The following is a 253,625-nucleotide window of genomic DNA, read 5'->3' as shown; positions in this document are numbered from 1 at the left end:
TTTTTATTATTATCATTTTTGTATAGATCCACACAGCTTAATAAAATCCAAGTTAAGGTCTATCCTTTGCAGCCTGCAGCAAAATCTTAGATGGGTTGCAGTGCATTTTACACCAGGTGCATTTGATCAGTCACCTGGGAATACATGAACACAGTGCAACTCAAAAAGCAATAAGAGAAAGGCCCAGAATGTCTGCCATGGGTAAAATCTAATAATGGGAGGTCATAATACTCTGGGAAAAGTAAAATGGGTTGTCCCTGAGGACAGACGGCGACGAAAGCATCATACAGCACAGAATTAGCCTGAAGTGTGCCGGTTCCAAATGAACACCGTTGTGTCTCAGATTCAATAAGCAAAGTGTAAGAACACTCACTGAGGTTGTAGGCTGAACCATCACACTCGTTGCAGGCTTGCTGCTCTGGAGCTACCAACAAAAACCTGGACCAAACTGACAGCGCAGCAGTTTTAACCCTCTTTCAGGTACTGTGAGTTATGTGATGAGGATCAAACAGTTACAGTGCTTCAGACGGGTATGTCTAAATCAAGCTAGAAAATGTCTGTTACTCATTAAACCGTATTATGCCCTCCCATGAGGGTCCATATGCAATCTTCACAGCAGGAGCTTAGAGACCAGAGACCACTAAAAAAGTGGGTTTCGGGTAAGTCTTTCTTGTACTGTTTTGCATCTGAAAATGATTGTGATCTTTTGCCTCTCCATTCTGTTCCACATCTGTGAAGCATTAGGATCGCTTATTAGAGTATCTAGTCTTTTTACCTGAAAGCTGCTGAAAAGGATTTGTCCTTTTCTTCTCACCATCACCTTTTATAGGCATAGGTAGGGGATTTTTCCTTTTTTTTCTCTTTAGATTGCCCCTTCTTTTAGGACATCCCTTGCTTTAGGTTACACTTTGTTACCGGTTCTGGGTGTCCGGATGGATTTTCCGCAGGTGTGCTGGGAAATTTGTTACAGTGCCAGCCCTGCTGCCACCAGCATCTGCCTTTCCTACAGCCCACCTCCTGCCAGCCCCCCTGGTTCTTCCACACCCAGACAGTCCCGTTCATTTTCCATTTAGAGCAGTTTTAATACTGTTTTTACAAACCTCTACAATACTAATGGATAAGACAGAACTAACGTCAAGTTCTGTTTTGCCAGCCTCTTTAATTAAAAAAGAAAAAAAAAATCACCCTCTCAATGTTACAGCTGAGAAATCAGCCCCCAGCAATCAGGAAGATGCAATCACCCCATTTCTACTTCTTTCCTCAGGGCAGCACACATGGAAAACAGACACATTTTGTGAAAAGAAGTATTGCATTGCTTATATTTTATCATCCCACTGATGAGCTTTATGAATTTGATTTGGCCTTTTACTCAATTTCTTGTAATTGATTTTTTTTCTGCCTCAACAACTGGATGCGGTTTCCTGTAGTTATTATCCTGCTGAAATTTAAACCTGTGCATATAATCCCAAGGTTAGTTGAGGGCTCAGAAAAGGAGGGAGAAATGTAACTGAGTGACAAAATTCACAGCCTCAGCAGCCTTATTAATATATGAGATTTAGGAGGAAATATTTGTGCAAAGCAACAGTACAGTACAGACTGGACTTAGTCACCCAATTTGCAAATGTTGATCTTTTGGAGTATTCCTATTTGTACCTAAATGCCTACAAGTTGGGGTGAGTGTGTCCCACAACAGGAGCAGGGGTTTAAGTGGGCTCAAGAGATTTCCCAGAACTGTGACGCAGAAGTGGGGCTGGGAGCAAGAAGTGGCACAGTCAGACCAAGAGCAGAGGAGCGAGCCAAAAGTCAGGAGACTGTCACTTTGGGTATCCCGGGTCCCAGGTGAAGTAATGGCCTCTCAGGGGACACAGCATGTCTGCTTTCAGGAAGATTTGTCTTCTGAGATACTTAGCTTCCTTCAGTCATCAGTGCTAATGACAGGAAAAATCTTAGGGAATCCCATGTGCAGTACACACCAAAAATCCTATTTATTCTGGCTAAATGCTAAATGGAACAACAGAGGAGGTGATCATTTTATAGCATGTTACTGTCATAAGTGATAAGACTAATAGAAAAGGTAATTAAATGAAGTCTTAAAAAATCCACATGCTGTATATATTATATTTCCTTCGTTAAACATAATCAGAAGGATTCTGTACAGTTAATATTCTTGGAATTTTTTCCTATCTTACACGCAGATCATCAGGCTTGGAATTGCTGGACATTTAAGAATGCATAATGTTTTCCAAACTTCTGAAATCCTCCTAGGGCAAAGACAGCACTTCTAATATCTTTGGTGCTCATGACGGTACTTAAAATTTATAACCTGTCATATCGCTAAAGTAATATCAGCCTTTCTACACAGCTCTTAAAAATATTCTCTACTTAATGAGGTAAGTCAAAGGTCCTGTGGATCACTTCAAGTATAAACATGCATATGTATCTTAAAGTGCAAATAGCAAAATGTGCCTGGAGAAGAGCTGAACTATCAGCCTAGTGAGATGTTACCATGAGAAAGACAGAAATTTAGCTTGTGCTTCTCATGCTGAATAGCATCTGCTGGATCAAGTCAGCTGATCGAAATGAAGCAATTAGGAGTAATTGGCAGAAGTACATGTCAGTGTATTTCCTCTTACAGATGTAGAAAAATTCTGCATTTGCACACACCTGTTTCTCTGTAGCCTGTACAGAAAGGCTTGAACTTCTCCTCCTGCCCCACCTGTCATGCAGAGGGAACTGATAAAAAGTGATGCTCTGTCAACATACTGCCCCTGACCACCTCTGAATGTTACAGGTTAATAACTTCCCAGCTGCCATTAAATGCTTCTTGTTTTTCTGGAAACTTAAACACACACACCCGCACACACGCTCACGCACTGCTTCAACCCACAGCACATCCAGAAGCCATAGCAACCAGCAGAGAAACCTCAGCTTGCTTGAGCTGCACTCCCTGACACCTTTTCCTCGTCACACAGACACCCTGGCTCTCAGTCAAGCAGGGTGCAAGCCTTTGCACTTAAAACTCGCTGTTCAGAAAGGGTAGCCAAATATGTTTTATTATTTCATACTGTAGTCAAAGCGTCCACCTTTTCTTTGGTTATCACGTGCTGCCCGTATCATTCAGGGTATGGAAAGGAGCTGTCGGGTTTCTCAAACACACTTGGGCTCTCCCTCGAAGTTTCAAACCCAGGGTTCAAATTGAGACCAACGTATTTTTAAAGGAAGCTAGATACATCTACACGTATAACACACTGCGGTGCGGGAAACCAGTTAGCCATGAATCGGCCTGGGTACAGGCGTTAGCACCCACAGGCTTTCTGACCTAGCTAGTCCACTTCATTCCACGCTTCAAGCGCCATTTCGCAGCCAGTGGAAGCGGTGCAAATGAGGGCATGAATAGGGCTGCGCTGTGAGACGTGCAGTGGGGACAGTCACCTCCGCACAGTGGTTCAGGCCACCTGTGACCTGATCCCCCCCCAACCATCCGTGCCCCATGCCTGCAGCACCCGCAGCTCCCACAAAGGCATGGGCAGACCTGGGCACAGACCCCCTCCACCACCTCTCATCACCTGCTGCTGCACCGCATCCCTGAGAGGCTCCAGGTGTTATGCCGTGCTCTTCATCACATCTCTACATTTGCTACGTGACTTCAGGACAAAGTGAGACAGTCCCAGCTCTACCAGGCAGCTCTATCCCTGCTGATCATCTAAAGCAGAGTTAAGTAAGTCCTGTCCATTGAGATGAAAGTGAAATCAGTTATAGATTTGATGTGGTAAAGGGAACTTTTAAAACATACCAGAAATTGCTTTTCTGCAGAATTATTGGGGAGGGGGAAAAACTGCCATGATATTTATAAGGGGAAGGGAAAAATGAGAAAGTGAAAACTGAAAATCTTGGTAGAAGATTTCCTTTTGTCTACCAAAACCACTGGAAAATGCTTCTTTAGTCCATCGTCTTTTTTTCCCTCTAAAATATTTTTAAAAAAATAAAAAATCAGCATTTGTCCCTTTATAATTACAAAAATGGAGAAAAAGTGCTTTTCAAAATTCTCCATTTCACATCCCTGTAAGTGTTCCATTAACAACATCTACAACCTTGTTTTAATCACACCTTGAAAGTCATGTAGCTGAAAAAAAACACATCATATTTTGGGAGGTCATAGAAAGTCTGATGTTAGCAGAACCTTTTAAAGCAGTCCAATGGTCTTAGCTCCCCTTTACAAACTAGTTCTTAGCCTCCAGCAATGGAGAGGAAAACACTGGATGAAGCGTAGGTCATCTAAAAAAACACAAACCTACCAGCTATCTAAGTATAATGTTCTTCTGGGTTTGCTATTTTAAGCTCCATTGGTGCACACCATAATTTTTGCTGTCTTCCCAAGTCCCCTGGACCAATACAATTCTAAAATTACTCAGTCCCAATTTCAGCAGTTTGGAAATCTAGGAAAAAGTCTCTGCTGTTGCTTTTTATGTAGTTTGTGCTGCAAAGTTATTCAGACAGCTGTGGAAATTAGAAGTCAGCTTGTTGTTTCGAGTTCTCAGATCGCAAAGCAAGAATAATTCATGATGATCCGGCCACGTCTCCTTCAGAAACCAATTGCAGGATTCCCTGAGCAATTCCTGTGCCAGGGGAAGTGCTCAGACTGGAAAATTGCCCAGCTCCAATGACGGAGATTCCACCACGGCCCTTGATAGATTTTAAGGATTTGTTATGCTCACTGTTAAAACAGCTATAGCTTATTTGACCTGTGTATGTATCAATTTTCAAAACACTGAACTTGTAATATCTGTTTGCTGGGCTGATGATCAGCTCTGTTTCCCCTGTAAGTATTTATCAGCCATGACATTAACTATTAACCTTCCCTGATAAGTTAAATAGATCGGGCCCTATTTGTTCCCTGCAAGGCATATTTGCCAAACCTGTAATTATTCTCCTGAGCGACAGATTACTTCCCATTTTAAGCTACTTCAGATAACACATGTATAGGTAAAGCCATATTAACGAACTATAGCCTCTTAAGAACAGGGAATTGCAGAGTCACCTCTCTCCGTTTTGTCTGTTTTGTGGGCAGTAGTTTATCTTAGCCCCATTCCTCAACTTTGGAGGAGCTGGAAGGAAACCAGGAGGTGAAGCTGTGTCACAGCCTGAGCCATGACAAAGTGGAACAGTACTTCCTCGCTCCTAAGGTTTACCAGCTCTTGCAGTTGCATCCCTTTTGGCCATTGGTAATCATAGAAACATTGAGGTTGGAAAAGACCTTTAAGATCCTCAAGTCCAACCATTGACCCAGGGCTGCCAAGCCCACCACTAAACCGTGTCCCTAAGCACCACACCTACAAGTTTTTTAAACACTTCCAGGGATGGTGATTCCACCACCTCCCTGGGCAGCCTGTTCCAGTGCTGGACCACCTTTTCAGTGAAGAAATTTTTCCTAATATCCACTCTAAACCTCCCCTGGCATAATTTGAGGCTGTTTCCTCTTGTCCTATGGCTTGCTATCTGCAGAGAAGAGACCGACCCCCACCTGCCTACAGCCCCTTCCAGGCAGCTGTAGAGAGCGATAGGGTCCCTCCTGGGTCTCCTCCTCTCCAGATTAAACCACCCCAGTTCCCTCAGCCACTCCTCATCAGACTTGTGCTCCAGAGCCTTCACCAGCATAAAACGCTCTGGATGGTCTTCAGCCTGTGGCTTCTGAATATACTGCCTGTACCTGGCCCACAGTCCCAAATAAACTTTCATAAACAAACTTGCTTTCTCAAGTACCTCATATTGGCCACATACTAGCTGTCAGGCGGGCTGACATTTCTCTGTGCAGCTCTGAAATACAGGAAACAGGGGCATTCACGTACGGCAGGCGGCCAGAGGCAGACAGACACGTCTGATGACAGCCGATGGGGGCAGTGATGGTGACAAACTGCTCTGAGAACTCTCCCCTCCTCACGTTAGCAGCAGCCACACACAAGCAGTGACAGATAGACAGGCACGGGAATTTCTAGGATAATAACACACCATCTTATTCAAAACACATGCAGCTAACACAATACAAGGCATGGTGAATAGCTAGTATTTTTATAGTCAGAGAGCCACAAGTGTCAGCAGCGGTTTGATGACAGAGTTGATTTCCTAATGGCTGAAAGTAAAAATATTAATACCGAGCTTTTATATTGTTATTCTCAAGCTAATCTCAAGTGCTGCAATTGTTAAAGAAATCCAAGAACGTAACACACCCATACAAAGCCATAACTTCAGGAAAATACCTGCTTGTTAAGAACCGACAGTTCCAAATACATGGGATACTCAAAACGCATTGTATCTGCGTAGTGAAAACAGGTACTCGCAGGTGGCAGGACAAGCCTGCAGACCACCTACTACACAAAGACCACCTTCTGCACCTCATGTCTATACTGGTGCCAACATGGCTGCTTACGTAAGAGAAGCTGTCACCCCAGTCAGGTCAAGCTGCATAGCTGCAATATCAGCACAGCAGCAAGCTTGCTGCTGGCATTGCACTGCAGCCAGCCTAACTCTTGTCTTCCAAAATGAAAGCACGGGTAACAATTTCTTCCATACTTCATAGTTCCACACATTTTTCAGCTTTAGTTTTATTACTATAAATCAAATCAATGCCTGGAAAAAGGGTAGTGAGTGACCTACCGAACATTGTTGATCAGCGCATGATCTGTCACGCCTTTATTATGCCCGCTAACACAGCAGACAAACCACACACACTGTCAGGGGAAAGCAGTATTGCCTCTCCCACACCTACATTTTCCACTCGGGAAAACACTGTTAGGAGAGAAGGGGGAAGACTGGGAGAAGCACAAGAGAGAAGTTGTGCACTTGCTTGCATATCTTAGGTGAAGAGGTGTGTGGAACAATTGAATATCTTCATGATGTACTGCAGCTGCTGCCAAGGGGTTAAGTCCTCATGGGACTCTCAGTTTTAGCAGTAACATCAAATAATCCAAGTGGGAAGGAACAAGTGCCCTACTTTCCCCGCCCCCTCCCCAATTTCCTCAGCTAAAACAAGCCAATGCAGAATACAAGTACTTCCAGAGGTCCTTGATGAAATTCTGGCAAAACACAAGTTCTAAATTTCCAAATACGGCTTGGTATTTTTTGGCAGAGGGTTCAAAAACAGAAATGACACTACCTTTCTCCTATCCCTCAGTTTGAACAAATCAGAATCAGGCAATTCTTGTGAAACTCCGCTACTGAAGTAAAAGGGAGTTCTCCTTTCTAATTTAAATGGAATATTTTGCTTACAACCATTCCATTTTTCTGTATTTTATAAGTTTCCCTACACCCTAAAAAACCCACCCCAAAACCTAAGATTGTGTTTTGTATGTAAAAATAATTAACTACTGTGGTCATGTATTATTTTAACAGAAGATTACCAAAGAAGTCCTCTTCTACCCATGAAATTGGGACTCGCCTCTAAGCCACTCCTATTTACCCACAATGAAGAGCAGAGACCAGTGCTGCATTCACCAAGTACTGCATTACAGTTTCATCTGGAAAGAAATGGTTAATTCCAAGTGCTGCTATCCCCCCCTTCCCCAACTCTGGTTTTCTACCTTGTATATTTGAAAGGAATAGGGCAACAGATTAACAGAGAGGACTTCACAGGATTACAGGGGAATTAGCCAATTTACTCAATGAAATGTCCCATATCCTGGGCTCCTGGACAACCTTGCTTGATGCTGCTGTGAGAATCTTGATGTCAGCTGGATGATTCCTAGCTCCTCTCCCTTCTCATACTCCTTCCCCATCTGTCTGGATCTTGACAGGAACTTCAAAACTTAAGACAGGCCACTGAAGGAACCAACTACTTCCACAAGTACAAACTCCTATAAAAGCTTGTAATTTTTATTGAACTCCGCTATGATCAATTGCAAAGCACAGCAATAAAATCCAGAACTGGAACATTTAGTTACAGCTTGAAAAGTAGAATTGATTTTTATTGTCATAAGGGTTTGACATGCAGTTTTTGCAGGACACTTCAAGCTTTAAAATTTCCTTTTAATCAGTGTAATTGCCCATTCCCTCCCCAATTTATGTTCTAAATTGCAGTGACTTCCTGCTTTCTGAGAAGTAAGGCACTACAGTGTCCTTTCAGAGTAGTTACAGATTATCATTAACAGATGCTTCCCTCTGAGATCTGAAGTTCAAGATTGTCAACGGAAGAAAACGTAACTGGTGACTGAAGATGTATATCCAGTGGTGAATAACTATCACCACTATTACCAAAACCACCACAACATTCTAGGTGGTTTACTGCCAAATTAGAGAGGAAGCCTTCAGTGCACAAAGCAGAGCTAACTACATTCATCCTCTCACCTAGGGAAACTGTTAGCTCTATTCTTGAAAATTTCATTAAAACTCCCCTGTTCAAGCTGGGGGACAGATTTTAACTGCAGTTTCTAACAATATGTTCTGATGGCTGGGGACAAGGCACTGGATGAAGACCTCCACATTTATAATTTTGGAATAGGAGTTGCAGCCACTGCAATGCTTTCAATCGCACATTCGTCAGTGCCACGGCGGATTCTGAAGTAACCATCTTCTCCCCACGAGGTGCCCCAGCTGTTCTTCACAATCCAGAACTTCTCACCACTTTCTGGTTCTGTACCATAGCCCACCAGCAATACAGCATGATTGGTCAATTCAAAAGGATTTAAGTCATCCTGGAGCCCAGTGTGATGGTAGATCCCCTCTTTATAAAGCATGAAATCACTATAAACCTCAAAGGCAACAGCCATTGGCCCATGCAGAACAAGCTCAAGCTTCATCAGGGCTTCATTGCAGCCTCCATAGAAACCACCAACATAGTGGTACTCAGAAGTGTAGTAGTGGTAACAGCTGCGCTTGAAGGTGCATGGAGAATCTTGGGCTGTGTAAGGGAAGCAGTCCTCTTCCACCACACCAAAGTCCTGGACATACTTTCCAGCAATGAGGTATGGGAAGCCACCATCGCAGCCTAAACAAAAACAAAAAAAACTCAACAAAAAAGAAAAGAGATCTCTGCTTATTCCCTTGAAGAATTATTTAAGGCGAGAGACTCTTCTACTCAATTTTTTTTTAAGAATACTTTTAGGTACAGTATCAAACACTAACTACATCGAGCAGCTAACCCTAGTATTCCAGTTAGCTATAGCTAGTTTTGAAACACAAGACAAAATTCACATCAGTGGGAGCTGTACTAGTAACACTAAAATGCATGGACCACCTTCTCATCCAATTGCTCCTGACACTCCCTGTTACATCCAGTAACCAGACCTGCCCTAACACGGGTACTGTTCTTTAGAAAGCTTTAGTCTTTGCTTTTGCTCATCCACCCCTCTCAGTATGCTCCTTCTCCCTCTGAATATGGTTTTGGGAAGATATTTTAGTTCCACTTTTCTAGGTATGCGTTGCTATTTAGCTGTATTTTTAGCCCTGCTCCTTGGATACTCCCCATCTCCTAGGCAGACCTACCTAAAATCCAATAGCATCCTGAGCATGAGGCTACCTGCTCCTGGTTCAATCCCACCCCTATAGGAAGCTGGGCTGACAACTCTGGAATATTTTCTGCCATCTTTCAAAAAATAGAAGTACAATAAACTGTAGCTTGCCAGATACTTTATGAAAAAACCTGAACTGTGGGTGATGGGGAAGGCATGGAATTTTTTAATATACGGTCTTCTTCTGCAGCATTACTGTTACCAAGTTATCTTCGTATATACCAGTGTACTTACCCTGAGAATACTGGCTGCAAGACACAATCTGTTGGGGACTAAAGATTGGTTTCTGAGTGTTGTTTGTGAGGATACGTATTCTTGCTTCCAGCATGCCCATGGAGGAAAACGCGTAACAGCTGCCACACGAGCCTCAAGAGTAGAAAAAAGAACCATGAAAAGGAGTCAGTAGCATAAACAAGGCAAGTCACCTGCATTCAGGTACAACTACTGTTAGAGCCCACTGAAAACACTGAAAGCCTACCTGACAGTGATCAGAAATTGAACACCGATAGAGCAAAAGAATTTAAATATACATTTAGCTTTTAAACACACAATTCAAATAACAGTTCTAATAACTTCTGAAGGAACAATGAGCTTATTCAAGAATAAGAAATATATTACTCTTCAGTGTTTTCAATAGGATCATTTAAGAGCTATGCTGTCCCTACAGAATGCCCCTACAGGAATCACATTAGCAGGGCTGAGAAGGCTCATGACCTACTGCCTCAGACCATAACCCTTTACGGAGCATGTATGCTAAGGGCGCACAGACGTATTTTAAGTGAACATTGACAATATTGTTCCAGGTTATTTCAAACTACCAATGAACTTAACTCTGTAATTTCCAGTTGAAAAAAAATATTCCACTTCTAGAGCTACCCCTAAAATAACAGACTTCTGAGACACTAGTGGTATAAATAGCAGGTTTCATACAGTGGATTCATCCCAGCTCGCTTTACTTCCCAAGGGCATGTAATTGTACACTGGCTTTTCAGAGGCACCTTAATTTCCCTTCTATTTCCTGGCAGAGTTACGTCTCCTTACTTCTGCATCAAAATTTAGTGTTGCTTCTAGCTTTAGGCCCCTTCACTCCCTAGGAGCTTCCTGTAACACTTAAAAACTTTTGGAAGTAAATTGACAAGCATCACAGGAAAGGACAATTACTTGGATGAGGTCCTATTTTATCTACTGATTGTCACCAAGGTGCCCAATTTCCTTTTGTTTCCTGACAGTAGGAAACTCAAATTTTGCAGAGCTATGAAAATGAGGCAGGCTTGAGGAACAAAACAAAATATTTCCTCCTGAACTGTGTAGGTGTATAAAAGCAGAGCTATTACAAAGGCAAGTGAAATTGCACCTTCACTCAGTTAGATGTAACCCTGAAGAGAAGGAGCAAAATCAGCCTGAACATGAACACTCTTTGCCCAGCAGGGCAAACTGAAGCAGTGAAAGGTGCCTCCCACTCACTGTAGTCACAGCACCCAAGATGGGCCATGCTGAAGAACACTATTGCATTTTGTGTGACAAAGTGTAAAAAAAACCCCCACATTTAATGCAACCGTTTCAGTCTGAAGTCTGTTGGGGGTTTTGATAAGATTTCTCTCCTGCTACCACAGTAGTATTTGTGAGGCCCATAGCATGACAACAACATTGTAGCAGCAGAGAGCCAACACAGCTGCAATAGTTCTGAGACTTCCCACAAATTCTCTTCCAGAGTCAGTTAGAGCTTCAGCCACACCAGATTCCACTCACTACCACAAAGGGCTGTTGTATTACGAGTAAGGAGGAGATGCAGCACATGTAGTGAAAAACTAGCAGACCAAGCTTTTCACCTATTTTGACCTGCAGAAAAAGCTTGCAGAATGTAGTCAGCAAGAAATTGGAACTACACACTTGAATCTAACAAAATCCATAGGTTCCCCTCTTCTACCCTCTGTAAAGTCGACAACAAGCAATGACAGGGCTGTCTTCAAAGACTACACATCTCTTGGTTCAAAGATGCAGTTACTGCCCTATAAACAACCCAAGAGCTCAACCTTTACTTTCTTGACTACAGGAAATGCTAGCAGGGATGCCAATATGCTGGCAGTAAATATTACAATCCAAGTTGCGTGAAGCCTGCCATGTCTCAAGGTATTCTACAGAGTATACACATTTCCCTTTTAATTCTTGTCCCCTTCAGATGCTGTATTTTTTTCTCCTTGGGTAAAGGACAGTGACTCCACAAGCATGCAAGATCTCAGAAGCCACAACCTTGTAATTCATACAATTCTCTCTGTATGTGCCAGACAATTTGCATCTTACTGCTTGCAGCCTTTTCCCCCATGGCATTTTCTAATTAGTCATCTAATAATCTTAATGATATACAACTAAGACTTTCTAATCATTTTAATGAAGCATTGATATCCAGTGCCTTAGAAAATCATACAAATTAAGTCTTGCTTATGATAGCTTGTATGTCAGCATTATTTTGCATGAGGCCATCTTTTGAAGAGGGTTTTTTTGGTGGGATTTTTTTGTCTTTTTTACTAAAGCCTGAAAGCTACAATTCTAATTTAATGGAGCAGAATGCATATTTCAGACATTTAACATACTCAGCATGGATTCTCAGATGACAGGAAAAGTGTAGGCAGTTTTATTATTGGAAGCAATAGATTAGTTATCCTTTAGAGAAACTCTGAAGCAACACAATGGAGAAAGGAAATTTGGGACCAAGTGTTCAACAGTTTGGAAGATAAAAGAGCCCTCTGGATGTTCACACCAGGAGAAAGTACAGGACTCGTACCTACATAGGTCCATATCATTTCCTGTCACCATCTTTCAGTGATGCCACACGTCAGCTTGTGAGCTAGAACTTCCACAAGCTTTCCTATGCTTCCTCTGCTACCAGGAGTCCAGCTGGTAGCATCTGACAGAACTAAGCCATAAATGAGGGACCAGTGATTTAAATCATCCACTCCCCACCATGCTAGTGTTATGTTCCCTTCCCCTCAAAGTTGCAGCCAGACAGCTACCAGTAGATGCAAGTTTGTTTGAAAACAGTGGAGCAGGGAAGGGACATATTAACCAACTCCACTCCTGGCCTCCAGTATGTAACTATCTAATTGAGGTGTCCCACACCAGTGTCATAAAAGCATTTCTTGTAGAATAAAAAGAGGGTACTATTCTGGTATACGTAAACAAAGGAAAAAAACAGGTTTACAAGTATTCTATATTTATCAGTGTCCATACTTTTCATAGTGACTGACACGTCCTCTTGCAACTAGCCATTTAAATAACTCCTGAAGTTATTGGGGTGATAATATTTGGAAGCAATATAAATTTTTCATGGGTTTATTCATTAAAGCCACATGGTCATTTTCCATCAGCAGGAATTAGGGAAAGAATTAAATGCACGTCAGTGCTGTCAGCATGCAGAAAACCATGACTAAGACTGGACAAAACCTGACAGCTGTCTTTACGCAGGGCATGGTGGTAATTTGCTTTCAATCCAGCAAGAGACATTGCTGTTTGGATATGCCAGTACCACCACCTATTTTTGCATTTTTGGCACTGTGTTGTCAGCCAGGACTCCACCCGATTTCCACAGGTTATTCATAGTGAAGGTGCAATCTGTCAACTGCAAGACACTTTGTTAACAGCAAATAACAACATACATCAAAGCAGCTCTACAGGATCTCATTCAGAGTTGTGATTTATTTTTTTTTACCTTGATTCCGAACAGGGCTGACATAATTGACACCATTCACATTTCTCCAGTCCCAGGAATCTGGCAAGCTTGAAACTTTTTTGAGTAACTCGGGTGTTAGAGGTGCAGGCTTTGGTCTAAAGAGGAGAAAATGCTTCTGAGTAGTTGCACTTATTTCACACTAAGTAATTTGAAATAGTCTCCACATAAACTAGATGGGTGTCAATCTCAAGAGATTAGTTTCAGCAGGATGCAAGACCTACTCGAATCCCTCCCTGAGGGAACTATATTATGAACTATCCACAAGCTGGTAAGGTCAAATACTTTCAGACCAACCTGAAGTGCCAAGGTAACTCTCAATGACTGTGGCAACACAGCTCTGCAACAGCTATTTGACACCTCTGCCATCACAGGGTATGTAGAATATCCGATTGCAGAGGCACCCCATCTTGGCAGCACACACTGACAGCAACTACAGACTACTTAACTGCAGACACAGCTTACATCAACACTCCAATAACTGCAGTCCCACTTGCCCCAGAGACTTCCCTGGAGCAAGTTTTTACTGTGGAAGTAATATGGAAGTAAACATTGAATGTTACTTGTCCTCGTCTACCACTTGCAGCCACGTAGCGCTCGTATATCAGCAAACCAAGAGCTTCCTGCATTCAGCTTTCACTTAACCTCATGCTTGTCCCCTAAGTCATGCCATCAAGTGCCATTCACAAACACCAGACCCTGGAGTCTGTTCTGAAAGCATGACAGGGCCAACAAAATACTGTCATGACACTGCATGGTGCAACAGAGCTTCCAAATTGGTTACTGTATTTAAGACCATCTACAAGTTGACTTCTGTCTGTAGGATGGCACCATGATAATCTGCATGATACTCCCATGCAAATCAGAAGTTTTGCTGTACAGTAGGACCTTCTACAAACATACAACTGCCACAGTTTGGAAAAGTGAGTAGCATTCCTACCCACAGCAGTATCAAGAGTGGAAAAAGCAAAAATACAAAGAAGGTAAAACAGCTGTGAAGAAGGGAATCTTCAGATCAAAGAACTCCAGTTATCAAATTACTGTAGGTGACCAGGCATCCATCCCCATTACCACTCTGCCATGTGATCTGCGAGACCCTGAAGGCACTCTCAGGCTACTTTATGCCTTTTCACTGAGACACTCTACCCTTGGTAGAGGACATTGTTTGCAGGCATGGCAAGTTATCAAAGTAAGCAGGAAATTCCCAAAGAAAATCTTTATTATTCATGTTTAATAGCAGAATGCTGTTCACTACTTGTTTATTGCAATTATAAACTAGCAGAACCAGTAAGATGGTCAAGCAGAAACTCCTGACTACAGCAAGCAGCTGATGTGTAGACAGGAAAAGTAACATGACAGCTGAGACTGTCCTGACTTCCTCCCTGCATGTATGAATTCAGCAGTGAGTTACTGAGCAAGATTAAAGGGTAGCTGACCCTATTTGCCTCAACTGCTTGAGACAACAGATGCTCAGAATCATCATTCAAATGAAGAAATATGTTGGCACTCCATGAAAGTGAGCTGGAAGGCCTTGATACTTAATTCAACATCTGAACTACAAGCCAAGACACAGCTAGGAAGAGCCAGGAAAACAAAAGCAGATTCTTTGCGGCAGTGGGGTTTATGGCAAAACAAAAGGCCTTAGTACCTTGGAGCTCTGGAATAGAGACCCCCAGCTCTTCTAATTAGTTGTTCCAGGGCAAAGTGCTCATACTCCTTGTATCTTGTTGCTCTCCAGGACTTCTGGTGAGTATTGATAGCATTCACAAAGTCAAAGTTGTGCACATAAAGTCTGCAAACAAAAGCAACCAAATAAAACAGTAAGAAAAGACTAGGACTGAACACTAAAGGTGTTCTCTAAACTGAATATGGAAAAGACTAACTCTGGAAAGGTCTTCTGGCAAGTACTGATAAAGAAACGTGCAATTATTGGATCAAGGCAAGGTTTCTGAAATTTCAGATAGACTAACTGTAAGAATATACTCATCTTCTTTAGACATGCCATTTTTGTAACTGGACTTCACCAGAGACTGAAGAAGAAACCGTGATGTGACAGGCAGCGTCCCGTTTTCGTGCATTCAGGTTTATTTCCAACATTATGAATGGCATTAGCTTTGCCCTCGGTAACAAAATTTGTCCATATGGTTTTAGGTGAAGCCTGAAGAACAGTTACCAAATGTTTTAGTCCAGTAAAATGTCACTTATCTGTTGCTTACCTTCCCCCGGGCTTCTGGAGAGGTAGCTCCTTTATGTGCACATCTGAGGGAGATGAAGAAACCTTGTGTCCACTGAAACAAGCCCAATTGTGGCCAAGTACATCATGCACCCATCCTGGTAGAGTCTCATTACAGTAGCTGGTTACATTCTGGCCTTCCTTTTTGTACTGTAATGTACAGAGATTACACTTGCATTGAGTACATGTATTTGTTAGCATAGCTGTAGTCCCCACCCATCCAGCTGCTGCTTGCTTATGTTTCAGGGAAGTGGCCAACATACACTCTAGAGGTTAAGCAAATGGAAGAAACTGATCAAGACAAACAGGTTGTGACTTGCACTTTTACAAAGTATGCATTAGTATCAGTATCAACTAACAGGTGCTAATTGTTTGTGTTCAACAGTTACTTTCTAGATAAAATGTAGAAGACCTGTTACTTAGCCTTGTCTTCCAGACCCTATGGTTTCTTGCACCAAATTTGTGATTAGCCAAACCAGCCCTGGAGTGCTACAAAAGTTTGAGAAACTAAGACTCATACCAGCACGAAAAGTAAACACAGGGGTGATAGCACCTCCTTGTGTTCCTCTTCCAGTAACTTCTCATGGAGAATTGCGCTATGGCATTTCTGTTTTATAAATCAGAACAAAAGATGAAACTTCCTGCAGCTGCTTTAAGTTTGAGCTGTGGTGGAAGAACATCACAAAACAATTTCATGTGAACTATCAAAATAAAACAATAAGAAAGGATGATCCACTGAGTCACTCATTTGAAGCTGGCAGTGAGGCGAGTGTTACTAAAGCCTGAAGTCCCAAGTCCTAATACTTCCTCATTCAGCCACACAGCTCTTCATTTATCACTGAAGAGAAGTAATAAATTAATCTATTCAGTAAAATGTGTCTTTATACAACAGTTAGCACTAACGCTTTGCCCAGCTGCAGAAATTTCCTGGATCTGCAATTCTTTGACATCAGAATGTCCTGGGGCAGAGGAAAGGATCTTTACTCATCTCAAGGTTAAAGTCTCTTTTGTCATGAGCTACAGAGGAGCCTGAAACCCCCACACAACAAAAGCTTTAACTTCTCTAATCACACAAATCACTTAGAATCAAAGTTTTCTAGTCCAATGGTATTAACTCCCACCCTGTTTGAGTTGTACATGTACAATGTAGAGAGATTTTGTAGCTATGTTTCAACAAAACGCTTGCTCAGCCTCTTCACTAAAGGTGGTGGCTTATAGTGATGGAAATGCCTCTAGACTGAAAATAAAGTAAATAGACTGAGAGGTTTGTGACTGTCAAGGCTCTGTGAAGAACCAGAAGAACACATAGTGAAATTAAGTCTGTCATCCCAGGGATAAAATTAAAGGTTAATGCTCTGTTTCAGAACAATGGGTATTTGCTTTGTCCCCAGTTCAGAGGTTGCAGAGGCATTACATCTAGATCCTTGCTTGTCTAGTAAGGCAAGCATATTTGCTGACTGAAGCAGGATGGGGGCACCAGAAGGCTGAGCTGTCACCTTGTTCTATTCACCCTATCTTACTGTTCAAGATTGTGCAATGTGGGAAATAACTACACTTGGCCAAACACCAAGGGCAACATCCAGAAATTACTTTTAAGAAATACTCTCTTCACAGCAGGTTACTGACTTTATATTGGTAAGTTACTATGACAGCAGTTTAATTTACAGTGTCATGTAGAACCAAGTAATACCTACTTGTCTTTTCTACCTAAAAGCTGCCACAGATTAAAACAAGACCAAGCACAACCATTCTTAAGCATAGACCTTCAGTCTGAATACTTGACTGTTACTCAAGGAACAGGCCTGCTTCCTGCAACAATCAGATACAGATCCTGCCTAGCACAGAGAGTTATATTGAATCAAAACAAGTGGAACAGACTTGGGACATCTTCACAGAAAAAAGGCACCGAGTTACCTGCTAACTAGCAAATTAAAACAACTTGCCTTTTATTTTTCCTCCTAGAAATCACTCTCCTTTTCCTGGAGATTAAATCTATTGCTTTTTTTAATATTTAGCTGGATAATTAGCAGAATAGTATTTGTACTGTTTGTGCAACTTCAAGGGAAGTGAATTTAGCAAGTTTCTTATGCTGTTTTTTTAGTTCAAACATTAGCAAAACCAGGAAGGTGAGGGGACAGTTACTGGTGATGCTCAAGATAAACAAGAGACAAAAGCCTGTTTCAGACAGTCTGTGTAGAAGCTAAAAATTAAGCTATTCAAGTCCTCTGTAGCTATGTTTTTGTAGACTAGCAGACTGTAAGCTACTACTAAACTGGCTTTAAAAAGTAGACATGAAGATTTCAAAACCATGGCCCGTCAACGACACCTGGATAAAGGGAATTTGAAGTCCAAAAGCCATAATCAGCTAGTAAATTAAAATATACCCATAACGTCCCAATTTTATTTCTCCACCCCCCTGACTTTTGAGAGCCACTGATATAGAGAAGTGGCACAGAAACCTTTACAAACCCCAATACTTACGATTAATTTCTACAAGCTAGGTAACTTCCCACTGGGCCACATGTTAGAGGAACCAAAACGTCATCAGCGCCATGACAATGACACCCACTGTTTACTACCAGAAGGTACACAGTTGAAGATATGCTTCATTGTGAAACCCAAGTGCTGCATTTCTTATCGCTACCAGAGAAGGGCTCTGACAGACTAGACCTAGCAAGTCTAACTGCACTGGTTTTAGAGGACCTATCATGAGTATGTCTGCCTGACTAACAGTCATACAGGAGCATGGTACCGTTGCACTGAACAACCACTGACTGGTGGATGTGAATTACAACGCAGGATTCAACTGAAGCCACCAGCACAGTACCCAGCACATCTGCAGAACTCATCATAAAACAGCATCTTGTCTTCTTCATGGAAGACAACAGCCACACAGCTGTGACCACCCGTAAGCACTGGACAAGCGGTACACACATTTCTTCTGCAGGCTTAAAAATGAAAACCATCTTGTTAAGTTAATAAAAGACCACTGCAGCCATGTCACGTGATAGTTTTAGTCAATGCTCACATCTGCAACATTAACTAAACTCCATCCAGTGGTCTGACCAATCTGGAACAACTCCTGTAGAAAGGCACCCAAACTATATTCACAATTCAAATTCTGAGTTTTGAAAACTTTAAGCTTCAATTTAATTTCAAATGCATATTTTTCTCAAGTCTGACAACTCATGTGACTCTGCCTCAGGCCAGAATTTAGCCAAGCAGCTCCAACATTAACCTTAAAAGGCTTCATGTACCTAAACTGCAAAGCTTGCTCTTGCGTACCTGACCCTAGGTAAGCTTTTCGGTACAGTATACTTTTAGTAACATCTTTACTGTGTTGGTCAGCACAACATAATCTAATTGCATGTTCAATTCTAGTCCAAATAAAGTATAATTGTTTAAAGCTTTCTTTAAATTTTTAATCTCCATAAGCAGAAAACAGGAAAGGATGGAGGCCTTATTGGACACAGCATTTAACAGGGATTCAGTAGTGCTACACACACAGGCTGCCATCCCATTTTCTTTTTACATCTTTTGTTCTCAATTTAAGCAATGCTCAGGCAGTAAGCCAACTCAAGTTTCAGGAGGCAGGACTACCCTATACATTAAGACTTACCACTCATTTTTCATCAAATCTACAAGTGTGCTGAAGCATTTGTAATATGCAAATCACTTTCTTAATTGAAAGAGGATTGCAGACACCCTACTGTACAAAAATACAGAAGGTATCAGAATAAATGGCTTCATCTTGCTACCCAACATAAAACGCAAGCAAATATAAACTACAGATGCATTTTCTTCCCTCTAGGGAACATTCTGCAATTCGGAGATTTATGCTTTCAGTTCTACACTTTAGGGAAGCAGCAGTCGCGCATTACCAGTTAGAGTAAGCCCAACTAAAATAAAAGTTATCCTTCAATTGATTTGCAGGATGATTAAATAGCATCAGCAACTCTAACACCTCTGCTTATTTTAGCAACATGTAATAAAATGCATTCAGATGCAGTTTTTTTAATATTCTGAAATTTAAACATTAACAGCCAGTCTAGACAAGTGATTGTAATTTCAGAACAGCAGTCCTTGGTTTTAACCAAATTTGGGGGGGGGGTGGGGGGAGTAAAAGGAAAAAAACCAAACAAAAAAAAGTAAGACATATGACAAAGATGTCACCAAGTCAGTCTGGAAGAGATTAGTAACTTTAGTGGAATATTCTATAATCAATTTCTTTCTTTTTGCTGAAGTAGTGCTAATGTTTAAATGTGAGAAAATGCCAGACTTTTGATTTTTGCTAGAGGGCATCTCAAAAGTCAGAAGTAGTACCATTTAGCTTAAGGGACAAACTGAGAATATTACAAGTCTGTCTCCCTTCAAAGTGGTAGCCTTCATGTTAAATAAATACTACAAAGATATCAAGTAATTGAAACAAATCAGCCTCAACTTTCCTTTCAGCCTCACTCTAGCTTTTTATGTTATGCTGTTCCCATTTCTTTTGCCCTTGGGGGGAAAAAAAATAATCTTTAAAGCCTTATAACAATTCTGTAGGACTATGCAAGATATATCATCCAGCAGAAGCACATGCTCAAGCTTCTGCCAAGAGTCAGTATACCAACTTCACATCCAAGTTCAGTATAGGGATGTTTCAGCAGCACACATTGAATAAGAAACAAGAGCGTTCCCATAAAACAAGTTATTTTGTGCTGCAAACAAACATCTGGCAAAGTAACTACAACTTGCGAGAAGCAAAATGCAAGAATGCAGTAGGATGCTGCATTTAACTTGACAAGCCTTGAGGGACAAGTACAACAATAGTTAGAAATAAAACAGTTAAAGCTTCTTTACTTAAGCTATTAAAGCAAACTGAGAAAAAAATACATCAATATGCTCACCCAATCCACTCCTTTTGTGTGGGAAGTCATTTCCCTGCAGCCCCCAGCTGAAAGAACAAATAACTTATAAAGGCAGCGAGGCCCTATGAAATTTTTAGTAGGTGTCTATTTAGTAAGCCACAGGAACAAAAGGCTATTAAAAACTCACTGAAACATGTATCATCATCAAACAGGCTGTGTCTCTATCCACACAGCACAGTAGCTCTGACAAAACCACCATTTAGACAAGCCCATAGCATTCTTGTTAGTAATTAATAGTTGCATTCTTCAACATTGAACTTCTAGTGTATTTTTGCTTAATTAGCACCAGTTGCACTTCTGTGCTTGAAACACGTTAAGTCCTGCATTGGCTTAAATACTGCTTCCTGTTAGTTTTGCCTAGCAACTCCATCCTCCGTTGGATGGCAGAATATAAGGAAGGCATTAAAGCATCACTGTAGGTAAATCAGGATGCTTTATCTGCCCTGTCACCATGATGGTGTTTTAGCCACATAATTTAACTTTAGTGCAACATAAACAGAACTTGAAATTTATGAGGGGCCTTTAAGTAATGAATACTTCCCTGACAAGCCCAAACCCATAGCCACGGAAGATGTGTAAAGCTTTCTGCATTATGGCTGTTCCGCCACCACAAACTGCTCTATGAACCCAAGAGTCATTTCATAATCAAGCAGGATGTCCAGAATACTGTTGACACTGGAAGACTATTTCAGAGTGAAACTAAGTAATTTTACTAAGTAGTAAAAACAATAGCAAATTACTTCATATTAAACATACTAGTTCTATACCTTCTTGCTGTAAACAAGAGACTGCCAGCAAAGATAATTCTTCTTTTTTACGAATTCCAAAGGGACTTTGTCTAAGACTTTCCACAGTCTCAACAGCAATCAAGGCCAAGCAATCTAAGTGATTGATTTCATGCTTTCCTCTTGCAGCATTTCCAGGGAAGAAGCCCTCACCAGTTAGCATTCTAGTTTACCCTATTTTACACAAAGGGCTTCTAGATTATGATGAACACGAAGCCAATTTAGCCTGCTAGGTTTACATTACTTTCAGGTAAAAATCTGCTCAGTGCATGCTTTAGAGAACACATTACTTGTCCCCTAGAAGCTTTATAGCAGAAGATGATGGAATAGATCCTAGCTGCATTTGATAGAAGAAACCACATTTTTTTAGTTTATACCAGGGCTTGGTATTTTGTATGTCTATTTGTATGTCTACTTACTGGATTAAAAGTAAACAGATATGCATACCTAAATACGTCACAAGGTCAAGCAGTTCATAAGAAACCACTTCTCCCCCAAGTCCCCACTGGGACTAGTAAAGTAAGTTTTGCAGAAAGACAGTATTGCAAGTCACGGCCTAACAAAGTCAGCTAGTTGTCTGCAGCAAAAGCCACATTTCCCAAGTAAGGTGGTGTTTCCTCATACTTATTGGCCATTATACTTGCATCTTGGTGATCTGTTCTTTCCTTTACAGCAGTAAAATTATAGAGAGTAACTGAATTGAGCTCTAATCCTCTCTAATATTTAAGGAAAGAAGCCTTTAATTTAAGCATGTCTCACTGATGGATTGCCTACTACTGAACAATGACCCAAACAAGCCTGCTATTTCTTAATACGAAAAACAACTTGAAAACTAACAATTAATCCATTTGCCTACAAAGGGCTAAGCCATATTCATGACCATGAAGTGCAAGCTACTGTGCACTGCTACTGCTCAGGTGTATATTCAACTTGTTTTGAGCAGTAAGATTGATCAGATTACCTCCAGAAGCTCCTTCCAGCCTAAATTATTCTGTAACACAGTACTGGTATACTGTTTAAGAGTACTATTGCAAATCCATGCATTTACATTTTCACACATACAGAGGAACACACAAGACCAGCACTTAGTCACTTGACTTAGTGCTCATCTTCCCAGGATATATTTCACAAGGCATAGATAGCAGCAATAGAGCCTTCAGTGACCCTCAATTGTCTTCAAGTTGGTGCCCAACAGATCCATTTACATTCCAGAACAGGCCACTCACTGTTACTATCCCTCACATTCTAAAATTAGTTTAAGTTAGTTTTTTTTTAGTCCCCTCCACTGTCCTCAGAGAGGCAGCAATTCCTGCCACTTTTGAGGCAGGCCCTCCCACTGTAGGGAAGCCTGCAGAGGTGTCCCTGCCTGAGAAGTTTCAGAGTAATTCTGCCCAGTTAAGAGTACCCTTCAGCATCTGTAGCTTTTGCTGTATCACCTGCCAAACCTATAAGGACTGTACATCACAGCAATTTAGTGTCACTACCCTATACAGATGAGAGGATGTCAATCAGATATTTCTCTCACACTTTGCTTTTGCTCAAGTATAAGACCCTGTCTTACACAACAGCATTCTTATTTTTAAAATGTACTATAGTAAGAGTGCTAGTTTTGGGAGATAATTTCATTTAGAGTAGCTCTTAAAGTGCCAGGTTTTGGATTGGTGATGAAAACAGTTTTGATAACACAAGAACGTTTTCATTATTGCTGAGCAGTGCTTACACAGCATCAAGGCCTCCTCTGCTCCTCAGAGTGCCCTGCCAGTGAGTACATTGGGGCTGCACAAAAAACCTGTGAGAGGAGACAGCTGACCCCAACCAACCAAAGGGATATTCCATACCATAAAACATCTTACTCAGCAATAAAAGCTGGGGAAAGGAGGAGAAAAGAACATTCAGAATTACAGCATCTGCCTTCCTAAGCAACAATTGTGTGTTACAAAGCCCTGCTTTCCTGGAAATTGCTTCACACCTGCCTGTTGGTGGCAAGTAGCAAACAAATTTATTTTGCTTTGCCTATTAACACACCTTTACTCAAGCCTTGAGTTTTCACACTTCTCTACCCTTCCTATTCTCTCCCCCGCCCCACTTTGGGGGGAAGTGAGAGTGGCCACATGGTGCTTAGTTGCCTGCTGGGGTTAACCCAGTTAACAACAAAAGAGCATGTAAACAACTTCACCATTAGTCTTGTAAAACAACCTACACAACCCCTTCTCTTAAGTGAGCTCAAATCAGCATGGAGGAAGCTGCATTTAAATTGGAGCCTCATATACCATTTCTATTCAGTAATGATTACAGGTGTCCTGGAAGAGTGGATCACTCATTTTGTAAACAGCTGAAAACACCGACTTGAAAATAGCTGCTGTGAAATAAACCATCTACCTCGGCTCCCAGAAAGACAATTTAAAGCAGAAGTCACTTCTTCACCCTCCTTCCTACTAGCCAAGGTTCAGAGATTTTTATGCTTGGCTAAGGCCTGGTATTTCCTATCAGCTCATCTGAAGCTAGACACAAGATCATGCTTCCTGAAACAACCAAGAAATGTATCCACTGCTCCTGCCTAGGGCTGCACTGACCAACTGGGCAGTCTTACTGCACAAAAACATCTGTCTCCCAGGTAGCAAAGTCATCCTGCAGATATTGCCCCAAACCACCCTTCAGATTCATAATGCCAGTCATCAGGACAGCAGCAGAGCACTCCTTAGCAAGTGGGTTTTCTCCTGTCTACCCCCTGCCTACCAGCACTGTTTTTCAGCTTCATCTAAAGTCATTAGCAGGGGACTGGAAACAACAGTATTATTCCAAAAGAAAAACTCTAGGCAGCAGAAATATTCTCTGGATTATTAAAGTTGTATTCTGGAATGAAATTTAAAGATCCTAGAAATCCTCCAGCAAGGAGAACAGATGGCCTTTCTAAAATTTTTATGCATTTGAGAACATCTTTAAGGAAAGATAAAAGCAATGATGTTTGCCATTTCACTTGGGTCCATGATGTCAGGAAGAAAACTGGAAAAAAACCCAACTTCCAGACTACTGGGAGAGTTAGCTTCACAAAGGCCTTCAATTGCATTAAGCATGCCCAGAAGGGAAAGCAGCACCATCTGTAACAGATTTTTCAGATAAAGCCCAGTGTGGAATATGAATACCTCTTCCCTCCCTTTGCTCCCTACTCAGCCACTGATCCAGGCAAACCTTAGAGCCAAAAATAACCAAGTGTCCCAACTGCCCCGCCACACCAGCCAGGGACTAAAGAAAAGCCAAACTATAGGCCATTTTAGAAACAGTCAGTGATACAGAACACACCAAGTTAACTCACCTTAAAAAATGCAAACCACTTGTAGTCATTTATCACAATTTCAAAGCCTTGATTGTAAATCAAGGTGAAGAAACCATAGTTGCCCAGACTATCCTGAGCCACATCTAACTTCTGAAGGTCCACAAGCACCCTTCTTTCCACAGGCCCTACAAGAAATACAAACATTATTGCACAGAAGAGATAAAAATAAATCAATCAGTACAAAGACGGTTGTAACATTTATTTTATTCCAAAAGATGCTAAAATATACTTGTTGAAGAGCCTTCTGCAAAAAGGCATCAAGCAAGCACACTTCAGGGACATCACTTAGCTGTCAGTGGGTCTACATGCTTATTTTTCCACTGCTAGACAGTTATTTGCACATTCAGTTAGCAGCAGCACCAAACAGCTGTTACTGGGAGACACCAGCTGATTTAAACGTAACTTGCTATACAGCCACACAGGACTCAGACGCTGTGTCACTCAGGCACTGTGTCTGCAATGACAAATCTTCCCCTACAACACCTGGGATGAGGCATCTGCCACCCCACGCTCCAGCTCCCTCCACCTCTCCCGCTGGCCTCACCCCATCAAAAAGATGATTTAGAAAAATGGAAGCATCTACCATTTATTTTTTTTTTAATACTGGCACGCAACAATTAACAGCTCCCCACTACAATCACTCCTTCAAGGGCAGTAATACCAGCACTTCTCCTGAGGCGGTCAGGCCCCCTCAGCAGCCGGCAGCTCCAGGAGCAGGCCCGGGGCCCCCGGCCCGGCCGAGGGCGGGAAGGAGCTGGCGTGCTGAGGGGGAAGCGAACCGGCACAGGCCCGTGGTGCCCGTGAAGAGGCCTTGCTGAGACCAAACCGAAACAAAGGACAAAAAAAAAAAAACCCAAAAATGAAGCGGGAGGGCAAGAGCGCTGCCCGCAGAAGCCACTTAGCGCCTGACGAACGCGAACCGCTCGATTCCAATTAACCTTTTTCTGCCTTAAGCCCCGCAGGGACGCCCGCCACAGGGCCGGCCGCCGGGTGCGACCCGCGGGTGACGGGGGCCGCTACGGCCGAGGCAGAAGCCCGCCGCCCGCTTACGGTTGTAGGGCCTCGGAGCACGGAGCAACAGCCCCACTCCCCCCCGCAACGCCCCACTGCTCCCTCAGGCTCCCAGGGGACCACCCCCCAGCGAGGCCGGGACGACCCCGGGGAACGGGAACGGGGCAGAGCCGCCGGGTCTCACCCCCCTGGGAACAGTTGCCGTGGCGGCCGCCGCTCCGCCAGACGCGGAGCTCCCAGGCGCCCAGCAGGTCGGCGAAGGAGCAGTTGGCCGGCGTGTCGGCCCGCAGCGCCGCGGGCAGCGCCACCAGCAGCACCAGCGCCGCGGCCCGCAGCGCCCGCGCCGCCATGGAACCGCTCCCGCCGCCCGCCGCCGCCGCTGAAATGGGCCCGCGCGCCGCGGCCTCCCCGCCCCGCCGCCTGCCCGCCCCCGGGCCCGGGCCCGCCCCGGGCCAGCCGCGCCGGGAGGGGCCGGGCCTCCGCGCCTGCCACAGCTGGGGCTCCTGGGCCGGGCTGCGGGTCGGGGGGGCCGGGGGGAGGGCGGTGGTTCGGCCGTGTGTGTGCCCCAGCTGCGGCGGGGGAGGGAGGGCGGTGTCCCCCCTGAGGGCCGTGACAAGGAGGTGGGCTCTCACCCTGCGTGTAAAGATGGCCTCCTCCCCAGAGGGGGTCCTTCCCAAAGGGCGTCCTCTCCTGCAAAGGGCACACACCTCCCCGAAGGGCACCTCACTGCCGTCCCCGATAGGGCATCCTTCTCACCGAGAGGCATCCCCCAGCCCAACAGATGTCCTCCTCCCCAAAGGGCTCCTCTTCCCCAAAGCCCACCTACCCCCCAAAGGGTGTCCTTCCCTGCACAGGGCAGCCTGCTGCCCCCATCTCCTTCCCGGCCACCCATCGTCCCTGCACTGGGAGAAGTCCCCTGCGGAGAGGGACAGGCCAGTGCGGCTGGTCCCTGGTGTTACTCCAGGCGGGTGCCTTGCAGCCGCAGAGGATGCGGCCTCTTGTCCGCCATGGTTTTAGTGGCACAAAGTGACTCAGAGTTTCTGCAGCAGCCGTGTGTCACAGCTGGGAAACCATGCGGTTACCTGTCCTGCACAGGGTGTAGTCGCTGAAAACCTATGCCCTCTTTGAGACCCTTTGTACACAGCAGCAGTCGGCAAAAAGTGCAGAAAATTCCATCGGAAGGTGGAAGCTTTAGTGACATGCAAAATCTTGCACATCCAACAAGGAGAGTGTTTGCAGGGGAGGGGTACTTGTTGCACTGGTTCTCCAAATTCAAAATGAGTATGCTTTCACATCCCCAAAGTTACATATGCAAGCAAGAAGGCTAAAAGACTTACTAATGAGTAAATTTCATTCATTTAAAAAAATTAAATTTAAAAAATTTCATTTAAAAAATGAAAATTAATTTCATTCATTTAAAAAAACCCTTTTATATAAAAAATAACCCCTTTCCAGGGAAAAATAAATGCATATATATGTATATTATATTGGCTATGAAAATGACACACTGCATTAACTATGGATATACATTTAAAATAATTTTGTTAAACTGGTATAAATCTACATGTAGATACTCTTATTGCAGATTTCAACAGTTCAGCTTTAAGTCACGAGCTAAACTAGGTTTAAACTGTAAGCGTCTTAATTCATTTTTGTACTGATTTAAATCAGGTTAGCAATTACATCAGTAAATTTTATCTAAGTAATACATTATTTTATCACTATCACCTTCCTTTTATGCCATCTTCTCAACCTTTTGGAGAAGGATTAATTTGGCATTGTGTGGCTGATTCTTAGATCAACCAGCTAATAGATGCTCTTAGTCAGGCCATCAAAGAGATAAAAACATATGGCACTTGTTTTGGGACAGTCTTTTAAGGATCCTGAAGCACTGACTTTGTAGTAAAACCAGAACTTCCTCTGTGTTATCAGAAAAGAAAATAAGTGTTCTTTCAGTTCACTGAGATTGTGTTGGCCAACAGTGTTGTAGGCATTAAAAAACAGAGAGCCCTAGGGTTGTTGGTTTTTTTTTTTTCCCAAAGGCAGCTACAGTTTGCTGGATTTGCTGTACAAGCGCATGTGCCTTGCTATTCCTGATCAAGCCTCTCTATGAAATGTGGCTACACAGCATCATCCTGTCTCTTTTCTTTACCAACAAGATTTGGTTTTGGCCTCACACTTTCAAAAAGCAACCCAAAAGTTCCCAGTGACCTTAGCAAAAAGTCTGTGTTACAGTTCATGTTTTACATGCAGGAACAGAAAAGGTCCATGATTATCTTAATCTCATCACAGTGACATTGGTTGAGTGATCCTGCCTCTTTGCATTTTGCTATGCTTTGAACCTCAATTTTCAGTGTCAATTTGTAGCCACTGCAGGCTCACATTGTGCAAAACCATATGGGTTTCTCTTTAATTGCCTTGAAGTCACAATAGATTATCACAAATTTTACATAATGAGGTTGTGAAATCATCACTGAGACCAGGCAGAAGCAGTTTCAATTCAGTCTGGCCTGTTGAGTTCACTCTGCTTCTGCTCTTCAGCTGTAGTTGATTTTACCTGTTTGAGCAAGGTAAAAATTCCTTGTGCCTTGTCTCCAATAGCACTTCTGAGTTAATTACTTCCAGGGAAGAAACCTTCCTGGCTCACAAGCGCTGGCACACCTGGGTTTGTCAGGGAAATATAGCCTTAAATCAGTGTGCATAGAGACACATGGGGCCTCACCTGTGTTTGGTGACAGGCTTGTCCTTTCATCACTACACTCAGGTAAGCTGTTAACAGCTCTTTTGAAGGCAAAATTGTATGAAATCTCTTATAAGGCTTCCTTAAACTGTGTTTTATTAGTGTTTATCAAAGCTTCTGAGACTGAGGGCAAAGTTGCTCGAGGAGGGGCCAAGTCCATGTGGTGGTTTATTGTCCCCAAGGGGAGTGACCGGGCTAGTAACCTCCTGAGAGCTATAGTACACACTGGTCTCTTTCATAAGGCAATTGAAGTTGATATCATGGGGAGGAAAACTCCTCAAAAATAAACAGTGAGAATCCTCCAGAAAGTGAATAGCTTTCTGCTGGGGTAGCCTGTTGAATCAGCTCAGCAAAGTGTCCAGGGCTCACCGGAGCTTACTCAGGGATCGGCACAGCCAGCAGCAATTGTGTAGGGAAGAAGAGAGATTTTCCTTCAGTGACAACAGATGTGAAGATTAACTCATCACATGTTGAATGCTTATAAACAGAATTTTGGCAAATAATGGCAAATGAAGCTTTTCTTTCTAGCCTGACCCAGTCCTGGCCATTTTGACCTGTCACTGCCTAGGCAAGTAGAAGTGGTGTGTGACCGTATGGTGAAGCGATGCGAGGAAATGATCTGGCTGAAAATAATATTGGAAGCAAAAACCCCAGGGGTGGTGTTATTCGGTCAGGTCAGTTCCCCAGTCTGGGAGCTAACCATGACCTGGGTGGTAATAAGCTATCCACTTTAAAGGAGAGAACACGAAGCTTACGTGCCTAGAGTGCTTCAAAAAACCCTAATTTTAGGGAAAACTGAAGTGAACAAAGGATCCTTGTGCACAAAAGCTATCCACTTATTTTAGCTGTGTCTGTCTGATAAAAAAATGGTATCTCCTTACAAACCCTGCTGCACTTTTATTGCTGTATCATCACCCCCACTGCTGATGAAGCTGTTAGCGCAGTATAATGGGACTAATTTTAAAAAATACAGAACCTAAACATAACTGAGGACTGCCTTTTCCTTTGCCTGTTTTGGGAAGGTGCAAGAATATGAGCATTTTTACGGTCCTGTGTAGGCTCTGCAATTAAGTCCTTACTGAGACAGTTGTTGCTGTTCCTCAGATGGCTCTCTTCAAGAGCAATGCCCTAATTACGTGCCTTTAAAAAGTGAAGAGCTGTACTCAAAGACTTGTTTTTCAGAGCATTAATTCATACATGATCATTATCTCACTATAAAATATGACCATTTTTTTTTACTGCAGGGTACTTAAGCCAGCTTAGCAGCATATTCTTTTATGCATGATTGAACTCACCCTGTTTACTTCTCAGTGAAACTGCAGAGCCCGCCTCAAGGTCTTTAGGATAGGGGGTGGCTAATACATATTCATTTGTTGCACCTATAATTTTGGGTTTTTTTTAAGGAAGACACTTGCTGTATGGAACAACTCAAAGTCACTAGCAATTACGGGAATTAATTTTGAGACCAGAATGAGCGGGATGGTTTCTCAACCGTGTATGTACAGCTTGATGTAGAGCACTTTGCCTAGGAGATCTAAATTAATGGCTGAAGCTTGTAGCTGTCTGGGAAAGAACTGTTGTTTTTCAGAAAGTTGGTTTGGGTTTTTTTGGGGGGGGATTTCATTCTTTATTCCAATGCAGGGATTAATAATAAAACAAACAAAAGCAGTGTGGATGAATTCTATTTAAATTATTCTTTTTAGAAACTGTCAGTGTGTTTCCTGAAATTCTTTCAGTGTTACCTTATGTTTTTCTTCATTGGCTCTAGTGGGTGAAAAGAAAAGGTAGCTTTCTGAACTGCTACCCCTGTCCAAAGCCTAAATAATAATAATAATAACATTAATAAATAGTATTAGGGTGGGTTTTAAGCACAGTCTGAGCCTGCAGATTAATGATCTGGTCGATTCTCGGACTGAAAGCATCATTCCTCCCAGGTGGACTAACATGCCTGTCCGCAGTACAACTTAGTGAGATGTGCTGGGAAAATGCTACAGCCAAATAAAAAACCTGCAAAACAAGCAGGGAAGAAAGGGAACAGCAGGTTATCTTTAATTCAAATCAGTTCACTGAGTTGGGCTTTAGCATGTCTCCAAACCTGTTGTGCTGGTCCACCTGGAAGACCATCTTGCTGAAGCGTGGGTCTGGGAATAGCTGGAGGTAATGGGAAAGAAACTCTGTTCACTGCAATTGTTGCTGAAGCCCCCACACTGTAGAAGAAGATTGGTGGAGGCTGCTTTTTCTTACAGCACACTGCAAGGTCAGAAATCACAGTGGAATCTGATCCCATAAGTCAAATATAAATATCACCTTTCAGTTAGTTTGCTTGGCTTTTGTCCACTGATGACTTATTTTTTTCTGCCAATTTTTTGTGAAAGATGATACACAGAATACTTGACTGCATCTCATGTGTGTGTGCACATGCACGAATATAAATCCCTTGTTCCTGGAAAAACATGTCTTAATTTAAATGATGTTTTCACTCCTGTTTAGAAAGCTAGGAAATTTGGGTGGAGGCTTCCTGGAAAATGTTATTTTGATTATTGTAATGACTATTAAAATAACAATGTTAATTCCGTGTTGATTAAGACACTATTAAAATATCCCGCTAATGTTCCAATTAGGGCAGAATAACAGGAAATATTGCAGTAATTAAAAGTGACATGAAAATCTCATTATCTTCAAAACTGCCAGGAGTTCAGGAAGTTTTAATATAGGGAAACCTGGATTTAAAATCTTCTTTCTCTCAGGTACTTAAATCTGTGGAATATTACAGCATCAAGGAATGAAAAAGGTGTGAGTTGGATGGTTGGTCCAGTTTGGTATAGCCACCCCCAGAAAGATACGTCCGAGCTGCTGAAAGTCCAGAAACATCTCCCCAGAGCACATTTAGCCTGTACTGGGAGAGAGAAGCTGGTACTGAGTGAATGGTAACTTCTTGGAGAGCCCTTCAGTCCTGTGATTCAGGGAAAGAAGGTGAGGAAGATAAAAATATTTAAGTGACCTACTCAGAGTTTCCTTCACTGAAGAGAAATACCATTTTTCAGAAACCTCACATCTCATACAAACAGCTTTTCTGTCTAGGTGCTTGGTACATATGAACATTTTAATCTTCAAAAGGTAAAGGATTTTACAAGCCTGAACTAATTAATTATCTACACATCCCATAAGTAAACACTATTATTTTCACTGTCAGGAACTGGGGGGGGAAAAAAAGAGAAATTAAATTAATCTAGTGTCCTTCATGTTGATGTTACAATGCGTGGGGCAGGTGGGAAATTGGATGGCCATAGGAAGTAGAAACCCTGATACCAATAGAGCTGTATCGTGTTGAAATAAAACAAGAAAATCCATTAGATTTAGGCTTTCCAGTCAACTTGCAAACAAGTAAACAGTTAAAATGATAACTCATTCCCCTTTTCTTGTGTTTGTTTGCAGTTTGATGTTCTGCTTTTAGTTGGTGTAATTGCAGGCTGCCAATGCAAAAAACAGTATTGCTCTGCCTCTTCCTCCCTCCCAGCCCAGCAGGTACTCCTGCAGCGTCCAAGCCAAAGACTGAGCAGTCACAGGTGAGCAATGTGATCAGACCAAAAAAACATAACGTGCCACCTTCCCCCAAAAAAGGAATATTTTTCCATCACATCAGCTCACTGAACCTGTGTCTAGACAGTCTGATGGAAGGCAGGAGAGAAGCAGGCAGGAGCTGGAGGAGAACAGCAGCATCTCTTTCGCTACAGTCACAGCAATGGGTTTGTTGCAGTGCTGAACTGCACCCCATAACAGGACTAACCATTATCTAACCCACTTCTCCCAGGTTTCCGGCACATTCTCTTATTCTGAGGTGCAAGTCAGCAGTTTGCTGAAAGCACTGGTTTGCACAAGGTTCTGCCTATTCCAGATGAAAAGATCATCCAGTCAATGCTGTTCTGAGGCAGGGTTTATGTCCCAGTTCTTGAGGTGTGCTCCACTGCCCGTTGTGAAACCAAGTCAGGTTTGTGGACTGTGCGGTTGAGTGCTGCCTCAGCCACAGTCATGCAAAGTTTGGCCATAGCACACAGGTCCTCTGTGCATGCACCTGTGTGACTTTTGGGAGCCTGAATCATCCAGAAGGCTGTTACTGGTGCTTGCCCTGCCTGGATGAGCTTCCTCAGAAACTGGTGACAAAGACACGTTCAGTGCAGCAAGAGGTGCTGTGGTCTGTGGAGCATGTTTACCTGGCAGGTGGAAAGGTATTTCCAATGCACTGCAGACCATTACTGCCCGCTAGGAGCTGGTGAACTGAAGACACCCAGAAGTCATCCCTGTGCTTTATCATTTGCTAAACTGAGACCGAGCAAGGTAAGTTACCACTCAAATACCAACTCTTCTCTGTTTATTGCTTTGTATTACTGCCTGCAGACCATGAGAAACCTTTCAGCACTATATCAGGTATCATCCTATTTGAGAAAGAATGAAAAACCAAAGGATATTTGCAATTATAAGCGCTTAGCAGACATCTTTTCTATTATTATGACCTATAACAGCTGAAGTCCTGCCTAGTTTTAAAATGGGGCTGCATAGGGTGGATACACATACGCAGCTGTGTGATGTGACCTCAAAGCCAAATGCCAGCTAAACTATGTGTGTACCAAAGAACCGTATGCATATGCCAGAAATTTATTACTGCTTTTCCACCCTGAGTTTTGAAAACAAACACTGGCTGCTTTTTCTCATTTTTCTTTTTTTCTTTTTCTTTCTTTTTTATTTCTTCTCTTGTTACTCCAAGCTGCCTTGTGGATTGTACAACGGATGCATTTTAAAGTGTGTCAAGAGCTTGTCAGTTTGTAGCACTTTTTCTGAAATGCTGCCAACCCAAAATGTTCCATTTTTCGATCAAACCTGAAGGCTGGCAGGGAAAAAAAAAAGTAATATCTTCTCCCAGAAAACTTTCTGTAATTGCCTTCTTGTTTATGACCAACTTCAGTCTCTAATTGGTTTTTACTCCTTCAACACTGGGGCCACGAAAAAAATGGAGTCTGTCTTGGACTCTCTCTCAGCTGGTTTTACATATGAAATTAAAAAGCTTTTTATCTGAGGCTGTTCCTCAGCTCTTTTGAGACATAGATGCAATCACACTTCAATTCAAATTGCAGGTTTTGCAAGTGCACTTTGGTTGTCTACATTTAAAAGAGATAAAGAAGTTTATTATCAGCTCTGCCATTCACCCCTTGCATCCAGACAATTACAAAACGCAGGACACACCATTGCTGGCTATTAATGCATTGGGGGAGGTGACACCAGAGCTGAGGACTTGTGTAACCTAAAGCCAAATGGCTGCTGCCAGAGCAGCAGATGGGCACACACTGGCCAGGTCAAAATTCAGTTTGGAAATCAGAAGGCGACCCCTAACCTGGAGCAGCTGGGTTATCCCAGAGAAGGGGGGGAAACTGGCAGTGCCCCTAGGCTGGAACAGGGTGAAAGACTACAAGGTGCCTGTTTGCCAAAGGCCAGTCTGAGCTCAGGGACCCAGAGGCACATCTCCGGTCCTACAATTCTGCAAGAATAAGTAGGCAACTATATAAAACATATTGAGTACTTTAAGGAGCCTAATTTAGAGTCCTGTTTTGAATTGTCCTTTGAAGGAGCCTCTGTCTTTCTGTTGTTTCACACAATGGGAGCCTAAAGAATTGCACTAACATATGCCACCAGGTTTAAAAATTTCTGAATTATGTTAAACTAAGAAAATAACAGGTTTTCCCTATCTGTTATTCAATAGCTGATCATTTTCTTTCTTTAAAGAGAGCAAAGTTTCCCTTCAAAGAAAATCTTAACTGAGTTAGTGTTGGCTTTAATAGAGTAAATTGAGTATCAGAAGCTGCTGCTTCTGATTTTAATCTATAAATCCACTAAGTCAGTTGTCTTGCATCTATCTCATCTTTAAACGTGTGACTTTTAGCTATGAATACATTTGAGAATCTTGCATCAAGCCATCCAGTGCATATTCATTCATTTTTCTTAGAAGAAAAGGTGTTCCCATAATTTCCAAATGTTATTTTCTAAAATATTGTTAACAAAAGTGTTATACCCAAGATACTAAAAAGGAATTTACACCTATTTTGAGATGCCTGAAAACATGCCAGTGCTCTGAAATTGCGCCACAATACTCTTTGGAACGTCAGCATGCAAATACACAACATTTTGAACATCATCCACATGAATTGGGATGCTTTGATGACTTTTAAATACAAAATTCCGAGAATGAGTTGACTTGGAATACTCTGAATTGTCATACCTATATTGTATGATGTGAGATAATTAACAGGAGGCAAAGGTGATTTGCTCTGACTGAAGTTGTCATAAACACAAAATTTAGCTTACAAGCACAAAAAGCTGGTCTGTTCAAATCAACCATGTTAGTTAGTCAAGGGAGGAGGGGCAAGTGATGGACAAAAGGATGCTCCAGGGCTCCAGATTTGAGCCTCCTTTCCAACTCATGGCAAGTGCAAGCTGGTTTGTGCCAGTGGAAGTGGTACCATGTTGAAAGCAGAGGGATATGCTGCAAACCCTCACTTACCTGTAGTGCAGCAGAAATGTCTTAATCACCTCAAAACAGATGTCACTCATGTTGACCTAGACCCCTGCCTTTTTTGCATTCACATTTTTTAGAAACAAAGGCAACAATCATGGTTTTTACATGTAATTTTCTGCCAATAATAGAGACACATCACAGCATCATCTAGGCCTTAAAAATTACAAAATTACCGTCTCTATTTTTTCTCCCTCTTCTGCCCAGTGTGTTTTGTTTTATGCTTTCTTTTTATCTTGCTGTTCTCAGTTTTCCCCTTCTCATTTCTGCTTTGATACCTTTTGGCTTGTTCCCTCTTGCAAGCAATTTTTACTTTATTGGAAGCAATATCAGACCTATTACAGAGCTGCAGGGCTCACTGGCATTAACGTTAAGATTGTTTCACACCACTTTGGGTAAGAATCCGAGGGCTGGTTTCTCACTATATCTTTGTTTGTACTCCCCATCTATCGTCTCTAGTTATTGTCTTGTCTAGCACATGGATGATCACAGAGCACAAGGGTTTGGAGTTTCTTTATTTTGATTTTGTACCAGACCTACCCCAATAGAGTCCTACAACTCCTAGGTACTGTTGCACTATAAACAATGCATCATTTAACGCATTTAGTTGATTGGATAACCTAATGTAAGTTTGCAAATGCCAAAGCAGGAAAAGGAGGCTTCTGTAAGACTGAAAATTCACATTTTCTCCAGCTTTTTTACCCTGCAGGCCTGACAGTTTTCATAGTAATAATGTTCCCGTGTTGATCCACATTTGATGGAGACTTTGCATGGCATCACATAGCAGGAACCACAGGGTGTCCTCTGGAGATGTGCAGTGATGCTTTTGGAGGAAGGTTGCATTTTTTTACACTAGCCCTAGTTTCTAAAACAGCAGAGGTGGGAGGAGAGGAATGAGGCCTGAACCACTGAGCCACACTGTGGTATATTTTCTTTGCATCTAACCTCCATTTTCCATGAGTATAAAAAGATGCATGAAACTGCGATCGGGAGCAGGGTCTGGCCCACCTGTTTAAGAGACAGTGTAAATACATCTTCTCACACTGCCTCACAGTACACAAAGGATGCTTTGAGAAGTTAAAAATGCAGAATACATTCATGCAATCCTGAAGTACTTACCATCAGAGAAACCTGGGAACGACATTGAAGAGAACATCTTTCAGGCTTGCATCAAGTATCACTTGATTCATAGTTACCCAAAATGATGATGACTTCAGTACAGTAATTCCAAGGTCACAACCAATTTTGGCACACACAAGTGCAGTGGTGGAAAAAGTCCTTTCCTGAACACTGACACTGGTTTATGCAGCATGACAATTTTTGTTTTGAGTACTGATGAAACCAAGCCTTGTTTAAACGATGTGGACATAATTTCTGGTTTTGCACTGCGTACGTCAAAGTCCCTCTCTGGTTTCCTGGTCACTGAAGCAGTAAGGAATCAGTCATTCTGCCCAGGTAGCCCAGGATACTGCTGAAATTGCTTCCTCAGAGACGTGAAAGCAACTTTCTTTTGTGGTGCTGAATGCTGGTTGAAAGGGAACTTTCAGATTTTGATGTTATTTGGAATAATTTGGAATAAAGCTAACAATCTTCAGTTTGAAAGGTAAAACTTCTAGTCTCCTCTGACCTGCTAAATACCTCTTAGCACCTGCTCGAGGCACCATCAACACCTCTTCAAGGAAGTACCAGCAAAACTTTGCTTCACATACAGCAAAGATACTCTGTGTGCTGGAGCTCTGGCACATGCAGCCTGAAGTGTGGGCACCGCCTTGGACTCCTTCTGCTCCACAGCAGCCCCAGTACATGGGACATGCGGACTGGCCCAGGGCTGGCAATCACACTGCTCAGGGCTTTGCAGCAGGTGAAGGTTGCCTTTTCACCCCCACTCCCATGATCTTACTGCAGTTTTCTGTTCTTGCTTTTAAATCAGGTGTCTGCCATTACTCAGCACAGCACATACACAGCAATGGGACCAATCTTTTCTATGTGGAGTAGACAAGTTGAATGTCCTCAGAAGATGGACTGCCTACCTGATTGTCCAATTCAAGACAACAGCTAGAAATTTACATCCAACATGTAATTTCTCACTTATACGGATGTAAGGCCTCATAGGGTATATTTCAGAAATGGCCATTTGAAGCTTTATTTGGGTTTTCCTTACTGGATTTAGCATTGTTGTGATGCCACAGTTTATGAATGAGATAATTTTAAAGAGCAGTCAAGCTCTGCTCACAAATTATGTGCATACAAGGAAGCACCTGCTTGCTAAACATGTGTATGTTCACCATCTCAGAACAATACTTGCATTCCTATATGCGCAAGGATGTGTCTGTGCTTTTTGCAGTTGTGGCTCAAAGACCCTGCTATCTCTGGGAGCAGTGAGTCTCTTTCTAGAGAAACACAAAAAGCAAGGAGAGGTTGTGTTGTCTTCTACTGACTTCTGCTGAAGTTGCTGGCTCTAGGAGTTGTGAAGGTTTGAACTAGGTTGGCTTTTCCTTGTCCTTCCTTCCCAAAATAAATTTAGCAGAGACTTACTCGGCTTTCTGCTTCAACACCATGGTCTCCCCAGCATTCTTCAGGTAGAGAGGAAAGTCTCTAACGATAGGTTCCTGCAGAAGCTGAAGACCAAGTCCCTGCACAGGGAAGCTCATCATTCTGAGCAGCAGCACGGAGCAAGGAGATTGCAGGCTTTGATGAACAGCACTTGGGAGCTTTACTTCTATTCCCCTGGAGAAGAAAAGGTCTAAAGCATGTAGGATCATGGGATGATTCGGGTTAGGATGTGTAAGGGCTCTTTCTGAAATCCGTGCAGGCTTTTCCTGCTTGCTCCCGATCCCTGGATGTGGAGGTAAAGAAAAGGCTTTGTTCGCTGCCCGGGTGCCAGGCTGCAGTGATTATGCCTTAAAATGTAGTGAGGAAGCAACTGGCACTGAATCTGGCTCTGGGAGCTCACCTGCAAATCAGTTCTGTGCACACCTGCCTGCAGTGAGGGGCTGCCCAAAGCCTCCCACAGCTTAAATCCTGGTCTGGGGAGAAGAGACCTCCTCAGGTGAGCATGGAGGGAGCAAACAGCTCAGTGGAGTGTGAAGTGGCTGCAAAGGTGCTTTGCTGCACGTAGGCACATTCCAGGGCAGAACTCGGGTGGATAAGTGATTGTATATAACCCATGTTTATGTATGCAATAAAGGATCTCTCATGGGGTCTGTGGTATCATAAGCTACAAGGAAGGACATTAGGCAACCCCACTCCAACAACCTGGCCAAAGCAGGATCATATCTGAAGGAGGTTAGGTTGCTCAGGGCTTTATCCAGCTGGGTTTTGAAAATCCTGCAAGGACAGAGAGTGCAGCAACACTCTGTGCCCCTCCCCATCCCACTGCCTGACTGTCCTTGTGGTGAAAAAGCATTTCTTAATATCCAGTCTCATGCTGTCTGTCACCCTTGTAACACAACACCTCTGTGAGGGCTTTGGCTCTGTTTTCATGATGACACCACAGGGGAAGCCTTGCCCAGCATCTTTCTACATTGCTGTAAGGGGGCAATGAAACCATATTATTTACCCCCCCAACAAATGCAAGGGTCATATGATGCTTGCCTGATTAGAACTTCAGTCATTTCTTTACCCGTTATCCATGGTACAGGGGCAGGCTGGATATAGAAAGCGACTGTGAGAAGTCTTGTGAGTTTTAAACAGTCCTGAAATGGCCTGAGGATGTGTGAAAGCAGTCAGCCCTCCTTCACTGGTGGCACCCCATGGGCAGGAGAGAGCTTTCTCTGGCGCTGGGAGTGGAGCCAGCAGACACCCTGACATACGCTTGGACTGCTGGCACTGCTCTGTCCCCTTTCTGGACAATGAGGAGTCCAGCTGGTACTCCTAAAGCACAGCTTTCTGGAGTGAAGTAGCAGGGCTTGGTCTGGGTAAGTCGAGGTTCAGCCGAAATAAAGTGGCCTGTAGCTGTCAGAAGAGTGCAGAGACGTGTGGTCAGCACAAATGCGTCTGTTTTCTGTTGTGTCCTGTCAGCCTGGTGGGGTTATCTTGTGTGTGCTGCTTTGCTTTTTGGCCAGCCTGAGGCCTTGGGGTGGAGGGGATGTTGTAAGGTCCCTGCTGCTGGGATTTTCTGCCTGACCGTGAGTGTGAGCAGCTTTGTGTGTTTGAGAAAGGAAAGGTTAAACCTTCATGTGATACAGTTGTAAAAGGAAGAAAGAAACCCCAGCTGGAAGGTTTGTACTGAGATTAGCAGTGTCGGCAGCTGTGAACCTGCAGCAGTTTTGCAAACAATGCCCAGGTCTCCTGCGGCTCAGGGGCAATATTGCTGCTGCAAGGTTGTCCTCCCCCATTCACAGCAATGGCAAAGTACAGTCCTTGCTCTGGACTCTCCAAAGGCTCGTTTATAGCAGAAGGGAGTGAATACAGCCGTGTACTTAATTAAAAAAAAATAAATTACACTTCTGTCCAGAGAAATGTTGGGCAAATATCAAGTGATCCTATCACTTCTTTGCTAACCTGCAAACGGAGCTCAGAAGAGCTTACCCTTCTCTTTCCCAGTGTGAAGTGCCTGTTCATTGCTCTTCACTCTCATTCTTGCTCTGCTACTTGTTTCTCTACCTCCTGAGTTCACAACCTCTCTCACTTACATCCTCTCCTCTTCTGGGCAATTACCTCCCTGCCTGTGGAAGAACTGCCGAATGCAGACTGAACACTGTGGCAAAGAGCTTCCATTGCTGAGTGTGCAATGATATCAAATCCTATTGCAGGCTGGAGGTTAACATAGATACCCAAAAATATGATGCACATGTGTGTGGTGTGTGATATTAGAATATTTAAGCAGTCAAGATTGCTTTTACAGACCTGTGATTGCTCCTTATCTATTAGGAATAATTTGTTCATTGTTAGCATTAAAAACTAAAATCCATGAAATCCAGCATTTGCCTTCAATTTAAAAAGATCATAAAGAAATTTGTTAGCCAGTTGGATACATACTGATAGAGCAAAAGCCTGTCTAGAAACAGCAGCATATTGCAAAATAAGGGCTTTCTCATAACTAGTTTTGCAATATATTTAATTTGTTTTCTCCAGAATGACATTCAATTCCCTGTTTTCACTTCACTTTTTTTGCAGCAGCTGGTTTTGTTCTGAGCTTTGTTTTTAAGTAAGTATGAAAAAACAAAATCAGGAGACATGGAAATGTGTTATCATGGAAATGTGTTCTGTGATTCTATTCTGCCAACAACAGAACAACTCCTTCTTTACTGGTCATTTATGATTTTGCTGGCTGTTAGCTTACAGTTGAGGTTTTGGGGTGGTGGTTGGGTTGCATCTCTGCCTAAGTTGTCCATGGAGAAAGCTCGCTACATATGTCCAGGGGAGAGCTACAGAGTCAAGGTCTGAGTGGTTTCGTGAGGCACAAATGAAGGAAACCAGGAAATTCTGTAAGGGCAGGATGAGAAAAACAGCGGGTTTTTTTAGATATAATCCTCAAAGAAGTATGAATACTGATTATTAATATCTTGACAGAATCCGGCGGCTGCAGGCAAACTGAGGTGCTCAAATACCTCATTACCTAAAAAGACATTTGGGACAAAGAACAGGTGAGAGAAGAAAGGAAAAAGTTATAATTTAGGGCTCTGACAGATCTCATCTCACGGGTGTAAATGTTGCTATCTCAGCTGAGCTGGCAAGACAGATCACATATGATACACGTGTCCAACACACATGCAGTACAGCTTGAGAGATGAGCTGACAGCCCTGAGTCTGGAGGGGCAGTGGTGGGTTACCCAAGGCAGAAGGTTTGCCACAAGCATCTGGGAGAGTGGCTGTAGGTCCACGTTCATGAACACAAACCATGGGTTTCAGACAATCCAAGTGCATGTTAAAATTTGCAACTTATCAGCCTTTGGCATTTGCTTAAAGCTTGTAGACAGATGTGAACCCAAGCATGTTTCCATGGATTTAATGTTTCATATAAGTCTCCTTCTCAGGAAGGAGGTGCCTATGAGAGATTTGTTTTCCTAAAGCAGTCAATAAGAACGCTATGCATTTTTTTCTCCCTAAAAAACTCTGTAGCACTGAAATGCAAAAGTGATACTGAAAGATACTTGATACCTGAATTCCTGAGTTTTTCAGGCAAGTTGCTGAGCAGCCCTTGAGAAGCACACTGATATTTATGTGAGCAGAGGGTTCCCCATGGCTTGTGGGCTTTGGCTGTAGAGATGTTCTCCCTGACTGACCTGGGCTGTCCTGTTGCTCCCTCCTTTGCAAGAAAAGCCCAGTGCATGCAACGCTAAAACAGAGAGCAGTGTCAAGCACTGTTCAAAAGTCTCAGGCAAAGCAGAGTGCATGGGGTTTAAAATACCATCCCCTGACTGTGGAGAGGGCTGGTGATGAAAGGGACTAAGCAACAATTCATCCTCTAACACCCCCTGCTTTTGTGTTCTTGGCTTGCAAGAAGCAGCCTCCTTACCCAGCAGTTAGGCTGGACAAAGCATATTAGGTTAACATAAAGTTAACATTTGCGGGGTGTGTGGGTGGAAGCACAGGGACTTGGAATCACTCATTACCACAGAGTAAAAGATCTCAGTATGAGGACTAATACTGAAAGCCTTTTCTTTTTTCTCTTTGTACACAGGAAAAAAAATAATAGTTCTGAAACAACATTAATTCTAAGAATCTCTGATTTTATTTCATGCAATCTTGCCAAAAGGTTTTCTACTCAGACTGAATTTTGGCAGGATATTTGATAGAACATAGACTTCGAAAGGAAACACACAAAGAAGAATCTGGGCTATATTAGAGCATCTGAATTCTTTCCAGTAGTACATGAAAGCATGTAATTAACCTCTTCCCTGAATTATTTCTCTTTCTAGTGATTACCCTTCCTCTGGCATGAAGGTTAACTGTGAACGTTTGTTTTGGTAGAGTGTTGTTGGGGTTTTTTGTAGAGAAAAACAGCACTTGTTAGGTAAAAGCACTATTGGTCTGGATGCTTCTGTACTTTTTCCTTTCACCAGTACAGAAAGAATATGAAGCACCAGTCCACTGAGATTTTACATTCCTGTTGCTCAAAAACAGAAGCAAAAGATTACAAGAGTATTATATACCTGGTGCAAACAATTGTGCATGAGGTTTCCTGTTGCTGCCCTGCTCATTTACTGCCATCTCATTTTGGGAAGAGGTGGAGGACTGTGTGATTTTACAGTTCATGGACCTTGCTGAGAAGGTCTGGGTGCCCTGTTTGCTGCAGGATCTTGTCTCATAACCACCAGTTATGTATGGGTCTTGCTGACTCCTGGGATACTAAGAACATGCACTAACCGTTGGTCCCAGAGTACAACTGGGAAAGACTGTTTTCAGTTTAAATGTATTTCACTACTTTTATTGCAAAAAATGAACATGAACATATGTTTTTCTAAAGAATAAGCTGCCAGACAAGACTCTAATGACAAAATTATCTCGTTTTCAGATAAAATGTGCTAAAAGGATAAAAAGAGAGTGTCATTTGAGTTTTGGAAAACAAGTAAGAGATAAAACCTCAGAGGATTTCTTCCTCCTTTGAAGTGCTCATGCAATTCTCATTCACTATAGTGAGAGCTACACACACCTGGCAGAGGGATGTGTTTAGCAGAGCACAGCTTCCATGGCAACTTCATATGTAGTGAAGTCACCAAGTCTGGATGGGTGGAAGCAGTGGGTAGTGGAAGAAGGAAGTCTGGCTAAGCCACAGACTCTGCATGTGACTTTGTACAACTCATATATAAGCATGCAAGTTCACCCTCTGTGGAGCTGGGCAGTGCTTTAACGTTTTGATTCATCAGGGGAGAAACAAAAGTAATTATCAAGTAGAGGTGATCTTGTAGGTGGTCCCAAACAGGGAAAAATAACAGGGGATTGTGAACTCTTCCTGTTACTTGAGAACCAAAATGTTCTCCAAAGATGTATATTTATATAGCATATTTATATAGCATAGTCATCCAGCTGCAGTCCTATAGGTGCATTACCTATACCTCCCAGAGACAATATTTAGCATTTATGGTGAGAGCCAAAGGGCCGAGCTGCATACATTCATAACATCTCCACTAGCCAAGTCTGTTCAATACTGTTAATAGATTTTCTTGGGCAGTTGCCTATTTGTTTTTCAAGCAACATTCAGCTGTTTTCTGACTGTGCTAACATAAAAGATAATGAAATTTATTCATTCCCCAATGCTTCATGCATATACACGAGCCTAGCTGCAAATAAAATATTTCTTGGAACCTGACAACTGCCTTCATGCACGCTGATGATCACTGCAGTGTAATAATAGAGACTGGAGACTGTAACAAGGGGTAAGCTTTAAGTAGGAAATACAGAGCAGAGATTTATTGAAGTAGCTTTGTAAAATGAGGGTTTAGTAATGAACTGGGAAAAGAGGCAAGGTAATTGCAACCAGAAAGCAAATATAATAAATACGTTAGTGTTTCTTTTTCAAATAGTTTTGCAGGTTTTGTTCAAAAAATGAAAAAAAAAAAAGTGATGCATGCACCTTATAACCCCTGCACTTACAATCAATAGGTCTAATGACATGGAATGTTCCTCCTCAAGTCAAATGACTTTGAATAGGTAAAGGCAGTTATCTAACTAGCGGCCAGATTCAGAAAAGATCTGTGAGCTGAGGCATTCAAACCACACTTTAATGACTAGTGACTTCAGGAGGATGATTAACTCTTGATTCACAGTTCTGAGAACAGCAGCGGGCAGCCACTTCCTCTTAAATAGTGCTGGTATGCAGCGCACTGCCTTCAGGCAGAAAGTCTCTCTCTTACATGCTACCCCAGAAATTTTGCAAGTGCTTTCTACTGTCCCTTGCACCGGTTCTGTTCATACACTTGGACTGACTTTCTTACGCTTATCATGCGGCACAAAACTTGTAACACTGCTGGCAGCTGGTTGCATGTTCAGTCTAGGGCATTTTCTGCCTATAATTTTGATGAACATCCATTAGCGAAATGGGGAGATGTTATCTATGCATTTTTTTGCCAGTATATTGCTAACAATGTGCATGCCAGGCTGTAGGAAGCTACGAGTTTGTGTGCTTAAATGAGCTACATAGGTTAGTAAGGTACATTCCTACCCTGTCAGTGGAGAAGAAACCATCAGACAGAGGGCAGCTCAGATCCCAGAATTCAGAGGTTGTTATTGACCGTAGTCAGCATGCTGACCATGTGCCTAACTTCAGTGGGTAAATTAAACTGTCTGTACTGCTAAATCAATTATCAATTATTCGCTCATTTTCACATTGTTTGGAGTTGGCCTTCTCTGTAGCAGATGTTTCATATGCAGAGCTAGTTGGAACGGCAAAAAAAACCCCGAACAAAACCCCAAACCAAAAAGCCCAACCAAACAGGAGGACAGGGAACTAACCAGCAGCACAAACCATGTATGTCCAGTGCTTCAACTTGCTTTTTAGCCCTTTGTTTAGCAGTACAGACATATTCTTACATGCTTGAAGACGGATGAGATGGATGCCGGGTTCATCACCCTGTGGGGCCGTGTCCTTCTTTATCTAGGTGTAGTGTTTGCAGATCACTCCATCCAGGGCCTTTTTGCTTCTCATTGAACTCTACAAATTGTGCTAATAAATACAGGATGTTTCTGCCCATTAGAGCTATTCCAGGGGGATTTCTGGGACATTCCATTCTAAGGAATAAAAATAGGTCACCCCGAAGGTCTGATCTCATAATTATTGAACCTGCTACTACTGGACCAAGCGGCAAACACTTCATGCAGTCATACTTTTGCTGAATCAACCTGAAAGCTTGTTTTGAGGACTCTGGGTTTTTTGGTTTTTTTTGGTTGTTTTTTTTTTTTTTTTTTTTAACTTAGTCTGTGGAAGACACACAGTACCTCTTAACACCGTGGTATTAGTGATGTGGTAGATAGAAACCACTCAAGGCCTGCTGATACAAAATTAGCCTACCAGTATTTTGTGAAGAAATGTGAATTGATAGAAAGATTTTCCTTACACTTACGCCTGAGGCTGTGCCGGTTATCTGATAACAGGAGTCTTATAGCTGTCTGTTCAACCCCTGTTCAAAGAGAGGAGAAACAGAGAAGTGACATACAGTGAAAGAGCAAGAAAAGCCCTAATCAGTGGTTTTAAGTGCTCTTGTTGTTCACTCATGCTTCTTTTCTTACCATTTTCCATCACGTGTTCTTGTCAGTTCTAAATCTTCCCCCTAGAAAGGGCAAAGTACAGCTAAAATCTTATCTTCTGATGTCAGGCAGCTTCATGACTGTCTCATTTCTAAAGATTAATTTACCTTTGACCCTCCCTAAAGGCCAAATCAGCCCCCTTCTTTCTGTTGACTTAAAACCAGCCCTCCCCACTTGCTTCATCTATTTTGAGTCCAGTGCCTAGAAACTGGCAATTATTATTCGATGCATTTCAAGTCTTGCACATCCAGGACTGAAGAAAAAAAAAAAAAAAAAGAATCCAACACAAACCAAACAAAAATCCAGGAAACGTTAAAACATATCACTCTCAAGAAAGTCCCAACAAAAAAAGATTTTAAAAATGAACTTATGTGTTGTATGTTAACAGTGCAAAATATATATCAGTAAAAATCAGTTGCAAAGTGTATTGACCTGTTTTTCTCAACACTATAGGTACAGGTGATTCACAGTTCAGTTTAGCAGGAAGAGTTTGCAGTTCTTGCTAGATTTCTTGTTCACTCAGCCAAAGTGGTATCTATCATATTGATGAGTCTCACCTAGCATTTGTAGCAGAGGATACCAGATGAGAATAGATTAGGGTACTAGATGAGAACTGCATCAGCAGAACCTCACCCTGCACAAATTGGATCTTCCTGTATATTTTAGAATTGCTGAATAGTCGAATCAAGGAAACAACATAGTGATTAAACACTAGGATCTTGTGGATCCATCCCTGCCTCCTCTCAAAATCTCACCTGTCATTGCTTTAGATTCCCAGCTGGAAGATAAGGGAATAATAACTGATTAATTGTGGTGCTGTGAATCTGAGGCTTACTAATTAATAAATTTACAAGTAATATGCTTGGATCCAAGTCTTTTGTTTAAGGTGTAATGTCTTTGCCTTTCCAAATAAAAAAACTTTAAAATGACCTGGAAAAGGACCAGTAGATGGGCACATGTGCCTAGAGGAAACACTTATCCACAGATCTTGAGTAGGAATTTTTCTGTCATGTTTTGCAAGGAGAAGTACAGATTTACCTTCCAGCTCTGTATATTTTACATTGTTACATTGTGGCCCAGAGGTAAATGGTGTTTACATTTGCCTGACTGTCCTAAAGATAGATGCATAGACACTACAGTAAAGAAAAACCCCAGAGAGCACTCCCCCCCCCTCCCCAGCCCAACTTTGTGTTTATCTGTGCTGGAAGACAGGGAGAACATGAAAGCTTATGTTGCAGGTTCTTTCCCACACGGGTTTGAACTGGATGTGATTCGCTTTTAGCCATACATTTCACCTCTGGTTTTGATCAATTTACAAGTTGAATGTGTTGCTTTATTGTCTGGGAGATCTTGCAGTCTCAAAGAAAAGAGGACCCTTTGCTAGAATGTGAAAACTGCGTCATGGTAATCTTTGGGAGATTAATCATGCTTCAGGCAGAGCGTGGAAATGCTTTACTGGGGAGACTGGCTGACTTGGGAGTTCATTTGGAAACTCTTCTAAGATGCTGGGCTGGAAAAGAGAAAATTCTGTGACTTTTGGTGCAAGAAACTTGGTAGAAAGTGCCTTCTAGCTTTATATAATTTTCCCTTCATCTAGCTTGTATTTATGAACTTCTGTCACTCAGAAGGCCCACTGGATAGTTTGCTATAACAATAGAGGTTAAATAAAACATTCACAGTTTGAAACATGAACACCGATGGCTGGAAAAGAAGGATTCTGTCCTGCAAGAAATGCTGATACTTTGAACTCTTAAAATACAGAATTGTTTAACAAAACAAGTGTTTCAATAAAACAAAATTTCTGGAATAATTCAATTGTTGAATCATTAAAATACATAAAATAAATTAAATACTGCTTTTAATAATATATTAAATACATATTTTAATTAAGAAAAATAATATTTTTAGAATATAGAAGCCATCAAAATAAGTCTTAGTTAAGAAGTGCTTTCTAAATGTCAAGATAAAAACTACAATAAGGGACTCAATGGGCAAGTTCCTAGCTTTTTGAATATGTAATTTTGATCCTGTGGAGGGCAATCAAAAGTGCTCACAGCTATAATTATTTGGCTGACTTTTCATCTTTCCTGAGCATCCCCCTAATGTCTGTAGTCTCTAGTTGCTTTGATTACAATCCGCTTGCCCTGGAGGGTCACAGCTCACTTGGGAAGAAGTAACTTCACAAGATAGAAGTGTCGCTACAGGCAGGTCTGCTATTTTTGTTTCATGTGTCCAGATCAAATTATTCACAGTCACCTTGTATATTATCTACAAACTCTGCATGATGCATTTTCTGTCCAGCATGGTAACCATGTGGTTACTGTAACTGATGGATTCATTTCAGTGGAGTAATTTTAAGCTCGAAATGCAATTCCTCCAGCAATTAAACCAGGTATTCTGAGGATTCCACTACACAAGCAGTATGAGTGCTCAAGATTTGTACAAAATTATTCCTGCAAAGCAAAGAATTTGGGAAAAAAATTAGGAGTGTCTTTCAAAGCTAAAACTGCAATCAAATCTAGATGATGCATCATTTACCTGGAAAAGTAGTAAGCAGAAAATGACCTCAAATTAATATTTGCAATGATTAAGATGACTAATCAGTCCTGAATGCACTTAGGGTTGAGTTCATGGCATCTGAGATCACTTATATAAAAGGTATATGTCAATGTAAATTCCTTTCAGAGGATTAGTCAATGTGTCTCTTAAGGCACTGCGGATAGGATGGGATCAAATAAAATCTGAGTTGTCCATTTTTCTTCATTACCTATAAAGAATTTACAGGAGTCATCTGGATTTAACCCATTTATATTACTTATTTCTGAGTATTTAAATGTTTAAATGTAAGTGAAATGAGTATTGCCCCTAACATAGCCATTTAACCTGCCCATGTCAAGGATATACAATAGTACTGTATGCAGAAATCTACCTCCAGAATACTCTTTGCCCAAAGAAACAAGCAATTAAAAGTAGGAAAATTAATCCTCAAAACTGGCTCTTCATCAATAAAGATGTCCTTTGTGAGGTGGGCAGGCTGATGACTAGGCTCTGGCCTGAGGTTTAGCTAGCTGAACAGACCATGTGAAGCTGCTGGATATAACTTACATGGTGAGAAGGTGACAAAAGTCACTGCTAACACCATAAGGGATGGAAAATTTTACAGGTGTTTAAGGGGGAATTGTGTGAGAAACAGCCAGACTGCACCAACACCTGGAGAAGAGCACTGGGGACCTCCGAGGAATTGAGGGAAACTGCTTCAGCAACACCTGGGATGGCTGAGATGATCAAGGTAACAGCATCAGAAATACCAAATCTGGGCACAAAGGTAGCAAAAGTGGGACCGAGAGGCAAAAGTAACTGTCAGTGTTCTTTATTTGGTGGGATATGGGGCCAGAAAACGGGGGACATGAAGATGGATTGAAAAACAGAAAGCTTGGGAAAATGGGGAGAAGGGAGAATAAAAGGAGCTTGTTATGTGTAAGTGGCTGGTTAACACCTTTGACCAAACCCTGTGCCCCATCTTGCAGTCTACCCTCTCTTCTTAAAATCAATTTTAATTTTATGCATGAGCACATTTTCTTTCTGTACATGAGATGTTCACCAGCTTCACTAGCTAGTGAATAGGACAAAGGGTCTTGCCCTATTCTAAAGAAAGCGAAGACATGAGCCTAAAGAAAAAGAAGAGGTGAGACAGCTAAGGTAAGACCTATAGACTGCTGTCAAAAGGTAGATCCTACTGCATATGGACTTTATATTACACCAGGTGGTGGCAGCTCCAGGGTGCCTGGATCATTCACCTTGTTTTCTGGAACTGAGCAGGCACCGACTTCTATTTGAGCTCCTTAAAAAATAGTTTACTACAACCTCAGTCAGCTAAAACTTCAGCTTTTGATTCTACCTATTCTTCAAAGTCTGGCTGCGATGTTTTCTCAGGAAGGACAGCAGTTTCTTGTGCTTGGGCCAGTTCTGATCCAACAAATAACTTCTGTAAGTCACCAGGATTTAGGAAATTGACTGTTCTGCAAAGTAGATGAGTTCTTATGACAATAAGAACAACTAGAAGAAGAGAAAGGTATTTTACAGGATGGAAGGATCTCAGTCTGAGATGAAATGACTTTTTAGACAAGTTAACAATCTACCTCAATATGCAGTGCTCATTTATTTTCTTTTTTTCTGGAATATTCAGTTTTGAGTCTGACCTTGGGAGGTAAAGAAAAGCACAGAGGAAAACATCAAAGACCACAGATAAACCTTACAAAGGCATAGTGCTTCTATCCTAAGCCAGTTATTTTCTAAGACAGGATCTTACCCTTTGGTTTCTTAAAGAAAAAAACCTACTGCTAAAACAAATGACATCAATAGGATTATATAACAACTAATTAGTCTCCACAGGCTTATTTCACCAAAGTTCTTAAATATGCCTTTTTCAAAAGTGCAGAAACAAGCTATCATAGCATTAGTTGAAGAGACTTTTCTGTATAGAAGCACATTTTTGTCACCACTGTTCCCTAAAACGTGATGTCTTGCTAACTTCTATTCTAGGACTTTTAGGGTTATTCCAATATTATCTTCATGGTGAGAGATGGAAATAATTTTGCACTACATCCTTCATGCAGTGAGGTAGCACCATTCAGAGGCTCCGGGTGCCCTTGGGCTCTTTCTCTAAAGAGCAGAATTTGTGGATTGTTGCTGGCTTGGGAAATTTATATTGCAATCTTGAGGCGGTAACCCACTCTGACTTAACTCTAAGCATGGACTCTAACTTGTTATTGGGTCCAGCTTTTAACTTGTAAACTACGCTTTAATTTCAGTACAATGTGTTACCAGCACACAGGCCAGATCACTGTAAAATTCAGAGACTTGAGATAAAGCCTTGTAAAGACACTCCTAATTCACATCAATAATTATAGCACCAGCCTGGGACGCAGGTGTTCAAAATGCTCTAACTGTCTTAGACAGACACTTTTGTTGAAGCTTACAGGTAATATACCATTATATACCAAGCAAAACAAACATCAACAGCAATCACTTCCATCCAACTGAATTTATAACAGCAAGATGCTCTCTCATGTGTCAGGTCCACAGACCATGTGGATACTGACATGTTCCAGTGGGAGGAAGAACTGCAAGGCACTTTGTTCCCAGTGCTTCATGTTTCAGTGGCAGACAAATCTTTTTATATTTTATCTTCAGATGATGCTTCTAAATGCACTCATTTTGAAAAGAAAACATGGAATTGGAATAAAGTGATTCCAGGTCATCTTGGGGGTTAGGTATTTTGCCAAGAAATTAGGAAATGTGCATAACTAAATATGAAGGATAATGATAATTTATGACAAGTTTATTAGGTCTATGAAGCTCAAGGAAATGAATTTCACTCTTTTGCGTGCATTCTTAAGCTGATGGCCTATTCAAGTTTGAAAAGTCATGCCACACAGAAAGGAGGCATGGGGAGCTGGAAAATAAAGCCCTGTTTGAAGAACGTGGGTAGGATTTTAGCTTTGGTCCATGGTTTTGAAATATAGGTAGCTTAACTTAAGCATATCTCTTTAAGCACTGAAATATGGGTGATCTGATACTCAACACTTACTTAGAGTTCTCATTAACCTCAATGTGAGACCAAACAGGCCATTTGCATATTAATGACAAGTTCATGCTCATTATGAGCTTTAATTTGGATGTGTCTCAGTTTCCAATTGTCTGGTAGGACTACTTACTCACTTCTGTTTAATGTGTTGAATAAATGGAGACTTTGGAGTGGCTCTTTTGTACCACAGACACCTAAAAGTAGTGAATCCCACCTATGGTGTCCTGTTAGAATCACTTTGATAATGTCCTGAAGAATTTACAATATAAGATGAAAAACCACGGGGACATAACAGATGGGGAGAATGCAATATGCCAGTGAGTCAGGATATTACCTGTATTTCAGCTAAGTTATTTAGAAAATGTTTCATATGTAGAGGTGACCTTTAGTAAAACGTTTGCCACACTTCTGGTGCTTTGCAGAGAATTGATAGTTACACTTAATTAGACTTCTAAAGTTCATGGTAAAATATTGAGTGCTCTGCTCTATATGTTAGCTTTAGAAACCAGACTTGCAATAATCATTCAGCAAACGCATCTGTTCACCATCAATATTTTTCTATCACATTCTGGTTTCTTGATTAGTGGGACTGACTAGTAGAAGAGACAGTGTGTTTATATTGTTTTCCCTGAGGGCTGCTTATCAACCCTTGATGACCACGTCAAACTCCCGTTGGTTTTTGCGATAGCCATTTCCTATCCAAGGGTGTAATTTAACTCAGGGAATTTATCAGCCACAAAATAGACATGAGTAGCTCAGAAGAGGCATTAACACCATGTTTTAACCCATCCTGTCATCATTATGCTTGATGAGCTATTTCTAAGTCTGTCACTAAGGGAAATGTCATTAAAACTGAGAGGCTCCAGATGTTTGGGGAAACTCTGTAAGATGACTTCAAAGAATCAAATCAGTCCAGACATTATGGGACAAAATTTTGTGGTACCTAATTCAACAAAACTCTTACTGAACTCAAAGGCATTGTGTGGGTTTTCCCCACATAATTAATCTGTGAAGAAAACTCACTCCTTCCTTCACCAAAGAAGAGCCTGCAGCTCAGACCCTGGAGCTGGCAATCACACAGCACAGCCGTTTCCCTTAACTGGATCTGGCTGCAGTTGCTGCAAGCTCTGGGCAAAGACAGCTGGAAAGGCTAAAGCCAAACTTCTGGTCTTGCAGGTAACAAAAAATAGAAATTGGGATATGGTGCTGAAATCCAGTGCCCACAAAGAGAAACAGGCTTCTGGAGAAGTATCAGTAAGCTGCCTAGACAGTAGAAATGTATAGAAACCAAAGTGGTTTCTTTATCAAATCAAACTGAGAGTGAGAATAATCGGAGTTAAAATAATTGGTCTCTGTGAGAGATGCAGCCTTGGTGGCTTCCTGGAGGGGTGAGTTCCAAAGTGCACTGGAGCCAGAAAATCCTCTATAGCTCAAAAGAAGATATGAGGTTAAAAGGAGGTGAGCAACTGTGTTAGCTTGACATATTCAATTCAGCCCCTGGGGTACCGCACTAGTGACTGGTATCTGGCTGGACTTTGTGCTGCTGATCACAACGCTTTGAGCCCAGCATTTCAGCCAATTTTCAATCCACCACACTGTTCACTTATGCAGTCCATCCTTCATTAGTTTGTCTATGAGGATGTTCCAGGAGACACGGTTGAAAGCCTGGCTAAACTCACAATAAGCAACATTCACACTCTCACCTTGTCCATTTAGCCAGTCAGTTCAACCAGCTGAATTATTTCTTTTTCCTCTGCAAAATACTGAGTCTTTCTAATTGACGATTAAGTGGACTGGAAATTGCAGTCAGATGTATATGTTCTCAATTCCATTCCCATAGATGCTACTGTCAGAAAGAAATTTGATTTTGAGAAAGGCCACATTACCTCCCACTGAAAACAGTAAAAGTAATGCTGCTCACCTAATTGTAGGTAGCTGAAGATGAGCCTTTATTCTGTGCTAGTCATATATTTTCCCTGTTTCATGGAAAGATAGAGCATGAAACATCTCTGGACAAGAGCTTTTCCTTTCCTGATGTAAATGTCTAAGGTGGGAGGCTGAATCTCCTCTTAGAAGTAGTTATCTCTTTACATTGACTATCTATGGAGTCCAAATGAAATGACACATATAGCTTTTATAAAGATAAGTGAAATTAACCTCTCCCTTACATGAAAAACGTTTTAACCATGCCTATACCCTTAATGCTCTACTGATGTATAACACCACCATACTGTAGTCATAGCCAGGTCAAATAGGGAGAAAAGGATAAAGTATCAGTCTGTGGAGACTTGATCCCCACCACTGGCATGGACTTCTGATCCTGTAAGGGAACTGTTTTCACCCAAAACTGACAATGGGGGGAATAATCCTTCCACTTATACCTCTGCCTACCCCTCTGCAGTGCATGGGAACAAAACAACAGCAGCAGTGTCTCATTGCAGGACTGACTAACAGCAGCTACAGCAGGGTTGATGCCAATAAAAGTATGTGGCACCCTAGTGACACTTCTTTGTTGACAGAGGGATTTCAGAGCGCTTTCATCGACAGAGATGCTCTCTATACATTTGGATCCTTGCCTGCTTATTTTCTTACTTATTGCTGTCCTTTTCTCCTCTGCCCACAGTGGTCTTACTGAATTCAGGACCACCTCATCATAAACATGATCTTCTCCTGTGCTATTCATAGTGCAGCACAATTGCACCGATTGCATTACGATTAGTAGCAGAATTCAGCTCTGGCAGAGGAATGATAAGAGCCCTCACTGCAGTTAGATCAATTAATCTGCAAAGAAATTCTGTGAAAATGTTCTCACCCCGCGGACTGAGAGTGGAATACATTAGCACAGAAGAGTCTATAAGTTTTTGTCAATATAACATTTAATAGTTCATTATTTGGAAGAACTAAAGAAAGGTTTTTACCAATTTGAATAAATCCATTTAAATGTTACATAAATGCATGAAATTGCATCTAGTGTCTGTTATAATAGGTCAGCATTATGGAACATTTCTCAATTACAGTAAGGCTATGCCAGATCTGGAATATATTATTCTAGAATAGCCAAGACTGGAATACATTAATATATGAAGACGAAAGAAGCTATAATACCTAATGTATTTCTATCTGCTGCAGAAATCTGTCTTCCATATAAAAACTAACAATCATCTTTCCACTACATCAGACTTTAACTGTCCTGCAATAAATACTTTTCACAAGAGTGTTATACAGATCATAGTCTACACAGCGCCTTCCACCTTGTAGCAGGAGTGATTTGTGATTCTGGTACTGCAATTACTATTTGCATTGTCTTACTTCTAAGTAATCATAGGATCTTCAGTTCCATAGACATTTAAAAAGACTTTTTGTAGTTTGATTGTCCAAAGGGGACATGACTCACTCATTTTTGAGAGCATGTACTCACTAGGTTCCTCTATGCCATGGGCCAAAACATTTCACATTAATCCTGAGATATTTCATAGACATCCAAATCTGTTTTTCTGTGGATTCTTGTAAACAATTATGTTTATCTTTGAAGTTTTACTGTCCCTTTTTGATATAAATCTCAATATGTTGGCGCCACAGTACATTTTGTAACTTTTTATCAATATCTTGATATTGGTAACTATTGAGTGCCTGATGATATGAGTGTGTGATACACTGTCTTAATTACTGGTAACTGTAATAGTTTAAACTGGTCCAAAGCAGTGAGACAGTCACCCTTGAGGGGTGAGATTGCTTTGCTTTTATCTGGGCTGCAACTCCCACATGGACTTACTTCTCCTGTTTGATTGTTTACCTTGAAAAAATTGCTGTGAAACCATTGCCATCAGCATTGACCGTTATACTAATCTGTATTCTTAATTAAAGCTAAGAAATAGAGTATAATTGGATTTATTAGCCAGACATTTTAAAAATTATTTTTCCTTCCTGACTTTACTAAGCTTTTAGCTGTTTTGTTCTACAGCCAGTCCATAGGAAGGAGGGTGGCAGAAAGCTGTGCCAAGAGCAGTCCATGCTGTAACTGTCCGTATGTAACTCAAAGTCCTTACATTTTTTTCTGCCTTGCTGGCAGTAAGTTACATATTGTTACATATGCTGTAACCTTAAAGATGCATTCATTTAAAAAGAGTGAACTATTTAAATGTTAAACTTAGTAAAAGATGAAAGCACATAATCTTTTCATTTTATAAGTACTATTTTAGCAAGTATAAAAGACCACAACTCAGCAGAAAAGAATATTCAGCCTGGCTTGCTGACAGTTTTTACCTGAATTCAGATTTCTGGAATATTCCTAAAAATTGTTCATTTTTATTTGCAACTGATGTTTTCGTACATTCTTAGGATGAGATAATTGGGCAGATGGCAGTACCTTATGGCACATTCAGATTCGGGTCCTGACTGAGTTAAATAAGAATATTTCTGAAGAGTTAGGTCCTAATCCTGCTTCATTCTCAAATGAGAATTTTTTTCTTCTATGATGGAGATTTGGTCACTAGTTTGTCACAAGTTCTGATACAAACAGAAACTGTTCCTGTGTGAAGGCCTTTGATTAGGAGAGGCAAGGTGCTGTGGTCTCCACAGAATGTATAAAGAAGCATTTAAAGTAGAGAAAAAAACACATTAGAGGGGACATCAGGCAGTTAATTTGCATGTGCATGGCTGGAACATTGGCTGAAGCTGACTGTCTACATAAATAGATTTCTGGCTAAAGATTCAATTTTAGTTTACATGCCTGGAGTCCATGTGTTAATATTTATGCATGTATTTATGTATGTGGAACCTGATAATGAAAATAACCCAAGAGAAAATATGATCTAAAAGCAAAAGGGAACAACAGGAAATGGATTAAGAAAATGTCATAAAGGCACTCAGCTTGCTGAAAATACTGGGTTTGGAGCACAGATGTGAAAAAAACAAAAACAAAAAAAAGTGAGACCTGAACCTGCGTTCATCCATGAACAAAAAAATATGAAAAGAATTAGAGAAGTAAGTTAGATGTTTTTGTTTCATTGGATAAGAAGAATAAGGAATGAATGAGATCCTACTGTCAATGCATAACATGTTGGAAGAGTCAAAAAAGGTGACTGATTAGTGTCCCCACACACGATGAGTTTTTTGAAAGAATTTTCTTTTAAAGTCAAAAACAAGCAGCAGAAGAGAGAATACATACCAGGGTGAAGAACTTCTCCATCTACATGGACCTAAGGAAGACTTGCATGTTATATTAATATGGCATTGCACAGACTTATTAAAGGCAGGATCATATGCAAGGCAGTTGTTTCCAGGTTTCAGGACATACCCTTGGCAAATACAAACAAATACAGCTTCAGAGAGATCTCACCTACTATCAAGGACAGAAGAATTTGTCCACTGAAAGAGTGAAGACAGTAATAGTCATTAGCTCAGACCAAGCTCACAGGACTACGAAAAAGAACCTTTTCTGGACATGGACAAGAGCATCAGGAAGATAAATAGCACAATCCAGTTTGTACATCATAGAAGTCAACATGACAGTGGAAGTAAAAATGCCTGAACTATGGCAAGTGAAGCAAATAGGGTTTGAAAAGAATCAACTAATATCCTCTTCTAAGAAAGACAGAAAGGAAGGGAGAATGAATTAATGAACAAATGAACAGACCTCGCTTTCTGCACTGACCAGTATGAGAGAGCACTTCGAGCATGCCTGGCACATCCCAAAGTTCTCTTTGCACTGAAGAAGGATGCTGCATTTTATGATCTGTTTTTACATTAAAGAGCAGATTGTTTCCTGACAGATGGTGAAGATAGTTGTAATATCAACCCAAAAAAATGATAAAGGGCAATTCTAGCTGGAGCAAATGTGGCCAAGTACAGGACATATAAAACACAAGCAGTCTGAAGGTGTTAGTAAAAGAAACAAAGCTGACAAGCAGTAAACATTGTTCCTTGAAGTTCATAGGAGCTGAAATGAAGGAGTACCACCAAGTGCAAAACTTGGCTTCAGTGAAGCTCTTGACTCAGCAAACTTTCACTGTAACTAAAATTTTGGTGTGAGAGAAAAGGGTGACAAGTCACAGTGAACTTGGTCAAAATTTTAACAGAACATGTGCTTCCAGGAGTAAATTCAGACATCAAACGAGTTAAAATTCCACAGACTCCCTGAGCTCACTCACTGGCACAATTCCTTTAACTTGGAGGGAAGCTTGGAAGTTGCAAAGAGGTCACAATGCGCTTATGAATTTAGCACAGAACGTGATAGCAGCATAGCATTGGCCAGGTTAGCTGCACTGGTTGAAAGACAGTTCACATACAATATGAAAGAAGCCTGTGCTTATCATGAGTGACTAAAGAAGTTCCACTAGATTGACCCAGGATAAAAGTCATATGGTATATTGAGTGATATAAGTTTCCTATTCCTCTGAAAATCTTTGAACAGGAATAGCTGGGTTAGAAACTCTTTGGATCTCCTCTTCACTGCAAAGGTGGTCAATGTAAACTGAAGAACATCACCTAGTGAAACTCGAATGCTGGGATTTTTACTGGAAGTATTTTGTCAGTAGTATTTTTACCATGAGAAAAGAAATGGCATGTTGCTGTGGGTTGTAGTTGGCATCAGGACACTGAAGGGATGCACAGCAAGGGCAAGAATTTCCCCTCCACCCTAATGAAGCAGTGAGTCACAGAACCTGCCACTAGTTCCAAACAGTTCAGTGACACATGAGAACATAAGCACAAGATGTCCTGTTCTGTGTAATCACAAAGCAACATGAAAATGGCATTGATAGTAAAGTGACTGGTGGCAATGGCAACACAGATAGGAATGAAAAGACAGTGTTGACTCATCTCTTGGGTTAGAAAACTCAGAGACTGGTTCTGTGGTTGTCTCCTTCATGTGATGAATGGTCTATTACTGCCAAGGAGAGTTGGAGCCCCTGTGCACTGGGAATGACATCAAATAAAAACACAAAGCAAGAGCAGCAACCCGAATACTGTGGAATGCACAGCAGATGAAGTAGAAACAAATCAGGCAACAGTAGAGACAACACTGAAGATAGTTATTTCTATCTGAAGATAGGTTTTTGATTTTCTCAAATAAACAGAATATTGACCAGGAGGTGGAAGAAGACAGGGATTTCAGCAAGACTAACACAGGTGTGTTGAAAAGAAGGAGGTATATAAGCAAGGGTAACTGTAACTGAAGGACTCTGAATCCTAACAAGGATTAGGTATCACAATTAAGTTGCATGTCTGATGGCATGTCTTAGTGACCTCTGGCCTTAACAAGTACTTGCACTGCTAACAAATCACCCAAACTGTTAGAAAAGAAAAGAAAATGATCTCTATGAAATTTAGAAAGAAGGAGATGGATTACAGCAGGGAGTAATCTGGAGGAAGCACTAGAAAATTTATACATGGCTTGAAAGTGATCCTCAGTTGCAGCACCTCTGTAAACAGTTCTCTATAGAAACATCATGTTAGTTTTACATGGTATTATCCATCATATCATATATATTAGCCAGCAACCATATATGCAGTGTTTCAGATATTGTGTATGAGAATTTTTGGCTCATCAGCTATTGTTCACTGCAGGTTTTCTGTCTTACCCTTTTTTGAGATGCATATCACTACAAATCTTTAGTAGGATAAACTAGTAACTAATTCAGAAGAGCTCATCTGATTCTCTCAGTCTCTCTGATTCATTCTTAGTTCAAGAAGTGGTAATTGTAGAGTTCATTTAGGCATTGATTACATATGTAAGTGATTGCCTAGAACAACATGCTAGTTTGTAGAGTACGTTTTAGATATACTGTCACCTTTTCCCACAAGAAGAAAAGATCTTGGAGGGGGAAAGGGAAAGATGAGAAAAACACCATCAAGGTCTTCAGAGCATCTCCTTAGATATAGAAGGAGAATGCAAGGAGCAAGCATGTGCACTTTTGCAGCATACCAGGCCTCTAAACCCTTTAGACCAAAGAAAGCTCATAATGAAGGGTGTCTCAGCTTGCACCTGAGTTGCTCTACACTAGCTCCCTCATGGGAATAACCTACATTTGTTGCTAGTTCATCTGTGGGTTCATAGCAGACATTCAGAGATTCAGAGGGAATCCCGGAGGAGAGGGTCAGAGCAAGTTAGTATTACTCAGGAGAAACAAGTTGCCCAGAACTAGGGAGTACAGACACATCCTTGTTCCAGGTCTCTCAGGATTGCCATCAACATTCAGCCCCAAGAAAAGAGAAGCGGCATTATTTCAGAGGCAGTATGAATGACATTAAAAGGAAAGATCCTCCACTTTCATCAAGTCTGAAATATAGGGTCCTGCAGAGGGTCCATCAATACCAAGTCATGTAAGTGCTGTGCCTACAAAGTGTATCTACACTGAGTGAATTATCCGTTAGATATTTTATTATATGTTTGATAAAAGACTACACTCACAGCATCCTTACACCTACAGATTCAAGATTAAGGTCATGTTTTCCTTTGGTTGTTCCACAACCAGGATCTAGAGTTTTGGTTCTAGAGTTCTAGATCATTGGGGTTTTTCTGCCTCTAATTTCTCTTTCTCTCTTTTCTCTCTCTCTCTTTTTTTTTTTTTTTTTTTTTTTTCATCTCACTGTTGTATTATTCCATATTTTCAGAAGGGGAAATACAGTCTAAACAAAGAGAGAAAAATCCTTGTGGGTAGTCTGTAATAGAAATTTTTCCAAAAGAGTGTTTTCTTTTGTGAAAGGATTTGTCTGTGCATACTAGTATCAGTCTGTGTAATTTACTGTCAGCTTATACTGCTATTTGAACTATTCGATATTTCTAAGTATGGCTGACTATACATTCTAAATAAAAAAAATAAAAAGAAAAAAAGATAAAAGAAATTTCACCAAAACCAATGAAAGAGCCATATGAGCTGGACATTTTGGTAGTGCTTCTCTTGGTGAGATTGGAAATTATTTTTTTCTGCCAGAGCAACAAAAATAAACAAAACACAGAAGCAAAAGCTGAAAGCATTTTAAAGTAAGTGCAAGACAAAGCAATGGGCATGATGCTTTGGCTTTTCTGGAAATACTTCAGTGCAGGAGTTGATTGTAGTGTGAAAGTATGACTGTGCATAGCAGGAGGTGAACAACCCCTCACAGGAGCAAAGTGCCTGGCTCCATGGCTATGGGTTTGGGGAGGGCTCCAAGGGAAGCCAGGGAATTCTCAAAGCACAGAGAAAACCAAGTGATGTCATGGCTTTTGAAGAGTCAGATTTTATAAGTCTTGTTCACTTTTGTACATGAAATCAGCGAGGCTTAAACCCCAGTTATCTCAGTGTCCAAACCCATGTATCAACCTCTGGATTCATATAGTCTGGTGGCATTCAGCAGGAGGTTGTTGTGAAAAATTATTAGAGAACTGCTTGGGACTGTTTTACCAAGGTCTACTAGCTAAAGGATCATACCATCCTTTGGTGACCACCTTGAGTTGAATATGAAGAGAATCTCTAGCAGTAAATGTTACATTATTGTCAATGCCATTGGTAATTCTTTGGGCCACCTTGCTTCTTTGAGTAGCACTGGAGAACCAGCTCACACAATATTATAGTAATAATTTACCACTTCATACTGACGTAAAAAAAGAGAACAGAGCTATGAAGAGAACATACTTGGATTTATTGCTGTCTGCCTCACGTTTTTCCTCATTTTAATAAATAGGATTTTTTTTTCTTGTTTCCACCAGGAAACAGCAAAAAGTATAACTGTTATGGCTTTATATAGTGCGTACTGAAAATAAATCTCATTTCAGACTGAACAAAGCAGATAGTAAGACAACCTTGAGAGCAAGGTCACTAGCTATTACATACCCTTGACATTTTTGAAAGGTTTGGTAGTGCTATCAAGCTTTTATGATTTCACCTTTCGCTAGCCAATCTCAAAATATGGGATTTAATTGAGGAACTCACCTAACTTCGCCAATCCAAAAGCCAAGCATCCTCTATAAGCAAGTCGTCTAGGTTCTTTCAGAGGAAAAGAAACAGACACTTCCAAAGTATCATCCATCTCCATGCAGAGTGGTGCACTGAAGCATAGAGGACTGAAGGGACTTGCTCAGAATTATCCAGCAACAATCATGGATCATTTCTACTAACTAGAGGGTCCAGTAAAACATTGGGCAGAGCTGTTCTCAGTTCCATGATGAGTTAGCAACTGTATGCAAATCACACTGACTTTTTTGTTTGTTTGTTTGTTTTGCTTGTTTAAATTCCTAACGCAAATAAATAAAGATCAATTAAACCAGATTACAGCCTAAATTTAACATATTCTAAGGCCCATTCCTGCTGTGGAATATGATAGACCCCAAGATTACAAGATATTTTGACTTTTCCTGTAAAGGACTAGGACACAATAAGTCTCAGTTGCAGCATGAGGAAGGATTGTAACTCCTTATTGCTAAGATTTTGTGATAATTGAATGCAATTTTCCCAGACAAACGTGTTTCAGAGACTGTGAAAGTAACATTTTTTCAGAACTATTGATTACTTCACCAGAGCTAAAGTGCTGATAATCAGGTGAGTTGTTTTAAAAATGACAATAGGTTTTCTTCAAATGAGTTCCCAGTCTCCATATAAGAAAATCTGAGAAAAATTATATTACTTGCAACATTCAGGAAGTTAGAGTATATGATCAGATAACCTTAAGTGGTCTTAAAATGTTAGATTATGTGTATGGTTATGTATAACAAGGACAGAATAGTAAAATAACTGCCATTACATAATTATATTCTCAAGTGTATTGCCCTTTATGTGTACAATGTGACATATGCAAGATCTGTCATTCTTGGCCTTGATATATTTAGTGTTTAGTAAGTGTTTTCATCTTCAGAGTGTTTTCTAAACATTTTTCTAATGCCTTGTAAGTACGGTAGATACATGATCATCCTATATTTGCAAATGAAGGCAAGAAGATTTAGGATTTAGGATTTAGAAATTTCCCTGAAGCTGGAGGTTTTGTGCACAAGATTCATCATGTCACACTTACTGTTGATTTTGTCATTAGAATGAATTTTGTGAAGTTAGCAATCTAAATGATGGACCAGTGCTTGTTTAGCTGGTCTTGCCAAAGCCAAGTGCTTTTGCATATCTTTCCACAAATAAAAGTCTCCAACAATCGATGTTCATGAAAACCTCTCTTCTGAAGCATCAGGTTGGAGCGCTTTCCAAACTGCTTCTTTTTCATTACTCTTCTGTGGCTCCCAAGAACACGTCACTAGTATTTCTTGCTATTGATTATGTTTGATTTATAGTCGCAGTGAAGCACAGTTAACCCAAGAGAACATGCTCCTCATCCCTCTTCCTTTAATTTAAATCCTCAAAGAGTTACATTCCTGGTTCTCCTAATACCTATGAATTACTTTATGACAGCATATACTATGCAATGGGCGACCACAAATTTTCAGTTTGTTTTTCAATTACCTTCTATTTCTTCATTTATAAGCAAGGCATTAAATAAGCAACAGTCATCTGACATATCTCTTCACTAGATTTCCTCCTCTTTGTGAATGATTTTGATGACTGTTGTGAAAATTGTTATTGCCTGGCAGCTGAAACGAAGTATTGCATTCTGTTTAATTGTATGGGAAAAAAAAAAAAAAAATCCGAACCAGAAATCTGCTACAAATGTTTTCTTGTTTAATGGACAAAACCGACTCTGTCTGCTATACTGAAGTATTAGTGTCATGACATAAGGAAACATTTCTCAGATGGATGGCATTAATTTCAAGGAACCAGAAAAAAGATTGAAGAATCGAGCCTTTAGAATGGCTTGAGCCTCTACTGGCATCTTTAGCTTGTCAAAACCAGGTGATTTTCATACATCACATACAATAGTTGCAGGAAAAAAGATACTACAAGTTAATATTTTATCATAATCGATACATACATAACTTGAACACTAACTTTTAACAAATTTCCTGGCAGGTCACTGTGTTGTTTCCAGCATCTAAATAAAACATGTGTGAGCCAGCATGTTCTGCTTGGTTCATGGGTCACAAGGTATTCTCCAAAGCAAAGAAAAAAACAGTATCTCTGTATTTGAAGTGACAGAAACTGTGATGTGGTGCATAGAATGCCTGATGATGATAAACTAACTTCTGGAAAGTCTGAAAAATGCAAAGAGAGTTAAATAGGGCTCTTTCAATTTCTCTGTTAGTTTTAATAGCCATTATTATTAGAGGTCCGGGATCTACCTATGTTATTTGTCAGAACACAATTGCTTTTTTTCAGGCTTTGAAGGTGAAAGTGATAGTACAGGTGCAAAACAGCAGATGGAGGTAGTAAGATGTGAGATAACACATTGTCATGGATGAATTTATGCATTTCTGTTGTTCCAGTGAAAAGCCATGATGGAGAAATCTTCAGCTGAAAAATTTTTGATTGCTTATATTGTGCAGATATTTGGATTATTGTTTAAAACTGAAAATGCAGCGGGTTAGGGAACAGTGTGCTCCTTGACATAATGTTTGCTACTGTGTTTGGGAAAGGAGCTCAGTACTGGTGTTTGGGTGTCTTGCTTTGTTAAGTGAGGGAGAATCTGCTTCACATGAACCTGTGTGGATGCAGAAAAGGCAGGAGATTTCCAAAGTACTCGCAAATCAGTTTTTAAAGTTATTTAGACACCAGTGTTTGTTGCTGCCAAGGGAAGATAGAACAAACTATTTTAAATAGCTGAGCTCCTCAAGTCCTGTCTGCAGTTCTTGGTACCATCACCACTGTGCCTGCAGTGGGCTGCAGATACATCTGCCCTAGCCCTAGCCTACCCAGGGCAGTTGGCAACACCAGATGAGCTGTGACAATGGAAAACATGGCATCAGCTGATGTCTAAGTATCTGCTAATGTCACAGGTAGATCCTGTGGTAGCTCTGGCGAACTGCTACCAGCATCCAGGCTGAGTGGTTTACAGCTTTCTCAGACGCAGCAACACCTTAATGCTGCGAGCAGCGTGGAGCCTTAGTGCTAAATGCAACCCTGCTTCATGACAGTGGACGTATCACTGCCCTGGTGTGAGCTTTCTATTTCTCTTCCTGACTTTTCTGTTCAAGATTTACAGTCTTTTTGTCCAAGCTGGCTTAAAAGAAAATAAAAGCCAAGTGAGTTTTCACTGGAGTTGTTAGTAAAATTGAGCTCACTTCCTCCTCTATTACACAGCTGGTGTAAATCAGTACAGTCCTAGTGACTTCAGTGGTATTTTATGTTAGTTGCTCTAGTTAAAAATCCAGTATCTCAATCCAGTAGCTCCCTGACAGCCATCGCGGATGAGGATAAAGAATATCAACAAAACAACAATGCATCTTGTATTTCTCCAGTGGAGGAGGTTTCTTTCTCAGTGGTCTTTTTTTTTTTTTTTTTAATTATTTCTTTGCCCCATTCTGTTACACTGCCAGCTACGTGGAGAAGAGTGGTGTAATCTTTTGTTACACTGTCCGTACTGCAGAGTTATCCCCTGCTACCAGAGGGGCAAGCTAAACAGGTGCCGGTGGCACTTGCTACTTTGCTGAAGTAACAGTTTTAGACAAGAAGGAAAGAAAAAGATCCCTGAATGCTAAATAGTTCTATGTGGTTCACTACCCACCCACTCTGCTGAAACATGGTCCATTAACTCAGTATGGCTGATGCAATTTAAAAGGGAGCACCAGTTCATAAAGCAGCCTGCATCTGCCAATAATAACTTCACAGATGCTGGGGGAAGAAAAAAAAAAGGTGGCATAACATGATGCTATGCAGGAACACTTCTAGTTCACTATGAAAAACATCTGATACTTAGCAGTGACTTTAAGGAGCAAGTGACTTTAAGGAGCAGATCTTGAAAGCTGGAGAGGGGCTTTCTACAAGGGCAGGCAGTGACAGGACAAGGGGGAATGGCTTTAAACTGAAAGAGGGGAGATTTAGATTAGCTATTAGGAGGAAATTCTTCCCCGTGAGGGTGACAAGACACTGGCCCAGGCTGCCCAGAGCAGCTGTGGGTGCCCCATCCCTGGCAGGGCTCAAGGCCAGGCTGGACGGGGCTGGGAGCAGCCTGGGCTGGTGGAAGGTCCCTGCCCATGGCAGGGGGTTGGGACTGGGTGGTCTTTAAGGTCCCTTCCAACCCAAACCTGTCTATGATTCTATGCTTCTGTCTGCTGTCTTCTGAGGTTAATAATTCTGAGCATGATACAAATGAAGACCAATATAAAAAGTTTTTAAAAGTTTGGATTCCTCTGGATTTGCGGACTATTTATGTTAGACATTATAAGAGTAAATAAATGAATAATGCGATGAATAAACAGTACATCTGCCAGGATGTATATATCCATATGTATTTTTGCATTAAGACCAGAGTATTTATTCAACTGTGAAAGGATCATGACAATATTTCCAGTACATGTGCAAAAAAATCAAGCCCAAACCTGTCATCTCCTTAACAAACCACAATATTTCCAGAACACAAAAAAAGGACTAGCATAACGAATATTTGTGAGGAGTGGGTAAAAGGAGATGAAAGGGGGAGGTAACAGCTGCTGATCATGAGATAGCCTTTTTGGGAGGACTTTAGCTGTATTCCTTTGCCAAGTTTAAATGGCCAGCTCTAGAAATCCATATTGGGACAAACCAGCTCCTTTAGCAGGACATTTAGTGGCTCCAAGCAACCAAGAAAAGCCAAAGCGTTTATTGATTTATTGGGGTGAGAGAAGAGATGTTAAGGGTGTTGCCTAGAATTTGGGATGAATTCAATTATTTGTTCTGCATTGACTTTGTAAAGGATTTTGGGGAAATCAATTACACTATAGTATCTCATTAGAGGTTTAATTCATACACGGAGAGGAGCTGCTGATGCTAGGGATCATCCGAGCCAAGTAATAAGGCATAAAAAGGAGTTGAGCAGGTTGGAGCGAAGTGTAACACCTGAAAATTTCCTGATATTTACAGCTTTCTCTACTCCATAATGTGTTGTGGGTTTTACTTCGTTTTTCTATCTCTTCATTTGTAGCTTTTCATTTTCTTCATCCTTAGGAAGCAACTTCAAGGAAGAAATAGTAAGATTATCTCTGATGTGACAAGACAGTAAAATCCACAGAGCTGACAGCCAGCACCATTCATGCTCCACCAAAGGGATTTCTGACATCAGGAAGAAGGGCTGTGCTAGACAGAAGAAAAATAGCACTTAAATAACCCTATTTGGTAATAAAACTCTCAGGAAGAGCTTTGCGAAGATATTTTTCCTTGCAGGCTCTTTTTGCAAATGCTTTAACCAAGTGGCAGTTGAGATGGGAAGTATAGAAATGGCAAAGCTAAGGTTCTAGCTGTAAGATTTATTGCACTGGATCAGAATATTTGCCCGCAGAGCCTAGGCTGAAGGAAGCTGGGCTGAGGAGGTAGGATGGATGAGAGGGTTTCAGACCTTTTAAGCTTATCAGTAAATCCTTCCCGTAAAAGAACAAGACTCTGTCTTTTTACAAGCCATAGAGATAATTAGCTAAATCCCACCGAGTATGAAGTGTGAGGGGTGGTTCACAAAATGTGTTCGGGGTCAGTCTTAAATTACCCACCATGGACTGACCTCAGTTTGCTGTACTGCATAAAAATCTATCACTGCCTTGTCTTCGCTCGCATTTTGCAATGCTAGCTATATCAGTGCAAAACAAAGTCTTATTTTAATTTTTAGAAGTGGAAACACCGTTAATGGAATTAGAAAGGCAGAGGTTACATACTGTATTTTATTCATACTTTTCCTCCATGTTTTGATCTCTTTTACATTGGACCAAAATTATCTTCCTTTTGGGAGACTCATTAATTTGGAACTTGGTTCCTCTTTGTCGACTTGGGTTTTGACTTCCCATAATGCTGAATATTTAAAAACAGATAATTTTGTTCAGTTAAAGGGAATACTAGGAAGAAGGGAGGTCGTTTTGGGTTTTGGGGGGGTTGTCATATACCACTCATGTTGCTGAGTTACCATATTTTGGCTCATGCATAGCAGACCATGTGTCTGCTTTAAGCTTGTGCAAAAGTGAGGCAAAAAATTCAGGGAAGAATGTTTGAAAGCACAGTACATTTTACCACACAGTTGCACTAAACCATCAACGTGCATGAATTTGAGTGACCATGGCCAACTGACTCAGTAAGTCCATGTATTGATGCCAATAATGAAGAGACTTCTCAAATAAATGAACTAAACCCCATTATCTTTAGGATTGAGACATATTTTTAGTAAGACAAAAGTATGAACATAATACTAAAACAAGTAGGTTTTTTCTTTTAAAACCTGTGACATTTTTGCCATAAGGGATCCGTTTTTTGTGTCTCTCTACTTCTCATACAAAAATATTTGTTGTGAAAAGTGATTCAGCTAGAATAAGGATACAATTAGTCACTGAAAATGCCGAACAATTGTTATAGATACTACCACTGACTTTAAAATCAGAAATGTTATTATTGTCTGTTGAGACTAAATTGACAACTAACGGAAATGTTTGAAGAATGAAACCATGTCACGCAAACCATAATGATTTGACCTATTCTGTGACTTTTGTTTTGATGTGTGGGTGGAGGAAAAAAAGAATACAGTCTTATTTTCTTGTGTAGATAACATGCTTCACCTGTTGGATGCTGTGCAATGTGAGCTGACACACTGCAGAAATACAGCATCAGGGGCACCAATCTGCTGTAGAAGGAAGTTGTAAAGAGGAAGAGAAAAACAAAGGCGATGAGCAATAAGAATATTTTTACTGTTGTCTAGTGTTAAAAAAAAATTAAATAAAAAAAGTCAATCTAGTGTCTGCAGAAATGGCAGCTTTAGAAAACACAAAGTGCTATGAGCAAGAACAGCCCTTATTTTTTGCTGAAGGCTGCATAAAATACCACCTTGACCAGTTGTGTACCAAACCCCGTAATACAAAAATCATATAACATATACAAAAAGTACGTTTATTACCTAGCCAGTGGGTATTAGGAATTATTGATGTGTTTAACCCAGCTCAATACCCTTCCACTGCCTGGTAACTCCACTGAAACCATTGCCATTGCTGAGGAGAATGAGATTTAACTGTTGGGCCGATGTCTAGGGTTTGCTGTCCCAGCAGCTGTAGCAAAACTTCTTTGGGCTGGGTTTGAATACTGGTTTAGAGCTCTTCCCTTCTTCCCCATAGGACAGAAGAAGAGACAAGCCTTGAAAATGGTTAAATTCAAAAAGATTTGTACCACAGAGTGATCATTCCCTTCAATTTTGATCCAATTGCTTTGACCTGTTAGTGTTCCACCCTGATTTTTTCATGTTTCAGGCTTGAAGAAGTTCTAAAACAGAGAATATGACTTTACATCTAGTCTGTGCTAGTAAATTTAAGATGAATGGGAACATTTTCTGGCACTGACTGGCATGATGTAGCCTTTGACTATTCTAGGAAACTAACCCTCCCAGAAAACTAGCTTTGTATTAAAGGTAGTTGGTGCAGAATAAAATAGAGTATTAGACAGGAGGAAGTCCAGCTTTAGTCAGGAGATGTATTTCTGTGAACACGCGGTCTGCAGAAAATTATCCCCCTTCAGCTGCCATCAGGAACAGTGCCCCTGCTGATGCATATTGGGCTGTTATCAGCTCCAACACAAACAAGGTTAACGATAAACTTCAGATTTACTCCCTGGTTAAGTAATTCTATGGCTGAATTCCCATTGGCTTAATTAGAACTGGGTTTTGTTTTTCTGGGTTTTAGTTTAATTAAAAGATAACCGGTACTGGCAGTACTAATACAAAATTGCCAAGGACTCGTTAAAATAACAAAAGTGAAAGGTTTTAGGAGATTTCCAATGGAATTCAGGTAGACTGTTTTTCGTAGACAGCTCTATCAGGAAAAATCAAAGCCAAGATATTATTGAAATTTATCAAATATGGAATCTGGGAAAACAAATACTGATTAACAACAGCTGCACATTCTCTGGCAAACTTCTGCTATGGAAACATTTCATAAAAAGTATTACACTTCCACTCACTCTGTACACAGCCTTAGATTCTGACCTGTTACACATGCATAAGTCCACCAGTGTTTCCAGTGAAATTATTCAGTATCGATATTGCTGTGAGTCTTTTTCTTCCACCTTATCTGGTAAAACATGTGGTGCTTTGCTTCACTCAGCTGACTACATGTTCCCTCTCAGCCAGTGTTGACTCATTGCTTGTATCTCCCAATCTATTTTGAAGACAACTGCTGTCGATGCATTATGAGATGGTCGAACATCCCCTGTTGGTTATCATGTTGTGAATTTGTTGTCTGCTTGGGGTAGCGAAAGGATAATGAAGGAATTAAAAGCTCACTATTCCATGGTCTGTCATTAGCAGATAACTGAAGAATAACAGAGCAAAAGATAATCCCTGTATTTTCATGGCAAAGTTTTGTCATGTGGTACAAGAAATGTGCAACTTTCGGACTGAATTCAAGCCTGATGAGGTTCCCTTTATTTCTGTGATTATTTGCAGCAGACGTGATTTCTCCATAGCAGTGTTCAACTATGCATTTTCATCTGTGGTTAGGGGGTTTTAATTCACTGGAGAAATACATGTCTTGTTATATCTGGACTACTGTTTTGCTTTTCCCAGACTGAACAGATGCTGTTTGCTGTTGGAGCAGCAGTGCAACCAAGAAGCCTGGTATTTTGTAACCTAATGAAGTCATCGTTCCAAGCCTCCCAGGGCTATTTGGAAAGCAGCTGGGATAAACTGTAAGTGGCACAAGCCAAGGCACTCTATTATATTGCTTTAAGATAGAGTTTGGTGAAGCTTGCATTTTGGCTGAATGTTTTCTGACATTTGGTATTCATTTATGGGTAATGCTTGCCAGCCTTATCTTCCCAAAGAAAAATATGGCAAGTCTTTGTGTTTTCAACTTTGCCACACTAATTTGATGCCAGGTTTTTCTATGGCTATTATTTAGATGTCCAACATCTTTATGGTGAGAAAATAACAAAGAAAAGAACTCTGAAGAGGAAAAGGAACAAGTTAATCTGGAAGGAAATATAGCCGTCTCATACAGTTTATAGTTTGTGTCAGGATTTCAGTCTGACAGTGGCATGGAAATCCAGTGACCTTATAAGATCATTATAGGATTTATCTCCTGCTCTTTAATGTTCTCCCACCCACAGCCTGCTTCATGGCAATGTGATACACAGCACTTTGGGCCGGTCTGCCTTCAGGTGAGCTCCCAGAGTTGTGTTAGCCTCTTTAGTTGCTTCCTAAATTTATAGTCTTGTGATTACTCTTCTAGTAATATTTCAGCAAGCACTTCTAATACAGTCTTGAATTTTGGTTTTGATTCCCTTTCCCTTATTTCTATTAGTCAATTTATCTCCATATTCCATATGCTACTTTTATTCATTCTACATAGATATAGGACATCACCTTTTCGTACTTTGCCTTGCTGGCATTTTATTTGTAAGCTTGTCAATGACACATTGGTTTGTGAACACCCAGTAGTATTTTTTTTTCTTGGAAGCCAACCTTACCCTCTCAGTCGCTGAGATTGTTAGGAGTTCACATCCTCTTTGCATCTTCCTCTCCAGATTCATCAGTGATGTATCTCCACACTTAGTTAAACGAGAGTCTAAAGTGATTCTTGAGATTCAACTGACATTCTTGTTGCTTATGCGCATGTTTGAGTGTATTGATAATTGAAGCTCTGAAGTGGCTCAGGCAGAGGGTGTTCAGTAGAGAGGACCCAGGTGCTAGGAATTGCTGCCATGAGGGCCGGACAGCCTGGGGTGTCTATAACTCACCGCAGAAATCTTGTGGCAAACACTTGAGCCTGCTCTTCATGTTACCAAACAAGCACAAATCTAAAGTCTCACTCTTTTCATACATGTGTGAATGTATATAAGTTCAGAATATATGATAGAAAGTCCAGGCAACACTTATCAGTGAAGCTTTTAATTTACTAAAATTATTTATTATAGGAATTAAATGTGTTAAGATATGTGAAGTTTTGAATCCCTGTTACAAAATCATACTGAACAAGCATGCTGGTTTCTTTGGTTTAGCCTAAAAAAAATGACTAAATTGTAAAATGTGATTTACAAGCAGACAAACAAATAAAAACAGATGGTGGTTTTAGGCTGAACTTCCCTGAAAAAATGTAAATAAACCACAAAAGGCTCTGTATATGTGAAAGAAACCTAGTCAAATTCTTTGCTGTAACAAATGCCTCATGCACTACGCTGTGGTTTGGTCTGAAACTCCTACAACAGGAAAACAAGCTATTAAACAGCCCCTAAACAGACAGAAAGCCAGATTACAGTTCTTCAAATCCCAGCCTTGTTCCCAAGGTTTGTCTCTGCTGTGAGCAGAAGGAGGGCGGGAGAAGGAAAGGAGCACCCCGTCCATGTATTAGTTCAGCTAAGCAGGGCCTGGGGGAGTCATGAACTTGCTTATCTCCTTTTGTCATGTTCTGCCACCGTTAAGGACACCGTTTGCCTGTTGCTGCTTCATGACCTAGGCAGCTGAAACAGGGTGAATATGATCAGGAGGGGTGGGGGTTGGAGTTTGTTTTTGTTTGTTTGGTGGTGGCTTTTTTTGGTGGGAACACAGCAGTGCTGGCAGTAAGGCTTCTATGGTAACAGATGGCATTTATGGACCAAACATGAAAGAAAGTTCATACTCCAGAGAGGCAGGGAAATTAAATTTCAAACTTTCCAAGAAACTGAGATTTTGCTTGTCTCACCAGCCAGTGCGCTGATAGTTCTGAAGGCATGTAATGGAATCGTACCCTTCTCTTTTTGTGTAAACACTAAATTGTGATTAAATCTGGGATTGGATTTATTAGTTTATTAGTTTTGAATGCCATCATACTGTAGTGATAATATAAACCAAGAAGAAATGCAGCTGAGAGGTGCTGATGGAGCATGGAAAGAATTAATTTTTCTTGTAAACAACAAAAAAAATATTAGATCCAGTGTTCCAGAGAATGCTTAAAAAAAAAAAATATTCTGCAGTGAAGCAGGCTATTGCATATTGTTTTCAAAATCCTTGTCTCCAAAGTGTAGTGTAATTGCACTGTTTCTTTTGCTAAAACTTTCTTCGCCTAAAGCAGTATATTTTGTGTAAACAACTGCCATGGAGAATTCTGCATGGAACGAGTTTACTTTGGGAAGTGGACTTTTAGATTGTTCAAAGACACAATGTGGATTCACTTTATTTTTAGTTATAGACGGGTACTTTCCCTACTATTGTGTAATGAAATTATTCCCTTTAATTCTTCAACAGCAAATAAAGCAAATCAGCAGTCCCTCTGGAGGTGTGTTTAGAAAACACTGCGTATGATAGTCTTTGTTCTGAGAGATGCAGTTCACATTCTGCTCGTCACTGCATACACTGCAGCTATTCCAGATTCATGCCAATCTAAGTGAGACCAGATTTTAGAATGGGATGGAGAAGATTTATAACTAAGAAAATTGTTTTTTGGGTTTTGGTTTTTGTTTCATTTTCTTTTGTTTTCCATTTAGCAGGGGAAGTAAAACAAAATCTGTTGGCTGGAAACAGAATGTAGCCAGACTCCAGGTAAGGCATTAATTTCTAGTGGTGACAATAGCAAAGCACTAGAAACCAAATTATTAAAGGGTGTAGAAAATTTTCTCAGATGTTCTGTTTGCAGTTCAAGATTATATGTAAACCTGCAATGGTAGGAGTAATGTGGTTTCTTACAACAGTCATAAAAATAACACTTTGATATATGAATTCTCAGTTGAACAGCTTTGTTTTCGGTTGCTTGAAACTAGGTTATTATTCTATTTCCTCTTGACCTGAAAATCCATATATACCTCACCAACGAAACTGTATTTGTTTCAAAAGAGAAATATCAAACTATACTAGAATGGTAGGCAACTATATGAATGTAGTTAATCATTTAAAACAACGCAGAGAGAGATTATCATTGAAGAGCTTGTGTATAGGCACACCTGCTTCACAGAAAAAATGCACTGAGAACACAGATGTAAGTATTTCAGAGGAAAAAAATATCCACTTTTCAGTCATATCACAGAATTTTTTTAATACTGTTCAAAAAGTACCTGACTCTACATAAACACCAACTATAACATGATGTAGACAATCGAGAAACAAGCAAATGTATTTTTCAATGCTAAAATAAATTACATTTGTACAGGTAGAAAGCAAAACCAAAGCTGATAAAAATGTTAAATTTTATGAAAAATCATTTTCAGTTCACATCAAAATAATAACTTTACATTCTCTATTTTTTAATAGTATAAGCAGCAACAACATAAAAAAGAACAAACGCTCACAGAATGTTTGAAACCAGTTGTTCATAAGTTATTAGCAAATTAAAAAAAATAATTACAAGCACTTGTAGCCCACACAAATCTTTTAGAATTGGCACCGTCTCTCTAAAACATCTATATTCTATATAGATTTCTAATTACAAATACCACCAGCAGCTGCCATATAATCCTATTAGTACATGTAATATACATAGTATATTTGTTCCCATTTGGCAGATTGGAGTGACTTAATGATTATTGTTTGTTTGTACTGTCATTACTCAGACGAGACAAAACCAGCCATATACACCAATTCATCACCTAGATGAATTTTTTACTTACCTTTATGCTTCACTGGTCTGTATCTTTTTTCCTTTTCACAGTTTAGAATTGTAAGTGGCAATTGCAGAGATTTGAACAGAGGGTATAATAATAAACCATAGCAAAAAAGGTGAATTCAGATAATTCAACTGAAGTCTTTAATATGTGCAGTGCACACCGAAATGGGTCGCAGATGAATGATATTCTTGTTCAAGGAGAGTATTGACTTCCTTTTATGCGATTCATGAAACTGCCAGAAAACTGTGACCTCTTTCTTATTTTTGGACCTGTTGTCTCACATCCCTTAACAAGTTTAGTCAAAGTCTGATTTTCTCATTGAGATACTTGCTAGAGTAGCAATGATAAAGAAGAATGGTGGAGGGGTACTATTCACCAAGCCTAGCAAGTTCCTTCAAGAATGAACCTAATCAAATATGTCTACTGTTTGATTCAAAAGAATGTGGGAAGAACATCCTGCCTTTATCATTCTCTGCTAAAGCAAATAGCCTAGATCTAGACATTGACCTCAACAGGTCCAGGGCCAATGCCAGTAAAGGACTTCAGCACGTAAAGTTATGAAGTGTAATACCTATTTTTTTAATACTACTCGGCTCTAGTGTGGAGGCCAGAAGCCTTTGTTAAATGACCAACCATACTGTCAGGTTTGTGAGAAGAATTAGGTGTCCAGCTAAACAATACAACAAGGAAAGAGATGTCTGCGATTATTCTGCTTGAGCCAGTATGGAAATGCAATGCACAGAAAATACTAATTTTCAACTGGGACCCATTTTTGGACATAGCTATACTTTTTGTTTCAAGGTTGGATCACCTTCGAAAAAGATGGCCAGGGGAAAATGAAATGAGTCCATTTTTTTCTGCAGTCTCAGAGAAGTAGGAACCCAAAGTTTAATTCCTTCACCTATCCAAGAAGACTCAGACTCTCCCTTTCCATGGAGAGGTCTGAGAACTCCAGATGGAAGACAAGATGGTTGCAGACACAGAGGTAAGGAAAGGCACATCCTCCCCTCCTGTCACTAAAGCACTTTTCAGAGGAGTATTTTAAGGGGGTTTTTTTGAGCCAATACATTGCACAGAAAACATGTCTCCACTTGTTTTTCATTAAAATACTCACCTGGTCCCTGCTGCAGAGATTTTTAATGTATTTTATATTAAATGGTTATATACCATCCCCAATTATATCAAGAGTAGGTACTATCAGGGTGCTGTTCCTGTTCTACTCTGGAACTCTTGAATTTGTTTCTGTCCTGTGAAGTTACCTTAGTGAGATGAACAAAGCGTACCTCAACACTGAGTCATCACAGCACTTCCAAGCCAGGAGGAAGATTTCCACCACCTCTGGCAATGGCAGGGTTTGAATTTAGGTCTCTTGCCTTCTGACTGACTGTTCTAACCTCAAGGCTATTATAAAAACAGCGGCACAACCAGACCCATAGCCTTAAAACAAAGGATAATTCCTACTCAGTTTCGTAGGGTGTATGATCCTGCTGGTCTATGTGCTGTGCACTCTGTGTACTGAGTCATGGGATATACAGGGTTTTAACCTAAGAACCATTGTTTTCTGGATCCCTAATGGATTTTAGTGTAAGTTAGATGCAAAGATCCTTAGATGTGTCAAGATCAGGGTAGTTGTGAGCATATGCAGATGCACAATGCTAGATGCCTGACTAAGGTGACAGTTGAATAGTGGTTTTAAAACTGGATTTTAAATATAGGTATCAAATTCTGCTGAAATCCTAACTTTAGGCACCAAAGTCCTTATTTTGGGTCAGTCCTGCCTGACACTGGTCTCCAATAGAATTGAATGGTCACGGTCATGTTATTAATCCTGAGCATAGTGCTCCGGTTTCCCTAAGGACCTGACATTTTTTGCATGCTGTCTGTTGCTGTCACGTTTTTCCCTCTCATCTCATAAATTATGCATTAAGCAGAATAGCAAAGTTGCACACTTTCCTCTACAGAACTTCTACCCCATAGCTATGCTGTCGTTCAGTCTGATCTTGATTTTTCTAAAGAAAACATCCCGAGGTGAGCACCGCTATCAACCAGAGTCTGAATCACGGATTGGCCTTCCCGTTTACTGTCTTTGGAGATCTTATTCTCACAGTTTTGATCACAAAGTTTTCCTTTTGCAAACACAGGAACTGAGTAAACATCCAAGCAAGCTAACATTTTTTTTTTCTTTTAAAACTTTTAACAGTTAAATTTTAATTAGCATTTAACTTTTAATTCATTTTTGTAGGTGGAAATCAATGGAAGAAGCCAGGACTTTGTGATCAACCAGGCTTCCATGAAACATCAGCAAGTGCTTTGTGGACCATGGTCTAAAAATCTCTGGTCTAAGGTCTCTGTATGAGTTCTAGGCACCAAATGTTCAGATAGAAGTACAAGGAAGCACATCTCCAAAGTCATGCAATTATTCTTCAGAGCCAATTAAAAAGTACAGTTCTTCTTCAGTATTGCTAATGCTTCTTCCCAGCTGACTTGCCAGAGTGATTCTCTTTATTTCAAAAACACAGATTCCAGAGGTGGTTACACCTTCACTCTTCAGGGTTGGCCTCAAGCACAAAAGAAACAAGTGATTTTCCGAGGTCCCTGTGGTCAAGATGACAATAGTTTCAACTCTTTTAATTCCCTTTCTGGCAGCAGTACTAAATTGAAAGGCAAATACAAGCCATTCAGTTGGTACTTGCACAGTCTTTAGCTAGATTGGAAAGTGTTCATGATTGTAACCTTTGCTTTTATGTCTGAAAAACCCTGCCGTTATATCTTAATGTCCTAAACAGAGAATAGCATACAAACAGCATAATGAAATCATAATGTCTTAATTCATAATTTTCTCTTTTCTTATGTCAAACCCACTGGCTTCTGTCAAAGGACTTTCCAGTCTTGCAAATCTCCCACTGGGCTCCTTTGAATTACTGCTATAGTCATTACATAATTGTTACCTTCTTCCCCAAAAAACCTTTCTTCCCTTTGTTGGAATCCAAACATATCATACAAAGTGACATCGACACATTCCAGCCTGTACAATTAAAATGGATTTTGCCTTCTTTAAAGGCCACTAAGGCTGACCTACCTTTCATTAAAGACAGACTGGCAACAGGGAGGTGCAATCTCAGCAAGGTTCATCCTTGGTTCCTTGGGCAATTAAAATTTCTCCTGTGGCTAATAGATATACAGAAGATGCACAACTTCTGCCAAAATGAGAGCGAGCAAAGTGTTTAAAATTTCTTTTCTGTAATACTAGAGTTTTAGCCTCTGAAAATCTGTATTCACATGTTAGATTGAGGCATTTGTGTGTGTGTGCATGTGCACATGCACACCTATATTATCTTGGCAACATATTTAAGTTGTCAAGAAGCTCTGAGCTATAGCTACGGCCAGGATTGCACAGAACCACAGTTTGGGAGCAGAAGAGGTATATTTATGCTGAGTTATATTTTGATAGTTTCTATATCTCACTCCTTTTTACTAATTACATTTTTAAGAAAATATTTTTATGTTTGTCTGTATAATCCTTATTTCCACTGTTGATTATTTCACAGTGCAGTTAAGCCCACAGATTTTAGCAGGAATACAATGGTATTAAGTGTCCACCAACATAAGAAAAGACTACAGAAACAGGAACCTAAAAGGCTAGGGAGAGATCAAGCTGGAAAACGTTTTAGTAAGGACACTGGTCAACAACTTAAAGTATAAGAGAACAGATAGTTATAGAATCCCTTTGAAATTCACATTAACTATCTCAGTACACTCTGTATATATCAAAACAATATTGCACTGATGGGAAATGTATTATTATATAAGTCTTCCATGAACAACATTTAAGTGGCCCAAATTCCCTAAATGTGAATGTTTGTCACAGACTAATTGGATGTGCTCTTCCCTTAAATGCAGGTTGGTTGTAACCTGTGAAAAAAGATGCCTTTTCCTAAAGATGTGGGCAGCTAAGGAATGATGAGACATGCTAGTACTGTGACCCAGGAGGGCAAAACCAAGCTCTGGTCTGGAAACCATAGAGCTGCACTAATCAGTCATGTGAGGAGGCAAGAACTACCTATAAGCAACAAGGACCTAAAGTCATGACTTGGTGTATCTACCTGCCTTCTGGAGTAGAGCTGTTTTGTGACCTGCTGGTACACGCTCTAGGCATAGCTAGTAAACAACTCTACCTGGCAAAACAAGCATGCCCACAGACCGCTCTTGGATAACACTGTCTTGTGCGGGATGTAGAGTCATTAAAGTATCTCTGTGAGGTGCTAGCCTGGATTCGTTCATCTAGTGCTTTTGTTTTTTTAACGTTGTTGAGCAGCAAATTGGGGTGCAGTACATAATGGTGAAACTAATGTCCCAAAGGAATAGAAAAATGCTCTTTGCTGAACTATGTGAATGTGCTTTCATCTTTTTTGTTTGTTTTGTTTGATCAATTATTTATTATTTTGGATATGGGGAGAAAAAGGGGGTATGAACTTTGATTACAAAATATTTATTGTCTTTGAAGAAATAAGATCTAAGTGTTTTGAAAATGAAACACAGCAGCCTTATCAAGGCTCCCTTCCATGAGGCTGTCTTCTATATAAGGCTACATCAACTCAACTTTGAGTTGAAGTACATTGCTCACCATTTCATACTATCCTTAAATAAAATAAAACAAACCCATAAAAGTTTGGCACCTGAGGACAGCTATGTCATGAAGAAGAGAGCCAATACAGTGTGCGTTTAGGGCCTGACTTGCAAGTTCTATGTAACTACACCTATCAAAAATTATGTAGCTTCTATTCAAACTTTAAAACTCTTCCCTGCCTGTATTAAAAAAGTGCTGTGACAGTATGAAGTGCACTAAACTGTACTACCTTGGTATAGGAAAAAAATAAGGGGAATCCCCTTGCTTCTGTGAGTTGCTAAGAAACAAAGAAAGACTCTGTTGCTTCATATCTCATTAGGTCTTCTCTGTTTTTACTTTACTCTGTATTGCTTCGAAAGATTTTTTTTCTTTTTTTTTTTTTTTTTTGTCACAGTTCATAGCTGCAAGGCATCAGCAGCTAAATAAGGTTAAAATTGTTGCTTACTAAAGAGTGGTTAAATCACCTCTAAGCAGAGTTTGACACAGGGTTTTTTCTCCCTATCTATGAGTTATGACAACCTTTCCATTGACAGTTAGCATTCATCATAATCCAGCTTGGTCTCCTAGAATTCTGTCATTCAAAGCATGGAGAAAATCCTTAGGGTGTTTACCTGTTCCTTACAAGCAGAGTCTATGGGAACCCGAATAAGTATTTTAACTGGTAATCTTAGCATAAGAACATCCATAAAAATGTGTGGATTTCAGTAGGGAGTGCAGCTATAATATAGCTTGGTAGTGCTGCTAGAAAGAGAATATTCACCTCAACAACTTGCCCTGATAAGGGAATTACAAAACAGTACTCCAGAAAATATTTTTTGCTACTTCATTATTAGTTGGCAACATGGTGAAATAGTCAGGAAGTCTTCCTTGGGTTTTGTTGCTGTGAAGGTGAATCCAATGTTAACAAATCGAATATTTGATACTGAGAGAAGAGAATTTCATAAACAAACGTGTAGGTTGAGAAGTCACTTGTAAAGCCCTCCATATTGCAGTCACTCACTGCAAAGCCTCAGCTTAGTGTTATCCACGTGGAACGTTTCACGGACACAGTATGCTTCAGCAAGAAGTTTGGTAGTTATTGGACATACATTACTGCTTTCCGAGATCTTCATAGAAAAAAAAAAAAAAAAAAAAAAAGAAAGAAAGCTTGACAGGTTGGTCCCAGATTTGAGTCTGTTAGAAAATGTACATTCAATGTTTGGTCTTCTATTCTTGATAAAAGATCAAGGTTCACTTCTGGGTAAGGAATCAGAGTAAACAAACAAACCATTGTACAGTTGTTTACAATCTAGTTCCCCCCCTGCCCCGTATAGTGTACACACAGTTCATTGTAATACTAAAGCAAAGCACTTGGTATGTAACTGATTTAACAGACTCCTTATAAGCCCTCAAAAATAGATTCAGTGTTTCTGAAAAGCCCATGTTTTTTTAAGGCCACGATAATCTGCCAAGAGTCATTTTGTCTTTAAAACAGCATAATTAATCTGATGTTTCCACTTCTCAAGTAATTCCTCTTCTTCCTCTCTGTTTCTCACAAGATGACCCAACACCTCTTGCTCTATCTGCGTAAACACTGGAGATCTTGAAGGCCTGGCTGTCCCCTCACTACTTGCTTGTAGTCGTTGAGATCCAACGTTGCCTTGAACTACATTCACAGCGAAGAAGAACTTTGAGTATAATCTCTGATGAGGAGTGTGTCATACTTTGGGGAGGACGGGATACAGAGAGCCGATTCAGAAACTGGAGAGCTGGGAGACGCACTTCCAGAATCGATAGAGTCTCTAAAAGGAGAAGGAGGAGTTAAAGCTACCAACTCCTCCAGGTCTTGCTTGGCTGATGGGGTCTCTGAAGTGCCTTCTTTGATGCTGCCATTTGAAGGTTTCCTAGCTGACTGCGAAGCACCGTTAACTTCAATGGCAGGAAGTGGTTGGATCTCTGCAAATGTGGTCATTGTCGTAGGGAGCTGGATTTCCCGTGGAATCAGGTATGAAGAGCAGAGAGGAGTGGCCACCATTGTCCCTGGACTGGCTGTTGAAAGCATCATAGAGTTCAGCTCGCTGATATTGGCTGTAAAGCGAGTAACCACGCTACTGATCTGCTCCATGAGGGAGCCTTGAGAGGAGCTACTCCGCTGAGGAGGCTCTGACTGGAAGGTAGGGGCATCATCTTCTGTTCGGCTAACGGAGGCAGTTCTGTGGCTCAGGGTGCTGATAGGCGAGGGAGTCTGTGGTTGGTACTGAGCTGGGTATTGCTCTTCTGCTTCCGAAACATCGTAAAGCGTTTTGGCACTAGCCTCTGGAAATGTAGCGCTGCTACTATGTCGGCTACTATCTGTGCTTTTAGAAAAAGGCTTGATGACTGCGGTTTGATTTGGGTTCTCTTTTTTGTTGATGTGGATCGACAACCGCTGCCAAAGGTGTGCTCCTCGGCTGCTTTTCTCATTCTGGGCCCAGGAAACCGATTTCCCATTAGAGCTGTAAACAGAAATGAGATAAGATGGCAACATGCATCAAAGTTAGAAATATAATCTTTATACCTATACCGTGGGTATGTGGTATCCTGGAGCTTACATTCATCCTAAAACTTGACTGTAATTTCATCTATATCTATATTTGTATCTATACCTATCTATTGCAATATATCTATATCTATCATTTATACCTATACGTTCTATGAAAAAAATACGTGTGCCAGCTCAGTTCATGGGCCATTTGTGCATCCAGCCATGACCTACTCTGTGTTAGTTCATGGCCACTGCTGATCCCTCTGTTGCCGCCCTTGGGATATAGGCAGTGTCCATCCTGGGGGACGGAGCAGCTTGATGGTTTCTCTTATGTTGGATTGGTGTCAGGAAGGGGGGGGGGGGGGGGGGGAGGGCTTTTGGACTGAGGGATGCATGGAGGAGTAAGGAAGAAGTAAATGCTTGGAGGGAGTAGGTGAGAGACCTGGACTGGCTGGGTTGCAGGGGGCGGGTATGTAGGCTGGCCTGGGAGCATTTGGTGGCAAGGAACTTTGTGTAGGCTGCTAGCCATGGATTCCTGGGCTGGGGCAGGGAGTGTAGGTGGGGACATGGAGAAGTGTAGCCTGTTACAGGTGGGAAAGATTCTGCTTATATCCCACTACTTGGAAGTATTGGAGCAATATTCAGAAAGGGGCTATACTGGTTGTGGGTGGAAAGAGGTTTCTAATGGGTGACTTCTTCATCAAGGTACTGGGTAAGTTAGCCACCGCTAGGTTAAAGAATGTTATTTTTTTTTAAATTGCAGGTCAGCTTAGCAACTAAAACTATATTCCTAGTAAGAAAGAAAGAACGGACAAGTTATACAAACAGCTCCTCATGGTGACTTGAGTTTGGAGACAGCAATAAACATTTTGCTTCACTCTCCTGCAAAATGAGTCCTCTAAAGGTAATTTCTCTTCAGATCTCATCATACTCTGCTCTTTATTCAAGTTGCTCATTTTTCTCCTCTTGCTACCTAAAAAAAGCCAGTTGTGGCACTTATAAACACCTGGTATGAAACTACTCCTTTCACATCTTCCTTAGGCTGATAAGCTGGTGTTTAGACGTACATTAACTTATAGTTCTTGGGATTAAGAAAGACCATTTAGAAAAATTTCTTAGCTGAAACAGACAATGACTCTGAAATGATGTCAACAGAAAAAACATAGTCTTCACATACAAATAAGCATGATTTATATATAAAATGCAACAGAGCTTTAAACAATTCAGTTTGGTTTCCAAACATTTGCCACAGCCATTTAGGATTTTTTGAAAGATAACCACTTCGGAGACCCTGGCAGAGTATCACAAATTTGTGGTTGGTTTGGTTTTTTTTTTAAGCCTGAAATAGATATGCTCACACGTTAGCCTGCAATGAACAGTTTGCAAGACACATAGTTTACTAAACACAGATGACTTTATACCAGCCTTCATGTGGAGGCTTGCCACACACTATCAATTAAATAGCTCTTCCAGTCATCTGAAAAAAAAAAGTTGTGTGCTGACTATAAACAAAACCTTCTTGTGGGTTCACATCCACAATTACATTACATGGAATTACGACGGATCGTGTAACACTACATATGTCAACAGCTTTCCCCAACAGCAGCATGAAAGAATCCAGCAGACAAACACAACGTAAACCAGTGGGTATTTTAAGAGAGGCTAGACTGGGAGATGATCTGTATGAGTACATAAGGGCTCACCTCTTTGCTGCAGTGATCACCAGGATGTTATCTGGATCTTGGAAGTTACTTGACATGCACCTACCCGCAAAATGCCAGGCAGAACAGCTGGTGGCTTGTAACTTGCTGTTCAGACAAGACTTTCTTTTTGCTGGACCTCAGTCAAAACCAGAAGGAAAAGCAAAATCTAACCTGTAGCACTGATCACTTTGACTCTTTGCATCTCTGGTGGATGCAATTCTGAGCTGATCAGGACTTGACACTAACGTCTTCCCAGAGGAAAACTGTTGCCTCTGAGGACTGTGTGCTCCTCTCACTGGAGCATGTACTTGGTGGCTGTTAGATGTTTGAGAGCCCTGTCTCTTTAGCCGTGCTGAGTCTTGAGCTCAGTGGGAGCTCAGTGCCAACAGTGGAGCAGGGGGAGCAGATTTGGATCCTTTGGCAGGTGAGATCTTGCCTCTAGTTCTCATATGATGACCATGAGACACCTCCTCCCAACTCCTGCTGAGTTTGAGGTGGACCAGGAGGCTGGGTGACCCAGCACGTACAACTTTGATCTGACAGAAAGAGAGGGCCTAGTTCTAGTCCTGGATGTCCTCCTTGGTGGAGTCTCTTAAGTTCTGCTGAGTTCAGAGCTCAGAGGGATCTGTGACAGACCTGCCTGCCACAGGCGTGAAATAAATGCCATTAACATGAAGGCTTAGCCAATGCAAATGGAAAAGCTTGCCTGAAGAAAAATGTAGCACGCCTCCTGACTGAAGTGCTGGCTTAGTACAGATGTTCAAACCCTATGGCTTGAAGTCTGCACATGAGCACTAAATGCATGAAGGTATTTTCAGTTTACTGAAGGTCAGATTGTAAGAGGTTGCGAAGGGAACATGCCACTCCCTGGTCACCACTCAGGAGACAGTTATTAAGGAGGAATATGAGGGTGAACAGCCTGGGGAAAGGAAAAGGATGAAGCTGGGGATGTCTCCAGCCCTTGGCAAGGGCAACTGACAGTTAAATCTTCAGCAGAGCCACTGTCACCAGCCCCCTGAATGCCAGTCTGGTTTTGGATCAGCCTTGGCTGCTGCACTTGTTTACTGCCTTTGCACTGTGCCCAAGAGTAATCAAGCTGTATGTGTGGCTCTCATGGAGATCCTAGGGTTCTAAAGGAGACACAGTGGCTGTTTGATGTAAATTTTGTGCTAAAAGACTTGACCATTATTCATTGCAAATTCCTTGATATAAAAAACTGAGCAGGAAGCAAGCAGCAATTTATAAGTATGAATGAACCCTATAGTTAAAATCCCATAGTTTGCCCAGCAATAATTGAAATTGTTTTCTCAGAAATGTATCATCCAATTCATCATGCTGCACCTACTTACTACAAAGTTGATGCTGGACTGAGGTGTGCAATCATTTACTACCTCAGTGAAAGCAGCACCACTTGCTTTCTTATACTGGGAGGTGTGCAATCATTTACTACCTTGGTGAAAGCAGCGCCACTTGCTTTCTTATACTGGCATGAAGCTGTGTTACAGATAAATTGCAGTGATCATGCTTTAAGATCCTGCTCTAACTGCCTCTTGCTGCTCTGTCAGGTTAACTGGAAACCACTGCAATGCATGCAAACTAAAAACAGAGCAATAAAGATAGATTGCAGACATAGACTATGATCCCTACTAATGGAGTTGTTTGTATTTATTATGCCCAGCTCTGCCATAACCCTTTGATGATGGGAACTTTAGGTCTGTGAAATTCTAGAGTTTTCTTGCACACAGATTTTGGCTTCCTCAGATGAGAACAGAATAATTACACTTTTGAGCTCCCAAAGGAATTCCACTGCTAAGTTTAGCTGAATACACATTTTTCTACCCCACTCTGCTTTTCTGCTGGCACACTACATGGAATAGAGCAGAGCAGAGTATAGGTTGTACCTGTGGAAGAGTAAATGCCAATTACTGACATAATTTCCAATCCAAAATGCTAGCAAAATACTTCCTTTTTGGTAAAACAAAGCTTTTTCCATTATGCATTTTTTTTTATTTCAATATATGTTATTTAGGTTAAACTTTATGTACAAGAGGGATTCCCTCACAAGTAATACTAATTGTTTCTTGAGTCACTTTACTAAAAGCTGCTTTGATTTTGATAGCTAGGCTTCTTCCCAGCCTCCTAGACCTACCATGGTATAACATGTATAAGAAATGATAGTGGTATAAATGAGAGAGCTTGTAAGTGTCTGATATTTCAAATATTTCCTCTATAGTTGTCCACTTACTGACAGAATAGCAATTACTATTGTTTCTCATTTTCTTCTCTTACTTATTCATTTCAGAGTCACTTAAGTTTTGCCTTTAGGGCTTTGTTCTGTATTAATAAGTGATATTAACTTTTTTATCCATTTAGGTGTTAAGAAAAATGTTCCCCTCCCCTTACACATGATTTCTTTTTACTACCTAGAATATATCACTTCGTTTTTGGTTGTAGTAGCAGAAGTTTTGTTTCAGCATTTCTTGCTCTGTGGTATGATTATCTATGAGATGGTGCATAGCTCTGCCACCAGGGCTTCTTTAGCCAGATACTATTAAAGCAAATGTGTTTTGTGAGGTCCTTCAAATTGCAGAAGAAATGAAACAGAAGAAGAGGACCTGAGAACCACAGCAGCTAAAACCTCATACTTTAGCAAGGGTGCCATTCTCATTAATTACCTGAAGCTGCTAAACTGAATTCTGGTGATGAGTGCCTAGGGACTAGTATTAAGAGTTTCTGAAAGCATATGTAATCGGAAAAGTTACTTGTTCTCTTGTTCATATCTTCAAATGAAATAAGAAAATCTGTTTAAAATGATGGAATTTATTATTTTCTAGGAAAGCTTAGAATGCATAGCTACATAGTATTATTCAGCAGTGGAAACTGGAACGCAAGGGAAATCAATAGAGATTAATACAAAAATTTAAGGGAATTTTTGTTCCTTAACACATACCAATATCAGTATCTGAATCCAGATTCGAAATGATAGAAGTGAAAACAGATACTAGACAATAACTTGATGGAGACCTGCATGATCTGTTTGAAACCTGTCCTCACATTAATATAATAAGGAATGATTTCAAATTCTTTAATTTATAAATCCAGGCGTGGAAGTTTATATTTCACAAGACTGATCTACATTTTTTTGAGCTAAAATTGGCAGCAGTTACACTTAGATGTTTCAATGGCTGAAGTAGAGTGCTGAATTCAAACTTGAAACTATATCTTGTTTTATAAGAAGATGATGTAGTTAAATTTTTGCTCCAACACTGTGCAGACCAAGCCTGTTCCTTAAGGACAGTCTTCTGCTGTCTTTAAGGCAGAAATTATCCACAGAAGCAACTGGTAATGTTAAGCAGGATAAACTTCTGTACTTAGTCCATACAACTTTCTGCCAAGGCAATTTCTTGTTATTCAAAATAAAAAGTAAGAAGCGGTTGTCCTTTTAGACTCCTCTGCTGAAAACTTGTTAGAGACTCAATATAATTGATAAACAGTGCTATCTGTAGATTTAATTAAGAACTGACTCTTCATAAGGGGTGGACCTATGTGTGTGTCTCTGATGCATGCTGGCATGGGCACGTCTTTATTTTGTTTTTCTGGTCTTGTCACTTGAGACAATCTCAGATCAATATACATTTTGCTTGTAGTGACCCAAGTTGTTCATCCCTGGGAGAATGCAAGTGACTTGCAACATGCTACAAACACTGGAATAAAATAAGTGGTTGAAGTGGCGAACTCCCATATACCTGTATGAAGCCACTGTTCCTCCTGGGACTGCAGGACATACTGGGTGACTGACTAAAACTGGATGCAGAACCCTAAGGTGTCTAAACTAGAGCAGTTCTACCACTGCAATGGTTTATGTTGTTACTATTCCTCTCATTTTAAATAGCTTTTAAGGAAACCTCTACATGCCTATAGAATTGTTTCCCTGGGTGAAAGCCAACTCTGCTACACACAAATAACCTGTCAGTGACACATCACTAGTCATTTAGCTTAAATTATTCCCATGTTGCTTTTTCTATGGAAATAAATTACAGTAAAAGGTATAAAAGGAATGATACAGGGCAAAAATTAATTTTGTCCTGTCCCAAGTTCTAGAAGTAAACAACATATTTTGTGATTATTTTGCAGAGTTGTTTTCTGTTAACAACAGCCAGGGCATTTATTTCTGTTCCTCCACAAACTGTAATCTGTTGGTACCTCTTTTCCGTGTGAAAATCACAGCTGACATTTATACGAATTACTTTAATGTATAAGGATGTAAGAAACTACAAGGTGAGAGAAAGCTGATGGACAGAAACTTTGCCAGTGACCTCCCAGCGCAGCCACCAGCAACGCTGATGCTGGCAGCTGTTTCAGCAGCATGCCTAGTTAGAACAGGAATTGAAATCTCTGGTATCTGAATGAAACATTTATAGGACACCTATTATGACCCAAAATGCAAAAATGATTTTGATAGCAGATGTATCTTCTTTCCTCTATTACTGTGACCTCATTGCAATTGTTAATTAAGGCAGCTAGTGCTGGGTTTCACTTCTTGTCTGAGAAAATGTCACTTCAAGCATCTCTGAGCACGTCTACTACACTGGAGCATCCTGTTTCCAGGAGGCAAAGAGGACAATGTTGCCTCTTGAACTGTGAGCTCTGCTTCCTGATGCACAAAGCTTTAAAATGCTTTCAACATTGATTAGTCAACGTGTTTTTTCACTGATAATTTGCTAAAGGTACAAAATGGAAACAGGGAAAAATAGGAGCCATCAGCTTTCATGACTCTGGTCAGAAGCACAAGCAGTGCACAATAAAGAAAAGAAAAAAAGAAAAGAAAAAAGAAAAAAGAAAAGAAAAGGAAAGAAAAGGAAAGAAAAGAAAAGAAAAGAAAAGGAAAGAAAAGAAAAGGAAAGAAAAGGAAAGAAAAGAAAGGGAAAGAAAAGAGAAGAAAAGAAAAGAGAAGAAAAGAAAAGAGAAGAAAAGAAAAGAAAAGAAAAGAAAAGAGAAGAAAAGAAAAGAAAAGAAAAGAAAAGAAAAGAAAAGAAGAGAAAAGAAAAGAAGAGAAAAGAAAAGAAAAAAGAAAGGAAAAGAAAAGAAAAGAAAAGAAAAGAAAAGAAAAGAAAAGAAAAGAAAAGAAAAGAAAAAAGAAAAGAAAAGAAAAGAAAAGAAAGGAAAGGAAAAGAAAAGAAAGGAAAAGATAGGAAAAGAAAAGAAAGGAAAAGAAAAGAAAAGAAAAGAAAAGAAAAGAAAAGAAAAGAAAAGAGAAAAAAGGAAAAAATAACTTTCCCAGTTATATCTCCATAATCAAGGGTTGATTTAAATTCTATCCTCTGCAAAGAGTATACCATTGGAAGAATTTCAGGTGTTTGGTATGCCTGATAAATAATTACAGTGATATTTATGCACATGGGACTTAACAGCAGAAAAATTATTTTTGTGAATTACTAACCAGTTTCTTATTCATTGCATTTAATCTAATCAGAAATGCAGATATGATGCAAGAAGTGCAGAAAAAAAAAAGAAAAAAGATAATTGTGATGCCTGCTTTGTGAAAGCCTCATAAAACATCCCATTCCATAATGGGTTTTATCAGATATGTATGAATGATGCTTACAGGTGATGTAGGGTGTAGAAATTTCCCTTACTCAGAAATAGCCTTACAAAGTATCACCTAGCATACCCATTACTGATATTTTTATGTCACTTTTCATATTGAAAAATCCCAAGCCATTCTAATATACAGACATAGTTAGGCCTTAATGTGAAAAATATAAAAAATCCACGCTAGAGTTGGAACACAAAAGTAATATTGCATGTAGGATTAAACAGCACTGCCCAGTATGAAATTGCACAGCATTTTTTAGACTGAAAGTATGTAAGTGGGATTTGGTCAGTATCATGGGACCTTTTCATCCCATTGGGATTTTTTCATTATTCGCAGATGGTCAGACCCCTGCATCTGTCGTTTTCCATCTGCACTTCATCCCAGTGACTTCTAGCACTGGTCTGATACTTACTGAGACAGGAGAATGGCACCTACTTTCCTTTCTGCAACATCTAGGTTCTCTCTGGGAGGTTCCCAGGCTATGCAGTGGTAGCTCTACTTAGCTCATGAAATTTGACAAGGACCACTGGCCAGGACACTGTGGCTGGAGACAACAAAACACAGCCATCAAATGCAATTGCACTCTCTGTTAAGCAGCAAGTATTCTTAACTGTTTGAGTAGGTCTTGCAGCTGACAGTCTTGCTGTGGAACTATTAGACTGACACAGTTTCCAGTCTTTTTGACTGTTAGGGCATCCTCTTTAACAGGAAGCTTTTTCTCCTCTCTACTTGACTCAGATCGATTACAGTCTGGAATGCAAACAGATTCTTCACTGTGAAGATATAAAATATAAAAAAAAGAAGTTTTTCAAATATATAAATATGGCCAGGCAAAACAGAGCTGAATACTGTACAACAAATTACAGTTGTTTGGCATTTACATGTACTTTTCTGCTCTTTTTCTTTTATATATTGACTCCAGATAGCTTTTAAATGAAGAATAAATATCACTGAAGGCAATGAAATGTAGGGGGGAAAAATTCCAGACAACACACAGACAAGAAACAGAATCCCAGCTGACAAAAAAACCCCAAACCAACAGGCGTGTATACATTTTGTACAAGACTGAAAGATGAATGTTCCTGATGTTACTTAAACAGCGGGAGTCCCCCAGGTGTGTGCTGTGTGGTGTTATAGTTGATAGCCTTATGTACATGAGTGAATATTGTGGTACCCAAGGGGAACATAACACTGTGCAAGTGTTTCACTGAACACCCTCCTGCAATGGTGAAATTCACCTGTCATGTAACACTTGGGGAAAGTAAAGGTATAATTTGGTCATACTGTGCTCTAAGGTTACATTTATAAATACCTTGCAGGGGTCAATAAGGAATGAGTGAGTAGGTCTTTTAGTAAATGGTAAACAAAATGCTTGTAACTTGTAGTAGAATGTAAAACAACGATACAATGCTTATTAAGAGTATTATTTCATGAAAGATTTATAACCATCTGTGACACATGCTGCTTATTCATTTATTAATGGAGATGTCTGGGGAAATGGATTTTCTGTCCTGTGGAAGAGTTCAACATTTGGAAATCTGACTGGCTCAAAATGAGATGAATAGCTGAAATCTCCAAGTATTTCATAGAATTAAATAGTTTGAAATACTTCAATACATAAACATCAATATGGCCATATTGAAACAGTTCATCCCAGAAACACTGAAAAAAAATTAGTATTTGATATTCATTAAAATTGTAACTTTGGTGGACGGTGTCATGCAATATATAATGGTCAAAACAAATCTGAAATTAAATATATAAATTAAATTAAATGGAGAAAGCTATGAAAATGTGTTCTGAACTCTATTTGAAATGAGTTTGAAACCTTTCCTTAAAACCACTGTACAACTCAGCACTTTCCCACAAGATATATTTAATAAGAAGAACCAACATTTTCATAATGAAAATGTTTTCATCCATCAGTTTTTCTCTGGTCTTTTTAAAAGCTCTTTTGACTAGACCTAATGTAACCCCTGACATGTAGTGGGACCACCATTCCAGAGGAGTTCTGGAGCTGCTTATTATAAGGTTGAATGCTGTCTCTCTTTATCTGCTCTACTGGCTTAGTGAGTCTGGTGTAAGGCTTCTCCTCCCCAGAGCACCATATTACAACAACATCACACAGGACACGTGGTTCGGATCACTTGAATGAACATGGTGCAGGGTTTTTTTTTTGGAGGTCAGATGGAACACAGAAATCAGCAGTGGCCACGTGTTTTCTATTTCCTTTTTCTTTTCTAAACATACTGTTATGGGATGCACAGGAATTACAGACAGAGGATCTGGCCTGGCATTGTCCCAGGGCTGCTCCTCTTGTTCACAGACATATCACACTGCCCTAAGGCCACTTGCTGTTTGCTTACCTGGTCATTGTAGCTCTCCCACCATTCCCCATACTCCCTTTTGGGGTGAAACACTCTATTTCCGACTTGTGCGGGGCCAGTCTCCTGCCTTTGTACCTAATAAATCACGACAACAACAGGAGCAAACAGAAAGAAGTGATTGCATGCTCAGCTCTTCTGTGACAGCTGCTGTGCAAAAGGCCATGCACATGAATGCTACGGTGGCAGTGGTGGGGTATAGTGCAAAGCAGCTGTGGGAGCAGTGGAACAACTGCATAAAATCCCAGACCTGTGTTAAAGCAAACAGGGCTATGCAGGAGAGGTGCTCACCATTTCCTTTTAGATAGATAGACAGATAGATACATAGATAGATAGATAGATAGATAGACAGGAGGAGCCAAAAAATTCTGCATACTAAATAGCATGCTAACCTTCTGTCTTTAATATTTTTTGGAGTCAGACGAAAATGCTTGGCTGAACAGTTTGACAATTCAATTAAGGATCAGTGAGAAATCAGCTGGTGGCCACATTGTTAACCCTAACTTAATCTTTTTCTCTGATCCTCCATCTCTGTTACACTGGATTTGTTCCTCTGCTTGTCAAAGCAAGCACTGGTGTAGTTGATTGCTGCGATAACATTTGGGTGGGCTCACAGTTCATGTCCCCAGTGGGCCTTCCTCCCTCCATTAGCAATATAAGGGTGCTAGTGACTTGCTGAGATGTAGACATAAGGTCAAGAGAAATCAACCCCAATCCTAGAGTCCAGTTCAGTACTATGGATGTTTTAAATACTGTACCTTGCACTTGGATGAAAAATTCACTTGGATAAACATTTTAATACTTGAGGACCTAATTAATCCTTGGATAAGATACCAGGATAAGAACTGGTCATTGTTTACTTTCTGAGCACCTAACTGGGGAGTGAGCATTGAAGAAGTCTTATGCTGGCTCTGTTCCTGGTGGTGAATTTCACCCTTATTGTACAAGTTCTTGTGCTAGGTATTGAAATCCCTGTTTAAATGCTTTAATAAAATTTGGGCAAAATGCTTGCAGAAGTCTTCTCTAAAAGTTTGTGATAACCCATTCCCACATGTGAGGAGCTGCACTGTGGGCATTTAACACACTTCTGTGAGGAAGCTGGTACATTTTAACACTGCTAGTATTACAGAATAAATCAGTTATTGATTGCTTATCCAGTGACCTGATCTAGATAGCAAAAGGTACCTTGAAAAGAACAACTCTGTAAAAGAGAAATAACCTGAGTGCACACAAAGTGAAGCTAAACTTTGGATGCAGTTTTAGCAGATCCTCAGAGGCAGTGTATATTGCATAAATAATTGAGGAAGAACCTTCGTGAATCTGAGAGTGAACCAGAGACAGTAAAATGAGGTGTGCTCAGTGCAGAGAGGTCCTTTCATTTATAATTGTAACCTTACTGAAATGAGGAACAACAGGAGCTTTGTGGACTGGCTACCAAGCTTTTAAGGCAATCCAGAATGCGGTATATGGAGTGCTCCCAGAGAGGCACGAAACTCGTGCAGGACACATACATATTAAGTTTCCTAGAGCAGAGGAAAAAGTGGAGGGGCTTAGAGAGTAGATAAATTCACTGAAAAATATGAAGGAAGTCAAACTGGATTGTACAAATTACATTGGGGTAGACAGAGAGAAATAGCAAAAGGAAAAGAATATTTTAGAAACTTCACAGGAAAGAAAAGGAAATAAAGCTGGGGTGGAGGTGTCAGACATCAATGGAAGTAGAGTTTGGGAAGAGCAGGAAGGAAACACAGTTACATTCAGATAGCCAAAAGAGGTACTCTGTGCCCAACAAGACAGAAAAAGTCAAGACTAAGAGAAGGAATTTGGGGACTCTAAATGTTCACAATAAGCTGAATACTAAAAGGTAGCCAACAGAAGGAAACGAGGTAAGTGTCCTTGGTAACTCCATCCTGAAGAACCCCTGGCTAGGATGTATGTGACGCAGATAAAGAAACCCCCCAAACTGCCCATTCCTCAGTCACTAGCATAGGTTTCACTGCCATGAACATCAGAGGAGAGATACTATGAATCTCTCGAGTTTTTCCATCCACTCAAGAGAAAATTACACCATCAGAAATAGTATGCTGTCATAGAATACCTCAAAGCTTTGAATCATAGTAACTGCTCCACTGCCATTCAGTCAGTGTTAAATATCCATGTAATTATGAAAACAGTGACCAAACTCTAATCAACCCTCCTAGTCTGAAAACTGCATCTAACCAGTGCAAGGAAGATGCAAAGTTCTGTGGGTGACCATTCTGGAAAGGCACATCAGAGGTTCTGTGTAAAAAAAAAAAAAGGTGTTCAGCTTTCAGAGCAGATAAAAGACATGATTTTGCCTCAGAAGGTCTTACATTAGAAAAATGTCCCCTTCCTGGTTGTTAAAACAAAGGATTGCTTGAAAAGATTTAACCTGAGGAGAGAAAAAACCCTCAAACATTTCTTTGCAGTTGTCATAAAAAATGTTAATGTGAAAATTAATGTGGTATTTCAGCTGGTGTATGGAGGAGGCAGTGTGAGTAGTATTTGCAAGAATAGACTCATTGTCAATTCCAGGACTATGTATTAGTTAGAAAAGACAGAAGACTTTGCTTCTGTGCAGAAAGGCAGCTGCTAAATTCTGTTTAAGAATTTAAAAGATTTTGAGTCATTTTTAGTGGTTTTTTTGGGGTCTTTGGGTGTAGCATTATGAGCTGTGTCATTTTCTTGCACAGAGATGAGTTATCTTAAGAAAAATGCGTAATGATGCATACTAATATTTTTTATAGATGTTCATCATTGACAGGAAATTTGGGAAGTAATTCCTAGTAATTCAGTCACTTTGGCACTTGTCTATTTGCTGAATACTTTGTCGCATCACTCTGTCCTACACAGCAGTGCTCTGCACTCTCCAGAGGAAATCAGTAGAGAAAGAAACTTCCTCCTGGGCTGAAAGAAACCATGTCTGTCTGTACTGCCTTGGCTTTTAGTGAACTTGATGTACATGTGATACATGGCTGGAAACACCAGTGTGACTGCTCGGGAATGAAGGACTGCTGGACCTTTTCCTTGCCTCCTTCACCTCTCAACAAAACTCCTCTTGTCGGCAAAAATTAATGGATACTGTGGGAAACAAAGGGGAAATAAGGGGATCATCATCCTGAATGAGATTAATAGTCATCCAACTGCTAGAAACCAGTTGTAATGTGTAGATCCTTACTTTTTTTTGTTTGTTTGTTTGTTTCTTTTCCAGTGAAATTGTGAGCCCTTGTACAACGACAAAGAGCTGAAGCAGATAGTCTTTAGATGTGGTCTTTATTACACTATGCCTACACTTTAGAACCAGGTGCTGATATCCTGGTGGTCCTGTCTTCATGTTATAGTGAGACCCAGGTGTGCTCATGGCCCCTCCTGACCCTGCTCTGTCTTGATTTCCATGCAGAGTCTTGGATGCCTTGACCAACAGTCCATTCCATATGGGAGTGTATCTGGAGGGTGTTGGCAGGCCATACCAAGAAGTTGTGCCATAGCCCACATTTCTGAGCAGTATGGTCAAATACCTGAAACGTAGTCTATGGATAGATGTGGGTAGTAGTATACAGATTCTGTTAAACTATCTAAGCTACACCGGCTGAGAAAGACTACCCAAAAGACAAGTGCTTACAACTGCGAAAAGTAGTTGTTTCAGATAACCTGTCCTCCGAAAAAAAAAAAATACCCCCCCCCCCCCCAGCAGTTAGAAACTGGCTTTTACTCTTAGATATAAGATTTTTTTTCTCTCTCTTCTTTTTTGGTAAGAAGTTGAACTAACTAAAAGTTATCTCAGGATGTCTTTGGTTTTTCTTTAATGCAATGCAAAGCAAATGTAATTTGATGTGTTGGAGATGGAGAGCTGTCATCGATCCATATTTCAAATGCAATCTTCTACTGACATGCAGAAAAGTTATTAATTAATGAGCACCAAGTATGTGCTTGGCACTGTTAACCCCAGAGGAACAGAGTAGCTCTAATCAACACAGGAGTAATGTCCTGATGAAACTACCTGGCAAGGGTGGAAAAAGTAATGTTTCCACAGAAACACTTAAGAGGAGAGTGATTATACAGCCAAATCTCATTGTAGGGCAATGGGTAATTATATATTGGGGACTTAATTTCAGCATTGCAGTGATTAATTCCTAAGATGCTTCTTAATTGATGGGATTGCAGTTTTTGGTCTGTGATACTGAAAATAGTATTAGCTGTCTAAAACTCTGAATCAAGCTCTTTCCCACAACTTAACAATAATCAAAGTAGGTAATAACTATAATTTCAACCCTAAACCTCTCTTTTTGGCCATTTTGAAATAAACCTGAAGCAAGACTTTTTCAAAGCCCTGGACAGTGAAATTAAGAGAGGAGAGGGAATTCAGAAAGCTTTACAGTGTATTGATGAAATATTGTCTTTCCATCATTGTTAGAGTCTTTGCAATGTGCTTATGCCTGGAACTTGGACAGTTCATCTGCCTTTCCGGACTCAGTTATATTTTTTAATTGTCAGATCTTATGTGCAAGTAGTATTTTTCACCCGCAATATTACTTGGTCTTGTGGTTAAGGAATGATGAAGAACTTGCATTTCATAGCAGCAGAGTTAAGGCTGGCCTTTAGACTAGGTAAGACAATATGTGTGTGAAGAATTCTACATAAATGTTAAAGAATTAAATATGAAAAATATTTGGTGTTGTTATTGTAGGGGTTGCTTTGAAATACAAACATACTGTGCTCTTGAAAATCAAGTCCGTGAGACTGATCATGCCATCTTGACATTTTATCATATTGCACTGAATATTTTTAAAGAGGTTTCAAATTATTGTGTGACATTTTCCCATTTATATAATGGCTAAAATAAATTATATATTATCAAGCATGGCACTTTTTGTTCCTTTTAAAAAAGTCAGCATATAAACATTGTTTGCTCAATAGCTCAATTTCAACAAGCAAAATTACTTTAAAACCAAACTCACAATTTATTTTTTTTCAAGTGCATCTTTTTTTTACAGCTTATTCTAATTAAGCAATCATATGTAATTGCAGCTGGTGAATTAAAATGACATTTTTGATGGAATGATATACAAAACATTATACTGGCTCAAGGGAAGATCAGACTGATAGCAAAATATTACCAATGTTTATTTACCTTCTTCCAGAAAGGGTATTTCTGAAATATTGGACAAAACGTTGTATAGGATTTTTGTACAATAGGGTCTCATTCACATAGTACTTCTTGTTCTACCCATTCTACTCACCATGCTGAGCTGTCCCCTCTGCTTTGGGTTTGCAGAACTAGACATGCCATAGGAAGGTGCCATTAATTAATTCACTATTTCCTTCATTGTGTTGAAAAGGGAAGCTAAATCTCATTTCCTCTGAAGTATTTTAAATATTAGAAACTTATCTAGGTTTGGGAAATGGATGGATGGGGGCCTACTTTGCAGTGCCTTACCTTGGCATCTAGTTTAACATGACATTTTTCAATTTTGCTGACTTAGGAGAAAGAAGTTTCTCTTTTCTAATGTTTTTTATTACTCAAGATCTGTTATGCTATGCTGTATATTTAATATATTAACTCTGTTTTGTTTTCTGATGTTTTGCATCTTTAGTGTTTATTAGATTTTTAATCTTTCTTTTTCTCCTACCTCATTACTGGATAGTGAACTGTAAAATTACTTCGTTTTTTTTCTAGCAATGTGTAATTGTGTAATAAGTCATCAACTGGCAGCAAACTGGATAATCACAGCAATATATAATGTTATAATTGAAACTATAGCAAATTAAAGGAGTTTTGTGTTTATATATTTTAACAGACACCTGCTTTGAATTTCAGCTACAGTTATTAAAAAAATCTATAACCAAATGCAGTTCTAAGACAGCTGAAATTCCAGCTCTTCTCCCAGCTCACACTAACTTGCAGTATTCAAGGACAAATACCATTCTTTATCATTCCTACAGGTATTTCCAACAGTGGCAGACTAGCTTATATCTTGTTTGGACCTTGGAAGGAGGGTGTCCTAATTGTCTGTTTATCAAATTAATTCCAATGCCCGTTTATATCAAAGTTTGCTCTGGAAAGATCCAGAAGTTCCTTTGGTAGATAAACGTGTGCTCGGGTCAGATGGTAGCTGGCAAGAGGATCTGCATCATGCATACTGATGGGCATGATGCCATCTGCATGGCTTGTCGGTGCTCTTCAGCATGAACGATAAGGACAGCATTGATATAGTATATGGTGACATTTATTTGTCACCAAAATTTTGGGAGACAGGCTTGAAGATGGCAAAAAAAGGTAAAAGAGGTAGACATGGCTGTTACAAAATAGAAAAATCTTTCTCAGCTCTTTCTTCCCCTAAAAAATAAACCAAACTCCTGGGTCCCATCTTCACTGCTCCTTCCATTTCTTTTTTTTTTTTTTTTGTAGTACACTAGCAAGGCTGCATTTGCAATCTAGAGCGTATTTGTGTAACAGTAAGCAGGGAACCGCTTACAGCATAATTTAATTTGCACAGTTCAGCTTTGATATGTGGTTCAAAATGGTGGAGGTGCTGTCTTAATAATATAAATAATTCAAAAAATTAGGCTTGAATACATATGCTCACTTAATGCAGCCAAACAATTTGTATCAGTCAATCAGTACTTTAATTAAATTTAAGTTGAGGGGAAAACTCAGAACACCACCACTAGTTCTGTATAGAAATTAGAAATCATTGTAATCAGGGCATTCAAGAATATAAATTCATTATACAGATGGAATGTTTTAGCAGCAATTTATCAAAATCTTCCAGACCTAATAACTTTCACTGAGTTTCATAAAATATTCTTCAGTCATTTCATAATAGTTGAATTTTTTTTTTAATTAATCACAGTATCAAGCTTGTCCGAAAAGACACCAAGACTAAATTATTTAGGGAAAACTGAAGGACTCAAACCATTCAGTAATCTCTCAATCTAAATTTTTGTAGCATATTAGATTAAAATAGCTCCAAATGATCCATTTGGGAACTGATTCATTAATAAATGCAGACTAATCAGTCAAAAGGATAATGACTTCCCCTGAAGAGTCAAATGTTTTTTTTCCTGCATACATCAAAATTCCTTTTTCACAAGGCTACAAGGCAAACAAATAATTTTTTTTTGTATCACTGTGACTAGGTTTTGTTTTTTTACGTAAGAGCAATACCCACTGAGCCAAACCTTCACTTTGTGTAAATTGTTACCTGCTTTAATGACATTGTGTCGTGTAAGAAGCTTAACCCTCACTGTTTTGCCATCATCTCACAATACAAAGCCATCTAAGCACTCACATGCAATTTGCCATCAATGGTCCCCTTAAACAGCATCTGTAGAAATTACCTTATTTTTTGGTACATGATGATTTCTCAGTGGCATCTTTTGCCTTACAGTAATCTCTGGTCCTCTTTTGTGCAGCACTTTCACTTTTCACCTTCCACTGGGATTTATTGCACTGAGGTAAGCAATGGCTAAAAGCTGGCCACTGCTACAGTTCAAGGATGGTGCTGGTCATTTCTATAATATAACTTCTCAAATATTAGTTCTCCCTATTCACAGTCTTCGATTATCACCTGATTAGATCCCCATACACACAAGGGTTTATTTAAAAAATAAAAAGTCACCAATACATTATTTTTCTGTCCTACAAAACATCAAGGTATCAAATAATGAATGATACCCTTTTTTTAGTGTTTGGGGTTTTTTTGTTATTGTTTGTTTGTTGGTTTGGGTTTGGTTTTGTTTTTTTTTTTGGCCAGTGAAATAAAACCAGAATTGTAAAGGTCTTTTAGTGTAAAGCTAATATAAAAGCCTGATGGATGGGGCACTTGTGGGGTCCAAGAGACCCAAGCTGGAATCTCTCCTCTGCCATTAAAAATAATTGCTCTTTTCACCAGACTAGAAAATAACTTTCTGCCTTTTCCAATCAGTGTTTATTTTATACAAAGCAGAATGGCTCCACCAGGCTCCAGGAGGAGAGCAATCCGTGTCGGCATAACTGACAGGCTGCTGTTATAACTCCATATGAGAGGTGATCCACCAGTCCTGAGCTCTGTATCCTGAGGTTACAACCTCTTCTAGATTCGGTTTCACACTGCTATGCATAAACCAGTGCAACTACCTGCATAAACTGCAGAACCAACGATTTTCATGAAGCCTGTGGCTGTTATCCTATGGATTGGGAAAGTTGTTTTTTCCCCTGTTTTGCCAGACAATGGACCTGATAGAGTGTTAATCTTAGTGTACCGTGTGACAAATCAGATCACCAAGGGTATCTCAGCCCTTTGACTGGGAAAATGGTGAGTATGAACCTGTAGCCAATACCCTGACAACATCTGGTAAGTAAAAAGTTTTTCGGTAAGTAAAAATTTTTACAAATTAGTTTGGAAGAGAAGTGCAGTGTACTTTTATCATCATTCAAAATGTGTCAAAGAAATTGTTCAAGCTGCATATAAATGAAGACAAAATTGGCACTTGTACTATAAGAAATGTGTCCCAATAGAACACGCTGTGGCAGAAACTCACGATCAGTATCTTTCTCAATGGGTGTGCACACACATGGAGGAATGTAAGCCAGCTTCAGCTTTCCACAAAACTCCCCCAGATTTTCTTGTACTCCGTATTCTTTCAGATCTGAAAGTTCCATGTCACATAACAGCCCTTTTTGTCTCTCAGGCAACTTATCTTCCTGAGGCACAGGGAATTTGATTCTCTCACATTTACATCTGAAATCCTCATGCTGATAACGCACAGACACATTCTAAAAAGATCTGATCACAGCTTGATGGCCATGGCTTCAGGTCTATCCACTTATTTATGGATGTGGCTTGCAATCAGCCAAGAACTGATATCTGGGCAACAGGAATTGCATGGGTTGCTTCTTGGAGCCCCTTGGCTTGGTAAGTGTAACAGTGGCAGAGGTTAATTTTAATGGGGATTCCCATTTGTCTGGAAACTCAAAGATTTCCCAGGGCTTCCTTAATAATGCAGCATAGCAGTAGTCAGATGTTGAAGAAGGTGTAAGAGTTAAGACTGCTCAAGTTAATTCAAGCCTGAAATTTTTGGTTCACTTCTTTCTTCAGTGTTTTAAATTAATTTCAATTAGATTCAGAATTAGAAGGAATATTTGAAAAATTTCCCAAGGGGGGAAAAAACCCAAGTGGTTTCTTTGGAGAAATTTCAATTCAGGCTTCTGAAAAAACTAACCTCAAGATTTTGATGCTGAGATATGATGTACTGATGTATGATATAATATTTAGACTGCAATATTTTAAAACCATGAATGGCAGTTTCTAGGCTGTTCCAAGCATAGTTTTCTTATTTTGTGGATCAAGATAGCTCCTGTTTGAATTGTAATGAAACAGATATAGTCAGTCATAAGAGGGAAAGAGAACAGATAAGAGGAGAAACCAGGTGTTCCTTGCATAAAACAAAGCCCACAGGGTGATGGTAGACACCTGCTTCCAAAATATTTCATTATAGCACAGTTTGGGACTGTCTGATGTAAACACTAATTGTAGCCACTGGTGGTCCGGGGCTGAATCCAGTCCAGTGGAAAAGTCTACTTTTCTACCTTGCTTATCATGTTTTCCTCATAGGAGACAAGGAATGACAGTTAATGGCACATGAGCCTGGACACCTGAATGCTTTTTCTGATGCCTGTGCAAGGCAGGCACTTGGTCCCTCAAGCTGCTATTGCTGTACCCGTGTAACACTTGAGAGGGAGAAAAAAAGGCTCCTGAATGGCACCAGATTCTTAGGTGGATGTGGGAGCACCCTTGTCTAACTTGAATAAGATAAAACAAAATAGTAATGATTTATGCTAATTTTTGTGGTTCACTAAAGCAAGGTTCTCCACTCCTGAATGAAAGCTGTCAGTCCTATCACTTCAGCAGACGTATACACAGCAATGCTCAGTTCTGCAATCACACAGTGATAAACAACTTTCTTAAGAGGACAAGATAATACATTAAAAAACAAATTAGTACTTCATTTGTTTTTACAGCCACAGTTTATGTTTAAATCTTTAGGAATTACTGCATCATGAGGTAAGTCCAGGTGGAATAAAGCATCACTGTCACACTGGGCTATTAAGCTTTAATCTCAGTGAGATTTGTGAGTTGCTGTGGATGAGTGTCTACGATAACATGCAGAAATCAATATGCATCTTTTTTCTGTTGTCTAGTATTGTTCACATTTTTATGGAGGAATTATGTGCAGTACCAAAAACATCCAATGCATCTTGAATATGGCTAACATTATCTGACTGTGCTGGTGATGATTCTTTCCTGTTCAGTGATCATATCTACCTGCCTGGGTAACATTGAAAGTACTGCTCAGTCCTTTAGAATAGTTATGAATAGTTATCTTCAGTGATCCTAACTCATTTAGAAGATGATGATCTGTCTTGCATAGTTTCAGGAGTGTACTTGTGGCTTGCAGCCTTTTGCAAATGTGGTACAAGACACCTAAATGAGTCTCACAGGGAGAAGGGCCAACTGGCAGTTAAAAAACACTTTAGCTGCCTAATTCCTTTCTTCTACCTCTCACTGTTACTGCAAAAATAAACAAGGGGCATGCATATGAACTAAGCTTCAAATCTCCAGGCAGAGAGCCTTACCTTGGGATTGCAATGGTGTTTTCTGACCTCACTCTTCTTTCAGCAATTCCCACCTCACCGCCTGAACAGCTCTGCTGTTTGTGTCCAGGTCACAGCTTGATCTATAGAAGGGTGCCAGGTTGCTCTTTTCTACAATTAGTTGGAGGGAGATGCCTGTGTTCAAAGGGTTGGTATATGTAAGCTTGGAAAATGGGGCATGTGTAGTCTGGGCCAATTAAAGACATGTTCCAGAAGAGATAAACACCTACAGTGGTTAAATTACTGTGTGGAATCCAGGGCTAAGATACTAAAAGGCATGAGAAACTTTGGAACATCTGCTCCGTCTGCCTGGTGAAGGTAGCATCATGACTGAGACCTTTTGGTGTGCAGTCCTGGCTAGAAATATCATAGTGGTAGCTCTTGTAGCAGAAATATACAGTCTTTACTTTACCTGGGATACGGTTTTATTTGAAAACGAGGAGAGGATAAATTAGTCTTGTATTTTGGACTCTTCTGGACAGCAAAAGGGCTGAGTAGCATATTCCTGGAACCTTAAGGCAAGATTTGCTCAATTTATTTATGGCCTTCCAAGTTGCTATGAAATTAACTGGTAAGGTACCTGGAAGCAGAAGGTCTGTATGCCTCTCTACACAGGTTGTGTGGCTTTGACTCCAGCTATGTAGTATTCAGCCTTCTTCTTTGTGGAGTCACTTCTGATAATGTCTGGTTTGTTAGCCCCATTAAAATATATCCCTATCTAAATGAGGATAGAATATGTTTTGGCGAATACTGCTGAATCACAATAGCCTACTTGAAAAGGTTTTCATTTCACTAGGTAATGAATAGTTTTACTTTCTCTTTCTACATATTTCAGTACATGAAGATTCATTCCAACACATATCCACAGCTTGCCTGTGTTCTCTTCATTGAAGAACACCCCATGCAAAAAGTCATTTAGGACTCTAACAGATGCATTGCTTTATTTAGGCAAAAGCAGTCTTGTTATCTGTCATTTTGCAGCTGATGTGAAAGCTCTGAATGGAGAATTGGCATTATCTGTTTGACAATGATTTGATGCAATACTACACTGTGCTATAAATTAGTGTCAAGAAGCAAAATGCTAATGATAGGGGCCCTTCTATACACTGGTGACTTAAATAGCATGTTTCTTTAAATTCAACAGTGACTCACTCTCTTTTAAATAAAACCCCTCTGAGCTATTTAAATAATGCCATGTAGCTCTAGTGCATATTTTCTGTGATTCTGAGTACTTCAGTGTTTACTTGAGTAAGTATGCAAACAAGTTTTTTGAGCATTGTACTGAGTAATACCTTGAAACATATTACTGTGTACAAAAAGATTTTATTAAATAAATGTTTGAATATTAACTAAAATGGTCAGGCTTTGTTTGTTTATGCTCTACAGTAAGCAGAACTGAAGCTGACAGTGGTTTCCTGTTCTTTTTTGGAGATGGTATCAGACATAGGTGAAGTCCTGAGCAGCATTTTACATTTGCTCAGCCCATATCAGGACTCCTTTTTGTTTTCTTTCATGCAACTAAATAGGCATTGATTAGAGAGAATTTCCCATGACTGATGGAACCAATTTGCCCTTGGATCCCCAGACCCTTCAGGCACCCACTGACTGAGCACTGCTGAACTCACTGGCACTGGCACAGTTTAGCCAGCTGAGGAATCAGACACATGGATTAGGAGTGTCTTTTGTTGCGGTTTTATGTGTTGACGAACACTGCTGATGACATAGAAATTTTTCCTCCAAATTTCAAATGAAACGTTATAGTTCTTTATATCTAGGGAAATAAGCCAATATATCAGCTTTGAGCTGCCTTTCTCATTCCTACACACACATACTAGGCACTCTCAATGTGTTTCAGGATTGAAGACATTTCCAAGACAGTGCTATTGAAAAAGAAGTCATTGTTGATGATGATCTATTTATTACATTCTGCTAATAACTCTCTACTGCAGGTGTTATCTACACATTGAGGTATATAAAGAAATGGAAACGGAGTCCTCAAAAAGAAGAGAATACACCTTGTCTTTTAGGGTATTTAGTAGCAGGGTACACTCCTTACTTTTCAGAACAAAACAAAGATTTAGAGCAATATCTTTCAAAACCGGGCCTTAATGAATGCCAAACCCAAGATCTTCCCGTCATCTACAACTTCATCTTGTTGAGTAAAAAAGCTGTGAGATGGCAAATAAGCTCTGCAGCAAAAGTGAGGGAAAATAATAATGATCTCAAAGAGGAGGAATGCCCTCCTATTAAGGACACGTTATGAAGAATGCTTCTTTTAGCAGGCCCAGAAGTTGTTGTAGGGCTTCTAACCTGAACACCTCAGGTCATTCAGGCATACAGACAGAGGCTGTAGAAAAGGTCATTGCAGGTAACCATCACTTAAGCTGATAAAGGATTTATTATTTTAAAATAGCATCCTACTCTGCACCTGGAAAGAAACTGGAAGATACCACCTTAACTGAACATAGGTATAAAATTCTTATAAGACTGGTCATTTCTGTACCAATTCAAAGTCACTGAAAAAGAAGCATTAGTGATAAACTGACAGAAACAAATCATCACTTCGGCATAATCTGTCCTGCAGGTATTACTAGCAATACCCTCCCTCAAGTCTAAACTGTGGTTCACGCGAAGATGCAAGTATAAATTGTCCTCGTTCCATGCCAATTACAGTGTGAACAATGGCATGTCAGGAAATATTTGTATTATCAATCCTAAGATCCATGTGTGTTTCAGTGAGGAGGAAAATCTGGCTACTAGTCACTTCCAGGCTAGACACACATAGCTGAGGAATGACAAACCCATTTCTCTGCACTTTCATACAGGCAGCATTCTTTGTTTATGCCAGAAGTTAAATAACCCAAATCATCCCCATAGCACTCGTATCAAAGGTGAAAGGGATCAAAAGATGAAAATGCACTGCTGGGCTGGGTGCAATTCTATACACTCTGTCTATGAAGTAGAACACTATTGTACTCCACAGCTCTCCTTTCTCTTTCACTTACTGTAATTTTTTTACAATGAACATACAAGTTGTCTTCATGATCACTGGATTAAAATAATTCTTTGGGAAGAAACCAAAATATCTCACAGGGGAGCATTTGTTTAGTGACAGGGAGGGTAGCAAAAGCAGGGCCTGTGAGCATCTGAATTTGGTGGAGTTAGGGGAATGAACACAGCAAAAGGTATCAAGAAAAGTGAAGAAGAGAAGATAGATGAGGATAAAAACAAAGAAACAGGAAGAGATAGTGCAAGAAAGGAAAGTCAAGGGAATAGGAGATAAAAGGTGTAACAGAAGAGTCATATGAAACAGATCTTCAGATGCCTGAGAGTGGCTGCTCATGATATCACTTGTGTTTATTACTCCGCCTAGTTTATGTAGCACTAGTAGCAACCCTGTTGTCTTACTGTTGTGACTAGAGGCAAAATACAGACACTATGCAATTCATTTAAGGGGAAGAGACTGTAAATGGGTGCATTCAGGACAAAGCAATGAGTTATAATTCTCATTCTTTTGTGGTTTTTTTTTCCCCTCCTAAGATCTAGTTTCCCTCCTTATAATAAGTCTACAGTTGACACAGCCAGTACTTCCAGCCTTGTAATTGTTTGCCCATTGCTCTGTCCCCTGTTTCTGCACAAGCGTTTTAACTAAATCAAACCCCAAACTGTTACAAAGGTGGGAGAGAGGATTAATTCCTCTCCCAGTGCAGAGGCAAAGGAAACAAACCTATTTCCCTTTGTCCTTCCGCTATTCGTAACTCTTAGAAGACCATAATTTCTTCCCCACACTCCCACATTAGGAAACTTTACCTAAGGGTTTCACCAGACGATCCCCTTCTTTTCCATAGGTTCACCAGGCTGCTCGAGCGGCTTGCGGCTGAAGATGACTTTCCATCCCCTACGTGCATGCGGACTACGGTTGATGTGGTAAATGCACTGCGTACGTTTCTTTCAGGCTTAGCAAGGATGATATAGACCTTGGGCACAAACATGCAGCCGAGTGCCACCGTGGCACTCAGACTTACTGAGAAACACATGGTGATTATCTTGTAGTTGCTTCCAAAATATATTGGCACAAAAGCCAGCCAAATGATGCAGGTGGTATACATTGTAAAGGCGATATACTTTGCTTCATTGAAATTAGCTGGGACATTTCTTGTCTTAAATGCATAAAAGGTGCAACTCAAAATTAATAATCCATTATATCCAAGGGGAGTTACAACACCCAAGTTGGTGGTGTTACAAATCAGGTAGACCTCTCGGATGCTTGGATAATCATGCATTATATCTGGTGGCTCCATTATAAAGAGAGCAACAATTATGCCTAATTGTATACATATCAGGATAAATGCAATAACCAGTTGGGCACAGGCACTCATGAACCTGGGTTTCTTTGTACAAATCTTCTTCTTGCTTCCAGCCAGGATTCTTGCAATGCGGTTGGTTTTAGTTACTAGAGCAGAATAACTCATAGCTGGGGAGAGGCCGATGCCAATTCGTTGAAGATAACAGTAAATCTGTTGAGGTTTTGCGATGAGACAGAAAGTACACAAGTAACCCAAGCAGATGCCAGCTAGAATGATGTAGCAAAGTTCTCGGCTGGATGATTTGACCACTGGAGTATCACGGTACATTATGAATATAGCTGTAACAAACAAGGTGGCCAGCAGGCCCAGACATGCAAAAACAACTGCTGCAATTGGTTCAGGATCACCCCATCTGAGATACTGGACTGGGATGAGGTCACAACCTACAGGAAAAAAAAAAAAAACACACAACCAAAAAACAACAGAAAAAGAGAAGGTAAACAAGTATGTAGGAGTGAGATCTTCAATGATATAGTTACAGGTTTTCCTGGTATTTCTCTTCTTTTTATCTCTCAGGAAGGTGCCATTATAATAAGTGTAGGCTAAGATTGTTAATATAATGTCACAATAAATACATTTCAGTGACTACTTATTTCAGTAATATACTTTATCTGGAATATAACATGATGACTAGAAAAATGGCCAAGCTGATTAAGACAAGTCATCTCTCACAGTGAAATTCTCCTGTTAAATTTTTTTAAACATAGTAATTTATGAACAAATTTTAAAATCAATTTGCATTACCTTAGTGCAAAATGCTTCAGGCTTGTCTGCATATTATATGCACTTAAAGGACCAGACATCAATCCTACTAATTATATTGTACATTATGAAGGATATTGCAACTTGTTTAATGATTATGGGAAAGAATCTTACAGATTCTAGCTGTCAAGAAAAGGAGAGTGCTTCTGCCTCAGAAATGCTACCTTTTTTATAACAAAAATTTTCTGGGATCAGAGTTGCAGATAATAGGTAATTTGGGATGGCACATCCTGCTCACTTCTCTGTCATTCATGCTTTTGAGACTTCTGAGGAATTAAAACATCATCTAACTCATGAAATCAAACTGAATTAAATAAATTAGTGTCAAAGCTGAATTAGCAGTGCAACTCATATAAGGACACTTGTTTTTCAGTCTCTGTATAAGTTTTAATAAGCTATTCTATATACACAGGTCACAGGAAGTCAACCTTTACATTCCCCACTGTGCAGATTAATGGCCAGAAGGAAAAGCTGGCAGAAAACTTGTTGCTCACATCCCTCCTCTATCCCTCCTTTCCTTTTGCACTGTAAAGCCTGGATAGGTGTGGTGGGTTGGGCCTGGTTGAACACCAGGTGCCCACCAAGACACTCTATCAATCCCCTCCTCAGCAGCACAGGGCAGAGAGAAAAAAAGATGGAAAAACTCTTGAATCAAAATGAAGGCAATTAACAAAGCAAAAGCAAAGGCCATGTGCAGAAGCAAAGGAGAACAAAAAATTTATTCTCTAATTCCCATCAGCCACTTCCTGGGAAGCAGGGCTTCAGTATGCTTAGTGGTTGCTCCAGGAGGCAAATATCATTAATAAAAGAATGTCCTTCCCTCCTTCTCCTTTCTCTTAGCTTTTATTGCTGAGCAGATGTCATATGATATGGAATATCCCTTTGGTCAGTGTGGGTCAGCTGTCCTAGCTATGTCCCCTCCCAAGATCTTGCCCACACCCAGCCTGCTTGTAACAGGGGAAGGTTGGAGAGACAGCCTTGATGCTGTGCAAATGCTGCTCAGCAGTAGCCAGAACACTGGTGTGTTATCACCACCTTTCTAGCTTCCAACACAAAGCACAGCACTACAAGGGCTGATGTGGGGAAAATTAACTCCATCTCAGCGAGACCCAATAGAATCTCCACCCCTTATTCCATACCATTTTCATCATGTTCAGGTCCCACATAATTTACTATCTCTCTCTCTCTCTCTCTCTCTCTCTCTCTGTATCTATCTTCTAACCATCTCATTCTCATTACCGAAATCGCTTCTTACCAACACTTAAACTACATAACTTAAACCATCTTCATAGGCAACATACAGATTTATACATTCTCATTAACAACTATCCCCTGTCCTTTAACACACAGATATTACTATCCTTGGGCTTCCTTCACTCCTCTAAATGTTCACAGAATAGGCTATGACATGTACCATCTCTTAAAATGGGTGCTCAGGACAGGAGAAGCAGTATGTTCAGTTGTGGGGTACCAACATATATCCATTATATCTCTCGACATTTCCAGAGGCTTTTGGGCAATAGCGGGTGCTACACCCACTCAATGCCATGGTCCTTTGCCCAGGAGTTAATGAGGCTATTTCAGAAAGGGGTCCAATTGCATGATTCAATTCTTTCTAGGGTACCATGTCACCACAAAATTTGCCTTTCAAGGCCTAAGGGGGTGTTTTGGGCAGTGCCATGGTTTACAGGGTATGTTTCTAGTCAACCTGTAGTTGTTTACACCATGGTAAGATTGTGGCGCTTGCCTTGGCGTGTTTGTGGCAGTGGTCCAATACAGTCAATTTGCCATACCTCACCACACTGAAAACCCAGCCACCGCCCTCTGTTCCAGGGAGACTTTACTTGTGTGGCTTGCTTGATTGCAGCATGTTTCACATTCGTGAGTGACCTGTGTGATGGCCTCCATGATCAGGTCCACCCCTTGATCATGAGGCCATCTGTATTTTGCATCTCTTCCTAGATGTTTGAACGTTTTGTGTGCCCATTGAGCTACAGATCTCTCACCCTTACGCTCCCAGTACAGATCCACCTGATCAATTTCATTTTTGACAGTCTTGTCTACCCGTTCATTGTTTCTATGTTCTTCAGTAGCGTTGTTTTTGGGCATGTGAGTGTCTACATGATGTACCTTTAGAGCTATGTTTTCTACCCGGGCAGTCATGTCCTCCCACAATGCAGCAGCCCAGATGGGTTTACCCCTGCAATGGCAGTTGGTCCTCTTCCACTCCTGTAGCCACCCCCAGAGGGCATTAGCCACCATCCAGGAGTCGGTACAGAGATAGAGCACAGGCCACTTTTCTCATTCAGCAATCTCTAGGGCTACTTGGATGGCTTTCACTTCTGCAAACTGACTTGACTCTCAGTGGCTTCAATGACTTACTGTGTGGGACTCCACAAAGCACCTTTCCACTTCTAATGGTTTCCTACCACATGACAGGATCCATCAGTAAACAAAGCATAACACCTTCTGAGAACTCATTATATGATGGTGCCTCTTAAGCATAAGCTATGTTCTCAGGCAATGCTCCAAAATCTCTGCCTTCTGGCCAGTCCATCTGTTCCAGGATTTCTGGGTGCTTGGGTTTCCCCTTTTGAGCTTGTTGCATGATCAACACTACCTACTTACTCCATGTAGCCGTGGTTACATGTGTAGATGGGATGTTTCCTTTGCAACATGGGCAATTGTGGAGCCAAGAGGAGATATACTTCTGTACCAACAACTTCTGAAGAGGCTTGAACCTCTCATGTGTTGCTAGTACTCTTTTTCAGTCGAGGTGTAGTGGGCTTCTGATCCTTGATATCTCTGGCTCCAAAACCCTAATGACTGACCTCAGATGTCTCCTGATGTTTTCTGCCACAGGCTCCAGGCAAGACCATGCTCTCCAGCTGCAGTGTTAAGTAGTTTGCACAGCCGGTACTGTCTGAACAGGCCCAAGAGCTACTGCATGAGCTATTTCCTGTTTGATATACTCAAAGGCTTGTTCTTGCTCAAGACCCAGGTCAAAATAGTTCCTCTTTTGGGTTACTCAATAGAAAGGCCTCACAAACTGACTATAACCTGAAATACGCATTCTCCAAAACCCCACATAGCCTAGGAAAGCTTGTGTTTCCTTCTAATTAGCTACTGGAGACATATTGCTGTTTTGTTAACCACATCCATAGCATCTATCCTTCCATTTTATTCCCAGGAACTGAATTTCCAATGCAGGTCCCTTGACCTTCTTTTCATGGAAAAACCAGCTTTCAGAAGAATCTGAATTACTCTTTTTCCCTTTTCAAACACTTCCTCTGTCTTACTGTGTCACACAGTGATGTCATCAATGTATTGTAGATGCTGAAGGACATTACCCTTTTCCAGTGCAGTTTGGATTAGTCCATGACAAATGGTAGGGCTGTGCTTCCACCCCTGGGGCAGTGGATTCCAGGTGTATTGGACAGCCCTCCATGTGAAAACAAATTATAGCCAGTACTGTGTAGCCAAAGGAATTGAAAAAAACACATTGGCAATGTCAATTTTAGCAAACCACTTGGCTGTCTTTGACTCTTTTGACTTCATACCAGAGGTCTCACATGTCTGATGCAGTAACACTCCATGCTGGCATCACTTCATTCAGGCCATGATAGTCTACTGTTAACCTCCACCCTCTGTCAGACTTTTGCACTGGCCATATGGGACTATTAAGAGATGAGTGAGTCTTGCTGATCACTGCTTGGGTCTCCAGTTGATGAATCAGCTCATGGACGGGAGCCAGGGAGTCTCAGTTTGTGTGATATTACTGCCGGTGCACTGTTCTGGTAGCAATTGGCACCTGCTGTTTTTCAATTCTCAGCAATCCCACAGTGAAGGGATCTTCCAAGAGGTCAGGCAGGGTAGATAGCTGTTTGGTCTTCTCTGTGTTTACAGTGGCTACACCAAAAACCCATCGGTACCCCTTTGGGCCTTGACATACCCTCTCCTGAGGCAGTCTATGCCAAGGATACAAGGGCCTTCTGGGCTGGTCACAATGGGGAGCTTTTCCAACTTGTTCCCTGTTAAGCTCACCTCAGCCTCCCATACAGAAAATTCTTGGCATCCCCTGTCACTCCAGAGATCCAGATGGGTTCTGTGCCCCTATACCCTGATGTCATCACCATGCACTGTGCACCAGTGTCTATAAAAGCCTTATACTTCAGCGGGTCTGGTGTGCCAGGTCATCAAATCCACATGGTCCAAAGGCAGGGACCCTCTATTCCTGTTCTTGGTCAGATTATTCACTGTTTGATCCTTGCAGTGCCAGACCAGAATTCCCGTCATCCAGGTCAAGGGAGATGATTTCCGTTCTTCTGTGTCTGGGAGATCAGTGGTTGCCTTCTTGTGTCTCTAAAGCAACTAAGCTGATGGTCTTCTTGGGTAGTCCCTTCTTAATAGCTGAATTCCACCTCAGCATACACTGGTTTCCATCTTAAAGGTGGATTCACCATCCCACTTCCTCACGTCCTCCCCCTGGTCGCGCAGGAAGAACTACAGTGCTCCACATGGCATAGGCCTAGGGCTCCCTTTCCCTCTGACCGGGCCAAGAGAGGTCTGATTTCTTGGGATGCTCCTGATAGCCAAGGCACTGGCCTATAGGGATGAGGAGATACAGAGATTTTCTTCAAAGTTTTGCAGCCAAGAAGACGCTCTCTCCACAGTTCATTTATCCACATCCAGGCAATACATTGCTTCCAAGCTGTTAGAATATGGCACTGGGGCACTTTGAATAAACTTCATTGACATGGCCTGTGTGCACAGGCCATCCTCACGATCTTTGGAGACCTCATCACTGCCTAGATCACTGTAGATGACTTCCAGCACTGCTAATTCCCTCAGGTACTGGATGCCTTCATCTGCAGTAGTCTATTTTCCTTGGTAGTTCTCAAGATCTTCCTTGAACAGACATCTGGCCCTCACACTTGAGAGGAGCTGTCTCCAGAGACTACAAATTGCTGCCTCTTTCCCAGTTCTTCTCTCAGATGCCTGGTTTCTAGCAAAGGATTCCACCTGTTGAGCTTCCTTGCCTTCCAGTTGCTGACTGTCAATGCCATTATCCCAGCACTGGAGCAGCTGGGCAGCAATCCTCTCACCGAGCTGGCGAGCTGGCGGCTGTCATCTTTCTACATATCTCAAAGTTCTGATGAGGTCAGGGACCTGGGAGTTTCCACTTCTTGTCTGAATTCTCTCACTCCTTCCTTCAATTTCTTTGTGGAAGGATTGGTTTCTTTATCAAAACTTTCCTCTTCTTCCTCCTTCCTTACTAATTGATAGTATGGACCCATTGTTTTCCTTGTCCATGCTTTCTTTTTCACTCCTGGGGCAATTGCTGTAGCTGTTATTTGGGTCCCTGCCTTAACCACTCTGAGAGTGCTGGGCTGTGGCTCGACAGGCCCAGGCCAGGCCCCAGTGCAGTGCCAGAAGGTGTAGGTTTTCACTGGGGGAGGCAAAGCACCCTTCTGTCAGATGGCACGTCAGTTTGCCAGGGTCACTTGCCTGTTCAGGTATAACGTCCCAGGTTATGGGAGGTGACATCCACCGTGGAGACCTGCTCAAATCCTTCCACACACACTGCCAACCTGGGACCGGCTGCCTTAGGGCACATTTCAGTATCGCCTCACCCAAAAGTTGTCTTCCCTTACACCAGGGCGATACTACTTTCCATAAACCCCATAATATGCTAATAGTGTTAACTAGTAGTATTAAACAGCTCATGTAAAAGTGACCAAGGACCTCGGGAACCTACATAATAAAACCATCCACATCAGTCCTGGTTAGGAGGAGGAAGATGTATTCCCTCATCGTCTTCAAATGATAGTTCCCCCACACAGCAAGGCCACCAATGCCAGGACAAAGCACATGGGCATTATTTCTATTAACATGTTCCCCAGCTTAGCAAAATAAAGAGGGAAGCAGTGCAGCCAAGATACTCCATGACCTATACAGGAGCTTGCCACTTAATTACTACTATAGATATAGCACACAATACAAAACTGCTGTTGTCTCAAACCTCACACTGGATGCCAAAAAGGACTGCATTGGATGCCCACCAAGCTGCTCCATCACTGCACTCCTCAACAGGACAGGGCAGGGAGAAAAGAAGATGGGAAAACTTGTGGGTCAATATAAAGGCAGTTAACACAGCAAAAGCAAAGGCCATGTGCAGAAGCAAAGGAGAACAAAATCTGGTAATTTCTACACAGAAGATCAACTTTTTGCCTTTTTCTTTATTTTAACTGGGGCTTAATTTTTTCCAAATCTGCCACTTGACATTCTCAGTGGTAAAAATCATATCATGAAATGGTATGGGTATATATTAAGCTTAGCTCCTCTCTTCCCCCAGTGTTTCTGTATTCTATGTCTCTACATAATATATCATCATATATCTCTACATAAAATATCACCAAAAATATAATACCTACACTAAGGTGGTATACTCAATAGATGGTGTGGCAAAAGTACAAAGCAGGTAGGTCTGTGTTCTCAAAGAAAGTAGAAAAATCAGAAGGATTAGGGTCAACAAGTCTTTGACATAAGTGCAAATAAAGGATACAAATTTGCAGTCACTGCAGTGTAACAGAATTGTGCTCTTGGTTACTAAATGCAGAATAATTTGCCATCCATATTTTAACTGCTTCAGTGTGCAAAGTTTTCTGTTGCAATAATAAAATTATTGCCATGTCTTAATGTAACAAAGACATCTAGATTTTTATGGAACACTCTCGTAGCATTAGTTGATGCCTATTTAACTCTTCTTGGATTCAAAGAGCTTACTTATTCATTGTGAGGGAGACACTATTTCATTCTGACTTCATGAAGATTAATGTAGCACAGGAATCACATTATTAAAATCAACATTTTAAACCAGTGGGAGTGGTGGAAGAAGGGTGAAAACCAGAAAGCATACTCTGGTATACACAGATGTGGGCTCTTCCCCAAGAAGTTTTATGAGTATACGACCTCTAAATCTATTTGTGATCTTGCCAAAATGTAATTAATGTTTTGGGGAAACAAACGGTTTCCATCTTCTAATACCACTGTATATTGTTGGACAGGAAATCTGAAGAGAAAGGGTATTTATCTGACAGCTGGCCTTTAAATGCAGACATTGATATAGGGGCTGAATATTGCTCAGTTTCTAATGTTGCAGTAGAAGTGAATCATAACCAAGCATTACTCATTAGTTTCAGACTATTTCATGCTTTCCTTGCTTTATTACTCCTTTTACATTCTCTTAATAAAATACCTGAGAAAACAGTTGAAAACTTGTACCATTTCCCTCCGCCCCCCCCCCCCCCCATCACTGAGTATACTTTACAAGGAGAATGCAAAACTGTGTAACAATTTATGCCTTAATTAAGATTTAAGGACTGGGTAGTCTTCATAAAGAAATGATTGGTGAGGTTCCCATATAATAGCTTTGCAGTTAATGGGTTCTGACAATGGCACTTTGCAGAAAGGGACAACTAGATCAAGTAAAAGAAATATGGAAAAACAGCACTGGGAGTGTTCAGGTTAGGTTGATGGCCAGGATTATGCCAAGGCAAAAGCTGAAAAATGGTAATACAAGAAGAACTCATTCCTATTCCCCAAATATGTGTATGCTCCATGGTCATTTGGACAAGATCCTGCCCCACAGCCCACCTCTTACATTTCAGCACCTCCAAGCACCTGGAAAATCTTCTCTCCTAGCTGGCTCAGAAACTCCAGGGGAACAGAGCCAGTAGCCTTGTCTTGTGGCCCGTGCAGTGTGCTGAGGCAATCCTTGGCTTGTGGAAAAGGCTGTTAGGAGCCAGTCCAATTTGGAGCAGGTGTAGAGTTGTTCTACCCTGTGCTCAAGGGAGCATTGCTGCTGCGACTGGAGCCCCAGTAAAACTGACATAAAAATGCCTCTGTGTTCCTCCAGCCAGAAACGTAGCCAGCAGGAGCAAGGTACTAGATACCCATGTGAATAACAAGACAAGCAGATAGAAGAAATCGGTGCCCCATTTGACACACCAGGGAAAGGTTTTCTAAAAGGAACATCATAAATCACCAACAAATTGCAGATAAGGATGTATAAGTATCTTCTGGGAAAAAAAAAAAAAAATCTGATATTTTGGAAGAAGATCTGGCTGATTCAGGGATGGGCTAAATTGTGCCATACACAAGGAGAGGAGAAGCTCTTGAAGGCTTGACCACTGCCATAGGTGTATTAGTACCCTGAAGTCTCTCTGTAGAGGTAAATTTTTCACTTATTTCTGATCTTTCATATTGCATTAAAATTAGTTAATCTGGGAGAAGAGTTCACAGATATGAAGCGCTGTATTACAGTCTGTGTTTTCTGGGGTTTTGATCTTGACGCTGTTTTAATTTGGTATTATAGCCCTGACGCCTAAGAGACCTTACCATGCCTTCAGCATCCATAAAGCTGTATTAGCTTAGCACTGAAAATCCCTTTCATGGCAGGCAATATAAAACATAGAATTAAACTAGTTCCAAAGGTAAACATGACATACTAAGGCCTGTGAATAAAATGCACTCTGAAAAGTGAAGGGAATTTAGTGAGGTCTCTTAAGTCAACACCATGAGATCACTGAATATCATGGAGACTAATACTGGAAGAAAACTATTGCTGGTTTGGTAAGTTTGGCATCCTGGGCAGTGAGTTCAACCTGTTGACAAAAGACTTGGTTTTCTTGGAAACTTTTCACAGACCCTTCCAAAGATAGCAGAAGTCCAAACACCAAGGCTGAAACCTAATTAACAACCTAGCTACATCTTAATTGTGAATGAGTCTCCACATAGGATTTGGCACACATTATTCAAAGTGTATTGATGTTACGCTGTTAGATATTTTATATTAATGTTTCTGAATATTTCCCCATTTATAATCCCAAAAGATAGGAGAAGGGATATCTTTATTAGTTATTTAGGGTTTCACATATGGAGATCTGAGATACAAAAATGTAGGAGTCAGAATAAAAATCTACATGAAACTGACAGAGTATCTTTTATATTAAGTTTTAAATTTATAAAATCCCAACTTATTACCCAAACAGACAAGGCAAAAGTAAAGATTACGCTCTCCAAAGTTCTGGGTGAGAAACCAGTCCTGACCTCCACATGGAATGTGGACCAACTGCAGTGAGAGAGGACATCTTTAACACTTCAGCATTAAGTTCTGGTGCTATGGTAAACTATTATGGTCACACATTATTTGTCCTGTTCTGGTGGGACATTTTGTAGTTGCTATAGTGGCAGGGCATGTAGAGATGACCATGTGCTGGCTTCTTAGCTGCTGTAGTTCCCAGGCTGGCACATTTACTGAAGCCATCAGTGGATTTTCACAGTCAATGGATGCAGCTGGGGACTATGCATGTGTTTATTTTGCTACCTCTGCAGGGCAGGAGTTGGGATCAGTCACATTCTAAACCGTGAAAGCTGGGGCATCTGTAGCTCAGGAGCCTAAGCCCCTAGTAGCTCAAATGGACTGATCTAGCTCTGCATTGCAGTAAAAGGCAAGGCCATGAACCTTAGAATAATACATTAAAATTACTCTGTGACCACATGGGGAATGATTCCTTAATTACACAAATGTGCAGAAGGACTGGAACAACTGATGAATTGCAGCAATGAGGTCCATCCTTATGTTAGCTCTAATGTTTTGATTTAAGTTTCACTAAAAAATGCTGGCTGTGTGTTGTAAATGTTTTGTTCAGAATATGTCATATTCAGCAAACTTTCCATAATGTAAGGCACAATTAAAAGTAGATCCTTCTGGTGTTGTTGGCAAGTCCCTCTTCACCCAGTTCAGGAGCCTCCAAAAGCTGTTGAATGCTGAGCTCAGCACTCTTGAATTAGCAACCTTGAGCCTGAGGTGCTGTGTGGCTCATGCTGGAGACTTGTGTTGTAAGGTGTACTGGAAGCTGAAGTCCACACCTTACCTGGAACAAGCAATTGAGAGAAGTCCACAAATCCAGCAACAAGGGAAGGGACAAAACGACAGCCAGTGATCCTGGTTGTCATATTGCCACCTGAACCCTTAACTCATCCTTATCTGCTTTCTCCAAGAAGCTGGTCTAAGATGTACTTATGGAAATGGTTACATTTCATTTGGAATAATGTAAAGGCTCTTCCTGAAATCTGTGGAGGCTTTTGCTGCTTGCTCCCGAGCCCTGGATGTGGGGATAAAGAAAAGGCTTTGTTCGCTGCCTGGGTGCCAGGCTGCAGTGATTATGCCTTAAGATGTAGTGAGGAAGCAACTGGCACTGAATCTGGCTCTGGGAGCTCACCTGCAAATCAGTTCTGTGCACACCTGCCTGCAGTGAGGGGCTGCCCAAAGCCTCCCACAGCTTAAATCCTGGTCTGGGGAGAAGAGACCTCCTCAGGTGAGCATGGAGGGAGCAAACAGCTCAGAGGAGTGTGAAGTGGCTGCAAAGGTGCTTTGCTGCACGTAGGCACATTCCAGGGCAGAACTTGGGTGGGTAAGTGATTGTATACAAACGGTGCTTATGTACGCAATGAAGGATCTCACCTGGGGTCTGTGCCTTCATATGCCACAGAATAAGAAATAAAAAGGAAAGAGAAATACAGGGTGCAGAGAATCAGGGTGAAAATTGAATGTTATCTCTGCTGATATGCATTCATAATGCTAAAAACAGCCAGATAAAAATTGTGTCCTTCTTCTACCCTCAGTTTGAATTACAGCCTTACCAATTATGTTCAAAAGCAAAGTCCTAGTAATGTTTCAGCAGCAAATTCAATGTCAGCACAGGCTAAATTGTGTTCTGCCTCATGCTTACAACTGTCAGGCAATTGCTGAAATTGCCAATGGCTGTAACTTCATTGCAAGCAACAGTGCAAGAAAGCAGTTTGATGGCAACAAGCAGTTACCATCTAAAATATTTTGGACAAGAGATGAATTACTTTTTTGCTGGGGATAGGGTAGGGGCAGGATCCAGTCTTACAAGACACTCAAGCCTCAGACTTCTGGGGCTTTTGCCACAGCCTGAATCAACACGCTGCAGGAAGAGCCCACCAAGCCCTGGTGGGGATCCCTTGAGATCTGCTGTTGAGCATCACCCCTGCCCTCGGCCCTGCAGGTGGTTTGCATGAGCCATGGCAGTGGGCTGTACCAGATGGTGCCTGGAGCCAAGACAGCAGCAGCCTCCAGCACTGTCTGTTCTCTGCAGCTCTCACTGACAGTAGGAGCAATGCCCTCGGGATGAGGGAGGCAGTCATCTCCCTACTCAGGGAGGAATCCAGGTCGGTACAAGCCAAATGGGATACAGCATCAGTGTTGTCAGAGCTCGTTGAAATGGCTGTTGTGTCACTTGGATGTGGGGATGCCCTTTTTTCAGTCCTTTCTGTTTCAGGGCTGTTTGGATAATCCAGCTCTTATCTGGCATCTTCAGACAGGCAGACAAGATCATGATGCTGCTATCCGGGGCTTACTGTACCTTATTAGGTGAAGCCGTTTTTGTATCTATAGTAAAAATATGTATTTCTGATATTTAATCTTATCCCTGAATGGCAAAGAAAACATTTCAAGAGCTGTAAAATATTTCAGTTCCTATTTTCATGGGAATCCAATTAAGAAAATCAAATAGCCAGCATATTTGGAGTACACAGAGAACGAGAAAAATGTCAATACAGCCTGAAGATAATCCAAGTGTCACTGAAATTAATATCATCTACTTTCCTTGCAGTCCCTGAGGCCACTAAAGAAAACTTTGTTTCTGTTATTTTTTTTATGCTGTCCCTGAATGACAGCAAGATAATTGCCTCTTTCCCCCCTCAAAAATGTCCTTAAACACTAGTGATAAGTGTACCAAGATGTTCCTGTATCCACTGGAATAGCTCTGAGATGCTGAACAAAACTTATCTGGTCCTTTCAAGGCACCATTTCTGAATGCAGAAGTCCATGTCCTCCAAGTCGCTTGGGTTTTTGGAGAACCAAAAAGCCATTCTCATCAGGCTGCTGAAAAATTAATTTCATTTAGGTTTGGTCCCCAGTGTTAAGGAAATCCCTTTATTTGTATCTAAACATGCCTGGCATCTACTTCTCTCCACTGTGAATATAATGTAAAGAACGGATTTGAAGAGTAAGGGAGAGGTTGGTGTATACTTCTGGACTTAAACCTGTGCGTTTCTCCTGCTCTAATTGAGTATGTGGCTCAGCCACACTGCCCGCACTGATGTGTGGTGGTGTAACGTGTGGATGTTGCTAACACAATGCATAGGGAAGGAGGGGAGCAACAGTAGACTGGAAAGCACATCTTGATACTAAACCAGGAGGAAGAAAATTACTTGAGGCGCACATTGGGATGATACAGATAAATTTGGAGAAAAGGAAGAGAATGACTAGTTTTTTTATCCAAGGAGGCGGCTGGTCCCTGGGGGGTGTTTATGCATAAGCAATGAAACTGGCATTTGTGAGGGAAATAAAATATGGGTGGCTAAACATTGCCTTTCCTACCTCAGCTTCACTTCTAGGTGGAGATTTTTTTACAGTCACTGATTTAATCAAGAGAAACTCTTCCTCTCACTTGTCTTTCCCACTACCTTTGGGCTTCCTGTACCTTTCTGTACTTCAGAACACAAATGTATTTTTCTGTTCTCAGAATAACTTTGTTTTCCTACATGTATTACATCCTTTATGTCTTCTCCCCTCCTGCACCTGAATTCTGAAATCTGATATTCCACAGGTAACTGAAAAAGGCATTAATCTCTCTTCTTTTCTGTAAGCAACATCCCTGCCATTACACATTTTATATAGTGAAGTTTGTGGCACAAAACTGATGCTGGTTATTGAGCATAAGAAAGATGGAGCAATGTTTTGTTGTGTGAGCCAAGAAAGGATTCCAAAAATGTTTTTATCCAGTTCAGATCTCTGGCAAACACTGAGGTGCAGCTCCACATTGAAAGCCTTCTCAGGCACGTGGCTGATATATTTACAGGACTCTCATCTGAAGGTGATCATGCAAGGAAGACTTATTCCAATGAGCTTTTTATATGTGTAGCCTTGTGGAGCTGACATTGCCTAAGATACGGCTTTATCAAGCCGCAAAGAGACATAAACTGCTGCAGTATCAGATGTAGGGACGTTTCAAGGAGATTGGTGTATGCTTTATAAAACTGAGGGGAAATTTCCTTGCCAGGATACAAAATACATCTCCCTCTCCTTACTTTTAATTCTCATTTATTACTAAATCTTCTGTTGTAAACAAGACTCAGAGGCAGTTTTTTACAAGCTGAAAAAGTTGGAACAGTAAATATGATCATTAGAAATACAGCTCAATAGATTGTATGGATAAGCCGGTAATAGACTTTTAAAAATCTGGTTTTGATTTAAAAATAAATAAAATAAGATCCAGCCATCATGTGAATAGTAAGTTAGGTGGGGAATACACAGCTGTGAAGCCATGGTGATGGGTGTCCTGTTACCAGGAGTGCATATTGTGTCAGCTGTGCTCATGGATGCCAAGGGGGGCAGGGTGTGTGTGTCAGTTTCCAAATAGCTCCTGCTGAATTTGTGTCTGGCTGAGGAACGAGGGTTAGGTTTCCTGAGGAACATTGTTTGGCATTGATGTTGAGGGGTTGTTTTGTGTGCGTATTGACTTTGGTCCCTATAAAGGCATAAAAGGCATGTCTAAAGCCAGATGAATAGTTTGCAAAATGTAGAAGCTCATGTAATACAAAAAGCAACTTTCTTGACTATGAAGACAACTACTTGCCTTTAAAACAATCAGGGCTGGGTGAAAAATCATTGACTCATCCATCCTATCCTATAAGAGATTTTGAGGTGCCACCCTATCCTGCTTTTCCATCCTGAAGGCCAAGTAAGACTTTCAGAGGGTAAATCCTCCCACAAGCCCAGACTGATGCCTTGCCTGAGGCATGGAGACCTGCATGCCCTGGGAAGACGGCTCAAAGCACAGACCCCAAAGGCCAAGATGGTGGCTGTTTGCTCCACTTTGCCTTACGTATGATGCTTACAGGCTGATTACCCAAACTTCATCGGGTCAATGGGCAGATCCCATTGCTGGTGTTTCGGCAGTGGGTCCTCTGTTGGTCCATTGAGGTACTTGGAGCCAGTTCCCTCCTAAATGAGCTCCTTTTCTGGCTGATCTATGTTGGGTAAAACCTCAGATGCTCACTAAAACAGATGCATGAACTGGGATCTCCAACATCTCGTACAAGACCCACAGTGGTTGAAGAGTTGACTGTTTGCACTGACCAGACTGGTGCAGTGGCCTGATCCCTGCAACATGGGCTTTGGAGGCTTCTAGATGACCTAGATGGGATGTGAACCTGAGCATATTCCACACCGCCAATATGCTGCTCTGGAGGACATGCGAAGCCAAGTCTCTTTTCCTCCCCTTCTCCATTCTTCTGGCAGAAGAAAGCTTTTCATAGATGGGAAGGCTTTGCTCGGTGATTGCTGCTGCCCTGGAGGCAGGGCTGGGGGAGTGAGACTGGAGGAGCACTTGCAAATCCATTTTATTGCTGTTTCAGTTTTCTCAGTTAAAAGGTTTTTTTCTTATGGAAAGTTCCACATTTTACATTTTCTGAAAAATGTCCCATCAGTTTCATGGCTAAATGATATTACTTCGCAATAATTAGGTACCCTAGGTCATATATGACAGCAATGCAACATTCTGTACCATGAAAGGGTTAACTTTATATATAAAAATCTGTCAATAGGCCACGCCTTGACTGACACTTCCACTTATATAAATCCATTCAGCCAACTGTTTTTCCCCTTGTCTTCCTTCTCTTTCACCTCAAAAATTTCTCCCCTAATCCACAAGAATTATATGCAAACCAAGTCTGTGAGCTCTTCTGGAAAAAATCTGTCTCTTCTTCCTTTGTCTATACAGAGCCTGGCACAATGAAAACCTGATCTCTGAACAGGGCGCTGTAGTGGTGTGTGCTCTGAGTGTTTGAATACTTGAATTCTGTTTATTAGTCATAGAGAAGAGAGGCTGTGGGATACAAGTGTTGGAGTGGTTTATCTCTAAAGTAGCCAAACTGATATTTTGCAAGAGCATAGAGATTTACACCACAGCAAGGAGAACACCAGCCCTGTAGTCTAGCAGATTCTGGTGAACAAAGATGCAAACAAAGACAAAAATGCAAACCTAAGACTGTTTGGAGCACTTGTGCATTTAACAGTAGTAACTACAGCAACTAGTTCATAACTTTTTTGGATTAAAAAGAAAGTATCCCTTGATTCTTTAGTACCTGCTTGTGAAGAAAATAAAACTCTGAAATTGGATCTCCCTGAATTTCTCAGCCTGGTTGGGGAAGGATGAGATCTGCACCACCAGTTAGATGTTAGAACAAGGCTGAATATAAAACCAGGACTATATTTTTTATTTCTAGATCTAGTAACTCAGGTCTTTAGAAGGCAGCTGAAGTACACCAGTGATTCCCGGATCAGGTTGAGGAGAGCAGACAAATACCAGCCCCAGTTAAAATTTCAGCTTTATCCCTGGGTTCAAACTGACTGAAACTCACTTGAGTTCATCTGCTCAGCAGATTAATATTTTCATTGACAACATAAGCACAGCCACAACTCATTTACCTGTGAGGTCGTCGTTGGGCCAGGAGCCGAGCTGGCAGGCTTTGCATGTGTATTCATCAAATACGTATTCGTTCTCTTTACAAGGAGTGCAGGTCCAACAGCAACTCACTTCTCCTTTACGGATCACCTGAGACAAAAATTGACATTTAGTTTAGCAGCATAAATATACATTCATGCTGCCCCAGTTGCTAATCTAATTTTTTTAAATTTGTTATTTTTGATAGAGTTTTTTAAAAGTTTTATTTTAAAGGGAATTCCTGTTCAGGATATGTTTGCTTATACAAAATATGATACAAGTTCTCAGTTCTCCCATCATGTATGTACCAGGAGAAAACATCGACTCCACAGAAGTATAAGTGGAGGTGTAGAATGACAATAAGATGTTTTTTTCCCCTCTTATAATTAACAAAACTCTAAATTGCATAGATGGCGATGTGCCTACAGAAGCCAGTCCATGATACTCGAAGCACATAATTCAGTCCATGGTGGTCCATACAGGGAGTCATGTCAACAGCGTTACTTCTGTAAGGGTTCATTACCCAAAGATTTTTGGATAATGTGATTATTCTTCACCCAGTTGTGAATGATTTGTTAAAATTGATTTTTTCCAGCTATCAAACTGAACATGCCTTTTCCAGTATTATTTAGGTATTTCATTTCTAATTAACATTTAAGAGTGAGAATGTTATCTTTATCTATTTTAACATCTGACCCGATTTCTCATTTTATAATTTACTGCCAAATGTTGTTGCACACTCATGATTGAGATGCAGATTTTTCAGGATCTTTGTTTATCATCTCTGCACACTGAAAACATCTGTGTTTCTTTTCAATATGTCTTTCTTTTGAAATAAAGTATTCCCAGCTTCTCTACTCTTCCCAAACAATTTATAAAAGGATATTCCCAATTATAGCATAAGTAGTAGGTTGACTTATGTATCTTTTGTAATGATGAATTTAGAAGGTGGCTTCAAAGCCAGATGTCTTTATTGCAATTTTAATAAATAAAATGTAAAGGAGTATGATCAAAAAGAACTGGATTACTCTTTGCAATGTTGCAGTGAAAAAGGTGTAAATTATCATATTAATCAGAAATATGGGGACTTGAAAACTTCAATTTTTGGTGGTGTTTTTAAAATTGTAGGCTATGAAAAAAGAAAAAAGCTACAAGCTACACCTGAATAGCTAAACTGGCAGAAAGGCCATAGGAGCATAAGTGATTTGCTCTGCACATGTTGAGATTAAAGCTACCTGCAAAGCAAAATATCTGCCTATCAGCATTATTTGCATCGTGGGATTTCTTTCATTTTGAACTAGAAAACCAGTTCTTAGGAAGCTTGTACTAATTACTGGACACGTATTTTGGTAAACTTAATGCATTATAAAAATCCATAATTTTACAATGTACAAAATACTCAGGAAAATGAAATGACAAAATAGAAACTGTATGGTGTTATCAAAGCACCTAAATCTTTTATCAAAATAATTAATTTATACTTTTCTGTTAAACTTTTCAACAAATCAACATAATCTATAAAATACTTGGAATTTGGCACATTTGTCAGAAAACTTGGTACAGTGATCATTTCTTACCCATCACTAACTAGGGGTTAATCCAGAGAAGCATTATGTATCCTTCTCTAGGAATCAAAATAGTTGTTCTCTACTACTCTACTACTCAGAATCAGGTTAGACTTTTCTGTATTAAATTGCTTAGTCAGCTATTTCTTCATCCTCTTAGTTTTAATTTCTTGAACAATTGTTTGTTGTAGCACTTAACTGTAAAACAACCTTTTCTATCCCTTTTAATAAAAATAATTATTTTTAAAGCAAAAAATATTTTCCCTTCCCCTTGTCATCTGGGCAATCCTTTGAACCTCTGTTTATCTAAATAATAGCATGTTCACATTATTTCAGATGTATAGAGTTAGGTTATTTGGATTTTATCAAGCACTTCAGATGAATGTACCGAATGTTGCTAAGTGTTGGATATATCATTACACTGAATCTTTCGAATTCCTGCATAATGACTTAGTCCCACAGAATTCCACCACAGAACTTGGCAGGGTCAGGCTCTCCCCATCATCTGTGAAGACCACGAAGATAAAGGACTGTGAAGAATATAATCAATAACCTAATGAGAAGCATAAAGAATATTTCAGACACAGAACTTCAAGCATGTGTCTAAGTGTGTGATGTATTGTATTCATGGTGAAAAATCCTCTTGGGAGAATCCTTGAGAGCATGGGCAGAAGGTGGAAGGAAACTGCGTTAATGAAGATCACAGGATACTTCCCATCACTTGTGCTGTGGCGACAGATCATAAAGGAACTCTGAGCCGCCCAGTTCCAACGTTATTATTGGTTTGTCCATCTCTGTCCTCTCACATATGTAACTCTGGCTGGAGCAGGCTAACATCAAATCCCTGTTTAGCTACTGCGAGAGTAAGTCACACCACCTTTCTTTATGTGTCTGCAGAAGGTATGTTCTCATCCAAACCAACTGTCCTGGCTAGGTGCCTTTTCCCATCAGTGAAGAGAAAGAAACGTTTTGACACCAAGATTCATCTTAATTGTGTTCAAAGCCTACATGAGGATGAGATGCCTCCTGATCTGGAATAACGTATTGTTTCCATTGACTATAAAGAAAGTTGAGAAATCTGATATAACTGTATATACCTACACTGAAGACATAGACATTTGGTCTGATGAGACTCACTTACTAACTCTACAAAGACCAGTTAGTGAATAAAACATGCTGACTGTGTCCCAAAACTCTGGGAAACTCAGACTGAAGAGATTCACTTAGTGTTGCAGAGCATGGTCAGCCTCCCACCAGCCCCTCCACGTAGCTGCTTCCCAGTTTTGCAGGCATGCCATGTTAACACAGGGGAAAAATAACCCAGCTTCCGGTGAGACATGTCAGAAATTACAGCTGTTTCTTTTTTTCAGTCTGTTGTCTGTGCCCATCCTCTTAGTCCACAGGCTTTTATATAAATGACTGCAAGGTAAGCTAAGGACTTGCAGTATTTTAACTGTTCTGCAGTAAGTGCCATGGGATGCTGAAGAATAATAAAGAACAATTAATATGTGACAGATTAATATGTGACCCTCCTTACTTGAACATGGAAAGGGAGGAAGGAAAAATGTAAAACCTGGGAAACAAAGAAACAGTAAACCAGGTATGATTAAAAACAAATGTTACCTACATTTCCTGAAGTTCTCAGTACTGGTAGTTACTGATATTCTGTGATAATACCACAGATTTAAGGTCTGAGTAATAATGTTCCAGTCTAGTTGTCTATGTCTAGCACTGAAATAGTAGCAATTATTGTTTATAATTTACCTGCAATTGTACCGACAAGTCCCAGTCAGGGATTTGCACTCCACTGAATCATACTGTAAAAACATGCAGAAAAAACCCCCCAAACAATACCTGGTCTAAAGCATTTGGAATATAAGGATAAAAAAGTCAGCTGTTCACAGATATAGGAGTACAAGAAAATGGCAACTTATGAAAATAATGACTATGATAGGAGTAAGAACAAAATACATGTCTGGACTTTAAGGTGTGGGATACTGTCTCCCTGTAAGAGTCAAGAAACACTTGCTTTCAGATTTCAAGGCTATGCGTTCCACGATTGAGGTAAATGAAGAAAATATTTACCTTTATCTGGCCTTTTTCACAGGGTTCACTGCACACAGATCTGATGATATTATTTTTCTCTGACCATATTTCATCATCGTCCATTTTCAGCTCACCATTGTCCCAGCTGCCAACATTGATATAGTCAAAGTAGTCCTTCCCCATTTTCTTAAAATTCATGATTTCATATCTTTGGAAACACAAAAGGGAGACATAGCTGAGTGGAAGAGAACATCACGAAATGTTTACAGGAACACTATACAGTCAATCTCAAGCTGCTGAAATAAAAAAGGCAAAATTTCAAGTATTATACTTGCCCTTGAGTGTCTCCCAATATTTTTTGTGATATTATAATCTTTCTTTTCCTTTGTAATTTCATTTGTTTTCTTCTATCACAATGAAAGTTCCCTGAACACTTGGGGTTAAGTGACTGAGTTTCTGAGAATGACTATATTTATTTAAGGAGAACAATGAAATGAGCCGGACAGGATTCATCCTGTGTAGCTTTCAGCACTGAAGCTTCTAAACAACCGCATAGGGAACCCTAGCTGTCCTAGGCTCCCTCTATAGCAGATGCAGAGAAATCTAAACCTACAGTGGCAATTGTAGTGCTCCTCACTGTTTGCAGGTGCTTATTCCTTTCTGGAGAAAGCAAGCCTGAAGACATCTGAGCTCCTAAAGTGAGGCAGAAGCAACCTAGGTCTGTGGGATCAAAAGAAATGTCCTGCGCTGTAAGACCGCAAGATGCAATTTGGTGTTGCACCCAGAGAGGGGTCAGGCATCATTCTTCAGGCACAGAGCCCATGACTCTGGAACTTGTTCAGGCTTCAGGGAGATATTCTTATCAAGAGGCAGCTTGTAGTCCAGGCATTTGAAGAACAAAATCGAGACTTGCCTTTTTTTTTTTCCCCCTTTTCTTCTATAGCATTGCAGCAGCAAATGTTATTCTCTCCCATCCATACAACTCCCTTCATTTTGATGTAAATCCTCCATGATCAGAACACATTTAATTCCTTGTGCAGGATGGTGTGGAAAAGAAAGTATTGATGCCTCAGTCCTAGGCTGCTTTTGTGTCACATCATCTCATTATCTGGGGACAGAAGTGTTAAGAGCAGAGCTAGAGCTGATCAGAGTTCTCAGTTTCATGTTCCTCTTCCTCCTACTTTCTTTTTAGCTCCCACAGAGTCTTACAGAAGGACTGTGGAGGTGTGTGGGACTCACTAGCCTCCTACTGGCATGCTGAACACCAGGCCACCTTTTGCCTTACAGGCCAGTTCTTTTAGCATTTACTTGTAAGGCATGTTTGGAAAGCTGGGCAGCTCCTGAAGTGATGATGCCATGCTTTTCTTTACCTTGTCTTTAGTGGATTTGGCAGTAATCTGACTAAGCAACATGAAATTCATAGATGGAAAATAAGCAAATGATACAGACTGAGAAGATCAGCACAATCATAGGTTTAGAAAACCCGCCTGGCTCATGAAGAAAAAGACTTTTTTCTTGCAGCAGGCGTAAGATTAGTCCTCAAGCAAAGCATACAGACAGGGTTGGATTAGGAGTGGTATTTTCAGAGTGTAATTTGTGAAGTCCAATGTACAGATAAGTAAAAGAACCAGCTCATTAAATCCATCTCTTAACTAAGATACCCAAGTATCTCCCGTAAGTTTTGAAGGAACACTTTTAAGACTGACAAGCAGTAGCCATAATATATCTAGCATCAATATTTTTTCCCATGCTGATAATTTACAGTAGAACTGTTCTATAATACTCTCCATCCATGGATTTCAGGATGCTTTGCATCAGGAAACAAAGTCTAACTTACAGTGGGGAAACTATGGCAGGGATTCGATGTCAAAATCACACACAGGTCAGGATTAGGCCTGAAGCAACCTGTGAAAGAAAATGGAAGTGGAGCCTGACTGAATGAGTGATATGATATTACCGGTACCACATGACTCTTGAGTCTTTCCAAAAGAAGAGGAAACGAGCAACAACACAGCTAAGAAGAAAGGTTTATGGTACTCCTGGATTTTGGAATATTTCACTTTCCACCCTGTCTGAGGAAGGAAGCGTCCATGGATTTGAGAATGACCTCATCTAAATTGGAGATGTGAATTCCAGACTGACACAAATGAGTTGAATCTAGATAACACATGCACAAACCAAATAAACAGGCTTTTATGCACAGTTATAAACCGACATTTTTTTTCTGAGATTCACATGCATAGTAACAGTCTGTTCAAGGATCAAACGGATTAACCAAAAAGTTAGCCCAGAAGCCCCTGTGGAGTCTTTAGTCAGTATTGTCAGGACCTTGTAACGCTCCTCTGTGGCTTGCTTTGTTAAAGCTGTCAGTTCTGAGTTTCATGGGCAGATGAATGACAGTACTGCCAATGCTTAACAGGCCACAGGACCTAAACCACACATCCCTCCAGTAGTAGTTCCATGCATACATCCCAAGGGGAATACCGGAAAGAAATCTAACAAATTAAATAAACTATTGTCTCAATATGTTGTCACTCTCTTTGTGGAGAACAGCATTGGTGGACTGATAGTAGTAGCCAGACACAGTAAGTCCATTGCTATAGTGGAGTTCATGAGTCAGTGTTTCCCTGGAACTTCCTTGAGATACCACAGGGACAGATTGTCACTTTAAGACAGGAGAGACCAGATGGTGCAGCAGCATATTTCCAGCACTGCCCTAATCTCAGTGCAAAATACTTGTTTCAAAACAGAAGTGCCATGAAGTTGCCGAGAATCCATATTCTCTTGGTAGCACAACCAAAACGTCAGCATCTTGTTTTCCTTGCCCTTTCCTGCCTTCTCAATTTCTTCTTTGGAGTTTTGATAGTATTTACAGATAGCCGTTATCTTCCTGAGAAATCATGGCTGTTCCTTCCATACTCATTTGGGTTTTTCCATGTCTTCTGTCTGACCTAGATGAAGCCCTCCACTAGACTGTCTGTCTGCTTAAAGTTCAACATATACATACAGGGCATTGGAATAGGACCAGGATTCAGGACATCTTGTGGGATTAATCATCTGTTGCATAATATCAAACCCTTTTTGCTATACATCAAAATCCTGAGCTATCTAGGTCAGAGAGGTTTTTTGTGTTCTCATTTCCTGCTTAACACTGCCACCAGGGTACAGGGGTACACTTGTGAGGATTTGAATTTCTGTTTTACAAAGTGAAGATGCAGCTACAAATGCAAGTGACCAGGGGAGAGGTGTTGTTCCAGTATGACTGCACTATCTCCCAGCTGTTGCAAATAGTGTTTGACAGTGCTCAAAAGACTATAAACTACTCAAAACCTGGGCATTGGAGATGGACCTTCCTGTAAAGCCTTCTTAACCATGAAAAATTATATTTTGACTCAGTGTTGTCTAATTTAAGCACATAGACTGGATTTAATGATGCGACTATTGTAGGAAAAGAGAGAACAAAGAACTATGTTTCAAAAGTAAACAAACTCCATGGACATTTTGTCACCACACACAGTCCGTTAGTTTGAATTGACAGATTCCTACTGCATCTCACACAAATCCAGTGAGGCTGGATTTACTTAAAGTTGTGTTACCCCGAGGTGCATAACCCCTGCTCATCAGTGAAACACTAACGTCCCTGCTGTGACTGAGCAAATGACCGCACATAATTCCTTCATTTTTTTTTAGAATTGAATTTAAAAAGACCCAAGACACTCAATTGAATTCCTTGCAACAAACTGAATTAAATCGGTATTGTTAGGCAAGCCAACATGAAGGAAAGCTGAAGCTAAAGATCTCTTTGCAACATTTAGATATTAACCTTGGTGTTGTCATGCCACATATCATTTATTTGTAGCAGTCTTCTGACTTTCTGCAAGATATGAATGAAACAGATAGGAATAAGGTAGGATGCAGTCCACTGCAACTGAGCACCATTCAAACCAAATAGGAACCCTTTAAGAGAAGTCTGGGACAAGTCTTTTTAAAATAATTTGGTCAGAAAAACCCAGACTGAGCACTTTTCTTCAGAATTCAGCTATTTGTAAAAATAGAAATGTTTAGCGGAAGACAGCCTTGCTCACCAAAACAGTGCTGAAAATACATTTCCATCTGAAATTTTCCTGGGTTTCTGCCAGTTTGTGTCTGAGTTCTCCTACCAGCTCACAGTGCACCTCCTTAGAGTCTGAGTCTGAAGAGTCTGAAAATTTGTGTCTCCAGAGAAACAGTCTGCTTTTGTAGGTGGCTGTCCTGCTTTCCTGTGGGGAGAACGCTGACTTTCCAGGTTTTCAAATGAAATAAAATTTTAACAAATCAGTTCTGAAATTACAGGAATTTTTGGAAATGTCAAAATATTTTTACCACTGGATTTACCTTTTCCTACCCATACTCAGAAGTTAATGCTTTCCTTTCTGTTCACATTATTGGGAGAGGGCAAAATTTAAATGAGTGTACAGGATGAACCATTTTCCTTCTAGTCATCTGTTTATACAATGCCGTCATAAAGATGTTTAAAATCTTGCCAATAATGTAGACAGAAAGGGATGCCTCAGTCAAACTGGAGCAAAAGCAGTGAATAAGGCAGGAATCTACCAACTGAAATACAGGGAAAAATTATACTTTGAATGCTATCACACTTGCTCTTCATCTTCTGAGAGTTCAGTAGGCAGAAACCCAGAAAAAAAATCATTACACTTTTCAATGTGCATTTATATGGGTACTGCATATATGTCATAGAAAAAGAAAAACTTGTCTTACAATTCATAGATGTATGTGTACAGCAAAGTTAACAGCAAAAGAAGTTTTATTTAAATTCAATTTGACTTATAACAGCACAGTATGAATTAAAAGCTTAGTCTGTTATGCAAGGCTTTATTTGGAAGATATGGAAGCAGATTTTTAATAATTCTGATGGGAAAAAAATCCCAGACAAATCAGTAAATTATTTCTCACACTGTTTTACCTTTCTTATTAAAGAACTATGTCTGCTGTGATTACTTACTGCTCACTCACATAGATTTAAACATCCAAAGAGAGCAATGCTGTGGTAGCTGTCATGGTCTATCAACATGAAGTTGAAGGTCTTATGATTTTTAGTGAGAGCAAATTCCTTTAAATGGTACAGATGAAAATGCATATTCATGCAGGAAGATTGTATGAAGAAAGTTCATGTCTTTAACCTTAAACATCATAAAAAATGTACATAAAAAAAGAAGAGTTATTTTGGAAAAATTACACAGAAAGTCAGGAAATGTGAAAACAGAAGTATGAGATCTTAGCTCTGGTGTCAAGCCCACATGCATCTACTACGAACAGTTAGTATGTCTGGTATTAAACAGTTTGACAAATGTCAACATTACCTTCCTGGCGAGTCACCGTTCTCATCAAACAAGATCATGTCCCCAGAGACCCCAGTAAAGTTTGTCTTCATGAGGGATTCCAGGAGCTTCCGACCATCTATGGGCTTCATGGCATCACAGAGGCCCACGTAGCCTGGGCACAGTGACATCTGCATGTTGTGGAGGCCGTATGCCATCGAGTATATTGCATTGATCACAAAGCCCATCTTGGAGTCCTGAACATGCTGCGTCCTCAGGGTCATCTGGCCTGCCAGGGAACAGCGCAGAGTGGGTGGTTAGTGCGTGGGGCTGAAATACAGTCAGCCCTTCAGACATCTGTTGGTAGGTTGGCTATGAATGGTGGAAAAAGTCTTTTACAGTGTCTTAAACAGCTCATAGCAGATGCTCTTACTGGTACACACACTAACCATGCTAAAAAAAACCCAAACAACAACAACAACCCACCCCCCGCCCCCCCCCCCCCAAAAAAAAATAAAGGAATGAAAGAAGAGATTCCCCTCAGATGTTTTACTATCCAGCTGCTGTTTTTCTCTCTGTATGTAGCTCCACACCTCACATACGTTATTTTCCTTTGCCTTCTCTTCCATGTGGGTTTTTTTTAAGCATGACTTATGATCATTATAACATGTTTTGGGGAATCTAGTACTTCTCCACACCTGCAGAAATCTCCCCAGATCCTCACAAATCTTTTGTTGAAGTATAAATGCTAACATGGGGTCTATTCTATAGTGACCTTGTAGGCAAGACTTTTGTTTCAGAGACATGGGAACCTATCCTGTGCAGACAGACCTACCTAGGCACAACTCCTTTACTGCACCAGAAGTTTCTGTACTAACTCTTCTGATTCTGTCTCTCCTGCCTCTCTATATTTACGAAGTGAGGACAATGATGCAATGTAGATGGATGCATTAAAATGTCTGTGAAGAGTTTGATGATGCGGGTTAGGCAATGACTCCGTTTAGCCAAAACTGGTTAACCTTACGATGTTTGGCTTTTAAAACATAGTGCTTGGATTTGTATTTCCTATTTAAGCTTCTGTGAAATGCACTATAAAAGTACATTGAGTAGCACCCTGAAGGCCGTTTTTTTATAACCCGGTGTTATTAATGACACAGATTCACTCCGTTGGCAGTGCCATCCCAGCTAAGGAAGAGTAGGCTGGAGGTTTTCTGCCTTGTATGTCATTAGCAAAGCTGCCAGCTGCACTCCAGCCACCAGATCTTTAATACTGGGGCAGTGAAAAGAGCCAGACATAAAGCAACTGCATTAACGGTGCTGGGAATATGTCGGACACCTGGAAAGGTTTGGCTCTGGAGGGAGGACAATGAAAGAGCTCTAGTAGAACATTTGCTCTCCTTTTATCAGTCAAGCAGCCAACCCTAGGAGCTAGGGAGTCCCACATGTGGGCATCTAGGAGCAAAGCAAATGCAAACAACCTTCTGTGTCCACTCTGTAAGACAGTGTCTCCCATAGAGGCATTGGCAAGGGGCAGGGATGGAGCTTACACCTGCAGGGGTAGCACAGTGTGAGAAGTAATTGATGCCACAAAAAGACTGACATACAGACAGGTTTTTTCTTGAAATAAATGAAGACTAATATATCTGACCCTGAGAGTGGCACTCATCTAGTTTAACAATATCCATCCAGCATCCAGTCTGACATCTGAGCACCTTTTGTGGAGATGAGTAAGAATGTCCAGCTGGTGACTGATCCCATCATAAAACAGGTCCCTCTACAAACTCCCCTTTCCATTAGCGAAGCAGATCACCACACAGTTCTAATCACTAAAACATTTCTGAGCACTGAAAACGTCAGGAAGGGTGGCAAAAATACATAGTTTGAACTGAAAATGATTGTGTAGAGGTCAGTAAGTGAATGAGGGGACTGAGAGATCCATTTTCCCGTTCTCTTTCATGTGGGAGCTGGCACTCCCAATTCCAGTCAACCTCAGGAGCGGTGATTAACATTTTGTATAGCAAAGTGATATGAGCTTGGAATATCTGTAATGGAAAAAAAAAACCTTGGAAACAAACCACAGTGTTGCTCATTTTTTCTGTTCTACCAAGGTATTGCTTTTTCCTAATTAAAAATAATAGGCATAAAAACTGCAACAGTGGAGTACATGTAAAACCCATGTTAATTGAAATTAAGTGGAAAATTGAACAAGCATATTACATTACAATACACAAAACCTGGTTTAACCAATTATTCATCCTCAAAATTAACAGCTCACAAACCATGCAGTTAATTATAGTAGCCATTAGAATGAATCAGATTTGCATCAGCAATAGTATTTTTTTATGAAACAATATTCAGCTGCTTTATTGTGTATGATTGTTTAAAAACATAATAACTTAATTCTTACAGGAACACTGGGCTTTGTGCTTCAATTTTACAGAATTATTATTATGACTTCCTTTAAACATTGAACCTCATTCAGTTCACCTGATGATTTGTAATGAGGCTGCTTAGCTTGTCACAGAAGCTGCTGGCAATTGTCAATGGAGTTGTGAGGGAATTAGCTGTTGTGAGAATTTTAATATACTTCCTGCAGCTGGAGAAAGCATTTCCCCAAGATGTTAACTGCCTTGCTTTGCTCTATAGGGGCAAATCCAACCTGCCAAGTCTGACACTTTGTTTACAGGACCTCAGGACTCTGTAGTTAAGGGGAACATCTCAAAAACTGAGACAAAAGAAAACTTTTGCTCTTTAATATACTGCAATATGGTCTTAAAAAACGCCAGTATTAGAAAAAGGAGTGAAGTCTGAAAATATTTTTCAACGCATTTCACAAAGTACTCAGGCACATCAGACTTGAAGCATATAAGTAACCCTATTTACCTCAGTGATCTGACGATTGATTTTAAGGGAAGGCTGAATACACAAGCTAAAAGGTAGTTTCTCAATCAGAAAAAAAACAAAAAACAACCCCCTGAAAATATTTTAAATCTGTCTCTGCAACAAGTATGATTTAGGTAGCCTTAAAACCATTGTCCACTGAAGTGTTAATGCCTATTGTTCTTGCTGAAGTTTGAACACATGTTCTTCAATTCATACACGAGTGTTGTCTTCAGTCAAGAACCTTTCCTGACACAGGTCACCATGAGATGGAGAGGTAGCACAGATGAATTTAATGATGATGATGCCAGTAATGTCAATGGAATTGAATTTATAGTTTAAACTTTTGATCAAGAATAAAGAAAAGATCTAATAGAAGTTGAGGAGTTCCTACATAATTGCTGGGCAGAGAACAAATATCCACAGACTGTAACCCATATGCTTGTTTGTAACACCCATAATATAATACTTTTCTATTAGAGTAAAAAAAACCCATATCTATAAAAGATCTGTTTTTCTCCATCTTGCATATTCCCATATAAGAAAAATTTGCAAAGAAGGAAATATTAATGTCTTGCTTTCCTGTGGGCTGGGAAAAAGCCAGCATAATGTTGCTTAAAGTTGTCATGTAGGGATAAGCAGCACATGCTCACGTTTTAGTTCAGTTCAGGTGTGGGCTTTCAAAGCTGATTTCCAAATCGTTCCTGCTTATTTAGTTTTTATTTGGGCTGGGCATCACAGTTTTGAGGTAATGTATCAAATTTCTTATGAAAGACACTAAACCAACTAAAGTGCCCCAGCAAAGCACCTAATGCACTACAGCTGCAAGTGGGTGTCCAAACCTTAGGATGAGGCTACAGTCACTTTAGAATAAACCTCCCCTGAGCTGTGAATCTTTCTTGGCTCACAGAGTTTGCAATCAGACTCGGCATTGCTCCCAGGATGCTGCAGACAGCAGGAGCTGGAGGTACACAGGTGACAATGTGCATGGGCCACGTGCAAAGCTGCATTTCGTAGGTCTCCAATTGATTCTTATTGTAATTTTGACAGGCTGAAGTACCTTTTCTGTGGCTGGACTGAGCAATTTTTTCAGGACGTAGCTCATTTTCCCACAAACATTGTTTAGAATTATATCAACCTGTTTATGAATCTATGCTGAATTTGGTGATTATGTCCAAATGATTACAGAAAGTAATCTGTACTGCAGTAGCTCAGAACTAATAAATATTAACACTGTACCATGAGAATTACTGCAGAAATAAAAAACTCTGCCTCCTGTAATTAAGATGAACAAGTGGAAGAATGCAGGGTGAATCAAATCATACTTAATGAGGAAATAAAATAGTACTTGCAATCATAAATGATCAAACATCATGGAATTCTCTGAGAAATGAGGGAATCTCAGTGGTTAGAGCACGTGCACAGATCCCTCGGTTCTGTTCAGTGTATTCCCTTATCTTTCCTGTCCAAGTAATTCTGGTAAGTAAATAAAGGCTTATCCTTTTATTTTCCAAGCTGTGAGATCCTGAGGCAGTTCCAGATTTATTGTCATATTGCCATTTCTGGCTACAAACATAGACAAAACCTGTCCCTTCTTTGGCAAATCAGATAACCCCTTCATCCTTCAGCTTCCCATCTACTAGTAGTATTCCTTTCAACTGTGTTTATCTGCCATCTTTCTTTAGACTAAATATTCCTCAGGAAGAGGACTACTTCTCATTACCCTCCTGGTTTTCCTCTGCTTAATGCAATGGGCTTATTATTGGCTGGAGTTTTTCAATATTATTGTGCTATCTCTGAAATGAATGTAAAATTATCCTGGATTTCATGGGAAAGATAAGTATGTAAATATTTATTCTATAGATCATTTAGGAATCTATATATACAGGATTCAGGTGGCAATATGGTCACATGCATTAAATATCAGCTGAGGAAATTTCTGCCACTGGAGTACATAAGCTAATATGCATGTTTTTTCCTGCTTAAACATATGTTCTGTATGTCTGCTTTTATCTGTATGTTCCCAGCTTTACTGTAGGACTGTGACTATAGCAAAGGCAAAGAAGAGCCTGAGAACGGTATAAAATCACAGCATCGTAACCTACATCTTTTCTGCCCACACTGCTGGGATTGACCCAGTTTAGGACACTCCAGCAACGTCACAGCAGAGGATGGATGTGGGTGTTGTGGTTTAACCCCAGCTGGCGACTGAGTACCATGCAGCAGCTCGCTCGCTCGCCCTGCCCCCAGAGGAATGGGGAGGGATTCAGGAAGTGATAAAAAACTCATGACATAAGAACAATTTAATAATTAAAATAAAATAAAATAATTATAATGATAATGACAATTGTAATGAGAAGGGGGGTAAGAGAGTGAGAGAAAGACAGGAATAAAATCCAAAAGGGAAGAACCCAAGGGATGCACACTACGACTGCTCACCACCTGCTGACTGATGCCCAGCCAGTCCCCAGGCAGTGATGGGCAACCCTGGCCAACCCCCCCGTGTATATATATAGAGCATGATGTCCCATGGTATGGAATATCCCTTTAGCTAGTTCGGGTCACCTGTCCTGGCTGTGCCCCATCCCAGTTTCCCGTGCCCCCCCAGCCCTCCCACTGGCAGGGCCTGAGAAACTGGAAAGGCCTTGACTTAGCATAAACATCATCCAGCAACAACTAAAAACATCAGTGTGTTACCAACACTGTTCTTATACTAATCCAAAACACAGCATTGTACCAGCATCTGAGAATAAAATGAACCCTATCGCGACAGTGGGCTATGCAGGGCCATCACACAGTGTGAAAGATCACATACAATGGAACTAGATGGTACCAATGGTACTAAAAAAGATGCTCAGCAGCACCTGCTGGAACAAGGCTTGTGGCTGTGGGAAGGTAAGCGCGGCTCGACGCACACCATGGCTGTGCAGTCCAAGCTGCGGCAGCCTGTGAGCATGGACCTGGGCATCTCTCTGGGGTCCGGGCAGGGACGGCTCAGAAAGCAGCCCTGAGCCCACCATGAGCCGTGCAGCGACAGCTCAGCGCTAAACTCCCCATCCCAATTTGTTCTTTTCTGTTGCCACATCTCCAAAACACAAACACAGAGATGATGGAAAAGAAACATGTTCTTTCACCAAGTGGTTCCAGCTGGCAACGGTTCATTTCTTGCATCTATTTAAAAACAATTAGCGTACTTATGGGCACCGAGCCAAGCAAGCACTGAAGGGTGCTCAAAGTCCTGCTGCAACGGGAGCCAGCCCCGGGCACAGGCGGTGCTGAGCCCCCCTCACATCCCAGTGCTGCCCCCACGGACCCATCTCCCACCCCCAAACATAGAAAAATAAACCAACACAAAACCAAGTCAAAATGCTGGAATTTCACTGTCATTTCCAGCATTTAGCAGGTAAATAAATTGAAAATGTCCTTCAATAAAATTCATTATTTTATGGATTTTTTTATGTAAAACCTGTCATTCCTCCCCCCCCCCCCCCCCCCCCCCCCCCCCCCCGCTACTTTATACCCTCAAGGAAGATGAAACACCATTTTCTCTGCTTGTCAGCTGGTGACATTACAAAGCCTCATCAAGCAGGGATGTTGAAAAGTGCAAAATTACCGTGGTTCAGTATGCTTTTTCTGCTTTTGAATTTTTCCAAAGCTGAGAATACTTTAAATTTTAGAGTAAAGAAAGTGTAAAAGGAAGAGTGAGAGTACTTTACATTCCAGGCAGCCCCCTCTTATTTCTCTCTCTGAGGAGAAACAAGAGAATGAAATATGCAACACAATATGGGAGAATATTTTTTTCATAGTGCAGAGCACCTTGTTTGCTATGCAGTGAGTTTAACATTAAAATAAAGGGAAATTGGAGGAGTTTATTTTTATTGTTATTATTATTTTAAAATTTCTTAGTGATCAAAAGGTTGTTTAAGACAAAGTCGTAGGAGACATCACAAAGGAAACCAGAAATATAACCTATGGTCTCCAACTATCTCATAATGTTTCCCTATGGCTAACTCACAAATCAGTTTCTATAGTTTCCATATATACATTAAAGACTCCATCAATTCTTTGTGCTAATTTTTGTTTCAAAAGACAAGAGGCTGACAGCAGTGAGTTCTAGTTTTGCTCACAAATATGTCCCACATTCACTTTCTGCTAGTAGTACTTGAACTTCAAACCCACCAACAAATGTGGTGTGTTTTTTATTCCTTTTTTTTTTTTTTTTTGCCTTACTGAATATTTAAAAAATAAAAAATCAAGACAATGGGCTAATCTTTGCAACAAAGACATGGTAGCGCCTGTCTGCTGCAGAATATGGTGTGTGAACTCTTAGGTCTGTCATGGGTCCACGTTATCCCACTTGTTCTCTTTGGGAACACATCGGTAACCTTGTCTGGATCTGCATGTTCTGGATGGCATGCCACCAAGTCAGACTTCCCAGAAACATGCATGTCTTTTCAGTGAAGAAATGGAGTCTTATTATATAGAGGAAAAGTTGCACACGTGAACCAAGGTAAAGCATAGTGTTCATACCTAATTATGTTACCATTGTTTAAAGATACAGAAAATTACTTCTTCTGGAACCTTTTCCAAAATCTGTCATCAGAGCTTTTCTGTTAAAGCAATGCAAAAGAAAAAAGTAACTTTCAGTTCTCTGTTACTTGTAAGGTTCCAGGTGTATTTTTCTTCTAACAATCCAATGTAATAGTTTATTTATTTATTTATTTTCATAATTTAATTTCTTACTCAGACTGAAGGACAAAGATATTTTCTGCCCTACAGGAAATTTCATGTAGTTGAAATATCCTTTCCATTCAAAATGAATACAAAAAGTCAAGGTTGGATTTTATCTTTTCTGAAAAGGAAATTCTGAGACAAAAGAAAAGGAGACTTGGTACCACTGGAAAATATCATTTGGATTCTGAGGCAATAAACATAGGATAATACTGAAACAACATAAAAGCAAGTCATAAACTTGAGAAACAAAACACTTCAGTGTTATTGAAATAAGAAAGCAAAAAATGACTCATTTCAATGCTTTTCTTTCAAAGTCTGTGTCATTGAATCAACATGCTGCTATGGAACATTTTTCAAATTTGACAAGCAAATATCTTCCAGTGCGATCCACTCGCCACATGTTTTGGACCAGTTCCAACTTTCACTCTTCACAACTGAAAGCCAATTAAGTAACACCATTATACTTTATGCGGTGGTTATCACTAAAATAGTAACTTTGAGAATAATTGAGGGACAAAATTCAGTGTCTTAAAATGCGGAGAGGACTTTCAAAAGGTTTTTTTTTTTCCAGGTACTTAGTTGACTTTGCTGTTTCATATCTATTTAAGCCTAGACGAGCAAGGCACGTGCAGAGCTCTCACAAATCTGGCTGGAGCTTGACCTGAATCCTTGGGTGCCCACAAAGCAGTGGAAAGTCTGGCTTCTGTTGCGAGTTCAGTAAAATCAGCCAAAAGAGTAACAGTAACAGTCAGTCCTAGGAGAGGGTAACTAAATAGATAACCTCTTCCTGCACACCATTTTCTGAACATTACTATCCTTTCACCTTCTACAGAATTCAGTTTCTTTCCTCATAAATTACAATGAAACACAACCACTACAGATGGAAAAGCGCATTAAATGCTGGCATAAAACTTTCTGTACTTGCAAAAATACTCATATGAAAGGTTTGAATCTCTGTTGGAAGTCAAACTGCTGAGAGAAAAGAATGACAGGAACTTCTCCAATTCATCAGTCTAATAAGACTGATATAGCTATATGACCTGAATACCTTTCATTAACATTTATTTTTTTTCTTAAGGCTGGAGATATATGGTCTGTACCTGTCTAATACATGTATAATGGTACTACTCTCTTCCAGATAGTTTTCAAGGTTCAGAAAGGAAGTAAGAAAAGGAATTAGAATTTAAAGAATAAAACCACAGTAGCATGGTATATCATCAATAAAAACCACAGTAGCATGGTATATCATCAAATATACCTAATATAAGGAAGAAGGAAGGCAGGGAGCATAGAGTGAAGGAAAAACAGATGTAGCTTTGTAGTCAGATATTGAAGGATTATGATGAATTCCATAACAGCAGTGAGAAGACTGAAGTTATTCAAGCATTTGAGTTACAGGTGTGTTAATATCAGGATCAATGTATATCAAAAACTCTTTCAAATAGGTATGAGAAATCATATAGCAGTTCTTAGTGCCACACTGCTGCTTTCCCTCAGTCAAAAAAAAAAATAAAAATAATAGTGGCATGTTTGTGTAGGCTGCTGGCTCAGATTATATCAGGCTTCTAGAAAACTGAGATCTAGATCTTTGACTTACAGCTGATCTGCCCTTGGAAATTTCTGGACTTGATGCAGCATCACCATAAAGGTAGTGATAAACTGTGTTTGAGTTCCAGATCTGAAATGTGGGCTGTAAAAATGAGGTCTGGACCATCCTTCAGCTTGCCAGTGCCCAAGCATGAGGCATAATAAATCAAGTATCAAAATGTGTGACAGACAGGATGCATTCAGGAGAATTAAAACACCTTTTAATTCACTCTTTTAAAAATAGAAATTAACTTTAACTAAATTTGTTCTGTTTTGGTTTCATTTGCAATCTTAAAATAAAAGTGTAGGAATGCTAAACTTGGGGAATATGAGGTTCAAATGTGACACATTCCCTGAAATGTGGAAAATACCCTTGTGTTCTGACAGCACTTATTTTTTTACTGGCTGAGTTCTGATTAAGCCAACTTTGGCATTTGAGCTTACGTTTAACTGACAGATTATTAGCCTGTTGCAGTGCAAAGACTAGACAGTCATATTTTATTCCTTAGTTCTCTCTGGAAACCCAAAAGGGCCATTTGTTTAACTAAATTTCTGTTCAGCTGAAAATGTGGGACTTGCTGCGGGTCCTTTTGACCTCATTAAAAGGAGCTGGAGCTTGATGAAACTCAGCAAACAGGTGAATAATTTTTGCATTTACATTTTATGTGCCCTTCTGTACCTTGAGCTGCAAAACTTTTCTTGTACTTATCCCAAATATCCCTAATTTCCCTTTCTGCAAATAAACTCACTCTTAATCCCACTCTTAATTGCTTGGGGATATATTGGTCATCCTTTTTCTATGTCGGTTTTTGCAGCTTTGGAAAAAGTTTCTTTATCTCAAAGAAGCCACATGGTTAAGTCTTGAACAGGATATTTGGATTTCTGCATCCTGCTAAGACCCATTCAGAATGCTGCTGCAAATCTCATTTTCCCTGTTCATCACTTTGCGTATGTTCTTCCCTGTAAACCCTGTCATTGGCTTCCTCCTCCCAGCCATGTCAGACATAAGTCACGTTCCTCGCTTTTGGTACCCTCTGTGTCCTGTCTGTGGTTGATCTTTGTGATTATCTAGCCTCCATCATTTGCCTTTGTGTTTTCTATCTCACTGCTTTGAACCACAGTATTTACTGTTAGGGCCCTGCTGTAAACATTTGCAAAAGTGCCCCATCACTTTCCTTCAGATTCTCATTTCTGTGGCTCCTCTACATGAAACTTCCGTTTTTTTCTGAAGTCTGTAACCTCTGCCAGTCAAACTAAAATGTTGCACTTCATCAGCATCAGCCTCTATTTATTTGCTCTTTCTTGTCTTACACTTACATCACAGATACTTGGGATGTGTGTTCTAATTTTGCTTGGTGTTTAACTAACATCTTAAAAAATGTTTTTCCATTCATGCCTCTGGGTTTTACACAGCAGAGTAAAAATAAGATTACTTAGCAGCGGAGGCAAAGGGATTCATTTAACAGACTGGCAAATGTAATAAATATGCTTCTGCTTCTGGTGACTTTGAAGACTTGACTTTTTCCACTATTATCAGTTAAGTCGGAGCTTCACCACATACTTGGCTTGTGTTGGGTTTTGTTCCTGCTCTGTGCATTTCTAAAACACCCTCACTAGGAGGAAAAAGTACCAGAAATTTGAGTTCTGGTGGGGACACTTCTCTGTAAGACAGCAAGCACATACATACCTAGTCTTCAAAGGCCAAAAGCAATCAATACTGAAGGATTGGATTAACCTTTGATGACCTGAAGATGGTCGTTGAGTGGAGTTACTCATCTGGATCAGCTTGCACACCTATTTACGAATTTTACTGAATTGTGGCCTTAGATAATAAAAAAATATCTGACTGGTGCCAGAGGGGGAGCCAAATCCAATTCTTGTAAAATCCCAAGTGTTTGTAGGCCATTATACGTCTTCTTCTAAAGATGCATTTTAAATTCTTTGATCTGACTCTTAGTGTTCAGAGGTGGTTTGTAGCAGCTCTCCTGTGGCATGGAACTGATTACACTGAGAATCAAGTCAGGTAAGTCTGCAAATTTCTCACTTTCTGCAGTGCTCCAGCTGGGCAGAAAATCAATGTACTTAGCAACAGAAGTGACACCCATTTGGATTAAGTATGTTCAAATCTGCAAATTAAAAGTGAACTTGATGTTAAAATTTTCATCTCAATGAGAACTAAGCGTATGTAAAGGGATGGAGACCTTTTAGTGCTTGACAGAAATGAACAGAGAAAAAAATATTTTGGTTTGTTTTTGGAATTATCTTTATCTGGCTGATTTTACAGTTTTATTATGCATATTTTACTAAATCATGCATTCATTTAATAATAATACCTGCTTGGCACTGTCTATGGACAGCTTATATTAAAAAATGAAAAAAACCTCATAAGTCACCAGAGCTTCAGTCATTGACTTAGGACTTCATGTATTTTCTGTCCCAGAGGTATACGTAGCCTACCATTTTAGTAGGCAGGGATCAGCAAAGTAAATACAAAGGTTTGAATAACTAAATTAATACCTGGTGTGTAGTTGAAGTCAATTATCTGTTCAGATTTCAGCCATATCTCCTTGTGCTTATTTTTTTGTTGTTTAAATAAGTTGTTTATGCTGTTAACCACTGTTTATTTTTTCAGGATAGTACAACATGATTGTGGAGAAGAATTAATTTTTTTCCACTAAAGTAATTGTTACTGCTTTTCAAATAAACCCCTTCATTTATTAATGACCTCATCTATCAACACTAATCAGCTTTAAGTTTATCTTTTTTATCATTACCCCAAGAAATAAAAAACGGCTTGCCTTTTGGTGTGAAAATAGATTTTTATTTGTCCTGGTTTCAGCTGGGACAGAGTTAGTTTTCTTCTTAGTAGCTGGCGCCGTGCTGTGGTTTGGATTTGGTGCTAGAACAGTGTTGGTAGCACACTGTGGTTTTGGTTGTTGCTGGGTGATGCTTATACTAAGTCAAAGACTTTTCAGTTTCTCAGAACCTGCCAGTGAGAGGGCTGGGGGGGCACGGGAAACTGGGCGGGGACACAGCTGGCACAGCTGACCCCCCTGACCCAAGGGATGTTCCATACCACATGGCGTCATGCTCAGCATATAGAGCTGGGGGAAGAAGGAGGAAGGGGGGGACGCGGGGAGTGACGGCGTTTGTCTTCCCAAGTCCCCGCTGCGCGTGACGGAGCCCGGCTGCCCTGGGGATGGCTGAGCCCCTGCCTGCCCGTGGGAAGCGCTGGGTGAATCCCTTGGGTTGCTTTGCTTGTGTGCGTGGCTTTTGCTTTACCTATTAAATGATCTTTATCTCAGCCCACGAGTTGTTTTCTCACATTTACCCTTCTAATTCCCTCCCCCATCCTGCCAGGGAGGCAGTGAGCGAGCGGCTGCTTGGGGCTTAGTTGCCGGCTGGGGTTAAACCAGGACATTATTTCTCTCAAGAAACTCAGTCTTTGTAATAGGAATCCTGATAAATGCCTTTAACTTTTTTTGTTTGTTTGTTTGATTTTTTTATTAAATGCAGCTCATGGGAAAGAGAATGTATTCCATCAGATAAACTAAAGGGCATGGTCCTGTTTTCTTATCAGGATGAATCTGAAGCAGCACCACTATTCATCATCACGCAGAAACTGTCAGGACAGTATATGAAATGCTTACCACTGTTGAGGGCAAGTATCATCTTTACAATTGTGAAGTCGGTGCTGAAGGAATTTAAGACTCAAAACTTTGAATGCTTGAAGTTAAGGAATCAATGCAAAGACAAGATTTTTAAAGTCATATGGAAGATAGAAAATGAAGCAGAAACAAAAATTACCATTACAGTCTCAAAAATTCATGTTAATTTTGAGTTTAAAGTCCCAACATCAAAACCTCTCACTCTTGCATTTCTCAGAGAATAGATTTGTGTCTTTCCTGCTGGAAAATCTACAAAGATGTCTAACTTCAATATTTCTTCACTTTAGCATGCAACCTTGCCTGCTTTTGGGACTACTATGAGAAAAATAGCATAGGTTTCTTAGCACTTATGACCAAAAAAATTGTCATTAAGTAAATTGGCATATTGCCTTTCTGGCCAACATTTGAATTTCCTTTATATGAACTTCAACAGATGGTCTAGATTAAAATCATCACTATAAAATTGAGTAACACAATGACTCACAACTTTCTGTGTGAAAACCCTGATTAAATGGGCAGTTTTAATCGATTGGTGTGTAGTGCTGTTAATCTGGGAACTCCACAACTGAATTACCATTTTCCACCCTACAGCAACAAGAAAGAATTAAAGCTATTACAATCCGGTTTTCATTCTTCTACTACAGCCGGTCATGGCCAAGCACTGAACACTACAATAAAGCTGAAGGAACAGTAATTAGAACAATCCATTTGAGAAATGAGTCCTTTTCTCTATTCAAGATTTGCAAATCAGCAGATTGTGATTCCTGCACATTTCTTTGTGTGTTTGACATTCCTAGGTTTTAGGAACCTATTTGAGCTGTGGCTCATTCAGGACCTCTTTGTAGGAAACCTTCTAGCGATGAGTGCTGTTTAAACTGAGCTATTCAAGCTTTGTGATTAAGTTGTCTCATATCCATGATTGGGTGGCTTCATGTCTAAAATAACATCTCCCTTAACCCCCGAGATATTTTTTTTTGTGATGGTGGATTTTATTTTAGGCACTATAAAAGACTCTGTAGACACCTACATTTCACAGTTCCCTATCTTTTATATAAACCCGAAATTAGATTCTTCCAGTGTTGGTAAAAAGTAAGTAAAAAACCAAAACCCAGAAAAGTCAAGTTGAAATGTCATTGCTAACACAGCACAGTGATGGAAGCCAGGTCTTTATTAGCCTGTATCCAGCCATGCCCACTGTACTTACATCTCAGGAAAGAGATCTACATTATTGTAGGGAAATCATTGAAGTTTACTGTTCAATATGCAGTACCTGTTGATAGTGCAAATAAAATCTGTGTCAGGCTGTGTTGGTAGGGTAGCAGTAGAAAAATAATGGAGAAAATCAGTTGCATGTTGAAGGGGTATGCTGAGAGTTTGGGATTCCTAGGTTCAATTTCCATCTCAGACACAAACTTCCTCTGTGACCTTGTCCAAAGCAAAAGAAAGACTAGTGGATGTTAAGTGGGACACGGCGGGGGGTGGGGGTGGGCTGGGTGTGTGTGTGTTGTGTAAATTCAAGACTTAGATCCTCAGGGTCTCATGGATGTGTGGAAGATACTGACATTTTTAGGAGGAAAGGTCCCTTGGGGTTTAAAGCTGTGGTTGGGGTAATGCCCAGCACAGCACCACCTTATGCCCCACCATGGGCAGGACATCTGTTGTCCTAGTACTGCTTGGCATCTCATGAAATAACAAATTAACAGAAGCAATAAAAAACTCCAAAAAACCCACCACATCTTTCTGGGAAAAAAAGGTTTTTTGCCACTGTTTTGCAAAAATGACAAAATGTTGTGGCAGTTTTTGCTAAAATCAGTACAATTTAATGAAAAAGATCAGCTCAAAATGGCATTTCCTGAAATGACTCATGGCTGAAAGAAAACCTAATGAAATCTTTCAAACCAGCTAGTTTTCTATCTGAGGTACACAAATAATCATCATTACCATATGGACTTCAGATAACTTTTAGTATATTAACTCTTATTGGTCCCGTGAGCTAAAGCAATGTGATCAGCCCTGTTCTGAAAAGAAGCACTGAATTTCATATTACAACATTTTTGAAAGGGTTTAGATGCCTATGGAGGTAGAGCAGCATCGTTTTTCAAATATAAAGAGGAGTTAGGTACTGAGGCACTATATCTGTTTCTTTAGAGATCTGAATACTTCTAAAATCGAGGTTGTCATCATTTTGAAAGGTCAAGCCTTGCAGTTCCAGCCTCCTTCCTGCAAACCCTGCTCACTATTCCACTGCACTAGGCTGCATCCGTCCAAAAAGTGCTGTTTACACTGGACCTTCAGTCATACTGGTTTATACAGCAAAGGTAATAAATTCACTTACTTGTGCAGGTCTTGTTGTATTTAGGGTTCTCTTGAGGAAACCCTTCCAACCGACACTGGAATCTGTGCTGCCAAAATTCCTGAAACCATGGATTTCGGTGATTGGTTTCTGGCCGAAGCTGTAGGTAGTAATCATCAAACCATTTCACGTCAGGAGACTGGAGCTTGATCGTTATTCCACCGACAGCTTCACGCTGATACCCGTCTGTCACATCGTACCTGTCTGCCCAGCCATCGCTGCAGGAATAAGTGAAAGAAAGACAACATTAACCATTCAAAGGAATAAGAAAAGAACTTCAACATAAAATTCAGAGCCTAAGAGCACACACCCACACCTGTGATCCTGCGTGAAGTTTAATGAAGCACCTGCAATACTTTTACTGGAAGAATTCAATGTTTTCCTTTTCCCTACATTTGCTTGTCATTGGCACCTTCTACTTAGTTGATATGTTCTTCATCCTCCGCTTCAAGTAATTGAAACAACACTAAGAATGGCAGATCCTGAAATCTGTTGATTATAAGCACCTCTCCGCACCATGCTAAGCCTCACTGTGCTCTGGGGAGAAAATCTTGGATTCAGTGTTTTAGTGACACTAGGTTGATACTACTCTTAGCTGAAAGGAAGGTGACCTTGAGGACAGGACCTCTTCCAGTGCGAAGGGCAGGACTGTGCTGCAGACCATGCAGCCTACGCTGCACAACAGAGTGTGGCACAAAGAGCCAGAAGCAAATTTTGAATGGGCTGACACTGCTCAAGCAGAAATACCAGCTCAGTGCTCAGATGCTGAGACAGTATGGCACTGCATCCGAAGCAATAAATCCTCTCTGCAGACATGACTAATGAAGCTGGGCAGAGCATCATGCAGATCCATGTGTTGCTTTTGTTTCTTGGTTGTTCGTGGCTGGAGTATTACGGAGTTGTGTGACAATGTATTGTCACAGAATTTTAATCCCTTTCTGTTAACCTTTCTGCTTGCAACACTAACCACAAGTAGCCAGAAATGACTGAAAACCCAGATCAAACAAAATGACACAAATTTTTCAGGATAATTCCCCTCTCCTTGGTTTCACAATGGATTTTCTTGGAAGTACTGACATTTATGAAATTTCACTCAACTCCACTAAAAGAATACGTATCTTATTAGAGCATTGCAGATTTCTGCTGTTTTTCATGAACATGATATTTCAGTTTTTCAAAAGCCCCAGGCCCTACAGTTAGAGAATTATGGAAGAATCTCGGATTAGATTTTTCCCCTCTAAAAAGCACTGATGCTAATGACTATAAAAAGCACTTTTAAATCCTAAAAGTCAAATAACTGAGTGATAAAAAATAAGCTTAATTTATCAGATTTTAAAACTTCATGAGCTGTTTAAAGCTATCCCTAAGTATTTTAAGTTAGTCATAGCAAAACTGATGTAGGTGACCGTCATCTGTGTGGTTGTGTTCTTCCGTTTTGACCATTTGCTGCCTGGCTTAAACTTTGCTGCTGTATTGCAGAACAGGTGGGAAGCCTGCTGCCGTCACTTTGGTCCCAGCACATTCCCTGTTCACTACATTCATCTGTCCTCACACAGTGCAGAAGTCAAGACCTCAGACAGTGACTCGTTCTGCACAAGACACTGTTTTTATTATATAACACTTGACTATGTGTTATTAACACAGCTGCAATGTCAATAAATAGCAGCTTCACTAGGGGCAAAAATATTATCCAGTGTCTGGAATGAAAATGAAAGGACTATTAAACATGCTTCCGATTTCAAATGCACTCATTTACTCAGCACAAAAGAGGAAAAATACATTCGTGAAAGGAAAAAGATGAGCACTGATGTTCAGCTCATATTCAGCACTTGGAAAATTTACCTTCAAGCTTAGAACCAGTGGGGGATGGACACAGGGGTTAATGTTCTCAGCCACCCTCAGGAGGTTCAGCACAAGCCACCTTCCCCACCTTCCACCAGGACTATTTACTGGATGAAGAGTTAGAACCATTTATGTATTCTTTTCTGATAAAAGCCACAGAAAATATTTTAAATTTATGAGTCATTTAACCTTTTCTTTGAAACATTCATCTTAATCTTTGGCAAGTTTTTAAGCAGTTTTATCCATCCTCATAAAATCTGACAGGTTTTATGAATGCAGGGAGTGACAGCTTTTTTGTAGCGTGGTGTTTTGTTTTTTTTTTAAACTGAACAGAATTTAAGAGAATTAAAGCTGTGCTCTCAGTATCCCAGCTTCATGAGTTGTCTTATAAACAGCTTAAAAACCTCCCGTTTTCTTGTAATTAATTTCTTTATCATGTTTCAGAGGAAAGGTTTTGTAGGCCTAATCCAGCAGAGTGCTATAGAATTTATAGTGTTACTTTATGAATAGTTATCCTCTAAGATTTGCAACAGAGATACTATTTTATAACTTCAAGTTATCAAAAAAGATAGAAATAACAACTTCATATTACATAACCCTTCTTCTTAACTTTTCCACAGAAGGGCTTCTTAATTCAACAGAGTCGCTTTTCACTCAAATAAGTATTTCAGCTTAGCTTCTTGGGTAAAAGGCATTTATGAGCTTTCTATAGAAGATGTACTTAAAATGCATATTGTAGAGACAACAATGTAGAGATAACAAAGCCTCAGACAGACAAGGTGGCAAAGCAAATGCTAAACTAATATCTAAAGGCCAATGCAAGTGGAGGAGGAAAACAGGCTTGCGTGAATATAAAAACGCCCCAGTGGTGTGTGATACTTAAATTCTGCACCCATAGTAGAGTAACGACACCTATGGGATGTCAATGACAGCATGATATAGATGTATTTGGGATGTTAGACCTGTGACATCCTCTGAACTCATTAAGGGGTGTGAAGATGAGGGAGAAGGGGACAGAGAGGGAGATACCTGCTTAGTTCCATAGTCCTGTCTGTCCCTCCTTATACCTTCTTTCTTCTCCTAATGGCTTAATTTTGCTGTAGTAGCTGGCAATATCATTGTACTCCATTGGTGGTTTCATTATGAAATGCTAAAAATGGTATTACCCATCATTAAAATCTACTGGTTCAGCTGAAGAAAGATGCTCTGGCACCAGAAACAGGCTGTGACAAGAGCTCCAAATGAAGTCTGGTGTAATTTCCATTCTCACACGCAGAAGTGGTGAGGTGCACAGGTTGCCACTAACAGAGTGTAGGGCTGCTTGCTGGGAGACAAATGGTTCTTTATGTTAGCAGTGGGATGTATAGGATATTTAGGTGAACAAGTGGTTAAGAACAGCTTCCTCGCAGGTAGTAAAATAAGACCAGGTGAATGGTATTGCAGTAATGATTATGAAAGAACCCAATCACAATTAAATGGGACACGGATATCCTTAACAGATAACTACACAAGTTCATCTTTTCTCCCTTGTACGGACATTGTGCTTTCTGGTTTTATTCTGATTAGGTGATTAGGTGATTCTGATTATTAGAAATAAATGGTATTGCTTTTTAACCAATGGGCAAATGTCCTTAAAGTGATCACATCAAGACTTAAAGATGGACTTGCACACAAAGAAACCTTGCTGTGAAAGAAAGCAGCAGCTGCACAGCTGCAGCACCAAAAGGAAAAGCCCCTTGCTGAGCTACCTGTCAGGTGTGCACAGTAATTCATACATCTCATTCATCAGCTTGCCAGGGTAGAAAGCTGTCAACAAGGTAAGAGGACTATGACATGTGCAGATCTGGCTGCCCTCAATATTACACTCACGTTCGACACAGTGGGGAACTGTCTTTCAGGATCATGGCATGTTTTCCCCTCATCTGATTCTCTTGTGTTTGTTCTTGTCGTCAGGCTAATGCCTAGTGCATTTTCCTTAAAGGCTGGTGATATGATACAGGATAATAACATACTGTATCAAACAAAATATATCATCATTATTGATGTTTCTAAATAATAATAATAATAAAAAATGAACAAATACGATTTTAGACAATATTTCCTCACCAAAGAAAATAAGGATACACAGAAAGGAGGAAAAAGGGAAAAGTGGCTTTTACTGTTGCAGTACTAGCAAGAGATGAACTTGGAACAGGAGTTCTGTTATCGTGATGTTCTTTATCTGTCATCAGATCTTACTTGCGTGTGTATGTTGTCCCAGCTACCGTTTTTTGAAGGATATGCCAGGGTGATGGAGATTTTAGTGAAAAAAATGTCCTTCAGCAAACACAGGAGAAGAGTTCTGCTCCTTTGTTAATGGTCTGTCTAGGTTATTAACAGTAAAACACAACATAGTTTTATATCATAGAAAGGCTCTAATAAATGGCAAACAGAGACATCAATATTTACAAAAAATAATTAATGTATAAATATAACAATAAATAGATTTAAATACAATAAAATAATTCAGTGTTTGAGATCCTTGCTGTACATATAATTACTTTGAAACAGCTGAATGGAAAAGTAGAAGAGACGGTATTTAAATGACTAGGTTGCACAGCTGTGATCACGGATGGATTGTTAGCACCCTGCTTGCTTCCCCCCACCCCCCCGCCCACCCCCCCCAACACTGGATGCTGATGGTAGGGAATAACCAGAGCACACCTGAACAAGCAGACCAGTATACACTGTTATACTGTATATACACAGAAGATAGAGATGTAGACTTTTTAGGATCACGTTTGCTATGGTAAAATACAGAGAAACTTAAATGTGGCTTCCTGGATTTTCTGTGTTTTGTCCTTTCCCATCTTTCCCACCTTCCATGTGAAATAGCACCAAGAAGAACTTCCCCAGGTGGGTGACACTCTTGTGCAACTTCAATCCACTTTGGCTATCATATACAGAGATTGTGGGAGGAAGGAAAAGCAATCCTTGACAATAGTGTTGACACCCAAGAAAAGATGAAACGTGTGACTGTATCTGTTATAAAGAAATCTCCAGGTGCTTCAATGAAGTAATTTAATTTCTTCTGGGAAGAATCACCATGGAGGGAGGAGAACACTCAAGTGAAGAGCAGCACGGGAGCAACCTCATGCTTGAAGCATTATGAAGAGGCAATCAGAAAGACAGTTAATGACTATAAAGACCATTCAATATTCGTGATGGTCATGGCTGTTTTGGGCTTATACAGTGCAGTCAAGCAATTGCTAGCCTTCCTAGAGAAACATTTACAAAAAGGTGAAGTTGTAAATCCCTGTCAACAATGACCTAAGCAGTAATTCCACAAAACATCTTCAAAAAGACAAGGTGGACATTGCTCCAAGAGTGCTCCACATCTACTTGGTAAGCAGCATGATGATCAACAGTCTGGAGTATGTTACTGATGTCAATCTGCTTATCAGGGATAACAGGGATTTGTAGAAATGACTGACTCCTTCTGTAGGACTAGGAAATGATTAGAGTTGCACATCACTGCAAACAGGACAAAGGAAGAGAACTACTGCCAGCTTAAACTAGATAAGAGAATGTGGAAACCTTGATTTCATGGTTAATATTTGTGTGAGACAGCAACTGCTCAGAAGAGATCAGTAGTCACAAATAAATAAATAAATAATACAAAAGATTTAATGGTTTGAGGGAAAGCAGGCAAATGGAGTAAGAAGAAGGTATTGCCTCATGTATCATGGTTTCATTCACATGTTCAGAGATGCAGAACATGGAAGGAATTAGGGCTATTGTTACTGGCCATGCTTACAGGTGACAGATGTATGGTCCCTCCTGTGATGTCTGATTCATGCCATCAAATCTGGAAGATGATGTGGAGAAAGCTTTTTGTAAGCTGCTACCAGAGCATCCTTCAAAGCACAGAACTTACTGATAATGAGGGGTAGCAGAAGAATGCAGTAGTCTACCAAGTTCTTGGAAAGCCTAGGTCACACTGCTTGGGTACAGGCTATGCCTAGTGACAAGAGAGAGGAGACTCTTCTCTAGGTGTTTAAGCAGTAGGTGGGGGCTGCCTAAGGTCAAGACAAAAGACAAACTGGGAGAGAACAACCATGAAAAACAGCATTGGTGACTTAAAAGAGCAAAAAGGAAAACCAGAGGACTTCACTAAGCCTAGAAAATTTTACTATTAGGTCTCTGGTAAGGAATATCTAAGGAAGTGTAGAATGAAAAAGTACTTAATTAAAAATTACCATGCAGAGGATGGATAGAAAATATGGTAAGACATTAGTGCACCAATCTCATAGATGGAAATACATGAAAAGCAGAAGCAAGCTCAGATTTTCAAGGATCAATGTGAAAGAAAAACTTTAGACGGATAAAATGAGAAAGGTCAAGGCACAAAACGAGCTGCAACAAATGGGACATCGTAAGTAACAGACAGCAGTTCTCTAACAACTTTGTTGGGAGAGGAAGAGTAAAGAAAATGATGACCTGCAGTTCGCTACAGGGAGAAAGCTACTAAAGAGAAACCCAGGACAGCTTTTATTACCAGACGTCACGCAAGGAAAAGCTAGCGGTTAGTGGCAGAGGTAAAGGGTCAACCAAAAAGTGGGAAAGTGATCTAGAAAACAGGCTTGATTGAATTTGCCGAAGATTTATAACCTAAAGAACCAAACACAATACCAGGGAAGAGATGTGATAACTGTCTTCAGATACATAAAAAGCTGCAGCAAAAATATCATAATTTGTTTCTCATGTTGATGTAAGCATTTGTGGCTTAAACTGGAAGGAGAGAGACTCATTTTAGACACCAGAAAAACATTCCTCACAGTAAAGAGTATGAAGAACTAGGAAAGCTTGGAGACTCTTGGGGGTGTCAGAGATTAAGATGTTGCAAACATCCATCTGATAGAAATGACCCCACCTTGGCAAAGGGAGAATGGTGGGTTACCTGACTTCTTGACATCCACTCTGCCCTGTATTTTTATTAGCCTATGTTGAAGTTTGACATGTCTGGGAATGATGATTGTACTAAACCCAGTGGATTAGAGAAAGAATGCCAAGAAGGTTAAAATACGGCCCCTCCCTCAGTTTCCCCAGCTTCTCATGATGTTTTACCTTAATTCTTTTCCTGTTACTCTATTTTTTCTCTCTCCGCAGTTGCTATGGGGAGCATCAACAAACAACGGGAATTGATTTAGGATTAATTGTGTGTTTGACTGTACACACGGCTAATTCCAATGGTGCAGTTGCAGTAAGCAGGAGTGTGCATGGGGTCACACACCTGTACCCAGCAGAGTCGGGGCTCCTGTTCTAGAAGGAAACACCAAAACGAGGCATGCAGGAAAACACTTCCCCATGCAGGGGCAAAGAAAACAGTGAGGTAGGGGTGTGTGTGTGTGTGTGTAATTATCCTAACTACAGCTAGCTAACATTTCACACAGTCAAGATACTTCAAATGAAAAGGCATTTTTTTTCTCTGAACTGGAAATGCTTGTTTCTAATGCTATTTTAGAATGCTCAGTCTCCTTAAAATTACTCTGAATGAAAATTACACTGTTTTATCTCTTTTGTGGGGCGATGGTGAAAGGAAGGGTTGTAGCTACATTCCACAAATAACAGTCTCTCAGTACAATTAAGATAAAATTTTGTGTTTTAAAATCAGAAAAGAAATTCAATGTACCCTAATTTAGACACTTGGGTCAACAGTCTGAACTAAACCCAGGTTGGGCAGTTGAAAGCCTTTCGCTCAGTTTTGAAAATCCATAGCAGCAATTCTGTAGTATTGGCCCTACCAAATCACTTCAGTCACGGGAACTGAAACCCTAAGGCCAATTAGTCAATGGTAAGACATCAGATCTGAACGACAGCAAAGTGATTGCACAAGTGGACATGCCTATATACTAAATGGTTGCAGGCTTTATTTTCAAGCCAGTCCTTTATACCATTTATGACATTTCTTAAATCTCAGCTATGGGGTTCAGATTATTCTTTATAATGAATGTTTTCAGATTCTTGAGAAGCCTTCCAAGGAAGTAGGAAAAGTCTGCAACTTTTGAAGGACAGTTGGACTAAAAAAGTTTCAAAGACGACAATCATATGCTGATAAAAGCATTAAATAGATACTATAATTGATTATTTTTCCATTCAGTACCACATCATCCTTCAAGGACAGCTTCAGATTGAAGTAGTCCTGCACAATGCCAATGTCTGTTACATTTTTGTTGTCTTTCCATGCAGTATCCTGACAGTACAAAGCAGAATTGGAACTTTACTGTTCAGAAAGTCTAGTGTATAGAAAAAGACACTCCACAGGATTTGAAGAGTATTAATTATAATCCACTTCAAGATTTAGCAGGTGCATATGTTGGATATAAGAAGAGGGGAAGAGCAACCAGGTGACAGTGTGCAAACTGGCAGTCACTGGAACTACTGCAACCCTTCTCAGTCACTGTATTATATGCAACTTTGACCATAAACTTACTTAAACTTCATCGTACTAATAAGTTAAGCAACAGTGAATTACAAATATGACTTTTTGGCCAGTGGGGAGATTTTTGTTTGTAGCTCACTTCTAAAAAGTTAATCATGGATATGCTATCAAGTATCAGGCATATACCATCAAGGTCTAGCATACCTAGCAGGTATGATCAGGCGTATACTATCAAGATATCAGGATTTATGGGAAAAGATCTAGAGTACATTTTCTGCCTTCTATACACCTGGTATGTTGAAATGTGAAACCATCCTTAAAGGGTGTGTTGTATTAAAAATTTATTTGGATTGCATAAATAACAAATTATGATAAATGGTAAGGTGAAAATACGGAAATTTTAAACTGGTCTTTCCTAAAGTGCACACAAATTTCTTCATTACATAATGCATTCCATACAGAGCCAGCTGACCTACCCAAACCAAATTCTGTGCCATATGTGTTATTTGAAAATTATGTAAGTGCTGGTTTGCTGTACTTTAGTAAAATGGCTCGGGGATTTTTTAAAAAATTTAGGGGTTTTAGAGTAAAAAGATATATACTGTCTCTGACACACTCAAATCCTAAGATGTCACCATTCACAGTTTTAGAGCTAAGGCTTCTTTTAATACCACTTGATACCACTCCTTTGATACCACTTGAGTTGCTTTACCAAGGGTGGTGGAGTGGCCTCTTTTCTGCTGCCAGTCCTGGGTGGGAAAGGGAAGCAGGGAGAGGACCAATGCCAAACCAACTGCAACTAGGTAGGTGGACGTCCAGATTGCCAACTGGAAGAGGTGTTCCTGCAACAGCTCCTCACCATGTTATGTGTTTTCAGCTAACATCACGCTCTGTCTTTTTACACCAGTGGGATACAACATAGGAAGCTAGAGATGTACCTGCTAGTTTGGTCAGTTAAATAATTCACTATACCGAAAGTAACTTTCCAGTTATTGGTTTTGGACAAACGGTGATCAGTGAAATGCCATGAGTCAGTAACAATGGGCTGGGGAATGCAGCTTTAGGATCCCTGTGAAAATTGCCTGGAACATTCAACACACATTTCTAAACCACTGTTTCCAAGATTAGACAAAATACTAAGAGATATAAGAGATACATAGAACAAAAACAGACTCCCTGCTCTCCCTTTTGTAAACAGTTCCACTTATTTTCTATATTGAAAATGCAGCAGTATCTTGGAATTAGTCGAGCTGTTTTCCTTTTTTCTAAAGTCCCTCCCCCTTCAATCTATAGCTGAAGCTATTACAGTTAATGAGTGCATTCATTAGGCTGTAGACTGGTCTTTCTTTTTTATGCAAAAACCTCTTTGCAGGCCACATAATGATGATGGAAACTGCTGTTCTGCCTTCTTGTAATCACTTTCCTGCCAAAAACCTGACCGATAGCATTTGAGAATATATTTGAAAATTTTTCTCCACCTGTGTAGGAGTTTGTTGACTGAGTAGCTGTTGTTAATTTTCCTTTCATTGTATTTCTCTGCTCTTTCAAGGTTTTTTTCTATTTCTTAAAAGCTCTATAAGTGTTAGAGAGTCCTCACACTCTTCTGTAAAGTGCTGCCAGTCTTGCAAAGGTAAATTCGTTTGGGGGATGGGGATGGGGTGGGAAATTGCTTTTGTTGAGCAGCTGTAAGTTGTTGCATTTAGATGAGTTCATTTTATAATATCTGTGTATGCAATGAATTCTTGTCTTGCTGCCTGGCTTTTTTTAGGTTGCAATTCCTCATCTTTGTCTTCCTTTTCATGCATATTATAAAGATAAATGGATTTAAGGGTAATTCAAAGGAAATAAATGAACTGATTATTTTTAGGCAGTGTGACACACTGTTTTCTACAAGATGATATCTAGAAGCAGCTGTGCTGTGAATTTGGCAGATACCTTGCACAGGGGATTACTGGTACTAATTACTTGCAGAATATCCAAACTTCCCCAAGCTGAGAAAGGTTGTGATGGCAACTTGAGAGATTGGTAGTCTATAGCAACATCTCATTTGCATGAAAACAGAGTTTTGCAGCTGTCTGCATCTGTAGTTCAGAGTTGCAAAGTAATTTAGCCTGAGTAGTCCAGTCCGCAACAAAACACAGTTTGCGATGTGTGATGCCCCTTCTTTATGCCTGCAAGTTCTCATAGCTAATCAGACTAATTGGAGGAAGTTATATCTGCATGTATAAGTTGCATGGGCTGTCCCCTAACCTGAAATCTGACTGAATGTTACCCCTTAAATCACTAAGGATACTCAATTTGTGCAGTGCGCTGTCTTGTTTCTGGAATAATTCTTAAATTTGATATATTACCTGGCAGAGAGGCATTTTGGATGCCCAGACAATTTTATAAGGTCTTAAAGTTGTTTTTCCTAAAATATAATGTAAATCTGTGCTACAATTTAAGTCGTTCTTTTACTGTCTTTGGTTTAGAGCAACCATTTGCATAGACTTTCAGGCTTGTCTAGACAAAATAAACCCAGCTCTTTCCAACTTTCCTTCCAAGACCTGTTTTCTAAACTTGCTGTCATTCTGGGTCTCATTCTTCCTGAAAGTGCCCAGCTGGTCCTTGTCTCTGCAGACTCAGTGCTACCTCAGGATACTCTGAAAGCATGGACAAACAGTGCCAAGGATGTGACCTGGGTATGGCTGCCAGTGAACACCAAATTCAGAGCTCTGTGGGCTGAAGATGAAAGGGCAGTGATGGACTGTCTTGTTGTGATCTGTATAGACATAGGGATGTCCTATCCCAAGTGGGAGACCCTCTCATGCTTGTCCACATTCCTACACTGAAGTCAGTGGGCAGCTCCCACACTGTCCCCAGCCTTCTCCCTTGAGCCACCAGGAGGAACTGCCAAGGCTTAAATAAGGGAGTGGGAAGAGGAAGAAAGCTTGATGGATGGTTTGTTTTCATGACACGTTAGGAAAAGAGGAGCAGGAACCATTTTATTCAGGTTTCACATTAGATACGGACTGCCAAAAGAGAGAGTTAAACCAAAGGCAAGTGTGTACGCTGTAGGAAAATCTAAAAGTTCTTTGGGAATTGGCTATCAGGCATCAGAACTGCTTCCATCACTGCTCTGTTATAGGGTAGAAAGATTACTTCACATCCTTGAAGTGTATTTTCCAAATATGGCAACAGCTTTTCTTTTCAACAATATTAATGCTGTTGACTCATATTTATAATTCACTCTAAGCTACTCAAACTGAAAACTTCTCATGACAGCCTAAAAAACACCACTTAAATAACGGCAGCAACAGAAGGAAAACAGGAAAGAAAAAAATGGTTCATCTGTAAAACATTTCAGTCTAATATGTATTTTTACTGTGAAAACATTGATTTTTATCTTCCCTAGAATGCCTGACTTCAATATAGATTCTCAGGCACTAAAATGTAATGTACAATGTAATGCAATGTTATTTACACACTAAGCCTATATAAGCAAATACCAAAAAAAAAAAATAAAAAAAAATGTCCTGTACAGAAATCACATCTTGGCATAAATTATAAACAAAAAACTACTGCCTTGAAACACTGCCATAAAACTATTTTCTGTGCACCCCATGCACCTGAAATGGAAACAACTCTGGGATGACCCTGAATGCAGGAGGACCCTCAGTCTATTCTACAGCAGCACACTATGACCATAAATATAAGCCAATGCTATTTTTCTACTCACGATTGACTTTGCTTGCATGGTTTGAGAAGTTTTGCATTATATCAAGTCCACCAGGAGAAAAATAGCTTATTCTGAATCAGAATTATCTTATGTTAATGATTTACTGGGGCTGCCAGTAATGGAATGATTCCTCATCAGACAACCAGGCACTGCTTTTATGGATATGCAACAATAAATTCAGACGTAGTGATTGATATGAATGAACAGGTAACTGAGATAGCCTTACTACTTTAAAAATATTTCAGAAATGGGTAAAAAAATAATTTAAGTGAAAACATTCACTTAACAGAAATGTAATACACATAAACCTATACATGTATCTGTATATGCACGCATAAATATATATTTATTTCCTATGAATATATATTTCCAGCATTTTTAGCCTAAAAAAAGTAGCATGCAACAGAAATGTCAGAGGCTATAATGTGCTTTTTTTAAAATATATTTGTGAAATTATTAAACTTATTGTACGACTATGAAATATGATTCAAAACAACACTTGAGGTGTTGCATCTTACTGCTCCTGTAGAACACTTTTAATCATAAATAATACACTTAAGCTTTGAATGTATAAACGAGGAAACAGTATGAGTAAATCAGTATATATGGGCATATCTAGGTATTCTAAGGAGGTGTAAACATTAAGGAAAGTGAGTTTAAAAGACAGAAAATACAAAACTAAATTTAAAGAAACATAAATACATCTCACATTTCAGCATTTACTTTTAGTAATAATGCATATGTTAATACTAAAACTTATTACTTTAGAAAGAATTTGTCTGTTTATGACTGGTCAATAACTTTGGGGTGAATCTTAATGGTGTGCTCACACACAAACAATTTGAACATGGAGCAAAAAGGTGAGGATGACATACTAATGATATTATTTGTATTTTTAGCTCCTATTTTAAAACCATACAAACCTAGAAAGTTTTCATTGGTCTAGTAGCACAGAGTTAAGCAGACTCTACTCTTTTACAGGTCTTAAATCTCCAGACTTCTGTGCTTGCTCTATAGTAAAGCTAGAGAGGCTAACAGAAAATCTGTAGTTGTAAAATGGATAACAAACTGTGTGTGTGCCCAAAGGTTTTAAAATGACAGATGTTAGTTATGTAGGGCTTTTTCAGAGAAATAAGTCATTTCAAGTTGATAATTGCAATAATTAGCACACATTTAATTAATCAAAAATAAAAGAAATTAACATTCATAGTCAGTAATTTCAGTAATTTTTTTTAACATTCTGTTCAGCAAACTGAGCCAAATATAGCAAAGGAAACCAAGTCAGACCTAGAATAATGAGCTAAGCAGGGTAAATATGCTGAAATCCTCCTGCTGAAATCAGCTGAAGCTTTGCCACTGACATCACTCAGGAGTGCCTTCCTAGCTCTGTGCTCAGATCAAAACATATCCCTCTAATTAATTCAGTGCCTGCCTTCCAACAATATAATGTGTGATGGCTAGCTCATCCCTTGCACTCATGTTGGTATTAGATGTAGATATCCACAGAACTGAATGATAGAACAGCTTATTAAGCCCTTCGTCTTTTAAAATGCAGTTCAGAATAACTCAGGTGTCATAGGCTAAAAACATGAAGTTCTTTCAGTCAACTGTTTGAGGAAGGACACACACTTTAATGATTATCAGAGAAGGAACATCACTAGAAAGGTTCATTGTCATCAGAAGGAAGAAATTGTGTCAAAGACCTTGCAACCTGACCATTTCATCACTTGCTCTACAGCATTCAAAGCCAGCTGCTTCTTGAAAATAATAAAGGAGCTGAAATGACAGACCTTATCTACAATGTATATACATCACAAGATTTGAGACGTTTGTGCTAAAGGATTCTTTGCTGCAGCAAATCACAAATCTTTTCCAAGACACTGAGCAGGTTTACACAGGAACACACTCACATCTTGGTGGCACAAAGCAATGTGAAAACAAAGAGTGATTTCCTTTGTTATACTTCTTTTGCTGAAGCAGGCTTCTATTTCTCAGTTCCACAGATTTAGAAGCAACATTTTCAAAAGAGATTGCATGTCTGTGCCTTCAACTCATTTCAAATCAGCTACCTGAGTTGTCCAGTGCTTGGAGTTAGACATTTTAAGTAAGGGTTTGTAATTCCCACTGTGAGGCATTGCCTTGGTTTCTGTGTTGACGTCCACACAAACATGAGAGATTTAGTATCAAAAATACACAGAGCTTGCTTTACTCTATCCAGATCGAAGCTCACCAAACCCAGCATTCTTTCCCTGATGGGTTCAGTAAAACATTCTTATATTCAACCCAGTCTCAAAGCAGAATTTGAATGAGTTTAGCAAACACCAACTCACAAGTTCTACCATTTTAATGGGTGGTGATTTTTGTCAGTAACATAAAGCAATAGAAGTCTGATCTGAAGTGGTCTTTGGCACAAGGGATCATTCCAATTTGGGTGAAGTTAAGAGAGCAAGTCATAACAACATTTTCCTAAATCATTTTCAAAACAAGGGAGTACAGGAAATCTTAAAAAAAAAATGTGTTCCTAGTGGCTTCTTTACCATCTCTCAGTGTTTTGGTATGTCACAAAAAAACCCCCTGAAGTTCTCTCAGCATAAATATTGCTGAGATTTCTTTAAGCTGCAATGACCCATGTGGAGGAGGAACTTCGAAATAATGCGAAAGAACTCACAGACATGAAGATCAGAAGAAGCCATTAGATGAGGACCATTACATTTTGCTTAGTTTCTCTGCTCAGGTGGGCCTGATTCGCACTGAGCAGCGCTTTTATGGCTCCTTTATTGTACTGAGTTGGTAGAGATTGGTTTTACCAAAAATAAGAATGAGGCCCGGGGGTGATCTGTACCCTTGGTGTGTAATTGACTTCTGCATCAGAAATTTGCTTGAAAATACAAGTAGCCAATGTATAAAGTTGGAAACAAATTCAATCCAGAATATACTTCAGAGAAAAAGCATGAAAAGGTAATGAGATGATCACACTTTAACTAAAAATGTGTCATTTAACACAATATCTATATCTAACTGTAGGTCTGTAAAGAAGAAAGGATTAGGAAAGGACTCAACCTGCTTTGGTTGCAACTACTGAAAACGATGCTTATACTCGTGCAAAGACTTTAAGACATTATATTCAGGCTTTAGGTTTCAGAACTGTGGCTATGGTTACCACAATGAACACCACACGTAATTTATCAGCATCTCTATATCTGCCTCTGCAAACACAGGTCTATCACTCAAACTACACATACATCTGCAAATAGAGAGACACTTTGGGGTTTTTTTGGCTCTAAATGTGGTATAAAAGGCTTTGAAAAGGAATGGGTGTTAATGGTCTACAGAAAAAATAATGTAGGGCTTATCTAGAAAATGTAGATTTCTATTCTATCTAACACAACAGGTTGTTATTTGATAAGATCTTTCCAAAACTGTATTGCAAAATACATTCCAGAATTAAATTATATGCAGATGCACATGGAAAACATAAATTTTAGGAAACAGTGATGCAAAAACAATACTTGATTTTTTTAAAATAACTTATAACTTAATGGAGTACATGTTCCTCTGTCTTGTGATCATATTTCACAGAAACTGTCATTTGAGAAGTACCTTGTTAACATTTCAAAGTGATATGCAAGACATAGGGCAAGAAAGTATGATTCCATCTGGAATTTTATATTGCTTTCCTTGGTGTCTCCAGCCTTTGATGTCCTAAACCAATGATAACTTATGATAATAGGGCACAACCTATCATGATTTATAAGTGAATACACAGCAAGGCCTTTCTCTGTGACAGCTGGGTAATTGAAAAGTCTCCAAATAAACCAGTAAATTCTTTGGCTCACATATGCTAATGTATTTTCTAGCTATTCCTCTATAAATGGCACAGTAATTCTGGGGATATATCCCTTGTTTAAAATATTACATACACATTTCCTTTTAATATCCTTTCATTCAGGGTTCATACTAAAGTCAAGGGCAATACTCTTAATGACTTCAACTATTTAGCACTAGCTTCATGGGCAACACCAACACTGTTTATTGCTGGAAGCAGTTTCATTAATTTCTTTGTTAGAGTCTATTTGAACCAAACCCTAATCTGAATATTCCAAGTACTGGAAAACTGGTTCAACATTTTATGATTAGAGGGTATATGTTTCGGAAATTTGATGTGCATTGGTCAGCATGAAATACGAGCAACACAGGCTCTACAGATTTACTTTGTTTTCTGTATCTTAATTTTGTATGTCCATAATTTAGTTCCCTAATTTTAGTTCAGTGCCTGCAATATTTCAGATAACTCATAAAAGTTTATGGGAACATTTCAGTAACATTACAAATACTGAGGAAATCAAATCTGCTTGTCAAATGAAAAACAAGGAATCTTTCAAAACTAGACAAAATATGATATGCTGAATCCATATCCATGTTGCTAAGAAACAGTTTACAACTAAGAAAATTTAAATATAAAAGGAAATTAAGAGTCAAGATGATATCTGTGCCATAGCAGATCACTAAGCCATGTTGAACGTTGACCATACTTTCTTGAATGAGAGCATCAAGAGATATTCTTCTGTTTCACTGGCATAAAAGAGGTGTTAATGGCGGGCATAGACTTGCTTTCCTAATTATGAGAAGCATGCGAAAAGGTAAAGTGAGAGGTGACTATGAAAAGGGGTAAAATTAGTAAAGCTGTAGTGCCTAAGTGTCTGGTGCACAAAACCAAATAAGTGCCACGGGAACTTTTAGTCATGATGGCAAGTCTCAATAGTAGCTTGAGATAATGGGCTGATGAAAGCCCTGTTTTAAACAGAAGTAGGCTAAGAGGAAAAAAAAAAAAAGAATAAACTTTTTAAAAGGGTTTATTTTGCTTATTCTCTTACACATCTTTTTTGCCATGAACTAATGGTAAACCACTCGGAGTCTTCAGAAGCACCTAACAATAGTCCATCAATGGACTTACTTGACCTTCTCAAAAAAAGTGCACAACTTTTCAAAAATGCTCCATGCAGTCCAATTCTGCTCTCACTGAAGTCAATACCTTTTCAGTTACTTCAAAAAGAGCACAGGAAATGAAGCAATTTGAAAAGAAAAAAAAAAAAAAAAGAAAAAAATCTTCACAACTGTCCATCTTGAGGGACTTTTAGAAGTTTAGTAGAAAGAACCTACATGCCAGTTTTAATTCATTTTCATTTCAAAGTCGTTTGGAATTTGTTTTCTGGGCCATTTAATCCCAATCAATTTGCATCAAAGCTGTTGTGGCTTTTCTTAGCAGCTAACCCTTCAGCAAAACTCTGGCTCCTAGCAAATCTGCTAGTCTAGATATTCAAAATGCTTTTATTGATCTTTGAATGCAACTCTGTGATAATTAGATTAATATTGATTATTTCAACTATGTTATTTGATTATTTCTAAATGTATGTTGTTTAAAATAACATTTACTGTAAGTCACAGTTCTTTTATTCCTTTTTTATTCCATGTTAAAGACTCTTCTGCTTATTCTTAACAAACCATAATAGGTTCACGTTTTCCTTTTCCAATCTCAGACAGAAGTCTGAGCATCTCAACAAAGGATGCCAAATTTTCATTGGATGATGATTCTTATTCCTGTTGTATTCATCGTCCTGGCATGAATATTTGTTTATAATAATTAATAAAATGAAACAAATATTCATCATCAGATCTCTTTTTGCATTCGCTTTCCTGTAACACGTTCGTACTGTTTTTTTTTTAATCAAACCCTGCCTGAAGCAATTTATTAATCAGGCTAGAAAGTGTGAATGGACATGACTAAACAGTTTGGTTAGACCATTAAGCTGGGAAATGAGGGATTTAGAGAACATTTTGGTAAATTCTATGGAGTAGGGCAGAAGTAGTGAGGAGACTGAGAGACAAGCAGCTCAGAATAATTTCTGAGGAACATACTGACAGCTCAGTTCAATTTCTGTCCTGACTAGGCAAAGAGAGGAGCTGAACACACTTTCTAGGAAAGTGAGCACAGTGGAGGGCTGTGCAACCAGGGCTCGTGAGTGCTTGTTCGTTACAGGTGGAATGACTGCGGCATTTGACAATACCGCAATGACTGTTCAGCGGGTCTCTCCAGAGATACAAGTGTCTTTCTATTAGGCTATCAGCCCATGTATCCCTTCCCTCTTTGTAATATCTTAATGGATCTGTTGGCCTATATCAAGCAAATACAACAGGCCTGTAGTTGTTTCCAAGGTAGGAAGTTTGGACGCACATTGAGAAAGCCAGCCGTCAGAGGCAGGAGAGCAGCTATTTGGTCTGAATATACTATGCGAGGAAACGCCATCACCACTGAGCTGCTTGTGCTCTCTGGGGGGGTAGTTACACAGAGTTTACCACAATGTTTGCTGACACTTGCCCAGCCAAGAACACGTATTCATAAAGAAACCAGCTTCTCCGGTGTAGCGGGACAGAAATTCAGCCGTGTATCATTGTATTTGTGCTGGGACGGGTTTGGTTTTCTTGGGGCTGTGGTAGGAACAGGAAATACAAGAGGGAAATACTGTTGGGTAAATAAGAAAAAAAATGCTCAGTTTGAAAAAATACTGTGTTTGAAAAGATAGAGATATGAAGTAAGGGCAGAACCACAGCTGATGTGTGGCAGAAGGGTAGGTAGAGACCAGGGTGCGTGGACTGGATGGTACCAGCCAAAAGGGGTGGCTGGTTGTTGGAAACACAGCTGCTTCATCCTTTGAGACACAAATGTCAGAAGTGGGCAGAAGCAAACGATAATTTAGTCAAACTTGTCATGGCACGAGGTAAATTTAAGTTTACATGGCAAACGTGGCCAGCAACCGCAGAGTGTTGGCGTAAGAAAGCAGCAATTTTGGGCCTGAATACACCAGCAGAACACCATTTTCTGTAAATGAGTAAGTCATATACTGTGTTACTTCTCTCTTTTTTTTTTTTTTTACCTTGCCCAAGAAGTGAAACTCTAATAAGTAATATAACATGACAAAATGTAAAATAAAGGTGCAATTAATACTGTGACAAACAAAAGGCAAGTCATTGCAGATGCAGAATTTTTCAGGAAAGAATCTAGTGATATACAGAAACCAGTTTTACTTTGATTCCTCCACAGTGTTTACGCAGGTTAAATTGAAGGGGAAATGTTCTATAATTTAGAAGGAAATACCCTAACACAAAATGCTATCAATTACAAAGTGCAATCACAACTGAGGTCTGAAGGAGCATAACGCAGATGGCTCCCCCTAATATTCAGGTCAATGAGACTGTGAAGAAGCAGCTACACATCCTCCTACAGATTACACAAATATTCTCAGTGATGGGGGAGGATTTTTTCCCTTTTTCTGACAATGAATCAGAGTATCCTTAAGGCTGGAATAGTCTAGGGTGTTACAACTGCCTGTCTACCCACACGGCATTAGTGTAACAAGGAGTGTGAACTATGATTCCAGTGCAGCAAAAATAAAATAATTTGTGCTGATATTTCATAGCTCTCAACACTTCTGAACCTTGTCAATACTCCTATACTTTATGCTAAAATAGGATTATTTTATCACTCTGTTTTGTGACATTTGAAGTTTTTATTCTGAGCTCATATACTTAAAATCTCTGCTATGCTGTGGATTGTCAAGTCCACAATATGGAAAGACACATATCGATTTGGAATAATGAGATTCTAATTAGTTTTAGTGGGATAATACATTTAATATCTTTAATGAGAAAGGTAATTAGTGATAGCGAAGATCAGAATACACAAGATTTGGAAGCTTAAGTCTGAAGTCTTTGTGGGCAAAGAACCCAAGAGCCATGCTTGTCTATATTTGTCACACATATATATTTATATCCATATATATTTTTATATGTGTTTTAACCACTTGAATAGCTCAAAAAAAAAAAAGAAATATGAAGAGGTGGGGAGATGAAGAGACAAAACCACCTTAACCAACAACTTCAGGAAAAAAAAAAGAAATCAGAAGTCCTTTTCTGGTAGGAAGTTTCAAAATAAACTTAGCAGCCTGGATTGGACAGAGCTGAAGATTTCTTACACTTTGATCTTTTATAGCCCAGACTGCCTTCTAAAGGTCTGCCAAAAGGAGTGTAAAGGAAATGTAAATACTTAGAGTAAGTGAAGATTGCTCAACTCAGAAAGACTTCTAAAATATAAGCACTACCTTATCTAAGGTGCCTTTATCAGCCACAGAACATTTAGATTGGCAAGAGTTTTTGAAATAGCTTGATGTTATCTGAAATCAAGGTCCTATGTGAGGAGGAATAGTTAGGCAATAGGAATTAAAAAAAAAACCACCGCCTTACAAGAGAAATAAACATAGTGCCTCAAAATAAAAATGTAACTTTAATTCATAGAGAAAAACACAGCTTAATCCTCTGAAATTCATGAAAAAAAAAGAATGCCAAATGTCCATACTCAATGCAATTAAAAGTGATGAAGGTGTTTATTGCTTTTAAATTACAAAAATTAAGAGAATGTTAATGTGATGAACTGTTATAAAAATAGGGGTAAAAAAGACATGAAAGTAGTGAATATATGTTCTTTTCCTAATCTAGGGTGGTGGTTCCTAACCCATGAGATATGAGCCCAATACATGGACACAACCCAAACTAATAAATTCTCCTGATGCACACTCTCTCAGCGGGATATATTCTGGCTGCTATGAAATCTGGCTTATAAAAATTGGGAATTATTCATCCATTGCATATAGACATCCTCATTTTACTTAGAAAGCTGCACTTAGTTTTGCCATAGCATAAATATTCTCTGTCAAAAAAGAAAATAAAAAAAACATTAGAAGTTAAGTTGCTAAGAAATTTCTGACAGCAAAATTAAACATAAGGCTTTGATCACAGCTAGTGTGATAGGGAAACAACAGAGGGCATCTGGAATGTAGGGGAGGTTTAATTCTCATTCTCCTCTGTTCATGGCTTTCTTGGTGTTTTCCAGCAGACTGCTATCGACTGTCTTGGGACACTTTCATGGCACTGTGTTTGGCAACAAAAACTTGGATCATTCCCCGAACAAAATTAACATCATAAGATATAGTTTTTAGTCAGCCAACCAAACTAATACAACCAACAACATTTTATGCTCCTAGGTCTCTGCTTTGGCTCAAAGCACAACACTGCCAGTGGCTCATAGAAAGGCAGCAGAGAATTCTCTTTTCATTTTAATTTAGGGCTTGCTGATCTTCAAAGCATTTCTGCAGGGAAGAAGGTCTCGGCTGTAAAAGCACACACACAAAAGTGAATTTAATAATAATAGAGCAGGAGCATATCTGCAGTGCCAAACTGGGGGAAAAAAAAACCCCAAACTACAAAATCCCATTCCCAAAAAAACAACTTGGGAACTGTCCAACCTGGAACTTAATGGCATGTGTAGCATAAATGGAAATAGGAAGGAAGAGATAACTGAAGGCTGCAACCACAGAAAATAATAGAAAAAATAAGATAAAGAAGAGTATTTAGAGTGAAAATAGAAGAAAATTACTGCAGCTACTTCTATGAGAGAGGGGCAATTTTTCCTTTACTTATTCTCTAGGATGCTTGTAACTGCCAAATGACAACAGTAAAACATTCCAGCAAAGAGGCAGCAGTGGTGCCAACTCCATATCTAAAAGGCAGCATAACAGAAGTACTCCAAATGCTTGGAGAGGGGGTGTTCAAGAAATAGAGTTTGGATGGCTAATCATGATCATTGAACACCATGATCATCCAAGTGACTCTTTATTTCACCTGCCTTTAACATCATGTCTTTTACTAACATTTATTGCTTTTGCAATAGCCATCTATCCCTCCACAAAGCAGCATGGTGCCATTATGCCATCTCTTTGATCTGGTGCCATCTTTTCGATCCAGTGTCCTTTCCCAGCAGAACACGTTGGGTTTTGCATGATGCATTTTCTTTGCACCATTCCTAGATGTTTTCTTGATCTAGTGGCACATTAAGAAACTCAGGCTATTAAAATGAAGTTCTCAGTGATGCTGGACATTCATCATATTTTATAAGGAAGCAGCTGTACTTTTTGGAGGTTTTTTCAAAGGTTTTTACTGACATACAGGTTGCTATGTAAGATATCAATTGCTTAGAACCAGCTGCAAAAGTAATTCCATTCATCCATTTTAAAATGAAGGATAATTAGAATTGCTTACTTTATTATAACTTAATTGAGAGTGTGTGAACAAAACTTCTTGTCCTAGTATTTTATAAAGAATAAAATGTTATTTTTATTCTATTCTCTGACACATTTACTGTACCTCGATACAGTGATGGGCAGTGTGAACCATTGAGTGAACCTGGATAATGTTCTTTTTCATACAACAATGTGTTTTGAGAACTTAAATGAATAATTTAGTAGAAGTACATTTACCTTTTCTTTTTAATCTAATTTAAAAAAAAACAAAACATGAAAGGGATCTAGACTGAAGTATGTAGACCTCACTTCCATTGAAACAGATGTAAGACAGTAAATTCTGTACCATTTTATCAAAAGATTTGAGATTCTGTGGACTTTGTGACTGTTATAATTTTCTTTCCTGTTTCCTAAAAGATAGACAGTCCTGTTGGTTTGTGTTTTGTTGTAGGGTACGGTGGAGTGTCAGTTAATGACTATGGCCTCTAAGGCATGAAATAATTAATAGTTGCCTACAGTATTGAATGGTTGGGCTCCACCTTTCTGTGAGAAAAATTCAGAAATATCTTTAATTTTGGAATTTTTGTCTAAGTGAGTTTTGCTTTTGTCTTATTTTATGCCTAGAAGTAGACCCAGAAAGGAACTTTATGAAGAACAGCTACTATGAAAAAAGAAGATGGCTGATCCTTACTTTCATCTTATCTATAATGACGATTTCACACAAACTACAACTTCAGTCCTGTCAGTAGCACCAAAAATCCAGCCAACATCCCTTTGTATGCCATTCAGGCACCCTTTTCACTGAGGGTTTAATGATCTGTCCCATCCCAACCTAGCCTGCTTCCCAGGATGTACATCTGACTGGATGAAGCAAGCATGATGAAATCCTCTTAACATTTTTCTTCTTTTTTTTTTTTTTTTTTTTTACAAATCTAGCTTGGGTTTAAGGTGTTTTCTTGAGAAGCATAAGTCCAGCCTCCCTTGGGCTGTGGAGACCCCACAAGGCAAATTTCCTCTCTCCTGATCACGTGCTGTAAATTTTAAGCTATTCCATGAAATGTGAGTGTTGTCTCTGGCTACCTGCTTCAGCAAAAGTGGTAATGGTGACTGTTTTTTGGGTGACCAGTCCTATAACTGTTAGGTTTTCTACAGCATGTTCCTTAATTAAACCTGTGAGATGATTGAGACACATGAAAGTCTATCTTAGAAATGCCCACTTAGGCATGGGATATGATGGCTGTGTTCAGATCTGTGGAAGTGGAATGATATGCCCTAGAGAAGTCTAATGGCATGGACATGGGCTTCTCCCACCTCTCAGGTCAGTGGTCAGACAGAACGTGGAAGACAGCAAGGTGAGCAGCAAGTGCCTAACTCTGCTTGCAGCCCCCTGGGACCCAAAGGACTTCACTTGGTTTGAAGTCACAGGAACCATTCTGCCATAGGACAAGACCAGGACAGTGGTGATGAAGAGAACATTGCTTGCTCTCTGTATATAGATACGGATAGTTATAACTTAAGTCTATAACTTAAGACTCTGATTCACTCTTATCCTGGACTTCTCCAAGCTACTCTGCTGATATTTAGGGGTCTTTCATACACAGCTTAATTAACTGACTTAATCAATTCTGGCAGGATTCCTCCTGTGAGAAGTGGTTTATAATCAACGTGAAAACATTGTTTCAAGAAACTCTGTTCTTTCTTCCATTTTGGCCATATGGAAGAACACAGTGAGAAATAAAAAAGAAAGAATAAGGTCAACTACTACAAAAAAAAGCAAAACAAAAAACAAACAACAAATACATTGCTAAGTAAGCAGTTATTGCTGGGGAGAAAGAACAGAGCTAAAACCACTGCTCAGACTGAGGCTGTGCAGCCAGGAAATTCCAACAGCCAGTATGGGTAGTCAGTTCAGCTTCACTTCACTTGACGTTTCTGAAAACTGCAGTATGAAGCACACTCACCACTACTAGGGATTAACTCAGCTAATTCTCAAACATGAGGAAACCTGCCTTTACATCTCTGCACAATGTATCAGGAATCTCGTTAATTTTACTGCTGCATATTTCACCTCAGATGTGAATGAGCCTGAGACGCTTGCCAGACCTGTGAAATACAGTAGCTGGCAAACACCTGCTATTGTAAGACAAGCAAAATAACTTCTGTAAAATCTGTGATTTGTACTCAGGTTTCTTTAGTCTTCTGCATATACAGTGACATGACGTAAGAACTTAAGATTCCACCCCGATTCAATTACTGGACATCCAGTATCAGTCTGGAAGCAAGGTGTTTGGCCTGTAAACAGTGCCTAAGGAATGTCCCATTTACTATAGGCACTGACTACAATGCCTAGCCAGGCACTCAAACGTGAGTGGTGACACCCGGCATTGAAGGAAGCACTGGGATAAGGGTCGTGTCACAAACTGATTGTTACAAAAAAAGTATCAGGATGAAAAAAGAGCAATGCTGATCCCAATCAGCGTCACATACTCCCAGGATAGCCCATTCCAAAATAAGGCTACTTAAGCTCCTGCTACAAGCGAAGCAACAAGAGTTAAAAATGGAGAGCAGAAACTGCAAGGTATATATGCAAAACCTCTTTCTCAAGGAGAGCTCACTATGTAGTGAGTGTGATAAGGAATGCATTGGGATGGAGGTATGCCACTCATGCTCTGGACAAAATTCAGGGAAAGATAAAGAGGATTCCTACTCAGGATCTTGGGAAAATAAAAAAAAAATATGTCCCAGCTCAAAGAAATTAATGGAATAATGTTTAATTGTGTTTCTTAGCAGGCTGACAAGTTGTGCATCCAGAGAGAAAAAGCAGTGACTAGGCTAAACCAGTAATTTTGCAAACTGTTGGGAGGAGACACTGACAGTCAGAGTGCAGCCTCCAAATCCCTGTTACTGGCTCCGTGGCAGTGCATAAGAATCTCAGCAATGGACCTGGGCTGTGGTATACAGAGTGCTACATAACCGGTGAACAAAAATAGCATCCTTGTCTCAAACTATGACAGGAGGAGAGATGATATTTGAAAAGATGAGAAAATAGAGACTCCTCAACATGCTGGGTTGGGATGGGTAGTGCAGGATTGCTACTGTGTATGAAATCCTTTCCCAAATATGGGTGTTTCAGGTACCCAACTTAGTGACACTTTTAAAAAGGCTGCTTAGTGGCCTCACAGAAAGGACAGTAAGTCTGTGCAAGGAAGTAGAAATTATGAAGATGGATGAATGCAGCTGAGTTTGGAAAATGTCCTCTCTGTAGCTCAGCTGCATGCCAGTGGCCATTCTGGTGCATTGCAGATCATTAAAAGACCAAAGAGCAGGGCCCACTGTTTTTGCAGAATCACCACCTACTTGGGAGCTGTAATTTTGATTTCACTTAGACTTACCACATAAGCTTGTCTCCTTTTTTTCTGATTCAGGAATCAGGCCTGACGTATTTCAGGTATGGATCTGTATAAGGTAATATTGAATTAACTAGGAAGATAAGGAAGCAATAAGCCCTTCAGGTAGCTGTAATAAATTAGAAGGTACCCTACAGCTTAGCTATCTATGTTTTAACATAGGAAAAGCTACGGAGAGTCACCAAAGAGACCAGATTTAGTTTCCCACCAGTCTCCTGATGCAAAGTATCAACTTTCATACAACAAATTTCGAAACCAAACATTTAATTTAAAAATAAAATCCTGATAAATCATTTGCCAGATCATAAGCTTGCAAAGGATATCCCCATCTGAAGCAACAGAGAATACTACAAACCGTGTAAATGGAGTTGGACTTACTCAATGGACTTACTCTTTATTCCTCTGGGTAAAACTGCAGCAACTGAGTTTTGCTCAGTAAAGGAAAAAAAAACAAAACAAAGCAAAGCAAAGCAAAACAAAACAAAACAAAGCAAAGCAAAGCAAAGCAAAGCAAAGCAAAACAAAACAAAACAAATCAAAACAAAACAAAATCACAACCCAGAACTAATTACAGGAAAAGATTCATTTGTCCATAAAAGGTAGACACTATACTTGTGAAACATCTAATTGGAATTACGCTGCAGTAAACTTTTCTGTCTATTATTATGTTCACTCAAGGCCATCTGGAGAGTTTGTATGTGTAAATTTAGGGGCTGACAAGAGTTGTCCTGAATAAAAGATTTACCAGTTTATTTAAATGTGGCCTGGACAAGGACCCAAATACGTCTAACTTAACTCTAGATAACCTGCGTCTAGGACTCGGAGGACTAAGAATCAAACACCCAACCTCTAGTCTCTGGCAAGATCCCTGGGAGGAATATAATGACTGATTCAGGGAGTTTTGAAGAAAATAAGAAAAAACCCAAAAAGGTCACTTTTATAAATAATTATAAGCAAATTGCTGTTGCAGATTAGTTTAGCACAATAAACTGGACATGACTACTGGTGGGCTGGAGATCCCTTTGCAATACCACAGTGGTAGCTGGCTGTATCCGGCCTCAAAAAATTAGTCCCCTACTTGAAAATCTCCAGTTTAGGCACAATGCCTAGTGAATTTACTAGCAATACAAAACATAAAGAATATATTTTTAATTCTAAAACATTCTGGGGCCATTCCCTGGCACTACTGACAAACAGGACGGTGAAATCTGCCCATGGCTAAGTATTTTCTTTCTGTCTCTCCCCTCAGCAAGATGGTCTTGTCCAGACTGCCAGCTGAGAACACTTCATGTCATGTTACTTCCTAAACTATGCTCCTCTCCAGGAAAGTGCTGCTGGGTTCAGGCTAAAATAGTTCCTGGGAGTGTGGTAATCATACAGCAGTCAGGACAATGATGGATTACTGTTAAACTCTGTGACCTTAACCAGTTTCTTAACTAGTGCAAACACAAAAAAGTACCTTCTGAGTTACAATATTCAACTGTCTTTTTTCCATGGACAACAGCTTCCTGTAGCGCTGGACACAGGCTCCATTCTTAAATTACCTAATTTTTCTCATTCTTCTTTTCTGGAAGGCTGCTCCAGAACCTCAGTGTTTTCGTTATCAGAAAAAAAGAAAATAATTCTAGCTCTTCTTTACTCATAGCTAATTGATATTAATTTCTTTGGGGTTTTGTTACAAATTGTTCTTTCCTTTCCTTGTGATTTTTATTTATTCTTTTTCTTTTCTATCTCTCCCACTCAACCCTTGGCCTCACTCTTTCAAAGGGAACAATTCAACCCTCTCCCAGTCTGTTAACTCAATAAAACTATTTCCTTTAGCCTTCCTGTAACATAGGATCTTCATTGTTCACTTAATAAGCTTCTCCTATTCCAATTTGAATAGGTCTCTGTGGAACCAAGAGCATAGCAAAGTATGAATGATTCCTACCCAGGGCTTTATATATCAGCGTTTCTCTGTTTGGAGGAAAAGAATATATTTAGGTGACCTGCCTTTTCACTGAAGCTTATTCAAATCCAGCTGAAGTCAACAGAAAGACTGCGATTGACTTCAGAAGTATCTCCTGTTCAGTCTTCCGTGAATTTGTGGCCTTTGCAGCATGGGTGCTTTGCAACTGGTAGCAATATAAAATCCTTTATTTCACCACTGAATAAATTGTTTTAAATTTCCATTGTGGGAAAAGGAATTCCTGTGTAGTGATTCATGTTGTTTATGACAAATTATGTGAGTGACCCTTGTGGAGATATAAACATTATGTCCTGCTCAAAGTTAGCAGGCTTGGGCCATACTAGATGTGGCAGAGCTATGCTGAGGACCTCCCTTCACAGAACATCTTGTTTTACTCAGCAGCACTCATCTCGTCTGCATGGCACTATAAGGATGGATTAAAAGGGTACGAGACGTATTTGCAGTCAAGAATGCTGCCACAACTTCTCTGGATGGAAGACAAGGAGGCTTGTTCACACACTCCTTCTCACCATATGGTCCCATCAGCTTGACTCATTCCCTGTGTCGACAGGCCTGCATGGATTTGGAGCTGATGATACTTTTATTATGTTGTATAATGTCACTTCTTGTAATTGAGTTTCATCTGGATTGGATGAAAGGTTTCAACAGTTCCATTTTGAATGGATTCCAAGTGAGAATTGCTCTCTGATGCCTTCCTGCTATCCTCAGATCAGAGGTAGAGGCATTGCACGTCCAGGTTTCATATATCACTTTCTTCCCCTACTAAGCCAGCAAGTACATTGTAGATTAAACATGATATATATCCTTAAAATAGCAAGTTTATGCATGCTGCTTTATTTCAGTTATTGGAAACAGCACATATACTGGAAGACCTATCTTGAATTCTCCTTGCACAGTGAATTCATACTTAAAAAAAGTTTTTATTTATTAGTTAAAATGATTAACATTTTACAAAATGAGAAAATGGTTTGTTGTTGTTGTTGTTGTTGTTTTAATAGCCTCCCATTATTATCTCAATTCCTTTATAAATTAAATTTATCTGGAGGAAAAGCAGTCAGAACTAAACTCAAAGCAAAAGTTCTATTTTCTCAACAACCTCACAGTGGCAGCTGAGTTTCAGAAACAGTAAATCTCCCTCCTGATCAGCAGATAGCTATGTTTTTCTTCCTTCTTGACATGTGAATTTACCTTGGCTGAAATCTACTTTGCTGACAAAGGGGCAAATTCTGGACCTTCAGACGGTTTTGTCACTCTGAATGAAACAGGTACGACTGTAGCTTTAAGTGGTTGAAAATTTATGCACCAGTAAAACAAGATACAGAAAAATGATAAAAAAATTATGCAATGATATTTGGATTTGGATTTGTTTGTTAAAAATAGTAAAGTCAAACCAGGATAACTCTTGTTCCTCATGTTACAGATATTAAATCTCATCTTTCTGGTGTTACTTATATGTGACAAATATGTTTGATATTTTAATATAGTTTCTAAGGATACCTTTCTTCATAAATATTTTTCCGCTATTTACCAAAAAATCACATACTTCTGTTTTACATATTGGGAACAAAATCTAATAATTTATTTTTGGTAGTTCTATATTTTTTTATCCAGTTTTTATGTTTTAGAAAGGTAAACACACTGAAAATGCAGGAACTCAAACACCTGTGAGTTACCAAACTTGAAGTGTTACTTCATGTAGGAGATTGTACTAGAGACTTCCAATGACTCAGGATGAGTTATAGAAGTACTGATTTTTAATTTTGCCGTTACAAAATGTAGACTATTGTTTTAAAGTACATTATTAACTCTAATTGAACACTTTAGACTTTCTCCAATAATACTGATGGTCAGTAGTGGCTGTGAATCATAAAAATAATTGTGGCAGTCATATTAGCAAGTGTTATTTTAGTAAAGATATTTTAGTAAATGAACTTCAGGAGGCCTGTGACTACATAAGCCAAAAGGAATGAAGAATTTGATTAGAAAGTTCCAGCTGACACTTATAGGAGATTGTACAGGAGTTTTGTGAGAAGTTGTGTGTTACACAGAAAAGCAGATGTTTCATTTGTAGTAGTCCTTGCATTTTTGGTACTAAATGTGATTGGAGCAGGCACATGAGAATGACTGGAACATGTAGGACCATAGTGGTGATATCCAATCCCAGCAGAAAGCATATACATTTAGGTTTCTCTATGTAAGCATCTACATGTGGATTAGGCATCTAGACTCCTGTTGCAGTGATTCAATACCAAAGGGTGATTCCATTGCTGAAGCAGAAGTGTCCGGTGTCATTTCGGGCACAGTGACGTGTCCTGCCTGACTGCTCTCTGCCACTCCAGAAGCGTGCACGTGTCCTACAGGTTCTGTGCTATATCTGGCAGCCTTATGCAGGTGTTTTAATCTATTTTACAGTATCTCAAGTGGCTTCAGATACCAGTATATAGACAATTGAATTGAGCTCTAGGGTTTTTTTACAAGGTAACATGGATTATTCTCTAGATACCTCAATATGTGTTGACTAAGGTTCAGTTCAGTTGCTTACATAAGCACCTAGAGGTCTTCGCGATCCCAGAGATGTGGGTGGGCTGGCAGATTAGGACCTATGGGACACCACTGCACTCCTGCAGCCAGGAGCCAGAGTACTGTAGGGCATTTCAAATGACACTAGATAAATATATGCATAAATTATGTTTCTACTGTCCGAGAGTTAAATCTTCTTGAGGCTCTAGTGGGTAGTGGCTAGATCTCCATTCACTAAAACAGGATATAAGACATTGACGACCTTTATGGACCTCCATTCCAACTGAAGATATTCTGTAATTTTATGATCTCTGCGTGGAGTTCGATTGCCAAGAACTTTTCTAGCCAGTTTAGAAGCCATCATAGCTCCCTTCTTATCACTTTTTGGTGTTAAAAAAAGATAGGCAAAATGCAAACATCAAATTTTCTCTTCCTCTCAAGTTCTCTTCTCATATTTGACTGCAACAACTTCTGCCCCATCGAGACTAGCTTTCAAGGCTGACAAATTCAGGTGAATTATGTCCTGAATGCAAGGATGAACAACTCCAGTGGTTAGGGAAGTAGCATAAAGTCTGGAAAAACACACATGCATTAATGTAGCCACAGGAAAAAATTACCAAAGAAAAACTGTGGTTATGGGCTTTCACTCGGTGTCGCATGCCCTGCAAGATGTGTCTTGTCTCAAAAGGATGCAGCCAAGAACATCAGTTCAACAAGAGGAAGTGAAAAGTCCTGCACCTGGGGAGGAACAGAGCCATGTACCTATATATGCTGGAAAGCTGCCTGGCAGAAAAGGACCTGGGCGTCCTTGTGGACACTGGGTTGAACGTGAGCCAGCAATGCGCCCTTGTGGTAAGGAACACTAATAGTTTCCTCAGCTGCATTAGACAAAGTGTTGCCAGCAGGTCGAGGGAGGCGATCCTTCCTCTCTATTCAGCACTGGTTAGGCCACACCTAGAGTACTGTGTCCAGTTCTGGGCTCCCCAGTATGAGAAAGACATGGACGTACTGGAGAAAATCCAGTGAAGGGCCACAAAGGTGAATAAGGGACTGGAGCATTCTACTGGGAGGAAAGAGTGAGAGCTGGGACTGTTTAGTCTAGAGAAGAGAAGGCTCAGGGGGACCTTATCAATGTATAATAAATATCTGATGGGAGCATGCAAAGATGATGGAGCCAGGCTCTTTTCAGTGGTGCTCAGTGACAGGACCAGAGGCCATGGGCACAGACTGAAACACAGGAGGTGCCATCTAAATGTAAGGAAACACTTTCTTACTGTGATGATGGTTGAGCACTAGAACAGGTTGCCCAGGGAAGTTGTGTAGCTCCCATCCTTGAATATATTCAAAAGCCATCTGGACATGGACCTGGAGGTGACCCTGCTTGAGCAAGGGCTTGGAGCAGATGACCTCCAGAGGTCCCTTCAAACCTCAACCATTCTGTGATGCTGTGATTCTGTGATTAATGTAGTCAGATAGATTAAAAATGTATGTGTTTCTTTTTATATGACTCAGGAGTAAAGGCAGAGTCTCAGGTAAGAATACAGAGTTCAGGAGCCATCAAAGCACAGCAGGTGGTAACCTTGGCTTACAAGCCAATGCATTCTCGACTCAAGCTCTTCATTTGCCCCTGATGCAGTAGTAGGAGATGGGGCAAGAAGTAGTTTAGAGACTTCAGACTGCTGAGGCGGTGGTGAAGCTGTGTCAAATGTGCTGCAGAAGGCTGAAGGTTTCTGAAGGGTTTTGAGTCTTAGTTGTAGCAGTGTATTATGAGTTGAAATAATTCAGTCTGGAGGTGAGAAAAGCTGATTAAAATTAGGGCTAAGATGGACAGAAATAGGCACAAAAGCATTGGCCAGACTGTAGTATATAAAAAGCCAATGCATTAATTTATATTATTTGTTAGCGTGGAAGCTGTCAACCTGACACCCAAGCTGTGAATGCTGATGAAAAGAGCCTCAGCCAAGGACTGAGATGTAAGTCAGCCATGTCCTTCAGCAATTTCCCTTAAGGCTCTAGAACCAGTTCTGTCTTCTCAGCTTTGGACTTCTCTGGCTGACTGCTGTCCTCATCCTAACCTTGCCACAATACTGGGAAAGGCTCCCAGATGCAGTCTATCAGATGAGAGAGGGATAAAAAGCTGAAAGACATGGATAGGCTAAAGACACTTCAACCTCCTTCCATCATTCTCCCTAAGTCTTGAAACAGCCTTAGAAACACTGAGCAACCTAGGCAAAGCAGATGAGTTTGACAAGAGATGTGACAGAAACCTTGGGGCTGCAGAGCGTCTCCCAGCACTACTGGGTGAGTTTTTAGGTGAGACGAAAATAAGCCCTGAGCATAGCCCTATTCATTCTCATCAGGGACTGTAGAGTCTTTCAGCATCTCTCTGTCTCTCTGTATATGTATGTTCATCCAATAGCCAATGTGGGATAATAATCTGTGCCACACATGTCCATCAAATATAGGCTCTTTTGTCTCCTACAATTTTGTTTTAGCATACAGAAACAAAGAACTCCAAGGACACAGATATGCACCCTGTGCTTTGTGTTTATTCCCAGCACAGACACTAGAACAGCAATAAAACTGTTCAACTTGAATTGGAAAAGCATTACGGCTGTTGGCAAGCAAAGAACACAGAAAATATCTTACTTTGACTCCGAAGTTCTCATATTCAGAGTGCCTGTTTGCATACCAATAAGCAGAAAGCTGTTCCAACTTCTAAGAGAACTCAGGCTATGCTTAAAACAGAAGGAAAGGAGAGTAAATATCGAAAAATATAAGCAATAACACAGTGGGTCAGACCAAATTTACATGGAGATCAGTATGCTGCCTCTGATGTTTCCCAGAAGTGGCTGCAAGTACACAGTTATCTTTCCATTGCTAATTTATGCTCATTTCCTGCTACTGGCAATTTAGCAGCTCCCTGAACCAGAGGTTGCATTTGGACCTACTGCGTTCAATATTTACCAATGAGATTACCTTTCCTGAATTTGCCTCATCCTTTTTTATTGCATGAGTTTAGGTTCAAATATCTTAACTAACTCTTGGTACTCTTGTACAGTGTTTTGATTAGCCATGCAGGCAGCAAACCTGAATTCAAAATTCTTCACTAACCTGTGGTTCTAAGTATTATTACGAGACTTTTTCTTATAGTACCCAACATGTTATATTGGTGTGCTATGCTTATTGTTAAAATAGTGTCAGAGAAGGTTACCATTTTGGTCTTATTTACATTTCCTTTTTCAAACTTTTATGAAAATTATGCCTGGGATGATGTAAGTACTGGCCGTGGAATAAAACTTCAGGTTCAGAGGAAGGGGGCCAAAACAAATAATATTTCAAGTTCTTCCCCGCAACGAAGACAGTTTCTAATGATCATATTTGTCTGCAGTTGTTTTTAAATATAAAGGAACCCATATTCCTTTACAAAAGCACTGAGGTTACAATTAAGCATAGCCTAATTAACATTGATTTTTAATATATAATGGTTTTAAAGCATGTTATGGGTTATGCGATTTTATTCAGAGTGAGTAAATATTTGACCGAATCTCCACTTTTGTTTTGTTTTCCATACACTGCCCAAGAACTGAGCAATGATTTGAATGCATTCAATCAAGAGAACTTGACCTACTTCCCAGTATATTTTTTGTTATAATGTAGTCAAACACTCATTCCATTGTTTCTTTGTTCCATGGTGTGTGCTGCTTACAACAAATTCATCCATGAATTCAACCTAAGACTGACCTCAAAGAACATAAACTTGATTCAGTATTGTTAGGTAGCAGAGACAAAGAAAATACAGAAGGTTGGTCCTCCAAAGAGCTTTGCACCAAAAAGGATAGCATGCTCATCATTAGTCTGTGTAGAGAGCTGATTATCAGAAATCTGGGGTGTTTGGGAACAACATTTTGTAAATCTAATACAATTGGTAAAATGAAACAAAATATCAAAGGTGAACTGTGAGATTTGTATAAAGCTAGTTAAAGGCAGCAAGAAAATCATGGCATATAATTTTCTATAATTTGACTATAAAATGCAGTACACACTATAAATGGACCAAAATAACCTTCACTTCGGGCAGCCTTCTTTTCAAAAAAAGCAATTACAACTTCTTAGCCTTTGAATTTTGTTTCTCCTTAACAGCATTAAAAAGAACATAGTTTTTAGCTTCGGAGGTCTAAAATGCTTTATAGAAGCTTTGCTATAAGGTTGTTTCATGTGCCAAATGTCCTCTACCCAATTTAAAAAAAAAAAAAAAAAAATTAAGCTCAGTGTGCATTTTTCATCTTTTATTTCCAACAGAGACATTCTTCAAATCTTCTCTATTCTTCTATATCGCATTAACTAATGCAATATATAATCATTTCTCAGTTTTGAACTGCATTCTGTTATCGCAGACCTTTATACTGACACAGTCCTATTGACTCAAATGAAACTCTGCATGTGTGGAAAGGACTGCTGCACTGCAGAAACAGATGCTAAATTAGAAGGGGTAAGAATAAATTCCCCATATGACATGTGGAGAGTTTGCAATGCACAATTCTGCATGGAATTTAACTCGATGGGCACTCGACAGGAACTTCTTTTCCATCCAGAGGCCACTCTTGTTTCTCATGCATTGACCAGAGCGACATAAAACAATGACTCTAGAGATCAACTTGTAATTACACGGAATAACAGCAACTGAGATTTTCCAAATAATGGGAAGGAGAACAAAGTAAACACACAAAAACCTAACAGATTTTCTGGGACACTTAAGGAACTTTACTGATTTCCTTTTGCACGGGCAGATTGGATCACCCTTAATGGTTGGATCATCACTTAACAGCTAGCTCTAGCGTAGAACTGTGAGGTGCATGTAGTCTGAAATTCATATTCACTGCATTTCTTAGTGCTCAGGGAGGGTTGTAGCTCTGTTATAGTATAATATAATATATATAAAATGTATATATATATATTTATAAAATATATAATCTGTTATAATGCCTTCAACCCTGACTGGAATGTAGCCCTTTACTGTGTGGAGTTCTGCAGTCTTTTGTCCAAGAAACAGTCCTCATGAATTAAGATGGGTGTTTCCTCAGCCCTTTCTGAAGAATGTTACCTTCCTCACGCTCATTCTGCTTCTCCTTGTAGCACAGTCCTCTACACCTTTTTTTTGCACAGTCCAACATAGCTGATCACTAACTTCAGAGCTGCCTTTCCCTTTGACTAGCGCTGCCTCCCAACCCTCCATTTCAGCCAGGTTGCCTCCAGCTTGGTGTGGTTGCCAGACTTGCTGTTTGGGAGGTACTCATTCCCACCAAGCCAGGCCAGTTTATCTGGGGAAACACATCTTTAGTACAGACCTTTCCATTCTGGATTTTATGTCCACCACAGCATCACAGAATACGCCAGCCTAAATGCTGCTCCAAAATCAAGTAGACCCAGGGGTGGGAAGCCCAGTCTGCTAAGTCACAAATGTAGAGCTAGCATCTCCACCTTTGCACTGGTGGGCTAGCTGGCCAAAGCTGCTGGTGGTGTTAGTGGCCTCAGATGGGCACTGCACAACCAATCGATTTGTTTTTCCTCCAGATTGGACTCTTAGTCACAGATTCATTTTCTGTGTAACAGCTTTGGAAAGCATAATCATAGGCATAGTGGTGAATAAACATACTAATTTATAAATCAGAGAATAACTGAAGGCTTGATATGCTTCCAAGTTGAATAAACAGCTAGACGTGGCTGCCCTGTGGATGCTAAATGTGAGACCTGTGGACCATGACTACAGATTCAGTTGTCTCTATCAAAACTTAAGTAGATATTTCTAATGAGCTGAAACAAAAGACAATAAAACAAACAGCAAGAATTGATGCTGTTGCTTATTCTGCATAAAAAGCAATTCGCTTTATGACAGCATACCTATTCATTAAACATTCATTTCTTATCTTCTCATGGCAGTGGGGAGCAGGGGTTATGTCATGACAATCAAGTGTTATGAAATCAAAAGTGTGGCTGTTCCATCTTTAAAGGATTAATGCCTTTTTCTGTGAGCAGTTCACAAAATCTCCTAGAAGTGAGTGCAATCCAGTGCTTACCATCGCTCCATTGTTCAGTTAGCACTAAACAACACAAAGAACAGGCTGGCAAATTGATGGGCAAGAAGAAGATCAGGGCTTGACACAGCAAGCCCGGAAATACAATTCACTTTTACAATGATGCACCTCATTACTTTCTCATTCCTTTTGAAAAAAACAGGTTGGGGCTGTACAGTATGTCGTGCCAGCAATTGATACCCGGTTATCAGAGACAGAACATTCTGGCTACAGAGAGTAGCGGGTCAATGGGCATTTTGAAAAGTAGAGATGGTCTGGGGAAAATGGAAAGACTATCCTTGTAATGCACTGTAAATGCAAATATCTGTAAGTATGTATAATGTAAACAAGGGAAAGAACAATACCAGAAAAGTGGTGGAATTCTGGTATTGTTTTCCTAAGAATAATTATATTCCTACCTCTTTTAACGGAAATGTATTATAGACCTAAACAGTAAAAGGCTGGATGCCTGACAGACATCATCTATTGAACTGCTGAGATTAAAATTTAGCTGCCAGGAATATCATGCTTATTTTAGTATATGTTCTATCCACCAGGAAAAATCAAGAAAAAGCAACAATTCGACAGATTTGTCAAATCTGTTCCATTTGACAGATTAAGCCAACACACTAAGGCATATGGTTAAGGAAATGAAAAGCATATTTATATTTGGGCAGATACCATTAAAAACTGTTTTTAAAATTTTTTTTTCAATTGGTTTAATTTTCTAATAAAAGTAAGTGTTTTGCCACACAGCTGGTTCATGGATTAACATGATCTTTGTTACAGGTGTCCATCACCTGCAAAAGTAAAGACCCAACAAATCAGGGAAAAGGTCTTAAAATTTCTATTTGATTTTAACCTTCCAACATTCATTTTTTTTCAGTTGTGTTCCCATGTATATGAATATAATGTGTATACAAAAAATACAGAAAGAGAGAATGAGTTTGAAGTAGCATGAAGCCTCATTAAATAAAACAAGGATGACAGTTTATCTGGAGCCTCTCTTAGCAAAGTACACTGAAGATAGAGATGTCTGTTGTGCTGCTTAAAGTCCTTCCAGTGCTTTAAAAGCCAGGAATTATCTCTTTGCAGTAATGTCTGGAATCAAACACCTTGATTGTAAAGCCTGCCCGTATCTCAGAAAGTGCGATTTTTAGTATACCAAGTCCAAATTCCCTCCTTATTACAGTAATCTCCAGAAGTTACATTTCAAAGCCTGGTGTGCTGAGAACTGTTCATCAGGCCAGAATTCACGTACCACTGCCATCAGGTGTGAGAGATTAACCCAAATCAGAGGTCTTCACTGCCTGTGCAGATCTGGGGAAGACATCTTCACAGGGTGCAACACAGAGGATGGTGGCTGCTTGCTGGTCTGTGAGATACCTATTCTCCCAGTTCCTCCACTTGGGAGGCTAAGACCGCTGCCGTGCTGAGAGCTAAAGAGCGTGCATCTGGCATTGCCACCTGTGATAGCGTAATTGCAGCCAATGTCATCTTAACAGGGCTTTCATTCATGAAGAAGAGTACAAGTTCTACTTACGCTTCGGTGATGTGAGCAAAAGCTGCTGGAAATGACCTTTGGGCTTTTACTGAGATGTGTGAGACTCCTGTTTGTGCCATGGACACTTTGGTAACACCTCTTCTTTCTCTCTACATCCCACACACACATAATGCATCTCTTTTCCCCCACAAAGCATAGAAGCTAGATAGAAGTTCCTCGGTGCTGGGTCATCACAACACTATAAATACTGAAGTTTCAAATATTGGCGGTCCTGCAGTTACTGCTTAACCAACAGAATTTATATTTTAAATAAAAAGATAATCTAGAAGCCACAGAAGCGGCACAGTTTTGAGGTAAATGTTGATAATCCTCATTTGTTTTATGACTGTACTGATTTGAGTGGATTATAAGGGCAGCTCACTCGGAGAAAGCTTAGTCCAGCTGGATGTCATATTGAAACAGAGTGGGCACAGCTTTCATGCTTTGAGCCGCAATGTTCAAAGGAGATCATCAATTTCAAATTACATTTCTGTCTCAGATTCTTTTACTGGCTGCTATTATGAAAACACCTGAGCTTATCAGAACTGTAAACCATTATTTCTCAGAAATTTTTGCATTAGTTTGTGCCTTTGACATCACTTTATGCCTTGTCTATGCTATTTCTCCTGTAAAATCAAGCTGCTACTGTAGAGCAAATGATTTTACTTGTGCATTTCCTTTGATCTTTCATCTGAGATCTACAAATGTAATTAAGTGTGATATTGCCATTGCCATCAATTTGCCAATATTGTTCTGACATGTTGCTTCCGAAGCAAAAAGCAAGCAAACAGCATTTATGTAAGATATGAAAATAGGACTGTAAAATAATTATACTGGGGCAACTGCTTGTAGGTACACAGCTAAAAGAGATTTCTAACTGAAACATGGTTTTAAACTTTGCTTAGGTTTCTTGTGGCCTCTCTATATTCTTGTCTGTTCTCTCTAGAAATTTATATTATACTCTAATAAATTGCTCACTTCTATCTGTTATTTAAAGTGTTCTGACTTCATGTATTTTTGTACGTATGCACTGCTGTCTGTATCAATAAAAGCTCTTTGATAATTTAAGAATGCTGATAGAAAAGGGTCTTGTGTGGTAGCAGGGGATGTGTAACCCTGTAAGAATAAAGATCAGGTAATTATGACCATTTTTTGTGTGGTAAACAGCTGTTATGGAACCGGAATGTAAGGCTTTCCTGTGTCAACGCATTGATCTCACTTTGCTAGAACCACAAGAAAAGCAAACAGATCAACAAAGTGTTGGTTAGCCTGGTGACCATAGTCATCTTAAAGACACAAACACATGCAAAAAAGTCTTCCTAGTGACAGGCTGACTGGCATGATTTTTTTTTACCCCTGGGAGACTGTCTGGTCATTGGTAATCCCTACCAGTGCTTCCAGAGGGAGCAGAAAATATCAGTACAGAAAACAAGGTGACCTACTACAGTAATCACCTCATTTGATACACAAGGTTAAGGTGCTTGGTAATTTTCTAGAAGAATTATGTGATTCATCAGGGTCAGGAATTCTTGGGAAGACTTTTCCTGTTTCAATTTCAACAAGAAAAATTGGTCAGCTTCCAGTGCTCAGGTCAGAGACGGAGACTTTCTTTTTTGTCTTAAGGTACCCAATGTTGAGAGCAGCTTCTTCAGATATGGGACACTGTGATTCAGGTCCCTATTCCTGATTTAAATTAGAAAATCGAGCTTTTTTTTTTTTTCTTTTTTTCTTTTTTTTTTTTTTTTTTTTTTTGCATATCAAATACAAATATTCTGACACTTGTGTTGCAGTCTGCCTAAAAGTCTGTATTCCTGGGATTCCAGTACATAACCACTGTACCAGGCAGGGAAACTGAGTGAGACTGATTTTATAGTAACTGATATTTAATACTTTGTTAATAGAAATCAGTCTTTCCAGGGAAATCGGTTATCCTCTGCACCTCTTCCATGGTAGTCAGTAGACTTAGGACGCAGGCACTTGCCTAGGGCTGTTGGAGCAGTGCTAGCCACTTGGAGGAAAACATGCCCCTCTTCTTTACATCTTAGAAAGCAAACTGAAAATTTTATGCAATTTGAACAGCTTTCACCATACTACAAATATATTCTTGAGCAGTGTTAAGCAAGGTTTGAGAATTTAGTGCCTTGGCTAAGACTTGCAGGATTTCCGTCCAGAAAAAGGGTAGTAGTGGGGACATGACATAAATGTCTAGAACCATTTCAAATGCTCTACAACCCACCTAATAGGAATGTCAGATACAACATAGGGATGGTGGGAAACTTGTGCCAGTGAGGAATGACTTCTGGCAGCCAGGAAGGATAATAAGAAACATATGAAACAGAAGTAGACCTTTTGCATGTAGGTTATCCCTTAGTGACTAGAAAGGCTAGAGGCTCATGCCGAGAGTCTAGGGTAGATATGGAGTAAAGCAGTGCCTCAAAACTCTCTACATTTTCCTTCATATTTTCCTAAGTAAACATCCACAGGGCAGCATTCATTTGCCTAATTGCAAGCATCTAGTTCTATTTGTGATGCCCAAGGGTATCCCACCCATCTTCCAACTGTTACTTTGGTAAGAATCAGTAAATCCTGTGTCACATATTCAAGCTCTGTGAGGATATCCTGGGTATCTACAATAAACATATGCATATTTGCACACAAACCTGGGGTCTGGGTGACTTAATGGTAGCTAATGTTATAATCAACCCATGAATTGCAAAACTTTAATTGACAGATGCGGTCAAATGTAGTATGTGACAGCTATTTGTTAACTTAGGTTGTATAATACAAATTTCCAATCTAATTCTATCTTTAATGGACAAATAGTTATTCTGTAAGATTATTGACTTAATTTGGAGCCTGCTTTAGTAGACACAAGAGAGAGATGATAATTTTTTTCTTAATCTTTCCCATGATACATTTCATATTTGCTGCATTACTCAAAGTAATGTTAGTGCATTTTGGAGTTGTGATACTGTCCCATCAATGTCATCGAAATGGTGTTGATTTATACCTTTGGAGAATGTTGTCTTTAGTGTCTAATTCTATGCCTGACTTTATTAGGCCTTGTTCATGCAAGTACACCAGTATAGGTATATCAGAGGAAAGGTGAGTTAAGATTAATGTGGCAAGTAAATGCCTACAAAGTAGATGTCAATGTCTAATTAGTGACTCCTTTACTAGTCAATGGACAGAAAAAGAAAAAAAATCCAACCGTAACAATTATAAAAAACCTGCTAGGAACAGTTACAACAACACAGAAAATGATCTCCTACATCTGGTCTAAGGGGACTAGCTGAAACCATCTCCTCTCTAAGGCAGAGGAGATGAATCTACCCATGACATCCACTTACAGAATTGTTAAGATCTTGATTCATTTTGCAAGTTCTGCTAATCACAGTAATAATGTTTTAAAAAGATGAAAGTATCTGAGTTTATCTGTCATTTTCTAGACCTATAACCACATACACTCTGTCTTCAGAAACACAACAGTCAGTGATTCTGCTAAAGTCTTTGGCAACATTCCCAAATCTTTACCATTACTTCAAAAGATTGCCAATCATGCAGGGCATATAAGAAATATCTAGTCTTATAGCCCTCATAACTGAAACTCATGGCTGCCAGATGTGTACTTGCCCCACTCCCCACTTCCCTCTCTTCCTGTGATGCAGTTGCTGGGTGAAGCTGTGTGGGAATAGTGAAGGCAGAAAGGATGCCAGAGGCAGGATGGCTTTTCCTCACTCCCTCATTCACAACATTTTCTGAGACTGGTTAAAATTCATCAGCACTAGTGTGAGAATGGGGGCAACGCAGGGAAAGGGTATGGCGTTTCATTACTCATGCTGCAGAGCTGTCTAATGCTTTCGTGCTACTGTAAGATGTGATGTAGCCTATAACTGTCACGCTCCCTGCATGCTGGCAGCTCCAAAAAGCGAGACAAGTGCTGTCTCTACACAAACCTATACACAAATGACCCATGTATGTAGACACATGCAGAGTCTGAATGCTTTTCTTCAAAGAAATCCTGCTGTAGAGATGAAAATTCTTCTCTGCCTACTGATTCCTGCAGCCAAATCCACTCCTTTCTACCCCAAATCCACATGTTAAAAGCAAGAAGCCACTATTACCTTTTCCTGTGACAAACAATCCACAGTGCATTTTTTTAAATGATGTGTCAACCAACCCACAATTTAACACTTGGCTTTAAATTATCCACAAAGTCATTCTAACCACTATGACTTGCTGTACAACACTGATTTTCAGGTGCTTTCTAAAGATCTACAGATTATGGTACTCAAAAAGATTTCAGAACCAGGTTCTTGTTCACTTTGTCTTCTAAAGTATTAGTTCCAGATGCTCTTTCCTCATATGAATCACAGGTAAGGACCTTGTACTGAACTCTCATTTTTCAGATAAAAGGTTCAAATTTGATGTCAACGTGTTCTTGTTCTAAGGTTAAGAAACTGCTCATTTAGAAAATTACTTACATAAACTCCAATCATCTTTTGTTCTTCCAGGGTTCCAAAAATGAATTCATTTCTTTGGCTATCATTTCATAAAAGAAGTAAAGGTGGAATAATGGTAAAAATTACTAGATTTTTTCCAAAGAGAAATCAAAGCTTACTCTATTTCAGCAGTGCATAGGGTACTTCTATTCTGCAAACACTCCCACAGGCTTGTATGTATAAAGAAAGGCATTTATAATGGTTGGTGTATATAGCAAAGCATTACTTAGCTAGGGCTATAGTAATGAATCTGATGAATAATACTGCTTTTTTTACATGTTAACTCAGTGTCTTCCATTCATTTTTTTCCATCTTCTTCATTCTTAAATGATTCTTGCCAGAGCCACAGTTGTGTCACAGCAGCACAGGGAAATCCTTCAACCCTAAGAAGTACTCTGGTGTTTAAATCTTGAAAACGTGACTTTCTGATAGCATAAGCAGGCTCTTGAGAATGTGATGAAAGAAGAGGGATCTGTGTTCCTTGGTTAGTTTATGCATTTTATAGTTGCATTGGAGGTATGCGTATGCATATAATTCTTTCTACTGTGCATACATTAAGATCTTACAAAGTCTCTGAGTCAGCATCAGTCTTTGCCTTCTTTTGTTTATACTGCAATGTGCTCCTTTCCAGTCAAGAAGCCTCGTGATGCTCAAAGGGAAAACAGGGTTATTGTCTAGTAGTCTAGAATCATAGAATCATAATCACAGAATCATAGAGTGGTTTGGGTTGGAAGGGGCCTTAAAGATCACCTAGTCCCACCCGCCTGCCATGGGCAGGGACCTTCCACCAGCCCAGGCTGCTCCCAGCCCCATCCAGCCTGGCCTTGAGCACTGCCAGGGATGGGGCATCCACAGTTTCCCTGGGCAACCTGTTTCAGCTTCTTACCACTCTCACAGTAAAGAATTTCTTCCTTATGTCCAATCAAAATCTATCATCTTTCCGTTTAAAACCATTGCCCCTTGTTCAATCACTAAAGGCCTTGGTAAAAAGTATCTTTCCATCTTTCTTATAAGCCACTTTAAGTACTGGCAGGTTGCAATAAGGTCTCCCTGGAGCCTTCTTTTCTCCAGGCTGAACAACCCCAGCTCTCTCAGCCTGTCTCCATAGGCGAGGGGCTCCAGCCCTCTGAATATTTTGGTGGCCCTTCTTTGGACATGCTTTAACAGGAGCTATTTAAAAGATGTGTAGATACGATGCTTAGGAATGTAGTTTAGCAGTGGACTTGGCAGTGCTACGTTTGCACTTGGACTGGATGATGATGTTAAGGGTCTTTTCCAGCCTAAATGATTCCATGATTCTATTCTAATGTATCTTTTCCAGCCTGCAGCCACCACCATAGAGTGCAGATCTCCCATGGCTGTTTACCAGCTCTATGAACATGTCTTGGATATCCTACATATACCTACCAAAAGTCACTACATGACTGTAGTGGAATGAAGCTGGTTAATTAGCATTGATAATACACAACTGTGGGTTGGCTTCAGGGGCGGTGGGCTGGCCGATGTAGATAAGGTGCAGCTGTGGCTGGTTCTGTTAAGGGGTTGAGAGCCAATGAAGGGAGAGCAGCCGAGGAAGAAGCAGAGAGAAGGGAGAAGACACATGCTGTGGATGAGGAGAAGGCAGCAGAGGGACTGGCATGGAGAGTGTGCTGGTATGAAATGGTGAAAGACCTTGTTACAGCTTGATAGTTTGGAGAGTGCTGTGACATATGGCTATGGACAGAAACAAGCCCTGAAATTCATTGGACTTACTCTAAACATTTATAGCGTATATGTCGACACTTGAGGTAGTCATCCAGACCTCCTTGGAATCCATGGAGCGAAGTAGGCACTTATGGCCTCTTATGGCCATTTTTGGTTATCTTTTATAGGATGTCGGCCATATCTTTGAAGGGTCTTTTTCTAATTATTGATATAAAATGAGTCTGGACAACCAATTCAGCTATAACGTCCTTATTGTGGATAATCTGGAGAGAGAAATAACACTTTAATGACTGCAAGCTATGCAAATGACAAAACTTGTCCTACCCAGTTCTTCTATCCAACTGCAGTCTGTCTAGATGAAATTTAAGAAAAATAGCACTTTTTTCTTAGGATCCTAAGCATGTTATTAGGGGAAAAGAAGATTCCTATATCAGAGAAAGTAAAGACAAAATATTTATCTAAGATTTTCCACTTAACACTGAAGCTGCTGCAATCTGTTTTCCCCCAGCAATTTCTTTGGCCTTTATAAAAAAAAAAAAAAAAATGTAGAATCTTCCCAAAAGTAGAATTTTTTCAGGTCTTCTCTGAAGCCAAAGAAGTGAACTTTTGCTGTGTATTCAGGTGATGCACCCAGTGCGCTAAACTGTACCAATGTGTTTTTACTAGAACCTCAAACCTTTAGTTTATTGATCATCAGTGATCAATATTGTTGCAAACTAAATTACATGTGGGCTAAACATGTGATTTGTATGTGCTGAGGATTTATATATACTTTTATCATTTTGTGTACCTCTTTGTAATGTAATTATTTTGTCTTTCCAGGTTCTTGATCCCAATCAGACTCAGTCCTTACTGAAAATTTGTCTTTAAAAGAGGTCTGTTACATTTGGTGCAAGGATGTTTACTTCCTTACCAGCCAATATCCTCATTCTGCATCTAGCCCAGTGTCCTGGTTTTGGCTGCGGTGGAGCTGATTTTCTTCTTAGTAGCTGGTGCAGTGCTGTGTTTTGGATTTGGTGTGCGAACAGTGTTGGTAACACACTGACGGTTTTAGTTGTTGCTGGCTGATGTTTATACCAAGTCAAGGACTTTTCAGTTCCTCAGGCCCTGCCAGCCAGAGGGCTGGGGGGGCACGGGAAACTGGGAGGGGACACGGGCAGGACAGGTGACCGGCACCAGCCAAAAAGGTATTCCGTACCATGGGATGGCATGCCTGGTAAACTTGGGGGGTTGGCTGGGGCCTGTGGATTGTTGCTTGGGGACTGGCTGGGCATCGGTCGGTGGGGGGTGAGCAGCTGAACCGTGCGTCACTTGTTTTCCTTTCTCCCTTTCCCTTTGGACTTTATCCTTTCCCCCATCTTTCCATTATAAATGTTATTATTATTGTTCTTTCATTTTTATTCTGTTTAAATTATTAAATTGTTCTTATCTCGTCCCTCAAGTTTTACATTCCTTTCCAATTGTTCTCCCAACCCCGCTGGGTGAGGGGCAGTGAGCGGGCAGCTGCCTGGTGCTTGGTTGCTGGCTGGGGTTAAACCACGACACCCAGAGATGAAGCAAATTTCTACTGGTCCTGGCTATTGAGTTTAAGCTAATTTGTATCTGCTTGCACCTTCAGACTTAGAAGTTCCTTGTTCAACCACGATGTGACCCAGACTGAAGCAAGATGAATTCACCAAACCAATGGCATCATTACATCTCTCCTGATATGCACGTGGGATTAGTAAGTACTAAATCCAAGTCTCTGTATATATGGCCTTCTCAGTGCTTCCACAATGACTTTTTCCTCATCTGAGTTTCCACTCTCTGAAAGAGTGTGATATTTTGGTTTTCTATCCCAATTTCAGTGCAAAAAAACCTTCTTGCAATATTACCGTTCCCCAGAGGACAGTAACAGATTTTTGACCGTCTTTAAGAATAATCTACTTATCAATGAACAGGGACTGAAATATAGGTTCTGAAACCTTTGGTACTTAGGTATATTTGTAATCCAAATATAGAACTAGAGCATTTATTTGCTGATTCCAAATACATGAGGAACTGAACCGAAGTCCCAAATATAAGGCCTCATCAAGCCAAGCTAAGTAAATCAAAGTCATAAGCTTTTCAATGAAAACCTATCTTTAAGAGTAGTAGTTGACCAAGAACATCCATCTAAATCAGTGTGTATGTATATGCATATGAGAGATGCGTATTTTATCACAGATATTTTAGCAACCAAAAGAACAGATTTATGTCCCTGCCTTGTCTCCATCCTTTAACATTCTCCATTAATCCCTCTGAAATTCTTGCCTTTTGCTAACATCCTGTGCATCTTCTCCTACGAAGAAGCAGGCTTGGACTTCTTTGCTCTTTCCTTGAGAAGAATAAGGAACACAATACCCACAGCTACCTTAGACCAATATTCTTGATTTAACAGTGTGTAGCAGATCATAGTAATATGGAAGATCTTTGCTATCATTCTGCAAGGCTGATAGTGCTTGAAGATGATTTTGTTGCATGTGGCCTTTGACATTTTGTCATTTACATCTAGTTCATCAAGATAGAGAAGCCAAAGCCTGTAGATTCAACTTTTATAGGTCATGACACTAGTTCAAGCCATCTCTGTGTACAGAAAAACATGGAGTCCGTTAGTGATTATATTAGTGACGATAACAAGAGCTTAATCCAAGTTCCACAAGAAAACCCTCAGAACGAAGTCCCCAGACCCACAACGTTCACACATCAGGCAGTGCACTCCACAGCTTTTTTATATTAAGAAGCTTGTTTTTCTAATATAGGCAGGAAGCCAGCATTTGGTTTCTTATGTACCCAAATATACTAGTTAAGTGCTACTATGTCAGCAGCAACAAAGATTGAAGCCCACTTACTACTTTTATTTCCTCACAACTGAGCACCTCTGATAAGCCCTATTCTCAGTCCTAGCAGAAGTATCATGGTCAAACATCTTTTTCAAATAGGTGAAGTACTTGAAATATGTGTTTACTGAAAGATATTTTTTAAACAGTAAAATTTTGTACATTTCTGCTGACATTTAAAGAGATTCTGCCCTCTGCCTTGATAATTTGGAGAATGGGCCTGAAATGTCTCCTGCTGGCGCTAACTTTCCTCTGCGATAATTAGCAGAACTTCTTCCAGAGCAATTTACTACTTGGTGTGCGTAAAAGCACCAGAATCTGTCCTGGATTACTATCTCCATTTACAAAGTATCTGTCTTCCAGAAAAAGATCTTCAAAAACCGAAGAAGTCAAGCACTATTGTTAGCAGAGAGAAGATAATTAAAATAATTGGTAGTTCCTTGGTGCTTGAAGTGCCAGTGTAGGCAGTAAAATAGGACAAGATGTTATCAGATGCCTTCTGTTAATTTATTCCGGCACTGTGTTTTCATGGCTGTTTGCAAGAATTAATGCAGATTGTATCCTATAGGTCTGCCCATGCTGAACAGTTTCTTCATCTGGCCCTGGGACTCCTTAACAGCTCCATAGCTCAGCTAACAGTGGGATCTACTTCTATGCAACCGATATAAAACCTAGTGAGAGATGGCAATTACTGAACAATTACTGGTGTACATCCAGTCATATCTATCTTAAATGCTTTATAAATCCAGCTTTACAACTCTGCTAGTAAGCAAGGTTATCAAAGATTTGATTTTTGCTTTGCTTCAAAAAAATATTAATAAAAAAAGAATAAAGAAAAAGAAAAGCTTGTTGGTACTAACAGTCATTCCAAAGAAGAGTAATTGGCAAATTGTACTTTTGTAAAATTCATTTGAACTCTAACCCTATTAGAGCTTTACTTCCTGACTTTCAGATCACTCCTGTGGCACAGTCTGAAAAATCTTATTGTTTGGTTTGTATTTATAACCTTTCCGAGATATTTTTGAATGCTGGTCCAAATACACATGAAGGCAGCTGTATGTGAGCGGGTGGTGAGCCTTAGCTGTAGATCATGGAAATGCAGAAAAGAAGAAATAAATACAGCAGACCTTTGTCCTCTTACTGGTTTATTTCATATTATGCTTTATTCACCTGAGTGGCAGGTGCTCTTTCTTCTGCCCTGTTCAGTGTGCTACCTCCTATGGCTATTTCTTTATGGGTAAATAAAGCAATTTTAGAGACTGTCCTGGCTTTGAAGCCTATAGTACAAACTGGTCATGTTCAGGGTAGATAGCATTTGTTCCTGGGTCCTTTCTGTGCTCCATGTAAGCTTGGTTAAGACATAATTATTTTTGTTATCAAGAAGAGTCCTTTATACAGGATATCTAAATAATAACACTTCCAACTTAGGTACATCATTTAATGCTTCATTTAGGTAAGAGAGCACCAGGCCAGGGATATCTACTTTCTGAGAGAAAGTGAAGATGCTGCTTTGCCTCAGATGCAGATCAATAACAACTACATGACCTCTATTAAATGATAGAAAGCAAGTCAATGAAATCATGCTCTCACAAGTCACTTGGAGGCAAACCTAAATGCACAGACAAGTCATAGCACTGTATGACATCGTTGGATTTATAAAAAACATAGAATTTGAAAGGGAGATAGTTAACTCTGTAGGTTTTTCTTGAGTATCATCATAGGGGTTTCTGGTGATCTAACTTTCTCCTTTTCCTAATTCTTATCCTATTTACTATTATAGCTATAATATTCTGCTGTATTTTCTTATCCAAAATATTATTTTTGCACATCTGTTTGTTGATTTCAAGTTATGATAGCATTAAATTGGTGTGATAATGTGAGGAACCATGTATTCAAGTGAATTGAAGGTTGAAGCTTCTGTGGTTTTCTTTTTTTATCTTAATTTTAGAAATGTCCGAAACATTCAGGAAAGAATACTTGTTTTGACAGTATTTTTATGGTGTGGTGCATAAAATTATATTCTCTGATTATACAGTGGTGTTTAGAATGTTTCACTAAGAGAGAGAGGACCCAGTTCTTCCAGTTCCAGAAACATCTAGGGTAGAAAATATTTGCTCTGAATCACCATTTGAGAAACACTGGTCTTTCAGGCTTGGAGGTTTTCCCACATTAAAGAAGCCAAAATTTTGATGTGGGATCACTCAGCTGGACACATATTCCATTTTCACAGGAGAATGCATTTGGCTTGAGGATTATCACAGTGTGAAAGCATAAAAAGGAATTGAAATTGGAAAATTTCTTATAAGAAGCAGCATTACCTTTTGGTCAACTTGCTTCTTTTCCTCCGACGGAAAGATGAGTACAGGAGAGAAACGCAAAAAGTGATGCAATCTGAAAGAAAAGATCATTTTCTTCTCCCTACCCAAAACGCCATTGGCCAGATTTACCGCATGGTCTGGCAAAATCCAGGCTGTGAACCCACATATGGAAATTCTGCCAACTGTGCAAGAGGCAAAATGACAATGTACTTTGCAACAGGTCTTTAGATAGTGAAAAGAGCTGAAGTGCTTGCTGCTTGAATAGGATGGGATGTCCAGAAAATATGCCGATCCAGAAAGATTTATAAGGAAAAACTCTTGAATCCAAGGTGAGGGTTTAATGTCTCTCAGGACGCCTCTGGATGTTGCTTTCACTAAATTTTTAGCGGGTATTTGGCTCAAATAATGCTGATGTTGTTACCATATTGCTGTCTTTTACTTGTAGGGGCTCTTGGTACGCCTGTACCATTTCGTCCTTTGAGAAGGGCTGCATTGCTAGCTTTGTGATGCGAGTCATTGGGGAAGGAGCTGTTAAAAGCAAAAAATGTTAGCTTTCTACTATAAAATTTCCAGAGATGAAACACATTTTTTTTTTTTGTGGTACAATTTTTGTCTAAGTTTTTTCTAATGGTTTCTTTAAGTCTGGAGAAAAATATGTTTACTATGCTGTATTTCTGCACTACTTTTGCCTTCCAACCAGAAGGGGGGTTTGTGTTATCATTCCTCACTCCTTGGGAAGAATAAGGATAAAATTGCTCTGCATGGCACTAGTACAACTCTGGAATGGAAGCATCTGTGCCTTTATTAAGCCATATAACCAAAAGCAGAATGTGGCCTATGATTTGCCCTATGTTTTGGAATAAGAGTAATTATACAAATGTAAATTCTTGTTATTGTTGTTGGCATTAGCAGTACTACTATGGCAACAAGAAAAAGCAACAAAATAGTTTGTGTATCCAACCTGTTTTCTACTGTCATAGGGCTCTTTCTATTCCAGCTCATGGTTATTTCTCTTGCATCTGTAGTTTTGCACAAACTTTAATGAAGTACCAAAAGACAAGCTTGCACTCTGATGCCCATTGTCATACTACATATTTTATTATGATGGTGTGGAATAAAGCCTGCAATTATTTCAAGTGCAAAACCAGAAGTAAAGGCACTATATTGTCTCTTCAAAAACAAATACAGTTGCTAGCATAGGGCAGTGGTTTCTAGCATTTGAAAGGGTGAGCTTCTCTTCCCCCCCCCCTTTCCTTTTTTTTTTCTTTTCCTGAATAAAAGACCTTAATGAGGAAAACTTCATGAGAAAAAGATCCCAAAGATCCTGCATCAAATGGCTGAATGTCCATAAAGGTTTGTATCTGTATTTCATCCTGATAGAAGATTAAATGAAAAGTAGACAAAGGTAAAATATATAAGCATAACCTGATGACAGGGAAGACACTTACTTCCCTCCAAGATCTTCAAACAGCAGAAAACCAGCAAAGCCAGGATGAGAAATTTCAGATTACTTAAACTCAGCTGAATTAAATCCCACCCTCAATATTTACCTAGTGCTTGGAGAATATGACATAGCAAGATGCGATGAATATCAAACTGGAGTTGGGACAATGCCGTGGTCTGGCAGAAGTTTATCAGTAAAAAAGTTACTCTGAAGTGAATAATCGTGCACCACTCAAGAAGCAAAAGTATTTTGGGTTTTTTTTATGGATTATCTGCAACAGTTGGTTTTAATAGGTGCTATCTAGCAATTCAGCCAGGAGCTGGAGGTGTGTTGTTAGAGCCTCTTAATGCATATGGAAACTAAGGCTGTTCTTGGCTACACTGGTGGCAGGCACACTTGATACTCACAGATGGTATCCTGGCTTCCTGCACTCATGTCTGTTTATGAGGCTGGTTGTGTGCTCCTGTTCACTCGGCTTTTTTGATTCATGGGCATTATAGAAGGTGCCAAGCGAACATGATCTGATATAGACAGCTCTGCTGGAAATGAAATCTTTACTGCAAGGCAGCAGTTGCAACGTTACCCTATGTCTCTGATGATACCTCTTGATACTGATGCACCCAAATAGGAATTTTTTTATATAGAATGGATGGAAAATATGGGGTGCCTGTGGTGATCCTCATTGTCTATCCTGAGACCATCTTTCTCAGAGGATGAGTGCTTAGTATTTTGTGGAAAAAAAAAAAAAATTTAGGTGTGTCATTCTATTCAGTTTAATATTTCAATTATACAGAAAAAATAAATTAAAAATCTGTCTTACTGTTGAAAATAATTTAGGACAAAAAAATCCCGTTGTTAAAAGGGACCATAGGATAGATATCAGTTTTGGTTTCCTGTTTGACTCATGTTTGTGCCTCAAAGTCTTTGTTGCATACTGCTTTGCTCATTTAGCAAACTGCAAGCAGACTGCAAGTTGCAACATGAAAAGGACTGTGTATACTGGATATCAGGACACACTTAAAACTTTTCTAGAAAAAAAGACTAGATAATAAAGACTTGTGAGATTAGAAACGTGGGACTACAATGAACATAGGAATCAAGTGAAGATATAATGAGATATTGTATTAGCCAACTGGCAGGAAACAGGTAGCCTAGATTTTGAAAACTTTTGAATGCATTCTTGTCTCTCTAAAAGCCTTAATCCCTTGGAAATGGGGCCATTAAGTAAGCGCTTGTTGGGGTGAGTCTATCTCACTTTATTTAAACTGCTTAAAAGTTAGCTGCAATATTGACAGAGGGGGTGAGTCACTCACTCACGAGACAGCCATTTAAGCTTGTGTGTCCTGAGTGCAGCCCATCTACCTACACAACTGTAGAGAGAGACTAAACGACCATATTGTATGAGGCAGTCAACATGTAGGTAAAGTGGGATAAATCCTACCTTAGGCATTGCTAATCTACAAAGACCGCAAGTAGATGCCACTTAAATTATGGAATAGGGGTTTGAGGAGAACAGACTAGTGCTTTGTAATTTGACTGTTTAACAAACTCACAAACCTCAAATAAAAGGGTCATAGTTCTCCCATGCATAATGGGAATATTTTGTTCCTGAGGAATTAATCTGTTTTAGTAAATTGTCACACTGAGTCTTCTGGTGATGAACTCTGTCTATATGACTATATCTAAATGCAGCACAGCAAATACTCAAGACAGTGCAGACAGTATAGTACAGAAGGAGAGGACACTGGAGGAAAGAAATTAATTATTTGGTAAGAAAGCAAGACACAGGACAGGATTTATGAAAATCAGTAGATTTTTCATAAAACAATTGAAATCAGTAAAAAACAATCAGTTAACTGCAGTTAGGTTTTTGAGTATTGTAAGGGAAAGTTTCAGGGTACAAAGAAAAGACAAGAATGAATGTCATTAATTTTTAATCTTTAAAAAAGTTGTCAGTGAAAGGCGTTATGGATTCTTTCTAATTCTAATTTTTCAAATGTAAAACAAATCCATTTATTCAGACTTCTTAATTCCCTTCTGGATAATTTAACAATTTGGATGATTGGATTGAGCTGGATGATTGCAAGGGAAGATCTTGTCCCTGAACACTTCTGAAAAATGCCAGACATTCTAAATTTAACATTCTGGCTTTTCTATCTCTGGTTACCAGTCTGAGTGGTCAACACATATGCCTTAAATCCACAGCCTTTTATCTGTTGATGTCTAAAAATAGTCAAATAACTATCTTTAATGGGTTAAATATAATGCTTTGTTTTGTGCCTTCATTATACTTAGATTTGGGGTTTTTCTTGGTTGCTGATGTGAAATTGTACTAGAGACAATCTTCATAGAAAACACAAAACCAGAGCTTAATTCCTGAGCAATAACACAAACAGATATGTACCCAGAAAAGGTTTCCTGTCTAAGTTTCTAGATGACTTAAGTTCATTGCTTAATTTCAAAATCCAAAAGAAAAAAAAATGGTTTTAGTTCTTTTCAAATCTTCTTTTATCCATTTACGTTTGTCAATTACCCCTCATTCAGCAAAGCACTTAAACACCTGAAAAAATTGACTGTGAAAAATGTCACAAAATAGGTCCGACAATCATCTTGTCCAATCTTATTCTAGTGTTTGATTGCTTTTATATTATTGCTGATGTGTTTAGAGGTCATTAATTTATCCTCTAGCCATAGCTTGTTACTCATAGAATCATATAATGGTTTGTGTTGGAAGAGACCTTTGAGATCACCTAGTTCCACTCCTCTCTGCCGTGGGCAGGGACCTTCCACCAGCCCAGGTTGCTCCCAGCCCCGTCCAGCCTGGCCTTGAGCCCTGCCAGGGATGGGGCATCCACAGCTGCTCTGGGCAGCCTGGGCCAGCGCCTCGCCGCCCTCACAGTGAAGAATTTCTTCCTAATAGCTAACCTAAATCTCCCCTCTTTCAGTCTAAAGCCATTCCCCCTTGTCCTGTCACTGCCTGCCCTTGTAGAAAGCCCCTCTCCAGCGTCCTTGTCGGCCCCTTTAGGCACTGGCAGCTGCTCTAAGGTCTCCCCGGAGCCTTCTCTGCTCCAGGCTGAACAACCCCAACTCTCCCAGCCTGACTCCATAGGGGAGGTGCTCCAGCCTCTGATCATCTTTGTGGCCTCCTCTGGACTCACTCCAACAGGTCCATGTCCTTCTTATGCTGGAGGCCCCAGAGCTGAGGGCAATACTTCAGGTGGGGTCTCACCAGAGCAGAGCAGAGGGGGAGAAACACCTTTCCGCACCTGCTGGTCACAGGTTCCGACATTTATTTTTCTCCTGTTTTCTCTTATGCAATTTTAAACCTCCCCAATGCTAAGATTTCATCAACTTGTCTCATTCTGTACTAGAAGAGTATCTGAGGTTGCAGAGAAGGGCCACATACTCATAGTTACGTAATGTGACAGTGCAAGGAATGTGGGGAGAAGAGTTTGAGTATGATGTGTCAATATAAAGATGAACTTGGCTATGGTGGTTCTGGGTATATGATAATATATCCTTTCATAGGGAAGGGTACTCATATCCAGTAGCAATGCCAAATGTGGTTTAGTGGGAATGTTCTCATCCACTGTCATATTTTGAACATCAAGAAGAAAGGAACTTTAGAAGACCTAAATGTTAATTAGATAGTTATGTGATATTGACTTTAAATGGTTGCACCTGTTAAAGGTAAAATTGTCAATGTCAAAAGGCTACTGCAAAATATGATGGTGGTAATGTTATGGGTCTAGTCAATGCAACTTGACTAGTCAGGTTATTCTCATCCATTGTGAAGCCTGCCCACTTCTGCTTGAGGTCCTTCCCTGTAAACAAACCTTTTCTCTTCAAACATTTTAATACCTTTATTTCATCTCTTGAGCAGTCTAAATAGCTGCTCTTGTCCTTGTATTGCCTGACAGAATGGAATGCCTTTATTTTCTCGCACTAAGTGTGGTAGAAACAGCGGAGTTAAGGGTTACTGACTTCTGTCCTTAAAGCGTTTGTGAGTGTTAATCATCGTTCTCCATGAAAAGTGTGATTCCACACAGCTGTTTCTCATGGGATACTTGAAGTGAACGTAAAACTATGACTGTCCTCTAGTTCTGATGAAATTAAAACTCTCTCTAAAACTGTGCTTGAGTAAGCTTTTACTGTGCTCTTTGGCTTGCTCCTGCTGAGTTGCAAAAAAGCAATTAAAAAGACTTAGAAATACAAGCCTTCATGGCAAGTCTGTGACTCACTGCCTAGCAGCCTCACTAAAAACCTGATAGAAACATAGGATCAGGAAAGCCTTACTGGCTCACTAAGACCAGTTCCCTGATGACACAGGTACCATGTGGTGTAATCCCTTCCATAAACTGTTTGGGCTCTCTCTGAAAGGAAAGGGTTTTTTTAAGTTTTGGAAAACCAAGTTTTGGAAGCTTGGTTTTTGCTGCTGCTACTTTGATGTACAACCAATGTGTAAGAAAACGTTCAGACAGGACAGCCCTGCATTGGACACAGCACTCCAGTTATCTGTCACCAGTACTGAGTAGAGGAGAAGGACCACCTCCCTCAGCCTGTTGGCTATGTTCTTCTTAATGTCATCCAGAAGGTTGTTGGCTGCCTTTGCCTGAGGACCCATTGCTGGGTATTGTTTTTCTTAAGGAACATTTCTCCCTCCTCAACTTCTGTTGACATTGTATTTACTGAGAATAAATATGTCATTTCTCTTTCTTCACTGTGCCACGATGAATAAACTTTCACTCTTACAGTTTCCTGAAATAGTCTTTCAATTCCTGAAGTGACACTACAGTACTTTTGCACGCATGTTTCAGTTGTACTGTATTTTTTTATAAACAGAGAGGACACCATAGAGCATTCCAGATGAGACTATAAGAACAACCACAGTGGATCAGAACAAAGGTTCTGATCTATCTAAGTATCTCATCTCAACTGTACCTTCGGCAGTAGTTCTGTATGTGGGAGCAGTACTACCTGATCCCTGCTGGAAACATCAGCTCGTTTTAAGATGAGCAGAGCACAGTCATAGAACGTAGTCTTCTACGATGAATTACTATGTGCATGTGTTTATGGTATTTCTTATTAGCTGCATGCTTACAGTGAAAGTCTCTGTTGATGACAAATAGTGGAAAATCTCACCTCAGTCAAACCATCTAAAAAATTAAGTGATGGTGTGGTGATGCACACTTTTGATCATTGTCACATTTTCTCATTTGAATTACTATAGACCTCTTTGTCTTCTCATTCAATTTTCTTATTCTTCTTTGTTTTGGAAGGGTGTCTCAATATTGACATATCAGCAACTTTCATTAGTGGTCTTTTTCATGCCATGTGCCTTTGTGAAAATAATAAACTTGGCCCCAAGATGTATCTTTACCTTTCTTCTATTGAAATATTTTCTGTTTCAACAAAGCTAGTGGTCATGAAGTCTTGACATTTTTTTGTATTTTTCAAAATGTTTACACTTCGTTTAATTTAAGCTAATTATTTTTTTTTCCACAGGCACTATACCAGCTACCTTACAGAAATTCAGGTGATGGAGGGAACACATTCACTTTTGCCAGAGAATTATTTTTCTTCAAGAAGAGTTACCAGGAAATTTCTGTCCAATCAGCCTTTGGTGAGTATGCTGCATTTTATTTGATTTTATTCTATTTTCTGTTTATCTCTGTATACTTTGGAGAAAACCTAACAAGTCTTTAGTTATCTGCAGAACACCTCCATTCTTAAATATGGCATTTAATTTACCAAGAAAACTTGCCACTAACCTTACAACTTTATTTTCCAATTTCAGCAACTTTCTGGGATGGAAAACTGCTAGTCTGTGTCACTGGGTGCATTGGCTACGTCTCAATGAAGCTGAAGGAGCGTGAACTGTCTACATCATCTCCACTCTCTACCTTAAGGTGGTCCATACGATTGCTTTATGCAAACACAACGAAACCTTTTCTGGCGTGTCCAGCTGTTTGTTAATTCACTGAGCATGTTCAGCTATGGTTTCATGTGCTCTGAGCATTACATTCTGACCACTTAGGAGCCTGCAAGCTTTCAGACTAACAGTCGGTGTAGTCCAGACAGGAGAATCTAGTCATGACGTATTAAGGACAGCCTTTAACAGAGGATTAATATAGGTCCTCAGTTTTACTCTCACTTCAAATAGTCATATTCCAGTTCCATATTTACTAAACCAATGGATGTCTCCTTTTTCTCATATTTGGCAATATTATACTTACTATAAAGTGAAAAGAAAGTATTTATTCAGCTTTTGGACCATAGCTAGATTATCTTTAGTTACTGCTGCACAGCAACTTCACATCATACTTCCTCGGGTTTCTTGAACTTTACATGGTAGAAGAAAATTTCATTGCTGTTTTCAATTGCTCTACTACTTTGCAGAAGTAAATTACTTTACAGAAATTTTTGCTTAATCCCTATACTTAGAGGTGCTAAAGACTTAATTTCTCTTGCTTATTCTTTTACTCCACACATTATTAAATCTTTGCTTTTTGGACTGTTGGATAGTCCTGTTTGGCTCAAAACACTTCTCTATATATCTGGAGACACAGCTCTGTACAATTTTCAGCCACTTTCTCTAAGGCTCTGAGGTATATTATTTTAAACCCATTGCAGAAAACTGTGTCTTAGCATTCCCCTTGCTTACTGGTAACAGGTCTAAAATAATACACGTTTTAGTGGCCAAGTGACAGTATCCTGTCTAACACTTTCACGAAGAAGAGACCCTCACCATTACTGTTTATATTTCTTTCCCATTCTGTTTCTGGGAAGTCAATGTTTCCCATTAAGACCCAGATTGTGGTAACGCTTATTTCTCTTTCCAAATATATCTTATACACAGCAGTAAATTAGTAGAGTCTCTTCAACCGCTCCAAAGCTGTTACAGCCTAAACAGATTTTATTTTATGCTTTATCTCCCTTCTTATCTCCATAAGACCTATCATATCTTTAATTTGGGATATGACTCCACAATAATTTGTGTTTCTACCATCCTAAACATCATGCCCATGAGTGTCAATGTTCTGTACCACAACAAATATGTCACCATGTCATTTTTGTAGAGTCTGTCTATGCCTATGGTGTTATTCCTAGAATGTCTTGTTTCACCTCCTGCATTTCTATCTCTAGGTACTCCACTTTGTTGCTTAAGAATCTTGTATTAGTCTACATATTTTTCAGTTGTTGTTTTCGGTAAGCATTCATCCTCACTTCCTTCAGTTTCCATAGGGATCCTCTCTCCTATCAAATACATACCAGTAACAATCCTTGGCTGGTAGGGAAAATTCATTGTCTTTTGTTATGCCATTTACTCAAGCGTAGCCCAAGGAAAAGAGTTCAAACTTCTTTTCTTCCTAAATGCTACTTTTTGTGAAAGAATTTTTGGAAATTTCCTGTTAGCTTTGAAGCTTGACATTGCCCACAGGAGTTGGATTAATTTATACTTTCAATCACTGGATGGCACTGAATGACAGTCTCTGGGTACGTGCAGCTCAGGCTCAGTCTCTGATGCCCAAAACAGGGAGGTAGATCTGGGAAGTCTTGTGTATCTCCATAACACAATGCACTATTGGGCAGACACTAGCCTGGCTCCCAAACCCCTGTAGGTGAAATCACGTGATGCTGCTACTGATTTTATAAGCCCTGACCTTGTTAAGCAGGACTGGTTAGTCATGACCTATAGCCAAACTGATGTTTGTTGCACAGATCATTTGCAGATGGTTTGGGGTAACCTTCAATGCTTTTAATGTGCCGTGTGACAAAATTAGCGGTTTTCATTTGTAGCAGTATATAAAAGTGTGATTTATATATAGCTATACATATATATAAGAGAATGGCTTGCAGCTGCTACTGTTAGTAAAGTTTGAAGTTTTTATGTTTATTAATTATGGTTAATATTACTTGTCTTTATGTAAATGTTTTCAAGCAGAATAAAAAAAATAAAGAAGCTTCTGCTTTTACTTCAGGCTAAAGTTTTCATATATGAAGGTGGCTAAAACTTTAGAAAAAATAAATCTCAACCTTCTGAAAAACTCTATTAAATCAACTCTATTAAATTAAGAAGTATCTGAGGGAGCACATAAAACTGAAGAAGTCTAATGAAAACTTGGTCCTCCCTGACTGTGAGATAAAGGTGACTCCTTCTTTTTTGCCATGTGTTTAAACATCTAAGTTGTTGCTTCCACCATTTAATTTCTTTAGGTAAATTTATGACTTATTGTATTTCATTTGGTGTAGGTGGAGATTAATCATTATTTAAATTGAAATGATATAATGGCAACATCTGTTACTTAGTAACACAAATGTATGATTATATTCTGAGGTAGTTAACTACTTTCATAAGCCTTTTTGAGCAAATTACATAGCTCATTAGACTTAAGAGTCACCTGCACTCTACATAGACTCTGTGCTAGTGCAAATTATGTTCAGAATTTGCCTCGGGGCATGTTTGCCCTTAAACTATGTCTGCTGGGGCTGATGTGACTGGAAGAGGGCTGCTACCCACTTGAACTGCTGAGTCACGATACATTACGACTGGATTCAGGATGCGTCTGCATCTTACAGCCTGCAGTGCTACAATTGCTGATGCCAGAGATTCAGACAGGACTGCCTGGAACATTTAGCCTTATAAAAAAAACAGAGAGGTTGAGGGAGAAATAGCTAGGTAATGAAGAGATGGTGAAACAGTCAAAATCCATACGACATTTAGGACGTGTGAAAATATACTTATCCATAGAAATGCAGTCATCTGAAATAAAGGGAGCCAGAAATCTAGAGGGCTCCCTGGAATAACATAATACCAGGAATTTGGGGAAAGGTGGGACAAAGAAGATAAACTGTTGATTATACATGATATTGTGTCAGGTTCCCAGCTTCTTTAAGAAAGTTTACCTTTGCTGGGCATGTAACTGAGCATGGATGGCATCCCTCTGTGGTTTGCAACATTTCAGATTGAGTCATATATCACTTGTTTCTTCTCTGTTGCAGCTGATGAGAATGATGATATTGGCTACATGGGGCTCAAATTTGTCATGCATAAAGTGCACCACATGCCCCAAAACCATTGCATAGCTGACTTCTGCACCCCCTGCATTACAGAAGGGTGTGTAAAAAGGAAAGGATACCTGAAGTGACATGAGAATGTAGGAATTTGTATCACTGCGGGTCAAAAGTTGAATATTGTGTCTTGAAATAAGGTGTAAGCAGGAAGAAAATTACCATTTTGGGCACTGATGATTTATGTTAAGTTCTATATGTTTTGATAACTTCTTTATCCTCTTCCCTGTGTGCATGTGTCACCCACAGACTGTGACGTCCATCTCTGGCAGCAGCACCTGAATGCAGAACTGCCAGTGAATGCTGAAGCATCACTGAGCATTTACAAAGAATCAACCACTATTAGTCCATTTCTGCTACCATACCTCCTGTTCCCTATTTTCTAGTGATATTTTTTCTCTGATCTTTTCCTAAATGTTTTTAATTTGTAGCTTGGATTTAGAGCTGAATATCCCAGATGGACATGGGTAAGCACGATTATTGGGAGGCTGATCCAAGCTGAAGCAGGGTCTCAGCTATACTACTTGTGCTCGATTCTATAATTTTTGTGCTCTGTTCTGTCAGGAAGTGCTGCTAAGTTAAAACTATTTTCCTATATTGCAACAAGTAGGAGAATTTGGAAAATATCCTTTTTAATGAGGCATTTTTTAAAAAATCACATCTTATTAATCAAAATATTTTAAAGCAACTTTTCCACTCAAAAACAAATCTCAGAAGAAGTAACACTTCAGATTAATTTTGCACCCTACCTTAGTTGATTAGAGTCCATTATAATCAGGAGGAAGTGAGAGTTAAATGACACCCTGAAAATTTCTGTCCTTGTTAGCAAAATTCTTCTTAGCATGCATAAAGGTTTAAGGATAAGACACATTATATTATTTAGCACAGCAAGGCCTCAAACTTCACTTTATACTTACATTCAATTCTAAATATGAAGATAAAAAATTGAAACAAACACATTTAACAGAAATATTTCATGTGATACAGCTGTAAATCACTGAAATACCTGGAGCCACAGAAATTGCACATGGAAATCCATTCTGGCCCATAACCAAACATGAGGGATCCCTACCATTCTCAAAGATGTTTTACTCCAGAACAAGTGACTGAAAGTGACTGAGCATATTTGTATTGCAAAATATTTGAAATAAACAAGTCTAAAAAAAAAAAAAAAGACAAGTGCTGGACATAGCTAGCGTCAGATTAGGCACCGAACAGACGGTTTCTGACTGGCATGTCTTGGAAAGCTATCAGACTTGCCACCTGGCTGTGGCTGAGTTGTTTGTTTGTTTATTAATTAATGTTCTGTTGTTCTTTTAATGAACATGTTTCAAAAATGCATAATAAGATCTCATGAAGACATTTGGCACTGTTCATAGGACGACGGCTGCACTGTCTACACAAAATGAAGGGCTCTGTTAAGCTGCGGTTGCCGCACCGCCTGTCAGGAGTGCCTCTGCATGGGAACAGGTTGGACAGGCAGAATCAGATGCTGTGATTCTCCTCCTCTGGGTGTACTCCGTGATGGAAAATCGACACTTGGATAGGTGCCTCACCAGCAAGCTAAAAACTTCGTTAATCGTTCCTTAAAAAAACCTCAGAGTCAGTGTGAGGATCCCTCCGATCCAATCTACAATTCAAATTAGGCATATGCATAATGTTTTTGAAGGTCTGTGTTTAAATTTCAAAAATGGAGATGAGCGTCAAAAATTTGGTTTAAATCATGTAAATGTTTAGAAATAAGTAACTGAATATATTCAAAATACTACACATAACTCCCCAAGCCCACACATACACAATAAGCTTTTGCAAAAACTAATTGTCACATGCATGAAATACTTTCTAATATCTTCTTGAACTATAGACCGAAGACTAAAATAGCAGAGCAAGTGTTTTATGCAAATAGTCACATCTATCAAGAATTTTTGGAAAATAAATTCTAGAGTTAGTCATTATTACTGATGACTATTTCCTTAGGCATTTTACTAAAAAATGAACAAACAAACATATATACATTTTTTGTTGCTGGTTTCATGGAAAACAAAACTCACTTTTTGGATTAAAGCAACTGACAAGTATGCAGCCATGTGGAAATGTATTTATTCAATATATTTTGATTTAAGTGCTTGCCTACTCTCTTTCTGACTGTAGGCAAAATTAATACCCATGCTGTTCATACTAATCAATTACCTAGCCTGAGATTCAGTCTCCAAACACAAGGTAAAAAGATCCACTATGTAAAACTACAAAAATGTATTAAAAAAAAGACCCATTACTAGGGTAGGTGATAACTCTGCTATATGAGCCTTCTCCCACGTTCTTTTTCTACTTTACACGATGCTTTGAGTATTCCTACATCCTTGGGACCACGCAGTTTTTATTTTAGTATATGTTTGACATGATGTTCAGTAAAAAAAATATCTCTGATTTTCTCTTTTTGATCATGAAGCTGACACTGTTTCTATCAAATAATGCTATGTCAAATTAAGTTATACAACTGCTTTTCTGATTATTGCAAATTGGTAGGTCCTTTTGGAGGAGAAGGGAAGAGAGCAATTTTCAAAACTGTAGGGGTGAGGTTAACTTTTAAACTTTGAACTACCTGTTAGCTGTTTATCTAGCCAAACCTCACCAACGGGAATTTGATCCAGGTGCCTATATTATACACATCTCTACTTCACCTTATAGCATATGAGACAGCCGCAAAAGGCTAGGAGGTACAAAACAGGACTTATATGATATCCATACCCTTTTGCAGTAGCAGCTAGGGGCCAGGCAAGAGTAAGATGCAAGATCTAAAATTGACCTCTTGGTTTCCTTCAGGATGAATTGTCCTCCAGAAATGTCTATCTCTTTCCACTTACCACAGAGCAAAGCTAATTTATCAGTTTGGGCCAGATATCCAACTTTTAGCTGGCTAAAATTAAGTAAAATGAGTCCAGTTCCAAGGCACTCTCAGTGCCCTTACAGACTTTCTCCAAAGACCAGAGATAAGTTTTTACCTAAGTAAAACAGTTCTAGGCTACATCACACACATACAATATTGCTTCAACATGTTGACGAAACCCTTCTTAACCTGTAAGTCTGTTTACCTTAACTTATGCTACAGCTTTAGTCAAAGAATTGAGCCACCCAGCTCCTATGGATAACTTTTTAACAGTCTTGTCCCAAACTGCAGTTTATTAGCACTTACAGAGATAAAGTTTGGTAAAACCAGATTTTAAACCTGAACACATGCTAAGTGGCCCCAAACCCCTACATAACCAATGCATGGTGAGCTCTGAAGCTTTTGAAAAATCTTCAGATCACTCAACTTCAAGGTCACAGAGATAATCGTACTGCCCAATTTCTTTATGTAAAATTTCCACAAAGCACAACAGATTATTTTCATTTGTCTGTCACTAGGTGACAATGAAATATAATGGAGGACATCTTGATAAGTTACTTTCAGCTGCCTCTTCTTCCTGTTGAAATCCTATATAAAATGACAGCAGCTAAAAAGCTAACTGGTGTTGCCACATTTTTATATTGGTACTTAAATGATCACAAATTGAGCTGCAAAACATTCCATTGGCATCAAATGGGTTGTGTTATTGGTTTAAAAAGTAAGAGCTTTGCCTGGACCTGTTTCAAATCCTGAGGATGATATTAGATTCACATTTCTACAAGATTCATGTGATAGGTCTCTGGGAATTGTTAGTTTCAACAGTACCTAATTAACACTCTCATGCATGCACAAGTGCAAACTGTATTCCAAAACGTATCTCTCAGTTGAAATGTTTGTCTTGGCACCAGGATTTTTGCTCACCACCAATTAAAATTTTTGGAAGCATTTGTAATTATTTATTTTCTTGAAGTTACAGGAGAAAAATGACCAATACAAATTGAAGTGCAATTATATTGTTTTCAGGTAGCCTTCAATGGTGAATTTTTAAAACCTTGCACTGGTAAGATGAATGGTCAAATACTGAGAGTGGGAAAGAAATGAGGTCTCCAGATCCATTCTTGGCTAGCAGAAGGCACTTCAAGCCAGCAGTTTAAGCTAGGTAAGTGTTTGATGTTATCGTACAGATGAAAAAAAACCCACAACCCTCCTTTTTTTGTCAATCCTCAATATATTTCCTTGATGGAACTGGGATGGTGGGAATGGCTTAGGGGAGTTAAGGAAGCTTTCAGTTCCTGCTAAGGAACTTAGTAGGGCACAGTTGATGATCTGGTTCATTATCACAGCAGTTGTCTTTGTCTCTTAACATCACCTCTCTTCTGTACCTTCTCTGTTTCAATTTTCCTTTCCATTCAGTTTATGATTGTTTACACTCTTCTCAGTGTATCAGTTTTCCCGTCTTCCAATGTATTATTATACTAAGTCGTCCCCATTTTTAGGTACAATTTTTTTCTAGTTCTTATCCGTTAGTTCAATTTTTCTTCGTACTACATTTACCCTTAAATATTGGAAGCCATTATCCTCCATTATTCAAAGAATGAGTAGCAGCATCTTAATTTGCCTATATGCTGGCTTGTAACATCTGATCTCCCCATTATGTTTCTCCTTGATGTTTCTCTGAGGCTTTTGAGAACAAAAAGGGTATTGATGTGATATCTAAATAAATTTATACATAACTTCTTAACTTTATTCACATTAGCTGAATTCACACTGTAAAGTTTGCACATCACTTGTAAGTAATAGGAATATTATTTTCTTACTAGCTTCTATAAGCAATATTTTGCAAGTGGCTGTAAATCCGGTATCGTAATTAATTATAGAACAAAGGATAAAAGCCCAAACCCGACATTTCTTTCAAATCAAAGAAGGCCAGAACAGTTTGACTGGACATTTCCAAGGGGGAAGGAAAAGAAAATGCCTTTAGGTTCTTTTGCAGTTAGAGAAAATGTCACATACATAACAAATCTTAAGTGCTATTTTATTTACTATTGATTTTAAGCACCAAAATGTCTTCTGAGTAATCCATAGGCATAAAGGACAGCTGCTTTACTTACAGAATATGGACACTGAAGAGACATTTAGTACAAAGAAAAAAGGACAGGTGTCTTTTTAGGATATGCAAAGTGTAGGCTTGATTTTAAGCATTACCACAGACTTTCCACAAGAGGAGGAGCAAGTGACTTTGGTAATACTTATTCAGACAGATGTGGCCTCCTCTTTCTGCATTTGAACGTGTTTAAATATCATCCAGGTTCAGACCAACAGGATGGCACTGAACTTGCATGAATATACTCTTCTTTAGAGACCATCTTCACATAAGTAAGAACGGGGGAATTTACCCATATGGTACACTCAGCCTACAACTTCAATTAAAACAGTGCAATTGGTAATTAGGCAATATAATTTTCAGTTACTAAGGAAGTGAAGTCCAACAATGCATTTGAGGTAATGCATGAAAATACATTTTTCCTTTATTAAAGGTATTTGAAATTCTGAAGGTTATTCGAAACATCCAATCTCAGTCTATCATTAGCTGATTAAGCTAATTGGCTGGTTCCCCTTTATAGACAACAGAGGAGATGATTTATGGCAGGAGCCATAGATTTCCAACCCAAATGCTAAATAAACGTCATTAATGCTGTCTATGGTATCTCTCATACTTGTTGGCTCGTACTGATCTTGAATTCCTACTCAGGGATCATTATGGTCTTTCTTCCCCAAAAGAAGCCTGTGCATAGGACTGGGTGGAAATCACATTTTTATCAAGGGTAATAGAATGCCCATACTGTAATAATTTCAGAGTCAAGGAATCTGTGTGCCCAGCACAGGAGATGAGATGGCACTGCCACACCTGAAGCCCAGGACTTTGGTCTCTCAGCTGTAACAGGACCCAACACATCAGATATGGTCTCCTACATGAAAAGATAAGACCTGGGACATCTGAAAAACACAGAGCCAAGGAATGAGAGACTATGGCACAAAAAAATTTTCCAGTGTACATAAAATCCAGCAACTTTTCCCTTCCTGTTAACATCTCAATGTCCCTGCAAAATAGACAGCCAGCCAAGAGTTTCAGTTCAGAACAAACACACTTCATTTCCCTTACAATGCTACATCACACTTGCATAAAGCACTTTGGTATTTTTAACCTAGTGACTTCTCCCTCACTGGGATTTTCAGCCTACTTGAAGCTTCTCTGTGTTGTGAGCTCCTTGGCATGCCAGTGATTCAGCTGCCATAACAAAATGCACAATTTTAAAAAGCTTGTTTTTAATCAGTATCATCATGAGATATTCATTCATAAAGTGCTTATTTATCATCTGACATACATTTCCATCATAATTCTCAATTACTTATTGTTCTTACAGGACAGTGAAGTCATCAGAGAGATGATGCACATAAACACAAAAGGAAAAAGATCAAAAGTGGGGAAAGTATATAACATGTATATGCCTTGAGTATGTGAAAATAGCACTGTTACCAGGGTTACAAAATGGAAAAAAAAATCACTTTTACAATGTATAGAGCAAAAGATCTGGTTATTAGAATAAAACTTGTCCCTCAAGATCCACAGTACAGCATCTTTCTGAATGTGGAATTTCTTGTCTAATCAGAATTTGAAAACATCCCCACTTCAAAACCACACGACAAGGTCAATATTACAAAATCATAGAATAATGGAATTGATTAGGTTGGAAAAAGCACCAGCCCCCCCAGGCCCTTCCCCGCCGGGCAGTTCCCAGCCCCCTGCCCCCAGCCCGCAGCGCTGTGGGGGGCTGGTGTGACCCACGGGCAGGGCCCGGCACTCAGCCCTGTTGGGCCTCATACAACTGGCCTCGGCCCCTCGGCCCGGCCTGCCCAGACCCCCTGCAGAGCCCCCTGCCCCCCAGCAGGTCACACTGCCCCCAGCTCGTGTCATCTGCAAACCCACTGCGGGTGCGCTCCAGCCCCTCGTCCAGGTCACTGATAAAGACATTAAACTAAACAGGACTGGCCCCACTGGTGACTGGCTGTAACTGGCTGTAACTCCATTCACCACAACTCTTTGGGCCCGGTCATCCAGCCAGTTTTTAACCAGAGAACAGTATGCCTGCCCAAGCCATGAGCTGCCAGTTTCTTCAGGAAGATGGGGTGGGAAATGGTGTCAAAGTTTTTACTAAAGTCTCCGTAGACAACATTCATGAGTTTTCCCTCATCCATTAAGTGGGTCACTGTGTCTTAGAAGATCAGGTTAGACAAGCAGGACCTGCCTTTCATAACCCCGTGCTGGCTGGGTCCGATCACCTGGTTGCCCTGCACATGCCATGTGATGGCACTCAGGATAATCTTTCTCCATAACCTTCCCCATCACCGAGGTCAGGCTGACAGGCCTGTAGTTCCCCGGATCCCCCTTCTGGCCCTTCTTGTAGATGGGCATCGCATTTGCTCATTTCCAGTCACCTGGAACCTCCCTGGTTAGCCAGGACTGGTGATGAATGATGGACAGTGGCTCAGTGAGCACAACAGAGTCCATTTCCTCTAAATTTTTGATGTGGCATGAAAAGTTTAGCTTAATTTTTTTTCTGATTTCATTTCAAATGATTACTGATATTTCAGAAAATACAGTGCCAATATTGGAAAGATATTTCAAATACAAGTTTCTGCCTGAAAATGGAAGCATGGAGCCCTGCAACTTTTCAAATATTTTTCAATATATTGAGAGGACATCAGAAATATGAAAAAAACCAGACACATTCTTACAATCACTTTTTCATTTCAGCATAGTGGATTTTTTTTCTATGCCAATTTTTCAGTCTAGAAAGTCCTAATTGGTACTGAAAGTGACCCTCCAAGCTCATTTCATGCAAATCACACAGGTTAGTCAAAGAAGACTGTGCAGATTGTTTTGTGGTTGAAGTACTTAACACACTTTGAATATGTTTTAGGAGATCAGGTACAAGAAGATCCAGTTTCAGGGTTTTTTGAGTACAATTCTGAAATATTGCCTGACTTTGTGATTCTATTTTATTAAATTCTGTGGTTTTTCTCTTATGATTTTAATGGATGAAATGAAAGATCCTTATACAGAAGTTAGAATTTCCTTTGCATGTTTCACATTATTATACATATTTATTAATATTAATTTTCATTACTATTCAGATACCTGAGGATCTGGTTGACAGAAGTATGCATAACAAATGTGAATGTATTGATTATAATGACCTTCAGTGGACTTCTTGAAGTATTACATGACTCTCATAGGTTTACAAAGCACAGATTTGTACATTGTTGTACATGAAGTGTACATTTGTACATGAAATCAATGTGGATCATTGTACAGTCCTTGCAACATGTTAATGCTATGAGGAAAGGTATGTAAGCAGAGAAGAACTTAATAACTTAGTTGCACTTACAAGTCTTCTTTGTTTTAATATATATTGGTTATCTTCTGTCTTTTCCCCCTCCATATTAGTTTTGTTCCAGATCCAAAAATACACTTAATTTCACAAAAGAAATTGAGTACTAGTTTTTTTTAAGTACAGAAGAAGAGATTATGGAACTCTGCAATATTCTCATTAGATTTATGAAATTTTTGAAAACAATATTTCAGGTTAAATTTTCATTCTGCAAAGATAGGGAACGATTGCATTATGCACATCCTTGTACAGTGCATATTTAATGTTCTCTAGGTTAGTGTTTCTGAAAATAAAGCTAGATGGAGGCAAAACAGTAAAAAAAATCACAGTCCAGCTGTTAACGAAAGCCTAGTAATGAACAGCGTGAATAGTTAGTTTGTTCAAAATAGTAATTTAAATAATGTTCAGCACAGACAGAGCCATCTAACCTCAACACATTTTTTTAGAACATTGAAATTCAACTGTGAATTAATGAATGACAAATTCCTCTTACACAGTGAGTAATAATCTGGCACAGGACTCTCGTGCATAGTAATTGGTTAGTCTTTCCAACCTAGCACTTGAAGAGTATCTCACATAAGAAAGGCAAACTGAATGGATGGTGTAAAATCTATGACTATCTCACAAACAAGATTTTTTCATTTCAGAAAACTAGTTTTAGGTGAAGAGCAAGGCAAATACACCAAAATCATGTTTACATTTGTTTGCAAAGTATATAGTTCAAGGTAAGGATAATTCAAGGCTCCAGAGAAGCTTCTTTAACCAGTATTAAACCAAACAGAGAATCTGTTTCAAATACAGAAGAAAAGCATTTATTAAGATACTTGTTTCTCTTCAATTTATTTTTTCAATAACCATATCCACTAGGATACAAAATTCAATTTAGAAAACCATTTACTGTATCTTAATTAAATACCAAAGACTGTTGGAACATTTTTTTCTAAGATCTAATAACAAGATAGCCAATTAAGATGTTAATTCTGAAATAAAATGCAAATTGTGCCCTGTGATTTGCGCAGCATCTCTGAGTTTTGGATTGTTTATGTGAGGCTCAGAATGATTGCTGATTTAAATGACTGATTTACCTGTTTTCTCCTGAATGCTCAGTCTCTCCATGTCTTTTTAAGCATGTGAGAGAGGATTCACCTGTAAAAGGCTCAGACAGGGAGTAAATGCAGTAAAATATTTTAATGCCTGAAACCAATAGTTGGGAAACTACCTAATTAGAAGCAGTGAGTAGAATCTATCATTAATATTACTTTGGAACTTAAGACCCATGGACACAGTCTAGGAGTCTGGGGTGTTAGGACCTTTGCAAGCACAGGCCACATAAAAACTTGAGACATCAAATCAGACACAAGAGTAAAACCAACATAAAATACATGAAGAGAGAGGAATACAAATAAAGAATATCATGAGGTAATATGAAAGTTGATGGTCTTGCTGTGCTAACTATTGCCATTCACAGAAAGAGCACAGAGGAGAATATCCAGAGATGTAAAGGAGGATGAGACATTTTGTGGGTATTGATATGAAGTACGTCCCAGTTTTAACAGGCTGCCAAGGCAGAAAGTGCTTTGCAGAAATCATATCACTCACTGAAATACTCATGGACGGAAGCTTAATTCATAAATGTTACCTATTACTCTTCCTCATGTTTTGGCACACAGTAAGGTTAACGTTTCTTCTGAAGTGAAATTTTCTATGGGATGAAAAAAAAATCAATAACAACAAAAAAAAACCCACTACACAAAATGGTCAAAGAGAAGAAATGTTTATTGGCATTGCTTACAGCTGCTGTGTCTGATTTGAGAGCCCATTTAAATGCCATCATTAGAATAGTTATGAGTAGTGTGATACAACCATTGTGAACTGATCACAAGAAAAGAGGGTAATGCCCACCAAATAAACAATGACTATAAAGGCAAAATTTTCTAGCTACAAAGTTTTGTAACTGTGGTATTGAAAAAAAAAAAAATAATTTGTAGAATTCCTGAAAGCATTTCACTTCTGGAGATTTTTTTCCCAGTACTTTGAAAGACCCATCAGTTACCAGAGCTGAAGATGTCTCTAAAAGTGCTTTTCTATCAAAATAAAATCTTGCATTTTTTTCTAAACTGAATATTTTAATGAAAAGTTATTGTGATAAAGTGTCAATAAAAATGATGGAGCATTTTCATTAATACATACTGATAAGTAAATTTATTTAAAAAACAAAAAATGTTTGGAGCACTCCAAATGAAGGTTCCTGGTTCTTGACCACTGGCACAGATTATGAAAACAAAACAGCCATGTACAACCTTAGTCTGCTTTTATAAAATTAGTTTCCAAAAGACAGCAGCTCAAAAAATACCTTTGCAGACAACCTGCAAGGGTCTAGAACTAATTCTCAAAGTCACTTGCAGCCTTTTGCTATTAAATACTCACTTGCATAAGCATGTAAAGTGCTAGAAACAGTAACACTGCATGAGACTTGCCTTGAGAGCCCTGAGGGATGGGGTCAACATTAAAGCTGCTACATACCGGGAACAGAGAGCAATCTTAGGAACAGTTTTGTAGTTCCACACATCCAGATTCCCCTTGGTCTGTCTCTGAGAACTCCCAGCCACCTAAACCACTAGAAATGCCTGGATGCAGCATCCCCAGACGGAATCGGTGGGGCTGCAATTAAGGCTAGAAATCAAATTCCTTTCTGGAAATTTCTCTTCTGAGATGTGCAAATAGCAACTAATTCAAACTTTTTCAGTTTGTACCCTTTGGGTCAGGCCTGGCTGGGGAGTCCCAAAGGTGGAAGGATTTTCAGGTGTTCAGTTCCTCAGTCAGTGAGGAAAACATCTGGTCTCTATTTAATAGGCTCGGCTGTCCCTTGGCACATCAAACTAACAGCTCCTTTTCAAGGCAGAAGGCAGCAGAAGATACCAGAACCTGCCTCTGAGCACAGAGAGAAGGTGCAGGAGTATGCAGGAATGTAAATTTACTATACTCTTTCAGGAGAAAAAGGGGTTCAAGGTGAAGAATTCTCTTTCCTGAACATAAGTAAGTTCCTGAACTTGAGTAGACTCCCTCCATAGACCTCTCCCGTTTTTAAAGCACAGATGTCTATTAAACCTATACCTGAGGGAGCACCCCACATCTGCCTACCCACCTGAGCAACAGCACCTCTGCTCTCCCCAGAAGCACACATGCCTTCTGAGAGAGCGGAGCGTTGGTCAAGGTAGATCTTCCCTGATTCTCAGCAAATAACGTATGTTTGGATGTATTCACCTCAAATCCCCTTTACTGGGGACAGAAAGGACAATTTATCTTACCGAAGATCTGAATCACCCTATGTGCATGCCTGCAACTCTCCACTGATTGAGCTCAGGCCAGTTTAGTGCTGGTCTTAGATGAGATGAATCCTGCTTTTCTCCATCAGTACTGTAAATGGCTGGATAAAAATCTATTTAAATCAAGAATGAAATTATGATGTAAAACCATTGCTGCTTATTTTGAAGAGGAATAGGTCCTTCTCTCTGGTACGTATGACTCAATACCCATTTCAGAGAATCAAGATACAGCCTGAGCCCAAGATGGGCTTCACTTTTCAAGAAATGTAACAGTCAAATACCACTGCTAAAACCTCAGAAAAAAACCCAGTTGATTCCCTGCCTAGGATCTACATCCTGACCCTGGGCGGATTTCCGGGCGCTTCAGAGGAGAGCTCAGAAGAAAGATGCGTGGTTTCAATGGTCAGCTGGGAACACTGGGACTGCATTCCTGTGGGAGTGACATTCTGCATCTCTCACCTGAATCACTGCAGTTGAATGAAACGCAGGCTCGGTGGTACCTGTTGCTGTTTGTTGCTGCTGTTGTTCCCAGGGTGCTTCTTTAGTCCTATTGTTTTCCACCAGGAGAGAGGAGTTAATGCTTTGTGGAGTATGAATCATTTAGTCTTCTGGCTACAAGAGCACAACCAGAATGAAATAGCAAACTGTCACGGAGCTTCTGGCTGCCAGTAGCTGAAATTGGCATATTGAGTTCAATGTAGTGTAAAATAATGGGGGGAGATTATTAGAAAACACTAATTACCTTTACCCAAGCCCTTGTACAGGGAGATCCCTCATGACAAGGACTTACGGAGCAGCAAGAAGTAATTAGGTTTTTGACAGAGTGATTGCTGCATAAGTAATTAAGCTATCTATTTTCTTATTATTGCTACATAATATCCATTATGCATCTTGTGGTAAAAAAAAAAAAATATATCTAAACTTTCTCAAAAGTTTCAGCTAAGAGATGACAGCTGCAGAAGCAGGTCTATCTTTGATTTTTGTTTATAAAGAAAAACAACAACTGTGTATTTATTACTCCTCTTCTATGTAAGGCAATTCCAAGTAACCAGCTATCAACAAAACCAGACAAACAACCTGCAGTTAGTGTTTTGGTTTCTGGACATTCACTTCTATGCAGGAGTTCCTAGATGTTTGTATAACTATCTGTGGTCAGGGCAAGTAAGTAAATAACACATTTCAGTATATTACTTCTGCTTAACTCTCCTCCCAAATTTCTATTAAGTTTACAACTAACATGAAGCCCTGCATTTTGTGATAGTCACCCTCTTCAAGATATTGCTGAGCTGACAATACATTACAGTGCAATTTTCATGTCAGAACTGATCAGATAAAGTCAAGTTTGGGTGTTTAACATGCTCTTTTTCTTACCCAGACAACCTCCAGGTGATGCACATTTAGCTATGAAAAGTGAACTGATTTAGCCAAACCCTGAAACCTTTGGACACATGCAGAGTTTGGAAAATTACTCAAACAGAAGCATATTTAACTTACTTTGTTTTAACTGCTGGGACACATGGAATAATTTTCCTTTTGGTATGTTTTGGTGGAAGTATATTAAAAAATCAGCTCAATCATGGTTAAAAAGTCAGCACGCAAGATTAACATTGGTTTGTGCATATCAGCACTTAGAGACAGAGAATGTTTAACAGCATACTAGTTAAAACACTTTAAATCACCGGCTTTGTAACTATGCATTTTCCCAGATAGAGATGACTGACTTCTTACTATTCGGCCAGTCTTCACTTACTTTATTCTTACTAACCAACATGAATAAATTTTGAAGGATATGACCCCTTAGTAAATACAGATTTTATCAACTTTGCCTTCCTAATTAAAATACTGTTCATTTAATTCATTCTGTTATGACAGTGTTTCTACTTAAAAGGAAAAATATCAACAGAATTCAGCTTGGGCCATATTCCTTGAAATAGTACACGGGGTTTTATCTGCTTTTCCTGAAAGCAGTATATTCTTGCCAAGATTTATACTGTCTTTTCAAGGCAGTAGTGAACTGAATGCCACCAGAATGAGGCTGAGAGTGTTTTGGTATTTCATTCACGTTATCAGTCGCCTTCAGCCTTCACCTCTGGAGACACAACAGCTTCACTAACAACTATCAATTCAGCCATAGTGAGGGGGAAATGCGCTGCTGTGTGCGCTACTTTGTCATTTTAATAGAGTGATAGAAAAAATGAATTACGCCACGAGTTTACAAATCAGAAGTTTTCATTACTCCGAGTAAGATTCTTCCATAATCACTCAGCAGTGTTAGTGAGATGGGTTCCTTGGTATAAATCTCTGCCATGCGGGTAATGTTTTTATGTTCAGATCTTCAGGGTGTTTTAAGTACAACTAAATCATCTCAAATGTGGAGTTAGAGAAAGCATCTCCCTGCCTTTCTGATCCCCACTTCTCTAACAGAAAAACGGAGCATGTGTAACAATAGCCGTGAAACTGGAACAGTCGAATGAGTATTGTCCTAGTGATCCAGTATTTCTTTCCCTTTATCTGCCACACACTTTTCTCATGTTTATCTATACAAAGGGCCTCTGTCAGAAAGACGTGAACAGAAGTGATGGCAGATTTGCCAAGAGAAAAGGCTGTTTCTGGACCACATGATCTTGAACAGATTCTCTTTATTAGGAGGTGGGAACATGGAACTACAAACCTTTGGGTCTTTCCCTCTCATAAATACCTTCTCTGTATCCAGACGTGTGTGTGGTTTGTGCGTGTGCAGTGAGTCACTATTCCTAGGTGAAGACTCTGGGATGATGCAGATAAAAAAAGAAAGAGAAAAATAGAAGTTGTGGAAAATAACATACCCACATACTACAGAGAAAGATAATAGAAAGGAAACCGATCTTAACCACTAATCAGTACCTTCCCACAAATCCCTATTTGTCACCATGTTCATTTTAAAAGAGCAGAAATAGGTTTGGGGTTTTTTTGGACAAACATATGTCAAGCTTTTAATGGAGATCATTTTAGACTTGCTAGACTTTACACCAAATATAGCTGTTCTAAAGATCAGAATTTTTCAGGGATAATGCTAACTTTCATCCAGTTCCAACCACCTTTAAAAGTTTCTAGGGATATGTACTGGGTCACATTTTCAGTCTTAGCTTTAATGTTTTAAATAGTTACCTTTTATCATATAGCCTACACAGAACGGTGGAATAACAATGCTGGAATTTAAGATCTTCATTTCTTTTCACTTCTTGAATTCTTGTTTTTGAGAAGAAAGCATCTCATATTTTCTCAAGTTTAAATAGAGTTTTTCATTGTTCCAAGAGTATTTTTAATCCTTTTTCTTATACTTGGAAGAGTCTCTTTCATCATCAATATAGGCTCACCTCAGAAAAATCTCTGTGGGCATTGCTTATCACTCTTAGAAGACATATTTGAAATGAGCAATCTTAAGCGAGCCACCCATAGCCTTCTCCCATCCTGTGTTTTAATAAGGTGTTGGACAGAGTAGACCTTTCAAGTCAAAAGTAAAATCAGAAGTGTATATTCCTTGTGGGAGGACAGAGATGCACCCACAAATGGACATGATTTCCCAGCAATGCCACTGACATATTTTTATGCAGAACTGCAAGTATGGGTCTGCTGGCAATATGGTGCTGTCTCTGAGATTGCCTCACTGTTTTTCAACTGTGTAAGTCATGCCATGGATTTGTCCTTTTCCAATGAAAGTAAATCTCATATAATGCTTCAGGATTCTTTGCCAACTCTTTTTCTGTGCTTTTCCCCATGTCTCGTTTCCACTGGGAGAATAGAAATCTCATGTTATTCCAAAGCATAAGACATGTTTTCCCTTCATACCCAATGTTATCAAAGGAGACTGAGGGTAAGCATAAGTCATCAAATATATAAATAGTAGTCTTAGAAAGGCAGGGAATTAACTGCTTCCTTTGTTCACATGGCTAGGACCAGAAGTAAGCGGCTTAAAACAACTGGTTTAAATAGGTAGGTTAGGCATTAGGAAGAGTATAAGAAGTAGTTAGGCATAGGAAACTATTGCCTGAGGAGACTGTGGGATTTTTATCTTTGAAAGATTGTAAGCAGATCCATCCAAAGAGGGATCAAGCATCCTGAGTTCCTAGCCACCACCATTCCCTACAATGCTAAGGCACAACTCTATTCAAGTGTATTGACTGACAAAGCTGCCCTCCCTTGGTTGTTAATGCCAGTCTTAGATAAGAAAGGTCAGATCCTTCAGGAAATAATAATTTAATTGGACACAATCATGATTTGTCATTTCATGAGAAGGATATATTCATTACCAAGGTCAACTAATTATTTGTTTCCTATTGAGCAAGACTGCCTATTGAGCTCACTGAATTTGTGCTACTCTATAGAAGTACTTGAATAATCAAAAGAGCTTGGAGCCTCGTAGTCCAAAAGGCAACACAGGTAAACAGTAAAACACAGTGTCTACCCTGAGTTGCTCAGTGTCTAAAGTAATTCTGAAAGGCAGATACAGAGAAAAAGCAAATGCATATAAAAGTAATGACACATGCAAAATCACCAATATTTATAGTGCTGGTACTAGTATTAAAGCTCATATCTCCTAGGTCTAAGCTCTGCATTCATGACCTACCCCCACCTGCTTCTTTCTTTTTATTCATAATGCACTGCACAAGGGTTTCCTTACAAAGACACCAGCTTTGATTTAGCAGGTTCCTGAACTGCAGATCATTTATAAATTTAAGAATGCTCCAGGAAGATTTTGCTCTGCTGTGATTTCTGCATTATTTGCTGTTGGCCGCTTCCAGAAACAACACATTGATTTGGTGGACCTTTGATCTGACCTGATACAGCCACCTTTATTTTCTAATGTTATGTTTTCAGATGTGTAGGACCTGAATTTCCTCTCAGAGACATACACATCTCTTATAGACATAAATAGAAGGTGTGCTCACTTGCCAATATGCTCACTAGGAAATTCTCTGATGTTTCCTTGATACCATGTCACACCTACACATGCTCCAGGAAAGATACAACATTCCTGTGAGGGCAAAATGAAGACATTCTTCCAAACATGCTTACAACTTATTCCCATCCCCCACTGCCTCCAGCCATATCAGTGACTGTGAAATTGGTCTGCAAGATACAAGATTGTTTAGAAACAGGTTAGATACAGATCTTTTTTAAAAAAAATAATAATAATTTAAAGAGGTAAGGTTAAAAAAATCAAGTTGATTGATTGGTTTGCTTTCAGTGCAGATGTTTACCTCACTTGTCTCCCTAAAATTTTGAAGCATAGCTTGTGGGGTCGTTACGTAAGGACTTACTCTTTTGTGGTTCACATCCTAGAAGGAAAATTATGCTCCTTTTGGTTATTACACAAGCAGCCTTGAGGTGCCAATCTTCAATCTGCAAAGCCAAGCTTCCATCTGCAGCAGGACACAGCTGAGGGCTGCTGCTCCTCACCTTGAGGGTCTCTGAGCTACAAAGCTGCCAGGTAAATGGAGAACACAAAGCTTCTTTCTAAAACTAAGTTATTCTTTACCCTCTAATCTGCTTAACCTCTGAGGACACTGTTTGGATATAGGAGAGAGGACAGCTTTTCACTTCCCCAGTCTCTTTTACAGCTCTAGAAAAGTAAACCTTTGTTTTACTGTGAAGTTCTTTGTCTTTTGGGTGGCAATGAAGATTCTGACTTAATGCTGCTAATTGCAGTGCATTTAATTACTAGGTATAATATGATAGCTGCTTCCTTGGGCTACACATTGATGCCTGACAAGAGTACTGAGAGATAAATGAGTGGGCAGTAGGCAGTTGCCTTAGAGGGAACAGCGTTCAGGTGAGGCTGTAGCAGGCTCCTATCTACCGCAGCTTGAAGAAGAAGGGAGCAGACTCCTCACAGGCTGGGGCTGCGTGATTGTACTCTGAAAGTATATTTTAAACTGCTTGTTTTGTCCCTGGAGAAGAGAGCTGCACGCTTCTACGACATTTAGCTTCCACATTTTTGTCAAAGGTTGTCCAGTTAGGACTGTTCTAGATAGAATAATTTTGACTGATTAATTTCTCCCTGAAGAAGCAGAAATCACCAAAAATGAATTTAATGCATATTTCAGGTCTGCAAAAATTCATATTGTCATTTAAGAACTTATCCACCCATTGAACTTGTACAAACACAGAAAAAGGAGTGTTAACCTACACCACACAGCATATTTTAAGGAGGGAAATCACATCCTCTGCAGTGAGATCTTTCTTTCTCTAACAGACACTTTTACAAGTCTCACGAAAGATCTCTTTGAATTATTGAAAAGAACTCATGTCACTCAGATAATCTATCTCGCTTTAATTTTCCTGCAGCAATAGCTGCCCTTTTTGGTTGCTAACCAGATTTTCTTCACATATTGCTGAGTTTCCTACCAGCCAAATTACTTTGGGGACTTCCTGGAACTAATGGTCCTCCACACTTTATTCTCCTTCCTTATCTCTACTACTCACCTTCTACTGAGCTCACTTCGCTGCAACATCTGTGAGACTCAGAATCAATAATTTCCTCCAATCCTTCCCTCAGGAGCTAAGCAGGTAAATTTTATTAGGAGTGGTAATTTGTGAAATTTAGGAAATATGTGTGTTGTTCTGAGAAGAATGGGCATTGCTTCAGTGGGCCACCTTCCCTCTTGCAGAGCAAGGAATTGCTTGTGATCATCACACTGCTGGAACTGGTGTCCTCCCCTTCTCCTTCAGTGGGACATGCTTTGCCACTAATGGCATGCTCGAGAGGGTTCCCCTTACCCTGGGGCACAGCCTTTTGCATATCACAGAACGCAGTGAATTCTGAAAATGCGGGATGTGGGTTTTAATCTTTGCAAGGACATTTAAAAGCATAGTCATCAAGTTCTGATTGCACGTCAAAGAAACATGGAAACTCTGTGGGGTGTCCTGTAGTTCTAGGTTTCCTGCCTCTTTGCTGCAGATATTGTAAGCAAGACACAATTTTACACTATTTCTGCAGACCCTTGACTGAGTAAGTACCTAAGAGCCATGTGGAGATTAAATCAGACATAAATTTCAGTGATGTTTCTCCAACTGGACAGCTGAAAATCAGAATCAATACTAGAACCTAAGGAAACATTTTCATCTCTGCTAGATTTTTTTACTGGTTGTGTTTAATTTTGTCATTTTATACAAAAGGAAGTCCAGATAATCTTAACTAACTTCTCTTTACTCAAACAAGGTAGTCAATACCAGAGTAAATCTGACACACGTTATGCACACTGGAACATGCAGCATATAGAAATCCCAGTAATTCCTTGCAGATCAATACTGCCTCTGGAATGCCATTTGAAAGCTGGAGATGCTGAGCATGCTGTTTTATCTCTAAATGCCTTTACTTCCCTCTCTCCTTTCCCTTTTCCTCTCAAGGTAGGAAAAGTCCTCCTGTCTTGCATTTGGAATTACAAATCCTTTGCAAAATTTCTGTCTTTTGTTCTGTAGGTTTGTATAATAACTGATTTTATGCTATTAAATAAAACAACCCAGGGCTGTTCTCTTGTCTGCAGATAAAGGGCATGCAAGGCCTGCAGCCATGTATCTTAACATTCTTCTACCCCAAAACAGAATATCTATGTCCAAACTACATCTTGGTAACAGTCCCTGACAGTGCTGTCACCAACACCATGCTCAAGTCCCATCCCAGAAGTGTTAGTTGCTATAGGATAAAATAGTGCCAGCAAGCAAAAAATAGAATAAAATCATTCAGTAGTGTGGTACTGTTCTCTGAACCATTTTGTTTAGAACAGTTACAGTCAATATGCATGATTTCAGTAGTAGCTAATCATTTCTATTGTACTATAGAAAATCATGTCACCTGGCACTAAAATACTTAGTCATTCTGAGGGATATTTTGGAATTCTTGTAGATGAAAGGCATCAGATGAATTTATCACTGGAGAGAGTTATTGCAGATGTTTTTTTCAAACGTCGGAAACTAGTAGTCAACAAGAGCAGGATGAAGGCAGACATACAACATGAAAGAAAATTTCAGCTATTGGAGCTGTTACATAAAACGAGGAACAGCTGAAAATCACCTACAACTACATAGGTTTTATCTGCACAATTAATACTCCATATTTTCTTCTGAAATATGTTCCAAAATTATTCTGTTATGTGAATGTATGATTTACTCTTTAATGAATTTTATCTATAAGGATATCTCCTGGCGTATGACCTGTGGATGACAGAAGCAAGAAGGACAAACAGATGAAGCCTGGTGTCCATATCTCAATTAAGTTGAATAATGGTTACATTAAAATAATTTTTTTTTCACATTTGAAAGACAGCACACTCACCTTTTTATTTGAGGTTAAGTCCAGTTCCTCAAGGTTCACGAGGTAAATATTTGCTGAGCATTTAAAATGTTTTCCATGAATCAAAAAGCTCTGGAATGCTACAATCACTAATGACGTGCCATCTTTCATCTCTGTCACAGGCAGGCAATGTAATTTTAGGAACTGCATAGTACATCAAGAGTGGAGTGTTTATTGAAGGATATCTTTCCTCCTCCCCTTGGGACTGTACAGGGTGATTTATTTGATAGGCACTCTCCTTGGCCACTACATTTTCTGTTTATCTGAGCATAAAACAGGTGCTATGAGGAATCCTTAGCTTTCAAAAATCTCCGTATTTTTGCAAGGCTTCAGATTGGAAATATTAGAGGTAAACCCAAATCAGAAACGGAACAAAAAGCTAAGTGGAAATGTTAATTTCTTGTGGTTTCCCATAGAGCTACTGTGTGGCTTAGGGACTTTAGTACTTTCTGCATTTTGAAATAAAATAAAATAATTCTCCATTTCACAGAACAAGGGTGAAGCAACATGCATCTGTGAGATAACAAATATGTATCCATTAGTAGATGAAGTTTTCCATGTGAACCCATTGCATTTCAGTGACAGGCATTCTCCCTACACTTGGAGTGGCCTTTTCTAACCTTCTCCGTTGAATGGGCAGCCCAGAGCCCAGAGCAGCTCAAGGATCACAGCATGAGTGAAAATATAAATGTTTTCCCAGTCCATTTTCCTGCATAGCTTCACAAAAGAAATCAGTTGCATGAGCCTTCTTTTATTTCAGATGTAGCTCTTTCCCCTTTGAGTGCTCTGAACCATCTGCTCTTTTAAAAATCCTCTGAAATGCCTTTTCCACCTATAAAAATGATGCACAGTAAAGTCCCCAACGTAATCTGCTTGTAAGATCTGGGTTTGTCCTGGTGTCACACCCATCCCAGGTCAGTGACTTAGGCTGTCCTACACAGAACCAACAAACAAGCCTAGCTCTGGACCAACAATTAAATATTTGTGGACAACAAAGGCAAACAGCACAAACGAAGAGAACACACAGCACATCAACGTTCTGGAAAATGGAGCTTTAGATCCCTGCAGGAACTCAGGCCATCAATAGACAATGATATTATTGTCTTGCATCCCATCTACATCAAGAAACCTTCCTGCAAATTCCCCGCTTTTTCTTTTTCTCCACTCCACCCCCACCCCCCCACCCCCCCCTCTTGTAATAATGAGCATTTTTGTGGAACATAACCGGTCCACAACATCCCACACTCTGCACATGAGTCTTGCAACCCTGCAGGGACATGAAGCAGTCCTCTCTCCTGATTAAGGGTGACTCAAAGCCAAACAAAAGTACTCAGTAGGCAAAATGAGTTATTTCTCACTTATAGCTGGTTTATAGCTGGCTTCTAGATCCTTAGGTTCTCTGAAGTGTAGAGCCGAGAGCCTACATCACCCCAGCTGTCCTCAGCTGTCCTCAGCTGTCTGATGCAGCCAAAGGAATGCTCTGGTTGGGTGACGATAAGTACAATTAGTTTACATCTGTCCCCAGCAGCTACTGGCTGGGAACAGGTTAACCTACTTCTGAGAAACCACTTCTCATCCAATACCTTGGAATCTCTGTTAATAAATAGAAAGGATATAAAACAAACCCATACAGTTTCATTGTAAACACTTCTAGTTCAGGCTACATTTTTCACAAGTAAATTCTATAGGACTGCCACATGCATGGACACACATAAATTGGTCTGGTAGAATTAAGAATTTTTTGTTTTAACTTCAAACACATTAAAGTTTAGACTTCTGAAAGAAGCTATCACTTTCAATTTACTGAATGGAAGGCATCTACTGAATAACAACTTTCTTATAACTAGGCATGACAACTCCTACGGCAGGTAGAAACAGGTATTTTTCACTGAAAAAAAAGCAAAGCCAGTTCTCTCTAGACCTTGCTTTTTTGAAGACCTAAGCTGTATTGCTTCGTTCTTATTCACAATCACCAGTTCCTGAAGTCCTTATAAAGGCATCTCAAGGGCTAAATTTAGCAGTGCTGTACATAAACAAATCCCATACAAAATTAAGTATGGCTTGGAGTCTGGAGGTGTCAAGGGCCAACATATTTTTTGCAAAGGATACTTATGTGCTTCTAGATTTGTGTGCTGCTGCACAGAATTGGCAACTTCTTGTGTTGGATAGAAGACAGCAAAGGTCATGTGGCACCAGATTCAGTTAGAGATAGTGGAGGCGGCATTTGCTCCGCTTTACTCTAAACAACTGGCGGGTAGGCTTTTCCACCAGAGCTAGTCATCAAGAGAGACTTTGTACAAGCCCTTTTCTATAAATGTGATTTCTCTGACCTACTTGAAAGGTCCACATTACAAACAAGGGACCTAAGAAGGTCCTGTTTTTCTCCATTAACTATAAAGGGAATCCTGATTGCTAGCCCACATGGAAGTGTCTAAATTGTAGACATCTAAATATATTTAGGTGAATGTCACTCTGAGGGCTTTGGTCCTTTTGGGTGTCAGTCCAGGCAAGGGCCAAGATAATTCATGGAAGAACCTACAGATAAAAAGTATTTGAAAAGAAGGGTGGACACAGTTGCTATAAGACAGAGAAATATTGAAGGCATTCACATCTGAAATTGCCAAAATGTAGGCTGATGCCACAGAGTAAGGGTAGAGGCAGGAGTCCCTGTTGTTGCCTGCTTGCATTCCCCTTTGCCCGAGGGGAAGAGAAGCTGTGTGCAACAGGGCGGACAGGAGATAGAGGCGGGTGTCCTACCAGCAGGACAGTCAGCGTCCCAGCTTTCAAGACAGCTGGGCAGAGGTGCAGTCCTTACAAGTTTCCCTGAAGGTCTCACCAGGATATCTGATTTCATCAACACCATTTTATTTGTGTTCCTGTAGGGTTTGTGCTTGGGACAGCATCAGGTCATCCTTCTAGCAATGCTCTGCAAAGTCTCAGGCCACATTGGCTGACTTCTGGCATGCTCCAGTTTGTGGTCAATACACTGTTTTGCTCATCTTATTTAGGGTTCACTTGTTGAATACATGGCAAATACAAAAATCCCCTTAAGTTTATGTAAGTATCTTTTACTTCTCTCTTTACTAGCCCAGAGCCTTTTCCTGCTGGGTAAACACATCTGAGTGAATTTCCCTTTCCGCCTTCAGTGGTTAGGGAAGGAACCACTGACATCATTGAGCTAAGAGAAAGGCTTACCTATATATTGCCTTTAGGAAGTATGCACATGTCAGCAGATTGGCTGAAGAAGAAAATGGGATGGTTAACAAACTTTGTTTGGGGAATATCTATTTCAGGTCCACCCAGAGGCCACATCAGCAATTCTTAACACAATGTTACTTGAATGAGGCATAGCTTCAGGCTGTATGTGTACATGATGCATTTTAAACTGCAGTGAGCAAAATGGATGATACAGATGAAATGTTTGTGTGCCAGCCTTCCCTTACACAATGCTATTAGGACTGGCCAAGCAGCCTTGTGTTTGCCTGGCATGTCATGAGGATGATGCATGTCTTTGTAGAATATGCACTGCTATGACATGGCTGACATTACCTTCTATCTTTTAGATATGTGCATATATAGGACAGAACATGAGTATGTGCTTTACATATGCTTGACTGGTCTGTTGTTTTTTGCCCTACAAGCTGGCTATAATTGTGTAGCATTACTCACCTGCCCAGCAGCAAAAATTCTCCAGCGAGTCCCAGGCGCCTCATAGCCATTAAGAGACCTCTCACAGTCATGCCTTCACAGAAGCAAGCAACCACTCGTGCCTTGGGCAGGTGGCTCCGAAGTTTTCGCAGCAGCTTGTCAAAGCTCTGTTCACCAGCATTGCTATAGATCTTGTAGGAATGTGCAATGCAGATCCCTTCCTTGGCCGCCATATCTTTGAAAGCTTCCATTCCACTTTCACCGTAGTTTCCTAAATACAAAGAGAAACACATATGCCCATATTAAAATTTGCAAAGCTTTTCTCGCTTTGGAAACAGCAGATATTTTAAAGAATATGTTACATATCTGTGCAGAGACCAGTGTACCGATCTTAACAAAATAATATTAACATTTTAGTGAATCCATTTTTCAAGTCAAGATGAACATTTTTTCCTCAAAACTTCACTTCTGTTTAGAAGCCTGCATCTTTGCTGAAACCAAATGCTGTTAGGTACCTCAGTAGCAGTGAAGATCTGGTCCACAAGGTGTACCACAACAGATGTATAAATTGCCATCTCTTCTGATTCCCCTAAGTTGACTGAATGTGGCCAAGTGCTCCGGGGTTTATTTCAGAAAATTTAAAAAGATACGTTCACAATAAATTTTGAGGTGTAATATTTTAAGTGTAAGCAAAACCAAACAATGACTCATAACAACACGACTTTGATAATAATGCAATCTGAAAAGCAGCAATTTTTTAATTACACTGAAAGGTAAAACTTACTGTGTTGAAGAAAGAACTTCTGGAGAATGAGTAGCAAAATTGAGGATTAGCATTATAGGTATCACAAGATCACAGATTAACTAAATATACTTCTAGGGTTTTTTTGGGGGGTAGGGTTTGTTTGTTTGGGTTTTTTTTTTCTTTATTAATTGTCTACCAATCCAACAGGAAAAATATCTTCAATCTATTCTTCCTCTATGGGATAAACTGGTAATAAATATTAACAGATAGATACATTTGTCCTTTATGCTGTCTCACCATAAAAAATTTCTTCATTGACAGGCCTACGTAAAAGTCACGGTGCTTAAACAGTGGGTGTACTGATAACACTGACAACCATCCTGACCAGGATTGTCTTTCTGGTTCCCTGTGCTCCTCCATCTGGCTGTCTAAATCTGTTTCATGTCTCATTTAAGTATGCCTCTGAGGAAGGAAATCTTTCTCCAAAATATCGCCTTAACCCCTCAGTAATATTCCACAGAAACACAGTCAGTAAATTAATAAGACTGGGAGTGTTAAAGTAATGCTGTTGCAAGGAATCCTGATCCTTCCCTTATTTCTGTTAGTTTGCAGCTGGAAGAAGCTGTAAGGAAAACACCTTCTTTTACTAACAGAGTTGCAAGTATATAAGAGCACTGACAGTGAAAATGCATGTGAAGCAGTGAGAATCAGACAGCTGCATGGGGACTGCTGTCTCTTTTTGTGACCCAGAACATCGGAGCTGTCAAGCATCCAGCTTGCCCACCTGGGGAGTTGTCCCCGTTGCTCTGGTGCTAAGTTTAGAGGCTGTATTACGCTCAGCACTGTATATGAATGTGAAAAACAGTCTTCCCTTTGAAGATCTTACCACAGAAATAGGCAAAAGAGACAAAGAGCAGAAGAGAGGAAATACCATCACCTTCACATCAGGAATAAATCACTGCCACCCTGAACCTGTGCCTGAAATGGTGCCCAGCCAGAATGGCAACCCAAATGCAGATCTCCTTAGCTAATACGACTTTCATTTTCCTATCCGCTGTAAATAGATAGGCCTGGTGGAAAACCCAGGACTATGCAACTTGTTCCTGGGAAAATGCCTTAAGATTTTTTAAACTCAGTGGTTGCAGTGCTTCCTGGGAATCGTAAATCAGGTGCCTGGTGCTTCCCCACGTGTCACGCTCTCAGGGCAAACTTTGTTTCCTGTGATACATGAACATCAGGTGATCCCCACGAGACACTGAAGCGGTTCAGCTAGAGGTTGAAAACGTGATGCCTCATGAAAGATGTATGATAGCCTCAGAAGTCGGTCTGAAGGAAAAATAGGGGTCAGTCATATTTAACTCCCACTGGGCCCTGAGGCCATCTGAAATAAAATTAAGCTGTTTGACAGGAAATACACTTCTTTGTTTAAAATTACTCTCGTTTAGGTCAACCTGGATCAACATTAAATGTTCTGTTTCTCTTTTTCCTAGCAGGAAACAAAAGGAAAAAAAGGCCATATCAAACTTTGCCATAGAAGATGAAAGTTTGAAAAAAAGCTGTTCCATAGTATACCTCAAAGAGATTGAAATTCTGAAGACTTCATTTTCTGTCAAAAAAAACCTGTCAATGGAAAATTCCCAGCCAGGTCTAATTGACTTACAGAACTGGATCTCTTCAATGTTCCAGATACTGCTGTCTTTGAAAGTGTTATAAGAGTACAAACTGTTACCCTGAGGCTTGCTATAAAGCTGAGAACAGGTTTAATTACAGCACTGAAAAATAGTAAGTCTTGCAATGAACATGAAGTGCATTAACTCTCTTCCAGTTAAATAAAGTTTGCTCTGGCACAAATGCCATGGTCTCATCATGGATCAAGAGGGGGAGATTTTGTGAAACCATACAGAAAGCAATGCAACATCCAAAACAAGAGGAAACATGTTAAACTACCAAGGCCACTTAGAAAAGTGTTACATTCTTAACATTTGGAAGAAAACCATCTTGGCAGTCCAAATCTGAGAGTGACTGAGTTCTCCAGCTGGGAAAACTATAGCTGTATGGCATAATCTCAAGGGAGGTTTGATGAAAACAGAAAGCAGCTTTGCTTCAAGATGCTCACACAAATACACCAGTGGAGCTCTTGTCATGATCATTGCTGATTAAACTCTACTTAATTAATTATTCATATTGAATTCCCCTGTTGTGCAAGAGGTTTGATGAGGTATGTATATTTAATTTGAGCTATACTTTGGGGATAATGAACACTCCTTGATGGAAAAAGAAAATCTTTCCTGTTAAACTCCTTTGCACACAGATTAGGATGGATTTCTTCTGGGCTAGCTTTCTTTTAGTGTAAAACCTGCAAGTGCATGAAGGTATACATGTAGCACTGAGGGAGTGGGAGTGGAAACTGGGTAAGTTACATTACATCTTTCCTTGAGGATGAGATGTGAGGTTCACAGTGGAAGATCATCTCCATGCTTGGAACTGAGCTCCTCATGGACATCTGGTTCTTGAACTGTGGTATATCCACAGCAGTACTATCAAACCTGCCACAGCAAGAGCAAGTTCCCTCTAACAGTGCAGCTCTCACTCTTCATCCAGGTCTATGACACAAGGAGAAGGATTACAGGGACTTTAGGGTTTGCACGCATGGATGGACAATTGAGCACTTATGCAGCCTGACCCTGAGGAGGAGTTTGTAGTTTCACCGCCAAGGGAAAATTAATTCAGACTTCCTAAGCTGGAATCAAAACGTCTTCTGTGAGTCTCCTGTGATCATACAACCATAGACTCCTTTAGGAAAGGTCCTTTAAGATCATCAAATCCAACTGTTAAACCCAGGACTGCCAAGTCCACCACTAAACCATGTCCTTAGAATCATAGAATCATTTAAAGCTGTGATGGAGGCTGCCTATGTCCTGGCAATGTATCTATGTACCTAATTTGTTCCCATCTTTAAATTTAAAGAAAGATCCTAAGGAAAAAAAGCAGAAGGGAAGGATTGATTACTTTTGCTTGGCTAGTTCCAATTCAGCAGAAAAGACTCAGCAAACAACACAAGCTGGAGCTGAAGTATGGTCAATTTGTATTCAGTTTCTCTTCTCCCACCGAACTCCATCTCCATTTCAGCATTTGGAAACTGGCACCTCTATATTGTGAAAGGTTCAGCTGGAGGAGGTATCACAATTTTTTACTGGATGTTCATCTCCTACTGAAAGTTTGTCTGTCAGTGGCGTAATTGGAGTTGCTAGCTGTCGATGTTTTTTGTAAATATGCCCTATACTCACGGCAACAACTGGCAGCTGGGTTCTTTTCAAATGCCAGCCTGAATCCTGCATGTTGCCTACCTGAATGTCTGGCCCTAAGCCCAGTTCAAAAGCTACTCCCATATGTCTCTGCATGTTTGAAAAAAAATTAAAAAAAAAAAATAAAATTACATCATCATGCAAAAGGCTCATCCCTGCTTCAGAGTTGGAATTTTGTTCAAAACTCAAGCATATGCGTCCCCACCTACAGTCTAACTATATCAATCTGTTAGTTCCACTTCCCATGAATCAGTACTAGAAACTATTAAGAAGCTTAAAAAGAACAGATTGTGCTTTTTTCCCCGATGAAGCTTAATATAGTACAGTACATAATAATACCTCAATCTGATAGAAAAGGGTCAGGCAAGCTGCAGGCTGCTCTTGCTGCTCCTCCTGCCCAGCAGTTGAGCCAATTAAACTATCTAACCATAAACCATCAAGATCTTACCTGCATTACACTGCAAAACAACAAGGTTTTTAATTTTAAAATAATAGGCAAAACACACTGACATTACTCTATCACACTAGAAGTTATCAATATGAGATAAAAAGTCTTTACAGCCAAATGGAATAATGAACTACAATTTCTTCTGCCCAGGGATTTTCGGGGTGTCACACATTTCTTTTTGAATACAAGAACTTTTTTATCATTAGCCACACATTCAAATTGTTATCAAGTATTTGTTTAGTTGATAAGAGAGTTGCAGTGAATATAGATGAGAAGCAACCTTTAGGAGAGATTTAGGATGTAAAATTGCTTATGGCAGGTCACAGTGAAAATTCACAAAATAAAAGAAGAGGAGGCTCAAGTGAAATTGAAGAAACGTTTTATGTCATTCATTTAGCTGGTGATAATCCTACCTACCACAAAGCCTATTTATTTAAGTAGAAATGCTACCATCATTTTTATAGACAAGGAAGAGCAAACCAGAATAATATACTATGCTGTTTCTGAGTCACAGAAAAGAAGCCAAGTCAGGTTGAAATTCTCAGTAGATGTTTTGCAAGCAATACAAGGAATATAGAGCTTCACTTTTTACTAGCTTTCATTGGCACCGATAGGACACACTTTGCCAGAAATACCTAAAAAAATCAAAGTAGGTATAATTTTGAAAATGTGTGTGGGAGTAATAGAAGATATTTATGAAAGGCAACACATTGCTTGATTACCAGGATGATCTTCCTGAAAGTCAAGGATATGGGGGTGTAGAACAGTTTCCCAAATGGAAATGTTAGAGGTCTTTTCGACTGCTAAAATTCAAATTAATCATGACAAAACACCAATGCTACCTACTACTACTGATACCTACTAGATATTGCCCAAATTTAACTGCGTATGAGCCATTTAAAGTTTCATCACTACTAAGAATAGGGACATAATATCAAATATTTTGAGCAGCTACAGCAACCACATGCCATTGATATAACATGATCAAAACCACAGCCTCCCTGCTACAGTTATGTTTGCAAATGGAGCATTATTTCATCCTAAAGGGTACAAAACAAATGAAATCAAATCACATGTGCCTGAAATTCTGCAGCTGTCTATGTGTGCTAAAGTAAGAAAAAATGTTTTTCATTTGACAAAAATATTTTATTTAAATGATTTTTAAATAGGATTTCAGTTTCTATATTAAGTATATATGTATAAAACAGCAAAAAATGAAATTAAAAAGGTCATTTTGAATGCAACCCATTAAAAAATACCTTAAATGAGACTAGTTCCCCAAAATATAGTCTGCTTTAATATTTCCAACCAGATCTTCTCCTCAATCATCACTCAGAGACTGGGCTGTTTCACTTCAATTATCTTGAGCACTAGACAGCAACTTCAAGGCCTTTGAGCTCTTTCCTTGTAAGATATTCAAACTGAAAATCTGAATTTAATGGGGAAAAAAAATTATATGTACTCATACACATTTGTAAGGATGTTACTCTTTTTTATAAAGTAATCTCTAACATTTGGAGTACAAGTAGTCAAATGCTGCTCGGTGAAAGGGCAACGACCCAGAACAGGTCCCACTAGGGTCTCCCCAGCATGACACCAGGCCATATCTCCAGCACCATGCCTCATCTGGAGCTGCATACCAGAGCAGACGTTATGAAGCTTCTTCATAGGGCTGCTGCAGAATTGTGGCACCGAACAGGACGCAGCCAAGATGGAAGACCCCTTGATGAAAATATGGCTTGTTATATGCAATTAGTTCTCACACAGGAGTGGTTTTGCTGTGAGATCATGCTCTTTGGCAGTTGTCAAGGTTTATCTGTTGCTCCTCAGGCAGAACCAAGCGATGATGTTGAGAGAAGGTTTCTCCAAAGAAACAACTACTCAAGCAAAGCGGCCAGGCAATGTTGACTGGGCTCGGAGAGGTGTCAGAGAACTAGAAAACAGAAAGGGCGCAGCACAGGGCAAAAGTTCCCTCAGCGACTAATTTAAGACTACTACCTACTCCATCTTTAAAATTGCTGTACCTGCCTTCTTTAAGCACAGACCATCTCAAAGTGATTCAGAGGCATGATCTAACAGCTAAGGCCTTATAAGGGACAAAACCCACATGGCTGCAGTTAGGACTGTCCTTAGCAATCTGTATGATCATGGAGAACTCATGTATCTCTACCCTTGTTCATCTTTTCTACTCAAACTGAAAGCTCTTTTGAGCAGCATTTATGTATTGCTAAGGGGTCACAAAACTCAGACCCGAAAGGATTGCCTATATGCCTGGTAGCTTGATAGATGAAGATACTACAATTCAAGGTATTTCAACATAAAGAAGAATTAGTTGTCAGGACTTCAATATGATTTTGTGAACAGTTTTGAGATTTTCAGGTTTTTACCTTTGAGGACAAGAAGTGTTTTCATAATTGCAAACATATCAGCTAACTGAAACCTCCACCTCTAACCCTCTTAAAATTCAATTCAGTCTGATTGAATTAGTTTGTTGAAATGATCTTATGATATTTAATTATTATATTGACCATTTAATCATTTCATATAAGCCTCATATTACCTTCTATAATGTAAAATAAAACTCAAAACTAGTTTATTTTTATTTTTAAAATAATTAACTGAAATATTTTGGCATTCAAAAATAAATCCAATAGTTAATTAAGAAATTAATTAAGCTCTTTTCTGTGAGGTTTTTAAGTTTCAGCTACTAGGTATTTTCTGACCAGAACTTTTCATCCAAAGGTATTTAGACTAGCTCCACTCATAAGGTCTTTGCTTAAAAAAAAGAATGTTTAAATTATTTTAGTGACAATAATATACAATATGCATCAAACATAACTGTACTTAATTATATTAATATTTCTGTTCATTATCTCCTCATCTAAAAGAGCTCAGAAGTATCCCTTTGATACCAAAGTTTTTCTTATCTTTCTCATCTTCTCTTGGCTATTTTGAAATAATAAATTCATTCCTCTTAAGAAAATGATGACCTAGTTTCACAGTTTAATGCACCTCACTTCTGTTTATTTTTAAATTATCACTTCCTAACGATAAAAGAAAGATTCATTTAAACATTGTTGTTATGTGAGAAAAGGGAACAGTCTGGAAAGAGCCTTTTCTGTACACATCCTTTGATCCGCCCTGCTAACTGGCACGTCTGCAGCTTTGTGGCCTTGTCCATTGAGCAATGTTTGAAGTCCTCCATGATGCTAATGTCTGCTAAAGGATTTTAAGCTTGACAGCTTTTGCAGAAAGATGCTGCCATTGCTGACTGCTGTCCTTGTTTTCCTACTGGAGAGATTAAACATTTTCTGTACTTTCTGTTCGTGAAATAAATCTTTTGATCTACCTGACTCTAAGATATTTCCTTTAGATATTTCCTGTATCATGTTATAATTTCATTTCAAAACAAAATCATTAATGAAAGCACAGTTCCTAGTGGACTTCAGGGATACTCTAACTTTTCTTTCATTTGCATTTAGGTTTATACTTTTCAGTTTTTGTTTGGTTTTCAGGTAGAAATGAGGACATAGGAGACTGACAGTGTTAGACTGGAGGCTGTTTCTTTCAGGAGATGAATGCTGTGTCAGAAAGAAAAGGGCTTTGCAGTAGGAACACTTGTCTATGACCCTGTACCCTTCATTGTAAGCGTAGTGAATCCCCAAGGAATGCAGCTACCTGGGGTTTTTCACTGTTAGTTGGACCCAGTCCCAGTTCTGGTTTAGGCTATTAATTATTACATTTCTCAGAAGAGCTGTCCCCTTCTACAAGTGAGTAACATCTCACTTCTGTATATTCATAACCTGTAGCATACCTTCATGTAATATTAGTTCTTAACACTGCTACGGTTTGTAACTCATCTTCTCTGAAATACACTTGATGTCCTATTCTGCTGCGGTTGTAGATAAGCACTACCAGAATTCATCCAGCAAAAAGGGGCATAATTCAGGGATTAGATAGATTCTGAAGGCCTTCAGTTAATCTTCTGAGTTTTCTGGTAAGTGCTTCTCTTTCTGCCCTGTCTCCTCATATGTGAAATTGAGGTAAAAAAAAATTCCTGACAGCGGTCATAAAAGAATAAATATATTATAGGTCAAGAGAAACTCAGATAACTACAGTAATGATTGCCACATTTATGTGGAATTCTTGGAGCATATTAATCATTCTTAAAGTATTTTATGTAGGATGAGAAGGCTTACACTGTGTGACTAACTACTTTCTTGGACATAGTCTCATTTTAGTGACATGTTGGGTAACAGTTTCCTCTTGGTGGATAAAGATTGCATTTCAGAAGAATATTTGAAAAATGTATTTGAATATTTTAGGGGTAGAGGTGGTTTTCAAATTATAAATTCAGAGGGTATTGCCAGGTAGGAGACTACCATCCTCAGCTTTTGGATGCAGAAGCTGAATAAGGAAGATAGTTACAGACCAGGGTTGAAGGCAAGGATATGATGTCCTGAATTTCAGACTATGTTGCCCTAGGGCAAAAGAACAGTTAGCTATTAAATAATTACAGAATAATTTTTGGTGTAGAAGCTCTTTACAGTGGTGGAGATCTCATGGCTAACTTGGAAAATCTGTCCCAAGCCAGACTAGCCTTTCACAAGATCTTCTTCCCTAGTTCTTAACCTGTTCTTCTATGTTCTCTTTCAATTTAAGCCTACTGTATCTTGTCCTACTAAATATGAGAATAACTTCTCAAAATTGTGTTTTCAGAAGCCCTTAATGGTTTTGAAGACAAGCACCATGTCCCCGCTTAATTTTTTATTTTTTTTAAGACTAAGCAAGTACACTTTTAATCTGATGATCCTGTTTTCTACCCTTCTTTTCATACTTCTGGTTTTCTTGTGGTTGATCTCAAAGTAGTTCTTGTCCATCCAGCATGATGTGCAGTTTTTGTGAAGGTATTTTATTTTCTCCACTGTGTACCTTGCCTGAGCAGGGTAGAACTGAAAGACTATTTTCTATCTCTGAAATGTATTACCTCTTTGTATACTTTCAGTATGATATTTACCTTGTTTAACAATGGAATGACACTTTTGACTTCAGTTTAACTTGTGATCCATTTTAAACTTCCGGGTCTTTTTTCTGCAGAACTGCTTCTTAGTTGATCACTCCTCATCCAGTACTTAAGCAGCCAATTATTCTGTTCTAGGAGCAGCTTCATCCAGCATGATACTACTTACAGATTTAATAACCACACTCTGTTTATCAATTCAAATCAGTGTTGGCAGTATCAATTAAAAACAGATTCAAGGCAGACCTCTAGGAAAGCCTTGAGCTTACATCTCTTGTTAGAAAGCTAATAAGTGAGAAATACAGTCTGAATAAAGTTTTAAAGCCATTTGTGCACCTAAGACAGGGAAGGCTAGTTTCATATCTTCTTAATGTGCTTATAAGAATGCTCATATGCAATAATAAAAAAATTAATTATTTTAAGATACAGTCACTCATTCTTCACAAGTGCTCTGAACTGGATACTAGTTTGGCTTGATATGATTTATTTTTGAAGAACAAGCATTGTTCTTTCTTTATAACACCAGAAGGAAATTGCCCATTTCTTACAAACAGTTGTTTATTTGTTGTAGAAATCACATTGGCTGAGCTCTTTCCTCACTTTTTTTTTCAAGATTTCAGTTTGTTGGAACCTCATACGTATGCCAAATTTCTCCAGGAAAACCATTAAAGCCTTTTACACTGTTTCAATCAATTCAGCAATGTAGATGAACCAGATGTTTTAAGAACTTATCATTATCTAATCCCTAGAAATTTCTATAATTTCTGAATTTCCTTTACTTTATTCTAGCATGATGTAAAGTATGACAGGTAGAATTTAGATCTTGAACAAAATCTAATCCTAAAATCCTTAAGCAACCGCTGCCTAGATTTAATGTCACTATTTATCAAGTATTCTTCACATTCAAGTCTCCAAGTACGTATAAGATGTCACTATGTCAAATGAGAATTATTTTTTGACCAGAAAGATCATTTTAACAGAACAAATAGATTGTGGCCTCACAATTTTCCACCCTCTTTCCAAGAAAGATAGGTTATATACTGATTAGTATAGCACTTTTTCGGAAATTGAAGAATATGAGTTTGAACAAACACAGGCTAAGGAGGAAACAAGACTCAAATATTCATTATGTTCTAGGACCATATTATAGTTGCTAAGCTATGATATAAAAAAGGTAGCCTCTTTCTCTACCCATGTCTTAAGAGAAAATAAGCCTATTTTCAGGATAAAGTTCAGACTGGGAAACGAATTGAACAGTAGTAGTTAAAGATGTGATCTGTACCTGTCTTGTTCTCTTGCGCATTAACACAAAGATTTTCTGAACCAGATGCTGAAGTATCTCACCCTATTTAGGTGTTAGACAGAGAACCTGCATACCAAACACAGAGCTAGATACCCCTTGACAAGCATCAGTAACCTAAAAGTACAGACTTTGCAATACATCCTTCTGAGACAGATACATTCCTTACTGCATCTAGCCTGAAATCTTTCAGGAAGACAACAGCTGTAGCTGAAGATAGTTTGATCTTTTGGCAATTTAGGACTTTACTTAAAGTTTCTGGTCCTCTGCCTATAAAAGTATCAGTCCCTAGCCTCCATTTTTATCTTTTCCCATCTAATTTTTTTGAGGAGGGAGGGTGTGTGTGGATGGATGTGTGTGTGTATGTATTCCATGACACAATAAACTGGAAAATAAACTAGAAAAATTATAGAAATTGTAGAATAAATAGTCAGTCCGGGGAAATTTTGAACTCATATTCCTGACATCTTATTTATAGTTTCATTAAGTATTTCCCTCCATAATTTCTAATTGACTGACCAGATATCAGAGTAGCAAAACATTTCTACAACATACTCACCTACTGAAAAGAAAACTGTTGAAAGAAAACCAAACTGCCTTCAGGCAATGAAAAAAGTGGGCAAATTAATCTATCTGAGCATGGACTGAAATGGCCAAGCTGTTTCACATCAACCATTAAATGACTATTAAGACATTCCTTCTCCATTCCATCACTACATGTTACCCCATTAAATTATTAAGAGACCAGGAGTGTCAGAACTGATGTGTTTTCATTTCCTTTTGGAATAATGCTTACTTTCAGCATGTTTAGGAACCATGCCATATATTTAATGAACAGATGTATTTTCTTCAAGAAGGTTCTCCATAACCTGAATGCCTAATTTGGGGGCAGGGATGGAGCAAAGGGGAACTGATCCTATAGTACAGTTGACATGACTTTGCGAATTTCAGCATTTGAAAGATCAGCATTGGCACTTGGCATGGCAGATTAATGAGCATTCAGAGTGTTCTGAAGATCAGTCTGGGCTAATTCAGCTGGATCTCCCTGTCAAATGCCCTTTAATTGACATGATTTCAAGGATGCCATTGACAGTAAAGGAAACATGTTTTGGGCACTGCTGTTGCTTTACATATTTCTGTTGTTTACAGAAACACTGCAAATAAATTTTGCCTAGAGGGGCGATGAGAAATATATTTACGGTTATTCTAGAATGCTGGGCTCTCCTGGAAGTACACACAATAGAAACCTTTTGGCCAAAGAGCTGATGGTAAAATGATCAGAGGACCAGAAACTCTTTTTGACTGTGAGATGCTCAAGGCCTCATGTGATGTGCTAAACACTGTTATCTAGCAAATTTAGCTTCTTCCTTAATGAAACATGCAAATTACTTTCAACTGGACAATGTCGAGGATGCCAGCCAGGATACAGAAACATTGTAAAGTTTTTCAAAAATATTGTTAACTTGGCTAGAAATTTGGGAAAAGAAAGAAGCTCACCTTGTCATACTTACACTAAAAATTTTGGGCTGGATGGAAGGATAATAGCAAAGGCAATAGAGAAAGAAGAAGGAAAATAAGGCATAATTTTGCAATGAGGTGATGTGTCTGTCTATGTTTTGTTTTATTGCTTTTTAATTGTTACCTTAGACCTTCAGAAAAAGGAAGTGTGATTTCTGTTGCACCAAACTGCAAGAATATTCATTTTTCTTAATGTTTTTCCTCTGGGGAAACAAGCTAATTATTGTACCTTTATTCCCCAAACTGCCCATTCCCCAAACTGCCCAAAGGGTCATTAGGACCCTTAGAAAGGATGTTGGAAATGCAATCTCATTCCCTCTGACTGAGGAGTATCTGATCTGTACCTTCCACTGTGGATAGCCTGCGCAATCTGGGATGGGTTCTCTTAATCTTTCCTGGTGCTACTTGTCCATTTTTTATTAAAATTACATTTTAGTTTCATTTCTCCCTATATTCAGCAATGCTGAATTTTGTAATCCAGAAATCTCCCAGAACTTTTTCTGGGTTTTGTACCAGCAAAACTTTCAACTTTATGCATGTAGTCTCTCATAAACTATGAAATATGGGACAGCAGGATGTTCACTCATAGCATGCCAGAAGTTGTCATGGAGGTTGATATGTTAAGTATAGGAAAGAAAATTCACAGCATGAAATACCATCCATTTCCTAGAACAGTGAGGTGCAAAGGCAAATGTTTTAAATATACAAATAATTTGAAAAACAATTGTTATAATTACTAGCAGGGAAAAGAAGATAATTTGCAAGCTTAAAAGTAATGTCCTCTACATGAATTAAATCATAAAATACATGGCTAGGGTCTTAAAAAATGTGAATTAAGGACTAAGTTTTAGGTTAACATTTGTGTGTTTGATAGTGACCTAGTTTGATAAGGTCACTGCAAGAGTAGTCATAAGTATTCCTAGATGAATAAAAATAATGACATCATCACTGATAATAAGACTTGAAGCAAGAAAATAGGAAAAGTAAAGAACACAAATTATTTGTAAATCACCTCTAAAATGCTGAAATCGAACAGTTTTTTTTAAAAACAATGGCTAGAGTTTTTATCATATAGTAACCTTGACATTTTTAATGGGAAAAGTTAATCTTATTGCTCAGAAACATCAGCCTCTCATATTTTGGTTCATTTCCTTTAGACCAGAAAGATAGAGTATAGATTTTGTTGTGCACTGTAATATACAATGCATACTGCAGGTAAATTTATTTTGTGTTGTAAAGTATGCATTACATTTTATAGAGCTGAAATCAGATATGTTATTATAAAAACAGAAATTAACCAACTTAACTAAAACATTCAAAATTATCCCATAAAACAAAACATTCCTGTAATGCTTAAGCAAAATATTTTTATGGTCTGTAGTCTTTTTCATTACAGAACTGTCATAAGAATTTTAAAAAAAAAATATTTTCCTTCAGAGCTGAAATTTAAGAAATCAGAATATGAAAAATTCAATCCCCATTAATCTCAAATATTAAATTTATCTTAATTCTGGAACGGACATATTTTTTAAAGGGCTAGAAAGATACCTGATGTCATAGCTTTTTTAGAGGTATACACAAAGGTTACAATTAGGTCTAAAAGCCAGCGGCAGGAGACTTTCCCTGTCTGCTTTTACAAATGAATCTGAAGTCCAGACTTGCCTGGGACTTAGTTTAATTTGAGCTATAACTAAGGAGCACACAGAAAGAAGAGGCAGGGAATAGACTGACATATCAAAGCAGGTTTTTTTCTCTGTCCATATTTAAAGCTTCCTCAGAGCTTCATTTTCGTTTTTACCTTTTCAAAACCACTAACTCACAAGGCTCTTGCAAACATCACAGGCCTTTTTAAACACCTGATACTGAAATTGGTGACAGTGTTCATCAACAATGAAGTGCTTCATTATAAAATGCCTTTTATCAAAAGCCCTAGGGTAAATTCCAGGAGGAGGGAGAAAAGAAATAAAATAAAAAAGCATAAAAGAACAAAACCAATCCAAACCAGCCTCTGGATTTTTTTTTTATTATTATTATTTTTAATTTTTTAAAGCACTGCATACAAAGAAATTGCTGTTCTTCAGGATTTCAACCCCAGGTTAGATTTCATCTGTCCTCCCTATCAGGTGCAAGGCTCAGGGCTGACTGGGGAAGTCAAAGTCCTTTTCATCAGGTATACACTCGGCGCATTGTATTGATTTCAGATATTAATGGAGATCATAAAAAACAAGCCACAACACAGCAGCAATTGCTTTTCAGACTAGTCTGATCATGGTGCACAGTAACAGGCAGTGTTCATGCGAGGTGGTAACCGAAGGAAACTTCTCTAGAGTACAAAGGTGGCACAGACATGGAACAGAGAAGAGAGAAAGAAAGAGGGAGACAGCAAGGGGATGGGGGGAGGAATTTTACTACTTTGCTGATAAAGCAATGTTGTGTTAAGTATTTATATCCTTCAACTGTGTACCTTTAATTACTGTTACTATGAATAAAACTAGTACTAAATATTGCTTGGAGACTCTACCTGCGATCTTGGCCACACTATATTAAGCATGTCAAAAAGACAGGGCAAAAAAGTCCCTTTTCTGAAATAGGCAATTCTAATCAGACAAGAAAAGTGAAGAATGAGAATGGAAATAATGTCACATGCGATAAAAAGACTTGCAAAATGTTAGGCAACAGATTGTTTATAAAGGAAGGATAGATGTATTGTCCCCTATGGCACTTGGTAGTTGGGATTTTAACCCTGTTAGGATCTTAACAGTCATCCTCCTTGGCAGTGTTTGTGTTCCATCTATAGCAAACAGAGTGGAACCAGCAGATGCAGGAGATGATACTTCTACCTGTCTTACACATATTTTTCTAGATGAGCTGACCAGAGTTGTAGAGTGTATAATTTTGTTTGGTTAGTTGCCTTATTTTCAGATATCCAAAGAATCCCACCCAAAACATGTTAAATCATAGAATCATAAAATCATGGAATGGTTTGTGTTGGAAGGGAAATTGAAGACAATCTGGTTCCAACCCCCCTGCCATGGGCAGGGACCTTCTACCAGCCCAGGTTGCTCAGAGCCCCATCCAGCCTGGCCCTGAGCACTGCCAGGGATGGGGCACCCACAGCTGCTCTGGGCAGCCTGGGCCAGCGCCTCGCCACCCTCATCATAAAATATGTTTGTTTTCCTTATGTCCAATCTAAACTTACCCTCTTTCAGTTTAAAACCATTACCCCTTGTCCAGTCACTAGAAGCTTTGGCAAAAAAAAAAATATCTCCATCTTTCTTAAAAGCCCCCTTTACATGTTGAAAGGCTGCTAAAAGGTGTCCCCGGAGCCTTCTTTTCTCCAGGTTGAACAACCCCAACTCTCTCAGCCTGTCTTCACAGGAGAGGTATTCCAGCCTCTGACTATTTTGGTGGCCCTCCTCTGGACATGCTTTGACAGGTCCATGTGTGTCTTGTACTGTGAACCCTGGAGCTGAAGGCAGTACTCCAGGTGGGGTCTCACCAGAGCAGAGTAGAGGAGGAGAATCACCTCCCTCGACCTGCTGGCCCTGCTGCTTTTGATGCAGCCCAGGATACAGTTGGCTTTCTGGACTGGAAGCGCACATTGCTGGCTCATATCCAGCTTTCCATCCACAGGTATCCCCAGGCCCTTCTATAAAACTGTTTTTCAGCACAGGAGGGAAGTAAGTCTTTAGCTTGTGGTTATTCCTCCAGAATCAGACAGGGCTGTGCTTCTAACAAAATGAAATACCATCACCAATTGAGTTTGAGTACACCACAATCCAGAGCTTCTCACCCTGCAGTCAGGGAATTCTCTTAAATGAGAAGTGATTTTGGATTTACCTCTCCTTGAGAAGAGGGGACTGAAGCCCAGGTCTGCTGCTCGCCAGTTGAGTACCTGGGCCACTGAACCACTGACTAAAATGGAAATATCTCAGCCTTTCTCATTTGTTAAACTAATTCCAAGAAAATCCTCCCTCCCTCTACTCACAGGGGGGAAAACTTCTTGATTTGCATTATATTTTTGGACCAAATAAGCAGTATATTTTTGGACCAGAAAAAGATTGCTTCTCACCCTTAAAAATAAATTTCCAGCTCTGGCGAGAGCTTCATCAAGGAAATTATTTAGTCTCCCAATTAAGGGTAGGAAACTGAGCCAGAGAATAAATCTAATACTAGGTTTAGGAAATTTTAGACTATTAGGTTCCAGTAGAAGAACTGGGCTATTTACAAAAGAACTTTGCTTATTTTGGGACACATCTCCTCCCATGTTTCGGTGAGCTTGATTGGTTCGAGTGGCTGATTGTGCATTAGGGAAAAGAAAAATCTTCTAAGGATATTTTGTAAACAATAAGTAATAGACTACTTCCTTTATCTTCTTTTAGATGGCTCAGTACCAGCTCTAAAGACTTAATGGGTTTATTATGGAGTGGCTGGTTTCCCTTTTACTGTTGAAGTTACAGCCAAAACTGTTATTAATCAAATTTTGATCACTTGTTTAAGCCAAAGAAAAAAAAATCTTCAGACTGGAAGTCATCTAAGAATTACCAGTAACAAGTAGACTTCGTCTGAACAACTTTAAGTGAATTGGAATCCTTTACAAACTATTTGTTCGAGGTATACTGGGTTTTCTAAGGACTATTTTTCTCCCTTAGACAAATATAATCACAATTACTATAAACATTTAAAACATAAATAGATTTTATTGTCCTTGCCCAACTCCAATAAATTGCAGTGTTATTTTTCAACCAGTGCACAGTTCATTGAGTATGCAATGATAAATGATTTAGATATAAAAAGAATATTAGGTCAATCTTCACATCTGTCTTGAAGTGCAAAGACAGGCTATCCTATGAGAAGTCTCCATTTGATAAGTGCATTGCTTATTTTTGATTGAGTTTGATAGGGAGTATATCAGACCAGGTTTTCCCCCAAAGTTCATGTCAACATACAAAGTGTTCAGCTGAGGTTATTCTCATCTATTACGATTCCAATGATATGTGAAACTTGTGGAAGCGTTTAGTGAAAAGATGATTTTTTCATTATTGAGGCAGTAAATACAAATGTTTGACTTGAAACACTGCTGAAATACAGAGGCTACTCAATCTGTAATTTGCAAAAATTAGAACAAAGACACTGATTCATTTTGACTACGCAATTTCCTTGCAGAACCCCTCCCAACAATAAGGAAATACGTCTCTTACTCTTCAACAACTATGAAGTAATTGAACAACCACTGTTGATTAGTTGGTAGACATTATCTAATCCTTCATTATTGTAAACTGATGACTCCTCCAGACTAGTTATTTTTCATTTTAAGTAGCTAGGTCAAAAAATTATCCTCTTATTTCAGTATAATTTAGGTTCCTGTTGGCTTCATAGTCCTTTACATCCATGTGTCCAGATCCTAAGCCTCAGTTAAACACTCCTCCCTTCAAGTGACTCCATCATTACAAAACTGATTCTATATGTAATGCAGTTTAAACAAACCATTGAAAGACAGCACCTCTATCCTTGATGTGCATAACAGAGTGTCACCCTGCATCCTTCCCTTGAGTCAGTTACCTGTAAAGCTCTTTTTCCATTCTTATTTGAGGACATGAAAACCTCATTGCCTTCCTTTGCAGTTTTCCTCCGCAGCTATTCAGACTTGAATATTTCTCCAATAGTATTTACACTGTCTTCATAATAAATGAGGATTTCTTTTGTAAAATTCAAAGAAATACTAGCTAATAAACAGGTCAGTGCTTGTGACAAACTTCTCCGATTTCCAGACGCCTTTGCATTTCTAATTGTCTCGTCAACTGTAATGGTGTGTTTGCTTAAAAAAGGCTACAACAGTGTTGAATGTCAGTGTTATGAAATGTATAAGTATTTCAAACTGAGCAGACCAAGCCACTGAGCAGAGCACACCACAGCTGACTGCTCAAATGGTACAAGGACTAATGGACCACAATGAGCAGGTATCACAGCATGTTAATCTCTGTGTAAAATAGATTTGAGTTTAAGTAATGATGCTCCCACTTGGACCAGATTCCAAAATTAGTGCAGAAAGCAGCAAGCTTTCTGATCTGGTGCCAGGTCATCAGGCACTGCCTTGAACAGATGCTCCTTATGGAATTTATTGTATGAAAGAAGGAACACCAGTTAATCTGATTTACAAGGTTATGCATAATATTTCTGCACCACAGATTTCCAATTTGTTATAAGCAAACAGCTTTAATTCTTCAATAAATATATTTGAGAAGATTTGCACTGGGCTTTGTTAGTTTGTATAGGAAGAGCTACTTTGCACATATCCCTATCCCCATAGCATGTGAAATGATTTGTAATTCTGAAAAGTACATGAATAATGTGGATAATTTTAACCAAAGTCTGCAATAAGCTGTATAAATTAGGCTCATAAGTAAAAATAACATTAACAAGGCTGGCAGGTGGAAAATTTCTGCAATGATGCCTGCTGGCCTCCAAATGACCGGGTGCATCCCTCTGTGTGTTCATGTGTGAGTGAACTCGTGCACATTTGTTGGCTTATCATTGCTATATATTGCAGTATTAATAACACTTTTTCTTGGTTTGGGCTACCATTTGTGTATAAAGCTTAATGACGTTACATTGATTTCCTCTCTGCATAAGCAGTTTAAGGCAGCAAATCCTGACTGAAATTCTGCAAAGAAAATAGACCAGTCTTTACTGGTGTTGTTTGTGGGGTACAGAGGAAAAAAAATGTGGGTTTTTTTAAATTTATTTTTCACCAGCGCACTGCATGCTTTATAGGATTTATTTGGGCATCCACTAATATTTTTGCTATCCTCATTTTACCTATAACACAATTATTATGTGACAATACCTGGTTCTGGAACCAAAATCTGATTTCTTTCAATCTCTTCTCTTCTGAAAAGGTTATATATTTAAATTTTCCCATGAAATTCCCAAGCTGATTTCCAGAAACTGAACTTTTCAAAGTGAAAAGGACCAGCTGTGATCAGCTTGTTGTCATCTTTCATAACAAAAGCAAGGGATGTTTTTGCTTCCACAAAATTAGTTACTTGCTTTCAGTTAAAGCAAATTCTTCAGGCTTCTTTTTGACAACACCAAAAATACAGTTATTGTTTTCTCTAAGTTTTAATAAAATTAATTTACTAGTAAGATATATAGCTTATAATCACACCTCTAACCTGATGTTCAGGTAATAAGGAGGAGGGTGGAGGGTGTCTGCTATGACGTCTTGCTGGCAATGTTCCTGCAAAACTGCAGAATACACCGTCACTTACTTGAACAAGACATGATGAGTCCTCACCTTTCCCAAAGGCACAGAACCTGGACTAGTGACAGTGGGGAGATAACTAAATGCCTCCAGCATTCTGAGCTACTGCAGAAAATAACCATTTAATACTCAGCAACTAAGTAGCATGGGAATAGCAAGGGGACAAACCAGGATTTTAGAGCCTTGAAGATTTTTGTTTGTGTGTGTCTGTGGAAAGTGTGATCAGTATAATCTGTTGCAAGTAGAACTTGATTAGTTCAGAGAATCCAAAGTGACACTATTCACTCTTTGTTGTCATTTGCAGCTACTTTGCTATTATCTGCTTCACTGTCATCCACAGAAGCCAGGATCAAAGGATCATGATCCATTGTACTAATCACTGTGAATACAAATGAAAGACATTTTCAGTCTCAGTGTTCAAAATGCGATAGAACAGGAAGATGCAATAGTTGGAAAAAATGAAAAACAGTGGGAGATGAGAGAAGCAAAATAATAAAATAAAAATATGAATATGTTTTGCATAGAAGTCAGAATTTCTGCTATGAATTCCCCTCTGAAAACAGAAAAGAATAAGGCCACAGTGTGCCAGTGGGTGGGCTGAAAAGCAAAACAAAATGCAGTTGCTACCTTGAAGACGAGCTGCCAAGTCTGTACAAACAATGTGTTGCACTGCAACTTAATAGCTGCTCTGCTTAAGGTACAGTCATGAAGGATATCCAGTGACATTGCTATCAAAGGTATTCTTGTGTCTTCATCCAATTCTTCACCCAATCCTGCCTTCAGAAACCTGCCTTCCATAAATTTTTAATACTCAGTCATCCCTACTTATCCCTGAAACTTCTTTGCCTTCGCTGCAGATGGGATAGGGTTAATTTTCTTCCTAATAGTTGCTACAGTGCTGTGTTTTGGGTTTAAGGTGAGAATAACGTTGACAGCACACTGATGATTTAGCTGTTGCTGAGCAGGGCTTACACTAAGTCAGAGACTTTTCAGCTTCTCATACTGCCCTGCCAGCGAGGGGGCTGGGGGGGGCACAAGGAGCGGGGAGGGGACACGGCCGGCACAGCTGACCCCCCTGACCCAAGGGATGTTCCATACCGTATGGCGTCATGCTCAGCAATAAAAGTGAGGGGTGCTGGCTGGGGAGTGGTGGCCTGCTGCTTGGGGTCTGGTTGGGCATCGGTCAGGGGGTGGTGAGCAATTGCATTGTGCACCATGTGTTTTGTATATTTTTTTATCATTATTAGTCTTTCCTTTTCTATCCTATTAAACTGTCTTTATCTCAACCCATGAGCCTTTTTTCCCTGATTCTCTCCCCCATTCCACTGTGGGGGCAGTGGGCAACCAGCTGTGTGGTGTTTAGCTGCATGCTGGGCATTCTTAAATTTAAAAAAATTCCTCTCTCCCAATGGCCCTTCTGCTCCTCACATACAAAATAAATCTGTACCTCTGACCATATCTTCTATGAAGCCCAAGGGAAAGTAATTTTACAGTGGTTATGGACTGTGTCTGATTTTTGCTTAGTTCCCAGTATTGCTATGGATACCTTGAGGAACTCAGGGAAATCACTGAAGTTTCTGTATTCCACATGAACACTGCCTGTCAAGAGGTTAAATACATGGAAGCCAGGTAATGCAAAAGTGGAAGAATTTGGCCATACTTACTGGAACTCTTACTCGCTAGCGGTGGTGTTGGGAGGTAAGGAACAGAGCACAGCCAGAATATTTGTCCTAAGGCAAACAGCACACTTCACTTAGTGCCTTGGCAGGGCAGTGGGGAGGAACTGCCTTCAGACACGCAGGCTTACTGGCTTCCTGCACTACCAGAAATAATATTTTTGGAACCTGCTGAGCTAGGCTTCATCTCTCATAACATTAGACATTTATATTCTAGACATCTGGTTAGATGAATGCCACCTCTGAAGGCATCACACAGTGTCTTGCTCTTCCTGTCTCTCCTCCTGTCCTTGATATGAAGTCTAAGCTTTACTCTTCACCTTTTTATTAACTTTAATATTGGTTAGCAATTCTCCACCTAAATAATGCAGCTTCCAGAGTCTAGTCCACACAGAGTAATGGAACTGAGGCACTCCAAACTATCACTCCTGTGGGCCATAAAAAATGTTCATTTTTGTTCTGAGTAGACTATAAACACAATCAGTCCCACCAGGACTTGCATCTTTATTCAGGTTGAAAAGATAATGGGGTTTTGGTCCAACTCCATTTATTTAATGTTCTTCAAGAACCTTTGGCCCCTACTGATGCTGCTATGAATATCAACAGAACTCTAAAAGAAAACTCAGTAAAGCTGAGAAAACCTATCAGAATAAAAATAGAATATTCTTGAAATGAAACAAGAATAACTCAAACCGATAGAGGCAAAAAAATAACACCCGGAAACGTGCGAACTGAACTAATTAAACCATACAGAAAACAATACTAAACATATTTCCTTAAATTGATAATAATTAGTAGTAATAACTTTCACTTATATTGAATGAGTCACCCAAGGATCTCTAAGTGCTAGCTAAAAAGGAATGTTAATTGTTCTTCATGCTCACTGCTTTGGAAGACACAATATGATTAAGTAAATGCTCCAAATTCTTTCTCTAAGCTATTGACAGAGCACAGAAACTGTCACAGTCCATTGATTCCCAGATCTTCGCTGTGATCAGTTGTCTGACAGCGCTTAACTGAAAATCGGAGAAATCTTTGAGAATGATCATGCACACAAGCTACATAAATGTAACCTCAAGGCCAGTGCAGCATGGTATCTTGTATTTTTAGAAGGTATGAAGTGCTGTGTGAAGTCCTGATTAAGCAGGATACCCTTCCCTCTCCAACTCTGCTGCCCTATGGCTTTGTACGACATCAAGGTCTGGTTCTTAATACACGTCAGAGAAGTTAGAGTTAGGCAAAAACGGAGGGGTGTGTGGTTATTCCAGTCACACAGCACCATGAAAAGCAAAGGGTGGCATTGCAGTTTCAGAAAACTGAAGATAATCACTGCTTAATTTCTGATCATTATTCAGGTGAGACATAGCTGGCCCTCAAGGGCCATTCCAAAATATCAATTACAATAAGCCTTAAATAATTAATCGATTAACCAACCACATAATGCATATGAAACCAAGCTGTTTTGCAATACAACAAAGGAAAAAAGAAATGCTTGAAGAACAGCCTAAGGGCTAATCTAACAGGAACTGCTGAAACACGCACTGCAGTACCTACTGTCTAGCTCGGTACTTGCTTTAGGAGAAGAAAACCATTGTCTGAGCAGAAAGACTGTTAGAAAGCAGTCTTGTAGGCAGGACTCTTGACATTAAAGTTTTGTCCTGAGATTTGGCCTCCTTTACACACAAAACTAATCTTTGTGAAATACTTTCCTTCCTTCCTTTATTGATGAAAGCAAGAAGTGGCTTTGTAACAGCTGAGCCTCTGTTGCATCATGTTAATGGTAAATTCTTGTTTAAAATTTTTGGGAGACTGAGTTACACTTGTGAGGTGGAAACAGGGCAACTATCCTTTAACAATATCTCCTGTAAGCAATTCCTACCTCTAAGTACAAATCTGGAAACCTAGTTAAGGTGATGAAAGTAGGAAAGCTTTTCTTAACTGGCTAATAAACGTTTTGTAGCATTTGGCAATATCTGTAGAAAGGCTGAGAGAGTTGGGATTGTTCAGCCTGGAGAAGTCTCTGGGGAGACCTTACTGCAGCCTTTCAATGTATAAAGGGGGTTTATAAGAAAAACAAAGAGAAACTTATTACCAGGGACTATAGTCAAAAAACAAAGGACAATGGTTTTAAATTGGAAGAGAGGTTTAGATTGGACATAGGGAAGAAATTCTTTATGATGATGAGGGTGGGACACTGGAACACGTTACCCAGCGAATCTGTGGGTGCCCCATCATTCCAAGTGTTCAAGGTCACATTGGATGGGGCTTTGACCAACCTGATCTAGTGGGAGGTGTCCCTGCCCATGGCAGAGGGGTTGGACTAGATGATTTTTGAAGGTCCCTCCCAACCCAACACATTCTGTGATTCTGTGAATTTAACTAATTAGCCCCTAGATACCTAACTGAAACAGAACTGCTCAGACTTAAAGAGAAATACAGACACTATTTTGTATTGTTTAATGCCCCAATTATTTTACTTATTCCATTACAAAACCATTAATTATGTTGAAAAATGGTCAGTTATGATCAGTTAACATATCACTTGGATGACAGTCTAACAGTACATCATATAGCTAGACTTCACTCATTTGTAGTAATTCAAACAATTATCTCAAAATTTTAGCTAGCTAAATCTTTTTCCTTATACACTACGTTCAGTTCTCTAATCTTCACATATTTCATCCGAGTTTCAGTATACGTGGAACAGAAATTGGAACTAGAATATTTCTTTTCTTTTAAATTCTGCATTTACACTCTTTTGTGATGTGCAGATCAATTACTAACCTGATGTTTAGCTAACTGAATAGACCATGAGAAACAACTGGAAACAACATGAGAAATTGCCCAACGTGACAGAAAAAAAACTGAGAAGCTGTCAAAAGTCATAGATAGACTCCATTAGCACACCAAATGTCTAAAAATGAATTATTATTTTCACTATGGAATTTTCTAAAACCCCACCTTGTTTCAGGGAAGATGCTGTATGTCCGGTTTGAACTACTTACCTAGTATACAAATCAGTTTTAAAAATCACTGTCATCTTTCAACATATCATTATGCTTTGTAAAATTCAAGTGTATTGTACTTTTAATATAATCCCGTGGTTTAATCTGCTTATGTCATAACACTCTAAAACGATTAATAAAACCACAGCCACCAGAGGTAACTAATAGCCATAAACCAAATAAACATGATTAAGGAATATTTTTATGGTTCTTGACAAGTAAACCGAGGCTGGAAAACCTGTCTAGGAACTCTTATGTGACAAAAAATGTTGTTTCAGTTTACGGTGCTGCAGAGGGTTCTTGGACCCTCCAAAGTATTTTGTCATCCTACTGAATTCTACCAATACATATTTCAGACTAAACTCTTGACATGTGAGGCCCTTTCCCTGAATTATCTTTTCCCCCCTCCCCGAGTTTTATGTCTTGCCTGGTGTGATCCAAGTTGTACCATGTTTCTCTGCAGAGCAGGATATCAAGTCCAGATTTTGTGTATAACAAACTCAGCTTAAATTAAATCAAAATCAAAATTAAGTTTCACTTCAAGCATCATCATTTAGTTTAATATGAAAATACATGGTAAAATTTTACTTAAGAAGTCTAAACACTGCTTTGTGTAAAGAGCCTTCTAGAATTATAAATACATAAGTACACACATGAATATGTATAGAAAAGTAGA

The 253,625-nt window shown here is 39.6% G+C and overlaps 2 protein-coding genes across 2 annotated transcripts; both read right to left on the bottom strand.

The window, feature by feature from the left end:
- Positions 1-7,845: 7,845 nt before the first annotated feature.
- CTSC (cathepsin C) lies at positions 7,846-25,909 on the bottom strand. Its single transcript, XM_055802609.1, has 7 exons — positions 25,682-25,909; positions 24,466-24,611; positions 15,441-15,607; positions 14,873-15,016; positions 13,207-13,322; positions 9,735-9,866; positions 7,846-8,977 (listed from the first exon to the last, which is right to left on the bottom strand). Exons 1-7 carry the CDS (start codon positions 25,845-25,847, stop codon positions 8,475-8,477), a joined length of 1,374 nt encoding a protein of 457 aa, XP_055658584.1. The 5' UTR covers positions 25,848-25,909; the 3' UTR covers positions 7,846-8,474.
- A 46,802-nt stretch (positions 25,910-72,711) lies between these two features.
- On the bottom strand, positions 72,712-228,933 carry LOC101915830 (metabotropic glutamate receptor 5). The gene is made up of 7 exons (XM_027779416.2): positions 228,690-228,933; positions 145,483-145,718; positions 130,321-130,567; positions 125,000-125,168; positions 121,334-121,460; positions 104,432-105,371; positions 72,712-80,252 (listed from the first exon to the last, which is right to left on the bottom strand). The coding sequence occupies exons 1-7, from the start codon at positions 228,917-228,919 to the stop codon at positions 79,430-79,432; spliced, it is 2,772 nt and encodes a 923-aa protein (XP_027635217.1). The 5' UTR covers positions 228,920-228,933; the 3' UTR covers positions 72,712-79,429.
- Between the last annotated feature and the right edge of the window lie 24,692 nt (positions 228,934-253,625).

Source organism: Falco peregrinus, chromosome 4 (genome assembly GCF_023634155.1).
Source record: "Falco peregrinus isolate bFalPer1 chromosome 4, bFalPer1.pri, whole genome shotgun sequence".
Taxonomy (NCBI): domain Eukaryota; kingdom Metazoa; phylum Chordata; class Aves; order Falconiformes; family Falconidae; genus Falco; species Falco peregrinus.
The sequence above is the reverse complement of the archived record's forward strand: the minus strand, read 5'-3'. Positions and strand labels throughout refer to the sequence as shown.

What these genes read in the sequence shown, in the direction of transcription:
- CTSC (XM_055802609.1), bottom strand. Translation starts at nt 25,847, where the DNA reads ATGGCGGCGCGGGCGCTGCGGGCCGCGGCGCTGGTGCTGCTGGTGGCG. An exon ending in AGTGGTTTGCATTTTTTAAG is followed by an intron (nt 15,608 to 24,465) that starts GTGAGTTAACTT and finishes TGTACATTACAG; the next exon opens with TACAAAAAGGAAGGCCAGAA. An exon ending in CTCCAGAAGCCCGGGGGAAG is followed by an intron (nt 15,017 to 15,440) that starts GTAAGCAACAGA and finishes TTTTGTTTGCAG; the next exon opens with ACTTTATGTGCACAACTTTG.
- LOC101915830 (XM_027779416.2), bottom strand. Translation starts at nt 228,919, where the DNA reads ATGGAAGCTTTCAAAGATATGGCGGCCAAGGAAGGGATCTGCATTGCA. An exon ending in GAATTTTTGCTGCTGGGCAG is followed by an intron (nt 145,719 to 228,689) that starts GTGAGTAATGCT and finishes TTATTCCTGCAG; the next exon opens with CGATGGCTGGGCAGACAGGT. An exon ending in TCGTCTGGTGAAACCCTTAG is followed by an intron (nt 80,253 to 104,431) that starts GTAAAGTTTCCT and finishes TTCTGTTTACAG; the next exon opens with CTCTAATGGGAAATCGGTTT.